Source organism: Lepisma saccharinum, chromosome 1 (genome assembly GCF_977018435.1).
Source record: "Lepisma saccharinum chromosome 1, izLepSacc3.1, whole genome shotgun sequence".
Taxonomy (NCBI): Eukaryota; Metazoa; Arthropoda; class Insecta; order Zygentoma; family Lepismatidae; genus Lepisma; species Lepisma saccharinum.
In genome coordinates, this window is record NC_139229.1 from 80,504,664 (window position 1) to 80,757,814 (window position 253,151).

At 39.0% G+C, this 253,151-nt stretch overlaps 8 protein-coding genes and 1 pseudogene across 11 annotated transcripts; 3 read left to right on the forward strand and 6 right to left on the reverse strand.

Moving 5' to 3' along the window:
• Positions 1-5,168: 5,168 nt before the first annotated feature.
• LOC145983439 (regucalcin-like) lies at positions 5,169-29,164 on the reverse strand. Of its 2 annotated transcripts, none has more exons than XM_083116597.1 (6): positions 29,093-29,164; positions 18,490-18,650; positions 16,421-16,624; positions 14,633-14,854; positions 6,843-6,955; positions 5,169-5,480 (listed from the first exon to the last, which is right to left on the reverse strand). In XM_083116597.1, exons 2-6 carry the CDS (start codon positions 18,647-18,649, stop codon positions 5,253-5,255), a joined length of 927 nt encoding a protein of 308 aa, XP_082972723.1. In that variant the 5' UTR covers position 18,650; positions 29,093-29,164; the 3' UTR covers positions 5,169-5,252. The 2 variants fall into 2 exon arrangements, with proteins under 2 accessions (XP_082972723.1, XP_082972695.1); XM_083116569.1 differs by lacking the exon at positions 29,093-29,164 and adding an exon at positions 21,805-21,948.
• A 1,924-nt stretch (positions 29,165-31,088) lies between these two features.
• LOC145983574 (uncharacterized) lies at positions 31,089-41,701 on the reverse strand. Its single transcript, XM_083116656.1, has 3 exons — positions 41,511-41,701; positions 39,593-39,758; positions 31,089-31,433 (listed from the first exon to the last, which is right to left on the reverse strand). Exons 1-3 carry the CDS (start codon positions 41,683-41,685, stop codon positions 31,334-31,336), a joined length of 441 nt encoding a protein of 146 aa, XP_082972782.1. The 5' UTR covers positions 41,686-41,701; the 3' UTR covers positions 31,089-31,333.
• Positions 41,702-50,892: 9,191 nt separating this feature from the next.
• Positions 50,893-68,837, forward strand: LOC145983595 (regucalcin-like). Of its 2 annotated transcripts, none has more exons than XM_083116663.1 (6): positions 50,893-51,007; positions 55,836-55,999; positions 57,937-58,140; positions 58,988-59,203; positions 66,476-66,588; positions 68,523-68,837. In XM_083116663.1, the coding sequence occupies exons 2-6, from the start codon at positions 55,837-55,839 to the stop codon at positions 68,748-68,750; spliced, it is 924 nt and encodes a 307-aa protein (XP_082972789.1). In that variant the 5' UTR covers positions 50,893-51,007; position 55,836; the 3' UTR covers positions 68,751-68,837. The 2 variants fall into 2 exon arrangements, with proteins under 2 accessions (XP_082972789.1, XP_082972788.1); XM_083116662.1 differs by lacking the exon at positions 50,893-51,007 and adding an exon at positions 53,775-53,857.
• A 6,387-nt stretch (positions 68,838-75,224) lies between these two features.
• LOC145984004 (glucose dehydrogenase [FAD, quinone] pseudogene) lies at positions 75,225-77,039 on the forward strand (annotated as a pseudogene).
• Positions 77,040-77,846: 807 nt separating this feature from the next.
• Positions 77,847-97,615, reverse strand: LOC145996910 (regucalcin-like). The gene is made up of 6 exons (XM_083133482.1): positions 97,530-97,615; positions 94,503-94,672; positions 92,625-92,831; positions 91,065-91,280; positions 89,076-89,188; positions 77,847-78,108 (listed from the first exon to the last, which is right to left on the reverse strand). The coding sequence occupies exons 1-6, from the start codon at positions 97,535-97,537 to the stop codon at positions 77,872-77,874; spliced, it is 951 nt and encodes a 316-aa protein (XP_082989608.1). The 5' UTR covers positions 97,538-97,615; the 3' UTR covers positions 77,847-77,871.
• LOC145996898 (regucalcin-like) lies at positions 82,345-195,449 on the forward strand. 2 transcript variants are annotated; one of them, XM_083133470.1, is made up of 6 exons: positions 82,345-82,433; positions 187,894-188,063; positions 189,628-189,834; positions 190,805-190,990; positions 191,561-191,676; positions 195,150-195,449. In XM_083133470.1, exons 1-6 carry the CDS (start codon positions 82,414-82,416, stop codon positions 195,366-195,368), a joined length of 918 nt encoding a protein of 305 aa, XP_082989596.1. In that variant the 5' UTR covers positions 82,345-82,413; the 3' UTR covers positions 195,369-195,449. The 2 variants fall into 2 exon arrangements, with proteins under 2 accessions (XP_082989596.1, XP_082989587.1); XM_083133461.1 differs by lacking the exon at positions 82,345-82,433 and adding an exon at positions 186,356-186,487 and having other exon boundaries at positions 195,150-195,448.
• LOC145979434 (regucalcin-like) lies at positions 129,388-136,300 on the reverse strand. Its single transcript, XM_083112330.1, has 5 exons — positions 136,273-136,300; positions 133,462-133,668; positions 132,323-132,538; positions 130,842-130,954; positions 129,388-130,278 (listed from the first exon to the last, which is right to left on the reverse strand). Exons 1-5 carry the CDS (start codon positions 136,298-136,300, stop codon positions 130,042-130,044), a joined length of 801 nt encoding a protein of 266 aa, XP_082968456.1. The 3' UTR covers positions 129,388-130,041.
• On the reverse strand, positions 156,890-183,538 carry LOC145983602 (regucalcin-like). Its single transcript, XM_083116665.1, has 6 exons — positions 183,244-183,538; positions 180,847-181,016; positions 160,960-161,166; positions 159,821-160,036; positions 158,340-158,452; positions 156,890-157,776 (listed from the first exon to the last, which is right to left on the reverse strand). Exons 1-6 carry the CDS (start codon positions 183,297-183,299, stop codon positions 157,540-157,542), a joined length of 999 nt encoding a protein of 332 aa, XP_082972791.1. The 5' UTR covers positions 183,300-183,538; the 3' UTR covers positions 156,890-157,539.
• A 12,150-nt stretch (positions 195,450-207,599) lies between the features above and the next one.
• LOC145984008 (uncharacterized) lies at positions 207,600-241,193 on the reverse strand. The gene is made up of 13 exons (XM_083117314.1): positions 241,052-241,193; positions 237,786-237,961; positions 236,645-236,857; positions 234,971-235,183; positions 232,872-232,984; positions 231,778-232,009; positions 230,402-230,463; positions 228,333-228,399; positions 218,678-218,854; positions 217,269-217,481; positions 211,401-211,613; positions 209,687-209,799; positions 207,600-208,165 (listed from the first exon to the last, which is right to left on the reverse strand). The coding sequence occupies exons 1-13, from the start codon at positions 241,111-241,113 to the stop codon at positions 207,929-207,931; spliced, it is 2,091 nt and encodes a 696-aa protein (XP_082973440.1). The 5' UTR covers positions 241,114-241,193; the 3' UTR covers positions 207,600-207,928.
• Positions 241,194-253,151: the final 11,958 nt, after the last annotated feature.

A 253,151-nucleotide genomic window follows, 5' to 3' on the forward strand; every position in this document is an offset into this window, starting at 1 on the left:
TTCATGGAGCGCCATATTATTCTCTTTTACAATTTTTTTCATTTAGATCGTTTGGCGTCCAGGGTTAACTCCCGTCGACCCCTAGCTACGGCTCTGAACTTGACTAGACTGCAAAAAAAGCACACATTGCGAGCGAAGCGAGCAAGAACATTTTACAAAAGGTATTTATATTTGTATAAAATTTGAAATCAAGGGGGCAATTGCAGCTCTGTCCCCCCCCCCCTCCGCAGGTGCTCTTGGCAGTCTGGAAGAAATAATGCAAGAAAGACGTGAAAACAAAATCCATCTTGAGTATCCTTTTGTCCTGCTACTCTTAGATTCTGCTACTCTTGCTTTGCTTTACTTCCATGTTTGCCCCTAAAATTGATTCCCGTTCAAGGTTGTGGGGGGCTGTGGTTTCGCCACTGCACCCCCTTCCCCCGTAGTTGCTTTGAACTTTCATCGGCTTGAAAATACTTAATTTTCTTTAAGAGTATAATATAGTTTAATAACGGCGATAGGATTCATCTATCATAAATTTCTAGGTGAAAATATAATAATATAGGGGCATAGATGTCTGGAAGGGGGGCAAGGATTGACACATCTTTCCCTTAGAAAACGAATGTCAACCAAAAAGTACGTTTTCACATGTATAATTTGATTTCAGTCATAATAATTTACATTAATTATTATAATGAGGATGCAGGAATGCGATAATGCAACACAATTATCGGGGTAATATGCCCCATGGAAAAATACCTTGCTTGTCTCTTCGTGGAAAAAATCTGCAGACGTCCATGATTAGGGGGGCATTTGCTCTCCCCCTGGGCCCCCTGGGCGCACGCATATGATCCCCGTGATGGAAGATGTAGCGCAAAGCCAGGGCTTTAAGATCAAATTTGTTTTGTTATTGTTTTTATTAGTAATTACCTCAGTTTTCTTCCTCAGAAGTTAAATTATTCATGACGACGATTTATGATTACATTAAAGACATGAATGAACATACACAATGGACCCATTTTGGTCGGAAGTCAACTCGGAACCTTGTTCGGCAAGAAATACAAATATCCATAAGGCATGAGTGTTTCATTGGAGATGTTCCTCTAATTCCGTCATTTTATCACTAATATATTTCTTTAATATACAATAATAAATCACAACTACCTAAAAATAAATATTATTTTGCATTTTCGCGTGCATATGTTTTTTTTACGGTTAGAGTGTGAACTGGTACCTGTTTATTTAGATTGTTCTTTATGTTTCGTGTGTAGTTAAAGATAGGAAAAATGCTTGAGGAACGATTAGGGCTATAAGAATTCCGTCCGTGACGGAGTGGTTAGCACAGTGCGCTACGATGTCCGATGTCCTGGGTTCGAATCCCGTCGTGCGTGTGGGTGTTCTTTGTGAGTGCCCCTTCATCAATTGCATCATATCACTCATCCTCGTCGTCGCGATTAGCAAGAGGTGAAAGAAAAACGACGCTAAATAAAAAAATAAAAAGACTTATAAGAATCATTCTTATTTCCGGACGTGTCCTACATTTTATAGTTGTGTCTGGCCTCCGGAAGGAATTTGAAAGAAATCTCAAATGCCTTATACGTATTTTGGGCATCACGTAACTTCAAATTAGATGGAGAAACAGAAAAACTGAGGCGAGTCTAAGATAATGTGGTTCCTTGGAGAAGTATGCTTAAATCAAAGAGTGTGCATAGTTGCTACTGGATGTTCGGAAAAGCTCAGAAATTACTTCACGATTTTCTAGATCCGGAAAAGTCCGGATATATGTATAAAAATGCTTACTTTGTGAAGTTTTATCGATATAAGTGTCGGTAATTTGTTCGAAGTAACAAGTAATTACTCTCCTTATTGGAGAAATAAGGCACACAATTCTGTTTTTTCCCAGTGTATAGTCGTTTTTTACATATTAATAAACAAGAACTTCCAGACTTTGTTTACGAAATTGTGAATTTTTTCCTTCCCGAATTCATGGATTGTTTTCTCTTCCTGGCCCCACATCGACGAAAAACGTTCTGTCTTACATACACAAGTTGAAATCACATACAGCCGTGCTATTAATTAGCAGTTGAGGAATTTTGAACTCAACCGTTCACTTAAACATTAATTTTTGAACTGAAGATGTCATACTCTTGTTATATGCTAAGATGTCCTAGTAAATACGTTCGTGTCCAACATTTTGAGACAATTTGTCTTACTCTCCGCTGAAGAGCGATCTGATAGCCCTATGCGTGATGAGAACAGTTTTTACTCAATTTCTGATATAATTCATTCCAGCATTTCCTTTAACTTCTAAAGGGTCCCGGGTTCGAATTCCGGTCGGGCTTGGTTGTTTGTGAATGTCCATTCATCAATTTCATCATTTCATCACTCATCCCCATCTTCGCAAATTAGCCAAGAGGCACAAAACGCGAAGTAAAATAAACTAAATCAATCAATCAATCAATCAACCTTCAACTTCTATTACCTTGTTATTGCCTCCAATGCTTACACAACTTTTCCTTCGTGCTCGACCTTTGGGTTCAGAAATGTTTACAACACCCCCATCTCCCACGTGTAAATAGCAGGAGGCAACAACACACTGGAAGACCATAATGTATACAACTTGTTTACTACATATTTTACGAAAATATTAGAATGATAGCTTGATATAACTGTGGATTGGAACGAACGAAATAAAATACCTGTTTTATACGCACACTGGAACGAGGGAAGGCCAGCTGTGAGTCACTCTGGCAGTGAAGGTCATTGATCGAAGCAGTTGGTGCTTGCTTCCTACAAGCAGACGCCTTATCTTTCCTCAAGGAAATACGGAAATCTTCGTTACTTTTTTTCGCCAGACTAATGGTGAACATTTACAGGAACGTAAGGAGTAGTATCGTATTCTATTGGAATTAGATTTCGTGGTGTTTGAAAGATATCATAACAATATGTAAATCTCTTTTGTGACCTACACTGAACTTATTTTAAAGTTTCATTGACACGTGAAAGCGGAAATTCAGAGATCCTTCTTCCTTACGATTTCTAAACAACCGAAGAGTGTGGTGAACGTGAAACTACTTATTGTTCGCAGCAATGATATGTATTATACAAATGGTCTCTAATCAAAAACCCTATTACATCACAGGAAGTGATATTTAAAACAATTCTACCACGTATCCAACGTAACCAAAATTCAGATTGATTCCAAGCTTCTGTTTGGGTTATTTTGTGTCGCATTTTTACCTCTTGCGATAATCGCGACGATGAAGATGATGGTTAATGATACGAATGCAATGCTACATCTAAGCCTCAACAGGTTTCAAAAATGAATCCTCTGGCTTTGTATAGAGTTACGGTGATTTTTATTTTTATTTTCATTTGCTATTTTAAGTCCACGTTATGCACCCAGAGGTTAATCGAGACTGCATCTACAGTTTAAAGTGGGATCCTAACCACTGTGTCTCCACCGGGTATCGAACCGGGGAATCCTTGATTACAAGGCGACTCCTCTACTACAGCGCCATCGGGAAGGATGAGAGAGAGAGAGAGAGAGAGAGTTACGGTGACTACGATAATGAAGAATTGAAAGTAGCAGAACGACTAAGCTATTCGTTTGTCAAAATTGGGATTGTTAATGAATGTTATGAATGTCAGTTCAAATTGAAAAAAAATAAACTAAAAAATTTCCAGAGTGCCGTTACAAATCGTTAATTTTTCTCTCTCCACACATTACTTTGCTACTATGTAGATATTTGCATGCTAAGATGTAGAAAGTGCTGCATATTCAGTGTGTGGAATTGAGATTTATTTCTGAGAATGGAGTGAGTAGTGGGAAAAGGATCACCTCACATGTTTGGATTATACCCCCCTCCCCCCTACACACACGCACACAAAATATATCGGCTGCTGTTCTTATAAGGAAATATAACATGTATGAATTGTGTCAAGAAATATTGGAGCCTATTCACATCCCTACGGAACTTGGAAGAAAGCCCACGTAGAGATTGGGAAGTTTTGTTACGACAAAATTGGGATGTATAGTAAATTAAAAAGCAAAGTCCTACCTTGTGCTTTGCACCAAGCCATGAAGGCGTATAGGGGGTGTGGAGTTAGTGGAGTTGGGGCCCAACGCTTTCTTCATCAGGCCGAAGGTGGGAATGATGTGATCAGCACCACGCTCCTGGCCGCCTTACCCCCCCCCCCTTCCCCAGAGTTTCCTCCAGGTACCCACTTTATACGACGCTGGGTGGGCACCGAAGCAGCTTGAACAGGTGGACAAAATTCCGATTATCACCCGTCGGGGATCGAACCCAGATCTCTCGCATGGTAATAAAACGCCCTAACGACTGTGCTACTGCGGCACATACAGTAATTAAGGCAAGAATTGTTTTAGCGTCTCGTTCAACGTTTTTAGGGGAATCATTTTCGGAGATATAACGTGTAGCTCTTGTCGGTTCTGCGACCTGGCTTGAGAAAAGGCGAATTTCTGAAGAACAACATTCCACCTGACAAGTCACGTGACTTTCCTACATTTCCTGTGCCTGTTGGCTTTTCCACGAAAGACGAGTTGCTCTTGAGACAGACAGAATCACCCGATCACCTAATGGTGCAATGTGTGTTGCCTACCCTTCCGGCATTATTTACTGCCATTAAAGTCTTATGGGGAAGAACTTTTTTCCACCACTGTACACTCAATGCGTCCGTGAGAATTAAAGAGTGAGCGAGTCGTAACTGCAGGGCAAGTTGTAACGCTTTAAGGATAGCATAGCATTCCGCCGAGAATATAGACATGTCTTCTTGGAGTGAAAATGAATTAGATGAAGGAACAAACATAGTGAAATGTACAGGATTCGAACCTATGCTAACAATACTGCCATAGGTATTGTATGAAGTGGCACGGATTGGAGTACAATTAGTTGATTGATTGCTTTGGTTTATTTTACTTCGCTTTTCTGCCACTTTTGGCTAATTGCGAAGATGAGGATGAGTGACGATATGATGAAATTGATGAAGTGACACTCATAAAGAACACCCACGCCCAGGTCGGGTTTCGAACCCGGGACCTCCGGCGTCGTAGCGCGGTGTGCTAACCACTTCGTCACGGAGGCTTGCCATAGCTTACCATTATTGAACATTGGCAGAGTAAAATGACACAAGAATGACAAGAAGGGCAATAACAAATTGACAGATAATATTGTAAAAGTTTTTTAATTATCAGTAATTTTACATTTCTCAAGTGTTGTGATTGGGTAGTTGTCACCAGGAGAGAAGAAACATTAAGGCACTTGGGGGAAGTATTCGGCGGGCAACCCTTTCACCCCGAGGCCTGTTACCTTGAAAGTGGATCCGGCCAACGGTTCCTTGGACATGTCAACGTTTCGTGCACCTGTGGTGACATAGAGTTCGTCGAAATTCGGACCACCGAATGCTACAGATGTCACTTGCGACACAGGCAGCTTCACTGATGTCAACAATGCTCCATTGTTGGGATCGATTCTAAAAACCTAGAAGAGAAACTCTTATCCATTATTCAGTCCCGAAAATTGTATTCTTTGGAAGCTACTTTCAGGGTTCGGTTCTATTGATCTAATCAGATTCAAAAACCGAAGGTCCAGGTCTCTAGAAACGAATTTCGGCAGCATAGAAGAAAGTGGATAATAATAATGTTACAAGACTTTGTTTCCTCTGTTTAATGGATAATTGTTCTCATAATGACGGAGTCGAAATATATATAACCTTCGTTCATGGACATCGCCAGAGATTTTTGTAAGGGAGTCAGTTCGTTGATAAACTTCATTATAAACAACAATAATAATAATAATAATAATAATTATTATTATTATTATCATCTCTATTAAATACTAAAATGAACCTACTTTATTCCAAATGTATTGTTACTACTAAATGATTGTTATTAATAATAATGTTAATATTATTACTATATCCTTGGAGAGACTTCTACTACATTCACCAAATTTATAATACACACACACACACACACGTACACATACGTTAAAATTTTCACCTCCATCCTTGGAACAGAAATGCCATACACACTAATAACCAGACCCTTACACTTCCTTTTGTTAATGGCATTCTAGCCGGCCCCCGTGGCGGAGTGGTTAGCACGACGCCAGAGGTACGGGTTCTAATCCTGACCTGGGCATGGATGTTTGAGAGTGTCCATTCATCAATTTCATCATATCATCACTCATCTTCGCAAATTAGCCAAAAGTGGCACAAGAAGCGAAGTAATATAAAGCAAATCTGTTAAGAATAATAGAAACACTGCATTCGATGATGTGTATTTGTTTGGTGCTGCCAACTGGTGGCTGAGTGTAGAACTTATCAATGTTGGTGAGTAGAATGTGTGGTACATCACGGAGTATTCTGTGTTAGCAGTCTCGACTGCTTGGACGTTGATTTTTCTTGTTCGTTATTTTTCTGTCTGTAATATTCTTGTACGCTAAACACAATATATGCTAGTGCTTGAAATTAATACTTTGACTATTTCTTCAAATAACTTTAACAAAATCAATCAATCAATCTTTATAGCACTCTTTATTTTTAGTCTACAATCGCATCAAGCCTTTGTGTGTATTAATATTGTTCTAAATGAAATGTTGTATGCCTTAATTGTAACCCCATTGAGGTAATAACTAATCATAATAATAAAAATGACTCAGAGAATGAGCACCGATTCATATACAGTAAAAATATATTTAAGCACGCTTTTCCACTGCCTTTATCGAGATTTCATACCATTTAATGATATAACTTTCAATAGATCAGCAGGTGACAGAAAGGTAATTATTTTTCATCGAAAAACCCACAAGACACTTCTTTTTTACTTCCCTGTTTCTCACCTGCCCACCACCAAAGGTTGCAACCCAAAGCTTCCCTTCTGTGTCAATTGTCATGCCATCTGGAACGCCGGGAATGTTATGCTTTTGAAGGTCAAAGATGCTTCTCTTGTTGCCTGAAATGAGAGAAGTTGATTGTAGAATTGTCACTGGTTGGTGGTAGGCGGATTCTTGCTTTGGAGTTGTTAGAGGCGATGGAGGAAGAATAATAGAATGATCACGGAAGAAGAAAGAACGTTTCAGAGTTTGAAGAATCAAGGGTCATTAATGCTTGAATCACACGAGGCCAGATTCCCTGCTGAATTTTTCAGTTGGGCTAGTTGTGTATTACTGGCTCAGCTGCCAGTTTTCGCCTCACGCCTCACACGATGCTTCTTCATTCATTCATTCATTCATTCCTTTATTTGGAACCTAACAGCTTTTATGCCGTTTTTTGTCCATAACAATACACACACAATTGTTTTACAATAAAATTATCAGTCCATCCCCCCCTATTTTACAGATATTAGTTTTTTGTTGTTGTTTTTTTGAACATTTTGCCTTTTACAATTGTATATTACACTTCCTTAAAAATGATAACAAACTATAACCAATTCTCACATCTGGATTAACAACTAAACTTAACAAATTTGTTGGAAACTGAACCTTTAGATTATTTAAAGTTTTATACAAGATATTTCTCTCTCTATTATATTTTGAGCATTCCAGTATTATATGTTGTGCATCTGCACTTTCCCAGCCACATTCACATTTCTTATTGTTCGTTATTCTAATTTTGGATAAATGTTGCCTAGTACACAAATGGCCCGTTCTCAGTCTATTAATTAATACAATTACATTTCTTGTAGCACTTACATGATGAAACCATGGTTTTTGTGTTTTGAATTCAGCAAATGGTCTGTATGATTCTCCAACTGTTGTAAGTTCATTTCGACACCAATCAAACCATTCATTCAGAATTTTCTTCTTTACTCTAGGGAGAAGATCCGTATAGTATAATGATAAGTTCGTAATATTTGGAAGACGCACTGCTTTCTTTGCACATTCATCTACATGAGAATTACCTGTAATATTACTATGAGCTTTAACCCAAGAAAACTCAATGGTTTTTCCAGATTTTTGTATTGTTTGAACTAATTGTATGCAATTTATAATATAAGGGGATAATTTGTAAAGACTCTTGTACGAAGATTTAAGAGCCTGTAATACACTTTGCGAGTCAGTAAGTATTAAGAACTTTCGTAAATTTAATTTTTGGACATATATTAAAGCTTGGTAAATTGCGTAAGATTCTGCTGTAAATATTGAACAGTCTTGTGGAAGCCGAAATAATAGGTATGTTTTATGTTGTGGATCGTACACTGCACATCCAACTCCTGACTCACTTTTAGATCCATCTGTGTATATGAAATAAAAACTTGGCCATTGAGTAAAATATTCCGATATGTGCGAATAACGAGGGAAATTAATATTATCCAGAGATTGTTGAGGATAATCTAATGAAAAAACAGGCCGTGAACGCATCTGTAGAACATCCTGATATTCTTGACAAAACGAATTATACAATTCTATCCACATAGCAGATTTTCTGTTTGTTATTTTTCCTGTTTCATATAAGTGTATCATATTTGTTAGTACATTGTTGAAAGGATGCTCACAATATGATTTCATTTTGAAGAGCATATTTGCTGCTAACATCTTCTGTCTACATGAAATGGAACATTCACCCGCTTCCATGTATACTACTACGTTTGGAGTGCTGTTCATAACGCCTAAACATCTTCTCAAGAATTTCCTCTGTATGACATCAATGGAATTCAATTTTCCTTCTGTCAAGTTACACATTGCCAGTAAAGAATAATCTATCATAGGCCGAAAATAATTCTTGTAAAATAAAAGCATAACTCGAGGATGACATCCCCACTGAGTATTTGCTATTGCTTTGAACAAATTAAACACTTCTTCTGATTTGACTTGTATTGCTTTAATTTGGTCCTTCCAAGTTAGTTTTTCATCCAAGATGACACCTAAATATTTTACTCTGGATGTAATGGGAATTCTTGTTTTTCTGGACATTGAGTGAACTATTGGAGGTGTTCCCTTTTTACTAAAAATTGTAATATTAGATTTTTCCATTGAAATGGAGAGTTTTTTACTTTGAAGCCACTTTTGCACTTCCAATATTTGTTCCTCTAAAACAGGAAAATCAGTATGAATTTGTGTAGTGGACATATAGATACAGATATCATCTGCATATTGAAGATAATTGACTGTTGGAATTAATTTCCTTTTCATCCCGATCATATATATGTTGAATAACAAAGGACTTAAAGGACTTCCTTGAGGTAACCCTTTGCAGGCTGAATACGGTCCTCTACTTTCACTGAAAAAGTGGAAATATACGGATCTTTTACTAAGTAACTTCCATAATATCAAAACATAGTTGTGAGGTATTTTTAGCTGTTGTATTGTTTGGATTAGGATATTAATATCTACATTATCATAAGCTGCGCTTACATCTAAGAATGCAGCTAATACAATTCTGTTTCTTTTCAGTGAGTCAAAAATATACGAGGAAAGAGTGATTAATCCGTCTTGGCATCCTAATCCCTTTCGAAATCCTATTTGTTCGAACTGAAATATGTTTTGGCTTTCTAAAAACCATTCTATTCTTTTCTGTATCAGTTTCTCAAATATCTTTCCTAAAACTGACGTCAAAGCTATAGGTCTATATGATTTACCTACTTGAGGGTCCTTGCCTGTTTTTAAAATTGGAATAATCAACTGTTTGGACCAATCTTCTGGTACGTTTCCATTATTTAAGAATTTATTAAAAATTGTGCACATCGCCTTTAACGCTACATCCGGAAGGTGATTGATCATCGAATAAGTAATTCCATCCATCCCTGGAGCAGATTCTTTACTGTTGCCGATGATTTCATAGATTTCCTCTTTTGAAATTGGAGTTGCAAAACCTTTCGCCGAACGTAGTTTTGATGTGTAACTACATAATTCATTTGGTGTTTCAACTACTCCGTCTGACACTGTAGGTATGAGTTTCTGAATAAATTCAGTCTTCCAATTTGATTTCAAAGGGACCACATTTGCTGTACGAGGATTTTTGAGTGACCTAAACTTATTCCACACATATCCTAATTTCATGCTTGGGTGTAAATTTTCACAAAATAATTTCCATGATTTTCTTTTTGCTTTTATGCATAATCTCTTTGATTTGGCCATAGAACGTCTCAATGCTATCCAGTTCTCTGGATTTGGTTGATGAGTATATTCTTGCTAATTCTACTCTATGTAGTTTTGCTTCAGCACACTCTTCTGTCCACCAGTATATCTTTGGGAAGTGTTGCTGACTACTTTTTATCACCCTGGGACAGCTCAAGTCCATAGCAGCCGAAATGGTTTTTACAAACTCCTCGTATGTAATATTATCAGGTTTTAATCCATCATCCTCTGAGAAATAAATATTTAAAAGTTTAGTATAATTAGACCAATTAGCTTTGAATACTTTCCATTTGCGAATAGTTAATATTCTTTCATTTGTTGCATGGCAATAAGCCAGATAAAAATAACATGGATAATGATCGCTTGTTCTCAAGTCCACATCGGCCTCCCATGTAAAGTCTGCACAATACTTTTCTGAAATTAATGTTAAGTCTATAGATGACGGATTACTTCCATTTCTAGGCATATGAGTAGGTGAACCATAATTTATTATAGTTAACTGTTCCGCCTCCATCCATTCAACAAGAGTTCGACCCAACTTATCTGCTGCCTGTCGACCCCACAATGGGTGGTGGCAATTGAAATCTCCAGTTATGATTAATGGAGTCTTGAATGAACTAATCATAGACCTTAAATGTTTCACTGCAATTTTTTGCGATGTATAGGTAGATGGTATATAGATCGAGATAACAGTAAATATTTTATTCAAAATTTGCACTTGTATTCCCACTACTTCCACCCGATATTCTCGAAGAATCACTAAATTGGGATTAAATGATATGGGTTGGAATGCCAGACTTTCATGTACAAATATACCCACTCCTTTTCCGCCTTTTTGATTAATTACTGCGTGATAATTTTTTATTTCAATTGAAACTCTTCCATCACCCCATACTTCACCCACACATATAATGAGAGGATGATGCTCTTCTATCAGTTTCATGAGTTCAAGTTTTCTTGAAGGAAACGAGCATAAATTCCATTGAACAAACAAAAACATATTTTGCATGTGATAACTTACTGATTATTATATTTAATGTTGAGCATCTTCATATGATTCAAGCTCTTCAATAAGTTTCAATAACTGTGAAGTAATATTTGTACAATCGACTAGAATATTTTTAATTCTCTGAAGATTATCATCCACAGTTATGTTCGACGTTAGTTTTGCCATAACTTGTAACAAACTAATCATTATTTGCTTTTGAGAGTCATATTGTGGGATGCTAGTTCGTAATTTTCGTTTTTCCGTTGTTGTCACTGACGTTGGACTGATTTGGGAATTTAGTAATACATAATCTGGTCTTTCTTGTTCGTTTTGGGTTTGAGGATTGTCACACGATTTTAGATTTTGCATACCTTTATTTTTCATAACTTCTTTACTTTTACATATCTTCCCAAATCTTCGATCAGCATAACTATTGTTCATGTTGTAAGGATGAGGTTGAGAAGATTTCCAAGAATATAAGTTTCTTGATGTCCCTGATTCCTCATCTCTTACAGTGGCCAGCACCTCATATCTGTTACCTGTTGTAATTGCTGAACTTGGAGCTTGTACAAAGGAAGACTCTGCTTTAGTTGTTTTTAACTCTGGGAAATCTTGTAGTATGTTTGCATAAGAATAATCGTCTCTTTCGGTCATAAATGAACTACTAGAACTAACTTTTCTCTTTGCTTCTTGATATGAACAACCCTCATATGCTATCACCTTCTGAATTTCTCTTTCCTCTTCCCACTTACTGCACGACCTCTCAGTTGCAAGATGATTTCCTGAGCAATTTATGCATTTAGGTACTGCAGCACATATATCATCATGTTCATAATCACCGCACCTTGGACACATCGCTTTGGACTTACAAACATCCTTTGTGTGAGAGAAACGGAAACAATTCCTACACTGCATCACAGATTTTATTTTAGATTGTACCTGAAATATGTTACTGACTAGCTATACATGCGAGGGGAACCTTTGTGATTGAAACGTTACGCTGATCAATTTGGTCGGTTTGAACACAAATTCCCCATTTTCTTGATAAATCTTCTTCTTCATTCTTTCCATTTTGATTATTGGAATATTTCTCTCAGCCTCTGCTTCATCTTGTACTTCTTCTAAATTTATATGTAACGGTAACCCATATATTAGTCCTATTCTGTGTAAAAGACTCTCCGGGATCTTGACATTTACTTTATACTTCTTCTGATACTCTTTGTTCAAGTAAAAGTCATTTGCATCATTGGATGTTAAAAAGTAAATCTTTGCACGATTAGGACCCGATGCCTTAACATCATTCACCTTAATTCTAGCTTCTCTTAAGTGACTACCTAACATAATAGCACTAAAGCTACCAACGTTGTGTTCCGCACCTTCAACAAGCACAATATATGGGCCATCGTGCCCAGGATAGAATAAGTCATTTTTATTCACATTGTCCTTTGATTGCATTGTACGCTCTAATACGTTTGCTTTGAAAATTTTTGGAGCATTTATAGATTCCTCCTTTCCACAAACTTTTGCTCGATTTCGTTTTGTGTTCTGACTTTTTGGTTGCTTAGCAACCAATTCAACATCCATATTTTCTCCGTCTTTATTTGAAGACGTGTCCTTTTTTACTTCCACTACTTCATTCATCTCCATTTGGACGTCCTCTCTGCTTTGATTAATAATTTCCTCGCTAGACATTTTCCCTCACTTGAAAGAAATTTGTTGAATTTCTTACAAGCAGGAAACTTTATCTGGATGGCCCAGAGCCTTCCATGCTATCTAGATTTAACACTGATTTATCTTCTAAATCACAAGATTATTTAATCTTAACTTACGTTTCAATAAATGTACTGTCTTGTAATAACACTGAACACTTTTACAATAAAAACGATGATTAAATCCACAATTTAAGCTTGAATTTGTCTGTAACTATATATCACGCAACTAGCTAATATTTCACCACAGACTATTCTCCACGATGCTTCTTACCGTACTTGTAGCTATGCTTTTGTTCCCATAAGGCATTGCGCAGAGCAGTCAATCTAAAAAGATGGACGAGCTATTTGAAGAACGTTCTATGAGAATAGCTACTTCCGCTATCAAAAATTCAAATTAAAAGAATTAAAAGAAAATTATGTGCTAGAAATTGGCTCGAAAGAAAATATGGTAATCAAAATATACTCAAGAAGCTCTTTAATGAATGCATAATCATCATTCGTACAGGAGTTCCACAGAACTCATTCATAAAAAGAAAAAAAATATATTTTGTTCAACTATATATGTCAAACATTTTATGTACTGGTTTGTCAGGATTGTCATTATCGGCTAACCACAGTTATCGTGCACAAATCTCACAACTTTGGATAAATTCCTACGATATTATCTGCTACTTTCTTTGAGTAGCGAAGAAAAATAAACACTCGGAAACCACGGACAAGAAGCTCTCCTTTACCAGACTCAGAGATTATCTTCACATGACCTTTCGTTCTGATTGGCTGTTCCACAGAATCTAGCAGACAAAGCCAGTTGCAATTAGAACACTGTCTAGTAGTCAAAACCAGTCCAGCAGCCAGCCAGGTAGCAAGGTTTCGAATCCTGACCTGGGCATAAGTGTTCTTTCTCTGAGTGTCCCTCGATCATATCATCACTAATCCTTATCTTCGCGATTAGCCAAAAGTGGCAGAAAAGCGAAGTAAAATAAACCAAGGGCCAAATAAGTATTTTCTACCAAGCATCCCATCAAGTTAAATCTGAAGAAAAGGACACTCATATCCGTCAACACTTTAAAATGTAATATTACCCGAATATCTCTTATACCTCAGCCGCTGTAAGAACCGGCCTCCATTCGCAGAACCGCTATTTGGACAAAAGCCCGTTTCCCTGCTGGCTGCTTCGGACAGGAGGGATTTTAATGTTGCCGCTTCTTGCCCAAGAAATGGGGCAGCGGTAGGCCTAATTGGTTGTTTGACCGCAAGTTTCTTCGTAGGTAAACGTGGCAACAGCGGTCAGTTCTCCGTTCTCCGCGCCGGCTGTAACGGTGGCGTTACTCTAAATGGGACGTACGTGTGTGTGTGTGTTGATAATTTGTATTCATGTTCAGATATCATTAGAATGATTAAGTCAAGAAGACTTAGATAGGCAGACCACGTGGCACGAATGGGAGAGGAAAGAAGAGTTTACAGGATTCTTATTGGGAAACCTGATGGTAAGAGACCTGTAGGATGGCCAAGACGAAAATGGAGAGATAGCGTTGAGATGGACTTAAAGGAAATCGGTAAGGATGTAACATTTGGATTGATCTTGCTCAAAATAGGGACAGATGGAGGGCTTGTGTTGCTGCATCCATAAACCTTCGGGTTTAAGAAGGCTATAGAGGTAGTTAGTTACTTTTTTTTGTGTTTTTCCTATTTCACATTAGTTTTATTCTTTGTATATGCTTATATCATTGGTTAAGTGGTAGAGGAGGCCCTCACAGCCTTAACTTCGCTATGGAAAATAAATCAAAATAAATAAATAAATAATTAAATAATCCAACAATGAATGAGTAAATATGGGATAATTTATACTCAACTGATTTCTCCTTTCTCCAGGTCGTAATCGTAGGCGTCCACTTGCTTGCTGATGCTGTCTATGTAGTAGAAGACCTTGTTGTCTAGACTCCAGGCAAGGCCATTGGACAAACTAACTGTCGCGTGGGATTTAACCTTCCTGTCTGACGTGAAGCTGAACAATGTTCCTTGGTTGGGTTCGACGAATGGACCACCTTCTTTTTTGGAGGCTTTCCCCATGGATCCTTTACATGAAGAGAAAAGAAATTATTGTGAAAGGTGATGTACGAGGTGTGTATGAACGCAAAGGCAAGGGATGAGGGTGCAGAACGTTTGCTCCCTTGTGTACTTCACATCCGGTATTCCCCGTCTTCTGGAATACTCCAACTTGCTTAGGAGAATTCTACAGGAAACGGAGGTTACAGCGGAACTGGGTAATATATAAGCGAAGACTGCCCGGCGCCTCCAACATTTAAACCGCGTAGGTGATTAGCTAGGCGACTTACGGTATACTCTGTCCCTGGAATGTATGGAGCAATGCCGCGCATAACGGAAGAATAGGGGAGGAAACGAGTGGGTGAGCAAACCACTGCGCGCAGCTGCAACCTGCTGATAGCTGCACTGACTTCTCAAACACGTTTACTGGTTGAGCCCTCTCCGGTCACTACTTGCGCAGAGACCTGTTTTCGTTCGCTCGCTCCAGAGATTCCCGGAGAAGGTCAGTCTTGAGACGGTCAGTAAAATTAGCAAAAATTTCGAAGACTATTGCTCACGTTATGAGTAGATCGGGCTTGTCTTACTTCGAAAATAAACCTTCGGGTTGATGCATGCCAAAGTATAGTATTTAAAAACTTTCCAAAGGGAGAACATTCCAATAACTACTCTTGAAGAATTAGGACATTATTTAGAAATCAAAGGGGGATATTCCCCTTTATTCCCCTTCATATCAATCTGGTTAGAAGGAGAATATTAAGGCTTATTCATTAGGAACATGTAAATACGAGAGTATAGTATGCATAAATAGATTAACTATTTCTACGAGTGTTCTTGTTTCGCGAGACGTTATCATTTTGAACAAGTTTCAGCTATTTTGCTTAAGTACACTTTATGGACAGATAGGTTAATCGGGACTGGACATACAGTTTAAAGTTTAATGTGCTATCCAAACCACCATGTGCCTCCACCAGGCATCGAACCCGGAACCCCTTGATGTTACTATTTTGAATTCTAATCTCTTATTTATTACCCGTTGGAGGAATAGTGGTTCGGATCCCAGCCTATCTGTGCACATAGTGGACTTAATACAAAAACAAAAACAAAAAAAACCCATCAAACTCTTCTCATATTGCCCGGTTTCGAATCCTGGATTGGGCGAGAACACCAAGTTCTTTTTGAGTGTCCCTTCATCAAATTCATCAATCATCATTAATCCTCATCTTCTCGATTAGACAAAAGTGACAAAAGGCGATGCTAAATAAATAAAAAAACAAGTGAAATATACATTCATTAGGCTAAGCGTACGGAGAACCAACATTGATAGCCGAGAGAATTGAGTGATGGGCTTGTTACGTCTCTGTGTTCGAATCTTGGCCTGGGTGTCGATGTTCTTTTGCAAATGTCCCTTCATGTATTCCATCTATTCATCACTCATTCTCATCCTCACAGTTAGCGTAAAGATACAGAAAAATACAAGAATACAAATCAATTATAAGCTTTGTTTACTTACTGTAAGTTACTTGCTACCATTTTTCTAACTTTTTGATTTTTTGTCTGTCTATTAATTTTACAAATAAATAAATAAATAAACTCACCCGCCCACAGTCGCCCTCTGGCGTCCACTTTCCCGTCGTTGAGGACGTTCCCTTCCTTCTCCTTGTCGACGGTGACCAGAGAGTCAATCTGGTGTCGACTATTGTCCTCTCCATCCCAGGTGAGGACGGCGAAGTCTCGTCCGTTGGTGACCATGAACTTATCTTTAGTTCCTTGGACGGGAATTATGAAAGATGACCACGCGCCTGTAGGAAATCAAAATTCCATGAACAGTGAAACTGGCTAGGTAATGAAGGAATCAATCGAGCAAAATTGTAGGGTGCTTCGACTCATATGGCCATTTTGTATACCCTTCAATGCATACGGTGAAATATCCTCTTATGTAAAACCATTACCTAAGAGTTAAAAAGGGCGTGTAAAAAGATCCTTGAGAAAGGTATGTAAGGTATCGATTGGAATTTATTTACCGATACCAGCCGATACTTTTCCGGCATTTTGATCTTTCACTGATACCGCGGGACACTTTCCTGAAAATTATCCAAAATTCGAAGTTTCTTTTGCAAGTTTTGTATGAAATCAAAATTGGTAACATAACATGTAATTTAATATTCTGGTGTAATTCTTGAATATTTTAAATCAAAACTCTTGGTAAATTGATTCATATAATTTGATTGTAATTATTTACTAACAAACGATAATCAATATCTTGAACAACTTTTAATTATTACAATTTTCAAATATCGGTATCGGTATCAGAGTATCGGTGAGAGTATGCGTATCGGTGGAGTATCGGTATCGGTATCAGTGAGAGTATCGACATCGGTATCGGTATCTGTGAGAGTATCGGCATCGGTATCTGTGAAAGTATCGGTATCTGTGAGAGTATCGGTATCGGTGATAGTATCGACATCGGTATCTGTGAAAGTATCGGTATCGGTGATAGTATCGACATCGGACATCGGTATGAGTGAGAGTATAAGGCATCGGTATCGGTATATCGGTTCAAAGTGGTATTGGCTAAGCCACTAGTTAAAAGTGAGAAGTATGTAAAAAAACCTTCACAACACAACACATTTAAAAGGTCAAAATACGCTAAAAGCTTGCGCACAGACAGTGGATAGGAAGATACCATCGGCATTCGTTGCAACATCAAACGTCAGAAAGTTTCTGTAAACCCTACAAACACCTTGCAGGTCTAAATTGATAGAAGACAAAATTTTACTTGTGACGCTGAGGTACAGTACAAGTACAGGTACTATGTATGAGTACAGAAGTCCAATTTTATTGCAAATTTACAGTTTCCTGAAATTTTTTTGTATACAAATACACTCCCCACAAAGATTTTGGAATATTGTTATATTAGGCACAACAAGTTTTGAATATTATTATGTTTGGCAATAGGTGATAGGCACAATGGCATACGTCGGTGAAAAGACGACACAGATACAATGTGTTGCATTCCAAGGCCGTGTCTATCACCTATTGTCTAACATAACAATATTCCAAACTTTTTTGAGGAGTGTATTATGGCTTTCATTTTAGAAAATTTGCGTCTACGTTTCTTCTTAGTTCTTATATTTCGAGGGGTTTCGCTTCGAAATTATATATATTATTACTGTACGTGACTATTATTATAACAAGTCAACTCTCTAAATTATTAGAATTCCTAACAAATGATCTATGAAATATTAGGCCGACTCCGTGCTGGAGTGGTAGCACAGCGCTCTGCAACGCCAGGGATCCCGGGTTTGGATTCCGGCCTGGGCATCGGTATTCTTTATCCTCGGTCTGTAAATATAGAGCAGTGGCATACGCAGAGGGGTGCTGATGGGGCTACATCTCCCTCCGAAATTTTGAGAAAATGAACATTTTGGAATAAAAACAGTGAAAAACTCAGGAGAAACCAGAGCGGGAAATGCAAACCTCTCTTGTAATGACCTCTAATTGACATTTTTGAGAGTGGAAAGTTCTAAATATACGAAATATCTTATTGTGTATTCCACTACCTTAGAAATCAGCTATGTATTATCTATATTTACAATTCCAGCCCCTTCCGCAATAAAATCCTGCGTACGCCAGTGGTATACAGCAGTGAATTGCCACCCTTTACCTGTATCGATCTTGCTGTGCTTTCCACTGGCAGGTTCATAACGATGACAAGCTTTGCCGGGGATATCCACAAAGTACAGAGCTTGAGCGTTGTGGTCCCAGTGGGGGCCCTCACCCAAGACGCATCCTTTAATTATCGGCGTTATTTGCGGCGAGGACATCCTGGCATAAAGAAAAAGAAACATGCAAATGTTACAGTAATATGCAAATCTGAACACTGTGAAAAGGAATGGTGTTAAACATGGACGCCGCAAAGGGGAGGGAGGGGGGGGGCAAATGCCCCTCCTGAGATATCTTGGAAAAGTTCATTCAATGGTGAATGGTTCGAATGGTGAACTTGTAGCGCTATTTTTTTACATAGAATATTTGTTGTTATTTACTGGCTGTAAGTTGAAACAATTAACTACCATGTCCAAGAAAATAACGAGAGAACATTTTTACAAGAGACAATAGAATCATGAAGACTGCCATACCTAGGGGCGTACAGAACGGAAAATTATTGATCGGGGACGGGATCGGAAAAGGAAATTTTTATAAACCTGACATTTGTCATTTCCCGATGGGGAAATTTTCGAAATTTTCCAAGGTGAAAATCTCGAACTGTACACACTACTATATCCTCAGGTGACTGTTTTTGCACTTCTGGGATAAAATGTTTTCATTCCAAGAAATTTCAGACGCTTATATAGTGAAGAAAATGCCAAGAATTAACCACTTTTTTAAAAAATGAACTAACTAACTAACTCTCTAGCCTTCTTAAACCCGAAGGTTCATGGCTGCAGCAACACAGGCCTTCCATCTTTCCCTATCTTGAGCAAGATCTATATACTCTTTTCCATGCCTACCGATTCCCCTTAGGTCCATCTCAACGTTGTCCCTCCATCTTCGTCTTGGCCTTCCTACAGGTCTCTTACCATCAGGTTTCCCAACAAGAATCCTGTAAACTCCTCTTTCCTCTCCCGTTCGTGCCACATGGCCTGCCCACCTAAGTCTTCTTGATTTAATTATTCTAATAATATCTGGACATGAATACAAATTATGTAGTTCAAAATTATGTAACCTTCTCCACTCACCTGTCTCCTCATCCCTTTTAGGTCCAAAGATTTTCCTAAGGATCTTATTTTCAAATACTCTCAATTTATGTTCCTCTTTCAATGTAAGGGACCAAGTTTCACATCCATATAATACTACATCCGTAATTTTGCCTGTAGTATTAAAAAAAATGATCCTTAGGAATTTCTTGACTGCCCGTAGGCCGAATTCCTTGAGAGTCACTTTCTCTGCAAAAATTATTTTTTGAGAGGTTAGTCGCCCAGTTGCACCGAAGCAACTAGCGACACGTATCGCACATATCACTCGAACACCATATGGATTTAAGCTGTGTGTCACCTCTCTATAGTTTGAACGTTTCCTATTCATTGGTTCGATCTCAAGGGACATTTGTCGCTTCGTTTTGAATGCTCCATAACACAAGACGTTTCAACTTGCTGATCCTAACCAAGCTAATGAATAAGTATTTATGCATTCATGTGGGTATGTGAATTCCCTTAGTTTAGTGCTTCGTTCTGTGACTTTGCAACACTTACTATACTTATTCTTGCAGATTTGCCATCGTTCTTGTAGAGTTACAACGCTGATATCTTACTCTTCTTTTGAGTTGTCCTTGAATTGAACTCCGGACGCAACTGATAAAAGTGTTACAATCCATTACGTAACATCACTCACTTAACTTGTCTGTCCTTCTCGTCAGTCCACAACAAACATGTTACGCACGCTGTGCTGCTTGGAATTGGAAAGCTTTCTGCCGGCCTCAGTCGAGTAGCGTACTGGGGTTCCAGTGTTCAACTCTCGGACAAATAATTAATACTTCTTTACAATTATGTGCCCCATCCATCCCCAGCCCCATATCTAGATTCTTTGACGCCCTAGGCAGGATTGTCGTTCGGTGCCCTCTGCTCCACTACCACACACCCACATTTTATTTGCGTCCTTCCATATTTTCTTCTTATATCATGGTTTGTGACATTTCCATCATGCAAATTTTGATATGAGGAAACAAAGGAAAACTCATTCAAAAAATAATATAGATTATATTTAAAAATTCGCAGTTTGTATTTCCGATTTTAAAAATTACCAGATTGATATTTAATAATATTTTAGTCATGCCTTAGTGTCTGAAGAACATCTTTAAAAACGTTAAGCAAAAAGTAAAGTACTCCCCTGTGCTATGCACCAAGCCATGAAGACGTATAAGGATGTGGAGTTAGGGTCCCACACTTTCTTGACCACGACCGAAGGTGGAGGTGACGTGATCAGCACCACGACCCTGTCCGCCTTTAACCCCAATAGTTTCCTCCAGGTACCCACTTTATACGACACTGGGTGGGCGCTGGAGACGCTTGAACAGTTGGAAAAAATCGAGGTTCTCTCCCGCCAGGGATCGAACCAGACGCTTTATAGACGTATTAAGTATTATTGCTACTTTGGGAAACAGAAAATTCCAGCAGTGCGTTATTATACCTGCAATAATAATAATAATAATAATAATAATAAGCCATGACACTTCAGCCTTTGAGGGCGAGGACCTACCAACCGACTGCCGGTCTCACTCCCAAGCCTCACCAGAAATGGGAGATCATCAAATCATAATAATAAATAATAATAATAAAGTACAGGAGAACTAAAGAAAGTTCCTAATGTTAAAATTTTGTAGAAACAGTATGTCTAGTTCTATATTTAGGAACCTTGTGAGCAATAGTTCTCAAGTGAGAACATGTATTGTACAAATTTACTTATTGTTTTTACTCGTTCTTAAATAAAGTGCCTGTAGATTAAAAGATTCCAACCATTCCTTACATTTATATATTACATAACAATTTTGATTTTTCATGTACAGTTATCTCACAAGGAGGTTCTGCATTGATTCTATTTTCTCCAAATGGCATTATCCACAAATCATAACCTTATTAAAATATTGGACGCACAATATGACATATAAAAAACTGAGAGTTTCCAGTTTGTTAAAAGAAGTCCAATTAAAAAATATCAACCCTAGTATTTTCATTAGTTTATAATAGTTATTATTGCACAACAATAATAATAATAATAATAATAATAATAATAATTATTATTATTGTTTCTATTCAAGTTTTGTCAACGGCCTAACATCCCACAACAAAAATCTATGTCAACGCTCACGAACTCACGTGTCATATTCCTTAGTAAAAAAAATGCCATATATGTTACGTCGCATAAAAATGTGTCACTTTAAAAACAAGCATAATAAAAAAAGAATTCTGCATCTTTAAGTACCTACCTGTTATTTAAAATTACAAGCACTTTACACTAATGATGCGTTGAATAACTTTGACGTCTCTATCACAGTTGGTAAGCAACTAAATCTTATCTGGGCAATGCGAAGGGTAAATAAATCACGTCAATCATGATAAAGCAGTGTTTCCAACCGACTAATAGAAATTAAAACTAAAGTTTTAAAAAATACTTTGAAAACATTAAACATGCCGATATTACGCACATGTGGTAACTAATTGTTAGAACTTTGTAAAGTAGCTTATATTGCGTAGCCAACCATAGGTAGTTGAACAGTCTTCGGTTTCTTTAAGTCCACTTTATGCACTGAAAGGCTAATTGGGACAGGACCTACAGTTTAATAAGGCACCTGCCGGAATCACTGTGCATTGTGTGTCCATTGGGTATTGAACCCAGGACCCCTTGATTACAAGGCGACGACGCAGGCGAGCACTCTTTGATAATAATACGACGAGAGATAAGTTAGACTAAATAACAAAAATCTTTAGCAAGCGAATGAAAATAAATCTCTGCGCAAGTAGTGACGCGAGACGGCTCGACCAATGAATACCTGAGAGAGAAGGGGATTGCGTGGGGGGGGGGGGGCGACTGCAGTTACCAGCCTTCGCAGCAGCGTGTACTGCTTAGTAGATTTGGAATCAGTTCTGACCAAACAATAGACCCTTTAATTGACATTAATGGCTTTTTTATTCATTTTGAGGGGTGACGCTATTGTTAATTAATCTAGCGCCACGTGGCGACACGTGTCGGGGGTGGAGGAGGAGATGAGTCATCGATAACTCATGCACACGTGTGAGTTTGAAATTAATGGTTTTCCATTAGTGCACAAAAGATACTATTATGTATTCCGTTTTCGACCTAAGCTAACACTATTGATGTATTTTATTAATGCGTTTCTGCCGGATATGAGTCATGGGTGCTTTATGCACACGTGGGAACTTGGAATTAATGGTTTTTCCATTAAGGTACAAAAGACACTATTATGGAGTTCGTTTTCGGACTATTCTAACACTATTGTTGTATATTATATATGCGTTTCTGCCGGATATGAGTCAGGGGTGCTTTATGCACACGTGGGAACTTGGAATTAATGGTTTTTCCATTAATGTACAAAACACATTTTCGGCCTATTCTAAGGCGTCACGTCCGGCCATTTTGGCGTCGGTGGTGAGTCATATTTGGTATAATTAAGGATCCGGATTTACCCGAATTCAACCGGTGTCGACGCGTTCGATCGGAGGTAGAAGATATTATAACACATGTTCGCTTTAAAGGCGAAGAAATTGAACGATGTATCCTATATGCAAACGAAGAATGCGGGCAGAAGATATGTTATTAATATTAACCTGTTACGGAAGAACCTGTTATGTGGTTGCATTCATCGGCACCCTCAAACCGCGAGCGTTCATGGATACGCGTGGGGGAAGAAAGGGTCGCCATTGTTACGGTCCCCTTCGCTTGGTCTTCTTCCGAAGTTGAATGGAAGTCAAGTGTCGCCAAATTTTTACACACGAGTATTGATTTTCTTTGAGGTTCCAATTTTATTTGGTGGAAGTAATCTACGCGGTATTTCTGCCGCCTTTCGTAACATTGCAAAGACTATTTGACCAAAACCGTAAGGAATTTGGCTGAACTAAGAACATTCAGTTCCAGTATCTACAAGTTAAAGTGGATGCCAGCCACTATTTGCCCTTATTTCGGGATTGCGAACCACGGACCATTTGATTATTGCCTTATATACATCAGGATTCACGTAAAATTGACCAGATGTTTTTACTGTTAGGGACAATATTTCGCATTTTTTGTGTATTTTTACTCAGAAAACGCTATTTGAACGATTCAAGCAAGAGTTCGCATGGCAATTTAGACACACAAACTGTGTTTCTTCAACTTTAGCTGAAATTTAGGTTTATTTTTTACTCTAATATCACAATTTCTTCTATTCAGGCAACATTTTTTATTAAATTTTGGACTCACAAAGACATTTTTCAACTTTTAACTTGTTATTTTAAAAGTTTATTTCCATTTTTTACTCTAATATCACAATTTCTTCTATTCAGGCAACATTTTTTATTAAATTTTGGACTCACAAAGACATTTTTCAACTTTTAACTTGTTATTTTAAAAGTTTATTTCCATTTTTTACTCTAATATCACAATTTCTTCTATTCAGGCAACATTTTTTATTAAATTTTGGACTCACAAAGACATTTTTCAACTTTTAACTTGTTATTTTAAAAGTTTATTTCCATTTTTTTACTCTAATATCACAATTTCATCTATTCTGGCAGGAGTGTTTATTCCAGTTTAGACTTGCAAAGATAATTTTTTCAACTTCTTTTATTAATTTTTCTATTTATTGCCTTTTGTATCTTATATTTATTAATTCTTAACTTTGAGTTTTGTTCTTTATTTAAAAAATTTCTCTAATCACTAAGGAAGAAGTACTTTTAAGTAAAACTGTACCCACAAACTTTATTATTACTATTATTATTAGTATTATTATTATTGTTGTTGTTTTTGTTTTGATGTAGTTGTTGAATCTTGTTGTTGTTGTTAGGGTTTATTGACTTCCACTACGCTATTTTTGGTTTGGTTCGTAGGAAAGTTTGCTTATTTTAGAGTTTCCTAGGTATTTTCTTACTGTTAGGGTAGGTAAAGTTTCCTAAATATATGAGTAGGGTTCCATATATTCTTGTTCTTGCATGTTTTTCATATGATGTGATCACCACAACTCTCCAAGGGCTTTTACTGCATGTTTCCATTTTTATTGAGGCTTAGTGATTCCTAGAGCCACTTTATGCATGAGCTGAAAATTTCGATCTCAGATAGCCGTCAACCTTATGTCAGAGTATTTTCGAGTATATTTTAGTCTTATTATGGCCCACTAGAATATCACGGCTTGCTTATTTTTTAAGTATGTTGCGCAGTTATTGTATTTTTGCTTTTGCTTTCTAGATAAACTGTATGAAATGTTTAATATTTGTACTTTTTGCACTTATAAGAGGCCAAACTTTTACTGTAACTAAAATTATTATGTCTCTAGGCACTGAAACCCCTTTACCAAGAGTACTATAACTGCATGTTTATTAATATTGTTTTTTTTCATCCCTCAAATATAACAATTTAACAATATAATGACTAATCACAGGACAAGTCGATGTTAGCAGATGACTACGTGGCTCTTAAGTCCACCTGCCAAACTTTTCTTACCATGCTATTTACTCTTATAGTTTTTTATTCGGGGTACATTTCAAGTACTACTTGACTTTTTGAGTGTTTGATTAACACCAGGGGTTATTTGTATCTGTTATGCTGTATTATTTGAGGCTTCTAATTTTTATTCTACAAGCACTATATGTCCCTGAGAACTAAATTTCCACTGACTGAAGCTTAAAGCTTACGCTCTACAGCATGTTGAATGGTTAAGCACTGGTCAATATGAATTTTACAGAGGCTAGTAGGAGGCATAGGAACACACGCCAGAGCCTTATTAGCATGCAAGAAGCATTTTCAGGGAGTACTACGAGGAAACGAAGTTGATTTTTTGAGTGATTTACCAGTTACACAGCCAATATTTGCTATTTCAAGTAACTACAGGTACCAAAACATTTTACAGCCCAACACTAACTAGACTTCAATTTATACTATATTAGGGGCTAAATGTAGCAAGAACACTGATTGTACATACTTTTGAGAATCCAACTATATCAGGATTTTTTCTATGTAAGCATATTTTTATTGATTACTAACTTTAACAGACCAATCAGGAAGACAACAAAATTCACTAAACTTAGTACTATAGTGTAGGTGATTGCATGAAAAGTAGAAATTATAACATCCACAAGATTTCGCTTTTTTTTTTTGCTTTTGTGACTAATCGCGACGCTGAGGATGAATGGATGGCCAAAAATCTTAAGGACTGGATGTATTTTACCACTACAGACGCCTATGTAGAAACACTAGAGTACTGTTAGCTTTCAAAATTGAGGATATACTGTACTGTTTCTTAAATATTTTGTACTTGGCACGTTACAGTTATATCCATTTCAGGACAAATATTGCTAAAACTCTCAAATTTACTGTACAAGTTGATATTTCTGCTATCAGAGGAATTAACAACCCTATTTTACAAACAAATGGTATTGTTTACACTTTATTTACTTCAATCTGAGACTAATATTTTACAGTAATTGAATCATTCAGCCCTAGTCAATACTTTACTGCATCAGAAAGTTTGTTATTAATCTAATAAGTATGCTATTTTGTGATATTCTAATGCAAACGTTGTTTAATTCACTGGTTATAATGCAAACTTTTGCACAAATTCGATATATTCACTACCTTCAAACCAAACAATTGTACTTATTTAGTGCATTTCATTTATATTTCTTGTAATTAACTTATGTTTCTTATAATTAACAAACTAAACTAATTACTTTGGCATGTTAAAAACCTTATTTTTTACTATTTCCTATTCTATCAGGTTCTATATTGCTGTTTTTATCAATTATGTAAGACCACACTCTGGTAAATGCACATAGAGTATTAGTAATCCCAAAGTGGTGTTTTTGGTGTCCAAGTTCAGATGAGAGTCTGCTATGTGCCTTTTGCAGGGGATTGCATGTGAAGTGTATGCATATTGAGCATTATTGAGTGTGTAGGCTTCCAAGTTTTGCTGTTATTTTCCTATAATTCTGCGAGACTGTAGAGAGTTCTCCCTTTTCAACCAGTTTTCTTTCATTGATTGGATACTTTTTGGGAACTTAGAACTAAAAGTTTGCCCTCTTATAAGTGCAAAAAGTACAAATATTAAACATTTCATACAGTTTATCTAGAAAGCAAAAGCAAAAATACAATAACTGCGCAACATACTTAAAAAATAAGCAAGCCGTGATATTCTAGTGGGCCATAATAAGACTAAAATATACTCGAAAATACTCTGACATAAGGTTGACGGCTATCTGAGATCGAAATTTTCAGCTCATGCATAAAGTGGCTCTAGGAATCACTAAGCCTCAATAAAAATGGAAACATGCAGTAAAAGCCCTTGGAGAGTTGTGGTGATCACATCATATGAAAAACATGCAAGAACAAGAATATATGGAACCCTACTCATATATTTAGGAAACTTTACCTACCCTAACAGTAAGAAAATACCTAGGAAACTCTAAAATAAGCAAACTTTCCTACGAACCAAACCAAAAATAGCGTAGTGGAAGTCAATAAACCCTAACAACAACAACAAGATTCAACAACTACATCAAAACAAAAACAACAACAATAATAATAATACTAATAATAATAGTAATAATAAAGTTTGTGGGTACAGTTTTACTTAAAAGTACTTCTTCCTTAGTGATTAGAGAAATTTTTTAAATAAAGAACAAAACTCAAAGTTAAGAATTAATAAATATAAGATACAAAAGGCAATAAATAGAAAAATTAATAAAAGAAGTTGAAAAAATTATCTTTGCAAGTCTAAACTGGAATAAACACTCCTGCCAGAATAGATGAAATTGTGATATTAGAGTAAAAAAATGGAAATAAACTTTTAAAATAACAAGTTAAAAGTTGAAAAATGTCTTTGTGAGTCCAAAATTTAATAAAAAATGTTGCCTGAATAGAAGAAATTGTGATATTAGAGTAAAAAATGGAAATAAACTTTTAAAATAACAAGTTAAAAGTTGAAAAATGTCTTTGTGAGTCCAAAATTTAATAAAAAATGTTGCCTGAATAGAAGAAATTGTGATATTAGAGTAAAAAATGGAAATAAACTTTTAAAATAACAAGTTAAAAGTTGAAAAATGTCTTTGTGAGTCCAAAATTTAATAAAAAATGTTGCCTGAATAGAAGAAATTGTGATATTAGAGTAAAAAATAAACCTAAATTTCAGCTAAAGTTGAAGAAACACAGTTTGTGTGTCTAAATTGCCATGCGAACTCTTGCTTGAATCGTTCAAATAGCGTTTTCTGAGTAAAAATACACAAAAAATGCGAAATATTGTCCCTAACAGTAAAAACATCTGGTCAATTTTACGTGAATCCTGATGTATATAAGGCAATAATCAAATGGTCCGTGGTTCGCAATCCCGAAATAAGGGCAAATAGTGGCTGGCATCCACTTTAACTTGTAGATACTGGAACTGAATGTTCTTAGTTCAGCCAAATTCCTTACGGTTTTGGTCAAATAGTCTTTGCAATGTTACGAAAGGCGGCAGAAATACCGCGTAGATTACTTCCACCAAATAAAATTGGAACCTCAAAGAAAATCAATACTCGTGTGTAAAAATTTGGCGACACTTGACTTCCATTCAACTTCGGAAGAAGACCAAGCGAAGGGGACCGTAACAATGGCGACCCTTTCTTCCCCCACGCGTATCCATGAACGCTCGCGGTTTGAGGGTGCCGATGAATGCAACCACATAACAGGTTCTTCCGTAACAGGTTAATATTAATAACATATCTTCTGCCCGCATTCTTCGTTTGCATATAGGATACATCGTTCAATTTCTTCGCCTTTAAAGCGAACATGTGTTATAATATCTTCTACCTCCGATCGAACGCGTCGACACCGGTTGAATTCGGGTAAATCCGGATCCTTAATTATACCAAATATGACTCACCACCGACGCCAAAATGGCCGGACGTGACGCCTTAGAATAGGCCGAAAATGTGTTTTGTACATTAATGGAAAAACCATTAATTCCAAGTTCCCACGTGTGCATAAAGCACCCCTGACTCATATCCGGCAGAAACGCATATATAATATACAACAATAGTGTTAGAATAGTCCGAAAACGAACTCCATAATAGTGTCTTTTGTACCTTAATGGAAAAACCATTAATTCCAAGTTCCCACGTGTGCATAAAGCACCCATGACTCATATCCGGCAGAAACGCATTAATAAAATACATCAATAGTGTTAGCTTAGGTCGAAAACGGAATACATAATAGTATCTTTTGTGCACTAATGGAAAACCATTAATTTCAAACTCACACGTGTGCATGAGTTATCGATGACTCATCTCCTCCTCCACCCCCGACACGTGTCGCCACGTGGCGCTAGATTAATTAACAATAGCGTCACCCCTCAAAATGAATAAAAAAGCCATTAATGTCAATTAAAGGGTCTATTGTTTGGTCAGAACTGATTCCAAATCTACTCTGCTTCACTCTGCCCACTAAATCCGCCCCCTTCTCTGCCGCTATGCGCAGCTTTGTTCCAAATATCCCGATGATAGAGTATAGCTGAGGGATGCGCCAGAACTCACCTCTATTTCCTAGCGACGACACTTGCTGCTACTGTCAATGGTGTACAATCTACAAAACGTAATAGAAAGGAACAGCCTCGTGTCACCCTTCGTATATATAACAAGTAGTTAAGCTGTACGTTTGTCACTTCCGTTTCCTGTTGAATCCTCTACAAATCCGAGCATACCAGGATACGTGAAGTACACCAGGAAGCAAAATTCCTGCACCCACATCCGAACCATCTGCAGTAGTTACACAAAAGTTGACAGTATTGATTTTTCTTACGTGGGGCATTTCACGAAAAGTGGTCCTACTCCATGTAAATAACAAAACGAATTAATCTGTAAATTATTGTTTTTAATTAAATTAAGGCTTAAGTGTTTGTGAATGCATACAATTTGCATATTTCACCAACAAAAATTATTACCATCTGCAGCCAGTGGCGGCGATCGGGTTCCAAAATTGGGGGAGCAAATTTCAAAAAGTGGTGGGGGTGTGGGAAGGACAGTTTACTTTCTCTTGGTCCATAAGGTTTAGCATAGTGCAGGGGCAAAAGTTAGAAAACTTTCTGCCGACGCCCATTAATACATAGATTGAAATTACAAGGGTCGTTCAAGGTTGACCGGGATTTTCGTACGTAAAAAATCGATGAATAGCCGGATCATGATGAAACGTGCGGGTGACGTAATGTATTCCTTCGCGAGTAACTAGCGCCCGGCATGACGTATTTCGCGCATGCGCAGCAGTTGCAGCGAACATAGCGGCAAGCAGTGTGTCTGTGGCTGTGGAGCAGCGGTGTGTAATCAAATTTCTCGTGAAGGAGAAAGTGAAACCAGCTGAGATTTTCAGACGATTGCAAGCACAGTATGGTGAACAAACGATGTCGCGGACAAGAGTGTACGAATGGTGTGAGCAGTTTCGCGAAGGACGGGAGCTGGTGACAAATGAAGCGCATGGACACATTCGCCCGACTGCAGTCACACCAGTGAATATCGCACGTGTTGAGCAAATGATTCTTGAGAACCTGCGAGTAACAGTGTGGGATATTGCTGCCGAGGTGAATATCAGTGTCGGGAGTGTTGAGCCAATCATTCACGACCACTTACGCTTCCGCAAAATCTGTGCAAGGTGGGTTCCCCGCCAGCTGACATTCGATCAGAAGTGGACACGCAGGACGGTCTGTGAACAGCATCTGAATCGGTTTCGAGCAGAAGGTGATGAATTGTTGCAATCCATCATCACGTGTGATGAAACATGGTTGCACAATTCAACCCCAGAGACCAAAAGACGCAGCATGGAGTGGCGGCATAAAGGTTCCCCGCCCCCCAAGAAAAGCAAAACGCAGCCGTCCGCTGGATAGAGCATGGCAAGTGTCTTCTGGGACATGAAGGGCGTTATCCATGTGGATTTTCTGGACAAAGGGAGCACGATTAATGCCCAGTATTACTCCACATTGTTGAGTGGTGCTGTACGAGAGTCCATTCGCAAGAAAAGACCTGGGATGTTGTCTGGAAATGTCATTCTTCTCCATGACAATGCCCGCCCTCACACGGCCAATGTGACAACAACAACTCTGGCCGACATGCGCTGGGAAGTTCTGCCCCATCCCCCCTACAGTCCGGATTTAGCCCCCAGTGATTATCATTTGTTTGCACCCCTTAAAGACCATCTGGGAGGGAAGAAATTCACGACAGACGAAGCACTGCGGAGCGATGTCCTCCAGTGGCTACGACAACAACCAAGTTCTTTCTACGCCAAAGGAATTCGGGAGCTGCCAGAACGATGGCAACGGTGCCTCGGCGCGCACGGAGAATACTTTGAAAAACTGACATAGTTTGGTGTTTCTTCTGCTACCTATTTCCTCTGCAGAAATAAAAGTCCCGGTCAACCTTGAACGACCTTTGTAACTTTCAAATATCGTGTTTCTAAATAACAATATAATTTTCAACTTTGGTAAATATTTATTTCAATACTAGTCAAAAGTGAACTTAATGATTGCAAATTAAGTTCGTTTATTTAGCCTTAAATTTTCTGAAAATACATGAACTGTTTTAAATCACTTAAACAGTAAGCTATATAGCTAACGTTGATGTAACCACAGAAAGAGCTTTTAATTCCCAAGAGTCAACCGTGGTAGATAGAACACATACGAGCTTTTCAAGGCTTACACATATGATTTACAAATAAGGAACAAGCGTATACATTAAGATATTTTACAAGTTTCCGCTGACGACGTAAGATTTGACGTATTCATGCTTCTTTCAAAATAAGTTGTCTTTCGTTTTCATGAACTTTCTTCCGCTGAGAGCTAGACCATCCAGCATACGAGTAATGTCCACCATTATGCTCTCGACATCGGCTCTGAAATAAAAATGTTTGTTTTTAAATCAAGGAAGCTTAGAAGCTTCTTATTTATTATAGGTATTGATTTATTTCGCCTTATTTTCCATGGTGGAGTTAAGGCTGTGGGGTCCTCCTCTACTACTTACTTAACCATGCTTACGTCTACATTTTCATGATTCTTGTTGAGAAACCGGATGGTAAGAGGCCTGTAGGAAGGCCAAGACGAAGATGGAGAGATGACGTTGAGATGGAAAAGATTGAATTGATCTTGCCCAGGATAGGGACAGATGGAAGGCTGCTAGTGTTGCTGCAGCCATAAACTTTCGGGTTTAAGAAGGCTAGAGAGTGAGTGAGTTACTTAGTTAGTTACATCTACGTTTTTTCATTAAGAAAAGCAAATACAAAGAATAAAACTAAAGTAATAAGAAATAGGATAAGATAAATAAATACAAAAAAGAACAGTAAAAACAGTACACACAGAAAATCTAAACCTAGACAAACAAATACGTGAAGACACAAACGCGCGCGCGCTCACACACACGCACATACATACACACAATATTCATTTCTCAAACATTCGGGTAATACTGCATTTTAGAGTGTTGACGGATATCAGTGTCCTTTCCTGCAGTTAATATGCATTCTTGATTGAAGTTAAGATGGGGTGCTTGGTAGGAAATATCTTATTTGCCACTTAAGAATTAATATTTAGGATGCATTTCGAATTTCGAGGGGCAGTTTGTTCCACAGACAAGCGAAGGAGTTGTGAAGGACAATGGTACGTCTTCCAAAACTTGGATTGAAATGCCACGATGACTTGAATTGACAGATTAGATTGGCTTGGCGCTAAGAAAAGCCTTATCTCAGATTTCCACTCATAACGACTCTTAGGGAGCTTTTATTACAAAGCGATAACCAACACGTGTCTCTTGGAAATTAACCTTGTAATAAAGGTAACCTTCCGAACCGAAGCGACACAAGCTGCACGTGTCGCTGGGACTGGGCCATTTTTTCAATATCGTGCATCGCCTCTCGTCGGTCTGCATGCGCGGTGAATGTTTCGTTTGAGGGAGATTTCAGACCGAAGCGACAAGCGACACATGCCGCTTGAGAACGAGCGAATCAACGGCAACGTTCGGTCTATAAGCAAGCCTCCCCGATGGCATAGTGGCACCGTCGTCGCCTTGTAATCAAGGAGTCCCGGTTTCGACACACGGTGGAGGAACATAGTGGTTCGGATCTCACTTTAAACTGTAGGTCCAGTCCAGATTAGCCTTTCTGTGCATAAAGTGGGCTTAAAAACAAACTCAACATGTATATATATGAACAGAAAGATTGTATTTCAATGATTTCAACAATATATAACTTGAACTGCGAAGGGTACAGCCACGCGTCAATTTCTTGTTAACTGTGTTTTGTATATTTGCATGTGACGCTTATATTTAGGCCTATCTCAACAAGTACACCCACCTAACTTATACATCATTTTCGTCCAAGGTGAAGTTCCACCGACATTGGACAAAAATATTGTGTAAAGAAGAGTGTGTGATGTACAATAGGTAACATAATTAAACCGGTTGTATGTATAATTTTGAGTTTATTTTTAAATATTAAATAAAGTTTTGTGTATGCCGCGATTAAAAAATAGGGGGTGGATCCACGTGGCCCAAGGCTCCCCTTAACAACTTCTGGTTCTCGTCCACCTTCATTTAACCTTTTGGAGCCCAAGGCCATTTTCACAGGTAACCTTCTTGCTGGCCGAGATGATTTTGAGCAAAATTCAGAGCTTCAATTAAATCAGTGTAGATCGGAGGCTAATTGCCCTAGAGAGATGAATGATATACCGTTGTACGCGGAATGAACCGGAGTTTCAGACTATATGCAATTTATGCAAGTTCGGTGTATATGTGGCGGTGGGGTGGGGAGAACTCCCAAAATTCCAAAATTTCGGAAAAATTGGGATTCCCCCTCCTTCCCCCAAGATAAAAGTACATGACAGTGTTAACATACACATGGAAATTATAGCTGGCATGTAAAGAACACAAAAATATTTGCATTATTATCGTATGAGTAATGTAACGCGAGTTGTACCTCCAAAAGGAATGGTCAGCACGCCACTGATTCAAGCTTCAAAATGCAGCGTTACCTTGAAATGACTGTAGTTCAGAGGCTACATATATTCTGATCTGCTACATATATGTTTTTAAATATCAAGATCGTCAACGTCGTTTATGAAGTTCACATTTTCCACATTTTTGTGTATAAGAACATACTGTTTTTTTTAAATCTATGTAAAGGATTGTTTACATTCTTCATATACAGGAATGCTGATTTTTAACTGTTGCCGGCTTAAATGTACTAATAATATGCTGTTGTATTGTCTGCCATTTAAAAAAAACATTGACATGTAGAATGTAGATCATATCGTTTTTACAATGCATTGATTAGTGTTGCCCACGGGACGAGACGGGACAGGCTTTTAATAATTCGAGACGAGACGAGATTGACCATGTGTCATAAGACAAACGAATATTTTCGAGACGAGACAGCATTGCCACAAGACTCCACGAGACGAGACAGGCCAAAGTCTCGTCTCGTGGGCAACACTAGCATTGATATGAGATAAAAACAATTCTGCTGACTGGATAGGCACCTTGCATTCTGAATGTTTTTTACAAACCATGCCCATAAGAATTCCAGTTCTTCATGATTTACTAATAATTCGGCCTACGTATAGGGCCGGTGGCAACCCACCATCGTGAGGAAATTGGGGAGCTCCGAGTGAGTGAGCGTAATCCGGTCGCGAAGTCCTACAACGGCTGGGGGTTGGTTGGGCCGACCACCCATCTCCCTAGTCTGGCTGCAGATCTCCACGCCCCCTTGGTGGCCCGCGTGGGAGGGAGCCCAATATTGGGCTGTAGCGCTAAAGGGTTACTTTATGATTTACTATTCATATAGAATTAATATTAAACCCCTTTTTCTAATATTTTTGAAAGAAAGCATGGATGTTGAGACTTTTGAGTAAGGGATTGAAAGACAAGCCGTGGCATGAAACGTTACAGGTAAATAAGAAGTTGACAGTTGCATAACTTACATACAGTTCACCAACACAGAACCTGTCGTGGTGTAGTTGGTTAAGGCGGTGGTCTTACGTTTTTCTCCCCTATAAAACATTGGTCGTGAGATCGATTCCCACCTATTCTCGTTAATTTTTTATATAGACTCACGCGTATAGCTCACAATGTGACTTAATATGCATTAAAAAGTAATGTTTGATTTCTGTTTGATTTCTTAAGATGAAAAGTACACTCAGAATGTAAAAAGTTAATAACTATTAGTGACGCATACCTTCCCCCAACAAGATAAGTGTTATACTTGGGTTATGTCTTCCTTCTCGTTATTTTTCTGTTTTATCCTTTTACTCTCTCCCATTCCCAATTTCCTGCACTTCTCTCTATTTTCTGTCTCTGATATCCGTTCTGCTTAGAAATTCGACCTTACCTCCGCTGTATGCTGGCTTGAATTTTAGCTTCAGTTTGGAATACTGTGTATAGATGGCGCAGACGTATATAATATGGACAAGTCATGAGGTAATGAAACCACTTGACTAATCATTAATCACTTTATACTGATAAAACAACTTTATGTGATGCTTGTAGATACAGGTAAGGTTAACCGACAATTGTAGCAAGTAGTTAATAAGTCGACGTTTATAATTATAAGTAACACAAAGAAAGTTAGTGATGTGATTTCAAACGTTGTTTCTTCAATGCTGCTTTTATTGTAACTTGGGGTTAATGGAATGAAGATTCCTTGTTGATTGTAAATTATTAAATGTTCAAAAAGTATTTCACTGTGTAAGTGAGATACAGGTGTAGAAACATAAATATCTGTAAGTTGTAAACAAACATCAGATAGAAAGTTGCTGACTTTATAAGTGTGTGAGACATAACTGGAAGAAGTGAATCGTAGAGTAAATGGTTGAGGCATTGGATTGCCAATCTTTATTTCTCTCGAATGAGCAGTGATCTTCTGATCGAACCCCGATCCTTCCGTTTTAATTTTCAAGCAATACCCACACGTTTTTCTCAGTGTGGTTGAACGTTTAGTAAATAAAATAATGTAAATAAGTAATGTTGAATTTCTGCCTATTTTCTTCTATTTTCTAAAAAGTGTTAAAAATAATAGGAACACTTTGATGGTGAAAGAACTCTCAAGATACACAGCTTCATAAAGTAGGGTCCCTACACGTCCCGGAATGGTTTAATTTGTCTTGGAATAAGGGGGGGGGGTGAGTTGCAGAAATGAGTAAGACTATACTTTCATGAATTTCGTTATGATGAGGATGATATGATGAAATTGATGAAGGGACGCTCACACAGAACAGCCATTCCCAGCACGAGATTCCAACACAGTACACTTGGTCCATGACCTTGGAATTTGCTTCTGAAATACCTTAACATATTTTGAAACTCTGCGGCAGTTTCAGTGTACAGTTCACTGTGCAGCTACAGACACTTCTGGGTAGTAAATTTCGTTGACTAAAAAAAACCCATAATTCAATTATGTTAACGACTACTCTCTTTACTTTGTTGTGAACACATGTTATTATTGTTCGCTTTCTATTTCTAACTGTAGGTCCATTCCCAATTATAGTGTTTATATGCATGAGTTGGTACAAAACGTAAAGGCTCTTTTGGAAAACGAAGGAAAATTCGTAAGTTAGGCAAATATTAAAATAAGATCGCGCAATTGAAGTTGTCACGGTATCCAGTGACATGTGAAACGCAGTTCGATATAAATTATTTTTGTTTATTGATTCATTGTATGTTCAAATATAAAAGTGTGAGGTTTGATTTATTTTATGGATAAAATTGTATCCGACCAGACGTCGGGAGTTGGGAGACGGGTTTTTCCTGAGTGACAGCCGAACTGTCATTGCGGCTTAGAACATGACATATTTGCACCAACACGGGGCGTCACGGAGAATGGAAAGGATTATTTTCGTCGGGACCGAGCTAGGAGTCGCAGCGCGTGGGCGAACCCATTTTTCACGGATGACCAGGAAAATCAGCTGGAGCCCAAGCCTGAAAGAATCGGGGACGCGCCTGGTGATCGCGTTTCAAGACAATGGACAGAGGTCATTTCCATCTCTTCAGAAACCCACGCCAAGCCACTTTAACGTGCTTCTCAACGGACAAATTCGAAAGTGATAAAAACAAGAGTACTACGAGTCCAGACACAGTTTTTACCCGGATTTCATAGAGAGAGCATCTCCGCGCTACTCTCTCGCGTGATTATTGTTTTGTCTCCGTGGACTTTGTTTTCTTACGTACCGTAAGCGAATTGCAGATAGAGAGTTACCAGTGTTCGCCTTATTTTGGTGAAGTATTACGCGGTGATTTGTTTTTGCCAAGCGTGGACTACATAATAATGGGCGGCTAAAGGAGATAGAGAAGGGAGTCCGTCGACTTCCCTGACGCCTGCAACGATGCATTGCCATCATCCGATGAAGCCAGTCAGCCAGCGCCAAAAACGACACCAGAGCCAACCACTGCCCAAAGCCCGAAGGACGTATCCAGTTCGACGTTCCAATCGAAGCCCGTTGCCAGAGAGAGAGAGAGAGAGAAGGACGTTTCCAGTTCGACGTTCCAATCGAAGCCCGTTACCAGAGAGAGATGATTCCAGGACGGCGCTTGATTGATGCCCGACACTAGAGATATTCCGGACCGGCGCGTGACCACGTACACCCGACGCTAGTGACGACAGGAACACCCGACGTTCTAAGGAAGTGAAAGGTGCCCAACATCGTCGCAATCATCCGTCGTCGCGATCGACCTCGGAGAACAATTTCGCCGCAAAGGAACCGTGTGCAAGTCCCGCATCCAGGAGAGATGAATGACCGCACGATGTAGCAGAGTCCGGTAGAGTATTCTTCAGATGGTCTATGTCCACGTAAACGTGCATTGTTAGTATCAACACCGTACTGTTAACGCCGAAGTTTCACTTATTTGCAAAGTGACTCAGGAACCCCGAACCTAATTTTCGTGTCTGATAATTTTTGGTATTGTTATAAAAAAAAAAGAGTCATTTCAGGTTCAGATGTTCTAATTTAATTGTCTGCATTCAGAGTTACAAGCTCCATTCCATTACTTTAATTTTTAATGTAAATTGTGCAAGTGTGCTCCATTTTTGTGTAACCGACCGCCCCGTCGCGCCATTTAATTTGTCAATAGCTGACTGATGAGTCCTTTTTAATTGTGGAAAGCCTATTTTATATTGCAAGGTCGTGCGCGTGAAGTACTATTATTTGTTGCATAGTGGTTTTTGATGTAATTTTTGCTCGCGCCGACGATTGATTTGTGTATTCCGGCAGCTGGAGCCGATTAAGTTTTTGCATCACTATGTAATGGTGCAGTTGTTCTCATTGGACGAGAGAGGCTTATGTGTATTACCCTCGTCCGATAAACTTGTTAAATGTCGTGCTTACGACTGGATGCATACGTTCATTCGAACGAAAGATTTAAGCACGCCGACCCAATTGTCTTAGTTAACCGCTTTCTGAGGACTGGCACATAAATTAATTTAAAAGAGCACAGGAGCTGGCAGACAAATACCCTAAATTCACATAAAGGTTTAAAACTAAAAAGGAATGATATGTTAATGAGATCCATGATTTGTATCTATACTTCACATGTAAAAATACCTCAGATGTGTGTAAGAGAGAGAGAGAGAGAGAGTGAATGAGTGAGCGATTAAGGAGGCAATGTAAACAGTTGTTGATTGCAATATTTTTTTGTTGTTACAATATATATTCACTTTTTACCGTTCGTCAGTGTTGTTATTTGACGTTTTTCAGGTATCGGATATTATGATATTAGTGTGTTATGATTGTTCGAATCTACATATCCAAGGTAAACGAAACAGTGTGACATTTCAAGGTATTTATCTCCGCCTCGCAATAGTACGACAATAAACGACCGTCTCAGTATCGAACTTAAACACCTGGACCGTAAGTGTCACGACCGGTTTCCCGTACGCATAACGACTTTTGGCCCCGTGCCGGGGTATGAATGACACGTCATTTCGGGGACCGTGAGTGCACTCGTTACAAAGTTGCCATGCTAAATAAATGCATATTTGCATAACTATTCAAGACGCTGTAGAGGTGTAGGATTCTTTAGTAAAGATTTTCCTATTTGAATGCCAGGAAGTTTAACTAGAAGTCGACATCGGAGAAAGTGGACGTGTTTCTCATGGTTAGCGCTCTTATTTGTGATTCTTAGGTTCGCGGGTTCGATTCCCGGAACCGACAAATATATATATTTTTTCAAGATATTGAAGAATGCAAACAATGTAGGTGGCAGCACACAAGATTATATGCAATTATCTTGTGCTAATGGATTTGCCAAAGCAATCATATGATTGAAAGAGGAGGGGCAAAGAAAGGCCTTTATAAGTGCAGCACCACTCGGAAACACACTGCAAAAACGACCCTTCCGTGGATTCCGCCCAACCATAGGAAAATGCGGCATAACCGCAAAGAGAACAACAGCAGCATCAGTAACTATAATAATAATAATAATAATGCATTTGTTGGCCGGCAAAGCACCTGGAAGTGTCCGTACATCAGTGTTAAATAAAATAAAACTAACAACTACAGCATTTCTTGTCCCTTGGCTGCCGAGCTGAGTTGTCGAAGAAAGAACTGGCCTAACCCGGAAATAATGCAACACATGTTTTGTTGTGCCAGATTGTGCGGAATTAAGGGTGAGGGCATGGGGAGCAGTGATTCTCCCGTCCCCCATACACACTTTTTGTCCCCGCACTATGGTCTCTTAATGCTAAGCCTTGTCTACCAGTGAATTTGACCCAATATCATCTGCCTCAATTCCATTTTAAATAAGCCTTGCCCCTCCCTCCCCCACCCCTCTCACTCAGTTAAGACACGTAATCGCCGCTACTGTGTGCATACATTTATGAACAACAAAAACAACATGTAAAAAACGCAAATCTAAAGTGATCACGTTTGAACGTTTGACCATCAAAGCGCGAGGCCCTGTGCGGTGGCACGCGTCGCACACCCCTAGCGGCGGCCCTGCATCAAGTCTTCACCCCAGTCCAATGAAAGGAAATATTATTGGCATAAGTAGATGGCACAGTGAACATAAACTTACTCCATATTATCTTCTGGCTCCTCTTCACTCGCATTACTTCTAATCTTCTCATTTTCCCCCTCGGTCTTCCGATTTCCATCCGCAGAACGAACTTCAGCTAAAATGGCAGGACACGATTTGACACGCCTCAGACGTGGCACCGACAGGTCTATGTAGGGCTTCCAGCCTGCAATGGAACATTAACGATTACGATTACAATTTCTCTTTGGTCACAAATCTTCTCATACTTCTGTGACTGTAAACAAACTACGTCGTTAAATTTACTGCCTATAAAAACAGAAATGTACTAGTCCCACACACTACGGAAATATAGTTTTAAAATGTAACACTCTCTCTTGTGGAATTTTCGCGCATCACAAGTTGGATGCTTTCACAAATTTGCACCAAGCAACTGTTCTGGGGTACTAATTTTCCTCATAATGTTGTCTAAAGATATACTATTGGCTGCGATTTGGTTCCAAAACTAGGGGGCAAGGTGCCAAAACTGGGGGGGGGGGCAAAGACAGCTTACTTTCGCTCGTAGATAAGGTTTATCATAGTGCGGGAGCAAAAGTGACAAAAAGTGTGTGTGGGGTGCAACTGCCCCCTCATGCCCCCCTTAATCGCCGCCACTGTAGTTTACCTCATGTGTAGAAGATTAATACGTACACCGCTGAAACTTCAGAAAATACATATCTCTACATGGCGTCATCTAACTCTCTTCGTTAAACATCCTCGACGTACAGTGGTATTCGCAAGTATTGTGCGGTAAATTGTCTATTAACGTTTTCACCCGACGTATCCATATATAGTAGGTCTCCGTGACCGGATTACGCTCACTCGCTCGGAGCTTCCCAATTTCCTCACGATGGTGGGTTGCCACCGGCCCTATACGTAGGCCGAATAAATTCCGACCAGAGCCGGATTTGAACCTACGCCGTCCCGCAGCGAACGATCTCAAGACGAGTGAACCCGCACGGCTACGGAGGAGGGCTGCTATTTATATAGTAATGGTTAATTAATAACGTAATTCAACTTGTGTCCAATGCTGTACATTTTCCCAGTCCCAAAAGTTGGGTGGACTCAACCTGCCTGTGGGCACAAACCCATCTGTGGACACCCTTGCCCCTAAACACTTCCTTTTCTTGATCTAATTGATTAAATATGGTGCACCTAAGGTTTAAACGTTTTACATATATTTTATTAGAAATGGTCTTCCTCCGTGGCCGTGCTGTCTAAGGCACTTTCGGGTCCGACTGCGGACGGCATGGGTTCGAGTCCGCCTTGGTTCAGTCTCTGGGTTTTCGGCCTGTGTATAGGACCGGTGACCACCCACCATCGTGAGGAGCTACGAGTGAGTAGCGTAAGCCGGACTCGGAACTCTCCTATAACGGCTGAGGGTTCGCCCCATTCGGGTTGAAGATCTTCACACCTCTAGGTAGGTACCAGGTTCGAATGCCGGCCTGGGGTTTGTGAGTGTCCATTCATCAATTGCATCATATCATAATTCATCCCCATCTTCGCAAATTAACCAAAAGTGGCACAAAAAAAGCGAAAAAGCAAATCAATCAATCAAAAACCTCTAAATAGGATTGTGGGAGGGAGACTGGCAGTCGCGTGATAGGGGTTATGTTATGTTCTATTTTAGAAAAAATATAAATTTAGTATTATTTTAAGGTAAATATCCCCCAAATTTTGTTGGCGCAGTCTGCACCATAATCTCCGCACCTGTGGCCCTGCTGTGTCTAAAAGTTATTAACAAAATAGTTAAAGTATTATACACTCATCTGGTATCAGGTGGATCTGGTAGAAGAGTATCCCCAAGGATATAATAATAATAATAATAATAATAATAATAATAATAATAATAATAATAATAATAATAATAAAATTTCTGGCGATGCCTAGCGACCAATGCTTTGTAGAGTGGATAACGTACGTGTTAGGCGGCTCCTCACAGCAACCTGCTTCGACTGGTAGGCCTCCAGCGAGAAGTGCCGTTTGCCCACCCTGTTCCTGAGACCACTGAGCCCACCACTCTTGGAAGTTTCCACAAAGGCAGGGCTCCTGGACGTCAGGACGAACGGACGAAAGAAGTTTGAATGGTTACTCATTTTCAGCTGTTTTACCCTCACCTATCAAATCTATCGTTTCTATGCGACAGGAACAACAATGCCCAGTGCCACTTGTTATATTAACCGATTCTAAGAATGCATAGAATTCAATGCAAACTCATGGAAAAAATTATTATTATTATTGTATAAATATATATTTGGTTTCAGCTTTTCAGCTATGCACCAGTTACAATTTCATAATTTTAAAATAAAATATTTTCTCTTCTAATATAGTTGGTAAGTATATATATTATTTTTTTGGTCGGATTCCTCAAAAGTGTTGACAAGGCATATGCCCCATTATATCCTGCTTCTTTTAGTTCTCGTAAGACATAATCACGCGTAGTTTTGTTGAGACGACATTCAATTATAATATGATTCGGAGTTCCTTAGTTGCACCACACTGACAGATTGGGGATTGCACAATCTTCCTAGTGTACAAGTCTTTGGAGGCAAGGGTCAGACCCGTACCCAAAGGGGGGGGGGCAAGACAGCCATGGCCCCCTCTCGAGCAATTAAATATTTTAATGGGAACCTATAAAAACCTACAAAAATAACGTGGACGATTTTTAAGATTTTGCAAGAATTTAGATTTTCTTCTTGCATAAATGAATGGGTTGTTTCTGAAGAGAGACAGACTGCAGAAATCTGCCGTCTATTATATTTAGTAATTTTAGTTTTATAACCATTTATGCAGAGCTACCAAACGTCCCAATTTGGTAGGGACAGTTCACTATTTTTAATACCTGTCCTAACGTTTTCGAACTGCAGTCTTCATGAGAAAATGTCCTTCTTTTGGTTAATTACATTCAGACATGTTCATCATTATGAGAATCATTCATATTACGTATAACTTAATTTGTATTTTTTTGTGTAAACATAGATTATCCTTATTATAAATCAAATCATGGCTGTTCAGTGGTGCTGGTATAAAAAATTAAAACATTGTTTATTTGGGTATACTGTATTATTCGAATACTTTTCAGAATGAAATGTAAGGAATAAGCACCAAGCTGTAAGCCATTGTATTGTTGATTGTCGGGTCAGGGAGTGGGGGACTATTGCTGAGTTGATTTTTTCCCGTTACTTTGGTCTATTTGCAACACTACAATTATATGTCCAGCTGAAATACTACCATAGCTTTGGTGGTCACATCCAGGATACGAATTCCCATGGCGGAAGGGGTATATCCCACCTTCCCACCAACGATCTTGTTCCATTACAATCTTGCCACCATCAAAATTTTCCGAGGGGAAGAGTTTGTGTTATAACAACAACGCTAAACAATTAGTTTTGACCTCAGACATACTTTACTAAGAATGATATCAGAAACACATACAAAGAAGGAAGAACAAAGAATGATGTCTGTCTGTGTGTGAATGTTGCATACATCTCTTGTTCTCTGTCTCTCTCTGGAGCTGGTAATAGCATGGGGACTAAAACGTAGGTACTTCTGTAGTCATAGATAAGATTTTATAATTATATCAAATTGGACAAGTAAGGAACCGAGCCATGACTGCGAAGGGGTTTTTCACCCCCTAGGCCCCTGGAACATAGATTAGACCGACCTGTTATTTCTCCTCCATTTCTCACCTCCTTTCTTCGGAAATGAAACAGCACTTACATGTTAATTTAATAGGAAAACTAATGTCGTCTTAAAGTATTATTTTTTGCCCCTCAACCTTGTTATCTTTAATTTGCAATCGAATTTGCAGATGTGCTCCTCTCCGGTCTAACAATTTCCAGTCAGACGGGTTTGTGGACATATTGTGTTCACCCAACTTTTAGGGGTGATTTTTTGTCATGCAAATTTGACTGAATAAACACAGTATTGGACGGAAGTTCAACTAACGTTATCATTTAAGCATCTACATAAATAGCAAAATAGTACACTACCATGTAGGCTAATAAGTATTATTTTGGGGGGAGGGGGTGAATATCCAGCTCTTACACATTCTTTCATCCCCAGACAGAGAAACGTGAAAACCCTCGACATCCCAAGTTCTAATGTAAAATCTTCAATAATAAAATCATTTAATATTCCATAACAAATATTACCTGAATCTTCATCCCAATTAATATTGTATTTCTTTGAACTTTGTAGGAAGTTCAGTGATAACTATAATATGTTTTTATTTTTATATACTGTGTTATGTAATAGTACATAACGTAATAACAATACATAATAAACATTATATATAAGATATATTGTATTATGTATTGCGTCGTTATTCACTCGCAGCTACAAATTTTGTAAATATTACATTGTTATATGGATATGCATAACATAATACATATAATACATAAACAAATACATATTAGTATACATAAATGAAGTACAGAGTAGTACCGAAAGTCCAGATGAAAACTTCCTACTTATTCTTGTCCATTCTCTAATTCTTTGTTTTTTCTTGAACTTTGTGTAATATTCAGTGATAACGATAATATGATTTTTAGTATTTATTTTTTATTAATATACTGCGTTATATAATAGTACATAATGTAATAATAATATGTACTAAAATATACATAAAATAAATACATTGTATTACATATTGTGTCTTTATTCACTTGTAGCTACAAATTTTGTAAATTTTACATTGTTATATGGATAACATAATAAACATAATACATATAACAAGTACATAGTAGTACAGCAGGTCCAAATGGAATCTTTCTACTTCTTCTTGTCCTTATGGTGCTTAGCAAAGCGTTCTGGTGAGCATAAACCAGGTACATGACTGCAAGTTACACAGCACTTCACGGTCATCTTTCGCTTGCCAAGTAATGATCTGCACATTCTGCATTCTTTCTGTTGCCTGCGTGAAGTGCCACGCTTGAGAAGATCAGTCGTCATGTGTAATGCTGTTTTTGTTGGTCTATTTGAACACAATGTATTTGTTATTACTGCATAACCTGGAGAATGTTTTTCCAGAAGTTGCTTGTACAATTCTTTACTAAAATGGAGGAAACTTACTTTCTACAAAACCCTGGCATTCAGAATCATGCGTTGGATCAAATGAAAGCCAAGTTTTTTGAATCACGAATAGTTCTTCCTAGTACATCAATATGGTTCAATCAGCTGATCTATGATGTCCACCGCACCCATGTTTTTATTGTAGTGTTCTATGACGTGCGGTTTCTTGAATGGGTACATAACCCCTCTAGAAACATACTTTTCACGTTCTGACAAATTTGCTTTGTGTTTTGTTGACAAGATATAAACATCACGCTTGTCTTTGTAGTGGCAGTTAAATAAATTTCCCTTTCTCACAAAACAAGAATCATAGTGATTCAGAGGCAAGTTACATAGTTCCCGTGGAACTCCTCGTTTGGTCCTAATTGTTCCTGTTACATATGTATTCTTTGATTTCAGAAATTCTGCTAGTCTAGAGCAGTGGTTTCCAACTTTAAAAGGTCCGAGAGCCAAAATTATAACTAGCAGTTGATTGGCGGGCCGCATTTTTTGGGAGGGGGGATTAAAAATTACAAAAATTGTAAGTACTGAACTGAAAATGTAGTACTTTCGCATGAACTAAATTTCTAAAATGAGGCAATAAAGACAATGGAATCACAAATCAAAATTGTATAATTACAATTTATTTCACAAAAACTCAATACTTATGGATGAATTGAAAGAAATTAAAAACATACCATACAAATAAGAATCCTTCATAGTAAGTGTTCAATGTGAAATTTGAGGCCGATCTGCTTATTTTATTAAAGTTGGAATGTCCACTTCAATTTCTGTATTTGAAAGTTTTAGAAGGTGAAGCAGTGAAGAATCTGCCAGTCGGCTTCTGTAGCGGTTCTTGATGAACTTCATTCAAGAAAAAAACATTTCACACGTGTATGTGCTGCCGAACATCGATGTCATTCATGCCCAAAACTACGAAGGTTTGGAAAGCGTTTTTTTGATAGGTGTTTGAAAAACCCTGGCCCCTTTTCTAGCCTGGTTTGAAGGAACACATCGCCTTGCAAATCACGCAATTCAAGTTGGAGAGAAGCTTCTTGTTCTTCGATGTTAACGCCAAGAGGATGCTGCTTTTAAGTTCTTCAAAATCTTTAAATCTGAAGTCAAACTCATCCATTATTTCTTTAATATTTGCACTGAATTCTGAAAAGCCCAGTGTTTCTTCATCTTCTGCTAACCTCCGACAGCTTGAAAAATGGACCAGATTATTCTTCTCCAAAGTAACTTTGAAAATCTTCTGTTTATTACGAAACGCATTTATGCTTCTCATTAAATCTGACATCTGCTGGTTTCGTCTCTGCAGTTTCAAGTTCAGTTCGTTCAGATGACCTGTGATATCTGCTAGAAACGCCAGTTGTTTAAGGAAGTCCATACTCTGAAACTGTTCCAGTTGTCTTGCGTCCGATGAGGCAAACTGTTCAAGGAACCCATGGATTTAATTCCTTATTGCAAAAAAATCTCTGAAGGCACTTTCCTGCGCTCAACCACCTCACATGGTTAAGAAGAAGTAAGTCGTCATATTCTGCCTCCTTACCCTCAAAAAACTCTCGTAACTTTCTATGTGGAAGGGCTCTGTTCCCCCCTCGAATCTTGTTTATTATTTGTATAGCTGTTTTAAATACTTCATTTAGTTTCACTGATTTCCCATGCAATGCAATGCAATGCTGGACAATTTACTCCACTTTCCTTAAGCAATCCTACAAATCCAGATTTTTCTCCTGTCATCGATTTTGCTACACCTGTTACAATGCATGAACACTTATCAAAACCTCCGATCTTATCTACCGATTTTTTTACCGCGTCATATATGTCCTTCCCTTAAGTGGTTCCCTGAAGAGAACAGAGGTCAAATAATTCTTCTTTTGTAGAAAAATCGTCCTGTGTTATACGTATAAATATCAAGAGATGATCTGTACTATCATCCAGACACAACGAAAAATAGGAACTACTTTTAATCATGTTATACATTTTTCTGTTCCTTGTTCTCCCATATCCGTAACCCGTCTTTGTAGTCTGGTTAGAAAGTGACACTGATTAAAATTTGCTAGCAACGCTAGCGTCCCTGAAAGCCTTTGCCATTTCAATTACGCACCTTTTCACGTTTCCATCAGAAAAAGGTTTCTTTGCCTTAGCAAGTTCAAGTGAAACTGCATAAGAAGCATATAGGGCTGACATTTGCCCCTTTGTAATGCTGCTAAACATACCTGTCTGCTGTTTGACTTTCATCTTCAGGTCCACAATTAGCAAATTCCTAGACTTTCCTTCATATTTTCCGTATCTTTCTTCATGCTTAGTTGTATACTGTCTCTTCGCGTTATATTCCTTGAGCACTGAAATAATTTGCAAACACACCAAACACTGCAGCTTTCCAATGTTGTTTGTAACGAGGTAGTCTTTTTCTTGATAGGTTCTATTTTCATTTTCAATCTTACGTTTTTTGGAGATATTGCTAATTTCGATATTTGCACAAACTTTAACAATCAGTCACAGTACAATCCGATTTGGAACACTGGAAATCTCTTCGTACTTCGTGCGTAGTAAAACAGATCTCTATAGCGCCGCTCTGCAGTTTGTTTCTAAACACAAACAGTGAAGCCTTGGCGGAAGCGGGTGAGCCGTTCCGCATAGCGAAGGGGTGGAATGCATGGTGTGAAGAGAAAGTTACGTCACTTTAGATTCTTCTGATGATCATTATTGACTGCAAAATCAATTCTACCTGTGATATTTTCTATCTTCACATAGCTCCCGTTCCTTCAGTAAAAATAGAACATATTTTAATAAAAATACATAAAATTAATGTATTTTGCAAACTGTCTTCGCGAGCCGCAAAGAAAGGCATCGCGGGCTGCAAACCCCTGGTCTAGAGGACAAATACCAGTTATCAACTACTATTTCCCGACCTTGTTCAAGAATGTTTTTTTTGCGAGAAAAACAACAATCCTCTGAAATCGAGAGATTATGTGTCCCTGAAATATGATTCAGTTCATATAAGTCTTTACCTATGTAAATGGGAAAATTATACGTGCATCCACATAATTCTGCATTGCTGGAGCAAGAACTGAACAGTTTTATGCCAAATCGAGCCCTCTTTGTCTTAACGTATTGCCGGAAATGAAGCCTTCCTTTATGTAAAAGCAATGATTCATCAATTGCTACTGTTTCACCTGGATCTACCAGTAGCATGCACTTTTCTGAATTCCTGAACCACCAAAACACGTGTCTTTGGACCAGTAGTCTTTTATCTCAGGAATGCGGTTTATACCCATCACCAATAGCAAAGAAAAAAAAACATACATTTCACCATTCGGTACCTCTTTCTACTTCAGACCATGCAAAGTAAAGTTTGTTCACAAATTTTCATTGAAGTACATACCTGCACACTCGTTCGTCCACTCACATAAACTTGATATCACTTTATTGTCTACAAATGCTTCAAAGCAGAGACTGTAGAGGAGACTGAAACTCATTCCAGTCAATAGCAGGGTGAAAATCATACTCAGTTTTTAAAAATCTTCATGTTACACTGAAAAAGTGTCTTCAATTGGATGTGGTATAACTTTCCACCCATCAAATGATAATGGTATGTCTTCTTTATCTTCCGAAATAGATTCCGAAGATACGTCAGATGTTGTAGAAGCTCCAGAATTATCCGAAATATAGTCTGAATCACTAGAATCACTAAAAGAATCCATTTTCGGAATGAAAGAAATCAAGCGTCCTTCTTCGTTAACTCTGAACAAATAGGCACAACAAACGCTCGTTGCTTTTTTCCGTATATGGTCATAAGGGGCGCCACTGTTTCACACGCCGGCTGGTTATTCTGTCAACACATCATACGTGATGTGCCTGGGGGTGAAACGGTTAAGCTTTAATTTGTCAAGTGAGTTCTGGTGGGGGGATTGAATATTATACTTATGGGTGGGATTGTACAACTCTTGAATATCAGCGTTAAGTCTTAGATTATCATGGTAATTTTAGTTAGGTGAGAGACTGGGGGGGGGGGGTATTGAATATCACTTTTACCTCTTAGGCTTGTACAGGAATTCTAATGCAGGGATTGAGTTAATGTTTTGGAGCTGTAGCAATATCCGCTCTTCAGTATCAACAGTAAGACTAAAAATGGCATGGAAATTTTGGTGCTGGTGGTGGTGGTGGGGAGGGGGTTGAGTATTAATTGTTTTAGGTGATATACAGCTCTCGCTTATCAGTGTTAAATCTTAGATTGTCAAGGGATTTCTGTAGTGGAGGGATTCAACATTAAGTTTTGGGGGACTATATTTACCGACACTTGGCGGGGTCAAGTGAAGAAGAAGAAAAGTTGTGAAGAAATGTCTCATCCTTGATAATCAAGATGAATTGGCGATTTTCTTAAGCAAACGCATTGAGAAATCGCATGTCATCGATCTCTTATCAGGGTGTCGAGATAACACTAGCGTTTTCTTTCTAGAAGTTGAGTGCAGTGCATGCATTTCAACGTCAGTCAACCGAGTGTTCTAATCGTGACAGTTATGTAACATTATTATCATTCAAGTGCTTCAAAAACAAATATTCAAGGCTGCTTTTTTTTGTTCCATCATAGAACGAAAAAAAAAGATAAACAGGTAGATAATGTAATGGGTCATCAGTGTTTCAAACCTCAGAAATTTTTCTCATCTTATTTAAACATTATATCTTAAAGAAAATAAATGCAGAATACGTAGTGAGGACGGTACAAAATTTTCCAGGTTAGATTAAAGAGGGTACACTTTTTTCCAAGACACTTTGAAACCTTTCTTCGAAGACCCCATATTAATCTCAGTTCTTTATATTAATTAATAAAAGTGTCACGGGAAAATTTTGGAGAGAAGAGTTCTTACTGGGCCATAATTGTCATAAAAAGCTTGACAATTTTTGTTTTAAATCCACTTTATGCACAGATAGGCTAATAGAGACTGAACCTACAGTTTAAAGTGGAATACAAACTTCCATGTGCCTCCACCAGGTATTAGACCCGGTATCCCTTGATTACAGGGGACGACGTTACCATTACGCCATCGGAGAGGCCTTTGTCATAATTAGGGCTAGGATTTTCATGACTTAGCATATATTTTTTTTTTTTTTGGTAAGGGTGATGTGTTCCCTAAATACAGTCCCGTGCGAATTAATCGGAACAAGATATTTTTATTCATGATAGAGTCTCAAACTTGACTATGGTTTCATGACGATGAATCTATGACAAATCGTGTAATACAAATTATACAACAGAAAGAAGAACATATTAGCAATTAACTAAGAAATGTTACGAATATGTAATTTATTGTTTCTGAATAGTGTAATAGATGAATTAGGGTATAAGTACAAAAAAAAACATAACGTGTGTAGTTATTGTAATATTTCAATTCATTTGCACGGGACTGTAGAGCTCATTTCTGATTGGCCTACTTTATTTGAAATATTTTCTCAACGTTCATACATTTATTAGTGGGCAAATTCACACACACGTACAGTCCCGTGCGAATTAATTGAAATACGACAATAACTGCACATGTTATGTATGTTTTTGTACTTATACCCTAATTCATCAATTATGCTATTCAGAAACAATAAATTACATATTCGTAATATTTCTTAATAGTTAACATGTTCTTCTTTCTGTTATATAATTTGTATTACACGATTTGTCATAGATTCATCATCATGAAACTATAGTCAAGTTTGAGACTCTATCATGCATAAAAAATTCTTGTTCCGATTAATTTGCACGGGACTGTATATAGAAATTCATATTACGTAGAAACCAATTAAATTAAGGTGCTTTTTACGAACATATTTGGCCATTTCTACGTGATAGAGCATACTTTGATAGATTTTCGGCCACATTCAGCATATTTTCGCCTTTTCAAGGAATATGCAACTGTTTTCGAAGTGGATTCATTTTTACTCTCATGTTCACTCAAGTTGTTGAAATTTCTTTACAATTATACGTCTCAGTTTATTTCCTGAAAAATGGTGAAACAAATCGATTTCTTCCTGCTGCTATATCTGGTTTGGAACGTGCTCTATTACAAAAAAAAAAAAATATTGGGAGAGATTTTACTATTCTCACGTAAACCTTCGCGCACAACTCCTCTCCTAATTACCACTTGCTTATTTCTCTGACGATATTACTGATTTGAATGCTTTAGTAAGTAATCAAGTCGTATTAAGTAACATTTTGAGATTAGGTGTGGCAACACTGTCCCTTGTTGAGATTTGTGTTTTTTTTCCGGCTGTACCGAACTGAAGATGTTCAGTTGTTGACTGGCCTTGCCTCGTAGCGGAAGAATCGATATTTTCATATTTTGGTATCTCACTAAGTCGTAATAACAGGTAGGTGTTTTTACAGGGAAGATTATGGTGGTGGTTTTTACATATTTTCTTCTTTTATCTGTCACACGTCTAACGTAATGGAAGACAATTTGACCCAGGCATTGGCTGAACGTGGAGCGGATACAAGCTGGTCCGAAACGTTACACTGCGCGAACAATTGAAAGTCTGAGATCACAGTAAACTGCATAGTGTCGCTGATATAATTTCAAACGAAGGGGCCGGCGGCAGATAGCGAAAATGTAAATTTATTTTTTATACCTACTATGTCTAGGAGTGTGTGTCTCTGTCAGGATTACATGCAACTTGATACATTTATCGAATGGTCTGTTGTACCTCTTGAACAGTGTTGGAAACTATATTAAAAAATCACCAAAGTCAGCTGTTTCAAGTATCACCTTTGAGGTAAAAATATTAAGACACAAAGGGTTCCTGGTTCAATTCCGATGGTGATTGCTCTATTTCTTCTTTTCGTTCTCATCGTTGAGATTAGCCTGAAGATGTTAAAAAGGATGCACAATACGTTTTAAATAAATTGGCTCTCTAACGAAACAAAAATGCACGTCATTACTTTAGGAAATCAAAAGCCTACAATAACCGTGGAAAGAAACAACAGTGGAACAAATTACCGAACAAATTTGAAACGGAAAAAATTCAAATAGGCACGAACGGAACAATTGAGAAGGATTAACTGCTAAATGAATCAGCGTAAAACGGAATAAGCAAAATATAAAAATGCAATAATGATTGCTAATGAAATAATAACGGAAAGGGGCAGTCGCGAAAGGGGGCAAAATGAGAAACAGGTAGAATTGCTATAGCAAGCTAGTGAGAAGCATAAGAAACAGAAAGAAGGAAGTAAGGTAGGAACAGCAAAGAAAATAGAGAGTAGGTAACAGAAAGATAGAGAGACAGACAGACAGAGCAGATCGCTATAAGGGAAATGTAGGACATAATGTCCCAAAATGTAGGACTTAAAGCCAAAATGTAGGACGCAAAACGAAACAAATAATACACATTTCTAGAAGAAGTTAGAAAATAATTTAAAATTGATACTTTTCAGTTAAAAATACTAAAAAAGATTTCTTAATGAATTCTTAATATGCTAAATTCCCAAATTTGTAATCAATACTAAACAACTTCTTACTACATGTTTTAACTGGTACTTCTCAGAGAAGCTAATTTTTCTCAAAATTTCAGGTTTAGTCTGAATATATTTCTGAGAGACTGAACAGTTAAACCGCACCTAATCTGTCGTTAAACTCTCTGAGAATATATTGAACCAGTACCAAACGTTTTACAGACTATATGAAAAATGTATTTCTCTCATGAGTCCTTTGTACTAATGGTAATGAAAGTACTCTCTCAACATCTGCATCATGACTCAGCAATTGCCGTAACTTGAAATTGATCCAGAAGTTTCATCTGGACAAGTTTTTAGTTCAATAATTTTGTTCTCTGCTTAACAAACAAAATATTGAATAAGAATGGGAAACATATTGTTCCATAAACTCCTAAGGCAAGAAATTTCGCTCATGCACCGAACAGTGGCATCATCAGAATGAGACAAACACGTGCCCCTCCTGTTTAAAAGAAAGCATTCATCGCACATGCTTGAACAATAGACCGAGGCGACACGAGCTTGCAAGTGAAATTAACGAGCGCGCTGAATGCAGGCTTTCCTCATGACCCTAGCGCACTCAAACAATTATATATCTTTTCTCATTGCGCTTAATTCAATAAATCTAGATATTATGTTTATATTATTAAAATATACATTAAAGTAAATCGTAGCCTTAATACAGAAAAGTTGAAAAAGCTACTGCAATAAGAACTGAGCATTATTTCTCCATTGATGGACAATTCATTTACCATAGTGGTGACCAAATTCACTGCAAGAAACTACTTTAAATATAAATTCGAGGTGAAAAATATTTTTAATTTCACTTTAACACAAATAGGCTAATTGGGACTGGACCTACAGTTTAAAGTGGGATCCGAATGTGCCTCCATCAGCGATCGAACCCGGGACCCTTAATTACAAGCCTTACCAATACGCCATCGGGGAGGCCATAGAGCTATATACGCACAGCAGTGGCGTGCCCACCCCCTTTGGCCCAGCATTCCTAAAAAAAAGAACATCAAATGTAGGAAAAGATGGCAAAATGAGGGCAGACTACCAAAAAAAGTGTTCCTAACCCCTCCCTTTCGAAAATCCTGGGCACGCCACTGACGCACAGAGGGAAAAAAGTTTGTGTGGAATGCCCAAAATTAGTTTCTGATCACTAAATATTTGTTCAGCAGAACCAAATTCTTTTAGTTTGCCATACTGCCCCCCCCCCCTCCCGCTTTTCTCTTATAATTATTTTTTTCTAGCGACTAGAAGTCATTCCCTTTTTGTTCAGACTGCCAAATATTAATTCCGATTTCGGAATTTGATAAAACTAATAACACATTTTGGTTTCCGAAACCTGGCATGGTAATCAACCTAATAATAGATGCACTAATATGGTTGCAGAATCCCGCAGCAAACATTCTGGGTGGAGTTGCTTTACATGCAAGCTGATTCCCGTTGATATTTGCAGAGAGCACTCATAAGGTATGACGATAAACTGCACGGTGTGAATAATACATGCAGTGATATTTGAGGTGAGATCGTTCCATAACTGGGTGTAAACCTGGATCGTAAACACGTTCGAGTTTGCCTAATGTGTTTGCTCTGTAACGCTTATGCTGCCATGTGTCCCATGGCCTGAAATATCACTCAAGGGCGAGGCAGAGAAAGATGAAGAAGTCCGTTGCTCTCACCGTAAGTGCTGGAGCCTGCAAATTTGCAAAGTTGACTGGGAGAAGGTAATTATTTTGTTTAGTTGAACGTGTACGTTCCTGTTTTGTGGAAACTATCCATAGTTCGGTTCAAACATAAAAATTAAGCTGAATTGTTATAAGCTTAGGACAAGGTAAGTCCCATCTTCCCTGGTGACTTAAGCTGCCATTCTCAATCACACTGTGATATAGGCCTACAGACATATTATATTTTGATTTGGACGGGTTCGTACCTCAGTCGCAGTCATTGTGAGAGTGAGTTCCGAGCCGCTTGGGCTACGATACGTGGTGGAGATATGCTGACTTCCCTCATCCGTTTCACTTCGAAACGTGGTGAAGAATGAGACCTGGCCATGATAATAATTTATCAGAACGAGTATTGGGGGATATTTTAAAATCAATCGCTGGCAATGATATTTTATGTTTATACTCGACATTGAAAGCGAATTAAGTTCAGCTGTGGACAGATTAAGGGAACTTGTTGAGAACGATGTCTAACCGTGCAGGAGAATGTTGAATGATTAGTATATATTACAAGACAGATACAAGAAGGACACATTGCAGCGGGAGGATGTTCTCGTCGGTTTGGCATGCAGACCTTGCGAATTCTGAAAAGTTCTCTTCAATTCAATAGTGGCATGGAAGGTAGTGGCTGGTGTTATATATATAGTATACCTCGGTGCTCTCGTCACTTTCGTGTATTCGTGAGAACTACGAATTCTGCCTGAACTACCCTTTGGGTAAAGCATGAATACAATCTCATTTGTCTTTTGACAAAATATGATAAAGGCACAGATAAACGTATAATACGTTTATCTGTGCTAAAAGTAACTGTAAGGAAGTTTTCAGGCTGAGCAGGCATGCAACAGGCAAGGGACGAGCAACACGTATAGCTTGAAAACAAATCTTCAGAAATAAATGCTACTTTTCGAAACTTTTCACGTGTCGCTCGGACTGGGCCGTTTCTTCATTATCGTGCATTGACCGTCTCGGACTGTGATCGACCTCCGTACCGCGTTGTGAGTGCCCCTTTATACCTAAATTTCATCATCGGGATTAGCCAAAAGTGGCATAAAAGCGACATAAAATAACCTAATTTCATTCAAACAATCGGACTGTTGGTAGCGCATGCGCAGAGAATGCTTTTTTACAGACTGGATGGGGCCCTAGTTTCGGTTCTCCTCTCGATGTGAAATCCGCTTGTCTCGTTTAGCTTCGGTCTAAATATTGTTATTCCTTACCTGAAAAAATAACTGAAGTACAGTTATTTACTTCTAAAAGTAATTAGTTACAGTTATACCATTAATAAAGAGGAGAAAACAGCAGGCTTAATTCAGGAAATGCGTGTTCCTTTTCTCTTCATAAACTTTTATCTTTTCGTATAATATCTAAGAAATTAAACGTTAAAATATACAAGACAGTAATTTTGCCTGTAGTATTTATATGGATGCGAAACTTGGTCCCTTACATTGAAAGAGGAACATAAATTAAGATTATTTGAAAATAAAATCCCTAGAAAAAATATTCGGACTTAACAGGGATGAGGAGAGAGGTGAGTGGAGAAGGTTACATAATTTAGAACTTCCATAATTTGTATTCATGTCCAGATATTATTAGAATAATTAAATCAAGAAGACTTAGGTGGGCAGGCCATGTGGCACGAATGGGAGAGGAAAGAGGAGTTTACAGGATTCTTGTTGGGAAACCTGATGGTAAGAGGTCTGTAGGAAGGCCAAGACGAAGTTGGAGGGATAACGTTGAGGTGGACCTAAAGGAAATCGGTAGGGATGGAAAAGATTGGATTGATCTCGCCCAGGATTTGGACAGATGGAAGGCCTGTGTTGCTGCAGCCATAAACCTTCGGGTTTAAGAAGGCTAGAGAGTTAGTTAATTACTTATACCATTAATTGATATAGTAACTGATACATGCCATCGCGTTAACATTTACTCTCTATTTCCAGAGATCGCACTATATAATAATTACCATCTTTATGTCAATTCACAGCATGTCTTCTTCTCCGCAAGTCACGCCGATAATAAAAGATTGCCTCTTGGGAGAGGCCCCACACTGGGACCACGAGGCCCAGGCCCTGTACTTCACAGATGTTCCTGGACAAGTCTTCCATAGGTACGAACCTGCATCTGGAAAGCATACTAAGATAAATACAGGTAAAATAATAATTGATGGCATTCATTTTATTATATTTGCTATTTTTCACCTGGTTATTCTTGAACTCTAATTTGTATGTACGCCTTTATTTATATATTCACATGCCCATTCCTTTATAGTTTATATAATTATGCAGCTCATTTGAAAGACCAGGGGGAAAAAACAGGGAAGTCAATTCGCCAAACTCCAGACAATTGAACTTTTAATTTGCAAAACGTTACTCTATATGTAAATGAAAAAGGTACAAAAAAACATATGCTCTGATGAATAGAAGTGTCAAACATGTGAAACGATAGAAAGCATGTTATAAAGTCCAGCACAGCGTCAGCACGGCAGGAAATGACACTACTACCTCGCTTACGACAGAAAATTGACTTAGGCCTACCTGTTGTTGTTGTTTTTTCCCTTCCATTTCATTTATTGTTAGTTTAATTGTTGTCCACGGAACCTCAAGGAGTTCGTTCCTGTGTCAAATTATTAGAGAAGGGATGGTTCTAGTGGGACAATTTAGATCAACGGATTTAGGGGGTACTCTACCCCTGCCTACTAAAATTTTGGGCCATAATGTACCCCTGTACCTCCCGCTCCCGCAAAACTGTCTGTGAAATTAAAACAAGATTAAAGCAAACATTTTCGACTTTATATAGGCTACATGCCGAAGTTAAGGCTATTGTGCCTTTTCTTCCACTTAACCATCTACTTCGATATTTTCTTACATCGCTTTGATAATAAGATAAAAAATAAAAATAAATAAAGAGGAATGTAAAAAAGCATACAATTTATAAACACACACACACACATTCTCACCGTTTCACGCACATAAGCAAAAAGGTAGTAGAGTTTACATGACGTGATACACACACACACACACATTCTCGCCCTGATACACACATGCATACACACGCACGTACAAGCAAATACATAACATTATGCTCAAATATAGTCCAAAACGGTATACATTAAAGGTAATTCATCTGAAATATTACATGTAATCATCTTTTGTGTCTTACTTTCTTCTGTCATTCTGCACCTGATGCCTTAGTTTGGGAAGTCAAATATTTAATTTTCAAACATTTACTAATGCAAGCCACACTACAGCAATTACAGCGATTTCATTACTTTGGTGCAAAGTGGATTGATTTAAATCAGGTTAATTTAAATCGCGATTTAAATCAAGATTTAAATAAATAATTCATAGAATAATGTACATAAGGATTCTGTAGATATCAGAATCACTTTTCGTCATTTCGTGAAAGTGCATTAATCTTCTATTCATTGAATGGTGTAATGGCTCTAAGAAAGAAAAGGAAAGGAAACAAAATATATGTACTGATGGCGTGAAGCTCATACGAGAGGAATTGTAGTATGTAAACTGTAAACACACTTACATTTTTCTGTGATTTAAAATTCAATAATTTTTATTTGCAAAAATAACAAAATTTTTGTGTAGAATAATACATAAAATACTAATCATGTTAAACCGCAAATAGTGTAATTATCATTAAACTGTAAATAAACATGGCAGCTGATATATTACTAACTATTATTTTAAATAATTGCCAAAATTCAGCTACAAAGACTCTAAAAGTATTTTAAGTTACAATTATATAGTACATTCAAAATGTTTTATTTTCACTGGAAGAATATATACTGAAATTATTATAGATTCATTAAAACACTCAACAAACATTTTCATAGTTTGTTCATATATACAGTATCAGAAACAGAAAAATGTATATTTACATACATTTTCTTATTTGCTTTGATCAAACTGTTCAAAATACTTTACAGGGCCGTTTACTATAAAAAGCCTTTCTATAAAAAACATGTTTCTGTGTGTATGGTGCCAGAAACCATGCAAGCAATTTTAAGAGTGTTTTTTTTTTTTTCAAATAAGAATCATTAATTTTATCCACATTGCTTTGGTGGATTCCAGGTTTTTGGTTATCCTTCATAATTCCCGTAAAAGGAACAAAGGACAAGTTCATTATTTCAAAGGCACGAGATTTTGCAGTCCTCACGTGGAATGGGGAGGAGAATGGCCCCTTCAATGTGGAGTCCCTACACACGGTGGACAAGGACAAGACGGACAACAACCTCAACGATGGAAAAGTGGACCCCAGGGGGCGCCTTTGGGCAGGTAATTGCGATTAATTAATTAATCAATGAACTCTATGCCAAAAGTGTGAATTGCTTTTAACATATGTCTACGGAACGAAATGATAATGGATAGAGTTCATCAAGTGAAACATAATAAAAACTAAAATATTGAACATAAGATGATATTGATTGATATTGATTTTCTTGGAAGTAATCTCAAGATCTTACATTATTGATATCTAGAAAATATTTTCATGATTTTTCGCCAGAATAGTTTCGAGATTTATCTAAAATCTAAGGCGTGTGCGCCGTTTTCGTTATCAGCTCCGAATAACCTTTCAGTTTTGGATGTTTAGCACACGTAGTTTCTAATTTTGCCACAGATGGCTCTGTCCGCTGCTGCACGGTGGCGTCCTCACGTGAGCTTTCTTAGTACTATTTTCATTCTGTTAACTTGCCCATCGTGTAATTTAGTCAGTTTCAACTGTTGCTCTATTCCTGTTTAACAACTCAAATTTTTATCATTTAAAATTAAATAATTAAAACGATAATTGGATCAGGAAGCTTGAAGACACTTAAACTCAGACTGAGAAAGGAAAGAGATATAGGGAGATAATTACGAAACACGAAAAAAAGAGAGAGATAAGAAAGGAGGGGGGGGAGGAAGTATAAAAATTAAAAATTATGTATAGAGAGAGAGAGATGGGAGGGGAATAAAAAAACAGGGGAGAGGGAAGCGGCGAGAGAGAGAGAGAGAGAGAGAGAGAGAGAGAGAGGAATAGGGGAATCTGGAGATAAGAAAGTGTCTCCATGGGTATAATCTAATTGTATGATATAATTTTTTCCTATGCTATGATATTCAGTTGTCACTTGCTTTCTTGTTAAAGGCACCATGGGACCAATATTACCAGTTGATGTAATCCCACCGAACAGAGGAGCGCTGTTCACTTTCACGTCGGACAGAAAGGTAAAGACTCACCTAACTGAGATCAGCATCTCCAACGGTTTGGCCTGGAGCCTGGACCACAAAATCTTCTACTACATCGACAGCCCCACGAAGAAAGTGGAGGCCTTCGACTATGACATAGAGAAGGGAGAGATCAGTAAGTGTCCATCTTTGTCTTTGCAGCCGAAACTCGAGCGTACCCAATGGCGTAGTGGCAAATCATGTCGCGTTGTAATCACTCGATTTGTTTATTTTTTTTATTATTATTAATCTGCAACAGTTACCATTCAAATCTTGACTTACTTTCGTAACTAATCTGTAATTTTTTAATGTGTTTACAGGCCCGTAGCTAGAATTGGTCTCCAGGGGGGGGGCGGGGGCTCACGAGTTATCAGAGGGGGCTTTGTAAACCAAGTCGATTTTTTTTTAAAAAAATAACAGTTATAATTTTAGGTAAAATATGTGTGTGTTTGGGGGTCATTAGGTTATATAAAATTTATAAATATCATACAAATACTACATTTTTCTACATCTTTTAAAACATCTCTTGGAGTGTTAATTGACTGATACTGAAATCATCCCTTACACACTTCATACTAATTTAGTTCAGTGGTTCTCAAACTGTGGTAAACGTACCCCCAGAGGTATATGAACGACTTGAAGGGGGTACGCAATCAGCTGGGAAGAGAAATATCGAGAATACCTACACGACTACTTATGTGAGAGCAATTTTTCATACATGGTGTATCTATAAAACAAGTATACCGAAATAGACTAAATTTGTAGCCGAATCTCATGAATCAAAGAAAGTTTCAAGTGCAAAACCACACATTAAGGAACTGTCAAGTTGCAGGCACATCCTTCTCACTAGAAACTTGGAGGATTTTCAATAAAAACTGGAAAATTTTGCTGGAGAGTTTTTTTTAAGAAACTTATGTTTGTTCTTTTCATTTTTCAATAGCTCTGGAGAAAATATATGAAAATTAAAGTTTTATATATTCCTCATAGCATACATGTGTTTCACAATTTTATTTTTCTAACTAATCATGAAGATTGTAATAGTAGGAACACCCAGTAAAATAATAAACATAGGACTAATGCTTATTTGTTTACCATCTTTCCACATACAGCCATAATGCCATTATGCTGTATTGCAGAAATTCGCCACCAACATATAAATAACGCCCCACCAATCAGCAGCCAAAAAAAATCCCCAAAACCCACTATTCTGAGAGAACTTATGGTGGGGGTACATCAAACGTTTAGTTACGTGACAAAAGGGTACAACGAGAAAAAAAGTTTGAGAACCGCTGCTTTAGATTTATGTCACACACAAAAAGGTCGGAATTGCTGCTACAACCATTTTCGTCGTCTTCTTCTTCTTCTAAGAGAACGAAACCCAACTAGCCTAACCTAACCACCACAGATTATTTACCACCCCAATAAGCTTCCAGCCAATGGCAAGGCTTGAAAAAGTTGTAGCAGCAATCACTGCCCACAAAAAGCACAATATTCAATCACAGTACCTACAGTATATTCCACCCCTGGCCGAAGCAATGAAATTTATCTTCGTTCCCAAAACCTTGGAGCTGTTGACCTTTGACGCAGATGCGGAGGGAATTTGCATGATGACGTCAAAGTCACAGATTTCTGTCTAAATGGGAGGTCGCAACAGGGACAGTGAAGGTACAGATAAAGAAGCTCCCCTATGAAAGAACTTTCTGAAGTCTAGAGAATATTCCAAATACTTGCAGCTACTTCTGCTCATAAACAAAATGAGCAAATGTAATAGATGCTGTTCATATTCTGTGGAATATCCTTAAAGTTGTGAGCTGTCTACATGTTAACTCTTCACTGCAAACAAATTATGCAAAATAGTTTACCTAATGTCAGAGGGGGCTGATGGCAGTGCCAGGGGGAGCTGGCGGCAGTTCCAGAGGGGCTGATTCCCCCTGGCTACGGGCCTGTGTGTTTAACTAGCATTTAGAATATTGAAGGAAGGTATGTGGTCAAAGGACGCCCACAGGATTTTTTCTCGGGAAGGGGCAGAGTCATAGAAACTTTATTATTATTACTGTTATTATTATTATTATTATTATTGCTATTACTACTACTACTACTTATTATTATTATTATATTTTTTAAGAAAGTACATTTATAATTTTCATATTCTGTAGTAGGTATATCTATGCATATTTGCATAACTGGATACTTAACATTAATTCGTGTAGGACAAGATGCTATTTTTTATAGTTAGATATTAGACTGAAAGCTTAAATGTAACCCTACTTCAATAATAATAATATCGCCTAATAATAATTGTTGCTGTAACTTACGGCCTGTAAGTCACAAAAAACAATATTTTTTGTTGTAAAATATCGCTACAATTTCACCATTCGAATTACATTAACTCTTTCCATAAATCTCGGGCTGGGGCGCCCTTAGGTACCATCCTAATAGGAACAATGGAAGACAGAAAAAACTGGTTCTCACCATATACCATGGTGCTATATACACGTCTGGTAAACCATACAGCTCTGCGGTTTAAAACACTTCTTCTTGGAAGGCATCTAGAGTAGCTGGTAACGAGCTGAGAAGTCTAGTCATTTTTCATCATCTGAAGACCGATAGTTCATGGGTTCAAACTCTGCTTCGTCCAACATGTTTTTTTCCCTGTGATTCATGCAATTATAAACTGTTTACAGGAATTAATTTCGAAGTGTATATATTAATAAGGTCCATTCCCAGTTATTTATTTATTTATTTAAAGACATGACACTACAGGCAAATGTACATTTACAGTGTCTTGTAATATCACATTGCTTGTGTCACAGAGTGTGTAATCAATAGAATCGATAAGGTACTATAATATGATAATATGTGTTAAAGTAATATAAAAATTAATATGAAAAAGTAATATGTAAAAGGAATAGATAGTAGCAACCTGTGAAGTGAGGTTAAAATCTTACACAGGATATGACAAGAATAGTAACAGAGAAAATCAAGAAAACCAAGAAAAAACATACGAACCACATATTACATATAAATGATGAGGTATAGAAATAATGATAGTAACTAGCAAAAACTGGTCCTTAGCATTAATTATTTCACCTGAACAAAGCAGAAGATGACTGAACTGCTAAATAACGTCAAGTCTTGTTTTGGAAGTAAGTTTCGATTTCCCTTTTGAACTTTCGTAAGCTTTGGAAGATGTCCACCTTATCATATATGATGTCAATTTCGTTGTAGAACATTTTCCGAGTGGGTGCCGCATTGGCTGATTTTGTTAGAGCTATCGGTACAGCTCTCTCCGTGGTCTTACCTTACTATATGGTATATAAAAATAGATTTCTGAGAACAGTTGAGAAGAGTCTAATGAGTTGTTTAGAATTTTATGTAAGAAAAGAAACTGATAGGGATTGTACGTGGTAGTGTTTTTTAGGGTGTCATAAGAAGTATACTTGGGGTAAACGTCCTCTTTTTTCAGTTTCAGGAATCGAAGGAACTTGTTTTGTACATTCTCAATTCTATTCGTTTCATTTAGGTTTTCTGGAAACCAGACGATAGACGCGTATTCCAATCCAATTATACTGTTTATATGCATGAATTGGTACGAAACGCGAAGACGCCTTGGAGGACTAGGAAAATTCGTACATGAGGCAAATATTAACGTGAGAATATGTAGTTGAAGTTGCCATTCTTAATACATGCATATTTTCATCTGTCGTGTAATGAACAAAGCTTTTTGAAATAAGCGATAAATATTCGAGACACTGTAGTGGTGTAGGATTCGTTAGTATTTCCCAAATGAAACAATAAACTTTTATTAGCCTTGCATGATTCTTGGTTTTAACCTTCAACATGTTCTGCTTATTGATTTTAAGTAATATCACGGGACGTATAAATTAATAGTTTATTATTATTGTAAAAATGTTTATTAGAGCTGAGCCGATACCGCTTTGAACCGATATCGATGCCGATACCCACCGATACCGATACTTGGAAATTGCAATAATTAAAATTTGCTCAAAATATTGATCAATATTGGTGTGTAAATATTCTTCCCCAATTATATGCATCAACTTACCAAGAAATTTGCCTTAGAATATTCAAGAATGTATTCAGAATATGAAAATAGATATAGTGTAATCACTAATCATAAAATAGATTTTATAGTTTTTTTGTTCAAAATTGGTGCAAAATGGAAAGAAATTTGAATTGTGCATAATACCCATAATAATTAGTGTTTTTTTGCGGACCCCGTGAAAGATAAACATGTTCGAGAAGTATCAGCTGCAGCGGCGGCGCCAGGATAAATCATCTAGGGGTGCTGAGGGGGTGCGGAAAGAAATTTAGGGGGTTCGATGCTGAAAATAAAGAAAATATGAAACACGCATTCAACCTTTCAAAACTGAGGGAGCAAGATGGGGGGGGGGGGCAGGACAGTTTAATTTCCCTTGGTAGATAAGGTTTAGCATAGTGCGGGGGCAAAAATAGCAAAATGAGCAAAAGCGGGGGGCAACTGCACCCCTAATCGCCGCCTCTGAGTAACAAATTACTGACTGAAATGGAGTAGGGGACTAACTTTCTGACGACTGGTGTACAACCGGGGAATGTTGCAATATATATATAACTACACATTTGTGTGTATGACTTTTGATCTCATGGCAATGTCACATACAAGGGCCTACAGGGTTATTCAAAAGTCCCTTAACACTCCCTATAAAGAGTAAAGAATTATCCCAGATAGCATGTAAGTTAACTGCAAGTTAAATCGAATGTCGATTTAACTTGCAGTTAACTTACGTGCTATCTAGGCTTTGTACATGGCTTAGGTGTGTTTCAAGCGGACGTCCCTCATATTGGTGGCCGCCATATTGAATTCAACTCAAAACTTCTAAATGGAAAGGGGCTGATGTGCATGGGGGGGGACAAAGCTAAGTAAAGCATACATACTGATTTCTTTCTGTTTGAGGGCGGGGATGTTTTTTCTTAAGTTCAGCCCTAATGCACTTCAGTTAAACTTTATGAAATTGTAATATGTAATTATACAACATAATTCTTTACATGTAACTTTTGTCTGAGAATTTGATTATCATATTCCGTTTCAACTTCTGCTTGACTTTCCGAACGGAAACAAAAGTATCTATTTTTCGATGGACTAGCTTCTTCCTCTATTCTCGCACATATTCATTCATAATATACCACGCGTTTTACTTAGTTCATTGTCGGTTTGAAAAAGGAAATACTGAAATAGTAAACAGACTAGCACAAGCAAGACACTCAAACTGAGTAATATTCCAACACTATTGATTCTGCTTATTTCAGAGCAGAATTCTGCGTAATTTCCCACCTGTTGTGTGGGAAGGTTCTATGTACAAAAGTTATGTAATAGCCTATGTTGAAAGTTATAGATTGGGCTCCATATGAGAGGGGGGGGGGGGCAAACGAGAGCTGGAGGAGCCCAGGCCCGATTGAACCGCCCCCTTGGTTTCGGCGCCCGTGGTGATATATGACACTGTTTTCTCACACCTGGAAAATTATACATTTGTTACAATTATGTAGTCATAACATTTTCCTGATTAAAGATGGGTTGAAGAAACCTTCACCACTGCATTTCTGGTGAAATTCTAGCCTAATATGATTCTAATCTGATTGCCACACGTGAGACCCAGGGTGGGTGATCTATGGTCGGAATTTTTCCGGCTTTATCCCCACATAAAGCGGCACCAGGGTCCACCCAGAGAGTAAAGGCGACCGAAGCGTAGTGCTGATCATATCACCTCCAAGATGTCATACATCGAAAGTATGTGGGGCCCTACTTCCCCATACCCTAATGTGCCTTCATGGCACGATGCTATATGCACAGAGAACTTTACTTTTATATATTGTATTTGTTTCTGTTCCCCTGAGTAACTGTGTTTTTTTTTTACATACGCAAACCCTCTACTATGTCAATGGCCGAGGGCCTCCTAAAGGCTTACTTGTCTCCGCCCCCCCCCCCGCACTGCGGGGTTTTGTGGCTTGTAGATCCGGCACTGGTGTGAAGTATATAACTTTAGATTGACATCCATTTACCTCCCCCCCCCGTTGCCCTCCCCCTGGACGTCCATGATGATATGTATTAAGTCTTATAATCCAAGAAAGTGGCTTGCCTGATGGCGAAGTGGTAGCGTCGTCGCCTTGTAATCAAGGTGTCCCGGGTTCGATACCCGGTTGAGGCACATAGTGGTTCGGATCCCACTTTAAACTGTAGGTTCAGTCCCGATTAGCCGTTCTGTGCATAAAGTGGACTTAAAACACCAAATTAATCAATCCAAGAAAGTGGTCATACAGTGTAAACATTCAGATACACGTTGCAGTCTTATTGAACTATGAAGTGAAATACAAAATTAAATTATCCTTGCCTTTAAAAACAATTTTTGAACCTATTCAATGTAACCCATGGAGGTACAAAATACATAGTACAGTAATATGTACCTTTCGTCTGCCACTTCAAGACAAAACGCGAAGTGCACAGCAACTTCGTCTTTGTTAAAATCCCTTCTGCCGCACTATCCCAACGAACTGTAAAATTTATTCGTGAACAGTTTTTGAAAAAAGCTGAAATGGTACGTTTACTATGTTACGTGAAACAAATTCATAGAACGTATTAACGAGAAAATTACCCTTCACGTTACAACTCGCATTAAATAATTTCCCGAGCACGACCTAGTGATACCTTTGAAAGCAGCTGAAATTTTTGCTTCAGTGCGAGGAAAGGAAGAACAAGCAGGCGGAAAATAAACCGTTTATCAACAATGCAAAAAAGAAAAACACACAACTCACAGGCAATTATCGAAAACCAAACAGACCACTTGAAGAAACAAAAGAAGAAATATTCAAAACAACAATGGTGATGAAATTAAAAAACGGACACTGATCTACCTGCCTCCAGTACAGGAAAGTGTGTGCATCGGAATCTCTTTCAGTGCTTGCCTGTTGCAATAATAACGGTATTACTTCAGTACCTAACATTCGGCTCTCAATATGACGACATGACAAAATAGTGTTTTCAGTTGTACGCAGGGGTGCTGAAGGGGGGTGCGGAAGAAAATTAAATGGTGCGTAAGCACCCTCTCGCGCCCCTTGGCGCCGCCCCTGATCAGCTGGTATCGGTAGAAGAATTCCAACCGATACTTTCCGATATCGATACCACTGGTATCGGCCGATACCAATACATCGGTATCGGATCAGCCCTAATTTTTATATTGTGATTTTATAGGACACCTATTCAGACTAAGGACCAAAAATGAATTTATTTCAGTCCCATGAAAAAATGTTGTTATAGGCGCATATAGGGCTGGCCCTGTATACAAGCACTGTCTTATTTTAAAACTACACGGTGTTCTGCAAGAATACAAATAATCGGAATATTTCTATCCTGTAGGTAACCGGAGAACGGCTTTTGACTTGCAGAAACATGATCTTCCAGGCGTCCCTGATGGAATGGCAATCGACGCTGAAGGAAAGCTGTGGGTGGCGACTTTCGGTGGCGGACAGGTAAGGGTGGTGAAGGGCATAAGCGTAACTTGGCGGGGGCAAGGGGAGCACTTGCCCCCCCCCTTCCAAATTTTCAGGTTACTAAATTTCAAAATTACTGATACTTTTCTTAACCTCCTGGAACCTGAGTAGCAAAGTATTGAAGAGTATATTTTATGATTTGGCAAATGTAAATTATTTAGCAAAAGAGTTCTGGACATTTAACGGGATGGAAAACTTGTCGATCCTGGCTCCTAAAGTCTCAAGTTTAATTCTGCCCCTGATAGTTAAGTCCCAAGTTTGATTCTGCCCTCAAAAGTTAAGTCCCAAGATCGATCTTGCCCCTCCAAAGTTAGGCCCCAAGTTACGACAATGATGAAGGGTCTGCTGATCCATGCCCTTAATTAAGGACTTAAGATGAAGTACCGAGTTGATAGAAAGCTGAAAAAGCTGATAGGTGGTTCAAACTTCATGACTGTTTTGCAAATATTGCTTAAAGTTTAACCTAAAAGCAATTAGTTTGGTCTTGTTTCTGTTAGTGTTTAGTCTAGCATAGAGTAGTGTTTGATATTTAAGCATAGACGGATTAATGGGGACAGAAGAGGCAAACTCCCCTACAGGTCTATAAACGTGATAACTAGGGTCTAGAATTTTATTTTATCACATATTTTTACCTTTGTATGTAGCGAAGCAAAAATTTTAAATGCCTGCGAAATACGATGTTAGGAAGCATATATGTAAATTTCATGTCACATATTTTTATGTAAAATGCTGTATTTGGCTGCTTTTCGTTGAGTAAGTTGCTATAATTGTGGGACAAACATGCAAGCTTTGGTTTCACAAAAAACAATACAACAACAACAACAACAAAAACTCTCAAAATGTATTTAGTTGTTCAATGTACATCATCTCGACATGGTATGTACCGAAACTTTTTATTGTTTTAAGGAATAATGTATTGTTACATTAAATGTATATTTTATATTTAGCCTGACAAACAATTTTGTTTATTCAATCAGAACATTTTCAGCATTGTAGAAATTTGAATGCATCTCTCGTTGTGAAAAATATCTGGCCACACAATAATCGAAACAGTTTTCATTCACATTATTACTTTTAGATTTCTGAATTTTTAGCCCACTGTATGCACAGAAAAGCTAATCGGGACTGGAACCTACAGTTTAAAGTGGGATACGAACACCCCTCGTATGTGCCTCCACCGGATTTCGAAGACGGGACCCCTTGATTACAAGGCGACGACGTTTATCAGATTACGAATTTCCCAATGTAATTTAGCACATTACAATTTCCTTGTTTCAAGATATTTTTTTAAAAATATGTTAATATTGGGAATTAATTTAGTATAATTACATTTTTTTAAAATCAGGAACCTAAAGGCAGCACAGAAATAAGAAAGAATACGGATATTTGATATTTTAATATACTTACATAGTTTTACATATTTCAGTATATTTACATATTTTTACATATTTCAGCGATTTTTCTACATATTTATGTACATATTTCGCTTGTATTGCTTACATAAAAATCAGGTGTTTAATGATAATAAGAAATCCAAAACCCCATTACGCTAATATCCACCCAATCCCAAACATTCATCAACTGATTCGTGTGTTACGAGTTGTGTTTGTTAAACTCACTCCACTTCTCACATACACAAGAAAATCAACACTTGTTAATTGCGTCCTCAGTTATTGTTTTAAAAAAATATCTGTTATTTACTATTTTCAATAAACAATCTACGAATCAGGATAACAATTGTGATAATAATAATATTTATTATTAATAACAATAATTATTAAATATTATTATTATTAATAATAGTAATAGTAATAATAAATTATTGGGTGGGCTCGGGCTCATATACAGTAGGTGTTGCCGACGCCCAGGCGATGTCATGATGTTCAGATGAAGATAACGGTTTCTCTCCATAGGTTCTTCGAGTTGATCCAACCAACGGATCTCTCCTGACTACCGTCAAAATACCATCTTCTCAAGTTACTTCTGTGGCGTTTGGTGGCGCCAATTTCGACGAGCTCTACGTGACAACCGCCTCAAAGAACATCGACAAGTCTAAGGAACCGCTGGCCGGAGCCACTTTCAAAGTGACAGGTCTCGGAGTGAAAGGGTTGCCAGCGGAGTACTTTCCAAAGTTACCTTAACGTTGCTACATATCAACCACTGCCAACAATGACACTTGCATAGCCTTCCTGAAAAGATGATTTCTTTATGAATAAATAAGGTGTTGAAATGGACTTTATTGTTGTTATTCTTATAATTTCTTTCCACTGTAGCAGGAATAGATTCAAAGATTTGAATCCTAATGGTCTATTTTTACTTCCAATTTCTGCTATCTTTGGTTAATCGCGAAGATGAGGTTGAGTGACGATAAGATGAAATTGATGAAGAAACACTCACAAGGAACACCCGTCCAGGATTCTAACCCTGGACACATTGTGTCGTAGCCACTCCGCCACAGAGGCCGGCGTTTCGGGATTTCGGTTAACGGATTTTGGATTCGATTAATAAGTTTTGAATCAATGATTTCACGTTAATGGAATTTGTTATCCACAGTATTCAACGTTTTTGCCTTGTTGTAGTGCCTGGTTTGCCTATAACATTGTATTCTTCACATTTCAGTGACATTTGCCTGCCTTTTCTTTAGTTTTAGTGTCTAGAACCCTATATATGACTAATTAACATGATAGGTAATGTTCTTTTTCCACTGGGATGGAAGCATGGACATCTACTTAGAGTAAGGCGCCTAGTGTAAAGAGGGTATTTCCTTGACCTAATATATGCTATGACATCAAAATGCTATAGATTTCTTCACATTACATGGTAGAATTCTATCATAGCCGAAATGTTAAGAAAAGTACTTTCGTTTAAAGTGGGTCTAATAAAAGATGGGTACGGCAACCCACTTTTACTCGGGAATCTAGCAATTTATTACCATCCACTTAACTGTTATTGTGGTGAAAACAGAAAAACTCGGCTCCCTATCAGCTGTGATAAGTGTTGATTACGAGTGACGAAGAGAAAGTTAACATTTTCCATTAATTGCGAAGGATTTACTTTTGATGTAAAAGTGACTTATTGCCATAAGGGTACCATAACGGTACTTATATTAATGATATAATTGGCACAAGAAACACAACGAATAGTTCTATAAATTGAAAGAATACCATTTTTAAAATGGCTCAGTGAAGTCTCCGACAAACAAAAAGGTAAGAGTCACTTTAGCATTATTTTTTCAATTATTTTTAAATGTTAATGTTTTCGCTGATGAAATAGCATACTTTAATGAATAAGTATTTGAAAAGAGAATATTATATATCTTCAATATACAAAATGATACTCTTTCCGTGTTCTGAAAGTTTTGATTTCTTAGTGTTGTTGATAAAAGGCAAGCTCAAATTTCCATTACACAGACTTAGTTTTGTGTGAGCACTTTCGTAGCTTTTGAACAGTGGGAAGCACAAGTATTGCTTGGCAAATTGTCCATGACAATTTTCTTAATTTCTCTCTTTTATCATACGGGTTTTTAAGGACTGGATTTTTATGTATGTTGGTGCAGATGTTGTCTGCAGCTTGTTTGGCATTTAATTTCATTCTTGAAGCTCTCAATGTAAAAGAAGGGGAACAAATATTATGGACAATTTGCTTGGTAATACTTACGCTTTCCAGTCTATTGTAATGCAACTCCCATGCTGCGTTTGGGATCGGACCAAGAACCTTTAGATTGTATTGGGTGATGCAGTTATTCATCATTCATCTTTCCGAAGTTATCACTCGCTTAGCCTAAAGTATAATGTATGCGAAAGGTTACATCCAAAGTTATGGCACAAGAATTCACACATACAGTAATTGAGTTTCTGTAATCTCCATGACTGAACCGATATGGATATTGATAAGAAGAGGATAATACTTGCCTCACAAATAGATGAATGTTATTCCATAGATTGTCCTCTAAATAATGGTAATTTACACACATCTGATCTTCCAGTCAGAGTTCACTCTCCTCATGCACCACTGTCCAATAATCGTCCCTCCAACTTCCTTGCTCTATCCCGTCCACTCGCCAACTGCCCATTCTCTCTCCCTTCCAACTCTCATGCAACATACGCCATCCAAGTCAATCACCCGACCTTTGCCTGATTACTTATTCAGCATTCCTTTCTCTGCTATGTTAAGACTTGACGCTTCTTACCCAATACCTTGGATACGTTACGCTCCTCTGCCCCCTTAAAAAAATCTCTTGATTTTCTCTTTAAAGATGAAAAATATTAAAGTTGAAACTATTAATCCATATCGATTCCTTCGATGGAGAGAAAATGGAAGGGAGGGAGAATGGACAGTTGGCGAGTGGACGGGACAGAGCAAGGAAGTTGGAGGGACGATTATTGGACAGTGGTGCATGAGGAGAGAGAACTCTGACTGGAAGGTCAGATGTGTGTAAATTACCATTATTGAGAGGACAATCTATGGAATAACATTCATCTATTTGTGAGGCAAGTATTATCCTCTTCTTATCAATATCCATATCGGTTCAGTCATGGAGATTACAGAAACTCAATTACTGTATGTGTGAATTCTTGTGCCATAACTTTGGATGTAACCTTTCGCATACATTATACTTTAGGCTAAGCGAGTGATAACCATCTGAAAGATGAATGATGAATAACTACATCACCCAATACAATTTAAAGGTTCTTGGTTCGATCCCAAACGCAGCATAGGAGTTGCGTTACGCTATTGTACTTCTCTAGGCATGTTTGAAAGGGGAGTCGTGGCAGTCGTCGTCCGAACTTCATGTCGTGTGAAATGATTCAGAAACGATGTAAAAGAGCATTAAAAAGTAGATTAGAAAACTAATACCATTTTACCTATCACACTTTTTGGAACAACTAAAGAAACAAAAAACTTCTACCCAAACTATCAATTTATTTAAAACCCACTAGGCTATTAGAGAATTAGAAATCTACTACTAAATAGTTATTTCTGATAATATGTTCATTAAAATCTTTAAAATTACCAAAGTATACTTGTTTTTAACTAATTGCTTTCCAGCTACAAAAATAGTAGACAAAAATGTTTTTTTTTTATGATACCGTTTATTGAGAACATAAAATTTTAAACATTCCAAGACAGTTTTATAAAAAAATTCACAGTACTGATTTACAGTAGATGTTTTGAAGCTAATTTTTCCGTTGTCGTTGGGGTGTACTCAGCATTTCACAAGTAGGTCACCGGGATCTGATTAAAATGTTCTTTACTCCTCTGCCGTTTGGGAAATTTGTTAACTTTTACACGCCGAATTGTCTTTGGATTTGAAATTAATGAGTTTATCAGTAATTGTTGTCTCTTTAGTGTACATTAAAGAGAATTATTCAAAAAGATTGTTATTTGTTATTTTCTCTATATGTAAACTGGAGTGTTCCCAATTGGGAACATTGGCGTTTCATGTGAAGTATTATTACAGAGTTTTCTAATTATAATTCAACTGGACCAGCATCTTTTCCGTTTATATATTAGCATAGTAAATGTACAGAAATATTACATATAAGCTTACAGAGAGTGAGACAACATTACAACCTTCAAAATACAAAATACTAATACAAATACATAATAGCATAACATAATTGTATAAAAATGAGAAAACATCATTGTGCAATTTTACTCAAGGAGAAAATGATTTGTTTTATTGAAAATGTAGCAATACCAAATTTTAAATATATGTATGTAATTTACACATTTGAAAATAAAAAAAATACAGACACACACAGAATGACCTAAACTGGTGATAAGCCATGGAAAGCTGGGAAGCAGTGTAAATGCATATTTCTTGCACACTCGCGACATTGTAGGCGAGTATTTTTTTTGGGGGGGGGGGGCAAAATGAACACCTTCCTTGTCCTGCTTCGATCAGAAAATGACCATCAGTTTTCTTCATAGCCCCTGGGGTTTCAAATCGTGGTCCTGGCCTCGTAGATGTTCGTGGATTTTTGCGAATGAGGACGGTAGCTACTTCTCTTCGAAAATCCAAGTGATTCTTTGAATTCTTCCCATGAAGTTCTTGATGAATTTTCCAAGGTGCAACAAATGCCACAATCAAAGCATTGAAAAATAAATTCCACCACCATTTTTTCCCTCGCAGCTGAGGTCTGTAGCTGGACAGCATACGGTCGAAGACATCGACGCCTCCCATTCCTTTATTGTACTTTCGAACTAAGTGAGGTTCAGGGACATCAATCCTCTTCTTTGATTGCCGAGAGTACCGCTTTGCTGTTCGTAATGGCAAGTGTGTCTGGTAGTTGGATGCCAAGGTGACTACGGAATTATCATTCCATCTACACATGTAAATATCACCATCACATCGAAAATCAAACTCTCCTCTCTTCTTTTCCTTCATTTCATTTGTGGGAACCAAGGGACATCTACCAGTCCTTCCTTCTCGTACTGTACCTATTGCATTGAACCCCTTTATTTTCATCTCTTTCAGCAATGTGTATGAGGTAAAGAAATTATCAAAGAAAACCTCAACTTGCAGAGGATTAGCGACAACATTCAATATGGCTGTCACCACTCTAGTCCCAAGTGGAGAGTTAGATTCATCTTCTTCCTTTCCTTGATAGATTTTCATAACATAAGGATATCCATCACTTGAACTAAGAGCCCAGATTTTGATTCCGAAACGAATCGGTTTTCCCTTTATGAACATCTTGCAAGAATGATGCCCATAATAGGGAACCATTGATTCGTCGATGCTGAGTTGTTTATGAAAAATTCCATATTCCTGAAGATTGTTGTTTAGCTCATCATATATTGGTGAATTTTTTGAAAGTTTATCCCCTTGTTTCAATTGAGTATTGTCCATAACGTGGAAATATTTCTTTATATCCCGAAACTTCTGCCTGGGCATCGCAGTTGGGACAATTGGTACAGTCACGTCTTCTGCTGTTGACCAGTGCATATCTTCTCTTGAAACATTGTGATAGGCGCTGATTAGAAGCAAACCAAAGAACTGAGCCATGTCATGTTTGGTGAACGACATAATTTTGATTTTGCCCTTTTGAGCTGCATATAGGCACGTCATTGAAGATAGATGGTCGAGGTATGTCTCTGGTAAAATTTTATGAAAGAACTCAATAGGTTCCAGTGGCAGTAATTCTGGCTGTTTATCGGATAAGCACTCAAATGAATCATCGCAATGGAGAGAATTGTTTTCTATAACCGTAGACTTCTTCCACGAAGGATGTCCTACCTGCTTACTTGATGCCCCTTTAGCCTTTCTTGATGTGGTTGGCTGAAGAGACTCCGGAGTAGATTGTTCCACGTTAGTTGTGACAACCAATTCTCCACACACATCTGAAGGAACCAATTCTTCCAAAATTGTCATCAATTTTTTCCTCGTCGGTAAGATCTGCAGTTTCTTCTGGAGGCAACTGACAAATATCCACTACATCTCCAATGTCTTCAGTATCGTCATCTAAATACTGAAAAGCTGCTTCCAATGTTAGGAAACGATTCGATGCCATGCTGTTCGTACAAATGTTGTTGAAAGACTGAATTTTATAACAACGAGATGGCATAAATCAACGGAAGCAGCTAACAGAACGTGGCACAAAACACGCCGGGATCTTTGTTTTACAATGTAAAAACAATTATTTCAAATGTACTTGTAGCCAACAATAAGCATGATTTTATTTCCATTGTTGACTAAGTTACAAAACAATCTTGCCTCACAACTGTGAGAAAGGAAAAATTTTCTTCAGTTTTTTGTGCGAGTTATTTGTTGTCTGCAACCATTGTTCATGCAAAACGCCAATGTTCCCATTTGGGAACATGATAATAAACTTAGATCCAGACTAATAGAAATCAATGAAAAATCCATTCTAATGCATTTCACGTAATACTAGCATTATGTTCTGCCCGATTATGTACAAGAAAGAAAAAAGTAATTGATTTGGGTGTAAATAAAGGATATATAATATTATGAATGCAATTTTAACCATTTTGGCGTAATTTCATATTATACTATCCAGACGATAATAATGAAAATATTAATTAAATGTTGTTAAGAGTAAGTATACACCCTAAATTAATAGATCAAACAAGAAAACTATGAAAAATTTTGTTTCAGTATAGTTGAAATTGAAAATTAGTTGATGTTCCCAATTGGGAACATTGGCAGGTAAAGGGTTTTAATGTTGATAGCTACGTTCCAACTGTGGATTTTGTTGTTGGAGAACGCCGATTCATCTTGTTTTTCAGCTCCTTGAGCTGAATATAATGTTTCTTTGATGGAACGAGCACTTCAAGCCTTATTTTCCACTTAGATATTCACTTTGGGCCATCGAAGTTTGGTAGTCATAATACTTTCGGAACATCTCCAGCTGATTGCGCGAATCGTCTAACCAGCAGCCTAGAACATGGGCAGGAGGGTTAGTGATAGGTGCTGTGCTGAGATGACGTCAGCGGCTCACTTGCTGATCGGATGCTTCGGGAGTTATGACTCGCTTCCAAGCTGGAAATGCATAACAGCCAGAAATGTTACGAAAATAATCTAACAATCTTTGATTTCTTACTTAGCATGAACTGATTCGGTTTATCTTTTGGTCTTTAGAGCCCTTGAAATGAGCTGCAATTGTACTCTTCCTGGATCATCGACTGCTACAGAGCCACAGACGCTCGCAGCGACGTGCAGTGGAGGAGCGTACACCATGTTCATGACGTTCTTAGAGCTTATGCTGAGGGCTGAGTGTGACATCTCGGACTACTGCAGACGACCGCCTAACAGGAAGAAGATTTTAAATGAGTATGATTTCATTGTAGTAGGGGCTGGCTCTGCAGGAAGTGTTGTGGCCAGCAGACTTTCGAAAGTCTCAAAGTGGTCAGTTCTACTCGTTGAGGCTGGAGGATACGAGCCGACACCCACCCAGGTGCCATCCATGCACCTGAACTATCACGGTTCGGATATTGACTGGCAGTATAGGACGGAGCCTGAGGAATTTGCCTGCCTTGACTATCCAGAGAGGCGTTGTATATGGCCAAGAGGAAAGGTGATGGGAGGGACTAGTGTTCTCAGCGGGATGATGTACATGAGAGGGAACAGGAGAGATTATAATCACTGGGCCTCTTTTGGGAATCCTGGATGGAGTTTCGAGGAGGTGCTTCCATACTTTTTGAAGTCTGAAAACAACGCAAATCTCGACATTGTTGATCCTGGTTTCCACGCAGAGGGAGGTTACCTCCCAGTTCAAAGATACCCTTACCAGTATCCACTAGTGAACGCAATCTTGGAAGCTGGGAAGGAGTTAGGATATAGAGTTGCAGACCTGAACGGAAAGAGACAGACTGGATTTGCCGTTGCTCAAGGTAATGTTTATAATGGCACTCGCGTTAGCATGGCCAAGGCATTTCTCAGGCCTGTTCACGGAAGGTCAAACCTCCATGTCATCCTTGATGCATTTGCTAGCAAAGTTCTTATTGACAGTAGCACAAAGATTGCGTACGGAATACAGTACATCAGGAAGGGAGTTAAGAGAACCGTACGAGCAAGGAAGGAGGTCATACTCTGTGCAGGAGTCATTGGTTCCCCACGTCTCCTGCTGCTATCCGGCATAGGACCAAGAGAATACCTTGAGAAACTCGACATCACAGTCATGAAAGATTCTATGGTGGGACACAACCTTCTAAACCATGTTTCCTACGCTGTCCGGTTCCTCTTGAATGAACCGGACACTGACATTCTAACATCTCAAGTAACGGAGGAATACCTGGAAAAAAGGACAGGTCCTATGTCCGTTCCAGGCATGTCCCAGCTCACAGCATTCGTCCACTCCAAGTTTTCCAACCCTGTAGAAGATTACCCAGATCTACAACTATTCTTCGCAGGACTCCTGGCCAATTGCTCCACAGGATCAGAGGAACCGCTACCAGAAAAAAGACGCCGACCAGTAGAATTTATTCCAGTCGTGCTCCGCCCGAAAAGCGTAGGCATGTTAAAGCTCAGTAGTGCAAACCCTGAAGATAAACCACTGATTTTTGGCAGAGACTTGTCAGCTCCTGAGGACGTCAAGTTGTTATTTGAAGGCGTAAAATTTGTTATAAAGCTATCGGAAACAAGATCTCTGCAGAACTACGGAATAGAACTAGATAAAACTCCAGTTAAAGCTTGTGCGAAGTTCCGTTTTGGATCTGATGGATACTGGAAATGTGCCGTGAGATATCAAACCCGAGCTGAAAATCACCAGGTTGGGACTGCGAAGATGGGCCCCTTATCCGACTCAACGGCCGTCGTGAATTCCCAGTTAAAAGTGTACGGCATACGCAGACTGAGAGTTGTGGATGCATCCATAATGCCGTGTATAATTTCTGGTAACATAAATGCTCCAACTGTTATGATAGCTGAAAAGGGATCGGACTTGATCAAGTCAGATTGGATGTGACATAACTGTTGAAGCCAATAATTTGCTTGTAGGTTCTACTACTAGTTGCTTAATGATTTTTCCCAATAGGATGAAGATCTTCTGCAACCAACACTCCTTCAGTACACAAAATACTACTATACATATTCTATACTGTACACGTGCGTGTTTCAAGCATTCAACCTCCCCCACCCCCTCCCTCTGCGGGTTTAGAAACCGAAATCAGCAATTTATTTTCAAATACTTATTTAAAGCTTTACAAAAATACAACCAAGAAACACCCTTTTTTTGGACAATCCAGTTAGAATTTTCTAACATTTTTCTTGAAATTTGGAGGAAACAGTTTTCATTCTTAGAGTCACAGCCTACTGCGACCCCCTCCCCCCTTCCCTTCTCCTCACTTTCACCTCCGACCGTTCTCTTTCCAGTGTAATTCTATTATGATTACCCGCTCTTGTTGGAAAAGGTTTTAATACCTCTCATTGACAAGAGTTCAAACCTGGGACCTCTGGCTTCGGAATGCGTTACGGTCACCGGTTCGACATTCCCTTCCGATGCTCATGGCTAAGTTCTGCTTGTAGTAATTACAGAGTTAAGCCATGGTTGTACGAGATTCAGGATAAAATTCAGTTTGTGGAGAGCCCATAGCATCGAAACGAGACGTCAAGCCAATCAATGTTATCAAGAAACGTTATTCGCAGTGAAAGTTAGTGAAGTGACATGTTGTACATATATTGTTTATATTATATAGTTCGAGACGAAACCGAGAAAATGCAACATCTTGTCTGCATAAAGCAGGCTTTGTCAAACTCCTTTGTTTAGGGATATTGTATTCTATTGCTTTTATTAAACATTACACATTGTAATTGAAAGAGTTAGCAGGTAGTCCTTGGACACCGAGGCCCGTGACGCGGAACACACAGCCCGCCAGTGGCTGCTGCTGGATCTCGTCGTCCGTCAGTCTCTTCCGAGCAGTCGTGACGTAGAGAATGTCCAATTGAGGACCTCCGAATGCGACTGACGTCACTTGGGCGACTGGAAATGACACTGTAGACAGCAGTGTCCTTGTAGATGGATCGATCTTCAGGACCTGGAAGCAAACGAAGTTAATACTTTCATCATAAACATTGTTCGCGTGATTTTATGTGTAACTGGTAACCCTGTATTTGAATAAAAAGAAAATGTCAAGAAACAGCAATATAAGGCCATGGATGTTCCCAAGGTAAAATATTCCGGAGGTAAAATAGTCCCCCGTTCGGATCTCCGGGTGGGGACTACTTTGGGAGGTCCCTGGACTAAGGATAAGATCTACGTAAGGAATAAGGCTATTAAATTAGGCACCTGGAATGTTCTGAGCCTTTACCGGCCTGGGGCATTTCAGTGTACAGTTAATGAGATAGTTAAGTATAAATTAGATGTAGTAGCTGTCCAGGAAGTTAGGTGGCCAGGAGAAGGGAATTGTAAAACTAAAAATTATATTTTTTTCTATGGTGGTACTGAAAATCATAATTTTGGAACAGGCTTTTTCATAAATAATAGAATTATCTCAGCTCTTAAAACAGTAGAATTTATTAATGATAGGATATCATACGCAGTTTTACAGGGTAGGTGGTGTAAAATTATTTTAATAAACATACATGCACCAACGGAAGATAAAGATGATAATACTAAAGATGAATTTTATACAGAGTTAGAACAGGTCTTTGATAAATTTTCTCAGTATGATATGAAAATTCTGTTAGGTGACTGTAATGCACAGATTGGCAAAGAAGAGACATTTAAACCCACGATTGGTAAAGAAAGTCTTCATGAATTAAGTAATGATAATGGTATAAGATTGATTACTTTTGCAACCTCAAAGAATTTAATTGTGAAAAGTACCACTTTTAAACATAAAGATATCCATAAATATACCTGGTCTTCTCCAGATGGTAAAACTCATAATCAGATAGATCATATTCTCATTGATAAGAGAAGGCATACTAGTATAATTGACGTTCGTACACATAGAGGTGCTGACTGTGCCAGTGACCATTATTTAGTAATTGCTAAATTAAGAGAAAGACTCTCAGTGATAAATCATAAGCAACAAAATCTAAAAGTTCTAAAATTTGATACAGGAAAGTTTACTGATGAAAGAATTAAGAAAGATTACCAAATTAAACTGTCAAATAGATTTGATGTTTTGCAGGATTTAAATGATGATGAAAATATAAATGAAACAGACGTAAATAAGAATTGGGAGCACATACGTAATGCAATAGAATCAGCAGCTAAAGAAAGTATAGGATACCATAAACCGAGCAAAAGTAAGCCATGGTTTGATGATGAATGTCATAATCTAATAGAAATAAGAAATCAGACTAGACTTAGGTGGTTAAATAACTCTGATAATACAAATCTAAACAATTATAATAGAATAAAGCGAGAAGTTAACCGCACGTTTAGAAGTAAAAAAAGAGATTACTTGAAAAGCAAAATTAACGAAATTGAAACAAACAGCAAAAATAAAAATATCAGAGATTTATATAAAGGTGTAAATGAGTTTAGAAAGGGGTGGCAACCTAAAGTAAACTTGATAAAAGATAAAGACGGTGATTTTCTAGCTGACCCAAGTGATATTCTAAATAGATGGAAGAACTACTTTAATGACCTTTTAAATGTTCATGTAGGAGATAAATCAGAAGTAAATGAAGTCCTCACAGCAGAACCTTTAGTTCCAGAACCTAACTTGACTGAAGTTAAAGATGCTATTAAAAGGCTAAAGAATAACAAAGCACCTGGCATTGATTTAATACCAGCTGAGTTAATTAAATATGGTGGAAATTCATTAATATGTCAAATTCATAAATTAATTTGTTTAATATGGAATAAACAAGAAATCCCTCAACAGTGGAAAGAATCCATAATTGTTCCTGTGTTTAAAAAAGGTGATAAAATGAACTGCAATAATTACCGTGGAATTTCTCTACTCTCAACAACATATAAAATATTATCTAACATTATTTTAACAAGACTAACCCCATATGCTAATGAAATTATAGGTGATTATCAATGTGGATTTAAACGTAACAGGTCAACTACAGATCAAATTTTTCACATCAGACAGACACTTGAAAAAAAGTGGGAATATAATCAAAATGTCCATCAGCTATTCATTGATTTCAAAAAAGCATATGATTCAGTCAAAAGAGATAAATTATATAATATATTAGTAGAGTTTGGAATACCTAAGAAGCTTGTTAGTATGATAAAAATATGCACCAGTGAAACAGAAAGTAAAATTCGTGTGGGTATTAATATGTCTGACAAATTTACAATTCATGATGGGTTAAAACAAGGAGATGCATTATCTCCATTGCTCTTTAATTTTGCCTTAGAATATGCTGTTAGGAAGGTAAAAGAAACTAAAGAAGGACTAAAATTAAATGGAGTGACTCAGTTGTTAGCATATGCAGATGTAGACTTACTGGGGGATGATGTGAATACAATTAAGAATAATGCTAAAATATTTTTCAAAACTGCTAAAGAGATAGGTTTGGAAGTTAACAAAGAGAAAACTAAATATATGCTTACAGGCCGAAACCAAGTGTTAGGTAATAATCAAAATCTAATTATTGATAACAACTCGTTTCAACCAGTTTCCAAATTCAAATACTTAGGAGTAATATTAACAAATGAAAATTATATTAAAGAGGAAATAAAAAGTAGGCTTAATTCAGGAAATGCATGTTACTTCTCTCTTCATAAACTTTTGTCTTCTCGTTTAATATCTAAGAAACTAAAAGTTAAAATATACAAAACAGTAATTTTGCGTGTAGTATTATATGGGAGTGAAACTTGGTCCCTTACATTGAAAGAGGAACATAAATTGAGAGTATTTGAAAATAAGATCCTTAGGAAAATCTTTGGACCTAAAAGGGATGAGGAGACAGGTGAGTGGAGAAGGTTACATAATTTAGAACTACATAATTTGTATTCATGTCCAGATATTATTAGAATAATTAAATCAAGAAGACTTAGGTGGGCAGGCCATGTGGCACGAATGGGAGAGGAAAGAGGAGTTTACAGGATTCTTGTTGGGAAACCTGATGGTAAGAGACCTGTAGGAAGGCCAAGACGAAGATGGAGGGACAACGTTGAGATGGACCTAAGGGAAATCAGTAGGGATGGAAAGGAGTATATAGAATTTGCTCAAGATAGGGACAGATGGAAGGCCTGTGTTGCTGCAGCCATGAACCTTCGGGTTTACGAAGGCTAGGGAGTTAGTTAGTTTAGTTAGATAATTACATCTGATTTTTGTTAGTTAGCGTCGCTTTTCTACCATGTTTGGCCAATCGCGACGATAATCAAGTGATAAGTTCGATTCAGGTGTCCACCTACACGAAAGACACGTTGAGGTCATGCGCAGTGAAGAAAGTTACAGGGAACATAAGCTAGGCACTGTCTACCCTTTTATTTTCTCTTCCTTTTTGCCTACCTCCGTGGAGGAGTGGTTAACTCAACGTGCTTCGATGCCAAGGAGTCCGGGTTCGAGTACCTGCCTGGGCATGGGTGTTATTTGTGTGTCTCTTCATCAATTTCATCATACCATCTCTCATCCTCATCGCCGCGATTACCCAAATGTGACAGAAGAGCGACGCTTAATAACAATTATCAAATAACATTTTCTTTCCATATTTAGTTTGTAGATGTAATGTCTATGTTGTAATAGTACAAATATCTTGTCAAAAAATAAAGCTTGGGATGCAATTTATATGGATAATATTTCTGTTTCAACAATTGCTCCGTTTATTAGCAAACATCCTATGATGTTTTTTGATAAACCATTGCATCCATTCGAAAATCTTGACTACCGTCACACGTATGATTTTGAATTATATTCACAACTTTGAGATAATGAAGTGATACATTAACTAGAAGGTCAATTTAGAAGTATGAAGCGTCACGATTATAAATATACACAAAACCGACGTCTAATGCAAAAATACAAATACGAAACACTGCATTGTGCAGAAAACGTTTTCCGTGTGAGTGAATCTTATTCCTTGCTCTTCTATTCTTTCTCACTGCTCAACATTTGCGAACTTAAAATTTAACGAAAATCAGTCTATATCTTTCTCTCTGTTTCTGATTTCCGCAAAGTACCGTTGTCAATTGTTCTCATACTGCTCTGAAAATGTTATTCATTTTAATCTACATAACCAAATAGCAAACCTTCTGTTGATTGAAACGAAATAAAATTCCACTCATTTCATTTCACAATAGATGGCGTTAGTGTTGATAGCACAATGACGTCGGCCTGCGTAGCATTCATTTGAGGGAACGCTGCAAGGTAGGCTGTGTGCATGCGGTTGTCTTCCTTGGCTGCTTCGACATTTTGCAGTTTTGTCAGATGGGACTAGTTTTTGTGGTGTAAGTTAATTTGCTTAGTTTCTAATGTGGTTCTTCGGACTGCAATGTGATTTCTTATTCGTGCAGCAAAAACAGTCACGTTGTAATGATCAGATCAATCTCCATTTTTACATTAAACTTGGTTTGTTTAAGCAATGTATTGGAAGTTACTAGGATAAAAAACCTATCAAAATGGAAGGGTTTTTCCACATAACGAGCTCGTAGCTCCGAAAATTTTCGCGAGTGGTGGTGTTGCACAGTTTGTTTCCTTTGTATTTGGTTATTTTACATTGCTTTAACCTCTGTGGTTTAATCGTGACGAAAAGGATGAATGTGACTAGATAAAATAGATTGTAACGGTTCAGAATGTTGAATGAGTTTTCGTAAGTCTTACAGACTGGAAACGATTGTGGGAGTAAGTTCGAAGCTTAGGGAAACTAATTAGCACAGTTAAAAGCTTACCGGAGAAATTATGATTTGAAATTTAGCTTACATGAGCAGGCTTTCCTTTGTTTCCGGTCGACTAGGACACGAGAGGCTTCAGAAGGAGGTTTTGTGCTCGAGACTAGATATTACGTGATCATGTGTTTAAAGTGTTTGGGGACGTTATTTTAATATTTAGAGCTCAAAACGTGACCCTCGTAAGCTAAGAACGAAAGCATTTAGCAACGAAATACTCTTCGCACCCCTTGCGCGTGTACATGGCAGCAGTAGTCCGTATCCAAGATGACAGTGAATGAATGAATGCTTGCAAAGAGTCATATAGAGTATAAGGAAACCATCGTTCTCCTGAAAACTGAGAGTAAGTAAACGCAAAGACTCTGAAGTATGTGTTTACAGGCATTATTAGAAACCATGTAAAAATGTGTGTACACCATTATCAATTCAGAATTAAACTAGTTCCTTGGACCAGATAGATTAAAGAACGAACTCGATGTAATACCACTGTCGGAATGAAGAAAATTTCTTCGGATATTGACCAAGTGTGCTATGGTAAGGATTATAAGCTTTCGCAGGAGCTTATGTCCGTTTTCATTTTAAAAAATTGAATTATCTTCCACTTGCCATTTCGATTCGTGTGTGCACGCGATAATTCGTTTGGAACGACTTAAGATGACCGGACCCTCCTCCGATTTTCTTCATATTTGGCATACTCACTAATTGAGGCCTCCTAATCACGAATCTGAAGTTAAAAGTTGTGGGAAACGTCTAGAAATTGCAAAATAAGCTAAAATAAGGCGTTAGTTTTCGGAATGGAAACTGTCTATTTTCGCGAATTTTTTTGTTTCACAAGAAAATAAGTATTCCTGATACTACCACGACACCAAATTTTAACTGTTTGCCTAACCTAACCACACGTCAATGGTTCGTGGGGCTAGCGTCAATGGTTCGCAATTATTTTGCAATTTCGAGACGTTTCCGACAAATTTTAACTTCAGATTCGTCATTAGCAGGCCTCAATTAGTAAGTATGCTAAATATGAAGAAAATCTGAGAGAGGGTCCGGTCATCTTAAGTCATACCATTCGTTTCTAAAAACTGTGAAACTCGTCCTGTAAGTTGGACGAACCTACTCACACTTCGGGGTTAAACATCTTAGTTGTGGTTCCCTCTTCTTGAAATGCCGTACATTTTATGTTACGTTTGTTATGTTGAGTTAGGTTCTCGTACGGACGAATTAACAGAGTACGAGAAAGTGAATATTTTGACAGTAGCTTGCTACATTTTTAAGGTCAAGTGAACCAACTTTATAGCCCTGCAAAAATTGATAAATTGAAAGCTTAATAATGCAAAAATCATAAAAATCTATCTGATTGAGGTTTTCAACTTAAGGATTTGTGTCGTACACAGCAGAGGCGCCAACTTATGATAATTTTTTTCATTTGGGGGGGGGGAACAAGGTTGACATAAACAATATTTTATATGTGTTAATATATTATGTAAAATGTGTTGCTATACGTGAATTGGGGGGGGGGGACAGAAAGTGCCTTGCAATATATGTCATAAATATGCTTAGGATTTGCACAAAAATGCTTTTTCTTTTCCTTGGACAGAAAATTTAAGCTTTTATATTTAAAAATAGTTTCGGGCAATTTCTGAGAGTAATAAGTGAATTTTATAGTGGCTGTTTTTGTGCCTATTTTAATAAGTGCCTGTTTAAAATAAACTGTTTTTGAGTGCCTAATCCGGGAAAATGAAAAATCTGCCCATGTTTGTCTGTATATTATAATGCCTATATTGTATTCGGTGCCTTTTTCACTGCCTATTTTTAGAGTTTTTAGTGCCTATCGATCCTCATCCTGATTATGAGGCCTTTCCTCCCTTATTTTGCCAATAACGATGGGACCACGGGTAGTGTAAATAGTATAGGACACTGAAAAGTATCATATTGGAGACGTAACAATTTTTTATGAAATATTTTGATGTCAGTACTTAAGTTGTGAGGATTTTTTTGTGTATAGCCTAATGATGAAAAAGTTTTTCCTATGCGCGAGAACTTTTATTTCTAATAAAATATATAACAGGCAAATTATTGGGCGAGCTCAAGCCCCACAAGCCCATTTAAGTTGGCGCCACTGCACAGTATTAAGAGTTATTGCCTAATATAAGCAATGATATTTTTAGTGCCTTTTGTCTGCCTAGATTCTGGACGTTAGCGATCACTTTCCGATTGATATAATATTAACAAAACACAGAAATTTTCATAAGAGATGATCACACCGGAGATCGGTGTGATCTGATGTTAAGTACCACATTTCCCACTAGGGGCGCCAACAGTGTAGGTTTCCTCATGAAGGAGCGCACGTGTCTGTGCCATTCGTGCTTCAGGTGCTGCGCCAGCAGCAGGTTGTTAAACATTCACGGTTGAATGGAAAGACGTGAGGTTCTTGGACAGTAGTGTTGGGCAAACATTTGACCTAGCAGTGTTAAGTGTTCATTCTTAGCCACAGCCCATCGTGTTCTGTGAAGTGTACTAGTGTTAACGGCCATAAACACTTGTAGCCCGGTGTAAGGGATGGCTGCTTACACGTCCCAAGAGCTGGCGGACATGCATCTGATTTATGGGGAGGCTGGAGGTAATAGCCGTGCTGCAAGGCGTCTGTATGGGGCACGTTTTCCAAATAGGGTGTTACCATCGCACACCTTATTTCAAACTGTAGACACTCGACTTCGGGAAACAGGATCTGTGTTGCCACCTCGTCGAGAAGTTGGACTACCGCGAAGTGTGCGAACACGACGGTTTATGGAAGATGTGCTAACTGCAGTGATGGATCATCCAGGCACCAGTACGCGCGCACTAGCCCACGAACGAAACACCTCCCATGTGAATGTGTGGCGAGTCCTGGCAGAAGAGGGGATGCACCCATACAAATTGAAGAAAGTGCAAGACCTTTTACCTCGGGACTTTGGTCCACTTGAGGACTTTTGCCAATGGTTTGTTCATCAAATTCAAACTATCCCCAAATTTCAGAATACGGTACTATGGACTGATGAGGCTATCTTCACGAAAACTGGTGTGTTCAGTAGTAAAAACAGTCATGTGTGGGAACATGAAAATCCACATGCACTGCTAGTGGCATATCATCAGCACAGATTTGCAGTGAATGTGTGGTGCGGGATACTGCATGACCATTTGATTGGACCGTACATTCTCCCTGTTCGCCTATGTGGACTCACTTATCAAGCATTTCTCAGTGAGGTTTTTGCCTGAACTACTAGAGGACGTGCCCTTGGCACTGAGACAAAGACTGTGGTTTCAACATGACTGTGCACCCCCACATTTCGATCGGAATGTGCGCCATTTCCTCAATACCGTATTCCACAACCAGTGCATTGGCAGGGGAGGGTCTGTGCCATGGCCACCTCGATCGCCTGATATTACGCCCATGGATTTCTTCCTCTGGGGAGAGATGAAACGCCTCGTTTACGAAACACCTGTCGTGTCAGCCGAGGACCTCGTTGCCCGTATCAATGTAGCTGCAGCATCGATAGCAGAAACGCCGGGGTTGTTGGGTCGCACTAGACAATCCTTGATTCGCCATTGTCGCCTCTGCTTGGAAGTACATGGTGGACACTTTGAAAACCGTCTGTGATGAGGTTCCCTTCACATCTCCATTAAGCATACTGTGTTCCCTTCATGGTATGCAACCTATGACAGTTCATTTTTTACGTCATGGTGCCCTTCGCTCAGAAAATTTTCTTTATTTTTTGGTGCCATTCAACAATGCCAATTTTCGTTGATACCAGCTCACGCAGAACGCACACCCACCCCACTCTCGTCAACATCTTCGTTGGCGTCCTTTGGGGAATCCCTTGTGCCGATATTGCACAACATTGCCGCGTGATGTTTTGACAAGAGCGTACCCAATTTCTTAGTGGACCGCCCAACACCGACGACTTCTCTCCACCTGTTTTGCCATTATTCACTTCGGAAAATCATTTTCCCACGTTTTTAAACGTCAATAATTCGGCAACAAAGCCGTTTCCGGGATTTCGTTACATGAACTGTCCACCTTATTTTCACTCGTACAATCACCTCCCAAGCGTTGTAAACGAACTTACGAAACACCCTGTATATATATATATATATATATATATATATATATATATATATATATAGTACAGTAGCTTATAGTAGGCTACTGTGTTCTGCAAATCAATTTTTTAATATTTCCTTTGTTCTCGTATTCATCGATTGATTGATTTTGGTTAATTTTGCTTCGCATTTCTGCCACTTTTGGCTAATTGCGAAGATGAAGATGAGTGATGATATGATTAAATTGACAAAGGGCACTCAAAGAACAACCGTACCCAGGACGGGATTCGAACCCGGGATCCCAGACTTCGTGTGCTAACTACTCCGCCACGGGAGACCGGCTTTCTTATACCAGGACCACTGAAAATCATGATAATTATGTTTAAATAATTTATATTTATACATTAAATGATACGTGTTTGCAATGATTATTAAAATAAAGAACATGTCTAAATGTGAGTTTTAAAGAAACGAGATATTTTCGGATCACAATTGCAGTTCCATAAAAATCTGGACTGGGATCAACTGTCCCGATTAAATCAGGACGTTCATCAATGGTTATAAAGCTAAAATTACCAAATATTGCACACTGCCGACTTCTGGAGTCTGCCACTCTACACAACAAACACATTAATTTATGGAAGGACAAAATTGAAACTTTTATTATTTATATTATTATTATAAATGTTATTTTCGTAGCTTTTTATAGTTTCATATAGCTATAAATATTTCCTAGTTGAAGGGGGGCAAGGCCCCACCGCTGGATACGGGCCTACCATGGGCATACAGTATACGCAGGCCAACTACCAAACTTTTTCAGTAGTCTTAAGAACTCTGACTTTGGGTTTTTAGTTTGAATTATAGGTATCCTATATAATCATAAAAAAATATCGCAATTAATAAACATTTAACGTGTATATTTCTCGTATAATGACCTAAGAACAATAAGCAGAACATGCTTAAGATTAAGACCAAGAATTATGGGAAACTACTAAATTTCTTAATTAGTGTTTATTTCAATTTCCGATGTGCCACTGGAGCGACGTTCATTATGCTTAATTACAAAACTGGGTATGTTCAATATCAAACTATTACTTTTATCTGACGGTGCCAAATTTTTATCATATCCAAAAACTTTCTTTACCACAATTATCTTTCCTATACTTTTCATTGAATTACATAAGTAAATTTACACTTTTTCTTGTGAAATATTTTTACTCCATGATTTCATTCTACAATTAAATCAATTATGCATATGAACTATTTTTAATTTAAATATTTGCACACGATTGATATGTAGCACTTTCCTTAGAATATGATTTAATAACTTTGGATATTTTAAAAGTCTATCCATGAAGTCATATTAGTTGCTTAATTGGTAGCACCATTGTCTTATAAACTCGCAATAAGTAGTTCGCAAACAATTATTTTTATCTGGCGCTGCTCCCCCTGAAGCGCGGGACCTGGGGCGAACGCCCCGAATTGCCCCTCCCTCCCTCCCTCCCTCTTTCTCAGAAACAGGCATGTTCCCCATCTAGAAAAAAATGGAGTGCTTTTCATTTGTTTTTGCCTAAACATCTGCATATATTCAGTATGAACCTTTGCATTACATGATACTTTGTGGGAATTAAGTATAAAGTAAAACCTCGTCAATGCGGACTAATGGTGGGGGGGGGGGGGGTAAGTTGGCGGGTTTAACGAAAGTCTAGATTAGCTGAAATAACCTAAAAGAACAGTAGAAGTGCATTAAAACTCCGTTTATAGCGACAAAACAAGTTGATTATGGTGTATTTAAAGGACATAGGGCTAAATACACTATACAGTACAGTACAAAGTCTGCGGGAATCAGAATTTCATCAGTGGTTGACTGCCTTTTCTTGGGAAGTTCTCTTGTTGACTTCTAGCCACATTTAAAACCTTGCATTCGGCTTTTTTTTCCCTGTCCGGATTAAAGGAAGTCTGGGTCTGGATTAATGAAGTTTTTCTGTATTTTATAGGTCTTTGTTATAAATCGTTAATATATTTTCACATAAATTTCCGACTGTTAACCGTGTACTGTAATAGGGCATACATCTATTTTGCGCAATATAATAAATTAATAAATAAAGTATGTTGACCAATACTCACTTGATACCCGTCAAAGCACGCAACCCACAGGTTTCCATCAGTGTCGATCGTCATGCCATCTGGAATTCCAGTGATGTTGTAATCATCGAAGTTAAAAACAACCCTGCGATTGCCTGAAAAACTGTGCATGTTAGGTGTAAGAAATCCAAACTTCCAAATATGAATTTTTTAATGTTCTATTGACATTCCAAGCGAAGTTAGATTAGTTTCGGTTGTAGGGAGAGCTGGCGAACAGTGATAAAATTAGTGGTTTCTTTGTGCCCAAGTAACAAACTTACACGGTTCTATGCACTCTAAAAAAGAAATATGTATCTGATATTCCACCACTATTTATGGTAATGTGACACTCCTTTGGTGTCAATACGGAATTGGCGTTATGTAGCACCATCTTTGGTGTCTTGTTACACACCAAATATGGAGACTTTGACACTCGAATAGGTGTTGCGTTATACCAATTAGGGTGTTGCCAGTTTTGATGGCAATTGAGTTTCATATTTTTTTAATAGTGTAGACATGGGAGCGAGATTATATCGGGTCTCGAAATAATACAATAAAAATGCTTATTGAAAGAAATAAAAAACATCTAATGTTGCACATTGAACAACCCAGCGGTGGTCCATTAGGTAGTTCGTCTGACGGCCATGCGAGAATTCCAGGGCGATTTCAGATGGAACTTTTTCCTGCAATATCCCTGCATATAGTGGCTCAGGGGAAGGGGGACGGCCGGAGCGTGGTACTGTGATAACATTACCTCCACAAATGGCCGAGATTATGAATATGTGGAGCCATACCTCCACATCCGCATATGCCTTCACGGCGTGTTGCTATGCGTAGTTGGCAGCTGTATCTTTCCTTTATTACCTATCTACAGTGTATTTCTAAAGCTCCGCAACCCTAACTTTGATTGCTTATAAGTAAGGAAGGTAAAGTTCCCCGTGCATATATCACCGTGCCGTGAATGCTCATTTCGGGGATGTAGGGATAGGTCCCAATCATTCTCGATGTCAGCCATTTTGGAGGTAATGTGATCAGCACCACACTCCGGCCGCCTTTACCCCCAGGGTTGGTCCCAAGTACCCATTGATTTGAGCCTGGGTGAGCCCTAGAGCCGCTTTGAGGGGAAGAGGCCGGAAAATTTCCGACCTTAGATCACCCACGCCCGGAATCGAATCCGGGTATCCTGCGTGACAGACTCCCTACCGACTAGACCACCGCGTTTCCTGCTTATAAGTAGGGACCTCGATTTTTCGGTGTTTTGTTCTCGAAAAGTGGTTTTATTTATCATTTTTCAGTGTTTTTCCCCCCCAATTGGCGTTTCCTGCCAAATATACATATAAATTTATACATTCATTGTGTTTTTAAACAATGAATGTGTATGAATTTGTCCCACGACAAATTAATCTTGTGATGCATGCGTTGGAAACTTATTTTCGAGGAAGTTGTTTACCGGTTCTCGCGCGACAAATGCCGATGTTACGGCCCCCGTCTGACGCTAGGTGCGGTTCGTTCTCCCGCCATAACCCTCTCCGCTTTGCTCGGGAAATGCAAAACGTTCCCACAGGTAAAATTTCTTGGGATCATACATGTGCATGTGGTTTCATGTAGCTGTCGGAATTATTCCGTGTATTTTGGAGAATGAGCACCTTATGCATTTACTTTTATTAAGCCCATAATACAAGATTGGTTGATTTTTCGCGGTATTTTCGTTTTTTGTGTTGAAATTTGCGAAAAAGACAACAATTCGCATTTTGTCAAATTCGCATTATTTCAAAACCATGAAAATGTTTATAACATGCCGCTGCACAAAGAAACACGCATTTTTTCGGTGTTTTCGCATTTGCGAAAAATCAACGTGCACCTATAAGATGAAATGGGTCAAATATTCACTCCGGGTTTTCATCATGAGGCCTCATGAAAATATTTTTGAATTCGTCTCAAGGATTAAATGTAAATGGTAAGAAAATATGAAATATCAAAGGAAGGCCTTACTCAAATTCCCACTTCCTATATCATAGTCGAACGCTTCCACTTTCCTCGTGCTGCTGTCTATGTAGTACATGACGGTACAGTCCATGTTCCATGCGATACCGTTGGAGATGCTGACGTTAGTGACCCTCCGCGTAAGAGGCTCGTCCGCTGAGAGGCTGTACAGAGATCCTTGGTTCGGCTCCACTCCCGTGTCAGGGTCGTCGTTCCCCATAGTCCCTGCGCAGGGAGAGAAAAATGTGTATCATGGGCGTCGAGAAGGGGAAGGGGGTTGAACAGGTAAATTGGCATCGAAAAACAGGAAGCTTGTTGTTTTTATGTTAACAGAATAACCAAAGTAAAACTGCATTACATGACAAAAAATTAATATAAAATACAGGAATTAAGTTATGATTTCATTTTCTACCATTTAATCGAATGAATAAATTGTTTTACAGTTTTTAAAATCACCAAACTTAGTTTCAATTTCATATGAGAGGTCACACAACATGAACTCGGAACCTTTTTCTTGAACGAGGTGTGTAAAAGTTGAAAAGAGAAAATAGAATAAATGTGAATTCAGTACACTGTGTGAAAAAAGTGCTGGATATTCACTCATCTGGTAGATCGAGTACAAAAGTCCCCCCAAAGATACGTATATTAATAATAATCATTTAGATTAAATTGGTTCATAGTTTATAATTGTTATTGTGTAATAACAATTATAACCGTGGTGATTGTTATTGTTTACTTTTCAAAGTTTTATCAATGGCCTGACACTCCTACAAAAAAAGTTCTGGTGATGCCTATGGTGTTTGTGTGTAGTGTTCGCCACTCCTAAGTAACATAAGAGTATGCCTCCAGACATTTGTACGATTTCAGCGTTTTAGCAGCATAAACGGGATCCGGGAATTTCCCAATTTTTTCCAGGTTTCTCCATATGTCTTAAAAAATTCAAATACTCCATATTTAGGGGAATTTTGTAACAAAATAAGCTCGAAGATCATCTTTATCCCACTAATTTACATTAGCCCCATCTAGTTCGCTACACTTTTTCGCTGTCATTGCATCAACGTGGCTAGTTGGTTTCAAGTAAAAAGTGTTTAGTTGGTTACAAAGTGCAACACTGAGTCGTCTTACGTTCTGGAGCTGTGCTCAGTGTGGTGTATTACCACATGGTACAGTGGGATCCAAGAGTATTACCGTGCAAATTGTCCATGACAATGGTGATGGACAATTTGCACAGTAATACTCATGGATCACATTCTGACCAATCAAATTAATATGCAAAGCAGCAGACATGGATTTGTTGAATCGTTTGGACTTGAACACCGCTATTCTCGTGCACTTGGTTGAACACAATTTATTTGCATCAATCTGACACTCGGATGCACCTTGTGCCAAGAAGTGCAGCGAACTATGTAGATGGGGCTATTGGGAATTTGGTCAAACCGAAAGTTCTTTTTTGCATCTGCGATAATCAAATTGCTTGATCGATTCTTTGTTTACCCAGTAACATCCCTTATGAAAACTTGTAATAAGCATAGCAGTTGTATATTTAATGTGGACAAAAGCAGCCCTCACCTGCCCACAGACGTCCACGTTCGTCGGCCTTGGCGTCGTTGAGTCTGTTGAGCGGTTTGTTTTGGTCCACTTGAGCGATGACGCTCAGCACAGGAGCGCAGCCGCTCCGCCCATCCCAGGTCAAGATGGTGATGTTACGGCCCACGCCGACCACGAACTTGCCCTTTGCTCCTGCTACAGGGATTACGAACGCCACCATTCCCTGTTCTGGAAGAAATAACAACCGTTTTCTTGTCAAAGATGCTTTTAAATTTCTTGTAGGATTTTGAACAGAGTATTTCTCTATCTCGTCAAACAGGCACGTAACCAGAGGGAGGGTTAAAGGGGCTGAAGCTGAGAGTTCATATGCGAGCGTGGCAAGAAGTAGAGTATCGTGTTGATGTGTGCCGTGTCACCCGCGATGCACACATTAAACTTTAGTAGGGGTACAAAAAAACAACTGAGTTCCTCGTTCGTTTTGGACTGGTTTCATTAATGTAAATTCAATACTTTACTTGCAATAAATATTTGTTACCCCTCAAGTATTTATGGAACACCCGGTATAATTGTTAATACTTGCCCTGTTATAATGTATGGATCTTCTTCTGGGCGGGCCTCAATTTGGGTTGACATTCGTATGTTATAGCAGTTAACTTTTTCATCAGAAGTAGTCGTTAATTTACTATTTGTTTTACCAATTTTCAGTCATCCGATTATTCTCGTAGTGTATTTTTTTATTTGAATTTAAAATGTTGGGTGCGTCAGCACATAAGCTATTTTGCACCCGTCACATTATACGGGGTCCAGCCCCTTACCATAACTAAAATAACATAATTGTAATGTCGTGTAACTAAAATATTAAAACATTCTGACTTGGGCTAAAAGGTGAGGCTGTAGAGGGATACTCAGCACACATAAGGACAACACACTGAATTGTACTGGCAATAGGGTCAGTCGCCAGAGCCTCGTTAGTCTGAGAAAAGCTATCCAAGGTGTACTACGTGGAAGTGAGGTTGAAAATTGCGTGTACTACGTGGAAGGTCACACCTGTAATTCTTTTTATTTTTGTATTATTTTTTAATTCATCAATTAACATAGGATTTGTGTGTTGTGGATTCAATAACAATTTGTATAAATCTCTGATTTTCTCCACAGATTTTGCCCCCAAGAAATCCTTACCCAAAACCACGTGACTTCTGAGATTGTTCGATTCCTATGTCTTTTTTTTTGTCTTTGAATATATTCGTCGTTGCTGTACAGCTCATAATATAAAGCCCCACAACTTTAATATAACAGGTACGTTAAGTGGTATTACTTTATTACATGTAAATGGATGGTTCTTGCACAGCTGCTATTGGAATAACCAACAGGATTTCTCAGAAACCATGTGCATTTGTTTTCATTAACTTCGCTTTAATAGCGGACCGAGAATAGAAAGTTAGGAAAGCAAGCAGAGTACAAATATCAGAAAGGCAGCATCACTTCTTTCGTCTTAATTTGAACAATAACCATATTTTATCCTGAATTATACTCGAACATAGGATTCTTGCTTCAGAATAGTTGCAGAAAAGTTAAAATAAATATCTAAAGGAACTTTCAGATCTAAAGCGACATTGGGTTCACTCCAAAGTGGAGTAGCAAGCGACACAGACATTTCCTGTCTGTGAAAAACCATTCACTGCGAATGCCCGACCGCCAGACCGAGGCGGAATGGTGTACGTTGAGAAAACGGACTAATAAGAGTAACATGTACGTACAGCAGCTTGTCACTTTAGTATGAAAGGTTGCATTTATTTGTGAAGGTTGGTTTTCAAGCCACACATGTCGCTTCGGTCTGAAAGCTCCCTACACTTCAATACTAAAAATCGTGCAAAACAGTAAAAACGTCATTTCTCTTACCAAGGTAGACCTGGGTCAGTTTCCCTGTAGAAGGGTCGTAGCGATTCACCGTCTGCTCATAAGTGTCGATGAAATACAGGACCTGTTCCTCGGGACTCCAGTGTGGTCCTTCTGCTAGTATGACAGGGTGGGTCACTGGGACAACTTGGACCTCGGAATTGCACACACACCTACAATATGCATTATTAGTACATGAAGAGTGAATTTGAAATTCAATGGATGTGTTTGGTAGAGGATCACTAGGTATGAAGCAAGTGTAGCTATTATGTACTTGGAGGAGGCCCAGTCGGTAGTACCAGAGTCGATTCTCGGGATGTGTGATTTTAGGTGAGAATTTCAGACATGCATCTAATGTTCTTGAATTTCCAACGTAGAATGCACGAACATTAGATTGAAAACCACATACTTCAACTTTCTCCTCTTTCCATATTTCGTTAACTGCAGTAATAATGGAGTTGTCCTATGGTGTTGGACTTTTGAATCATCCTGCGCACACCCACACCCACACACACACACACACCCACACCCACACACACACACACACACACACACATACACACATATCATGCCCCCCCTCGAACTATGAAATATTTTGATGCAAACATACAAAAATACTATGGATAATTTTTGAGATTTTGCAAGAATTTGGATTTTCTTCTTGTATAAATGAATGGGTTGTCTCTGGAGAGAGGCAGACTCCAGAAGTCTGCAGTCTACTATATTTAGTAATTTTAGTTTTATAACCATTTATGCGAAGCTACTAAATGTTCCAATTTGGCCTGGACAGTTTACCATATTTACTCCCTGTTTTGACTATTTTCGAACTGCAGATTTGAGGAGAAAATGTCCCCTTTTTTGTGGTTAATTCACATTCAGACATGATCTTCATTATAAGGATAATTCCATAGCGTTGGTGGTCACATTCAGGGTACGAATTCCTATGGTAGAAGGGGGATCTCCCACCTTCCCACCAACGATCTTGTTGTATTAAAAATGTCCCCCATTAAAATTTTTCGAGCGTAAGAGTTTGTGTTATAACAACAAAGATAGTTTGGACTTCAAACATATTTTACTAAGAATAGCATCATAAACACATACAAAGAAGGAAAAACAAAGAATGATGTCAGACTGTGTGTTGTACACTCTCTCTCTCTCTCTCTCTCTCTCTCTCTCTCTCTCTCTCTCTCTCTCTCTCTCTCTCTCTCTCTCTCTCTCTCTCTCTCTGCAGCCATAGATAAGATTTTAAAATTATATCAAATTGAACTAGAAATGGAGCTGTAGCCGGGAATCCTTTATTTTCGATTTCATATGAACATCATTGGTTTATTGAGATGTGTGATGCCACCAAATATAGGGGGTGAAAACTAAGAAAAAATTGCCATCACTTTAAAGCTAACGGTAATAGCAGTGCCCCCACCCCTCTTGACACCTAAAATTACCCTAGGAGCCACTCGTATGCAGCCTTCGTTAATCTAGCTCCTTGAAAGTCATATTTAGCTCTATTAATGGTGAAATGTAGCTCTTTTATGCACATCAGGTTTGGCAACACTGCCAGGATGGCCGTATGAGAAATGCATTAGGTTTATGGGACCATTATTTTATTCGTTCTCTAAGGAATATGAAACATCAAATGACGTAGAAAAGTACGTGGACTGAAAAAGGACACGTTGAACTATGTCATAGTAGTAGGAAAAGTAGAAACTCCCATTTGATTAGCCGTAACTTGAAGTTGATTTCCCATAAGGAATACATGGGATTCTGTAAATACTTATTCATCATATTTTTCAAACATCGTGTCTAGCTTACTAATCAACTTGAGAAACAGTTTTCACTTGCAACATGGAGAGAAATTCATACTCTCTTACATACTAAACCTTCTTTTAAATAGCAGTGCCCAATCCGACGATATTGAAATAAATGCAGAACTACTGCGTAATTGTCCCTCCTCGCCTTAACATAATAGGAAACTAATGTCTTTTTAAAGTTTCTCACTTTTTGAGAGTAAGTACATAAAATTTCTACAATGCCTAAGTATGCCAGCTACATCTAGGTGGGGGGGGGGAGGGGGTTGCAAATTCGGTGCAGGGAGTGCTGAAATCTCTAGCTACATTTCTGTATTTCCTTTCGAGAGACAATTAATAGATTTACACCATTATAAAAACATAATATAATAAAAGTATGAAAATTTATCATTTTTAATAAAAAGCAATAATTAAATAATATCTAACACTTATTTAAAACATTTCACCTATCTTGTAATTTCTTGACATTTTGAACCAGTCGTTAAAGGAATTAATTTGCTAGTTTATAAATGTAGCATTAATTTGTTTATATATGTGTTTATAAATATATATAAATAAATTAATGAATGATATTAATTAATTATTTAATAAATGGCATATATTTCATAACAATTTTATATTATATATATAGAACCAAGGTTGCCCCCCCCCTCAAAAAAATCTTGGGTACAGGCCTGAGATGAGGAATCGATTGAAAAATAACGCTATTAGACAGAAAAGGGCATGCTGTTCACATGAAAAACCAAATCTCACATTGAAGACATTCCCAGCGATAAGGCCTGTGTGAAAGAAAGCTAGCCGATCGCAGAGGACATACTGAGCTCGCACATTTGCCCACTTGAACGACAAGTGTCTTTTTTGTATCGACGGTGGTCACGGAACCGTTGCATCCACCTTATGGTCGCCGTCTGGTCCAAGAATTTTCCATGACGTTTAACCCGAAATGGTGACGAAATATCATTTGGACAGTAATAATTTTAAAAATAAGTCTCTGCTGTGAATGTGCGGTATTCTAACCACGACGCGATGTTATTAATAGCATATCTATCCCAATCTCTCTCATTTCCTACCCAGCCACACACAACATCGCCATACTACGTGGATTTAGTAGTATTACTACATTGCCCAACTCTTTATATCCATAGTTATAGCTGTTCAAGTTTTGACAATTGGTAATTTCTTAGCGATATTTTTGTCACATTCCATTATCTAATTTCAAAATTACTTCGCCATTGGAGATCCTATTGTAAATGGTGACTCAGGACTGCAGCCCCATAAGCCTCCTTCCAAGTCTAGACCTGTTTGAATCCAGGCAACATAGCCTCAACAAGTCATTATGTAAAAATAATGTATTATCGACTACCCTCTATTGTTAGAATATACAGAGTGTCCGAAAAGTCACGCAACCCGGTGTTTACGACCGTATAACGGAATAGCGAAACGGAATGAGAAGAAACGCTCTCTGCCAAGAAAATGCCCTGTATATTGGGAAAATTTAGAGAGACAAACATATGTAAGAACTTGCATGTTTTAATAACAAATAAGCAAAGTGTTGCCAAAGGCGGAAAAAAAATATTTGCAAATCGTGTGTATTGATGCACAGAACTCACTGAGGTAAATTATTGCAACATTTCTCAATACCAACGAACAAGTTGGATGGCCATCTATTGAATTTGACAGAAAAAGAACTTTGACGAAGTTTCAAAAACATTGCAGAAGGGAATAAATGGGCTGTTCCAAAAATCGATGTTTTCACAATATTACGCAGGACGCTGGCAACACTGTTGGTGTCACGTGTCACTAACAGACGTGTTTCACCCCAGGCTATCACACTAAGGCACTTTTAACGACAAAGGAGAAAGTTTGTTATTCTCGAACATATGCAATAAATTACATACACCTTGCAACCCTGAAATGTGGGTATCCCTAAATGCTTCTCTTACGCAAGAATATGACGATGTTCGGACATATTCTTCAACAATAAACACTCTTTCCTGTGTAGAATATGGCATTTTAAAAACACACACAAGACGTGAGCATAAGTAGACACAATCTGGAATGCCGTTCGCGGCAAACAGCAACTACCTAAGGCACAGAAAACATAACAATTCATACACGTTCTTCTGTACCCACATTTCAGGGTTGCAAGGTGTATGTAATTTATTGCATATGCTCGAGAATAACCAACTTTCTCCTTTGTCGTTAAAAGTGCCTTAGTGTGATAGCCTGAGGTGAAACACGTCTGTTAGTGACACGTGACACCAACAGTGTTGCCAGCGTCCTGCGTAATATTGTGAAAACATCGATTTTTGGAACAGCCCATTTATTCCCTTCTGCAATGTTTTTGAAACTTCGTCAAAGTTCTTTTTCTGTCAAATTCAATAGATGGCCATCCAACTTGTTCGTTGGTATTGAGAAATGTTGCAATAATTTACCTCAGTGAGTTCTGTGCATCAATACACACGATTTGCAAATATTTTTTTTCCGCCTTTGGCAACACTTTGCTTATTTGTTATTAAAACATGCAAGTTCTTACATATGTTTGTCTCTCTAAATTTTCCCAATATACAGGGCATTTTCTTGGTAGAAAGCGTTTCTTCTCATTCCGTTTCGCTATTCCGTTATACGGTCGTAAACACCGGGTTGCGTGACTTTTCGGACACTCTGTATTTATGTATAGAGAAAGGATTTTAAGGTGCAAAATTGTGATCGGAAAAGGGTCTGAAAATGTTTTCAAACAGGTGCAAAAGAAGGTGCTGATAAAATGCCTTTATTCAATGCTCTTTTTCTTCGCCTTCTGTATATGTATAATGCGCGCGGACCGCAGAGAGAACTGTGGCTCTGCCGAATAGGTTTTGTTGAAGTTTGTGTTTTTTCTCGCGGTTTTGCTACATTATCTTGGAAACTATTGGGGCTGCAATACTGTTTCATAGCTCTCGTTCTGCTCTACAAAATGAGACTATAGGATTTTATGTAGCTGCTCAAGAAGAGTGTAAATAGTTTATTTTTCTGTCCATTTTTTTAACAAAACATGAAAGAAAAGGAAGGAAAAGGGTGCCGAAGCATCAAAGAGGGGTAAAAAGGAGATAAATGTGCTAATCTCACGAAAAGGTGCAACGAAGTGTGTTCATTTTACTTCATTCCATGTCCTAAAATACATCTCAAACGATCGGTATGTAAACAGCTATATTTTTGGAAAGGTGTTGCACCTTAATCAGTTCTCCAGTTATACAGGAATTACGCCCACGGACAACTGAAACGTATAGAGGACATCAAAACAAACAACGTTTCTCAGTAACATTTATCTCGTTGATGCATCATTTCGGCGCTACAGTTGTTCAAAAAAGCCCGATTTACCGTTTTACACACACATTTGATTGCATTTGTTACGTCATATCCCGTCGTGAAGCGATTCTTTCCAGAGTTGCCAGAAACACACACATTCTGTGAAAAATGACATATCTACAATCAGCCACATTATGTACCGTAAAACAAAACGAGAAAATACGTTCTGTAACCTAACAGGAAGTAAACAAATGATACGAAAAATGGTAGAAATAAAATAGAATTCATGTGGAAGTGGTCATATCGAATTTTGTCTCAGCTTACATGTCTAATATTTGCAAATCTAGTTACCAAGTTGGTATCTACAATTTAGTCTATCTACTTCGCCCTTCTAATATTAGTTGTATGTGACACACTGAAACTGAACAGATGACAAAATAGAAATGAAAGAATCAAAATTCCAAGGGCAAACAACACATAATATAATGTATATTCAGGGCATTATGAGGCAAGTGGCAAAAATGGTTGAAAATACAGGGCTATATGTAGTAGGAAAACAAGTCCTCCGACGACTGTGTTTATCTACGCATCGGGTACACATGTAATAGTTTGCAACTGTGAACAGGGCAGTATATTCGCTACTGATTCATCATTAGATTGTTACTGTGGTTGTACGTGCTTTAGCTGTAATCTAACAACGTGAACCTCGGATACTTCCGTTTTCAGCAGAAAAATACCACAAGACATCTGGACACAAACCTGTAGATATCAACCTTGCAACGAGATGCAGCTGACCGTAAACTGCCCCATGTAAGCTGTAAGCCCAATAAAATTTATTGTTGTTGATAATTGACATGTAGGCTGAGACAAAATTCGATATTGACACTTCATTTTGAATACGTTTTTTACCATTTCTCATATCGTTGGTTCACTTCCCCCTTCCCCTGAGATGACAGCTGATTTTCTGGCTGGTAGGCTATGATGTCTACTGGACGCGTCTCTCGCTTCGTTTTACAGCTAATAATGTGGTTGGTAGTTTGTAATTTTTCACCAAATTTGTGTGTTCCTTGCAACTCTGCCGTGCGCTGTTTCGCAGCAGGAAATTACGTCACAGATACGATCAAATGGTGTGTTGGGTTGCCAGCATCCAGGCGGCAAGGGTCCTTTTGAATGGCTGTAGCGTCGAATCGACGCACCAACGAGAAAAATGTTACTGAGAAAAGTTGTTTGTTTTGATGTCCTCTATACGAATATGTGGTCCGTGGGCGCCATTAAAATGACACCCTGTATAATGTACTGTAATGGATATCACTAATTCCTTAGCAAGGCTGTATTGTTTTTAGCATTTGCACAAGTTTTATTATTAGAAAACTATACTGCTGTGTAGTTTTTACGCACACAGCTGCAAAAAGGGAAATATTTATGTGAAAGTGTATTTCGGTGTACTACATGCTCTGCCTAGGTTGCTTTCTGCTCGGTAATCCGGGAAGCCACCGGTTGGGTTTTCTCAACGGCTTCCGCGTTTGAAAGGTAACAATAGGACCTTGCCTCGGTGGTTGGGGGACGGGTCGTTTGTCGGAGGTATAAATACCGGTTCTGACTTGTTACATTCTCTCATGACGCCGAGGGACTGGTGGCTCCGAGCGCCGGCGTTGGACATGCTCTCTATCTAAATTTGGGGAAGGACCTTTCGGCACAGCAGCAATGCATAGAGAACATGACTGAATCCAGTACCAGACAGCAGGCAGCGAGAACACCGAGATTCCAGGATGGGAGGCAGCAGTCGGCGGAAATCGGCGGCAGTCAAGCATCGTGGAACTTCGCCGGCCCCATTGTCTAACTTTTTGGCGGGAAGGGGGGGGGCGCGTATGTGGATCCTAACGGTGACAACCAAGCGCACAGCCCAATTCAAAATTACACGTACCCCGGACGTACGTTCTCGTTCGCCTGCCGGACGAGAGGGCTCTGAAGCTCCAATCTCCCTCGGGGAAAGTGCCGGTCGCCGGCTTCCCAGTTGCATCAAGCTTGGTACCCTCCGACTCTCTGATACCGAGGTATTTCCTTTTTAGGATTGCCAAAGTTAAGAGATACTTAGCGAAAGAACGATTTGTCCATCGAAATTGTCTGAAAGTGCAGGATGTCCTTCTTAGGGCTGAAAGCACTCGTCGCTCAACGGTAAACGCCCCTTTTGAGGACCAAAAAAGCCGAAATCTCCGATGTTCCTTAGGGAAAAAGAAAAAACGGGACCAAGTGCAACTGACGATAGAGTTTTCCCCCTCCTTCTCAGGAGGGGGGATATCTCGAAAAACCGGTAGCCGAAAACACAACCGGGGGAGAAAGGAGTGCGTGGACCTGGGCAAAGAAGCGGATGCGGAGGAAAAGGACAGCGGACAGCAAAGGCAGATCAAAACCGACCGGGTTGGTGGCCCTCAAAAGGGCCTTTCCACCCAAAGTCTGTCGGGGAGTGGTGACCCCCGGCAGCACCCCCCGACTGCTGTGCGCTTTCGGGCGTAGGGGACCATGTGTTCTGTCGCGTCATCGGTTTTTTGTTGTTTTTGGCCGGTGATAATTACCCCGACTCGGAAATGGACCTAAGGGGTATAGGCAGGCACATGGGCACAAAGGTGGTTCCCCCGTAGCAGCAGTCACCCACACTGCAATGACGTTAAGCTCTGGGTGTGGTTATTACCGATACCCCGCAAGGGGACAGATTTCAGACCGGCCTCGGCCGTCGGACTGGCCCTACGAGAAGTCACTCGCCCCTAAGGCAATGAAAAGCCAATGCTGTCTTAAATCCCGATCTGAAGCAAAAGTAACAATGCCCGGAGAAACAGACGAGCTCTCTCTAACGGACAGACACCCCAAGCAACGACTTCTCCTCTCTTTCACGCAGACGTCTTTGGCAGTTAACTTCCGATGCGGCTTTAATTCAAAATTCATTTTCGATATTTGTTTCAAATAAGGTTGTAAGTCGGAATGAGTAGGTCCAACTAACACACAGATTTGCAGAGAGCCTTCGGGCTTTACCTACCTACCCTTCCAAATTCCCGACTCCATCCTCCCCGTAAGGATAGGAACCAATAGGGTGTGTGTTTTTTTGCCCCCCTTCAACGTGGGTTTTTTTCACACACCAGTATCTAGATGAAGCTGTTATTCCAAGACATCCGAGGTTTTGTCTGCTTGCAGAATTTTATCCTCGGGAGCTTCCCTTCTATTTCTCTTTTTTGTCTCTTGTAGTTTTTTCTGTCTGTCTAATTTTCGCCGTCTGGTAAAAATCCTCTTTCCATAGGGTTGAAACCAGATTTAGTTAAAGTATTCGATGTCCCACGTAGGTAGATTTGCATACTAGTGCATGCCTGCATGGAATGGAGGTTTCCCAGAGGGAGAAATCCGGCTGGACTGGATCTATCCCGAAGGGAAGATTGTACCTAGGCAAAAGACCGAACATGAGGCTATAATGTGCTTGGAGAGTGCATTAGTGCTTCAGGCGAGGTCTGCGCCTTTCGGTATGGTTGCCGGTTGACTTAGGTCGGGCACCACTCACCCCCGCGAGCTCCTTTGGGGGCGGGGATTTTTCTTTCTTTCTTTCTTTTTTTTTTTTTACATTCTCTCATATCTCAGAATCCCAGGCTCGCAGAGACTTCGATACAAGGCCCGATCGAGTGAGGCAGTTTTTATAGATGTATACCTAGGTAGAAATACACACAGAGTGAGCAGCGTAGTGTGGGGACCTCTGTGTGATAAACTGCGGGGGCGGATTAGCGCTATGGTAAATAGTGCGCTCTTAGAGTAAAGTCTTGATAAGTACAATTCTCTGTGTTATGGGGCAAAAGGCAACCGGGAACAGTTGATAATGGATTTGTTATGGAAAGATTTTCATTCGGCGAAGGGTAGAAGTGTAAATAAATGTTGTAAATAAACAGAAAACTACGTGAGACGTCATTTCTCCGTAACAATACTGGGGTCCCGGATTCGATGCCCGGGGGAGGCACATAGTGGATCGGATTCCATTTTAAACTGTAGGTCCAGTCCCAATTAGCCTGTCTGTGCATGGAAGTGAACTTAAAAGAAAACTCGAACAATATTGATGTAATATTGACGAAGTCATGGATTACTGCTGCAATCTCTAAGGCAAATCAATCAATAAACCTGCAGTACTGCACTCGGAATGGTATTCATGATTCTTATGATATTTTTTTTTATGCCCAAAATATTTTATAAAGTAAATCTTCGAATGTTTCATGGTACATATCTGAAATAACCCATAACACTAATCAAAACTGAACACAAGGAACATAAAGAATAGAGGATAAATGTTTGCTTTAATTCTAAATGTCCATAAAAGTATCAGTTACATGATACATGAAGATAATTATCATTCAAACCTCTGCATAAATTGACACTAAAGAACCAAAATAAAGGTTCAGGTCAGGTGACCTTGGAAACCACGTGTCGCAACAGCTACTTGAAATGAGCTAGATTGTGAACCAAGTTATTAAAAACAAGTATTCAGTATAATGTTCGTTTATGCCGGAGTTAGCCTATATTGGTGTGCATGGATAGCACACACACCCCCTATACGCCTTCATGGCGTGGTGCTAAGCACAGGGGAACACTTTTTACCTTTTTTACCTTTTATGGATAGCAAAGTATCATGACTGCCATGAGAAAGTAGTAGCACAGACGTGGTAGTAGCTATTAGAAATGGCGACCAATCCAAGATCGCCACATCAGGCTACAAGCATTTGCTGTACACTTTACAGAATTCATTCGATTGATATGAATTTTAAGGAAAATAACAAGTGTGATATGTGTTAAAGATTAGCGTTTACACTAGAATATTTGTTCGGAATATTTGCTTCTCAGATGTCTAAGCTGTTGGTAAATTCATTATAAACATAAAAATGTTAGTAAAAATATGAAATTGTGTTCGTGATTTACTTACGGTTGTTCGTATCAAGAAACCTAGATAATATTGAAATCGGATTGGCAGCTATTTCTATTAGCTACTACTTTCCAATGGCAGTCATGGTATTTTGCTATCCTTACACACCCATATAACGGCATAAAAGAAAATTAGTACCCCACGTTATATTAAAACCTTGGCTGCCCCCTTGGACTGAATGTGCTGTTCATTGTCATTTGTAGATAGGCTAACTTCTTACCTGTTTCCTTGAAAAATGGCGATGCCTATGAGGGCAATGGCGATCCTACTTAACATGGTAGAATTCCGTCACTTGTTTGGTCGGATATTTAGGAGAAATGTGAAGAATCCAGTTTCTTCAGAATAATATATTTGCTGTAAAGGTTAAACGTGGTCGAATACATTAATAAGATTTTCACATCTAAACTGAGACAAATAATAAAAAACTAAATTCAATAAAAACATTAAAAAATATAGTACAAATTATTTTGTTTTAATTTTCGTACTGCTGCAATATGAATTGTAGTTAAAATAAGCTTCATCATTCATCATAAACATAGAATAAAGCTTCATCATTTTCCCTTCTTCCACCACTCCTTTCTCTACATGTTCCAATCCTACCCTCTTCTCACCCCTCCTTCACAATATAACCTTCGTCACTTTGAATGGTCAATAATTAATTTCCTTTCGTATATCTTAGTAAAATCAACCTCTAAATATATCCCTGATTCAGTAAAGGAACTGACAGTCAATTTTTTCTAATGCCGAATATTTCCAACGCCATTTTCTGGAATTTAAGAAGCTACGTTTAAAAGAAAATTGCCCAAATTTTATATTATTATTGTGTAGTGATTTAGCAATGCAATGTGCTGTTAGGAAAACACCAAAATTAGAATCTTTTCAGTTTTATTTCTTTCTCTTTCCATCTCTCTCTCTCTCTCTCTCTCTCTCTCTCTCTCTCTGCTCCTTTCTATTTCTTTCTCCATCTTTCTATAAATCCTTCTGTCTTTCTCTAGCATGAGTCGCTAAATGCGTATGAAAATCTATTGAAACTACTCGATCATATGAAGGAAAACTTATAGCAAATCCCTTTACCTGTGCTAATCTTATATACGTGTGAAATTTCAATATGAAGAAAATTCTTATTTTCCATCGGTTTTCTCTCTCAAAGACATTCAAACGCTTAGCTTCACGTCACGTTTCTTCTTTCAGGAGCATAAAAACACACATCTTGACGAAATCCTCCATGTGATATTAGAACCTTTACATCTCTATTATCAGATTACCTTATATTTCACACATAGGCAAAGACGACGACACGTTTTCCTGCTTCATTTTCCCGTTGTCACATTTTCACAACTTGCACTTGTTAATTGAGCGAGTAGGTAATTTCATTAACAGGAGTCTGATAACCTAGTAATTCGTAATGTTCCGTAGTATCTTTTAATTATAATGTACAGTGTCTCTCAAAAGTTTTAGGACAACGACATTTTAAACTAGGCAACCCAATTTACACAAGGCGTTGGTGGGTTGCGTGTAGAGTTAGGCTCAATTTCAGGGTTGCCACATGCACAATAGATATTTATAAAATACGCGAAAGAAATAAAAATAAGTAATATTGTATAAAATGATTAAAAATATCACTATTATATCGCAAGTAACAAAATTCTTTCTGAATGGAAAAAAAAATAGGTTTTCTAGTATTTCATCGCTGATGAGTCTACAGAAATGAAAAGAGGTGAGAGAAAGCGAAAGGTGGCAAAGGAGAGGAAAAAGGGGAAAGCGAAAGAAGTAGAGGAAAAGTAGAGGAGAGAAGAAAGATAAGATAGAGGACGAGAGGAGATGTAGTGAGGAGAATAGAAAAATATTCTAGGATAGATGAGGAAAATGAAGCAAAGAAGAGAGAAGAGTAGAAGAGGAGAGACGGGAAGAGGGGAGTGGAGAGTAAAGTAGAGGAGAGAAAAAAAGAAGAACGAAAAAAACAGGAGAATAGTGCAGTGGATCGGAAATCTGAGACAGGAGATACGAGGAGTGGAGATGAGTGGGATGGAGATAAGATGCGAGAAAAGTAGGGAAGTCGATATGAGATAAAAGCAGAGCGAGCAGAAGGAGGTGAGAGAAGGAGAAGAGAAGAACAGAAGGGACTGAAGAGAAGAGGTAGTTGTAGAAAATATCGTATCAGCGTCAAGAATTGATGCATTGGTCAAATTATCGACATGAAACATTCAACAACATTTTGAAATGTATTGGAGAATGTATTAGATCGGTTCGAAATGCCTTTTGGCTTAGTTTAGAGCAAGGTAAAATCTTCCATGTAAGATCTTTGATTTTACCTGCGATTATATCACTAAAAACTTGAATGTAATTTGAATATTTATAACAATTATCCAATTTTTGTCCAATTCTCGGTTCGTTGAAATGGAGATTTTGTAATTTAATATTTCCCCTCCCCCCATCGTTAATTCCAAACTGAATCATTCCGTTTCACACGGCGTGGACAATGAATACAATGGGATAGGTCTAAAACTTACGAAAATTTTCTGCCGCCGGAAGGGTTAGAACCTACGACCATCAGATTGACAGTCCTGAACGGCAAAAACTACCCTACAAGCTTTCGCTCCTGAAAGTAAGTAGAAGGAGGTGACCAATGTGAAATGTACGTGCAACTCTCCTCCTACATGTAATGTGCAAACAATACTTGTTTGTAACAAAGAAAACGAAGGTAGTACGACTCGGCGAAAACATTTAATGGAGAATTGCACATGATGAAAACTTTTCATTCGATATTTGCGGAGGTATCCTTGAATTGACCTCGAGTGGGAAAAGGTGTAAAATTAGTATGTTCTGAATTGCCACAAATACAGGGTGCTCGGAAATTCCCCTTACAAACTCCTAGGGCTAATAGAGGGGACTGAGTAAACAATATTTGGAATAGGAACCCATGTCCGGAAATGTACCGTTTCCATGCTACAACCATGGCAATGTGTCGGATGTGCCTGTGTTGGTATGCAACCGGTTAGGCAGTACATGACATCAGAAGAAAACCTGATGGCACTTGACGTCTACCCTGCCGCGGTATCCTGTCTGGAGCCCCATTCACGTGCCTGTGCATCTCCGATGAACATGGTTGAGTACACGTTTACAGAATACACGGACATGATCCTTGTGTATGGCCCAGCGGAAGGGAATGGAAGAGCAACTCGTCGGCTGTATCAAGAGCGTTATCCACAACGCGCGACTCCATCGCATGCCCTTTTGCCAGCATTACGCAACGACTCCGAGAACGAGGTACCTTCACCGCCGACATCAAGGACTGTGGTGCTCCAAAGAGACGCCGCACACCCGACTTGGAAGAGGCTGTACTGCACCACATTGAACACGCGGACAATTGCGCGTGCAATGGGTTGTTTCTCTCAGCGTCATGTAGGAGGTTCTGCATGAGCAACAGCTACATCCTTATCACCACCAAAGGGTACAGGCTTTGAGACCAGCCGATTTTATACCACGCGTTAACTTCTCGAAACAACCATGTTTGGGCAGACGAGAACCCTCATGCGACGCATGTCCGGGGATTCCAGTACAGATTTGCTATCAATGTATGGGCAGGTATTCTGGACGGTCATGTGATTGGGCCGTACCTTCTTCCAGCCAGGCTAACGGGTGCCGTGTACTTGATTTTCCTACAGGAAGTATTGGATCTGTTCTTGGATGATGTGCCATTGAACGTCCGTCAGGAACTGTGGTTTCAGCACGATGGCGCACCGCCTCACTTTACACGTGACGTTCGGAGACATCTTAACCGAAGATTCGGGCAAAGATGGATAGGCCGAGGTGGTCCAACCGCGTGGCCCCACGATCGCCGGATTTAACGCCATTGGACTATTCCTTGTGGGGTCGTATGAAGAGTATGGTGTACGAGACTCCTGTAGAGACAGAGGACTGCTGGCACGAGTTATCGTCGCTGCACAAGAGATTCACGGGACACCAGGTGTGATGGAGCAAGTGTACCGGAACATGATTCGTCGATACAATGTGTGAAACGACGTTGGTGGTCGTCACATCGAGCCACTGTTGTAGTTGAGCAGTGCCATATGCTACACATCCAGAGCAGAAGACAGAAACAAATTGTTGCGTTTCACTGTCGACACAGGTATTATTGTGATCAATGATAGTACGTTTCTTTTTGTTCCCTTGGCATTGTTATCAAATAAATTTGTTTGTATTATGGACTTAGTCACACGTCATTCAATTCTGTACCTTACGTAACACCTCATTTGACATGGTTGTAATAAATGATTACACTTTAGTTCATCAGGCGATATTCTGACGTCATGTACTGCCTACCCGGTTGCATACCAAGACAGGCACATCCGACACATTGTCATGGTTGTAGCACGGACACGGTAGGTTTCCGGACATGGGTTCCTATTCCAAATATTGTCTACTCAGTCCCCTCTACTAGCCCTAGAAGTTTGTAAGGGGAATTTCCGAGCACCCTGTATAAATAGTTATTTAATTAATATTTGTCAATGTCTTTGAAGCAGTTAGAGTATCATAATTCACGATCTTATACATGAAAATATCCCATTGAATGTCAATTCATTTATTTGTTTATTTTGTTTATAAATTCCATATGCAGAACAATGTAGCCACTATACACTGCTATTACAAATAATGTTAACATGCTTCTGTTTATAATAAAAGTAGAATTAAAAAAAATAACACCTAGTATGGAGGATCGTACCTGGGACCGTAATCAATGCTTTCAAGAACTCTAACCAATACACTACGCCCTTTGTTTCCCTTGGAGCAACAGTTCTTAATTATTCTGTCGCGTGAATATTGTAAACGTCATCCTTCAAAAAGAAGTTCAGTACTCTGATATAGCTCTGTACTTCTAGAATGGACATTTCCACTCAATTTTTTTACAACAATTTTAAAAACTACACCCTGGAAAAATGACCCCTGCAAGTTCTCGCGTTTCTCTGCGTCCAGTTTAAGGGAGTTACTACGTCACTCTTTAGGGAGAGCTCGTTTGTCGTCTGCTTCGAGCGTCCAGTTCCGGATGGGTAGCCCACGGTGAGCGAACACGTGCAGGAGTTTTACAAATCTGTACCGATTAAAATAATGGAAGAAGGAGCGATAGGAGAAAGGAAAGCTATGCTTTGTAATGATCATTCTTCTATGAAATATCAGTGCTGCTCACGTGCAAGATAAATGAAAGGGTTCAGCTGCGTGTGTGTTCTCAGGCCATGCGAAAAATATTGCTTATAAAATTAGTTGCTGACCAGACACTCAAAAATATTTTTTAAACTTATATTTATCGATGTAGTGCAAAATAGGAATTTTCACATTCTTCACTTTATTTATAAAGCCTATTTAACTTTCTTTTCCATAAAGCAATTGCAGTTTGTGTTCCATTTCTGTTGCGCAAATTATGATCAATTTTTTTTTTGCAGATAAGAGAAAATACACTGAGAAGATTACATTAGTTGCACAGTACATATCTATACTTAGTTTATGTATAATTATTACAAGGAAATAATGTGTATAACCATGGACGTATTTAAGGGGGATTCAACGGGTCCAACCCCTCTCTTTTTTTGGTTCACTAAAATTACCAGTTTCCTTGTTCTATCCGCTTGTTCATAAAAAATTCCTTCGGACTTATTTCATTCTCTTAAATTAGAGACGTATAGGACGGGATACGGATGGGAAGAAATTTCGTAATTCCACTCACCAGATGGGACTGTAATTTCCTGATAATTTCGGAATTTCTGCGATAAGAAACTGCATTGAGACTATCAAATCAGTTATTTTTTCCCCCTCGAATCATATTAAAGAAATTTGGTTCTTAAAATCGTAGTGACACAAGATGAACAGAAAAGTATCAATAATTCGTGACTACAAACACACAACTTTGTCGGGTCCAACATCCCCTCCCCCCATGCTCCCCAACAAGCTTCCGGCCAGCAGTGTCCTGGATTTTCACTTACGAAATAAAGCAACCCTAATCATACCAAAAGTTGATCCATCCCTCCCCCCCCCCGTGAACTATATATACGCCCATGTGTATAACAATATCCCATACTGAAATGGTGCGATATAATTATTTTGAATTTTGTACTGCGAAAAAAGCCGCATCATCTCGTTAGCCCGAACGCATTAATTAGTTGGTTCACAACTTCACCACTAAGGATCCTATCGAAACGTGACATGGCAGCCTTGGTCTCGTTCTCGTTGAGAGTTGTAAATGTCTGTCTCAATTTATAAACATCCGTCTCGGTTTGGGAGGGCAATTCTCGTTCTCGTCTCAAGTCTAGAAAAATATAGAATTAACAACGTATGCAGAGGCTTATCATTATAAATACAAAGAAAACCTTTCTTAATATATTTATTATTTTATTATTATTATTTTTGACTCCTCGTTTCGACGGTACAGCCCTCGAAAACTAAATATTATCCTGCTTATATATGCAAACCAAACTGCAGATTCAGAATTACCAGGAATGAACTGGCGTTGTAATTATTATACACAAAATTCATGATTTATCTGAGGAAGTCGCATGTTCCAGGTTTGACCCTCGACCTGGGCATGACTGTTTCCTTGTGAGTGACATTTCATTGAACCGGAAATTGTTACACGGGAGGATGTTTGCTCGAGACTTTGGGAACAGCTAGGGGGATGCTTCTATTGTTAATGTTAGTGTTGCTCACGAGACGAGGCATGTTCCGTCTCGTCTCATAAAAGGAGATGGGACAAGTGAATGTTTTCGAAATGAGATGGGACAGAAGAAAAATTTCGTCTCTTATCATGGCAGGTTGGGTGGGTAGTGTGTGTGTGTGTGGGGGGGGTGTACTCCTGCACCCCGACTTCGAATACAGCTTGTAGTTATTCATCTTCATTGTAGCGATTAGCCAAAATTGAGAAGAAATGTGATGTTAGAGATAATTAATAAATAAATTATAATAAATTAACCATGCGTTCTCATCGTTGCGGTTAAACAAAGTGAACGGAAAAGCGACGTAAAAGTAGGCTAAATACAAAAATTTGCAATATATATATTAACTGAAGAAAACTGTCATTTACTGCAGGAAATTGAAAAACTCACTGTACCTTTTTATACCGTATCACCTCTTATATTGCAGAAATTGGCGTGTAAACCAGTGTTTCTAAAAGCATTATCTTAAAATTTGTGAAGAAAATATTATGACGAAAATAACTGTAATTCCAGAAAAGGCATTCCTATAATATTAATTTCTTGCCAGTTAGAACTAACCTATGTATTCGCAATGAGCAAGGCTCCTCTACCGAGTGGCTGAATTATAGTAAATACTACTATACTGCTAGGGCATAATTCATCTCCAAGAAATGGAGCACAGATTTTTGCACTGGAAGTTGTAAGATACTTGTTTTACACAGTAGCAAGTGAATTTTCTGTCGCTTCCGCGGCTCATGCTAAGTTGTCGGGACGAGCAGAAGCCCCGCCTGCACGATTTCTAAGTGATTACGTCAGAGGACCTCCTGTCTGTGGAGGGGACGTTTTCAAATCCGTGACGTAGTAGGTGAATTTCAGCGGTGTTTGAAGGCGTGTTTCTCGAGAACCGAAACAAATATCGCCGAGATATTTTGCACATCTCATGTTTGTGTCATTATCTGTAAAATGAATGGATTTAAAACGATTTTCATGTCAAAGTGGAAATGTCCATTACTCTATACACATGCATTTGAAATTTAACTCTGAATTTATTTCTTCGTTGTTAGTATATCTAAGCTTGTGAATATACTTTATTTGTAATTTTATAACGGTTACATGAACATCTACGAAATAGTTTCTTATAATAACCTCTGGTTGACCAAGTTGCCAATATAAACAAATGGAATACAGATTGTCTTCGAGCTTACATTGTTAAAAAGGAGCGGATACACGTATTACTATCCCAATACTTATTCAATAAGATTTCTTGTTTGTCAGAAATTATGACAAACTATTGCTTGTTGAGCTAGTGCCCACCTAGCCGCCTCTGATGAAATCTATCATTCTTCAGATTCTCTTTCAAATTCGACTCTGGTCACTTGTAACTTGCTGGGTGCAGACACTGTGTATCGACGCACAGTGTTTTGCGATAAGAAACGGCCTTGAATAGCGTGTCACTTTGAACGCGAGCAAGCTACGCTACCAATCTTGTCTGCCTTTGAAAACCAAGACATTTTTTTCACCGCTTCCGAACGCGATTGCTATTGTAGAAGTATATATTCTCTGAAAAGAGCACGAAAGGAAATTTGACCAATATTCTCCCGTCGTTTAAAACCAAATATTATCTATTAAAAGAAAAGTTCAATAAACCTATCTGAGCATAATGTGGATGTAAATAATAAATTTAATAGAAAGATTCTCCAAAATTTCTCTCCCACTGTCTACGTCAGGCCAGTACCCAAGGGGGCATGGGGGCCATCATATCCCCTCGAACCCTGAAAAAAATATTTAAATGTGAACCTATCAGTAACTACGAAAATAACATCGTCGATTTTAGAAATGTGTAAAAATTTCAATTTTGTTCTTACATAAATGAATCTGTTTCTTGCGCAAAAGTCTTCACGCTACAATATTGGGTAGTTTTAATTTCATAATCATTGATGCAAGGCTACTAGACGTCCGATTCAGCGATTTTGTCAGGACAGTGCGTTACTTTCATTCCCTGTCCCGACTTTTTCGAACTGCAATCGTGATGCGAGAATGTCTCTTTATTATTGCTTTTTCTTAACTCACAATTAGACATGTTCTTTATTGTAATAATAATTCCTAGTACGCAATATTTAATTTATAAATATATTATTTTCTAAACATAGAATTATCATGACTTATCAATGGCGCTTGCACTATTTGAACTATTTTGTAATATATATATATATAAATAAATTTTGGGTCTGGCCCCTCCCTCAAAGAAATCCTGCGTATGGGCCTGGTCTACGTCAATGACAGAAATGAAAAAAAAGGTAAAAAGGTAAAGTGCTCCCCTGTGCTTAACACCACGCCATGAAGGCGTATAGGGGGTGTGGGAGTAACGCCCCACACTTTCTTGATCCGGTCGTGAGTGGGGGTGATGTGATCAGCATCACGCCCCTGACCGCCTTTACCCCCCAGGGTTTCCCCCAGGTACCCATGTTATTCGACGCTGGGTGGGCGCCGGGGCCGCTTCCATCGTTACAGAAATGAAAGCAATATTTTTATTTATTTTTAACCCAATTAAAGGAATGTGGAAGAATTTAAAAGAAATAAGAAAGAGCAGAACGACTGTTACTCTACTTTAAAAATTGTTGCTCTTCGAGGAAGAAAACTAAGAAGTATTTACTCCAGCACCTTAACACAGTGTCCCACGAGTCTCTCTTGACTAAATACTGTCAAATGTGAAGTGATTTTATGAATAAAATTTTCCGCCTGTTTATTTCTAACGTTGCCCAGATTGGTAGTTCGCAAGCGGTCTAATTATTTCGTGTTACCTTACGCAACAGCAACTACATTTCATAAGACTGTTCTGAAGAAGAGACTTGCGTCAGTAAACAAGCACTTCGTCTGTTGCAGTATCACAGGAAAAGAATATCGTCCTGCAATGTTCAAGACTCTAGATATTTTCCATTAATAATGTCTAATCATAATAATAAGTTAGAAGATATAACTCGCATTTTCACAACTACCAATATTCTCGTTTTTCTTCACTTCGAAAATTATTTCTCGAAGATATCTGCTATACTACAAGAAAGAAATTCAAAATTAAAGTAAAAGTTCAACTACATGTATACCCAACGACATTTAAAATATTGGAGGGGGCCTCCCCGATGGCGCAGTGGTAGCGTCCTCGCCTTGTAATCAAGGGGTCCCGGGTTCGATACCCGGTGGAGGCACATAGTGGTTCGGATCCTACTTTAAACTGTAGGTCCAGTCCCAATTAGCCTTACTGTGCATAAAGTGGACTTAAAACACCAAATCAATCCAATCAATCCAAAATATTGGAGGGACAGAACACTTAAAAAATGTTGTTTCAATCGAAGGTAAGGAAGTGGTGTAGTGGTTAGAGTTCTCGATTGGGCTGCTAACGGTCCCAGGTTCGATCATCCATACTAGGTGTGGAGAGCATGGTAACATTATTTGTAATAGCAGTGTATAGTGGCTACATTGTTCTGCATATGGAATTTATAAACAAATAAATGAATTGACATTCAAAGGGATATTTTCATGTATAAGAGCGTGAATTATGATATTCTAACGATAATTGTGTACTGCTTTAAAGACATTGACAAATATTAATGAAATAACTATTCATATTTGTGGCAATTCAGGACATACTAATTTTACACCTTTTCCTACTCGATTTCAATGCAATTATATCTCCGCAAATATCGAATGAAAAGTTTTCATCATGTGCAATTCTCCACTAAATGTTTTCGCCGAGTCGTACTACCTTCGTTTTCTCTGTTACAAACAAGAATTGTTTGCACATTACATGTAGGAGGAGAGTTGCATCTACATTTCACATTGGTCGGCTCCTTCTACTTACTTTCAGGAGCGAAAGCTTGTAGGGTAGTGTTTGCCGTTCAGGACTGTCAATCTGATGGTCGTAGGTTCAAACCCTTCCGGCGGCAGAAAATTTTCGTAAGTCTTAGACCTATCCCATTGTGATCATTGTCCACGCCGTTTGAAACGGAATGATTCAGTTTGGAATTAAAGATGGGGTGACGGGAAATATTAAATTACAAAATCTCCATTTCAACGAACCGAGAAATGGACAAAAATTGGATAATTCTTATAAATATTCAAATTACATTCATGTTTTAGTGATATAATCGCAGGTAAAATCAAAGATCTTACATGGAAGATTTTTACCTTGCTCTGAACTAAGCCAAAAGGCATTTCGAACCGATCTAATACATTCTCCAATACATTTCAAAATGTTGTTGAATGTTTCATGTCGATAATTTGACCAATGCATCAATTCTTGACGCTGATACGATATTTTCTACAACTACCTCTTCTCTTCAGTCCCTTCTGTTCTTCTCTTCTCCTTCTCTCACCTCCTTCTGCTCGCTCTGCTTTTATCTCATATCGACTTCCCTACTTTTCTCGCATCTTATCTCCATCCCACTCATCTCCACTCCTCGTATCTCCTGTCTCAGATTTCCGATCCACTGCACTATTCTCCTGTTTTTTTCGTTCTTCTTTTTTTCTCTCCTCTACTTTACTCTCCACTCCCCTCTTCCTCTTGCTTCATTTTCCTCATCTATCCTAGAATATTTTTCTATTCTCCTCACTACATCTCCTCTCGTCCTCTATCTTATCTTTCTTCTCTCCTCTACTTTTCCTCTCCTTCTTTCGCTTTCCCCTTTTTCCTCTCCTTTGCCACCTTTCGCTTTCTCTCACCTCTTTTCATTTCTGTAGACTCATCAGCGATGAAATACTAGAAAACCTATTTTTTTTCCATTCAGAAAGAATTTTGTCACTTGCGATATAATAGTGATATTTTTAATCATTTTATACAATATTACTTATTTTTATTTCTTTCGCGTATTTTATAAATATCTATTGTGCATGTGGCAACCCTGAAATTGAGCCTAACTCTACACGCAACCCACCAACGCCTTGTGTAAATTGGGTTGCCTAGTTTAAAATGTCGTTGTCCTAAAACTTTTGAGAGACACTGTACAACGAACTCCAACTCCCAGTCATTCAACCATCGTTTTCCAATCAGGAAATATTCAGAAACATCAGAGGAATTCAGTGTCAGGCAGCACTGAAGCTCGTCCTGGTCGTCAGCGGCATAAACATGTAAGCAGGCGAAATTCGGGAAGAGGCTACAGGCCTGACTCGGCATTCGCTTAGTAAATTCAATTGGAATAAATGTCTGGAAGCCAGGGAGATCGGGGCCAGTTCTAATTCAGTCTTTAAGGAGCAAGTTACGATAGATAGAGAGAGAGGTGGACGATTCTAGGGAGAGCGTGTTAGAGCATAACCTCTCACGGCAGATCTTTAGTTGCAGTACAGACAGATAGATCCTTTCATTAGCCATGCTGATCCAATCTGTAGGGGTTTAACACTCAAGAGTTGTGTATTGCCATTCAAGTGTGTAAATTAGTACTTTTTGCTCTTTTACATTAAGCTCACCATGAGCAGAGAATGCTCTGCGATGAATGATGAAGTGAGCTACATTCCCAAAAGATCCTTCATACCTAAGGGTATGATACGAATTGGTAATTATGAATAATGTCGTCGCCTTTTAATCAAGGGATCCCGAGTTCGATAACCGGTGGAGGGACATGGCACAGTGGTTCGGATCCCACTTTAAACTGTAGGTCCAGTCCCCATTAACTTTCCTGTGCATAAAGTGGACTTAAAACAACAAGTCAATCAATAAATCATGAATACAGAGCCATGCAATAACAATGGCGATACTGAAGATAGATTAAGGCCCACAACGATATCAATTTAGAAAATTGAAGTCTTAATTTGCTGATGACATCAAAATTACAATGAAGACTGGGAAATATACGCTATGTAATAATTATGTTAGTAACAATGGTTCTTTATAAACAGCAATGATAATTGAACATTATTCATTGTCTAGTGGTTTTTATCTATACTTGGGCCTCCCCGATGGCGTAGTAGTAACGTGGATCGCCTTGTAATCAAAGGGTCCCGGGTCCGGGTGAAGGCTCATAGTGGTTCGGATTTCGCTTTGAACTGTAGGTCTAGTCCCGATAGACAAGTAAAATTGTAAAATTGTTTGGATCTATATGGCAACAGTGGAAGAACCAGTGAACCAATTGACAGAAAACTTCGAGATAAAATATCTTGAAAACAGATTATTTACAGCAATTGTATTTATAGTTCCTCATTTGGTAGTAGCCCATCAATTTCTCCTAACCACCCATTCTCATCGTTACGATTTAGCCAAAGGTGGAAGAAAAGCGACGCTATAACAAAACTACATTCTGAACAATAGTTTCGGTGTTATCAACCTATTTCTGTTACTTTGCTCGTCACGTTTGTGACTAGTACCTACCTCCAGTATTGACAATGATAGTCTCAATGATGGCACCAAATAGACAAGTCCTTTGCCTTCGGAAGACAATATACAAAGTTAGGCAAAATTATTCGAAATTGGCTTCGAGTATTGTGTTTACTCTCTTCCATGGCCGTGGAATAGTTTTATCATATTTGTTCCTGTGTGCAGGCTTCGTTCACACGTTCTGTTAGTGAGCATGACAAAATCGAAAACTGTTACCCAATAAGCAAACCCATATTGGCACTTGGCATTGCACCTGACTCTTATGGGTTGCATGAACTACGTGTTGTTGTAGTCTGATTGACCGCCATTGCATGGGATGACGCATGACTATTGATAATTCCAGAAGGTGTTTCGTTAAGACCTGTGTAGCAACCGCAAGTGTTGATGATTTACCATTAATGCTTGCAATGATAGGAAAAATCCATAGAGATGAATCATATCCCCTGAAATGTAATGGAGTTGAGACGTTTTCACCAATGCATATGCAATACCTAATTTATCTACCGGAGTCTGTCACAATTAAAATTGGTAGTCTGGTAATTCCATGTCAAATCAACCACTGCATAAACATTTGATGTCATGGATTTGGCTAAATTTTGGTATACATGGTTCTTATCTGAAATATAGAAAATATTTTTATTTTTCATGTTGCCGGTTTTTGAGTTATTGAATTTTGAAAATTAACAAAATTGCCCAAAAACCGCTCACTGCTGAAACTTTAAATACAATTTGCAAGAGACCTGTTTCAACTACAGGGCTGGACATGGTCTCATTTTAAGCTTATGAAGAGGGCTTTCATTTGATATACAACATGCTTGGTTTTTCGCGAAAAACAAATTTTGAAAGTTGTTTAAAATTTTATTTTACAATTTCCAAAGAACGAAATATTCAAAAAAATCCAAATATTGGTACACATATCCCTTTCCTGCAGTGGCTAGTTTATTCCTGCTCTCCTATGCTTCTTTGTTCAACTGGATCAGTTGTGGTGTAGTTGTCAGTGTGTGTACATCTCAGTTAACTTCTATGCTTTGAATTGTTTGAAACTTGCTTTATTAGTATCTTCATTTATTAAAGAAAAATCTTGATATGGATAGCAAGAAGTGGTCCATTTACTCTTGTAATCCTTTGAAGAAAAAGGGACACTAGTGTAGTAAAGATCTGAGGAATGTGGCAGCTTGGATGATTTCTTTAAATTACGGAATTCAAGAAAACATTAAAATTTGCATTTCCTGTAGACTGCAGTTGGGAAACGAAAAGCAGGCTATCGTTCCAGAAAAATAAAATCCTTTATCCTGGTCCTAGGTGCAGTAACAAAGATTCAGAATATATGGATGTTGATACAGGGTTCAGTTACTTGAATGCCTCTTCGATCTCTCTTGGTGAGTCTCCAGTGAGTAAGAAGAAACTGAACGAAAAGGTATTGCAAAGAAAAGATAAAGAAAATAGGAAATACTTATACCCAATTCCTTTTAATGCAGAAGCTGATAAAGATGAAGAAGAATGCCTCTGTAGCAATTCAGAATCAGAAATCGTTAAGCAACTTAGAGAGCCAATAAAAGTGAAAGGTTCATGATTTTGTCAATTTTGCCCAAAAGTTGGTCATATGAAAAAATTGAAAAGGAGTTTGGTGTTAGTAATTACATAGCAAGGAAAGAAAGAAAGAAAAAAATCGTCGAAGAGAAGGGAATTTTGTCGTCACCTGACCCGAAACCTGGAAAAACTTTACCAGAAGAAACAGCCTCATCAGTTAAAGATTTTTACTGCAGTGATGAAGTTAGCAAGCAAATGCTTGGCAAGAAAGACTGTTTCCGTGAGGGACACAGATGATAAACGTATCCATATTAAAAAAAGATCGATCCTGGGAAATCTGAGATAAATATTCAGACTTCTTAAGTCTAAATACCTGCTACTTAAGATTGGGTTTTTAAAATTTGTAGAATTAAGACCAAAGAGTTGCATAATAGCAGGAGTCAGTGGTATCCACACTGAATGTGTTTGTACCACTCATCAAAATGTTAAACTAATAGCCGGAGTGATGAAGTTGGTATGTATGGTTCTGTATTTATAATGTGGTTAGGTATGTAAAATATGTTAACTTAAATCATCGCATGGTCTTGAAAGGAATTCGCTTTTCATATGATACCAATAAGTGTAAAATTTTTGAAAATGTCGTTTTTTGGAAATTGTAAAGTAAAATTTTTGAAACAACTTTCAAAATTTGTTTTTCGCAAGAAACCAAGCATGTTGTATATCAAATGAAAGCTCACTTCATAAGCTTTAAAATGAGACCATGTTCAGCCCTGTAGTTGAAACAGGTCTCCTGCAAATTGTATTTAAAGTTTCAGCTGTGAGCGGTTTTTGGGCAATTTTGTCAATTTTCAAAATTTAATAACTCATAAACAGATAACGTGAAAAATAAAAAGTAAGTATTTTCAATAGACCATGTTAAAAATGTAAACATAAACATTGGTGAGGTCTTCCCCGGTCCCCCCGGAACTTCCGGTTTAGGCCAGTCCCCGTTTGTTGCCAGTGCAGAATGTAGATTCACCGGCATACGAATTAAAAAATGAGCGCTTGTTTTCAGTTGTGTGACGATAGTCAAGAAAGATATTTGTTAAAGTTCTACTAGAAAGGAGTGGACGTCTAGAATCCGTCGGATGATCAACTGCAGAGCAGATTATTAAAATAGGACGTGTCTTTGTGGCCGCCAGTTGTATAGCACACTACGTACATACAAGCATCTCATGTACACGAACGACGAACGTTTAGATATATTAAATTATTTTGTAAATGGAAAAGTGAGGGAAAGATGATTCTATAAAACTAGTGATATTATATTATAAAGTATGCTTAAGTGAATCTTTGCCAACAAATCTGCAGAAGTAATGACACATAACAAATGCAAGAAAATATATATGCTTTCAACGTCACCTTTCCGCCCGAGGGATTTAGGGAAAACCTATGATATGGCCACTTTCACTTGCACGAATTTACTGCAAGCAACAAGGGAGTTTTCAGACTGAAGCGACAAGCGATATCGGGATTTCGCACAGAAGCATTCGATCTAAAGCAAACCATTCACCAGTCACGCTTGCGCAAATAACAGGCCGGGGCAACACAATGCACGGTATTGATAAAACTGCCAAGTCCGAGCGACAAGCGACACCTGCAATTTGTCGTTCGGAAGGTGTTGTCTACTTTTTAATGTTGATTTCCAAGAGAGACGTATCGCTGCAGTCTGAAAGCTTCCTTTCGAACGAATTCACCACGAGAAAATGCACGTGTCGCTTGGACTGGACTGTTGTTTTCTCACTACCATACTTCGTGTCGCCTCGCTCTGTTGTATTCGTATGCAAGGTGAATTGTTTCCTGTAGAGTAAAGGGGCTGTTGCTTGTCGCTTCGGTGTGTAATCTCCGTGCCACTTAAAATAGTGAATCCTCAGTGATCAATGAAATTTTTCGAACCGAAGCGACACGACAAGCTGCACGTGTCGCTCAGATTTCCAATGGCGTGTATTGTGCCGCCTGGGACTTGATTTCCCATGAACGGTAAATGCTTATTTATAGACTAAATGGGCCTGTGTCGTTTGTCACTTCGGTACGAACCACTGCTGTCGCGATAAACGATCAACATGCTTGTAACAAAATGCAAGTCGTAAAAATCCTTTCCGGGAACCAATCCTTTCTTCGTTCTTCTTGTATCAACAGGTTTCGTCTCTCTACGTCCTTTGGAAACCTACGAAGTGATACTTGACTCAATAAATTTGTTCCCGAATGAAATGTGCAACCATATGCTACACAGCTGACACCCTATTTCCTTGTAAAATAATCTCCACTTGGTCCTTTCATATTAACGTCCATAGCATCGTAAGCGTAACCGGGTGTTCGAGGGGGACCAGACGAGTGCGCATGCTCCGCAGTAGCTCCGCCTTTAACACCGTCTATATTTCAGATGATAAGAAACGTGTATACCAAAAATTAGTCAAATCCATGACATCAAATTCCAAAATTTGTTTTCTTGGTTGATTTGACATAGAATTAATTACTCAGTCTCAAACTTGCAAGCATTCAAAAGTAAACTGAACGCACGGCCATGAAATTAGGCGGGTGGCAGAAGTTCGTGTTGACTTGGTCTTTGTAATCCATGTGATACAAACTGACATTTGCTCGAAAGGTCAGAGTTGACATAAAAGTGCCCCGGAGAGAGGACGGTCTGACCGGGGCCTCCGAGATACTTACATAGGGGCCTCACACCAGCTTCCGTGACGTCACAGGATTAGTCAAGTATAGTCCATTTACAACATTGAACAAAATTCATTATAAGAGTATAGGCTAGCTAATATTTATTTTTCTGACTGAACCGTCCTTTCTTATTCGTCCAGTACGTTGCTTTCACCTCAAAAACATTTCAAATGTTATACGGCATTAGAAAATATGTAAATAATATTGATAAAATTAAAATCCGTTCTGCATAATGTACCTTTATTTTTCAAATTACCAAGGGAAAAAAGGCGGTGTAGATAAAATTTTATACTACATTTGGAACTTGCTATAAATTCGTAAAGAATTATCATCGTTAGTATATAATTACTATTGAATTGATGTGGAATAAAAACTTACTGTTCCAAGTTATGTATGCAAAATAATTTTCTAAAAGTTTACGTGCAGAAGGTTGAGGAAAGAGATTGTAAGATTGCAATTTCGTAATAAATAAGCTTTCGAACTTTGGAAACTCAATTTCCGTGTCTAATTTGAATAAATGTTTAATTTTCTAGAAATCTGGTAAATATTTGGATGCACAAGTTTCCGTGGTTTGGTTGTAGGTTACGTTGTTTTAAAGTCATTTCTCGCATTAAAATCTTACATGCAAGCAAAGAGATAATTTGTACAAATATTAATGCAACAAACGTACTGGCCTAACCTATTCGCAATACCTAGATGCTAAGAACACTAACCTTAAATGATCTAACAGTAATTCAAGCCTATGAAAAGGGAATTACGATCACACGGAAAATGAAACTCGTTGAAAATATTAATGCAACATGCAAGCAACTTACTTTAAGAAGTCCAAAGCAAGATAACGCAATAAACCACATGCTCTATCAGGAGATTATTGTTAAAAGAATATCGTACTCTAAAGTCCTTATAATTATATCCCTTTTCGGTAAACAAGCTATATAATGTCAAAAACCACGAGACAAGTTATTTTTCAGGATAAGGCGTAAGTTTTAACATATATATCATTCATGCCTAACAACGACAATCTACTTCTAACTGTGCCTGGACATGTACTGAAATCGTGTCACGCTGACATGTAAGTTAATAATTGCATTTTCCCCTTGTACTTGTGACGTTTAGAACGGGTTGAGATAATATATCGCTCTCTTACTTTTTCACAGAGCATAAATGTAAATTAAGCAAATGTGTTACATGAAATCACACTGTCTGACTAATCAAATGTACTAATCGTTATTCTTTACATAGTAAATTTTCACTTTAGCAACTTGTCTACATTTTCACATACTTTAAATGTTGGTGACACAAGTGCTCGTTTTTATAGTCGCTAACTACAACCTTAGTGACAATGAAGTTCGACCAGTCACAAATATAGGAGTGCGTTGTGAAAGAAGGAGAACACATGCATATGCTGAACATATTTTATTCAGCAGGCTACATGGAACAAAGGAAAACATAAATTTCCGCTGCAACGCAGCAATGTATGCTGTCCACACAAAATAAAACATTTTCGTCCATCTACAAGTGACATTGAAGTTCGACCACTGTTAGAGGGGACCCTGTTTACCATGGTGTGACGCCGCCCCGTCGGCGAATAACTGTGGCAATGCGTCGGGGCATGCTGCGGCAGTGGCGGCTGGCCAAGTGCAACAAGTGCAGATGTTTTCACCTAATTTTCAAATTAATATTGACATTTTTCATTTGCTTGTTAAATTAAACTATTTCCCAGCAGAACGCACACGATAATACTCAAATAACACGCCGCTCGGCGCTACGCACGTATTGAGTTCGTCCCAACCCAAGAGCAAACACCGCTAGGTTGCGGAAAACTTAGCCGGTTGTCATGGCAACGGTGACGTCACCTAGCGTTGGCCTTGAACGGGTGTCGCCTTCTAGATGAAGCAGTTCTCTCGTCGGAGAAAACATCGCATCCAGTGCTTGTGGCAAAATCTTCGCGTTCTCGCGAGATCTTGTTCCGCGTGTGTGTTTCGCGTTTCCTATCGTGTGTTGTGTTCATGTGTTGAGCTGTGGTTTCTACAGTGAACCCAGTAAATGACTTAGTGTGTAATTTGTTGCAGACACCATTTTCCAGATGGACGGATGAAGACAAAAAAGACGTTTTAAATGGGGGGGGGGCACTGGCACTTACTATTTGTTTTCATTGCCTATAAATATACTTCTTCACCTGTTATTTTAGGCACGAGCCGCTACTGTGCTGCGGACGAGTCATTCAAGGTATTCCACATCGATGCGGTGCCATTCCTCCTGCAGGCAGGCGATAAGAGCAGCCACTGTTGTGGGTCCCCTCTGTTGCACACGTCACTTAAGAACACGCCACACATTCTCAATGGGCGAGAGGTCGGGACTCGATGGTGGCCATGGCAGAGTTCGCACGTGATGGCGAGTCAACCATTATCTTGTCAGCTGCGCTGTATGAGGCCTGTTATTGTCGTGTCGAAAGATGAGACGCCGCCTGTGGAACAGGTGCCTTCGCACTGTGGGAAGATGCCGCTCCAGTATGCGTGTATAGGCGTGTGCATTCACAATGCCCTCACAGACGTGTAGTGGGCCAAATCCAGATGCCGTCATGCATCCCCATACAATCACTGACGCAGGTTTCTGTACCCGTCGTGCATAACATTTTGCTTCATTTTGTTCTTCCTTCCGACAAATGACTGTTTTCCGTATTTTCCCGTACACAACATTGAAAATGGATTCGTCCGTCCACAAAACCCTGTTCCACTGCCGAAATGTCCATCCCCGGTACATTCGTGCCCACCGTAGTCGATTGCCTTTGTTCAACATGGAAAGGAAGGGTTTACGTTTCGCCTTGTACACTCGGTAACCGCATCGCTGTAGGTAACGGCGAATGGTTCTGGTTGACACTTCAATGTGAAAGCGTTCTCGAGTCCACAGTCGTAATTCGGCCACAGAAACATGATTGTTGGTCTGGATATAGCGCCTAAATATCCGTAGGTCACGCACGCTCAACAGGCGTTTTCGACCGGGGGCCTTACCTGGCTCTGTAGTACCCGTATTTTGGTGGTGTTTGATGATGCAGTGGACGGTTGACTTGGGTAAGTTCAGTTGGCGCCCTATTTCCCGTTCACCGAGTCCATCCCGTTGCAATTACACCACTCTTCTCCTCACGGTGTTGTCAATAGGTTTGCCCCTGGCCATGGTGATGATGCACTGCGGTTCCTCGGTGCACAGCACGCGCTTATATACGGCGGACTCCCTTATCGTGTCCGTGACGTCATGCTTCCGTCGAATGCGCCACTATCTGGAATTTGCCGTATGGGTCTGGTGCCTGGTCGAAGTTCAATGTCACGCGTAATGTTCCCCGTTTTCGTTCTTTACGTGACCTTGGGTGCAACATGCTGGGATCACGATTCTTGCCTGCTCACACGCCTCCTCTTACACACATGCGTCACTTCTGCGGGTCACCCATTCCACCGCCTATGCCTCTGTGCATTTAATCACGTATTCCTTTCTGGTCGAACTTCATTGTCACCAAGGTTGTACATGGCAATAATCAAAGAGATCTTCCTTTTTTGACAGAAATAATCGACAAAGGAAAAATATAGCATCCATTACTGAGTACAAAGGTACACAATTATCCACAACGTATTTGTGAAATAGGCTAATAAAATTGAACAAAGTCGTAAAATTCTATTGATGTACATTATATTTCTTTCACGTCATGTATGTCATCAAGCACATAATTCTTGTAAACTGGAACATAACATGAAAAAGGAAGTTAATATCCTCTATTGCGACTAGAAAATAAATGTGTTCAAGACGTGACTCTTGCACTTTGAACTGCACAATTTCAGACAACGTATGAGCAATAATACGGACATATACATACAGGCCTAAATAACAATCAACATTTTTTCTTGTTAAATAAAGAAATATAATAGTTACAAGGTCGGCATTCATGTACTTAATATTACCATTCTGCTATGTTCACAAATTCTTAAATGTCGTATACTTCGCACTGGTTGAACACAGTTTTTTAATAACACGTAATTAAATGTTGTACCTCCTGCACACAAACACATAAATTTACTTGTAACTGATCAGGATACAACTATGTTTAATTTGCGACAATAATTATTATTCATACTCGGTCATTCCATGACACATCAACCGATAAAAATTATTTTTGGACCTTCAAGATTCAGATTTTTTAATTTTTTTTTTGTTTATACATTTTACCTATCAAGAGGACAAAAAGTGCCAAATTTCAGTTTTTTCGGCTCTTAGTTTCTGAGTTATTGACTTCCAAAAAAGAAGAGATCCCAAAATTTGACGACATTTTGAAATCTTTAAACAGTTGTAGATAAAAGCTATTTGACCTCAAATTGGTGTCATTCTCTTCTGCTTATGAGCTTTAATTTGAATTTGCAACATGACTGTGGTATTTGAATTTTGTAATTTTTAAGAAACTCAAAAAAAAAGTTTTTTGAAGATCTCAAAAACTCAATTTTTTATTTCCTTGAAAAAAATGTGTTTTGAAGACATAAATTGACTATTTGTGTGCAAAATTTCATAATGGGACGGAAATGGGTTCCTATGGAAATTGATTTTTTGTACTGTAACGTGTGCGAAATTTGCTAAATTCGTTGATTTCCATGTTAAAACCACAACTATATGCCGAGTGGTTGATGTTGAAGTCTTCATATGAGTCTATTTTATAATTTTTGAACTACAAATAACATGAATATACCTACAATTTATCACTTTTAATATCAGACAAGCAAATTGAAAAATGTACAAGGGGAAGTTAATAATAACAGGAATCTTATTATAAACTTAGTAGAGATTTATGCACAACGAAAATTTGTTTTTCGGCACTCAAAAAGGTTCCTTAGCAACACGCCATAAAGGAAGGTGTCGTGACGATCGAGCAGTAGCGCGTACAACATGGCCGCTACACTGTTGACTTGCACTGTAGTATAGCAACGTAGTGTTATTCGTTTTTTGTGGTCAGAGGGAGTGAAGCCTTCTGAAATCTACAGCAGAATGGAGGTTCAGTACGGATACAATTGTTTGTCAGGGGAGAGTGTATGAATGGAAAGATTTAAAGACTGAAGACTAAATGTCAGTGATGAACATCGGAGATGGGGGAGCAGTTTGAGTGGCAACTGACGCAGTGAAACAGCAGATCGATCAGTGAATTCGTTAATTTAGTACACTCTTCCCTGACTTAAACAATTGTATCCGTACTGAACCTTCATTCTGCTGTATATTTCAAAAGGTTTCACTCCCTCTGACCACAAGAAACGAATAACACTTAGTTTGTCTTCTACGGTGGAAGTCAACAGTGTAGCGGCCATGTTGTACGCACTACTGCGCAGGTGCATACTGCTCGATCGTCACGACACCTTTATGGCGTGTTGCTAAGGAATCATGTTGAGTGCCGAAACACAAATTTTCGTTATGCATAAATCTCCATGAAGTTTATAATAAGATTCCTCTTACTTACCTCCTCGTAAATTTTTCAATTTTCTTGTCTGATATTAAAAGTGATATATTTTAGGTATTTTCATATTGTGTAGTCCAAAAATTATAAAATAGACTAATATGAAGATTTCAACATCAACCACTCAGCATATAGTTGTGGTTATTTATAACATGGAAGTTAACAAATTTAGCAAACTTCGCACACATTACAATACAAGAGTTTAATTTCCATAGGAACCCATTTCCGTCCCATTATGAAATTTTGCACACAAATAGTCAATTGATGTCTTCAAAACTTTTTTTTAAAGTTTTTAAAAATTTAGAAAATTCAAATACGACACTGATGTTTCATTTCAAATTAAAGCCCATAAAAAGCAGAAGGGAATGACACTAATTTGAGCTCTCTAGGTCAAATAGTTTTTGATCTACAGCTGCTTAAAGATTTCAAAATGTCGTCGAATTTTGGGATTTTTTGTTTTTGGAAGTCAATAACTGAAAAACTAAGAGCCAAAGAAATCTGAAATTTGGCAGTTTTCGTCAACTGTACTGGTACTACCTACTGCACCAAAAGTTATCTATTTCGAGATGTCAAGGTTCAGACCCCGGTTGATTTGACATGGAATGACCCTTCTCTGAAATAAATACTTTTACCGGAACTCTATTTCGAACAACTCGCTCATTTAAATATATGTATTTCCCCAAAACACACGACTAATCCTTTGACGTCATCAGTCCTTTTAACATCACACGTTGCAGCTCGCTATACGGAGTATACACGAAGTATACGCATCTCGGAGGCCCCGGTCTGACGCTCGAACTAGGCAACGCAGCCCGGTTGACGTTGCCACACAGTGCGCAGGAACAAGCGGCTTTTGTTCCGCTCTCGTTTTGCTTTTCCCATACGTGGCATCAATTCTGCCAAGCCGCCTATTTTGATGGCCGTGCGTTTAGTGATTCCACTTCAAGGTACATAAATTAGGTAATACTTTACCTCTACTAGTCTGTTCGGAATACGATAATGACTCTGGCAACACAGCAGTTGTTACAGCACAAAACTCCTTCTCCACTTCTGTGATTTAGGGTACTTAATTTATTATTTCACATCGTCTCAAACCTGTACACAAATTTTGTCGGTCTCTTCTTGTATCCATTTATTTTATAAGACTTTACAATGTCAGAATGAGGTGTTATTTCCTAGTTCCTAGCAATAATTGTTTTATGTCGCTTTCAAGGACTTCACTCCTCATATCAATCCACGGACATGTCCTTATTCTATGCATAGTCTCGTCAAATACTCCAGATAAAAACCTCAACCTTCGCTTTATCTGAAGGCCATTAAATGTTAACCCTAGCTTACCCGTGTCGTACCAGAAACTTGCTTACTTGAGGGGGGGGGGGGCTTACAGGCCCAGGCTTTTTTAATCACTAAAATTCAAGAAACCATTTTGTTATTGAATTGCTTCTTGCTTTCTTGTTTATAGAAGTTTAGTTATTTATTAACTATAATGATTACAAAAGTTACAATCATTAATAAAAAATAATAACCAATTATTGCATAACTGTCACACCCATATTTTACCATTCGCTAAAACTCACAAAAGCCAGAATATTTTTTTTATTAATGCTGCTTTGTTTATAGAGTGGCAGTTGTACATTAATTATAATAATTGCAAAAAATGCCATCATTACCAACAAATTGTACATCCTCACTAGCACGAGTGTGTCGAATAACACGCTTTTAAAAATAGCGCCTGATAGGCCCACCTAGTGCCTTTTCGCTCCTATTTACATTACATTTATGTTTTTATGAACAAAAGTAATACAGATTATTCAGAACACCCTAGGGAACAATGTAATTTATTTTTAATTTTTTACAAAAGTTTTCAGTTGAAAAATTGAAAAAATGTAGGTGGTTGGCCTGACAGCCCCCCCCCCCCCCCCGCACCTCTCGAGTATGCTAGGGTTAATCATCCACACAGTACCAACTCTACATTGTCTTCTTCTAAAACAGAAAACTGTTCATAATATGCAATTTTAGCTAGTTTTGATCACTCGCTATAAATTAACGAAGACACGTTAACATCCTGCAAAGTTAGTTGAGTGATAATCACTGGCAAATTTGTTATTAGTGGTTCAGCATTCCCAGGTTTAACAAAATCCAAATCGCTCCAAACCGTATTTTACCTTGAAAGGATACATACGAGGAGACATCAGATAAGTGTAGCTACTAATTCAAATTTTGTTATTGTTTCATTAATGCTTTATTAGTGCAGTAATAACAATAGGAGCTGAAATAGTAATGACCTGTAAAAAATACTTGGTTTAGTAAATTCTCATCCTCAAATGTTCATAGAAATTTTTCATACATATAAGTTTAGTTTCTGATTTGACATTTTTCTTACTTGGTTATTTGCCTTCTGCAATAAATATGTAGTGAACAGTTCTGGCACAAAATAAATCAACATTATTCAGGTTTGAGTAATATAATCCTTAACGTGACCATAATACACTGAAATTAAAATCTCAACATGAAACAGCTTTGACTGTATGCAGTAACCTGGTCAACATGTGACTGATATAAATGTATCCCAAATTTTAATTTAATTTAAATTAAAGGTATATATTTCACGTTTACACAAGGTTAACTGGAACTTGATTCTTACGGTTGCGAGAAGTACTTCGCTGAAAAGTTCAAATAGAGAACACTTGTACTTTTAGGATTTGGGATAGGGTCGTACCCTTGTCTACACTTATGATCGATTTATACATTATACACGAATGATTCTGCTGGGAATCCTTTGACCCCAAGGCCTGTGATCCGGAAGACAGAACCAGCCAATGGTTGTTGTTGCAGCTCGTCGTCAGAGAGCCTTATACGGGCTGTCGTCACGTACAGCTCGTCCAATGCAGAACCTCCGAACATAACAGACGACACCTCTAACGCTGGAAGCTCTATTTGGTCAAGCAGCTCCCCTGTTGTTGGATCAACCTTTATCACCTGAAATAAAACGAGCGAAATTACCAAAGTATTACTTTATAGTTTGTCAAACTCTTGTCCGTATCCCAAGACAAAATAAGTAATTTGGTGATAATTGCACATAGATTAGCATTGTTCTAACTTAATTAGCTGTATACCGACATACATCAAACATTGTGTAACAATAGAAGACATCTTTTGCCACTTTTGTTAAGAATCATTCTGCTACTGCTTAAAAGACTAAGCATTGCCCATTCAATCTTTAATGTACCGTATGAGTAAAAGAAGGGCCATTCTTTCAAGCTGAGTAGAAACTTGATTTTATGGCATATGCTCTGTCCCGGGAATCTGGAGCAAATGAACGAAAACAAAGTCCTCTGCGCAAGTAGTGACTCAGAGGGCTCGACCAATCAACGTATGAGAAGAAGGGATTGCATGAAAAAAACGCAACTGCAGCTACGAACAGATTGCAACAGCGCGGACTGCTTCGCTCCGCCCACTCGCTTTCTCCCATTCTCTACTGTTATCCGCGACGTTGCTCAACAGACTCCTGAGACAGGCTTTACAAGCGATATTTCACTTACTTTGTAACCTCCCCAGCAAGCAATCCAAAGATTACCATTCGTATCGATAGTCATGCCGTCTGGAACACCACTGACATTGTTTGCCACGTAGTCGAACACTGTTCTTCTGTTACCTGTAACAATAAAATATGCGTTAGCTGTTCACAGGCTTAGTTATCGCTTAAATTATGAATTAAAAGGGGATCGCCTGTTTATACTACAGAGAAGAGCATTCCCCTTTTGCCATGTTCATTTTCACCGCCTCAGAGGCAATGATGTGTCTGTCTGTGTGTTTTCTAGGCGTAATCTAGACCTAGTTTACATTGGCTCATATTTTATATGGTCGATGTAGATAATGTAAACTACACTAGAATTAATTTATGATACTGTTTTTAAAGAATGTGCCATTTTTCATCGTGTTTTCGTATGAAGATGAAAGCAATCCTCTTTATAACAAAAGCTTCTAATATTCTCTTCAAGCTGACTGTTGAGAGAAGGTAAAATGTAGAAAATATGCACGTGGTAATCTTGAGACAAAAGTAGTACAGTGAACGGCAAAGATAATGGTAGGAAAATTGTCCACCGTTATTTTCATTGCTTTTTATTCCACATCCTGTGTTGTTTTAAGGAATGATATGTTGGTGCGAAACAGATATTGCCCTCTGCTTATTGACGTCTTTATCTCAATTCATTATCATATTGTTCAATACAGACCGAATGAAAATGGTGATGGACAATTCAATTCGTCTACTGTTTCTTTTGCCGTCGGGTGTACATTTTACTGATCTGGACCAGGAATTTTTCCATTGATTTCCCCGATTCTACGCGGCTCTGAGGCCCACTCAGCCTCGTATAAACGGGTACCTGTGGATTGAAGGTGGCTGGGCGTGATGCTGATCACATCATCCAAACTATGACCGAGATCAAGAATATGTGGAACTCCATAACTCCTCCTTCATGGCATGTGTGCACACGCACAGGGGTACCTTTACATTTTCTGCCAATTTTCGCTAATCCCGAAGATTGGTATGAATGACATGAAATTGATGAAGCGTCACACTCAAAGAACACCAGTGGCCAGGCCGGGATTCGAACCCGTGAACTTTGTACGAGAACATGACTGATTAAATTTCAAATATATCCTCAGGAGACAGTAATTGAAAGTAAGCTGATTTACTTCTAAAGTAACAGTAGGCATCAATTGAAAGTAAACTGATTTACTTGAACACTGGACTTCAATTGAAAGTAAGCGGATCTACTTCAAAAGTAACAGTGGACTTCAATTGAAAATAAGCTGATTTACTTCAGAAGTAACAGTGGATATCAATTGACATTAAGCTGATCTACCTCAGAAGTAAGTGGACATCGTTTGAAAGTAAGGTGCTTTACTTCAGAAGTAACAGTGCACATCAACTGAAAGTAAGTTGATTTACTTCGGAAGTAACCGTAACGGAGTTACAGTTAGGAAACAACTTTTCGAATGCAGGCTAATTTACACTTACTGATATTCCCAGTGGCGATATCGAAGTCGAAAGCATCCACCTTTTTAGTGGGGCTGTCGATGTAGTACATGAGCGTGTCTTCGCTGTTCCAGATGAGGCCGTTGGAGATGTCCACGTCTGTTATCTTGGTCGTCAAGGCCTCGTCGATGGCCAGGGTGTACAGGGAGCCTTGCTTCGGATCCACTTCGCCCTGGTCATCCTCGTATCCCATTGTACCTGCGGAGAGGAATCAGAAATGCATCCCCCGTTTGTTACTTCTTTCAATTGAAAATTATGACTTTCTCAAATTTTTGGGAGGAGCTGTAGTTCCATCAGCTCCCCCTGCGTACGCAGCAAGTACCAGTGTCGTGCAAGTTAATTTGTTGCTACCTGCAATTGCAAATAGCTACAGAAGTTATTACATCTTTATGCCTATGAGAGAAATATTAAGAACATGGTGACCGGTACAGATACATGGACTTGAGATAAAATCATAAATTGTACCACCTTTCTAAAGAACCATGTCGCTTGTAATGAAGGAGTCCCGGGTTTCGATAGTGTGGAGGCACACAGTGGTCCGGATTGCACATTAAACTCTAGGTCCAGTTCCTATTAGCCCAGCTGTGCATAAAGTGGACTCGAAACCTTAGTGGAGTCACATTGTACAGTCCTTCGGATCCCATGCTAAACTGTAGGTCCAGTCCTGATTAGCCTAACTGTGCATAAAGTGGACTTACAACAAACTCTATACAATAAAGGACTGTGTGGTATCAATCTTCATCAAATTGATTTTGCTAGAGTTTTGTTATTAGCGTCGCATATCTTCCACTTTGGCTAATCGCGACGGTGAAGAGTGATGTGATGAAATTTGTGAAGGGACACTCGCAAAGAACAACAAACATGCCCAAGAACCCAGAGTGCTTTTCATCATGGAGAGTTCCTGTATCAATTTCATCATATCATCACTTAATCATGCCATCTTCGGCTAGAAAAACGTGGCAGAAATAGGAAGTAAAATAAACCAAGGCAATCATTCAATTTTCGACTAATTGGATAATGTATAGGAAAATAACATTAAAGTATGTTTATGATCTCTAAAATTAGCCTCATTTTCACTACTAATGGCTACGCAAGATTTCTGGTACCTACGTAAACCTTACCTGCCCACAAGCGCCCACTGCGGTCCACCTTCCCATCGTTGAATCTGTTGCTGGGCTTGTCTTGGTCGACTTCCGCAATGGACTGGGTGGAAGGAGTGCTCTCGTTTCTTCCGTCCCAGGTTAGAATGGTCAAATTCCTCCCCAGACCAATCAGGAACGTCCCCTGCTGACCTGCTATCGGGATGACTGGGGTTACGGGACCACCCTCTGCAAGTGACAAGATGCAAAAAGTTACCTCCGCAAAAAAGTGAAGCTGAAATTTACAAGGTGCGGGTTAAAAACAGAGGTTCTTAATCGGCACATGCTTCATTTGAAACTGATTGCTTAGCATATCACTACTTGCAACATACACTTACATTTCACTCTAGGCTATCATGTCGACTTTGAACGTCGAAATGAGAACGGTCAGTCTTCTGATTTTCTTGCAATGGGCAAAAGGTTTTGACAAACTTTGTCCATACCATTCCTTCTGTCGCAGTAAGCAAGAGAACACAGGTTTTCTGAAACTTTTCGGGGAGTGGAAGTCATAGGTGTGCGCAAGGGGTGGGGGGGGGGGGTAAATGTCCCTCTAATCATGGACGTCCGAAGATTTTTTCCACTAAGGGGCAAGCAAGGCATATTACCCCGATAATAGTACTGCCCCTATCAAGAAACACCACTTGAATTTGAAACTATCGCATTAATGTAAATTACTGTGACTGAAATCAAATTATATGTGTGAAATATATCATTTTTAGGTTGACATTCGAATTATAAGGGGGAGGTGTGACCATCCTTGCCCCCCCTTCCAGACGTCCCATGTTCCTATATTATTATACTTTCACCTAGAAATTTAGTGTAGAAGAATCTTATCGCCGTTATTAAACTATATTATACTCTTAAAGAAAAATAAGTATTTTCAAGCCGATTAAAGTTCAAAGCAACACCAGAGGGCCAATGGATATTGCCTCTTCCCAAACTTGGACGAAAATCAATTCTAGGGCGGCAAGGGAGGAAAACATTGAAATATAAGAAAACAATACTAGTAGAATCTAGGAGTAGCAAGACAAAGGAAACTCAGGATGGAATTAGTTTTCTCGTCTTTCTTGCATTATTTCTTCCAGACTGCCAAGAGCACCTGCGGGGCACAGTGAGTCAATTGGCCCCCTCGATATCAAATTTTATAGAAATAAAAATGCATTTCGTAATGTTATTGCTCGCTTCGCTCTCATTATCTGCTTTTCTTACTGTCTTATTAAGTTCAGAGCAGCAGCTAGGGGTCGGCAGGAGTTGGCCCTGGGAGCCGACGATCTAAATGAAACAAATTGTAAAAGAAAATGCCATGGCGTCCCATGACATGTGTTGTGCCATATTAAATCAACATTGTTTTCAGATTGCAAAATTTTGGGTCTAAAAATTTTCTTCCTTGCTTCCCTCGCAATTTTCTTACTTTCTGTAATACATTGTGAATTACCAGAGAGAGAAGTTATAACTACGGAGTACTTCATTCTTCCTGCTAACAGTTTTGTGTTAGTAGGTGTAAAAAGACAGTTGAGAAAACGAAAATGGGGCTCAGCGGGGCTCGCAGTGATGCCAACTCATAGCCGTTTACGGTGTATGTTAACCTCACTGGCAGTGTTTCCAACTCGTCGTTTACGATGTATATTTTTAAAGGCCCACAGCTGTTTACGATGTATGTTAACCTGACTGGCAGTGTTGCCAACTTGTAGCTGTTTACGATGTATATTTTGAGAGCTCTTACTGTGGCGTTTTACGGTGTGTATTTTGAGACACCCTCCCCCCCCCCACGGCGTACGGTGTTACCGAGTCATGTTACCCTAACATCCGAATCAGTGTTGGCGAGTTATGTACTGTTTCACACCCTAATCTAAACTAACATCGTACTCTATTATGACCCTATCTAACCCAAGTGGATGGCATCTTACTTTTTATGACTTGAACTAAGTTACCTTGGCAACCTGTCTGCTCACGTTACCCTAGCAATCGAATCAGTGTGTTGTTGCCTACGACCCAATCTAACCTAAAATGGATGCTTCTAACCTTATTGCGATGTGGCTCGTCTCGAACTTCTTGGCTGTTTAGCAGCTGGCGAAAATCTGCATGCACACCATCCACAGCGTTGCCAACTTAGTGTTGTGGTGTTTTAACTTCCGCGTATAAAAATAACCATGCCTATGAATTTTTTCGAGTTCAGAAAGCAGACTTTCATGGAGCCCCTACCCAGACTGCTTCGCCAAGCTCGGAGAACCTGTTATCTTCCCTATTATTTACACTTAATGGCCTGCTAATCATTCACCTGAACAGCATTTGGACGAAATACGATGACCACGTTGGCAAAACTTTTTATGTCTTAAACAACAATCTAAATTTCTACAAAATTCCGATTGGCGGCAAACTTCAGATGGTCGTGAATCCGGAGAATGCGGGCGAAGTCAAGATTTCCTTCGGCAAGAACATTTATCGCATCAAGCACAATAGGATGGACATCACCACGACGTACGATGTGTCTGCCGACGATTGCCTGTATGTCGAGCTTCTGGGTGATTACGACAAACTCATCCCACTCTTCATAGAGTTGCGAATCACCTACCCTATAATAAATAAGCATAGTAGCAATGCCTAACGACATCTTCGGCCACACAAAATGCGACGACCACGGCGACGAGCTTCTCATGCTCGACGTCAGGGTCAAGAAGCTGCGGAGCGACGTTCAGTCCACGCTCAACTCCAGCCTCCAGACTGAGATAGCCAGCCTGCAGTCTCAGTGCCTGGACCAAATCCTCAAAATCGATGCCGAGCTCAAATCCCTACTGCAAAAGTATACCGACCTCGCGTCCATCGACAACCTCGGAAACTTGGAGGTGAGCGTCGGCAAGTTGGAACACGAACTCAAGGCGCGGACCAACGATGTGGAACAACTGAAACAGCGATTAATGGATCAAACGAGCAGCATCCAGACCGAACTGCAATCCATCGTTCAGAGTATCAAAACTCAGGATGATTACGCTGATTTACGCGAGCAGTTTCAATACTTAGAAATTCCCACGCTGGGAAACATCAAGATTGAACTTCAAACGGATGCCCTGAACGCCGCCATCGCCGAGGTCCAAGCCAAACTCCAAACGCTGGTAAGCTTCATAGACAACCTGACTTCGTCCGGCGAACTGAACGCCATCGCTCGCAGCGTAGCCAACATCAAACTCCAGCTCGAGACTTACGAGGATTTTGGGAAAATTCAAGGCACCGTGGCTCACATAGAGGATACCTTGGCAATCATGAAGAGCGATCTCTCGAACGTCCAGGAAACTTTGGAATCGAAATTGCCCGGCATCGCCCAAACTCTGGCCACCGTTCAACAGCAGATCTTCAAGCTGGAAAGTTTAAACACCGAATCCGAACTTTCGCATTTCCACCACTTGATAGACGACATACAGAACAAGTTGGTAACGCTGCAGCGATCGACGTCTACCCAGGATGATGTGGCACAACTTCAAGATGCCATGCGTACTGTGGCGAATGCCACCGAACTGGATGCTGTGAAAAAGGCTTTGGAGTCGCTTCAAAGTACGGTGGCCACCATGCCAACGCCGCAGGAACTGAAAGCGGTGAAGAGGGCCGTGAACCGAATACTCAAGTCTGACTACGTCAAAAACATCCAAGCCGAAATCGCGCAACTTCGGGACACTGTTGCTGCCTCGTTGTCGGTCCATCGGGATGCGGGAAGACAACTTGTGTCGCCCCAGTCGAATTTGTTCATGTTACCATTTGAAAATAGCAAGTGCAACATCTGCGTGACTCGCACAAGATTGAGAATGTTCGAGAACTAATTTATATTTCTTTAAGGCAACAAAATTGATCATTGTATAAACGGATTTGGCTTTGAAAAAATATATTAGAAAGGTATGTTATTTACAACTTTAACTATTTTATGTAAATATTGTACACATCTATTTTACATGTCGTAATTATGTAAATCTATATAAACCTGTAAATATCCACCAAGTTTTCTTGTTTTTTTGTAAATAACCGTGTAGTATATCTTACCCGATTGCCGGTATCACAAGTTTACCTTGTAGGGAGAACTGCCCGCTCTTCGGAGGCTGCAATTTGCTTGGGTTAATTCCTCAAACCTGCTGCTTCGGCTCTAGTTGCTTGCGATACCGAAAAGCAATCGTGACTAATCATGGAAGGGTTATCCGATTCGGATTTGACATAAAAATCTGCATCAGTTAAGCTAAATCCAGGATTGCCAAGGATTAAGTATTAATGTATATTGTGCATTAATGTTAATAAACTCGACTTTTGTTGGAAGAAAGTTCCATACCTTTTCATTGCTAAAAACTAAGGAAAGGTATTAAGATCCTACACCAGTGACCAGGTTAGGGTCTGTAAGATAGTTACCCTAGCAGCTATCTGAAAAGTTCGATCCTGGGTAACATAGTAATTAACGTAGACCCTAGAAGACCGAGAAGGTGCGTGTCAAACTTTGGTTGTGGACAAATTCCTGCTCGCGCCCGACTGGCTGGATTGGAAGAACAGGCACGTGTACGTTTTCTCCAAAAGTTTGGAGCAACCAAAGTATTGTCAGCTGGCGAAACTGTACGAAGGACTGGGGATAGCCACCCACATTCTCTTCTAAAGTGATGCCACTGGGCCGCTGCCTCGATACCTCTGTGGTGGTCTTTGACGACGTAATCCTGGAAAACCAGAACGAGATTCGCAACTTCTTCACCCAAGGTCGTCACAAGAGCACAGACTGCTTCTACCTTGCGCAGACCTTCTCCAAGATTCCCAAGCAGCTGCTCCGGAACAACGCTAACCTTTTGTGCCTGTTTCGTCAGGATGCCACCAACCTCAAGCACGTGCATGACGACTACGTGGGCGGAGATTTGAGCTACAACGAATTTTCGAAATTCCGTGCGTCGTTTTGGAACCGGGACGACTTTAGATTTCTGACGATGGACATGACGAGGAAACCGAACGACGGAAAATACAGAAACAAAATCAACAACTTCACGAACGTTGCAACATTACATAAACGTTGTATAAAATAACAATGGCAAAACGCAAACTCGCAGACGACAACCTGAAGCTTCGCGACTACCTGACGAAACGGTTCAAGGGGTGGAAATCTGAGAATCGTGGAATTTACGAAGAGGGAAAACATCAGGACCAACCTATCATTGGTGCCATTAGCGGACTCGGTAAAGAAATCAAAGATGTCACCGAGTAAGACAAAGACTTGATCAACGAGCTCGTGCCGCTTACTGTTCAAAATTATATCGTACCCACACATATATCCAGGATTCACACTACTCCGTTCGAACTCGCACCGCCACAGAGACGTCAGGCACTAGGCTGCACCTCGGAAGTCGCATTCGAGGGTGACGACGTGAAAATCAATTTGGGGGAGAACAGCTGTACCAGGCACGGTGGGACTGTGGGAGCTTATTACCAAAAAGCAGCCAAGAGATTACACGGATGAGGATTACCAAAGTTACACAGAAATTTTGATCATGACGGACGCCCTGTACCAAAACAACGATGCCACGCAGAATCGCGTCAAATCCAGCAGCGGCGAAAAGTGCAAGAACCTCATCAAACCAATAAGGAACCAGGTCAAAACAGGCAGCGGCGTCAAACACTACAACACCCTGCCCAAGGAGTTTGTATGTGTTGACGATGTGAGGAAGCTCCTGGACAGTTTGCTGGTCATCGCAGGCGAAGAGAATGCCGGCAATCGTAATTTCCACAACGAGAACGTGGGCATTGTGGACATGATCAGCTCCAAGCTAGCCAACTTCATCGTGAACGATAACAAAGGCATAGGATACCTCATCAAGATCATCATCACCCTGCCTCCGAAATTTTGGAACGTGGCAGAGGGTCGAGGACTCGTGAACGACATCAACAAGCTACCCTTCGAGATGCACCTGCCAGGTTACCAGTACTGTGGCCCCGGTACCAAACTCGAACAGAGAGTGGAAAGACGAGACAAGGGCGTGAATCCCTTGGACGCGGCATGCAAGGATCACGACATTGCCTACAACGCACATACCGATCTCGATGCACGTCACGATGCAGACAAAGTTGGATCATGCGGCTTTCGGGAGACTCCTCAGCAGAGACGTCTCGCTGAGTGAACTGGTTGCCGCGTTGGGTACGACTATCGCCATGAACACAAAACAGAAATTGGGGTGGGGGGCTGTAAATAAATAACACCTCCGTGAAAATGGTAACCTGTATAACCGACCTACCACTGGAACTGCTGCACAAGATTTTTGTGTACACTTTCAACGGTGGTCACAAGATGTCAAAAGGCTCGTCAAGCTGGCCAAAACTGTCCCGGTATTCCGCTTCCCGTGCGAGATGATTCTTATGGACTATCTTCGCAAAATAAGCGGAATGAGGTGTGCCGATCCCGAGACCCTCTTTAGGCTGCAGGCAAAAAATTAGACGATAGGATGGACAAGCTTCACGAGGGGAGGAAGGGGAGAAGAAAGTTTACCGACGACTAGTACGCGTCGAACACAGAGACCGATGATATTATCAGTCACCTTCTTGCGTTGTCCGAAGCGCAAACTTTCTTCCTTGCCTTCCGCGATATATAAATAACCACCATGAAACCAAAGAGTGTCGTCTACCAGGTGCCCTACGCGAACCTCAAGTCTCTCTGAGCTCTTGATGGATTGCTCACCAAGAAACAGAGGTAAAAGAAACATTCCTGCCTAGCCAAAGATCATGGAATCAAATTGCTGCTCAGCACCCCTCAGTTAAAAAGATTGCAGCGTTCGCGGAAGCAGCAGAAGACTGGATGTTTCATATTCTGGCGCAAGTTAAAGACTTATTCAAATACTGTTTAATACTGAAGTTCATCTTTGGCCAATAATATAATTTCTTACATTTACTGAAAACCTTTCTATATCCAAAATGTCCTTGCAAATCATGCACTTTATGTAAGATTTTCGGTATTAAGGAAACTGGCACAACTAATCTCCAATTATCTTCAGAAACACATTTTAAAAATAAAATGCTATCTTGGAAAGCACACTGAGTCTTAAAAGACTTGGAAAGATTTCCGTTCTCAATCTTCTGAATTAAAGGACTACAATATGCGCCACGATATTGAATCCTTCCAGAACTCCAAAGTATCTCCTTCAATAATATCCAATTTTAAGTTATTAATAAACAACTCTGATAAAGAAATATTTCCTGTAGTAGTATCGGGATATCGGCTTAATGTGTCAGCCGCTTGATTGTTTACTCCCGAAACATGGTGGATATCATAATCAAAACCTTGCAGTTTTAAACACCATCTATTTGAACGTGGATTTAAAGTTCTTGCTGACTCCAGCCAAGAAAGAGATTTATGATTTATAATTTGTGAACAAATTAATTTTAGTTCCGGCTACATAAATATAAAATTTCTCAAAGGCAAAAAGAATTGCTAAACATTCAATTTCATGTGTACTGTAAGATAACTCATTACCATGAGTAACTCGACTTGCATATTGAATAATCCTGGGATTGTCTTCTGATGTCTCTCCATTTTGCCATAAAACACCTCCAATACCTTTCTTTCAACCATCTACATTTATGTTAGAAGGTTTAAAAAAATTAGGTTGTGCTAAAGCTTCTGGAGATATAACCAAATCACGTAGCCTTTTAAAAGCTTCTACATGCACTTCCTTCCAGTTCCAGAGAATATTCGACTTTAGAAGTTCATAAAGTGAATGGGCAATTTCTGCAAATTTATTCACGAATTTTCTTCTCCAGTTGACTAAACCCAAGAATTTTCGAAGTGACCTTTTGTTATTTGGTGTTGGAAAATTTATTATAGCAGAATTCTTGCTACTATCTACCTTCATTTCATTTCCAGAAACGATGTGTCCAAGAATAGAAATTTCTTTAGAAGCAAATTTGCACTTTGAAAACTTGACATATTAACATATTTCAATTTTTGCAGAATAGCTTCCAGGTGTGTTAAATGCTCCTGCCAAGTTTTACTAAAGATCAAGAGATCGTCTAAATAGCAAACAACAAAGTTGTTGAATTCTTTCGTGAGGATTTTGTTCATCCTGTCTTGAAAAATGGTTACAGCAGATCGTTTGCTGATGGGAAGATATCGAAATAAATACTGTCTACCGCGATATGAGAAAGCAGTATAAAGATGTGATTCTGGAGTTAATGGGATCTGGAAATAGCCACACGATAAATAAATAGAAGATAAATATTTTGATCCCAAAAATCGTTGTAACGTTTCATGAATTGGTTCAATCCTAACTTGAGGACTGATGACATGCTTATTCAAATTTCTAAAATCCACCTTGTTTTGGTACAATGTGTAGAGGATTTAAATATGGGGAAGATTCTTGATATATTATAAACCAACTTTCCCATTTGGAGAGTTGTTCTTCTAAATTCTTTCTCCTAGAAATTGGTATAGGATAAGGTGCCGTGGCAATAGGTCTAACTGTATCTTATATAGTTCTACCTTGGCATGTCTTGGTTTGTCAGAAAATTGTTCGTGATAATTCCATAAGAGTGAAAATAAATCACGTTTCTGTGAATCACCGATATTTTCTATTGCAAATACTTTCTCGTGAATATCCCTCTGAGAAGGCACATTAATTTGCTTCAATATCTAACATGTACATATTTTATCCTACATGACTGGAATTCATTCTCCGTTATGTCAGTATCATGCTTCACACCAGATACAAGCTTGTCAGATTCAACACTTATCGTACCAGAATCCTTATTATTTAGTGTTGTACACACTTGCTTTCCTGATGAAGTTATTAAACTTATATTCTGATTCCTAAAATCCACAATTGCTTTGTGCCTTCGTAAGAAAATAATGTCTGCGTTAAATTCTTTTAAAATGAAAAATTCCATTGGAAAGTATTCGCTGTCGATCTGAATACTTATCGTCTTAAACCGACAATTTTGCACTTTTTATTTCCAGCAAATCCAGATAATCTAATGTCATCCACCTTGTCCAACGTAAGATTACCAATACATGATTATATCTTACACCAAACCACATAATTCATAACATTTGTTTGGCTACCACAATCTATTATACAAATGATAGGCAATTGACATATGATTCCATGTACAATTGGAACTTCTGTTAAAGGTACAGTAATATCTTCATTGTTAATAACCCAGTCAGGTTCTTCCTCAAACCATTCTAACAAAAAATTAATTTGCAAGTTACTTAATGCATTTTCATTCGAAAATTTCATACCATCACAAACATTAAGTAAATCAATCGACTCCTCCTTGTGCCTGTTGTAGGTAGTGCAGAGGGAAAGAGGCTCTTCCGACTGCTACTTTAATTTAAAGTAGACTGCCTTTCCAACTGCTGTGGCCTGGCATCATTAAATTGTAAAGACTGATTTTAAAGTTAGATTTTGAGTCAAATTAGGACTTACACCAAGATCTGTTACTATTAAAGTAACCATTCCTAGAAAATCTGTAGTTAGGCTGCCTAAAATTAAGACCATTATCTTGTCTGGATTTCTCATTCGTGATATTTCTATTATTATTACGGTAAAACCTGCCAGTATTGTAAAAAAATCTAGGAAACATCTGATTTCTATTTCGCCGGAAATTTCCAAAATTAGTAGCATTACTTGCATTGTATCTTGAACTCGTAGATTGGTTTACATTGTCTGAACTATTTCTAACAGAGGCACCATTATCCGGCAACTCCCTCATTATCAACTGTATAACATCTACATCAATCGGATTGTCCACTAAATAACAATATGTGGAATGTGTTTTTAGTGCAAATGTTTCTAAACTTCCCTGTGCATTTTAGTCGTATTTTTTATTCCTTAAAACAGCTAACTGTGATTGTAACATTTTAGGCGAAGCGAACTGTTGAATAAATTTGTTTTCAAAATCAGAAAAACAAAAGAAATATCTTTCGTGTGTTCTAAACCAATAATCTGCTCTATTTGTAAAACAATTCTGAATGCTCTGCAGTCGTTAATCAGCAGGCACTCCTATCAGATCGAACGTTGAGTTTAATTGTTCCAAGTATTATCTTGGCAGATTGCGTTTCAACTCGACCTGAGAACTTTGGTAATAAAGATAATTAATTTAACTTCAAATGTCTAACTTTCGTCATGTACAAGGGCAAAGAATCAGAATTCGGTCTTACATTACAATCTTGAAAATTTGTGCACCATTACAATTTTCTATTCCATTCACAAATGCACTATCATGAATGTTTGGTGACTCTTGATTGCCAGCAAAATATGTGCAAGGGTAAGAACGATTAAACAGTTTCCTTCTAGACTCATCGTTATCATTATGAGAATTAAATGCTCTCTGGGTATTATTCATTCTTGAAGCTGTGTTATCAGACCTGTTTGGATGAATTTGAGTATAATTAGTAGAACCGGAACACCAAGTGCAAGGATAGTTTGTGTAATTCAAATTACAATATCCTCCATAACTGCGGAAGTCCTCTGGCCTACCTAACATATTTGATGTTTCAGGAAATACGTCATTCGAGGAAACGTCAATGTTATTCTCAGTTTGTACTCTGCGTTCGTTTAAAATACAACTATGTAGATCTATTCATACAAGAGCAATTAGAATTTACGTGCGTCTTTCTAGCATTATGTAAACTAGATTGTTTGCGATTTTGCTTCCAACTTACATGTTTAAGATGCGGTTCTCTTACATAAAATGTCTTTACTTTAGTAGTATCCGTAGAGTTAATAGAACTTCCATATGAATCACTCAAACCAGAATCATTGCTTATGACCAATTCCAGAATCACGCCTTACATTTAACCTTCTCGATTGGCGATTTGCAACATTATCAATACCATGAACTTGAGAGTTCATATTAGAATATTTGTTATGAGAAGTACCTGTAACATTACAATCAGCACCACCATAATTTACATTAACTGGTTTCTGCATATTATTCTCAATGACATCAACGCGCAATGCAAGCTGTTTCAAATTATCATCGTACTGATTAACAATTTCGAAACACTGTGAAAACTTAGAATCGAGTGTTTCAACTTGCGAACAACAATCATCAAATCCACATTTGAGTTTACCTATATAGTCTTTTGCACCTTGCAAAAAACCTTCAATTTCATTTATTTGTTTCGCATGAAGATCTTGTGTACTAAGAATGTCTGATATTTTACAGTCATGATTTTGCATGCTTTCTTGCAACTTCTGGTTTAATTCTTCATTTGAACTTACACACGTTTCTGCTAAAGATTCGATTCTTATTGCTACATCAGAAGCCAACATGTCTATACGGTTATTAACCTGCTTAAAATCAAAATTCATAGATTCAATTTTAGACTGTAATTCGACATTGGAAGCTTCAATTTTGGATTTCAACTCTTCGTTGGAAGTTTCAAGCTGAGATTTTAATTCCTTGCTAGAAGATTTTAATTCCTTGCTGGAAGATTTTAATTCCTTATTGGAAGCTTCAAGCTGAGATTTCAATTCCTTATTGGAATCTTCAAGCTGAGATTTTAATTCTTTACTAGAATTAACTACCACGAACTGAATGCTCTTGATTGTTTCTAGCAGATCGTTAAAATTAGGACTAATACTCTCTTTGTAAGCTGACAATTCATATGGATTATAACTAGGTTCACAAGATTTACAAAAGTAATTCTCTACCGTAGTAGAATAAATAGACCAATGAACAACTGACAACTTAAGACAAGAAAAGTGAAACCATGAAAGACATTTATAGCACTGAACAAATCTGATGTCAGCTTTCGTGTCACCACAACATTCCACCTTGCGAGTACTGGTATCAGTCTTATCATTAGAATTAACTTCTTGACCTTGAATGTTTGTAAACGTTGCTTGATATGTGCCCTCGTATTGCACAGTCTTCTTTCTGCTACGAGATTTAGATGAACCTCTGGAAGACATTTTTAATAACGAAAAGGAAAAAACTTGCACACACTTAAATACTTGAATATCCTTCAATCCCAGACCTACTGAGATTATATTTCACATAGTCGATCCGAAGAACTACTTAACTTCAGAGTCCTGTCACACGGTCGCCACTTTTTTACGCTTGAACATTTTACATTATACTCAGTAAATCACTGTTCTACTTCACAGAAAATTATGAAATAACAATAATGTATATAGTTCAAAATCACTACACTGTTCTCTGATGAGTATACTTATTATTTGCACTAAATAAATACATTAAATTATGCACCAATTCCTATGATTCGAACTATATGCAAAACGTTCTTGTTATCTCCTTCACTTTTTTCTTAGAACTGGTTGCTACGCAACAAAACAGTATGCTACAACATTTCTTTCTTTTTCTTTTACACAAGACATGATTATACATTTTACAATTTGAAAACAGTCAAGGTCGTAGACCTTGCTCACACTTATGTAACGCTCCTCGTTCTGCGCTAGGACGTTGATGCGTTCGCCGTCGTAGCCAAGATGTGGCACAAGATGTTGAAATCGTACCCTGAGCCGTTGTGGAAGAACACAGGGATCAAGCGCGGGCACCGGGCCATCAGGCTGCACTCGTTGCACCACGGACCAATGTAGCTGCCAGTGCCATAATGGTCGTGGTGGCGCACTTTTTTGTTGTCAGTGAAGCTCGGAGTTTCATATGGGACAGGTGGTGGCCTCATCGTGCTTACGCTGATCAATGGGCGACAGTGGCAGCATAGGCTTGGGTGCCAACAACATCTTACCTATCTTGATGGTCTCTTGCTCCATCCTCTCGAGGAAGTGCTTGACCGGGTCGGGTCCGCGATACACATATGCCTCGGGGGCGATATCTTGGTCTCGTCGCACCACAACATACGCGAAGCTCGAGGCCTCGTGGAGCTGGTAGGGGGTGGTGGAGGATGATTTGGGTTTGGGGTAGCAGGTGGCCAGGGGTATGAGGAAGGCCTCAAAGTCCGCTACGATGATTGCAGGATGCTCTACCGTGGCACTGTGCATGCGAAACTGCTCAACCGCACCGGGCTCGGGCGGGAGCATCCCCGCAGGTTTGTTGGTACCTCAGTAGAGAATGTGGCGGGCGATCTTCTCGTCAGCGATGTCGGGGCCTCGCAGATGCTGGTAATCATCCTGTTGCTGGTTTTCGAAAGTGGTCAGGCACCTGCGACACACCTCGATGTGACCAACATGCCTACTTCTCTGACCTGAGACCAAGAGGGAGAGCAAGCGGACGAGGGTGTAGTGGTGGTGGGACTAGTCTTTGATAAACAAGAAGTTGATCTCCTGCGCAAGGTCGTCATCCACGTCGCTCACCCGAATGGGATGCACCATATGCTTCTCTTCGGTGATGCTGTAAACATTGATGCATAGTCGCAGGTCCAACATATTGCATGCACGTGTCTCAAATTTCCCGATGTCGCTGATCGCCATGGGGTAAGGGATTCTGGCTATCGCATCCTCCAGCTCGAACTGCACGTAGTGGTGGACTCGGTGCGGCTGGTCTTTCTTGTCGACCGGGTGCAATGCCGCCAGCAGCGACCACAGGAAGTACTTATTGTCATTGTTCTGAATATTCAGAAGCGCCTTCTTGGCCGCAACATCTGGCGGCAGGGGGACAAAGCTGGACCCGGACCAGGGAAGAAGTTTGCTCACCTTCATCCGAAGTTCGTGTGGAGTGCCGCATAACAATCCCCCAGAGCCCTTAGCCTGGTGCTCCTACTGTTTCTGCGTCAGCGTGTCGATGAGCTCGTCGTAGACCTCCTCGAGGTTCGCAACATTTGCCAGATGAAGCACCTTTGCCTTGGTGGAGTGTCAAAAGGTGTAAGGTTCACCTGAGGGTCTTGCATAGTCGCAGGACAGCACCGCATAGAACTTGGAGTGCTGGAACAACTCCTGGTTTAGGATAGACACTAACATTGCCCGCACATCCATCAAACAGGTACGTACGTCGCACGGCTTGTGCGATTTTATAGAGAAGTCCTGCAACATCTTCTCGAAAGCAGATCGCGTCGCTTTCACCGTTGGCTTAACTCGCTTGGCGGATGGAGGTGCATCGAGGGGAGTCGCCTTCCTCTTGGTCGGAGCTTGGCGACTGGTCGACGGTTGCGACATCGGTTCTCCAGAGGCCTTGCACGCGAGCTGGTGTTGCTGAGGTACGGAATAGTGATGTTTCTCCCGCACTCAGGGCCCAGTTCGGTCGCTGTCAATCGCTTGCCTGGCACACAAGTCCGACAGTGCCTCGAAAATGTTTGCTTGAAACACTTGTTTCATATGTGGGACAAGTCTTCATGGAACGCATGGTGGGTGGGTTTGGGGTAGTCTTATTTATATATGTGCTGTTGTGTTGTGATAGAGTGTGCAAGAATGCTTATGTGTATTTTCTCTAGAAAAGCTGGCTGCTTGTAGAGAGCTTGTGATGAGGTGCTATTTATATAAGGTATGCCCAAATGAAAAGGAGACCTTTGCTGTAGCGGCGTTGTATCTAATCGAAGGTAAATATATTTGCCGATAGATGGTGCGGTGTTTGTCCCAGTTTGCAGGTGTAGCGAACGGCTTCGCCTGCTGTTTCCTCAGTTGGCGAGAGTTGTTTTGCGTGGACGGGTGCATTATGCATTCCTCCAGATCAGCGCAGAGAGCTGTAATCCAATTTCTTCGCGCAGAAGGCGAGCATGCTTCACAAATTTATCGCAGAATGAAGGACGTTTACGGAGAGCAGTGTCTCGTACGTTGCACCATATTCCGTTGGTGTCAGCGTTATAAGGCGGGACGCGAAAGCACCAAGGACTTGCCACGACCCGGGCAAGCGCACGTTGTCATCAACCCTGTCACGATTGCTGCTGTGGATAATCTCGTTCGTCAGAATCGTCGATCACCACACGTGAAATTTCTGCTGAACTGTCGATAAGCAAAGGAACTGTGCAATACATAATCCACAAGAAGCTGTGTTATGGCAAAGTTTGTGCACAATGGGTGCCCAAGCATCAGCGACGCAGAAGGTGGAGAGAATGGGTGTGTGCTTGACCCATCTTTTGCGGTACGCGGAGCAAGGTACGGATTTCATTGTATGCTTAAGTGAATCTTTGCCAACAAATCTGCAGAAGTAATGACACATAACAAATGCAAGAAAATATATATGCTTTCAACGTCACCTTTCCGCCCGAGGGATTTAGGGAAAACCTATGATATGGCCACTTTCACTTGCACGAATTTACTGCAAGCAACAAGGGAGTTTTCAGACTGAAGCGACAAGCGATATCGGGATTTCGCACAGAAGCATTCGATCTAAAGCAAACCATTCACCAGTCACGCTTGCGCAAATAACAGGCCGGGGCAACACAATGCACGGTATTGATAAAACTGCCAAGTCCGAGCGACAAGCGACACCTGCAATTTGTCGTTCGGAAGGTGTTGTCTATTTTTTAATGTTGATTTCCAAGAGAGACGTATCGCTGCAGTCTGAAAGCTTCCTTTCGAACGAATTCACCACGAGAAAATGCACGTGTCGCTTGGACTGGACTGTTGTTTTCTCACTACCATACTTCGTGTCGCCTCGCTCTGTTGTATTCGTATGCAAGGTGAATTGTTTCCTGTAGAGTAAAGGGGCTGTTGCTTGTCGCTTCGGTGTGTAATCTCCGTGCCACTTAAAATAGTGAATCCTCAGTGATCAATGAAATTTTTCGAACCGAAGCGACACGACAAGCTGCACGTGTCGCTCAGATTTCCAATGGCGTGTATTGTGCCGCCTGGGACTTGATTTCCCATGAACGGTAAATGCTTATTTATAGACTAAATGGGCCTGTGTCGTTTGTCACTTCGGTACGAACCACTGCTGTCGCGATAAACGATCAACATGCTTGTAACAAAATGCAAGTCGTAAAAATCCTTTCCGGGAACCAATCCTTTCTTCGTTCTTCTTGTATCAACAGGTTTCGTCTCTCTACGTCCTTTGGAAACCTACGAAGTGATACTTGACTCAATAAATTTGTTCCCGAATGAAATGTGCAACCATATGCTACACAGCTGACACCCTATTTCCTTGTAAAATAATCTCCACTTGGTCCTTTCATATTAACGTCCATAGCATCGTAAGCGTAACCGGGTGTTCGAGGGGGACCAGACGAGTGCGCATGCTCCGCAGTAGCTCCGCCTTTAACACCGTCTATATTTCAGATGATAAGAAACGTGTATACCAAAAATTAGTCAAATCCATGACATCAAATTCCAAAATTTGTTTTCTTGGTTGATTTGACATAGAATTAATTACTCAGTCTCAAACTTGCAAGCATTCAAAAGTAAACTGAACGCACGGCCATGAAATTAGGCGGGTGGCAGAAGTTCGTGTTGACTTGGTCTTTGTAATCCATGTGATACAAACTGACATTTGCTCGAAAGGTCAGAGTTGACATAAAAGTGCCCCGGAGAGAGGACGGTCTGACCGGGGCCTCCGAGATACTTACATAGGGGCCTCACACCAGCTTCCGTGACGTCACAGGATTAGTCAAGTATAGTCCATTTACAACATTGAACAAAATTCATTATAAGAGTATAGGCTAGCTAATATTTATTTTTCTGACTGAACCGTCCTTTCTTATTCGTCCAGTACGTTGCTTTCACCTCAAAAACATTTCAAATGTTATACGGCATTAGAAAATATGTAAATAATATTGATAAAATTAAAATCCGTTCTGCATAATGTACCTTTATTTTTCAAATTACCAAGGGAAAAAAGGCGGTGTAGATAAAATTTTATACTACATTTGGAACTTGCTATAAATTCGTAAAGAATTATCATCGTTAGTATATAATTACTATTGAATTGATGTGGAATAAAAACTTACTGTTCCAAGTTATGTATGCAAAATAATTTTCTAAAAGTTTACGTGCAGAAGGTTGAGGAAAGAGATTGTAAGATTGCAATTTCGTAATAAATAAGCTTTCGAACTTTGGAAACTCAATTTCCGTGTCTAATTTGAATAAATGTTTAATTTTCTAGAAATCTGGTAAATATTTGGATGCACAAGTTTCCGTGGTTTGGTTGTAGGTTACGTTGTTTTAAAGTCATTTCTCGCATTAAAATCTTACATGCAAGCAAAGAGATAATTTGTACAAATATTAATGCAACAAACGTACTGGCCTAACCTATTCGCAATACCTAGATGCTAAGAACACTAACCTTAAATGATCTAACAGTAATTCAAGCCTATGAAAAGGGAATTACGATCACACGGAAAATGAAACTCGTTGAAAATATTAATGCAACATGCAAGCAACTTACTTTAAGAAGTCCAAAGCAAGATAACGCAATAAACCACATGCTCTATCAGGAGATTATTGTTAAAAGAATATCGTACTCTAAAGTCCTTATAATTATATCCCTTTTCGGTAAACAAGCTATATAATGTCAAAAACCACGAGACAAGTTATTTTTCAGGATAAGGCGTAAGTTTTAACATATATATCATTCATGCCTAACAACGACAATCTACTTCTAACTGTGCCTGGACATGTACTGAAATCGTGTCACGCTGACATGTAAGTTAATAATTGCATTTTCCCCTTGTACTTGTGACGTTTAGAACGGGTTGAGATAATATATCGCTCTCTTACTTTTTCACAGAGCATAAATGTAAATTAAGCAAATGTGTTACATGAAATCACACTGTCTGACTAATCAAATGTACTAATCGTTATTCTTTACATAGTAAATTTTCACTTTAGCAACTTGTCTACATTTTCACATACTTTAAATGTTGGTGACACAAGTGCTCGTTTTTATAGTCGCTAACTACAACCTTAGTGACAATGAAGTTCGACCAGTCACAAATATGGGAGTGCGTTGTGAAAGAAGGAGAACACATGCATATGCTGAACATATTTTATTCAGCAGGCTACATGGAACAAAGGAAAACATAAATTTCCGCTGCAACGCAGCAATGTATGCTGTCCACACAAAATAAAACATTTTCGTCCATCTACAAGTGACATTGAAGTTCGACCACTGTTAGAGGGGACCCTGTTTACCATGGTGTGACGCCGCCCCGTCGGCGAATAACTGTGGCAATGCGTCGGGGCATGCTGCGCCGCAGACTGCGGACGAGTCATTCAAGGTATTCCACATCGATGCGGTGCCATTCCTCCTGCAGGCAGGCGATAAGAGCAGCCACTGTTGTGGGTCCCCTCTGTTGCACACGTCACTTAAGAACACGCCACACATTCTCAATGGGCGAGAGGTCGGGACTCGATGGTGGCCATGGCAGAGTTCGCACGTGATGGCGAGTCAACCATTATCTTGTCAGCTGCGCTGTATGAGGCCTGTTATTGTCGTGTCGAAAGATGAGACGCCGCCTGTGGAACAGGTGCCTTCGCACTGTGGGAAGATGCCGCTCCAGTATGCGTGTATAGGCGTGTGCATTCACAATGCCCTCACAGACGTGTAGTGGGCCAAATCCAGATGCCGTCATGCATCCCCATACAATCACTGACGCAGGTTTCTGTACCCGTCGTGCATAACATTTTGCTTCATTTTGTTCCTCCTTCCGACAAATGACTGTTTTCCGTATTTTCCCGTACACAACATTGAAAATGGATTCGTCCGTCCACAAAACCCTGTTCCACTGCCGAAATGTCCATCCCCGGTACATTCGTGCCCACCGTAGTCGATTGCCTTTGTTCAACATGGAAAGGAAGGGTTTACGTTTCGCCTTGTACACTCGGTAACCGCATCGCTGTAGGTAACGGCGAATGGTTCTGGTTGACACTTCAATGTGAAAGCGTTCTCGAGTCCACAGTCGTAATTCGGCCACAAACATGATTGTTGGTCTGGATATAGCGCCTAAATATCCGTAGGTCACGCACGCTCAACAGGCGTTTTCGACCGGGGGCCTTACCTGGCTCTGTAGTACCCGTATTTTGGTGGTGTTTGATGATGCAGTGGACGGTTGACTTGGGTAAGTTCAGTTGGCGCCCTATTTCCCGTTCACCGAGTCCATCCCGTTGCAATTACACCACTCTTCTCCTCACGGTGTTGTCAATAGGTTTGCCCCTGGCCATGGTGATGATGCACTGCGGTTCCTCGGTGCACAGCACGCGCTTATATACGGCGGACTCCCTTATCGTGTCCGTGACGTCATGCTTTCGTCGAATGCGCCACTATCTGGAATTTGCCGTATGGGTCTGGTGCCTGGTCGAAGTTCAATGTCACGCGTAATGTTCCCCGTTTTCGTTCTTTACGTGACCTTGGGTGCAACATGCTGGGATCACGATTCTTGCCTGCTCACACGCCTCCTCTTACACACATGCGTCACTTCTGCGGGTCACCCATTCCACCGCCTATGCCTCTGTGCATTTAATCACGTATTCCTTTCTGGTCGAACTTCATTGTCACCAAGGTTGTACATGGCAATAATCAAAGAGATCTTCCTTTTTTGACAGAAATAATCGACAAAGGAAAAATATAGCATCCATTACTGAGTACAAAGGTACACAATTATCCACAACGTATTTGTGAAATAGGCTAATAAAATTGAACAAAGTCGTAAAATTCTATTGATGTACATTATATTTCTTTCACGTCATGTATGTCATCAAGCACATAATTCTTGTAAACTGGAACATAACATGAAAAAGGACGTTAATATCCTCTATTGCGACTAGAAAATAAATGTGTTCAAGACGTGACTCTTGCACTTTGAACTGCACAATTTCAGACAACGTATGAGCAATAATATGGACATATACATACAGGCCTAAATAACAATCAACATTTTTTCTTGTTAAATAAAGAAATATAATAGTTACAAGGTCGGCATTCATGTACTTAATATTACCATTCTGCTATGTTCACAAATTCTTAAATGTCGTATACTTCGCACTGGTTGAACACAGTTTTTTAATAACACGTAATTAAATGTTGTACCTCCTGCACACAAACACATAAATTTACTTGTAACTGATCAGGATACAACTATATTTAATTTGCGACAATAATTATTATTCATACTCGGTCATTCCATGACACATCAACCGATAAAAATTATTTTTGGACCTTCAAGATTCAGATTTTTTAATTTTTTTTTGTTTATACATTTTACCTATCAAGAGGACAAAAAGTGCCAAATTTCAGTTTTTTCGGCTCTTAGTTTCTGAGTTATTGACTTCCAAAAAAGAAGAGATCCCAAAATTTGACGACATTTTGAAATCTTTAAACAGTTGTAGATAAAAGCTATTTGACCTCAAATTGGTGTCATTCTCTTCTGCTTATGAGCTTTAATTTGAATTTGCAACATGACTGTGGTATTTGAATTTTGTAATTTTTAAGAAACTCAAAAAAAAAGTTTTTTGAAGATCTCAAAAACTCAATTTTTTATTTCCTTGAAAAAAATGTGTTTTGAAGACATAAATTGACTATTTGTGTGCAAAATTTCATAATGGGACGGAAATGGGTTCCTATGGAAATTGATTTTTTGTACTGTAACGTGTGCGAAATTTGCTAAATTCGTTGATTTCCATGTTAAAACCACAACTATATGCCGAGTGGTTGATGTTGAAGTCTTCATATGAGTCTATTTTATAATTTTTGAACTACAAATAACATGAATATACCTACAATTTATCACTTTTAATATCAGACAAGCAAATTGAAAAATGTACAAGGGGAAGTTAATAATAACAGGAATCTTATTATAAACTTAGTAGAGATTTATGCACAACGAAAATTTGTTTTTCGGCACTCAAAAAGGTTCCTTAGCAACACGCCATAAAGGAAGGTGTCGTGACGATCGAGCAGTAGCGCGTACAACATGGCCGCTACACTGTTGACTTGCACTGTAGTATAGCAACGTAGTGTTATTCGTTTTTTGTGGTCAGAGGGAGTGAAGCCTTCTGAAATCTACAGCAGAATGGAGGTTCAGTACGGATACAATTGTTTGTCAGGGGAGAGTGTATGAATGGAAAGATTTAAAGACTGAAGACTAAATGTCAGTGATGAACATCGGAGATGGGGGAGCAGTTTGAGTGGCAACTGACGCAGTGAAACAGCAGATCGATCAGTGAATTCGTTAATTTAGTACACTCTTCCCTGACTTAAACAATTGTATCCGTACTGAACCTTCATTCTGCTGTATATTTCAAAAGGTTTCACTCCCTCTGACCACAAGAAACGAATAACACTTCGTTTGTCTTCTACGGTGGAAGTCAACAGTGTAGCGGCCATGTTGTACGCACTACTGCGCAGGTGCATACTGCTCGATCGTCACGACACCTTTATGGCGTGTTGCTAAGGAATCATGTTGAGTGCCGAAACACAAATTTTCGTTATGCATAAATCTCCATGAAGTTTATAATAAGATTCCTCTTACTTACCTCCTCGTAAATTTTTCAATTTTCTTGTCTGATATTAAAAGTGATATATTTTAGGTATTTTCATATTGTGTAGTCCAAAAATTATAAAATAGACTAATATGAAGATTTCAACATCAACCACTCAGCATATAGTTGTGGTTATTTATAACATGGAAGTTAACAAATTTAGCAAACTTCGCACACATTACAATACAAGAGTTTAATTTCCATAGGAACCCATTTCCGTCCCATTATGAAATTTTGCACACAAATAGTCAATTGATGTCTTCAAAACTTTTTTTTAAAGTTTTTAAAAATTTAGAAAATTCAAATACGACACTGATGTTTCATTTCAAATTAAAGCCCATAAAAAGCAGAAGGGAATGACACTAATTTGAGCTCTCTAGGTCAAATAGTTTTTGATCTACAGCTGCTTAAAGATTTCAAAATGTCGTCGAATTTTGGGATTTTTTTTTTGGAAGTCAATAACTGAAAAACTAAGAGCCAAAGAAATCTGAAATTTGGCAGTTTTCGTCAACTGTACTGGTACTACCTACTGCACCAAAAGTTATCTATTTCGAGATGTCAAGGTTCAGACCCCGGTTGATTTGACATGGAATGACCCTTCTCTGAAATAAATACTTTTACCGGAACTCTATTTCGAACAACTCGCTCATTTAAATATATGTATTTCCCCAAAACACACGACTAATCCTTTGACGTCATCAGTCCTTTTAACATCACACGTTGCAGCTCGCTATACGGAGTATACACGAAGTATACGCATCTCGGAGGCCCCGGTCTGACGCTCGAACTAGGCAACGCAGCCCGGTTGACGTTGCCACACAGTGCGCAGGAACAAGCGGCTTTTGTTCCGCTCTCGTTTTGCTTTTCCCATACGTGGCATCAATTCTGCCAAGCCGCCTATTTTGATGGCCGTGCGTTTAGTGATTCCACTTCAAGGTACATAAATTAGGTAATACTTTACCTCTACTAGTCTGTTCGGAATACGATAATGACTCTGGCAACACAGCAGTTGTTACAGCACAAAACTCCTTCTCCACTTCTGTGATTTAGGGTACTTAATTTATTATTTCACATCGTCTCAAACCTGTACACAAATTTTGTCGGTCTCTTCTTGTATCCATTTATTTTATAAGACTTTACAATGTCAGAATGAGGTGTTATTTCCTAGTTCCTAGCAATAATTGTTTTATGTCGCTTTCAAGGACTTCACTCCTCATATCAATCCACGGACATGTCCTTATTCTATGCATAGTCTCGTCAAATACTCCAGATAAAAACCTCAACCTTCGCTTTATCTGAAGGCCATTAAATGTTAACCCTAGCTTACCCGTGTCGTACCAGAAACTTGCTTACTTGAGGGGGGGGGGGGCTTACAGGCCCAGGCTTTTTTAATCACTAAAATTCAAGAAACCATTTTGTTATTGAATTGCTTCTTGCTTTCTTGTTTATAGAAGTTTAGTTATTTATTAACTATAATGATTACAAAAGTTACAATCATTAATAAAAAATAATAACCAATTATTGCATAACTGTCACACCCATATTTTACCATTCGCTAAAACTCACAAAAGCCAGAATATTTTTTTTATTAATGCTGCTTTGTTTATAGAGTGGCAGTTGTACATTAATTATAATAATTGCAAAAAATGCCATCATTACCAACAAATTGTACATCCTCACTAGCACGAGTGTGTCGAATAACACGCTTTTAAAAATAGCGCCTGATAGGCCCACCTAGTGCCTTTTCGCTCCTATTTACATTACATTTATGTTTTTATGAACAAAAGTAATACAGATTATTCAGAACACCCTAGGGAACAATGTAATTTATTTTTAATTTTTTACAAAAGTTTTCAGTTGAAAAATTGAAAAAATGTAGGTGGTTGGCCTGACAGCCCCCCCCCCCCCCCCGCACCTCTCGAGTATGCTAGGGTTAATCATCCACACAGTACCAACTCTACATTGTCTTCTTCTAAAACAGAAAACTGTTCATAATATGCAATTTTAGCTAGTTTTGATCACTCGCTATAAATTAACGAAGACACGTTAACATCCTGCAAAGTTAGTTGAGTGATAATCACTGGCAAATTTGTTATTAGTGGTTCAGCATTCCCAGGTTTAACAAAATCCAAATCGCTCCAAACCGTATTTTACCTTGAAAGGATACATACGAGGAGACATCAGATAAGTGTAGCTACTAATTCAAATTTTGTTATTGTTTCATTAATGCTTTATTAGTGCAGTAATAACAATAGGAGCTGAAATAGTAATGACCTGTAAAAAATACTTGGTTTAGTAAATTCTCATCCTCAAATGTTCATAGAAATTTTTCATACATATAAGTTTAGTTTCTGATTTGACATTTTTCTTACTTGGTTATTTGCCTTCTGCAATAAATATGTAGTGAACAGTTCTGGCACAAAATAAATCAACATTATTCAGGTTTGAGTAATATAATCCTTAACGTGACCATAATACACTGAAATTAAAATCTCAACATGAAACAGCTTTGACTGTATGCAGTAACCTGGTCAACATGTGACTGATATAAATGTATCCCAAATTTTAATTTAATTTAAATTAAAGGTATATATTTCACGTTTACACAAGGTTAACTGGAACTTGATTCTTACGGTTGCGAGAAGTACTTCGCTGAAAAGTTCAAATAGAGAACACTTGTACTTTTAGGATTTGGGATAGGGTCGTACCCTTGTCTACACTTATGATCGATTTATACATTATACACGAATGATTCTGCTGGGAATCCTTTGACCCCAAGGCCTGTGATCCGGAAGACAGAACCAGCCAATGGTTGTTGTTGCAGCTCGTCGTCAGAGAGCCTTATACGGGCTGTCGTCACGTACAGCTCGTCCAATGCAGAACCTCCGAACATAACAGACGACACCTCTAACGCTGGAAGCTCTATTTGGTCAAGCAGCTCCCCTGTTGTTGGATCAACCTTTATCACCTGAAATAAAACGAGCGAAATTACCAAAGTATTACTTTATAGTTTGTCAAACTCTTGTCCGTATCCCAAGACAAAATAAGTAATTTGGTGATAATTGCACATAGATTAGCATTGTTCTAACTTAATTAGCTGTATACCGACATACATCAAACATTGTGTAACAATAGAAGACATCTTTTGCCACTTTTGTTAAGAATCATTCTGCTACTGCTTAAAAGACTAAGCATTGCCCATTCAATCTTTAATGTACCGTATGAGTAAAAGAAGGGCCATTCTTTCAAGCTGAGTAGAAACTTGATTTTATGGCATATGCTCTGTCCCGGGAATCTGGAGCAAATGAACGAAAACAAAGTCCTCTGCGCAAGTAGTGACTCAGAGGGCTCGACCAATCAACGTATGAGAAGAAGGGATTGCATGAAAAAAACGCAACTGCAGCTACGAACAGATTGCAACAGCGCGGACTGCTTCGCTCCGCCCACTCGCTTTCTCCCATTCTCTACTGTTATCCGCGACGTTGCTCAACAGACTCCTGAGACAGGCTTTACAAGCGATATTTCACTTACTTTGTAACCTCCCCAGCAAGCAATCCAAAGATTACCATTCGTATCGATAGTCATGCCGTCTGGAACACCACTGACATTGTTTGCCACGTAGTCGAACACTGTTCTTCTGTTACCTGTAACAATAAAATATGCGTTAGCTGTTCACAGGCTTAGTTATCGCTTAAATTATGAATTAAAAGGGGATCGCCTGTTTATACTACAGAGAAGAGCATTCCCCTTTTGCCATGTTCATTTTCACCGCCTCAGAGGCAATGATGTGTCTGTCTGTGTGTTTTCTAGGCGTAATCTAGACCTAGTTTACATTGGCTCATATTTTATATGGTCGATGTAGATAATGTAAACTACACTAGAATTAATTTATGATACTGTTTTTAAAGAATGTGCCATTTTTCATCGTGTTTTCGTATGAAGATGAAAGCAATCCTCTTTATAACAAAAGCTTCTAATATTCTCTTCAAGCTGACTGTTGAGAGAAGGTAAAATGTAGAAAATATGCACGTGGTAATCTTGAGACAAAAGTAGTACAGTGAACGGCAAAGATAATGGTAGGAAAATTGTCCACCGTTATTTTCATTGCTTTTTATTCCACATCCTGTGTTGTTTTAAGGAATGATATGTTGGTGCGAAACAGATATTGCCCTCTGCTTATTGACGTCTTTATCTCAATTCATTATCATATTGTTCAATACAGACCGAATGAAAATGGTGATGGACAATTCAATTCGTCTACTGTTTCTTTTGCCGTCGGGTGTACATTTTACTGATCTGGACCAGGAATTTTTCCATTGATTTCCCCGATTCTACGCGGCTCTGAGGCCCACTCAGCCTCGTATAAACGGGTACCTGTGGATTGAAGGTGGCTGGGCGTGATGCTGATCACATCATCCAAACTATGACCGAGATCAAGAATATGTGGAACTCCATAACTCCTCCTTCATGGCATGTGTGCACACGCACAGGGGTACCTTTACATTTTCTGCCAATTTTCGCTAATCCCGAAGATTGGTATGAATGACATGAAATTGATGAAGCGTCACACTCAAAGAACACCAGTGGCCAGGCCGGGATTCGAACCCGTGAACTTTGTACGAGAACATGACTGATTAAATTTCAAATATATCCTCAGGAGACAGTAATTGAAAGTAAGCTGATTTACTTCTAAAGTAACAGTAGGCATCAATTGAAAGTAAACTGATTTACTTGAACACTGGACTTCAATTGAAAGTAAGCGGATCTACTTCAAAAGTAACAGTGGACTTCAATTGAAAATAAGCTGATTTACTTCAGAAGTAACAGTGGATATCAATTGACATTAAGCTGATCTACCTCAGAAGTAAGTGGACATCGTTTGAAAGTAAGGTGCTTTACTTCAGAAGTAACAGTGCACATCAACTGAAAGTAAGTTGATTTACTTCGGAAGTAACCGTAACGGAGTTACAGTTAGGAAACAACTTTTCGAATGCAGGCTAATTTACACTTACTGATATTCCCAGTGGCGATATCGAAGTCGAAAGCATCCACCTTTTTAGTGGGGCTGTCGATGTAGTACATGAGCGTGTCTTCGCTGTTCCAGATGAGGCCGTTGGAGATGTCCACGTCTGTTATCTTGGTCGTCAAGGCCTCGTCGATGGCCAGGGTGTACAGGGAGCCTTGCTTCGGATCCACTTCGCCCTGGTCATCCTCGTATCCCATTGTACCTGCGGAGAGGAATCAGAAATGCATCCCCCGTTTGTTACTTCTTTCAATTGAAAATTATGACTTTCTCAAATTTTTGGGAGGAGCTGTAGTTCCATCAGCTCCCCCTGCGTACGCAGCAAGTACCAGTGTCGTGCAAGTTAATTTGTTGCTACCTGCAATTGCAAATAGCTACAGAAGTTATTACATCTTTATGCCTATGAGAGAAATATTAAGAACATGGTGACCGGTACAGATACATGGACTTGAGATAAAATCATAAATTGTACCACCTTTCTAAAGAACCATGTCGCTTGTAATGAAGGAGTCCCGGGTTTCGATAGTGTGGAGGCACACAGTGGTCCGGATTGCACATTAAACTCTAGGTCCAGTTCCTATTAGCCCAGCTGTGCATAAAGTGGACTCGAAACCTTAGTGGAGTCACATTGTACAGTCCTTCGGATCCCATGCTAAACTGTAGGTCCAGTCCTGATTAGCCTAACTGTGCATAAAGTGGACTTACAACAAACTCTATACAATAAAGGACTGTGTGGTATCAATCTTCATCAAATTGATTTTGCTAGAGTTTTGTTATTAGCGTCGCATATCTTCCACTTTGGCTAATCGCGACGGTGAAGAGTGATGTGATGAAATTTGTGAAGGGACACTCGCAAAGAACAACAAACATGCCCAAGAACCCAGAGTGCTTTTCATCATGGAGAGTTCCTGTATCAATTTCATCATATCATCACTTAATCATGCCATCTTCGGCTAGAAAAACGTGGCAGAAATAGGAAGTAAAATAAACCAAGGCAATCATTCAATTTTCGACTAATTGGATAATGTATAGGAAAATAACATTAAAGTATGTTTATGATCTCTAAAATTAGCCTCATTTTCACTACTAATGGCTACGCAAGATTTCTGGTACCTACGTAAACCTTACCTGCCCACAAGCGCCCACTGCGGTCCACCTTCCCATCGTTGAATCTGTTGCTGGGCTTGTCTTGGTCGACTTCCGCAATGGACTGGGTGGAAGGAGTGCTCTCGTTTCTTCCGTCCCAGGTTAGAATGGTCAAATTCCTCCCCAGACCAATCAGGAACGTCCCCTGCTGACCTGCTATCGGGATGACTGGGGTTACGGGACCACCCTCTGCAAGTGACAAGATGCAAAAAGTTACCTCCGCAAAAAAGTGAAGCTGAAATTTACAAGGTGCGGGTTAAAAACAGAGGTTCTTAATCGGCACATGCTTCATTTGAAACTGATTGCTTAGCATATCACTACTTGCAACATACACTTACATTTCACTCTAGGCTATCATGTCGACTTTGAACGTCGAAATGAGAACGGTCAGTCTTCTGATTTTCTTGCAATGGGCAAAAGGTTTTGACAAACTTTGTCCATACCATTCCTTCTGTCGCAGTAAGCAAGAGAACACAGGTTTTCTGAAACTTTTCGGGGAGTGGAAGTCATAGGTGTGCGCAAGGGGTGGGGGGGGTAAATGTCCCTCTAATCATGGACGTCCGAAGATTTTTTCCACTAAGGGGCAAGCAAGGCATATTACCCCGATAATAGTACTGCCCCTATCAAGAAACACCACTTGAATTTGAAACTATCGCATTAATGTAAATTACTGTGACTGAAATCAAATTATAAGTGTGAAATATATCATTTTTAGGTTGACATTCGAATTATAAGGGGGAGGTGTGACCATCCTTGCCCCCCCTTCCAGACGTCCCATGTTCCTATATTATTATACTTTCACCTAGAAATTTAGTGTAGAAGAATCTTATCGCCGTTATTAAACTATATTATACTCTTAAAGAAAAATAAGTATTTTCAAGCCGATTAAAGTTCAAAGCAACACCAGAGGGCCAATGGATATTGCCTCTTCCCAAACTTGGACGAAAATCAATTCTAGGGCGGCAAGGGAGGAAAACATTGAAATATAAGAAAACAATACTAGTAGAATCTAGGAGTAGCAAGACAAAGGAAACTCAGGATGGAATTAGTTTTCTCGTCTTTCTTGCATTATTTCTTCCAGACTGCCAAGAGCACCTGCGGGGCACAGTGAGTCAATTGGCCCCCTCGATATCAAATTTTATAGAAATAAAAATGCATTTCGTAATGTTATTGCTCGCTTCGCTCTCATTATCTGCTTTTCTTACTGTCTTATTAAGTTCAGAGCAGCAGCTAGGGGTCGGCAGGAGTTGGCCCTGGGAGCCGACGATCTAAATGAAACAAATTGTAAAAGAAAATGCCATGGCGTCCCATGACATGTGTTGTGCCATATTAAATCAACATTGTTTTCAGATTGCAAAATTTTGGGTCTAAAAATTTTCTTCCTTGCTTCCCTCGCAATTTTCTTACTTTCTGTAATGCATTGTGAATTACCAGAGAGAGAAGTTATAACTACGGAGTACTTCATTCTTGCTGCTAACAGTTTTGTGTTAGTAGGTGTAAAAAGACAGTTGAGAAAACGAAAATGGGGCTCAGCGGGGCTCGCAGTGATGCCAACTCATAGCCGTTTACGGTGTATGTTAACCTCACTGGCAGTGTTTCCAACTCGTCGTTTACGATGTATATTTTTGAAGGCCCACAGCTGTTTACGATGTATGTTAACCTGACTGGCAGTGTTGCCAACTTGTAGCTGTTTACGATGTATATTTTGAGAGCTCTTACTGTGGCGTTTTACGGTGTGTATTTTGAGACACCCTCCCCCCCCCACGGCGTACGGTGTTACCGAGTCATGTTACCCTAACATCCGAATCAGTGTTGGCGAGTTATGTACTGTTTCACACCCTAATCTAAACTAACATCGTACTCTATTATGACCCTATCTAACCTAAGTGGATGGCATCTTACTTTTTATGACTTGAACTAAGTTACCTTGGCAACCTGTCTGCTCACGTTACCCTAGCAATCGAATCAGTGTGTTGTTGCCTACGACCCAATCTAACCTAAAATGGATGCTTCTAACCTTATTGCGATGTGGCTCGTCTCTAACTTCTTGGCTGTTTAGCAGCTGGCGAAATCAGCATGCACACCATCCACAGCGTTGCCAACTTAGTGTTGTGGTGTTTTAACTTCCGCGTATAAAAATAACCATGCCTATGAATTTTTTCGAGTTCAGAAAGCAGACTTTCATGGAGCCCCTACCCAGACTGCTTCGCCAAGCTCGGAGAACCTGTTATCTTCCCTATTATTTACACTTAATGGCCTGCTAATCATTCACCTGAACAGCATTTGGACGAAATACGATGACCACGTTGGCAAAACTTTTTATGTCTTAAACAACAATCTAAATTTCTACAAAATTCCGATTGGCGGCAAACTTCAGATGGTCGTGAATCCGGAGAATGCGGGCGAAGTCAAGATTTCCTTCGGCAAGAACATTTATCGCATCAAGCACAATAGGATGGACATCACCACGACGTACGATGTGTCTGCCGACGATTGCCTGTATGTCGAGCTTCTGGGTGATTACGACAAACTCATCCCACTCTTCATAGAGTTGCGAATCACCTACCCTATAATAAATAAGCATAGTAGCAATGCCTAACGACATCTTCGGCCACACAAAATGCGACGACCACGGCGACGAGCTTCTCATGCTCGACGTCAGGGTCAAGAAGCTGCGGAGCGACGTTCAGTCCACGCTCAACTCCAGCCTCCAGACTGAGATAGCCAGCCTGCAGTCTCAGTGCCTGGACCAAATCCTCAAAATCGATGCCGAGCTCAAATCCCTACTGCAAAAGTATACCGACCTCGCGTCCATCGACAACCTCGGAAACTTGGAGGTGAGCGTCGGCAAGTTGGAACACGAACTCAAGGCGCGGACCAACGATGTGGAACAACTGAAACAGCGATTAATGGATCAAACGAGCAGCATCCAGACCGAACTGCAATCCATCGTTCAGAGTATCAAAACTCAGGATGATTACGCTGATTTACGCGAGCAGTTTCAATACTTAGAAATTCCCACGCTGGGAAACATCAAGATTGAACTTCAAACGGATGCCCTGAACGCCGCCATCGCCGAGGTCCAAGCCAAACTCCAAACGCTGGTAAGCTTCATAGACAACCTGACTTCGTCCGGCGAACTGAACGCCATCGCTCGCAGCGTAGCCAACATCAAACTCCAGCTCGAGACTTACGAGGATTTTGGGAAAATTCAAGGCACCGTGGCTCACATAGAGGATACCTTGGCAATCATGAAGAGCGATCTCTCGAACGTCCAGGAAACTTTGGAATCGAAATTGCCCGGCATCGCCCAAACTCTGGCCACCGTTCAACAGCAGATCTTCAAGCTGGAAAGTTTAAACACCGAATCCGAACTTTCGCATTTCCACCACTTGATAGACGACATACAGAACAAGTTGGTAACGCTGCAGCGATCGACGTCTACCCAGGATGATGTGGCACAACTTCAAGATGCCATGCGTACTGTGGCGAATGCCACCGAACTGGATGCTGTGAAAAAGGCTTTGGAGTCGCTTCAAAGTACGGTGGCCACCATGCCAACGTCGCAGGAACTGAAAGCGGTGAAGAGGGCCGTGAACCGAATACTCAAGTCTGACTACGTCAAAAACATCCAAGCCGAAATCGCGCAACTTCGGGACACTGTTGCTGCCTCGTTGTCGGTCCATCGGGATGCGGGAAGACAACTTGTGTCGCCCCAGTCGAATTTGTTCATGTTACCATTTGAAAATAGCAAGTGCAACATCTGCGTGACTCGCACAAGATTGAGAATGTTCGAGAACTAATTTATATTTCTTTAAGGCAACAAAATTGATCATTGTATAAACGGATTTGGCTTTGAAAAAATATATTAGAAAGGTATGTTATTTACAACTTTAACTATTTTATGTAAATATTGTACACATCTATTTTACATGTCGTAATTATGTAAATCTATATAAACCTGTAAATATCCACCAAGTTTTCTTGTTTTTTTGTAAATAACCGTGTAGTATATCTTACCCGATTGCCGGTATCACAAGTTTACCTTGTAGGGAGAACTGCCCGCTCTTCGGAGGCTGCAATTTGCTTGGGTTAATTCCTCAAACCTGCTGCTTCGGCTCTAGTTGCTTGCGATACCGAAAAGCAATCGTGACTAATCATGGAAGGGTTATCCGATTCGGATTTGACATAAAAATCTGCATCAGTTAAGCTAAATCCAGGATTGCCAAGGATTAAGTATTAATGTATATTGTGCATTAATGTTAATAAACTCGACTTTTGTTGGAAGAAAGTTCCATACCTTTTCATTGCTAAAAACTAAGGAAAGGTATTAAGATCCTACACCAGTGACCAGGTTAGGGTCTGTAAGATAGTTACCCTAGCAGCTATCTGAAAAGTTCGATCCTGGGTAACATAGTAATTAACGTAGACCCTAGAAGACCGAGAAGGTGCGTGTCAAACTTTGGTTGTGGACAAATTCCTGCTCGCGCCCGACTGGCTGGATTGGAAGAACAGGCACGTGTACGTTTTCTCCAAAAGTTTGGAGCAACCAAAGTATTGTCAGCTGGCGAAACTGTACGAAGGACTGGGGATAGCCACCCACATTCTCTTCTAAAGTGATGCCACTGGGCCGTTGCCTCGATACCTCTGTGGTGGTCTTTGACGACGTAATCCTGGAAAACCAGAACGAGATTCGCAACTTCTTCACCCAAGGTCGTCACAAGAGCACAGACTGCTTCTACCTTGCGCAGACCTTCTCCAAGATTCCCAAGCAGCTGCTCCGGGACAACGCTAACCTTTTGTGCCTGTTTCGTCAGGATGCCACCAACCTCAAGCACGTGCATGACGACTACGTGGGCGGAGATTTGAGCTACAACGAATTTTCGAAATTCCGTGCGTCGTTTTGGAACCGGGACGACTTTAGATTTCTGACGATGGACATGACGAGGAAACCGAACGACGGAAAATACAGAAACAAAATCAACAACTTCACGAACGTTGCAACATTACATAAACGTTGTATAAAATAACAATGGCAAAACGCAAACTCGCAGACGACAACCTGAAGCTTCGCGACTACCTGACGAAACGGTTCAAGGGGTGGAAATCTGAGAATCGTGGAATTTACGAAGAGGGAAAACATCAGGACCAACCTATCATTGGTGCCATTAGCGGACTCGGTAAAGAAATCAAAGATGTCACCGAGTAAGACAAAGACTTGATCAACGAGCTCGTGCCGCTTACTGTTCAAAATTATATCGTACCCACACATATATCCAGGATTCACACTACTCCGTTCGAACTCGCACCGCCACAGAGACGTCAGGCACTAGGCTGCACCTCGGAAGTCGCATTCGAGGGTGACGACGTGAAAATCAATTTGGGGGAGAACAGCTGTACCAGGCACGGTGGGACTGTGGGAGCTTATTACCAAAAAGCAGCCAAGAGATTACACGGATGAGGATTACCAAAGTTACACAGAAATTTTGATCATGACGGACGCCCTGTACCAAAACAACGATGCCACGCAGAATCGCGTCAAATCCAGCAGCGGCGAAAAGTGCAAGAACCTCATCAAACCAATAAGGAACCAGGTCAAAACAGGCAGCGGCGTCAAACACTACAACACCCTGCCCAAGGAGTTTGTATGTGTTGACGATGTGAGGAAGCTCCTGGACAGTTTGCTGGTCATCGCAGGCGAAGAGAATGCCGGCAATCGTAATTTCCACAACGAGAACGTGGGCATTGTGGACATGATCAGCTCCAAGCTAGCCAACTTCATCGTGAACGATAACAAAGGCATAGGATACCTCATCAAGATCATCATCACCCTGCCTCCGAAATTTTGGAACGTGGCAGAGGGTCGAGGACTCGTGAACGACATCAACAAGCTACCCTTCGAGATGCACCTGCCAGGTTACCAGTACTGTGGCCCCGGTACCAAACTCGAACAGAGAGTGGAAAGACGAGACAAGGGCGTGAATCCCTTGGACGCGGCATGCAAGGATCACGACATTGCCTACAACGCACATACCGATCTCGATGCACGTCACGATGCAGACAAAGTTGGATCATGCGGCTTTCGGGAGACTCCTCAGCAGAGACGTCTCGCTGAGTGAACTGGTTGCCGCGTTGGGTACGACTATCGCCATGAACACAAAACAGAAATTGGGGTGGGGGGCTGTAAATAAATAACACCTCCGTGAAAATGGTAACCTGTATAACCGACCTACCACTGGAACTGCTGCACAAGATTTTTGTGTACACTTTCAACGGTGGTCACAAGATGTCAAAAGGCTCGTCAAGCTGGCCAAAACTGTCCCGGTATTCCGCTTCCCGTGCGAGATGATTCTTATGGACTATCTTCGCAAAATAAGCGGAATGAGGTGTGCCGATCCCGAGACCCTCTTTAGGCTGCAGGCAAAAAATTAGACGATAGGATGGACAAGCTTCACGAGGGGAGGAAGGGGAGAAGAAAGTTTACCGACGACTAGTACGCGTCGAACACAGAGACCGATGATATTATCAGTCACCTTCTTGCGTTGTCCGAAGCGCAAACTTTCTTCCTTGCCTTCCGCGATATATAAATAACCACCATGAAACCAAAGAGTGTCGTCTACCAGGTGCCCTACGCGAACCTCAAGTCTCTCTGAGCTCTTGATGGATTGCTCACCAAGAAACAGAGGTAAAAGAAACATTCCTGCCTAGCCAAAGATCATGGAATCAAATTGCTGCTCAGCACCCCTCAGTTAAAAAGATTGCAGCGTTCGCGGAAGCAGCAGAAGACTGGATGTTTCATATTCTGGCGCAAGTTAAAGACTTATTCAAATACTGTTTAATACTGAAGTTCATCTTTGGCCAATAATATAATTTCTTACATTTACTGAAAACCTTTCTATATCCAAAATGTCCTTGCAAATCATGCACTTTATGTAAGATTTTCGGTATTAAGGAAACTGGCACAACTAATCTCCAATTATCTTCAGAAACACATTTTAAAAATAAAATGCTATCTTGGAAAGCACACTGAGTCTTAAAAGACTTGGAAAGATTTCCGTTCTCAATCTTCTGAATTAAAGCACTACAATATGCGCCACGATATTGAATCCTTCCAGAACTCCAAAGTATCTCCTTCAATAATATCCAATTTTAAGTTATTAATAAACAACTCTGATAAAGAAATATTTCCTGTAGTAGTATCGGGATATCGGCTTAATGTGTCAGCCGCTTGATTGTTTACTCCCGAAACATGGTGGATATCATAATCAAAACCTTGCAGTTTTAAACACCATCTATTTGAACGTGGATTTAAAGTTCTTGCTGACTCCAGCCAAGAAAGAGATTTATGATTTATAATTTGTGAACAAATTAATTTTAGTTCCGGCTACATAAATATAAAATTTCTCAAAGGCAAAAAGAATTGCTAAACATTCAATTTCATGTGTACTGTAAGATAACTCATTACCATGAGTAACTCGACTTGCATATTGAATAATCCTGGGATTGTCTTCTGATGTCTCTCCATTTTGCCATAAAACACCTCCAATACCTTTCTTTCAACCATCTACATTTATGTTAGAAGGTTTAAAAAAATTAGGTTGTGCTAAAGCTTCTGGAGATATAACCAAATCACGTAGCCTTTTAAAAGCTTCTACATGCACTTCCTTCCAGTTCCAGAGAATATTCGACTTTAGAAGTTCATAAAGTGAATGGGCAATTTCTGCAAATTTATTCACGAATTTTCTTCTCCAGTTGACTAAACCCAAGAATTTTCGAAGTGACCTTTTGTTATTTGGTGTTGGAAAATTTATTATAGCAGAATTCTTGCTACTATCTACCTTCATTTCATTTCCAGAAACGATGTGTCCAAGAATAGAAATTTCTTTAGAAGCAAATTTGCACTTTGAAAACTTGACATATTAACATATTTCAATTTTTGCAGAATAGCTTCCAGGTGTGTTAAATGCTCCTGCCAAGTTTTACTAAAGATCAAGAGATCGTCTAAATAGCAAACAACAAAGTTGTTGAATTCTTTCGTGAGGATTTTGTTCATCCTGTCTTGAAAAATGGTTACAGCAGATCGTTTGCTGATGGGAAGATATCGAAATAAATACTGTCTACCGCGATATGAGAAAGCAGTATAAAGATGTGATTCTGGAGTTAATGGGATCTGGAAATAGCCACACGATAAATAAATAGAAGATAAATATTTTGATCCCAAAAATCGTTGTAACGTTTCATGAATTGGTTCAATCCTAACTTGAGGACTGATGACATGCTTATTCAAATTTCTAAAATCCACCTTGTTTTGGTACAATGTGTAGAGGATTTAAATATGGGGAAGATTCTTGATATATTATAAACCAACTTTCCCATTTGGAGAGTTGTTCTTCTAAATTCTTTCTCCTAGAAATTGGTATAGGATAAGGTGCCGTGGCAATAGGTCTAACTGTATCTTATATAGTTCTACCTTGGCATGTCTTGGTTTGTCAGAAAATTGTTCGTGATAATTCCATAAGAGTGAAAATAAATCACGTTTCTGTGAATCACCGATATTTTCTATTGCAAATACTTTCTCGTGAATATCCCTCTGAGAAGGCACATTAATTTGCTTCAATATCTAACATGTACATATTTTATCCTACATGACTGGAATTCATTCTCCGTTATGTCAGTATCATGCTTCACACCAGATACAAGCTTGTCAGATTCAACACTTATCGTACCAGAATCCTTATTATTTAGTGTTGTACACACTTGCTTTCCTGATGAAGTTATTAAACTTATATTCTGATTCCTAAAATCCACAATTGCTTTGTGCCTTCGTAAGAAAATAATGTCTGCGTTAAATTCTTTTAAAATGAAAAATTCCATTGGAAAGTATTCGCTGTCGATCTGAATACTTATCGTCTTAAACCGACAATTTTGCACTTTTTATTTCCAGCAAATCCAGATAATCTAATGTCATCCACCTTGTCCAACGTAAGATTACCAATACATGATTATATCTTACACCAAACCACATAATTCATAACATTTGTTTGGCTACCACAATCTATTATACAAATGATAGGCAATTGACATATGATTCCATGTACAATTGGAACTTCTGTTAAAGGTACAGTAATATCTTCATTGTTAATAACCCAGTCAGGTTCTTCCTCAAACCATTCTAACAAAAAATTAATTTGCAAGTTACTTAATGCATTTTCATTCGAAAATTTCATACCATCACAAACATTAAGTAAATCAATCGACTCCTCCTTGTGCCTGTTGTAGGTAGTGCAGAGGGAAAGAGGCTCTTCCGACTGCTACTTTAATTTAAAGTAGACTGCCTTTCCAACTGCTGTGGCCTGGCATCATTAAATTGTAAAGACTGATTTTAAAGTTAGATTTTGAGTCAAATTAGGACTTACACCAAGATCTGTTACTATTAAAGTAACCATTCCTAGAAAATCTGTAGTTAGGCTGCCTAAAATTAAGACCATTATCTTGTCTGGATTTCTCATTCGTGATATTTCTATTATTATTACGGTAAAACCTGCCAGTATTGTAAAAAAATCTAGGAAACATCTGATTTCTATTTCGCCGGAAATTTCCAAAATTAGTAGCATTACTTGCATTGTATCTTGAACTCGTAGATTGGTTTACATTGTCTGAACTATTTCTAACAGAGGCACCATTATCCGGCAACTCCCTCATTATCAACTGTATAACATCTACATCAATCGGATTGTCCACTAAATAACAATATGTGGAATGTGTTTTTAGTGCAAATGTTTCTAAACTTCCCTGTGCATTTTAGTCGTATTTTTTATTCCTTAAAACAGCTAACTGTGATTGTAACATTTTAGGCGAAGCGAACTGTTGAATAAATTTGTTTTCAAAATCAGAAAAACAAAAGAAATATCTTTCGTGAGTTCTAAACCAATAATCTGCTCTATTTGTAAAACAATTCTGAATGCTCTGCAGTCGTTAATCAGCAGGCACTCCTATCAGATCGAACGTTGAGTTTAATTGTTCCAAGTATTATCTTGGCAGATTGCGTTTCAACTCGACCTGAGAACTTTGGTAATAAAGATAATTAATTTAACTTCAAATGTCTAACTTTCGTCATGTACAAGGGCAAAGAATCAGAATCCGGTCTTACATTACAATCTTGAAAATTTGTGCACCATTACAATTTTCTATTCCATTCACAAATGCACTATCATGAATGTTTGGTGACTCTTGATTGCCAGCAAAATATGTGCAAGGGTAAGAACGATTAAACAGTTTCCTTCTAGACTCATCGTTATCATTATGAGAATTAAATGCTCTCTGGGTATTATTCATTCTTGAAGCTGTGTTATCAGACCTGTTTGGATGAATTTGAGTATAATTAGTAGAACCGGAACACCAAGTGCAAGGATAGTTTGTGTAATTCAAATTACAATATCCTCCATAACTGCGGAAGTCCTCTGGCCTACCTAACATATTTGATGTTTCAGGAAATACGTCATTCGAGGAAACGTCAATGTTATTCTCAGTTTGTACTCTGCGTTCGTTTAAAATACAACTATGTAGATCTATTCATACAAGAGCAATTAGAATTTACGTGCGTCTTTCTAGCATTATGTAAACTAGATTGTTTGCGATTTTGCTTCCAACTTACATGTTTAAGATGCGGTTCTCTTACATAAAATGTCTTTACTTTAGTAGTATCCGTAGAGTTAATAGAACTTCCATATGAATCACTCAAACCAGAATCATTGCTTATGACCAATTCCAGAATCACGCCTTACATTTAACCTTCTCGATTGGCGATTTGCAACATTATCAATACCATGAACTTGAGAGTTCATATTAGAATATTTGTTATGAGAAGTACCTGTAACATTACAATCAGCACCACCATAATTTACATTAACTGGTTTCTGCATATTATTCTCAATGACATCAACGCGCAATGCAAGCTGTTTCAAATTATCATCGTACTGATTAACAATTTCGAAACACTGTGAAAACTTAGAATCGAGTGTTTCAACTTGCGAACAACAATCATCAAATCCACATTTGAGTTTACCTATATAGTCTTTTGCACCTTGCAAAAAACCTTCAATTTCATTTATTTGTTTCGCATGAAGATCTTGTGTACTAAGAATGTCTGATATTTTACAGTCATGATTTTGCATGCTTTCTTGCAACTTCTGGTTTAATTCTTCATTTGAACTTACACACGTTTCTGCTAAAGATTCGATTCTTATTGCTACATCAGAAGCCAACATGTCTATACGGTTATTAACCTGCTTAAAATCAAAATTCATAGATTCAATTTTAGACTGTAATTCGACATTGGAAGCTTCAATTTTGGATTTCAACTCTTCGTTGGAAGTTTCAAGCTGAGATTTTAATTCCTTGCTAGAAGATTTTAATTCCTTGCTGGAAGATTTTAATTCCTTATTGGAAGCTTCAAGCTGAGATTTCAATTCCTTATTGGAATCTTCAAGCTGAGATTTTAATTCTTTACTAGAATTAACTACCACGAACTGAATGCTCTTGATTGTTTCTAGCAGATCGTTAAAATTAGGACTAATACTCTCTTTGTAAGCTGACAATTCATATGGATTATAACTAGGTTCACAAGATTTACAAAAGTAATTCTCTACCGTAGTAGAATAAATAGACCAATGAACAACTGACAACTTAAGACAAGAAAAGTGAAACCATGAAAGACATTTATAGCACTGAACAAATCTGATGTCAGCTTTCGTGTCACCACAACATTCCACCTTGCGAGTACTGGTATCAGTCTTATCATTAGAATTAACTTCTTGACCTTGAATGTTTGTAAACGTTGCTTGATATGTGCCCTCGTATTGCACAGTCTTCTTTCTGCTACGAGCTTTAGATGAACCTCTGGAAGACATTTTTAATAACGAAAAGGAAAAAACTTGCACACACTTAAATACTTGAATATCCTTCAATCCCAGACCTACTGAGATTATATTTCACATAGTCGATCCGAAGAACTACTTAACTTCAGAGTCCTGTCACACGGTCGCCACTTTTTTACGCTTGAACATTTTACATTATACTCAGTAAATCACTGTTCTACTTCACAGAAAATTATGAAATAACAATAATGTATATAGTTCAAAATCACTACACTGTTCTCTGATGAGTATACTTATTATTTGCACTAAATAAATACATTAAATTATGCACCAATTCCTATGATTCGAACTATATGCAAAACGTTCTTGTTATCTCCTTCACTTTTTTCTTAGAACTGGTTGCTACGCAACAAAACAGTATGCTACAACATTTCTTTCTTTTTCTTTTACACAAGACATGATTATACATTTTACAATTTGAAAACAGTCAAGGTCGTAGACCTTGCTCACACTTATGTAACGCTCCTCGTTCTGCGCTAGGACGTTGATGCGTTCGCCGTCGTAGCCAAGATGTGGCACAAGATGTTGAAATCGTACCCTGAGCCGTTGTGGAAGAACACAGGGATCAAGCGCGGGCACCGGGCCATCAGGCTGCACTCGTTGCACCACGGACCAATGTAGCTGCCAGTGCCATAATGGTCGTGGTGGCGCACTTTTTTGTTGTCAGTGAAGCTCGGAGTTTCATATGGGACAGGTGGTGGCCTCATCGTGCTTACGCTGATCAATGGGCGACAGTGGCAGCATAGGCTTGGGTGCCAACAACATCTTACCTATCTTGATGGTCTCTTGCTCCATCCTCTCGAGGAAGTGCTTGACCGGGTCGGGTCCGCGATACACATATGCCTCGGGGGCGATATCTTGGTCTCGTCGCACCACAACATACGCGAAGCTCGAGGCCTCGTGGAGCTGGTAGGGGGTGGTGGAGGATGATTTGGGTTTGGGGTAGCAGGTGGCCAGGGGTATGAGGAAGGCCTCAAAGTCCGCTACGATGATTGCAGGATGCTCTACCGTGGCACTGTGCATGCGAAACTGCTCAACCGCACCGGGCTCGGGCGGGAGCATCCCCGCAGGTTTGTTGGTACCTCAGTAGAGAATGTGGCGGGCGATCTTCTCGTCAGCGATGTCGGGGCCTCGCAGATGCTGGTAATCATCCTGTTGCTGGTTTTCGAAAGTGGTCAGGCACCTGCGACACACCTCGATGTGACCAACATGCCTACTTCTCTGACCTGAGACCAAGAGGGAGAGCAAGCGGACGAGGGTGTAGTGGTGGTGGGACTAGTCTTTGATAAACAAGAAGTTGATCTCCTGCGCAAGGTCGTCATCCACGTCGCTCACCCGAATGGGATGCACCATATGCTTCTCTTCGGTGATGCTGTAAACATTGATGCATAGTCGCAGGTCCAACATATTGCATGCACGTGTCTCAAATTTCCCGATGTCGCTGATCGCCATGGGGTAAGGGATTCTGGCTATCGCATCCTCCAGCTCGAACTGCACGTAGTGGTGGACTCGGTGCGGCTGGTCTTTCTTGTCGACCGGGTGCAATGCCGCCAGCAGCGACCACAGGAAGTACTTATTGTCATTGTTCTGAATATTCAGAAGCGCCTTCTTGGCCGCAACATCTGGCGGCAGGGGGACAAAGCTGGACCCGGACCAGGGAAGAAGTTTGCTCACCTTCATCCGAAGTTCGTGTGGAGTGCCGCATAACAATCCCCCAGAGCCCTTAGCCTGGTGCTCCTACTGTTTCTGCGTCAGCGTGTCGATGAGCTCGTCGTAGACCTCCTCGAGGTTCGCAACATTTGCCAGATGAAGCACCTTTGCCTTGGTGGAGTGTCAAAAGGTGTAAGGTTCACCTGAGGGTCTTGCATAGTCGCAGGACAGCACCGCATAGAACTTGGAGTGCTGGAACAACTCCTGGTTTAGGATAGACACTAACATTGCCCGCACATCCATCAAACAGGTACGTACGTCGCACGGCTTGTGCGATTTTATAGAGAAGTCCTGCAACATCTGCTCGAAAGCAGATCGCGTCGCTTTCACCGTTGGCTTAACTCGCTTGGCGGATGGAGGTGCATCGAGGGGAGTCGCCTTCCTCTTGGTCGGAGCTTGGCGACTGGTCGACGGTTGCGACATCGGTTCTCCAGAGGCCTTGCACGCGAGCTGGTGTTGCTGAGGTACGGAATAGTGATGTTTCTCCCGCACTCAGGGCCCAGTTCGGTCGCTGTCAATCGCTTGCCTGGCACACAAGTCCGACAGTGCCTCGAAAATGTTTGCTTGAAACACTTGTTTCATATGTGGGACAAGTCTTCATGGAACGCATGGTGGGTGGGTTTGGGGTAGTCTTATTTATATATGTGCTGTTGTGTTGTGATAGAGTGTGCAAGAATGCTTATGTGTATTTTCTCTAGAAAAGCTGGCTGCTTGTAGAGAGCTTGTGATGAGGTGCTATTTATATAAGGTATGCCCAAATGAAAAGGAGACCTTTGCTGTAGCGGCGTTGTATCTAATCGAAGGTAAATATATTTGCCGATAGATGGTGCGGTGTTTGTCCCAGTTTGCAGGTGTAGCGAACGGCTTCGCCTGCTGTTTCCTCAGTTGGCGAGAGTTGTTTTGCGTGGACGGGTGCATTATGCATTCCTCCAGATCAGCGCAGAGAGCTGTAATCCAATTTCTTCGCGCAGAAGGCGAGCATGCTTCACAAATTTATCGCAGAATGAAGGACGTTTACGGAGAGCAGTGTCTCGTACGTTGCACCATATTCCGTTGGTGTCAGCGTTATAAGGCGGGACGCGAAAGCACCAAGGACTTGCCACGACCCGGGCAAGCGCACGTTGTCATCAACCCTGTCACGATTGCTGCTGTGGATAATCTCGTTCGTCAGAATCGTCGATCACCACACGTGAAATTTCTGCTGAACTGTCGATAAGCAAAGGAACTGTGCAATACATAATCCACAAGAAGCTGTGTTATGGCAAAGTTTGTGCACAATGGGTGCCCAAGCATCAGCGACGCAGAAGGTGGAGAGAATGGGTGTGTGCTTGACCCATCTTTTGCGGTACGCGGAGCAAGGTACGGATTTCATCGCCAAGGTTGTGGCATGCGATGAGACTTGGTGTCACCATTTCCACCCTGCTTCCAAACTGATGAGCATGGAGTGGCGCCATCCCGACTCCCCACGTACAAGAAAAGCCCACTCTGTCATGAGGGCCGGAAAAGTGATGCTCAGTTTATTTTTCGACGATGAAGGACCTGTACTCATCGACTGGCTGGAACGGGGTGAAACAGTGCCTTCCGAACGGTACTGCAACACGTATTTGAGGCTTGAACAGCCCATCAAAAACAAGCGCAGAGGTAAGCTCTCGAAGGGGATAGTGCTGTTTCGGTCTGATATTTCCCCATGTGACTCCCATATCTTCGGCCCCTTAAAATAATCACTTAAAGGTCAACTGTTCACCTGTGACGAGAAAGTGCAGAACACCGTGGAAAACTGGACCCGTAAGCAATCCAGGAGTTTCTACACTGAAGCCATCCACTCCCTTCCTACACGCTGAGATCAGTGCATCAATATCAATGGCAATTATGTGTAGGTATCATGTTACACATTAACTGTACTTCACATATTACGTAATGCAAATATTCTGTAATATAATATTCTTTGGATATAACCGTAGTCTTCTTTTCATTTGGGCATACCTATTATGTGTGATTTTTTTGTGGGTTGTTTGTACAAGATTGTGTATGTGCGTGATGAGGAAATAACAATAACTAGGGAGAGGGGTTTCAATCCACAGGCTCTGCATATAGAAAAAAAATAATTAAAAAAATCCAATTGGTGTAATTTTTTACTCATTTTTTTAATTTTCATGCAAATTCAATATTTTAGATAGTTAAATACAATAAAAAATAACTCTAGAATAAAAAAAATCATTTTTTTTATTAGAAAGATATATGCAGAATCTCCTCATACTTACTACTTATGTGAAAATTCACAATATTTTCAAAATTATCCTACATATATTTTTTAAGTTAGTACGTTTCGAATTTGATCTATTTATATTTGGTTCTACTTAGGTCAAAATAGGTAGCTATTCACTATTTTTTTATTTGAATTTTGTATATAGAAAAATCGCAAATAGGTAAATTTGAAGGGTCTCCCCAATAGTACAGTAGCAGCAATATTCTTATTTTGTAATCAAGAAGTATTTTGTTCTACACCTAATAGAAGCACATAGTGGTTCGGTTCCTATTTTAAATTTTAAGTCCAGACCTAATTAGCTTTATTGTGCATAAAATAATTTTAAAAAATCAAATCAACCAAATCAGGTAAATTTGTATTTCTATTGTTGTGATGTTAGTGATTTAGATTCAACAAATAGCTTAAACTGATATTTGTTTTCTGTAACTCCTCTTAATTTGTTATCTTATTAAATAATAAATATTTCACAAAAAAAAATAGAAACTTGTCTCATGCATTTATATGTTAGAATTAATACATCATCCTTTTTTCACCTTCTTCTAATTCCCCTCTGCTTAAATAATTTCTTATTCGTAGAAATTATTACCTATATTAAATATTTCACTGTTATTCCACTCTGGGAAACTAAAATTTCCAATTATTTTGAGTCTACTAGGCTAAACAACCATAACTAGTTGTAAAAATAAGCTTTTCTCAGTAACCTAGTCACTTATTAATCGCACCCCGACAGAGTTAGCATTGGGGACCACCCCCTCCCTATAGAGAAGACAACAGAGAACATGTGAGAACTTTGATCAACACAAGAAATAAATAGAGCCTTTTATGTATATATATATATATATATATATATTAGAAAAATCACCCCCTCATATTATTAAAAATATAAATTTTGAATTTTTTACACCGAAGAGTAATAAGCTCAAAAAAGTAACAAAATATGAATCCTTATCATCTGAAAGGTTTCTAAACCCACTTAAGAAAGACCCGAGAATATAACCTTATAGAAGAATTAGGCTTAATCTGGACAAAAGTGAATTTTATATTTGTAACCCGACAACTCCAAATCTAGACTTCAATAAGAGATTGGGCTTACACTCCCCTGAAAGTCACATCCTTCCTAAGCATTTTAAGATAAAAGCCATCCCCATAAGTGCAAGGGTGGCTTCTCCACCTCCAGTTAAACAATAGAATGTGTAGCTGCTACACACACTGAAGCGTTCAATCAGCCAGCTACACACACAATTATAAATTTCATTCTATATCTTCCCTCTAATTTAACACTTATAATGCCAACAAGTTAATGTAAGTTTAAATATATTCTTAAGTCTAACTTCTTGTTTTCACAAGTTAAAAACACACACACAGAGCAATACACCGACAACTCACTCTTGCAATGTAATACCTGACGCAATATTAAAACTAGCAGCTGAGTGAGAGTCTGGAATGTTCGCGAAAACCGGAAAAAACACGTGTCGCTGTTTCCGCTGAGGAAAAGAGGGGAATTTTACGCTCTAGGTCAGCGGGTACACAATATACCGTAAGCAGAGAAACAAGAATTAAATATCCCAAACAGAACTGTTTATTAATTTTATTTTAGTTTTCTTGTCTTTTTTTAAAATTCACTTTTTGCACAAATAAAATAATCGAAATAAAGTTTGTCTAAAACCACTATATTCTGCATATTCTGGCACCAGGAATCAAACTAGTAGTTATCTTATTGTACCTGATGCTTTTTTTTTCTTTTCTTTTTTCCCTACGAATCTGGATTCATGGTGAATCGCAGTTTGCCAGAGATGGGAACTGGTAAAAATTAAAGTTGTTGTTGAAGAAATAAAAAGTTTTGCCAACGTTGTCATCGTATTTCGTCCAAATGCTGTTCAGGTGAATGATTGGCAGGCCATTAAGTATAGATAATAGGGAAGATAACAGGTTCTCCGAGCTTGGCGAAGCAGTCTGGGTAGGGCCTCCATGACAGTCTGCTTTCTGAACCCGAACAAATTCATAGGCATGGTTATTTTTATGCGCGGAAGTTAAAACACCACAACACTAAGTTGGCAACGCTGTGGATGGGGTGCATGCTGATTTCGCCAACTGCTAAACAGCCAGGAAGTTAGAGACGAGCCACATCGCAATAAGGTTAGAAGCATCCATTTTAGGTTATATTGGGTCGTAGGCAACAACAACACACTGATTCGATTGCTAGGGTAACGTGAGCAGACAGGTTGCCAAGGTTCAAGCGTTCAAGTCATAAATAGTAAGATGCCATTCATTTAAGTTAGATAGGGTCATGATAAGAGTACGATGTTAGTTTAGATTAGGGTGTGAAACAGTACATAACTCGCCAACGCTGATTCGGATGTTGCATGACTCGGCAACACCGTACGCCGAGGGGGGTGTCAAAATATACACCGTAAAACGCCACAGTAAGAGCTGTCAAAATATACATCGTAAACAGCTACAAGTTGGCAACACTGCCAGTCAGGTTAACATACATCGTAAACAGCTGTGGGCCTTCAAAAATATACATCGTAAACGGCTACGAGTTGGCAACACTGCCAGTGATGTTAACATACACCGTAAACGGCTATGAGTTGGCATCACTGCGAGCCCCACTGAGCCGCATTTTCGGTTGCTGAACTGTCTTTTTACACCTACTTGTGTTAAATTTCAGAGTCAATTAATTTATTCGTTATGGTGCTCCTATGTTGCTGCATGCTGCATATATGTAAAATGTAACTATCAATCCAATTAAACTAAGAACAGTGAGATAAGTGAGATTTTTTTTTCCAGACTGAACTTTTATCAAGGCATTTGCTCCCGTAATCCGCCTATGGTGGAAGTAACAGAAATTATTTAAACTTCGTTTACTCACTCAATATGGGAAATTGATGAAAAAGAAACATTCATGTAGCATTCACTTCAATCATAATCACAAACAACATTGAGAACACAATTAGCTTGTAAATTTGACGTGAAACATGAGACTATATTAAAATTATATAATTTCATTCACTACACACTAGAAAAACTCAAGACTGTTCAGTATTCTGCGTTTCACATAACCATGTTGTTCACAACTTCCTTTTTTTCTTTCACCTTTGTCAGGATGGCATATAAAGTTTGGCCGATCCTCTCTCTTCTTGCCTTCTGCACTCTTTTCCTCCTCTACTCTATTCCCTTTTCCTTCTCCACTCTTTTTTCTCAGCTCTTTCCTCTTTTCACTCTTCTTATCTTCCCTTCTCCACGTTTTATCTTTCTTCTCAACTGTTTCTTTCCTTTTCACTTTTTCTTCCCTTCTCCACTTTTTCTTTCTTCACTCTTTTTCTCTTTCCGTCTCACTCTTTTTCTTCTCAATCTTTTTCTCTTTCCTTCTCACTCTTTTCCTCTTTCCTCCTCACTATTTTCCTCTTTCCTCCTCACTCTTTTCCTCTTTCGTTCTCACTTTCTCTCTTTTTCTTTCTTTTCAACTTTTTCTATCTCCTCTTCCACTTTTTATTAAGCACTCTTTTTCCTTTTTCTGTTTTTCTTTCCTTCCTCTTTCCTTCTCCTTTCTCTTTCCTTCTCACTCTTTTCCTGTTTTCTTCTCACTTTTCCTCTTTCCTCCTCACTCTTTTCCTCTTTCCTTCTCACTCTTTTTCTCTTTTCCTTCTCTTTTTCTCTTTCCCTTATCTTTTTCTTTTTCCTTCTCTTTTTCTTTTTCCTTTCTCTCCTTCTCACTCTTTCTCTATCCTCACCCTTTTCCTCTATCCTTCTCACTCTTCTCTTTCCTTCTCTCTTTTTCTCTCTCCTTTTCCTTCTCACTTTTTCTTTCTCCACTCTTTTGCTCTTTGCTTCTTGTCCCTTTTCTCTTCCCCCTCACACTATTTCATTTCACTTATTCTTTCTTTCCCCTCCCATCCTCCTTTCTCCTGCCTCTCTCCCATTCGGAGAAGAGAACTGTTAGTGAAGGACACTTACCAACATAAACTTGCGTGAACTCTTCCGTGGCTGGGTCGTAGCGGTTGACCAGCTGCTCTGAGATGTCCACATAGTACAGAACCTGTTCTTCGGAATCCCAGTGCGGGCCTTCTCCGTGGTGAACGGGGTTGGTTACCTGCTCCACCACAACTTCCGAAGCCCCAAACAACCTGTAACAACATGGCACCGGCTTAAAAAAATATTTAACAAAGTCTGAAATACGCTGCACGAAAGCTAGCATACATGTTTCTTAATAAGGAATTAAACTATTGCCACTAGCTTTCTAAATACGGGCAAAATCGCTCGTGGTATTGGCTTTAATTTGGATCAGCGCTCAATGAAATTAACTAGGTAATTAGGCCTACCGAATACTCAACTAAGACATTAGCCTATCACATTTCAAATATTGAAGTAAAAGTACTATGCTTTGAGGTTGTCTTAGTTCTTACATGTGGGTTCTTCTCGTGGGTTCGTATCTAATATTCGTCGTCCATATTTCGTGCACATCTAACCAACGATTTCCTAATGGAAAATAATACCAGACCATCGCAATTCCACACGAAGGTGGCTGTTTTGTAAGTAAGTCCGATGGCGTAATGGTAACGTCGTCGCCTTGTAATCAAGGGGGCCTGGGCTCGATATCCAGCGGCATCACCCATCTCAATAATCCACCGATGGTCGTATGAAATCGAAAATAAAGGATTCCCTGATAATATTATGTCAATTTCACGTCAACACGGCGCTATAAAAAAAAAGTAGCTGGGGATATAAGAGGGGGTGGGGTGGCGCAGCTAATATAACAATATCGCGTCACGTGCAAAATGTATAAGCATGGCAAAAGTTGGTCTATGTGGGCTGTAACCAGTGATGGCATGAGAGTGAAGCACGGGGCAGGCGTCCCAGTTTTCAGCCAAACGAGTGCACGAAAGAGCCAGATCTGGCTCCAAGAGAGCTAAATTGGCAACACTGCCACGGGGGTGGGGAGGGGAGCTAGGGAAGAGCCAAGTGGAAACTGTCCCGCATGCCCTTAATACTGGAAGACTAGCCAAAGGAATTTACCGTAATGTGGAGTGATTCGTATAAATACTTTTGAAAGAATAACATCCTAACAGGCACGTAGCCTGGGGGAGGGCTAAGGGGGTTGAAGCCCCCTCGAAATTCTACAAATATCTCATTTAAATGGTATATAGTGGTAATTAATTTTACATGTACTTCCTTAGTAAGATTAAATATTAGATCGAAAAAACTTTAGTGTATAATAGAGCAACCAGCTTATATTTTTATATTCTACAATTAAATCCAAAGAATAAATGGACCCACAGCCCCCAAAATGTATAGTTTTCTTTGTGAAAGATAACATAGTATAAACTTTATGACTAAAACTTGCCCCTAACTTTTAAAGCAGTTTTTTTTGGAACGTAATGTGTAAAAGTTAAAAACAAAATACAATGACTGTGAATTTTAGTACAACTAACTCTACAAAATGTAAGAAAAATAATGTCACTCGTACTCATCGAGTAGCAAAGTAGCAAATATAATTATAATAATACATTTAGTTCAAAATTGGTTTATTTTTAATACCTTATAATAGTTATTATAAAATAACAATTATAACCGTGGTAATAATTATTGTCATTATTATTTCTACTAATCAAGTTTTATCGACGGCCTGCCCCCGCTACAAATATTTCTGGCGACGCTTCTGCTGATAAGGGATGAGCCCCCCTGAAATAAAATCCTGGCTACGGGCCTCCATCCTAAGAAATTGCGAAAAAGAATCAGTGTACATAACTGTGCAATGTATATTTAAAAGAAAGATATACCAAAGCTTTACTTTCGTGTCACATCCCCTTATTTATTGCTTCAGGTCTCTTACTTTCAGAAACACCCTCATAACTCCGAAAAAATAGCTGCACTATCGTTCCTTCGTGTGTCCCTTACTCCAGACCATTTGCATCAATAATCTCTTTGGCATTGCTGCACCTGTGGCCAATTGTTTAAATACAAAGAACTGACACAATAACCAAGCCGAAACTTTATTTTATATTATATTTTAGTGCTGAATCGTGCAAAATCGCCAACCTCCGTGGCGAAGTGGTTAAGGCAGCGCGCTACTGCGCCAGGGGTCTCGGGTTCCCGTTCCGACGTGGACGTGGGTGTTCTTTGGGATTATCCCTTCATCAATTTAGATACGTCACCACTCGTTCTCATCTGCCAAAAGTGGCAGGAAAGCAAAGTAAAATAAATCCAACCAATCAATCGCGATCAAAATTTACACATCTTCAAATTTCAAGGAAGATCTAACTTTTCATGAGAGGAGAAAAACAAGATTAAATAAACTGAAGTTCATTAAATAGACTTTCTTCAACGTTTTGCAAATGTAAGATTTTCACTCACCATTTTCCTTCCGTTGCGGCTAAAGCCAGTATTGCAAGAGCGACGAATCTCATCATTCCGGGTCTTGGTCACACGCTACAAACACTGGACTACTTCCTGACTTGAATGTCCCGGGGCAACAGTCTCTCGAGCGCTGGGTCGTCTGCAATGGAAAGCTACGAGTGATGTCACTTCAAAAGCGAGACGAATTTCTACTCTTCTTTATCCATTTCCACAAGTTTCCTTCTGTTTTCTTTGCCTTGCTTTCCCTACTGAGTGATTCTGTTTTCTTTTTAATCTTGCTGCTCGAGTTCTTCCGTTACTACACCATCCTTTTTTTTTTTTTTCCAAGACTGACAAGGTCTCATGTTCTGCAGCGAATCAACTACCGTAACGGACATCTTTTCATACACCGTGGGCAGCCAAACTGTCACCCACCTTGGAAATTCAAGGTTACGAGAGCATTTACTATGCGAAATCTAAGGTCTCATATGAGAGGCCCATACTTGAAGGACATAAACTTGAAGCGCGGTTACGTTGAGACAAAACCAGTGCTGGAAATAGGGGGGGGATGTTATTTCCCCCAGTTAACGTAAACTTTCATGAAGCATCGCCCCAGCTACAATAGTTTGCAATATATCCCCCACCCACTGCAGTCTCCATGTTAATCCACAGAAGCATCCACCACATATACCGAAACTTGACCAGCCCCCACCCCACCCCCTTAGCTAGAAAAAGAAATTTTCACTTCGAGCAAACTGCTTTGTGTCATTAGAGTAACAATAATATTTCGCTTTTATCTTTTACTTTGAGATAACTACTACTAACTCTCTAGCCTTCTTAAACCCGAAGGTTTATGGCTGCAGCAACACAGCAAGATCAATCCAGTCTTTTCCATCCTTACCGATTCCCTTTAGGTCCATTCAACGATATCCCTCAATCTTCGTCTCTTAGCCTTCCTACAGGTCTCTTACCATCAGGTTTCCCAACAAGAATCCTGTAAACTCTTTATTTCCTCTTCCATTCGTGCCATTATGGCCTGCCCATCTACTATACTACACTATCGACTCACGAAATCCTGTTTAAAATAATTTTAAATGCATAGAATATTTATCAGTAAATACTTTCATCCTACGTACTAAGCTTCAAACGGCATTTTAAAACCTTAATACACGTTTAATTCATGTAATAGACCAAATTATAGATTGATATATTTTCGAGACTACGAGTATTCTTCTGGAAAATATTTTTAAACAGAAAAACAACATACATTTGTCAGAAACTTACAATTATTAAAATTAGTTGTAGGTAATGAAATGTTGCATCAAAATTTGGATTGGATTTACAATTATAACCTATTTTAGGGTGACCAGATCCTTACCAGCAAAAAACAGTACACACACATACCATGACAAACTTTCTTCAAAAAAGGAAAGACATAAAGGACAAAAGTTTTAAAATTAATTATTCTTTTATTTGATGAATCCCCAAAGTATATGAGTGGCATAAAACAAAAATGAAAACTAAATGTATTTAAAATTTGACATATTAAACAAACTACAGTTGTGAGCAAAATTTTGTTGAGAACATGTCAATACACTTTAAGTCTTTAAAACAATTCCAGTAACTTCAAATTAACAAATATTTCATAATCAAATGTACCAATATTTAATTATCATCCTTAATGGTTCTGTACTTTTGCTTCGAGTGAATAGCATGTAATAACTTTGTATTTCCCATATCCATATCATGTTTTTCACTACAGGTACAACTGAAATTATATTTAGTTATTATTAGGTGTTTCAGAGTTTCAGTTTTCAATTGAGATTTCTCAGCAGTCCCCATGTTATTCATTAATGAGAAAACTCTCTCAGTGGGTGCATTTGTGGCTGAAAGGCACAAACTGAACTCTACAATATCAATTACTTGATAAAAGGAAATACATTTTTCCTGAAAATATTTTAATATCTCAACCCATCTTAAACCTACTCTAATTTGAGCAGTGTTCCATGCTTTCAGTTTTGCAAGAGTAGCATACGCTCTTACATTTGAAATTTCATCAAAGAGATAAGAATCATTAAGTTGCCTTCTTGACCTTTTGTTGAAACATTGTACGCTATTTTGCACCCTGTCCCATTCTATCATCGAATCAAGTTTTACCCAATCCAACACAGTCATTTCAGAAAAGGGAGAGGGCCACTGCTTAATATTTTCAATACAAGTTGAATAAAATGAACGCACATGTTTCTTAAAACTGCTGCTTACAATTTTTGTTCTTTAGGCCCAAAATTCTTGTTTCGAAAAAATGTAGAAAGAGTAGCACTAGATGCAGCAGCAGCGTCGGCAGATTTGTGTTTTGCCGTTTGCAGATATCGTGTTATTTCAGACCTTCCACTGCTTGCAATTGAAAACTCACCTGAACATTTTTCACAGTGAACATCACTATCGCTTTTGCCTTAAAATATTTGGACTTCGGAGACCTGAGTAGAAATCAGGACATTTCGCAGGACATATGTGAAAGAAAGGACATATCTTAATTTTATACATGGCTTCGCATTCTGCAGGACAGCCCATCAAAAAAAAGGACTGTACTGCGAAAATCAGTACGGATGGTCACCCTAACCTATTTGATACACTCTTCACAGATTAGAACAGCCGAAAACAATTGTAACTTAATTGAGTTAATAATCATGGTTTGTTTCAATTAACCTTTTTCTGACTTGTTTTAATGTAAACGTTACCTTACCTATGTCAAATACTTAATCAAACGTGACTGTCTTGTTTCTGCCTTGTTGATTGCTCGAGAAAGTTAACTAATGTCTGCGTTGGTGGAGAGACATAAAAGACGAAACAAATTTGTGACCAGATGTATAAAATATATAACTTGAAGAAAAATGCACAGTGATAATGAAGGAATTTATTGTTGAAATATCGAGGAAAGAAAGTATACAATTAGTCCACATTCTGGCACTAGCAAGAACTAGCTAGCTTCTTTTGAAAACATAGAGAACCTAGCAATTTCGTAAGCTTTCGTGCAGCTGGGAACACGGATCTTTGAGGACCTATCTTTTGTCTTGTAATTACGATATCTGTTTCCCATTATCTAAAACGACAGTTGAATACATACGTTGTGCGTGTGTGAAGAAGTACAAATATCCTCTGATAGCGAACCTGTTCTTCTGGGCTGGCCTTGAGACACTTCAGTTGCAGAAATGAGGAACGTAACACCTACAATTGTGGCGTTGCTGGTCCTAATAGGACTTTGGTAAGTACGTACACATTTGTGAGACACTTGTAAGGGAAACAGTCGTAGCATGGGATTTAGCCTTAAACTTTCATATCATAGATTTGTTAATACTTGCAGGGCTACTACAAAAGAAATATACATTTTCAATTTCTTATAAAACATAAACTATTCGTAATATTGACATGAATTTTGCGCTGGTAGGTTGAGGAACTGTGGAAGTTTCGATAGGACACATTGTTGGTGTTTATTGTTGTCGCTGATTGTTGTTCCGGCGCAACAATTGCTAAGATGGCTGCAAACGCTATTGAAAAAGAATCATATTGTGTTCTTGAACTAGCCAAAACAAACTCCGTTACTGTCGTAAAACGACATTTTCGAACACGTTTCGGAAAACCAGCACCTACTAGACAGTCGATCTAAGATTGGTACAGAAAATTTGAAACATTGTGTTTGTAAAGTCAAAAGTCCGGGAAGACCCGCCGTGTCAGAAGAAAAAGTGGATCGTGTCAGTGCTGTTTTCCAGCAAAGTACACAAAAGTCCACAGCAAGGGCTAGTTTGAAACTACAAATGCCACAACTAATCATTATGTGCGCTCAACATTCAGAAAATGTTTTATTTTATTTATTTTATTCCACAACCTTCCAAAAGTGTAGACGCAGGTATCTTACACCGGGTTTGGGTTGAATATGATTATCGTCTTGATGTGTGCCGTGTGACACAAGGAGCACATATTGAACATCTGTGAGTTCCCAAAACAAAACTTAAAGAATTACTTTATAAAACAGTGAAAAGTGTTTCCTGATAACATAAATAGTTTTGGATTTATAAAGCATTGAAAGTGTCTATTTCTTATTTCGTAGCCCTGTATATTGATATCAATCAATAGAACTTGGCTTGGCATTACCTCAGCATGAACCGGCTCTGGAGCTCACCTAGTCTCTAATAAATGGATATCTTGGTGGCAATCTTGAGAGTAAAGGCGGCGAGCGTGGTACACCGGACGGCAAAAGAAACTGTAGGCGAATTGTCAGTCACTATCTTCATTCAGTTTATTTTCCTTATACTGTGATGATATTGAATTGAAATAAAACGTCACACAGGCTTCGAATCAACAGATTTCCATTTCTTTAAACAACACAGGGCGTGGAATAAATGTATAATGAATTTAGCGATGGACAAATTGCCCACTATTATCTTTTTCTCGTTGGCTGTATTGAAGTGAAGCTTTACTTCACTGTGGATCCAAAATGGATGTGATCTCTTTTGAGCTTTCAGTACCAGCCATTAACCGCGTACATATTCTCTTGGAAAGTAAACTTGATATTTTTGGATTTGTTTACAGTTGCAGAGCCAAACTACGTCTATTAGATATATAGAAGAGACAAATTTAGTTGTAAGAATTATCATATATTTTCCGTTTCAGGAGCCGTGTCAGCTCAGAAGTGGTGGTTGAGCAGGTAACCAGTCCCCTCACTCACTCGGAAGGTCCCCACTGGGACGCAGAAGAGCAAGTCCTCTACTATGTGGACATTGCAGGACAATTTGTTAACCGCTACGATCCTTCCACTGGCGAATTAACACAAGCTCACTTCTGTAAGTTTTACAAGAGCTTGCCATGGTTTACAATAGCTAATACTGTCAATTACATTTATTATCGTAGTTAAAGGCGGTAAATACCATAAAACTGCATTGCTTCATTCAAATTTATCTTGTGGTCATCTTTGTTATGCAATTGAAAATGGTCTCCTTCTCCATAAATAATCTTGCAGTCTAATATCTAGCAATCGAATATGTGAGATTCGATTCTCAGCTGTAAAGTAGGTACTGTTACGACCTGTCTTTCGTTTCGGAATTCACCCTCTGAGCGTTATTGTTGGTTGGTGACATTGACCCCTGGGGTGTAAGGGGTGACCCTTCCCGAAGACACCCAAATGCCAACCTCACTTCTACGTAATACACTTTGGACTGCATTTTGTAGACTAGCGAGGCTCTCGCATCTGGACTCACGGGCAGTATAATTATTCGTAGGACTCATATCCTTGTGTGTTTGCGATTGTCGTTTCGTCCATTTCATCTAATCACCTTCAATCCTCATCTTTACGAGTAGCCCAAAAAGTGGCAGAAAAGTGAAGTAAAATGAAGCAAATCAATCAATCAAACATTAATCTCTGAGCGAAGAGGCAGACGTAAAGAACTTACAGTACAAACTGTGGTAAATTTCTGTGTACTTCGCTACAGCAGATTTTTGGCATATTTAAGAGCTACGACCCTAGATATCCTGGTTTCAATTTCGAGTTAAACGCACGGCCATGAATTTAGGGGTTGTAATTAGTGCCACAACACACTTTCTTCTCGTCTTCTATCTTACCCAACCCAGCCTAACTGTCACTAATGACGTCACGTCAGCCAATCGGATTGCTTAAAACTGTAGTGGCAGCAATCACTACCGAAATTAGGCGGTGGCAGAAGTTTGTGCTGTTGCCACGTCGGAGCACCAACCCGTGTGTTCGGAGGTTTAAGAGAATGAAAGATCTCGTTGTAGAGTTGGTCTTCGTAATCCATGTGATACAAACGGACAGCATTTGCTTGAAAGGTCAGGAATGACACAAAAGTGCCCCGGAGAGAGGTCGGTATGACGCTCGAACTAGGCAACGCTGCCCGGTTGACGTGGCCACACAGTGCGCGGGAACCAGCGACTTTTGTCCCGCTCTCGCTTTGCTTTTTCCATGTGTGGTACCAGCACAATTCTGCCCAGCCACCTATTTACATATACATTTTATTATCTGTATCGTGATCAATGGCCAAACATGTGTGAAATATGTGGATTGACATGAGGAAGGTGGAATAGTCACACAAATTTCTACGAAGGGTTGCCATATCTCCCCCGACTGTTTATATTCAGTATCGGGGGAAGATTTGCTGCTGCGAGTGACTGGAAAAGAGGCATCGCCTAAGATGCCTTCTCTGTCGGTAGTAACGCCAGTTTCGCAGATTGTGTTGATTCACCTCTTCTTAAAAGTAAAGTACAGCATGAACTCATGTTGTTCTACCTCAGCTATAAGGAATTACCATTTGGGCCTATGGGGAATCCATGCAACATTCTTATCTTTGTTTGAAGTTGTATAATAACATTTTGTTTTCCAATTTTTCCAAACAGCTCAAGGACCAGTGACCCTGGTCGTTCCCGTGGCCGATCAGCCCAATACGTTTGTGATCGGTCTTGGCAGAGATCTCGCTATCATCACTTGGGATGGAAAGAACAACAGCGCCGTCACCACAGACGTCATCGCTTCCGTCGACCAAGACAAACCACAGAATCGCTTCAATGACGGGAAAGCGGACCGCAGCGGCCGCCTCTGGGCAGGTACTACTTTCTTACTCCTCCAACTATGTCCATTACTCAGACATGTAGTATGTTTATCCGTCAAGATGTTTGTGAAAGGAGTTGTGGGCGGAGTGTGACTTGCAGCTCTCCTCGTCACCAATAATAGAGAAACCCATTTGGTTTTTAACGTGAAATAGCCTCTTGAATAGATACGAAATATTTTGCTATAAGTCAGCGACCAATTCTGCAAGTAAAGCAGTACTTCGATTTGAGATTGATTAATTTATTCGGTCCACTAAATCATGCATATTACAATAGGTACAATGATGTGGGACCAAAATTTATAAGTACAAAAGTTTTAACAGCGATTATTACATACTCCCACATGATTTTTTTTACGTCGTGGAAACATATGAAGTTCCAAATATTACATTTATTAAACGTGTATATATTTATTCCATATATAAATCATACATATTACAATAGGTACAATGATGTGAAAATTCCCATACATAAAACGTTGGGGCCTGGTCTAGAAACTTTGCCTAGTATAAGGAACCATAAGCCAATTTTTTTATGAATGCAGCCCTCCTAACATAACAATAAGTAGCATGAGCCGCTCAATTTCAATTTTCGTATTTAAGATAGCTTTTCCCATATGAGTACTAGGTTAATCTCAAGGATGATCACGATAAACTAAAGAAATTAAACACAATGACAGAAATCGAAGTCGTCCAGAAGACTCGAAACTAGAACCCTTTGATGATAGCACTTAAATCTAGCCACTCAGAGTGTATGGTATTCAATTTGACGTGTATCATATGTGTATAATTTTTGGTGTGCCTCTCTAAAGAAGCTAAGAGAAAAGAGTGGAGTTAACTGGATATGAATAAAGCCAGATGACTTAAGTTTTTTAAAGAAATTAGTCTCATTTGTATTTGAGATGTTTAACTTGCACCTACCCATATAAAGTAACAATAACTTCATTCTTTTCTTATAAATTCACCAGGAACCATGGGACAAGATGGGTCCTTGTTCAGCATCGCACAAAACGAGCCCCTAAGGACTCAGGTGACACCAGTCTCCATCTCAAACGGACTTACATGGAATGACGACGACACCCTCATGTACTACATCGACAGCACAACTCACAAAGTAGATGCTCTCGATTTTGACATCGAGCAAGGTGAAATAAGTAAGTTGCTTATTCCTAGAATACCATAACTTCCGATAATAATTTGTTGATACAATAATCCTGATATCAAAGTGAGTTATTTTGCTAAGGCCTTTTTTTTTTTTTTTTAACATTTTCACTCAAAATGTTTTCTTGAGAAAAATCAGATGGAAAATCTTTTATAATTTGAGCATGCCATGAATTTTATGTACAGAGTTAAAATTTGCCAATCTAATCTTTGCAGTATGCATGAAAATCGCAAAACTGTTGCTGGTTAATTATTATCTTCCGTGCGAATACACAACAAGGAAAATCTAGATAATTATATTGTTTTATACCTTCAACCATTCTGCTGGTTGCCCTTTTCTTCACTTTGCGTGTTGAGTGCCCATTTACAGTTAGACATTTCAGTCCTCATATTTTGATATTGTAAATGAGCTCTTCCTTGTGATGCAATAGATCACTAGGGTTACATTATTTCCTTCCACCTGTAACCATCGACCTGTAATTTAAACAAGTTGAAAGTTTGTACAATATAAATAATTTGGAAAACTCTTATTATATGTATTAATAGTTTTCTATCCCTCACAGGTAATAGAAGAACAATTTTCGATCTAGAGGCCAACAACATTTACGGAATCGATCCGGATGGCATGACGATCGATACAAATGGCAATCTCTGGGTAGCTTTGTTCGGCGGTTCTAGGGTGAGTAGAATAAGTAACGAGTAGTCTGTTGCAGAAACTGAATGAGAATTTGAATTTAGTAGTTGCTGTATGGTCCAAAGCATGCACTGTCCCGAGACCTTTGCACCTCAATAATCCTGAAGGTGAATTAGTTGAAGCTTGGTATTGTTTAGAGATTCAACTACATGTTTCTTGATTGTTTTCGTGGCATGATCCTAGGCAGTTCAGAATGGATCTACTCGAGTGGCAAGGTTTCCATCAGTGACGTGCGGTGACGTCGACACTTGGGGTAGCAATCAGTGGTGTGCTCAAGGGGTTGGGGTTGGTGTGGGTCATACCACTCCCCCGTTTAGGACACAGTATTCCTAAAAATAGAACGTCAATAACAGGAAAAGATTGCAAAATGATGAATGAGTACTAAAAAAGTACACGTAACCTCCACCCCCACTCGAAAATTAAAAAGATTTCATTTGACTACTAAGCCAGAGATCCTGGGTTTGAATCTCGGCTTGACCATGGGTATTCTTTGAGTGTGTCCCTTCATCAATTATATTGTATCATCTTCGCGATTAGCCAAAAGTGGCGGAGAAGGGAAGTAAAATAAACCAAATCAATCAATCAATCAATGATTTGACTTGATTTTTGTTACTTAGTGCCGCTTTTTTCTCATATTTGGTTAATTGCGAAGATGATACGATAAATTAATGACGGGACAAACACAAAGAACACCCATGCCCAGGTCGGGGTTCGAACCAGGAACTCCTGTTGTTGTAGCGCACTGTGATAACCATTCCCCCACGGTTGGTTGATTTGGTGTTTTAAGTCCACTTTATGCACTGTAACAAAACACACTTTTTTGTAGTTTCTTCAATAATATTAATTTGGCTTCTTGAGTTCTGAGATACATTTTTCATTTCAAATTATTTCATTATTCACTGCAAAGTACGACAACACAGGAAGAAGTACACAAAGTACGTACAACACAGGAACAAGAATGCGCGCTCATCACAGGTTTAAATCCCGGCCTGGATTGTTCGAGGTCCCTTCATCAATTTCATCATATCATCACTCATCCTCATTTTCACGATAACAAAATGTGGCAGAAAAGCGAAGTAAAATAAACCAAACCAACAACAATATGAACGTGCTTTATCTTGCCCAAATAAATACATCCGTTGGAGGCCAAGAGATTAGTATATTTAAATAAAATACTACTAAAACGAGAGCGAGAGAGAGCCTGAGCAAATATTTGTAATTTAATCATTATATATTCCATATTTGAAAAAAAAAATAAAGAAAGAAAGCATAACATTATTGTCTGCACATAACATGTTCCCATTTCATAAATAATAAAACTACATCCCATAAGGTTCTGTAAATACAGAGAACATACGTAAGTACTCCAGAAAATTTTCCCTTGAGTTCTTTAGAGGATTTACAAAGAATCAAGGGAAACCAATCCCCTATCTGTCCTATAGGAGATAGACTGGGGGACCTGAAACCACGGGCTTTCAACCATTGCAGCGGGGGCGAGGGGACAAGGGAGGTAGAGGCAGAAATCTTCCCTTTTCCTTCCGGCGACCATTTCTACCTGGAACTGGTATGGCGGAAGAAGAGCGAGCTAGGCCAGTTTTGCCCGCGGATCACACCGAGGGACGAGAAGCGCGTGAAAAAGAGTGTTGCATATGAACTGTGGTTTTAACAAGACAATAAATATTGTGATTTGAAAATAATTATAGATGTGAGATTGATTAATCTATCTCTGCTAGACTAGCTACTCCTCAGTGCATGTCACTGGTTTCCATGGTTTGAGCCATGACAAAATGGTTCATTTTAATGGTTCAGTTCCCATCCTAAATAGTTCATCTAGTTCCGATTGGCCTGTGAAAAAGTATATTTATACTTATTTATAAGCACGGAGAAGTTTTCCTCTTGTACAGAAACACTACGCATTTTTGCAGAATATAAATCCAGTATTTATATTTCAAGAGCAGACTATTTTAAACATAATCGTTTGAAAGATTTTGTTCTGACAATTTATGCAAGTTTCAGCTAAAAGTCAAAATTTGATTTTGTAGATCTTGATTTCTGTAAGAAATGATATTTTGAAAGTGGATAAGACTGATATATCTAAAACCGTAAACTAAGGTCTAAATCACCATCCCTGAGACCTTTTGTAAACAAACGGTCTCACCGAATCGATGTATCACTCCGCGTCAGCTGATCCATGACCGCAATCATCTGCTGTTACACTTATAGTTCGCCGCACCTATTCGTTTTATATAAGAGCCTCTGAATGTGAGAACCCGTTCTCAAAACATCAGACGAATATGTAGCCGCATACATTGTTACTCTCCCGGTCATTCTCTCTTTCATAACCCTTAAAACTGCAGACACTGACACACCACTGCACTGGGATACCAACTTAACCACTTCATTTACTGGTTTCTCAGGATACTACTGACAGAACGTTACATAAATATTGAGTAGAATCTGTTTCTCGCCCCCTTTCAAAGGCTGTCCTTGCTGGTGTTTTGAAAACAAGCTCGAAGTAAACGGAGACTTTCCCTCACGCATAGAACTCGGCATGTTATTTTTCTAAGGCTAAGTCAGGCAATATTACTAAGATGCACTACTTCCTTGCTGTTCACATGATTATTTTTAGAAAATAACCAATGTTATAAAATATCATTATGTACACAAATCTCTAAGCTCATTGAAAGTTATATTACTACAAAATGTTCACACTTATCTTGCCTTGCCATGTCACCAAGTTATTTTACGAAGTGCACTATATTTGGCGGAACAAAAATCGTTATTAGGATGCTTGTCAAAGTTTCCAACCGCAATAAATTTATGAACTTTTTGTCTTGTTTTGATCATCATCAATATATTTATTGGACTTACAGCAATGCATATGGCTGTTTATGCCCATTATATATTTTATTTACATAAGATACAATTTACATAAAATCTACAAACAAATTTCAAATACACTCCTATCTATATCAAACCTTAGAAATATACATTACCATGTTATATCATTTTGTCTAAAAAATTCAAGTAAAATATATTCAAAGAAAGAAGCCAAATTTATGGGAAATGATTACTGGTGCAAAGAGTTAACCATAAAGGTGAAGCAATAAGTAAAAAAAGAAAGAGCATTGGGTTTAAAGTGAGACGTCATTTGCGGCAGCGTATCCCATACTACAAATTGGCCATTGTTTTACCTTACGTAATGAATCCTGTAACAACGCTGGATTTTCGTGTGGATTATTTTACTTCTATGAGTTTGCAATGCTTTCTGCATGCAGGTGGTTTTTTATACAGAAGGTGTCAGGGTTTGTGATTTGATTCCTTTTACTGAATCTTAGAGTTGGAAGAGGTATGAAGGGAGTGCCCTTCAAGTAAATGTTTATTTTGTTCTCTTGTTCATTTTCTGAGGAATTGTTTTACTCTTTTTAAGAACTAAATTAATCAAATTTATTCGAAAGGTGATTAACGTGAATCCAACAACTGGGGAACTGCTGACCGACGTATCCATCCCAGCAGACGAGGTGACGTCAGTGGCCTTTGGAGGCCCCAACCTGGATGAGCTCTACGTGACAACTGCTCACTTGAATCATTGGTCAGAGAAAGCTGGAAGTGTTTTCAGAGTTACCGGCTTGGGTGTGAAAGGATACGCTGGCCAACCATTTGTATATTCAAACTGAGCCCATTCAAATGTTTTCCAATAATGTAAATTGCAAGAAATAAACAAAAAATAATAAGCAATCCTCCAATATTGAACAAATTCATATTTATTTTTGAGTCAAAGCTGCATGAAAATCCGAATTTGGTTCATGATTCACAAAAAAGTTTGATATTGAATGAGAATCTAGACAAAATAAGTTCATTTACAATAGTTTTAAAACATTATTACCACATAGATAAATTATTATTTGCAATTTGAAGAATCCAGACCCACTGCACTTTCATGTTCGTGTTGTTTTAGTTATCCATAACATTAACAAAATATAGTAGCTATACAATGTATATACCTTAACCCTAGTATACCATAATAGTACAGAGCGATGTATTTATAAAGACTAATAATCTCACAGCAGTAGGCTTTCGATAAACCTTAATTCTATAAGTCTTAGTGTATTACTGGTACCAAATATATGGTTAAGAAAGCCCAATAAGCATGACTGCAAACATCATTAGTACGATGTGGAAGCTGCTATACATTTCCATCTGGTAGGGAAGTGACTAGTACCGTCAAATGGGTATGAAGAAAACTACTTGTAACAGCCAAAAAATCATAGACAATTAATAGGATTTGCCCTGACAGTATGTGCCAGTGGCGTAGCAGCCGCCCCCGCAACCCTCACTTTGCGGGGTTACCCCCAAGGTTTTTGGGCCCCGCAATGTTCTCTCTGTGTTCCTGAAATTTTGTATAATCTTAGAAATGTAACATATAGTGTCATTTATTTATGTGTGACTCAACAGTGATACATCTCGAACTGAAAATTCTTTAAGGTGAACACTGGATACAAAAATTCCCTCATTTTTTTTATTTTTATTTTCTATCAGTGAACTTAGAATATACGAATTAGCACAGTTGTATCGTACGAGTTAATGGTCACTGCAAATAACTTCACGGCTCAGTGTTCATTATTATTTTCTAATATGTGGAACGTGGTCGAGTGAGTTTCCAGTAACATAAGACGTCTTGGATAATAAGCAGGGGGGTGTACTCGCAGGGGCATCTCCTGACCCTGAACTTAAGGCGTTGGCAAAGAAGGAATGTTAACCCCTCCCCCTCTCATTTCTGTGAACAAATATTACAAATTTTCTCCAAACATTTTTGGTGTAAATTTAGAAATACTTAGAAAAACATTAAATTACATAAATTATTTTAAATGAAGTAAACACTTCATTTAAAATATTAATATATTTGAAGGGTAAGAAGAAGCAAGGACTGTCAAAGAACAGTTTAAACTAGAAAATTAATGTTCAATACTTTGCCATACAATTAGTTTTTAAAGCAAGAGTTTGCAACCAGAGGGGTTGGGGGAACTCCCAACACGCCCTACAAAAAACCTGGACATAAGAATGACCCGTTCATTGAAAAACAGCTAAAATGCACATGAGCATTCCCGGTTTTTCCCCTTACCCTTCATTTATCCTTCCAAAAAGTAAATTTTGAAAAATCAACTGCTCATTTCTTAGTTACTTGAATTCCAGCTCTATTCTTCTTTCTTTAGAGAGAAATGAGCTGATCACCGCCTCATAAAATTTGGATTTATCCCCTTCTCGCAGTTTAGAAAGTAATTCTTTCTCGATGGAGATAAGCCTTAAATTCGTCATAGGGTTCTGAGTTTGAGTAGAGCGGCAGAATGTGTGGATCCTCTTCAGTGATGAGAACGATCTCTCGACAGATGATGTCGTGGAAGGATTTGTTGCGATCAACACTGCTAATTTATATATATATATATATATATATTGGTGTTTTCTCTGATCCTTCAGTGGAAGCATGCCAAACATAACGTTCATTCTGTAGTTTGGTTAAATTAAACAGACTGCCATAAATTTCCTGCAATTTATGTACAGTGTCTCTCAAAAGTTTTAGGACAACGACATTTTAAACTAGGCAACCCAATTTACACAAGGCGTTGGTGGGTTGCGTGTAGAGTTAGGCTCAATTTCAGGGTTGCCACATGCACAATAGATATTTATAAAATACGCGAAAGAAATAAAAACAAAGACGTGAGACAAAACGAAAGGTGACAAAGGAGAGGAAAAAGAGATAGCGAAAGGAGAAGAGGAAAAGTAGAAGAGAGAAGAAAGAAAGGATAGACGAGGAGAGGAGATTTAGTGAGGAGACGAGAAGAGGAGAGTGGAGAGTAAAGTAAAGGAGAGAGAAAGAGAAGAACGAAAATAAGAGGAGAGTGGAGAGTAAAGTAAAGGAGAGAAAAAGAGAAGAACAAAAAGAAGAGGAGAAGAGTGCAGTGGAGTCGGAAATCTAAGACAGGAGAAGAGATACGAGGTGGAGATGAGTGGGATGGAGATAAGATGCGAGAAAAGTAGGGAAGGCGATATGAGATAAAAGCAGAGCGAGCAGAATGAGGTGAGAGGAGAAAGAGAAGAGAAGAACAGAAGGGACTGAAGAGAAGAGGTAGTTGCAGAAAATATCGTATCAGCGTCAAGAATTGATACATTGGTCAAATTATCGACATGAAACATTCAATAACATTTTGAAATGCATTAGATCGGTTCGAAATGCCTGTTGGCTTAGTTCAGAGCAAGGTAAAATCTTCCATGTAAGATCTTTGATTTTACCTGCGATTATACCACTAAAAACATGAATGTAATTTGAATATTTATAAGAATTATCCAATTTTTGTCCACTTCTCGGTTCGTTGAAATGGAGACTTTGCAATTTAATATTTAATATAGCTGCTATACTACAAGAAAGCAATTCAAAATTAAAGTAAAAGGTCAACTACATGTATACCCAACGACATTTACAATATTGAGGGACAGAATACTTAAAAAATTGCTGTTCCAATCGAAGGTAAGGGCGTGGTGTAGTGGTTAGAGTTCTCGATTGGGCTGCCAGCGGTCCCAGGTTCGATCCTCCATATTAGGTGTTCTTTTTTTTTAATTCTCCTTTTATTATAAACTAGAGCATGGTAACATTATTTGTGAAAGCAGTGTATAGTGGCTACATTGTTCTGCATATGGAATTTATAAAAATTAAACAAATAAATGAATTGACACACATTAAAAGGGATATTTTCATGTATAAGATCGTGAATTATGATATTCTAACGATAATTGTGTACTGCTTCAAAGACATTGACAAATATTAATGAAATAACTATTTATATTTGTGGCAATTCAGGACATACTAATTTTACCCCTTTCCCACACGAGTTCAATGCAAGGATACTTCTGCAAATATCGATTGACAAGTTTTCATAATGTGCAATTCTCCATTAAATGTTTTCGCCGAGTCGTACTACCTTCGTTTTCCTTGTTACAAACAAGTATTGTTTGCACATTACATGTAGGAGGAGAGTTGCATCTACAGTTGGGAGCTGAGAAGACTGCAAGGCTGAGGAATGCGAAACTGACCTGCCTGTTGTCGCAGTGTGCAGCCAGCTCGTCTTCCCTTCAGGGTGGCAACGACATAAATAAAAAAGTCATGGTACGAAAACGCATTGCAAATGAATGGAACATATTACATAGTAACAAGTGAAAGCAATACTAATAATGGAATAAAACTTCACAAATCAAAGCAATCTGCTTCCAACGTGACTAAGAAAGTAAAGGTGTGTGCGTGCTTTTTGTGTATTTCCTAGCGTCTTGTTAATGCTTCTTTCCTGGACATGGAACAATTATAATAATTTTAACTTATGCAGGGTAGTACATTTTCTCCCTCGTTTGTATTTACATTTTGGTATGTAGCATCGCTTTTCTGCAACTTTCGGATTATGGAACATGAAGTTGTAATGTCTCGGCCCCATTGATTTATCCACCAACTACGCCCTAACACCCATGGGTGTCCGCAAGGGGTGGGCAAGAGGGGGCCACGCCCCCCCCCCCCCATGGAAAATGAATGTGTACATAAAAATGATATAATTCACACAATTTCATTTCAATCACAGTAATTTATGTTAATTATTATAAATTCGTTGAAGAAACATGATAATTTCAGACTGAAACAGTGTTTTTTGAGGGGGCATCACTTATTTAGATGAAAATATGTGTCCTTTGCCCCTCCCTGGAAAAAAATACCTTGCTTGCCCCTCCCTGGAAAGAATCCTGCGGACGTCCATGCTAACACCCCACACAATTTTTATAAAAGGATTATTATGGTCATTTTGGGTCTAAGTATACCTTTTCACACAGATAAACACAAACTTACACCCCTCAAATAAAAAAAAAATCTGAATAAACCTTTGCTCAACCCCCGAGTCGGCTTTCCCTCTTTTCGTTGCATGTTAATTCTATTGATAGTTAACCTTCAGCGACCCACTTTACTAGATATAGTCTCTCTATACATATACATTTACTTATACACACATGCCAGAACATTCATTCGATTTTTAAAACAAATTCATTTCGGAAAACACGGAAGAAGTGTGAATTCCTATGCCGTTGCTGGTCTTTGAGATGTCCCGTGGCTGACATCATCCGTGGAGGTTCAAGAATGGTTCCGAACTTTTCCGAACGCCAGACTGCACCTCACACTGTAAGTCCCGATTCCATTATCAGATTCTCACCCTTCTCGCCCTTTCCTACAGGGACTTCTGCATGTCTGGCAACACTGAAAAATTGAACACCAAGTCGAAGCTTCCCTCCCCACACTACCTCCCCGTTCACCCCCGAACCTCACCCCGCACTGGCAGTCTTCTCAGCTCCCAACTGTACATTTCACATTGGTCAGCTCCTTCTACTTACTTCTAGGAGCGAAAGCATGTAGGGTGGTGTTTACCGTCCAGGACTGTCAATCTGATGGTCGTAGGTTCAAACCCTTCCGGTGGCAGAAAATTTTCGTAAGTTTTAGACCTATCCCATTGTGTTCATTGTTCACGCCGTGTGAAACGGAATGATTCAGTTTGGAATTAACGATGGGGGGAGGGGAAATATTAAATTGCAAAGTCTCCATTTCAACGAACCGAGAAGTGGACAAAAATTGGATAATTCTTATAAATATTCAAATTACATTCATGTTTTTAGTGGTATAATCGCAGGTAAAATCAAAGATCTTACATGGAAGATTTTATCTTGCTCTGAACTAAGCCAAAAGGCATTTCGAACCGATCTAATACATTTCAAAATGTTATTGAATGTTTCATGTCGATAATTTGACCAATGCATCAATTCTTGACGCTGATACGATATTTTCTGCAACTACCTCTTCTCTTCAGTCCCTTCCGTTCTTCTCTTCTCCTTCTCCTGTCCCCTCCTGCTCGCTCTGCTTTTATCTCATATCGCCTTCCCTACTTTTCTCGCATCTTATCTCCATCCCACTCATCTCCACCTCGTATCCCCTCTCCTGTCTTAGATTTCCGACTCCACTGCACTCTTTTCCTCTTCTTTTCGTTCTTCTCTTTTTCTCTCCTTTACTTTGCTCTCCACTCTCCTCTTCTTTTCGTTCTTCTCTTTTTCTCTCCTTTACTTTACTCTCCACTCTCCTCTTCTCTCATCTTTCCTCCATTTTCCTCATCTCTCTCCTAGAATCTTTTTCCATTTTCCTCACTACATCTCCTCTCCTCGTCTATCCTCTCTTTCTTCTCTCCTCTGCTTTTCCTCTTCTCCTTTCGCTCTCTCTTTTTCCTCTCTTTTGTCACCTTTCGTTTTGTCTCACGTCTTTGTTTTTATTTCTTTCGCGTATTTTATAAATATCTATTGTGCATGTGGCAACCCTGAAATTGAGCCTAACTCTACACGCAACCCACCAACGCTTTGTGTAAATTGGGTTGCCTAGTTTAAAATGTCGTTGTCCTAAAACTTTTGAGAGACACTGTACAAGATGGTGAGGAAAGTTTTATCTTTTATTGAAGTAGCCCCGTTTTGTGGGATTTAGTAAATCAAAATATTGCAACTTTTCAAATGATGAGAATCTAATTGTTATCTGGTTGCTGATATTATCAATGATTTCCAAGTAAAGCCTCCGGCAGTGGTCTTTCTGTGATTCGTTGTTCAGTCGCCTCCTTTTCATTTCAACAACCTCTTCCTTTTCTACTGCACCAGTTATAGAATTCCATAGTGTTTCGAAATTCTCCCTTTCCATTTGCAGCTGGTGTTGAAATTCAGTTATTTTATTACTGCAATACAAAATATCAACGTTTTTAGACTGCAATATACTGAATAATATTTCTGAAAAGGCAAGCAAGTTGGATAAAGCCTTTATTAAAAATATATTTTCGAAATCCTTCAGGAAGCTAAAAAATATTTTTGAAGTCATTGCAGTCAAATGATCAAAGTCTCCACTTTCAGTAACATGTTCAAAGAACATAAGCAGTGCTTCTCTGTTGTCACTGACTGTCCACACTAGCCTAGAGGTAAAATTCCATCTGGTAGGAGCTAATGATGGGAGCTTTCTGGACATGAGAGCAGAAAGTTCGTGTAACCTCTCTGGAGAATGAGAGAAAAATGTAGGCAGTGATTTAAGACCACAAAAGAACACCTTAAGTCTTAAGCTCTGTGCTGCAACAATCGTTAGAATGTAAAAAAAAGTTCATGACCTGAACATAACAATGCGTAAAAAAAGTTTTCTGAACTTTGCTTTGAAGGCCATTCAAATGGCCACTCATTACCGAAGATCCATCGTATGTCTGGGCAATTAATATATCCCCACACTTATATTTATCCATTATTTCAGTCACATGATTAAAAAGAGCTCCTGCAGTTTTATCAGCGCTCATGTCATGAAATCCAAGAAATCTTTCAATGACTTTTTTCTGTGAGGCCGAAAAAAACGTAACACGGTTGACACCTGAGATTTATTGCTAATGTCGGATGTTTCATCTACCATGATAGCCACAAAGTCTGTGTTTTGAATAGAATTTAATAAATGTTCTTTTACTGAGGGATCAAACTCGGCACTTGCAATAAGGAATTCCATGTAATTGCCCTTATTTAGAGATCCTGCGTTTTCCTCATGGCCTGGGAATGGCAGTTCTTGCTTTGCTAAATAGCAGACGGCGTTAATCAACCTCTTTAATATTTCCCTGTTCTTTTTTACTTTTTCATTTTGTAGCTCTACTTCAGCTTTTCGTTGAGTATCGCAAAAGAACGTCAATTCTAGTAGGGGTGGCAACAAAACTACTAAATTTAAAGAAACTAGAAAGATGCAATTCAGACTCACTGTGTTTTTGCACTGCAGTATTGAGATGATTCAAATCCCCATACCCTTGATAATTCCAAACACCTTTTTTAGTCTAGAATAATAAACATGCCCAACAATAAAATTTATTCACCATATCACACCCGCAAAGCCAGTCTGAAATTTCATAGAGTTATTATCGAAAATGTCTCTCAAAACATTTTCCAGCACCACTTTTTCCTTTAACACATGTTGACATTGTGAGATTCGGACATGGTCGACCATTGTCAATCACTTGTTTCTCCTCTGAATACGAAAGCGAAGAAAATGATTTATTTAAATACTTTTGCACAACACTTTCACTATTCTCCATCTTAAAATAATCGCATCACTTCACACCACATGTTTAAAAAATAATGCACAACAATCACGAGCAAAACAATGCGGAACGCGGGGTGAATGAAAGCCAAAATCGTTGGGAACAAATACAAGTCACGGACTGATCTGCCTGTCTGACAACCACTGCGCGCTGCCCCGCGTTCGAAAACTACCAGGCGCTCAAAATCGTAATATAAAAGTACAGATACTTTCTTCTTTATTTCATTTTCCTTTGGCCGTTGACACACTATTTACACACCCAGAGAAATCGCCACCAGTACCTGTACTGGCTCAGCCAGAGGGGTCCGAGTAACTTGACATGTGGGTCCCCGTCGGAATGCGAATTATTTTAATTGTCAGCAGCTGGTCATCGATAGGAAAAAACCCTAATCTTATATCTTTATATGCCAGTTGTCAAAATCTTGTATCGTGTAAATTGTCTACAGTTATGAATCCCGTAGGAAGATTCAGTTGCTCAGTCAGTATGTTTCTTGTGCCACACAATAAACAATCAAACTTGGTAATTCATGAGATTTTACGAGTAATGCTCATTTTACGTGTGGTAGTTAAAATGTAACTCCCAAAAAATCTTTTCAAGGGTCCCCACTATTTTTCATATTCAAATAAGACCTAAGTAAAATTCCACATTGTCAACGCCTTTTATATGTTAGATGTTATTCTTGTTTTGTAGTTGTAGCGTGACAATGCAGTTAATTTTTCTTTAGATATTAAACACTTCAAAGGGGCCCACACACTCGGTAAGAGGCGGTACCCTGGACGATATCTCCTTGCCTAAGGGGCAGCACCCTCTCTTCTGTCGCACAGGGTACAGTATACTGAAGTTCAGTATTGAACTTTTAAGGGCATTCCTGTCGAGCCAGTTCTTCTTTTCCAGAGTGTGTTCCTAGTTTATTATGATTTACATTGCTCGAAGTGGAAATTTCTAGCTAGAAGTTTGCTTGGTCGAATTTGAGAACGCTTGTATGGATCAACATGGAGACAATGCATTAGTCTTATGCAAATTATCCTAACTGGGGAATGCTTTATGTAAACTGTCTTAACTGGAGAAATAGCATCTCAATGTTTACGACCGTCCCCCCCCCCCCATCCTAAAACATATTTCGATCTCTATGATCTATAAAATACAGATCTCATTTCATGAAAAAGTCTAAGCAACGTATGCTCTGTGGTAGGCTTATATCCAAAAGAAATGGCATCATTACAATTATGACTAATAATATCGAGGTTCACTGACATTAAAATTATACATAGTGTCTATGTGGCAACAATGTTCTGAGGGACAAGTTCTTTCGACCGGCTTTTCATTAATTGACGCAATCAGAGGCACCAACTTCATTGTGAGGTCAAGATTGACAACAATATTTTCTTTCTATGCATAATGTATACTTCTGGAGGAATTTAGGGGGAGGCCTAAAGTTGGTGCTATGGACGCATTTTTCAATTAATATAGTCCCATCGCCCCCTCTATTGCCTATCTCCAAACTGGAGTTACTATTTCCTTCTATTAGATTTCAGTTCCGCAAAAGAGCATTTTTTCAATATCTGTGAATAAATGTATGTAATGTATTTTTTTAATGTTTCAAGATAAAATACAATATTTGGCCTCCCCCTCCTCCAAGAAAGAATCCTGGCTGCGCTACTGTGTTAAAGTAAAAGATAATATTTGATTTTTTTTCTTCCAATTATTCGTTCAGAAATTTTATCATCCTGATTTAGTTTCCAGAAGCTACTACACTGATATATTAACGATAACAAAAAATGAGAAAGCAAAATATTTGGGGTAAAAGTTAATTTATTGTACAACTGTGTGTGGTTGGGGGGGAGGAGGGGGCAGACTAGCCAACTATTGTACGTCCATCCTACGATCTGGCATCATTAATGATATATACATTATAGGACTATCGATTTCTTTTACTAAGGGGGCCCCAAATATTTTACTTGCAGGGGGGGCACAGAAAAATGCGCTACGCCACTGGTATGTGCCATAAGTCTATTGCCAGAGAATGACTCATAAAATGATTGCATAAATTCAAGCAACTCAAACTTTAAAATTATATTAGACTTTCCTGCGGATGTTTAAAACATAGTGTTTTAAATGTTTAAAAAACAAGCATATGTTCTTTTTATAATTGAAGAGCATATGGATGAAACAAATTTGTTTACGGCAAATTAGTATGTATGCGCGCGCACACACTCGTTTTTGCAACAAAAGTCATGAAAATTCAGGACTTAGAATTTTCAGAAATCCATTTTGTACCTTACGTTATAGATTCATGTGTAGGACGAAATTCATCCCCACCATATTTCGGGACATTACTGTGTCGCAAAGAAGCTTTTCGGGGCATCAGGACAAATGATACAATTCCGGGACTGTCCCAGAAAACCTGGAACGTATAGCATCTTTAATAAAGTGTTTACTTTATAACAAGAAACAGAAAAGGTCATTCCTTGGATGATTCCTTACCAACCATAGAAAAGAAGTCTTCTTGACATTGTTTTATATGCATTATTTGTTTAAAACATAGAGTTTTATTTGTTTCTAAGTAAAGGAAAAAAGAAACACAAATTTTGCCAACCTGTCTTGGCATTGTGATAAGCTTCACTACTCTTCAAGTTGGTTATTGACTAACCTGGGGTAATGCATGGGGAAACAATGACACTATGTTTTAAGTATAGAGAGCTTTAAGCTTAACAAAACACAAAACATGCTGCTGACAACCCCTGCAGCAGCATATATGAAAATCCATGCCTTAAAAGCACAAAGGATGCAAATGAAAATTAATGAACACAGTCATGGACAATTTGTTGAGCAATACTTGTGCAACACAATATACTCCCATTAGTTGAGAATGTTGGACAAAAACAGCCAAATGGAAAACTGTAAGTCCAGTAAACAATAATGATGGATGATTAAAAACCCGATGTAATTTTTCCCAGTCAGTGGTAAATGGACAATTCAGGTAAACCTGTGAGAATTTGAATCAGTGTTGAACATTTGCGACACATAGAAAAAAAAATCATGTCTTCTACGAATTATCTTCAAAAAGATGTGTACAACCTTTCCTACACAAATGAAGATGAACAAGAAGGTTCCTTGACTTTTCCAAGGACAGCTGTTGCTGAATACAGAAGTAACCAGGAATCCCGTGAAGACCAACTAAGTTCAAAAGATGTGAAGCAGTTAGCAGAAGCCAGCGCACAAAGCAATTTAAGTGATAAGCATTCTGGAATTATCAGTGACATCTTGGAATTGATAGAATGCCCCGTGTGTCTGAAGGTATCACATACCCCAATGATTCTTTGTGTCAGAGGTCATAATGTATGCGAGAACTGCTACACTAAATTGAATCCGAGAAAGTGTCCAATATGCAGAGGCAAGTTTTCAGAAGGTAGGAACTACGTTGTAGGAGCAATTGCTATTCGTCTGTGTGAACCCTGCAAGTATGCAGGGTGTAAAGAAACAATGTTACCAGATCAGTTGGAAGAGCATCAAGAAGTCTGCAAATTCAGACCACACCGTTGTCCTGTTGAAGGTTGCAGAATATCCTTCAGTTTTGCTAACTTGCTAGCACATTTTCAGGAATTGCATTCATCGCAGATAGATAATGTCGTCGTGCCAGACCCGAAAGCTACCAGGTTCAGAAAGATATGGCAAACGACCCTGTACACAGACAAGACAAACAGCAAGATTTGTCAGCTAGGAAATTTTGGACTTATTATGTTGCACTTGGTTATAGATCCTGCAGGTTGTGGAATGATGTACTTCCAACACTTGTCTCCACCCAAAGAACATTGCAGGGTCGTGGCTACATTGCATGTGTACAATGAAAATGGGAAGAAAATACTGTCTTTTTTCTTAGAAGCGGCACCTGTTGATACAAACCCCAAAAAACTGCCTTTGAAGCAATGTGCACACATCTGCATAATGTTCAATGGGTCAGAAATAATATGCAAATCTACATTAAGAATATGGCATGTGAAGGACAGTCTTAGTTTGGAATAATCATCATGATTCGCAAATTCCTTGCAATTTAAAAAGTGTTTTTTTTCCCCCTTCATGTTTTTGCATGAGCAAACTTATTTGTCCAGAGAATAAACCATACACTATTGAAATTTGTTTGCTGAATTATGTATTACAGTAAGTACTAGAGCGAGAACTTTTCACTCGATTGAATAGCAAATGAAATTCAGAACTCTTTGCTCATCACGACGTCACGAGAGCATAATGCTAGATTTGGCAAAAAGAGCAGTATGCACTCGAAGCCTGGCAGTACACATATAACCATCGTTTGTCTTTGGTAGTGGGCTCTCAAATATGGATCGTGAAGTGAAAGATGCAATGAAATTGAAACTTAAGTGAACATAGTCATCATCTTCATACTAAAATGCAGTTCAGTCTATCTGATGATTGTGGGCTGAAACTACCAGCGTGGATATTTTATACATATATCTGTCCACAATTATTGTTACATTAAAATGATATTCGATTGTTTATGCTCGAGAGTGGAAGATTTGAGTGATTACACATGAGAGGAAGTGGTCCCATGCACTACTCTAGTAAGTACTAAGTATCCAATGAATGTGGTGGATTCAGAAGGCATGCCTTGGTCATGGAGTTCATTGGTATAATACAACTGAATTGGTTTACTAATTTTTATATTCATAATTTGTCACAAAATAGGTAAATGGAAAGACAATTTTGTCATTATATAAAGAACATCCCATAAGTAATGTTAAGTATTGACCATTTTAATGCATGAGAAAATGTATCCACATAATGTTTAACAACAAATTATAAATGCACTTATGGCTTTATTTAGAGATGGTGCCACTGGCAGTTTTCGTACTTACTAATGTCCACCTCAAATACCTCAACAGCAGTCAATCCTAGTTAGTTTTCAAAAAATGGAACTCATTCCAGTTCAAGTAATGACCCACCTAATTAAACACAAATTCTAATTCATTGTTTACAAACATGCTGGAATGTTACAGGCCATACAGAAAATTCTATCTTGGCCATGTAAGTTGTCTTCCTTCAGTCCTTGACAAATTTTAGCAGCTGTATTTGACTGGCTGCCCAGGCAATCCTTTCACACCTAGTCCTGTTACCCTGAACGTAACTCCAGCCAGCGGTTGTTGCTCCAGCTGCTCTTCACTGAGGAAAATCTGAGCGGTTGTGACGTAGAGCTCATCCAGATTCTTCCCACCAAAAGCCATCGACGTAACATGTGACGTGGGGATCTCCACTCGGGACAACAGTTCACCTCTCGATGGATCCACTCGGATCACCTGTTTACACAGACAAGAGAATTCTAGTGAAGTCAGCGTTAGCACTTTAGTGCATTTGATTTTGTTGTTAATCCCAATGCTTAAAGTGGTTTCATTCAATAGCCGGAGTACCAAACACAAATGAATAGACATGACTACTATTTCTACTCATACTACTACAAATAATAATAAAATGAATAGACATGACTAGTACTACTACTATAATAATAATAATAATAATAATAGATGCATATTACAATAACAATGGTATATTTTATTACAATTAGTGCTTTTTCTGGGAAGAAAGGTTATGCTACTCTTCAAGTTGGTTTGTTATTTGTTATTGTGTTCATCATATTGATTGATTTGCTTCCAAAGACTACAATTTTGTTCAAGTAGGTACATCTGTAGTATAGGACATGCCCAAGTGGAATACATAATAATAAAGATTTGTAAAGAACTACTCTAAATATTGTGGTATGCTCATAAATGATCATGCATCCACGTAGATACAGACACACTTTTTTCATTAAAATGTTTTTAGTTTTCTTCTCACCTATGAAGATGCCTGTATGGCACATCGTTGCGTACCGCCAGAAAAAAAGCACCTATTGTTATTATTATTTGCATCGAAAGTAAATATATGAGCACAAGACTTGTCACGTCTGTCATTTCAGGAAATTAACTTCTCATTTGCATCAATAGCATTATCTGAATAAATTTATATATTTTTTATAAATTTCCGGACCACCCACAGACTGGAGACAAATTTATTACAAGAACTTTCTCTTTTCCTCTTCATTTATTGTTAACAAGAATTAATGTAACAAAGATGGACTTTTGTATAGTGTATTAAATAAATGAAATGGATGTCCAATGTCGCAGGAGGCACTAAGTTCTGACACAAAACTGATTTATTGGAACACAGTTCCTGTGCGCTCCGGTTTACTTTAAGCCCTTAAGTCAATAAATATGTTTGGACATCTAGATACACAATGAGGGACAAGCAAAACTGCAAGGGTAGAAGTGGTGTGGGAGGAGAAGGGGGGGAAGCAGAGAAAGGAAGAGGTGGTGGTGGAGGGAAAGAAGTTAGATCGAGATCTTATTGACTGATTTTAAGTTAACCATTCAAATTTTAGTACATCATCTTAGCTTAATTATTTGAGCAACGTAAGAAATATATAATTAAAATTGAAAAAGCAGCATAATGCTGAAAATAAACTGCCACCTTCAAATTTAACCTATGTATTGATAGTATCGATAATACAAGTAACAATTTAAAATGTATTAATATTAAGATGGGGGTACCCTGGGGGGGGTTAAAGGCAGCTGGAGCATGGTGCTGATCACATTACCTACTAAATAGCAGAGATCGAGAATGTGTGGGACTCTACTTCACATCCCCTAAATGTACCTTCATGGCACAGTGCTATATGCATGGAGAACATTATTAAGATAGCAAAATAAACAATTTATTAAAATATATGAAGTCATATAATTATTGTAAACACTTCGAGAGAGAGATAAAATTTCATCTGTTACCTGACTCGACCCAAAAACGGCAACCCAGAGGTTTCCTTCATTGTCAATGGCCATTCCATCTGGAAAACCTTTGATATTTTTCTCCTCAAAATCAAAGGCTGTTCGTCCCTTAGCTGAAAGCAAAATGTACATTTTACTGATAAATAATAGTGGAGTTGGGCTAAGAGTAGAGTCATTAAAGAAGTGAAAAATACATTATTAGTTTCTTTCTATAAATTTTTACGTTTGTGCAAGTGCACATGTGTAGGATTTCAGTGATTTTGAGATACTGTTTCTTTTAAACTCCTAAAAATTCATTTCAGTTTTCAATTACCACTTATGAAAGTAGTTACCAATCTTCTCTTCTGGCCCCTGATGGCATAGTGGTAACATTATTGCTTTGTAATCAAGGGGTCCTGTGTTCGAGACCCGGTGGAGGCACACAGTGGTTCGGATCCCACTTTATACTGTAGGTCCAGTCCCAATTGGCCTTTCTGTGAATAAAGTGGACTTAAACCCAAATTAAAACAAAATAACCAATCCTCTCTTTAACAGCATTTATTTCCTGCAGACAGAGGATCTAATATCCACTGGGTTCTCCCAGGAAAACAGTACTTATGAAAATACATGTAATGAATCTAGTCAAATAGTGGTTTTCTAAATGTTACCTTTTGCATTTTCAGTCATTTTTGAAGCATGTCATTTTCTTGCAATTTTCAAGTAATTTTGATCATTTTTTAAATAGTTTTCTGAGAAGTAATGCCATTTTTATTAAAATTTGAGATTTTATTAATTAAATATTTCTGCTTGTTAGCACTTGTCCACACAGACAAACAACATTTCTATGAAACAAGGTAAACATACAGCAATAACCCCTATTTTTAAAGTTTTGTCAGGTGAAAACTTCTCTCTCACTGACTGAGAATGAAAACCAGGTAACATCGCTTGCTTTCAGTATGCTCTAACTGCTTCAGTGGAAATAGAGAGGAGCTTCTTTTCTAGCAGTAGAAGTCTTTACTTGCAAACAATAGACAATCTTTTTATTTGAGAATCTTCACAAACTGTTTATTGTTCATTCTAATTCAGATTTATTGTGTAAAACCATTGCAATTTGCATTTTCAACAACAATACAGGATAATCAAGGTTTGCATTTGCCAGTTCTGCAATAGCCTAATCAGTTTCTCACAGGGTGCCCAAGAGCATTATCCTCTTTTCCCAAATGCACTGTCATGCATTCAATTTCCATCTAAAATTAACTCGTTACCTGTTGAACTAACAGGGAAACATAAAAAAAATAGTAAGTTTTACTATTTGTAGGTCATTTTATAGCAATTATTAAGTAATTAAATATTGGGGAAGACTAGAAGGGATAGAATAAGGAATGAGGAGATCCGACAGACAGTGGGTGTGGTGAAGCCTCAGGACAGGATAGATCAGGCACAGATGAGATGGTTCGGACACATGAAGAGGATGGATGCAGAAATACTATCAGTAAGGGCTTACAATGCACAAGGAGTGGGAATAAGGCCAAGGGGGAGACCAAGATGTTGGTGGAAAGGGCAGATAGTGGAGAGTCTTAGGAGAAGAGGACAAGATTGGAACACCGTGGAAAGAGAGGAGTGGTGGAAGACCAGGAAAAATTGAGAGGTTTGACTTCTATGCCGACCCAGCCAGAGGCAGGAAACGGCGAAGGATGATAATGAAGTAATTAAATGCCTTCCTCTAGATACTTACACATTGTTCCTTTCTCCATGTCAAAATCATACATGCTCACTTTACGTGTACCAGAATCTATGTAGTACATTTGGCCTTTATCAGTATTCCAAGCCAAACCGTTGGAGATAGCTATGCCTGCTAGATGCTTTTCAACACTGTTAGGTGGCTTCAAACTGTACAATGATCCATTTCCAGTCATTGGAATTTTCTCGTCATCAGAAGGCATGGTTCCTATAGATAAATATTGAATGAAACTTTGAGATGTTGAACTGAAAGGAATAGGAAAGGATGGTAAAGATTGGATTAATCTTTCCAAGGATATATGTACATTAATATATGGTTTGTTATCGTGACAGTAAGGGAATACCAGTGTTAATTTTGTGTAGGGACATTCCATTGTCATGTGTGGAATGCACAGACTACATTTTTTGACAGTAAGGAAACTCTTCTACAGTTAAGCAGCATTTTCTTTTAGTGGTGCTGGGGGGGGGGCATGAGGGGATGGTTGCACACCCCTTAATTTTCTTCCGCACCCCCTACGTTCAACTGAAAACACTAACCCTTAGTGTCATATGATGTCATGTAGTCATATCGAGCGTCGAATGTTAGGTACTGAAGTAAGACAGTTATTAGATCTGTTGTATGCATCAGGCAAGCACTGAAAGAGGTGCCGATATACATACTTTCCTGTACTTGAGGCAGCCTCTATAAAGATCAGTGGCCATTTCTTTTTCTCAGCATTGTTGTTATGAATTTTTTCTTCCTTGGTTTCTCTAAGTGGTCTGTTTGTGGTTTTCAATAATTGCATACACAGATTAATGAGAGTTATGTTTTTCTTTCTTTTTCTTTTGCATTCTAGATAAACTGTTTATTTTCCGCCTATTTGCTCTTCCTCTTGCTCACTGGAGCAAAAAATTCAGCTGCTTTCAAGGTATTACCATGAGTCACTGACCAAGTCGTGTTCGAGAAATTATTTGAAGGGCTCGGGTGTAAAACATGGTAACTGACATTTTGGTTATTTTTGAGTTACAAAGTAAAATATTCCTATTGACCCTCACAATAGGAACCCTCCTTTCTATTTGCCATCAATTTTCGAGTGAAATTGCAATGTCATACAATTTGCATTGGACTCAGTGATGCCTTCTGAAATTGGTAAACACAGCACAAAAACAATTTATCTACAGTATAGCTTCTAATAACCTTGTTTCTTAATGAACTCAGAAATCAACCAAATGTCAGTTACCATGTTTTAAATCCGAGACCTTCATTTAACGCATGTTCTAACGTGAAGGGTAGTTTTCTTGTTAATACGTTCTGTGTATTTGTTCCACGTAACATGTCTAGTAAACATACCATTTCAGGCTTTTTCAAAACCCGTTAGAAAGAGGCCCAATGTTCATGAAGAAATTTTACAGTTTGTTGTTGGGGATAATGTGGCAGAAGGGATTTTAATGAAGACGAAGTTGTTGTGCACTTCGCATTTTGTCCTGAAGTGGCAGACAAAATGTACAATGTACTATGTATTTGGTACCTCTACTGCTTACATTGGAAAGGTTCAAAAATTGTGTTTTTATACACAAAGATATATTTTTTTTTAATTTCACTACATAGTTCAATAAGACTGCAACGTGTAACTGAATGTTTACACTGTACGACCACTTTCTAGGAGTATAAGACTTAATACATATCATCATGTAAGTACAGGGGGAAGGCAAGGGGGCACACCCTGCATGGAAAATGAATGTCAATCTAAAGTTATTATATCTCACACATACAATTTCATTTCAGTCAGTAATTTTTGTTAATCAGTGGTGGCGATTAGGGGTGCAGTTGCCCCCATTTTTTGCTATTTTTGCCTCCGAACTATGTTAAATTGTCCTTGCCCCCCCCCATTTTGGCACCTTGTTCCCCAATTTTGAAAGGTTGCATGCGTGTTTCATGGTTTTCCATATTTTCAGCATTGCACCCCCTAAATTTCTTTCTGCACCCCCTCAACACCCCTTGATGATTAATCCTGGCGCCGGCCCTGTTCACCTACATCACCAACTGTTGTATTGTGGCTTCGAGCATCAATCATTGAGGCCAGTTCTTGTAAGCAACAGAATTCAAGTGGGCGGCAGGAAATACAAACTCAGACATTTGTGCTTTAAAACAAATGTGCAGTTGGTGTAGATGTAACGAATGCTATGTGCTGGATATTTCCTTGCAAACATGGCAGCTGTACACATCATGACCTCAGATGAATCCCACATATTATAAAGCTAAACATTGATGATAAAACATAACTACCCTTTGAACACTTTCTCAGATTTATAGCTACAGGTACTTCCTCTTTACTTAATAAGATCTTTATTTTAATTTCTGTGAATTTTCAAATGATGAATAATAATAATCCTTTGCGCAACAGCCCTGAAGGGCCTTGGCTTACCTACCGACTGCCGGTCTCCCTCCCACGCTTTCCTTCGTCACCTCTAAGCGTGGAGATCTGCAACCAGTATTGGAATAGTCGGGGGGTCAGCCCGACATATCCCCAGCCGTTATAGTAGATTTCTGGGACCGGATTCCCGCTTACTCATTCGAAGCTCCCCAATTTCCTCACGATGGTGGGTTGCCACCGGCCCTATACAAAGGCCGAATAAATTCAGACCAGAGCCGGATTCGAACCTACGCTGTCCCGCAGCAAATGATCTTAAGACGAGTGAACGCCTTAACCCGCTCGGCTACGAATGGTGAAATATAAATTATTTAAGACAGAGAAAGGATGTAAAAGGAAGTGATTAACCTTTGAATATTCGAGTGGAGTTGAAGGGGAAATGTAACAGTTAAAGGATAAATTGTTATTTTGGTGTCGCGGGTGGGACACAATACAAAACTAAATCAAAATGTTAAATTAAACAAACAATATGTAAAATACATTCTAATACTAACTAAATTATGTATAATACTTGAATGACAATGTTAGATTATTGGCTCATAGAATAAAATTACAGCATTGCATTTAATTTTAAAAATAGAGATTCAGGGGCACTTTGTCATAGAATGCCCTAATGGCATAAGTTAAAAATGTGAGTCATGCAGGTCTAAACTGGTGTAGAAATGTGCAAAGCCCAGAAAAATTAAGGTCTAATTTCAGCTTATGCACATACTTGTATAGGTTAATTGGAACTAAATATGAACTTCAAAATTGATTAAAATGGCGGTTTTAAAACTAATCTAGAAAAAAACGACTTGTTAGTTACCAAGGACAGGAAATGTTACTTTTTAGTTATTTCTTTATACTAAAAATTACTTCACTAACTCAACATTAGGTAAGAAACTCTATGAATGATCAGACTGGCCTACAGTTGCAAAGGAAAGAGCTCGTCAATTGTGTAGTTTATGGTGGTGGTTGAGCATGATCTTTTTTTCCTGGCCCTTCAAGCTGATCATGGGGATGATAGACTTTGTTACACCCCCATGTGATTCAATAATGCGACCTTTAAAATTATTATGAAATCAAATTTGTTTTGATGCAATTTTGTAATTCAGATGATTAGTTATTGCTAACCTGAAAGTTTCCTTTCCAGCAGCTAGGAGAAGTTAGTTGTTTATTAGAAGGATGATGTAAGTTGATAAAATTGTATGATTTGATTTTGGTATTGTAACTGAAGAGAAGAAAGTGATAGTAAGTGCAGTGAAGTGAAAGTGAAGTGCAGCAGTGTAGTGCAGTGAACTGCGGTACAGCCTAGCACACCAGTGGCGGCTGGCCAAGTGCAACAAGTGCAGATGTTTTCACCTAATTTTCAAATTAATATTGACATTTTTCATTTGCTTGTTAAATTAAACTATTTCTCAGCAGAACGTACGCGATAATACTCAAATTACGCCGCTCTGCGCTACGCACGTGAGTTCGTTGAAGAGCAAACCTCGCCAGGGTGCGGAAGACTTAGCCGGTTGTCATGGCAACGGTGACGTCACCTAGCGTTGGCCTTGAACATGGTGTCGCCCTCTACGTGAATCAGTTCTCTCGTCGGAGAAAACATTGCATCCAGTGGTTGTGACAAAATCTTTGCGTTCTCGCGAGATCTTGTTCCGCGTGTGTGTTTCGCGTTTCCTAATCGTGTGTTGTGTTCATGTGTTGAGCTGTGGTTTGTACAATGAACCCAGTAAATGACTTAGTGTGTAATTTGTTGCAGACACCATTTTCCAGATGGACGGATCAAGACAAAAAAGACGTTTTAAATTGTGGGCGGCCAACTGACATTCTTCAAATATCAGTTAAGCGAGAGAACAAAAAGGCAGGGAAATCATACAACATTAAATTTAAAAGTTCCTGGTTTGTCGACTTTCCTTGGTTGTGTAGTAGTCGATATTTGCAATCGTTGTTCTGCTGGCTTTGTTTACTGTTTAGCAACAAATACAATGTGTGGAATAAAGAAGGGTATAACGATTTTGTCAATATAACGCGTTCTCTGCATAAGCACAATGATTCGGTGGAACATTTAAAGTGTAAATTACAATTCAAAGTTTTTGAAAAAAACAGGAATACCATAGCAGATGCCCTTCAAGAAAATAGTAGGCTTTTAAATGTACGGTTCAATGAAAATGTAAGATTAAATAGGCTTTTCCTACAATTAATAGTTGATGCAACGCTGTATTTATGTAAACAAGAACTTGCGTTCAGGGGTCACGACGAAAGCGTGTCTTCGCTTAATCGTGGGAATTTCAAAGAACTTGTTGCATTATTAATATCGAGAAGTTCGTTAGAAATACAGAACCATTACAAAAAAATAAAAAACGTGTTCAGTGGTGACTCTAAGACATTACAAAACGAACTCATTGCATGCATTTCTGAGTACCCTTCCATGAAGACATTATCGATAGATTTGCAGCCCTGAAAGATAGAAGGATCGATTTGATCTACAAAACGTAGGTGAGTCAAGCATGATTCAGTTCAACTTACTATTTGTTTTTCATTGCCTATAAATGTACTTCTTCACCTGTTATTTTAGGCACGAGCCGCTACTGTAGCACACAAGCATAGACTTTCTTATGTACATACACCACAAATGATCTTTGGATGTGATCTACCAACTCAGTCCTTTTGACTGACCTGAGACAGCAACACTGGTGGTAAGGGCCATAGAAAAGGAGGAGGAAGTAATTGAGATGATTTTTTCGAGATAATAGTATTATTTTTTCCCCCTCAAGTCTATGTTTTGTTAGTGAGTGCAAATTGTGTGGTACTAAAATCAGTGGAAGTTGTATTTATTGCTGAGTGATAGGTAGGTGTGGATGTTTATGATAATTCATCAAAGGTTTTGTTTAACCCACACCTGAGGTGGACCAGTGTAGGCTTGAAATATCCCGTTCTTCTCTATGAAGGAGCATGGACGTCCGCAGGATTTTTTCCAGGGAGGAGCAAAGAAGGTATTTTTTTCCAGGGGGGGGGGCAAAAGAAGGTAAATTTTCACAAAAAATAAAGTTGTTGCCTAAAAAACATTGCTTAAATTTGAATTTTTGGTGGTCATGCAATAATTAACACATATTATTGTGGCTAAAATGAAATTATATGTGTGAAATACATATTTTTTGGTTGACTTTCATTTTCCAGGGGGACCACAGCCCCCCCTTGCCCCCCTTCCGGACGCCCATCTGAAGGAGTAAGAGTGAGTTTTTTACTGTGATGATAACTGTGCATCCTAACAACATGTTTTTAATTCTTGAGGAGGCATTCAGGCTGCTCTGTTCACATGCGAGCTGAAGTGAGATATACAGAACTGAACCGAGCACTCGTGGAGTAATTAAAGTTTGATTACCAGTGCTGTACATTCACAATGCGTTTTCTCCTTATGTAGTATCGTTACAATGCAGAAGTACCTGTTGCTGTGCAACTGATCACATTACCTGCCCACAAACGACCGCTGGGATCAGCCTTTCCATCGTTAAACCTGTTCTTCTCCTTCCCTTGCTCTTGGTCCACTGTAGTTATGGTTTTCTCCACTGTGGCGCTGCCATCCTCCCCATCCCAAGAGATAATGCAGAGTTCTCGGTCTCTGCTGATGATGTACTTGTTCTTCTGTCCCAGGATGGGGATGATTATGGACACTTGGCCGCCCTCTGTGAACATAAACAATATTACACACCTCTATCTTTGCTTTGTGGTTAACGCTCTCCTCTGGTGTGACCCAAGTGCTTGAAGACAAGTCAGCCAAGCAATTTCTATATTTGTAAATTCTCTGAAGTATTATTTTTGGCATTTTAATTAGTAAATTCTGGAATGCCATTTTAATTAATATATTAAATACTTGTTGCTATTATAACAATATGCATACACGAGTACTGAAGCTACACTTTTGTGACGTATTTATGATTTTACTTTCAACCTACTTCATTATTTTAATCTGTCAATTATGTTTATGCCCAAAAACCTTCAGTTGTATGCCTTAGGACAGTTGTAAGAATAGTGCTTTACAAAATCAGAATTTTACAATCAACAAATATTAATCATTTTTGGTCCCAGAAAATTCCAAGATAGAGGGGTTCAAGCCCGACAACCATCTTCAAATGTGTCATTGTTTGACTTAGTTTCATATTCTTACTACAGTTCGTTTTTATTTGGCACTATAAAAATAAAAATATAAAAAAACTCAAAAATTTTAGTTTAGGTCTGTGGGCAGAGAGATGTATACTTAAAAGAGGAATTTTGAAGCAAGATGTCAGAATGGCACATGTTACATATGCCTTTTATTATTCACATGCCATGTTTGGAGCTAAACCAATTCCAAGAAATGCATTCAAAATATTTAAGAGAAAGTTTAACATGATTACTTAGCTTGTCCAATATTAAAAAATAGTTGGATGTCATCTGCATATTGGTGGGAGTTTTAACCTAATACATGAGAAGATGGTAAAATATAGCACTGGTTACTAAAACAACCCTTACTTTCACATCTGCTTTACAAAAATCCTGAGAATATCATTGGATTTTTCATTGCAAACATGGACACATGATCTAGGACCTGTACAGTCGTTATTAAGAATTCTAATTACCACAGCTTCCATGCAGCTATAGTTTTACATGGTTTCAAATAACAGACAGACACACACACACGCACGTACGTACGTGCACGCGCAAATCGAAGTGGAATTGTTTTTGCTAGGGAAGTTCCTGGGTTAGAGTCACAGCCTGGATATTGGTGTAATTTGAGTGTCCCTTCATCAACTTATTCTAATAATCACTCATCCTCATCATTACAATTAACAGAAGTTGCAGAAAATAACAACATAGATGCTAAGTGGAATGGTATACTTGCCTATTCTGGAACTCGTGTGTCTCTTCATTGCAGGCTCATAGCGATTGACAGTTTGCCGTTTGATGTCCACAAAATACAAGGCATGTGTGGTTTCATCCCAGTGAGGTCCTTCCCCAAGAATTGCACCCTTTGTAGTCACGGGTTCAACGCATGGTGATGTCATTTTTCGATATATTTCTGAAATAAAATGTTGTTGCCTTGTAAATTACTGCAAGACAGGCTGTAAAATAATTTAAGTCTGTCGGGGGCAAGGAAGATCATAATTCAGACAAATACACACAAATATATATGAATTATTATCATAAATGTTTATTATGTTACATGTGAAAGCAAATTACTAAATATTTCTAAATAAAAGGAATTAATTTTTTACTTACATCAGATATTTATAAAGTAGCAAACTAATTCCTCTACCAACTGTTTAAAATTTTTAATAAATTTCAAAATAGTATTATGTATAAGTTTTTCTTTATCTTTTGCATTCTATTAATATACATGAATTATATTTTGTTCTCTGCATTCATTTACAATATTATTTTGTCAGGTTTATCCAGAACTTTCCATTTTGGGGTGTTAAGTTCATATTAGGGGGTAAATTTAGTCAAAATGACCATAAATTGGGCGTTTGTGACAAATTTTAGGGGGCATTGAGAAAATTTTGGCGGGTGTGTGTGGATAAATATTTGAAGACCACAAATAATTGCCTATCTTTGTTATGATAAAATTTCTTCCCTTAGAAATTGTTGGTGGGGAACGTTTTAGGACAAGTTTGTTAGTGGGGGGGAAATCCCCTCCCCTATAGTATTTCGCACCCTCCTTCAAGAATCCCTCCACCATGAGCTGAGTGATACGTTCGATGACCATTCATTAGATCATGCAGTGGCAGCAATTAGGGGGGGGGACAGTTCCACTCCCCCCCACTTTTACCCCTGCAGTACGGTAAACCTTATCAAACAAGGGAAAGTAAACTCACTCCAGTTTTCAAACCCAATCGCCTCAACTGTTAGATGGCATCGCCCACTTTTCTGAGCCATGAAGCTGTTTTCCATATATTAAAACACATGGTGAGCTCCCATGAGTGCATTGAATTAGTGATAATTTCTTGCCTCATCTAAATTTTTAAGCTGTAATGAAATTATTCTTTTTAAGAGGCAGACGGACGGAGTCATTGAATTAATTTGTGTTGCGTTAAACTTGTATTTGCAAGATCCTTACTTTTGGAAAATTTTAGTTCACACAGTGGCGTGCCCAAGTGTTTGAAAGGGAGAGGTTATGTGTAGGGGAGAGGTGAGTAGCCACGGACACTTAAGGAAAAATCACAGTATGTGGCAACTGAGATAACAAAATCAATGTAATTCTTTATATTTATCTGATATAGAACATAGTTCATACCGGGTGGGCCATAAGTCAGTTGTCACTAGCAATCGTTAGACTTTGTTTTGCCTAGCGTAGTGGAACTCAGTTGTGAACTTGACTAGTGCGTATTACCCATAAGTCGGTCGACACTAGCAGGTATTGGAGTCTCCTGTGAGGTTCTGTGTGACAGTGATTGTTTGTTGTTATCTGATAAACTATGAATAGAAAGTTGACAACTGACTTATGGCCCACCTAGTACATATTCTGCTAAACTGGAATCAATAGTTGAAATGGAAACTCAAACAAAGGGTTAGAAAAAAGTTCTTGTTCTGTTACACAAACAATAAGTAGCCCCGGACACCAAAAAAAGGTTGCAAAATCATTGTTAATTGGTTACACAAACATCACAAATAAAGTAAATATCAAGTGGCTCCACTCCAGCACAGTCTACATGTGTCCAACCTTTCCATTGACAACATTGAATCCAATCTTCCTCGAAGGTTGCAGAACAAATAATGCAAACAGACTTCTCCACCTGAGTGACTGGTAGGGTTGTGCTGCTTTTTCCTTTCTTCTTTTGTAGTTTGGATGGGCAGAGATTGAGGGAACAATTCACAGGCTTACTATTGCTCTTTGCTTGCATATTCTGCTCCAAAGCCACCTTATAAGGGCTTGATGTTAATATTTCGTTCATCTGAGATTATCTTTTATTTTTATTTTTTTGCTCGTTCTCCTCATCTTGCTGGCTTCACGCAAAGGTGACAAAGTTGCAATAATTTCTGCCACTGGTGTCCCTGTCAAATGATTGATTTCTGGCGATGTAGGGCTAGTGCGATAGGGTGACTTTGAGGTGGTGGAAGGTGCATTGATGTATTCAGGTTCAAGTCCTTGAACACGAGGGAGTTGAGCTGTTGAAACCAGGTTCCTGTGTCTTTGTAGGACTAGGCCTACTAGTGCGAGGTGAGCTACTGTGGTTTGGTTCATTATTATCTGGACACTGAGGAATGTATGTTGCTTGGGATGGGAGGAAGTCTACATCAGTGAAAATTCAAGGATTTAATGGATGGATTCCTGTGCATGAAAACCCTTTTCGTGCAATATCTAAACGACAAGACAGCGTATGTGGAGGAAACCAAAAATGACACATCAAATTCTGTAATTCTCTGGCAGGAATTTTGTCTCATCCACAGACCACAAGATTCTGCGTAGTCACTTTTCAAAGGTTTCATGAAAGTCCTATCTAGAGGCTGAAACTTGTGTGTCGTATGTGGCGGAGTGCTGATAAGATGGACGTTTTTCTCCCTTGCATAACAAATAACTGCATACTCCTTATGACGTGCGTGTCGATCTATGACCAATAAAACAGGATTGCAAGTTGTAGGCTGAGTATGCTTTACAAAATACTTCAACCATTCGAAACATACAAAACATAACCGTAACGCTTTGCCCTCTTTTACACGTCATTTTCCCTTATACGCCTTCATGGCGTGATGCAATGCACAGGGGAGATAAAACATTTTTATTCACATGAACTGTGGACACACCTGTCTCATCAGCATTGTACACCCTCGACATAGGAAAATTATGTTTTTCCATAAGAGAGCCAAGTTTCAGAAAACATAAATCAACTTGAGGCTTATTGAAGCCAACACATCTCATCAAACTAGTGGACTCAGGATTTCGCAGACTCAAAACCGGATGCCTTCTCATAAGAGATGCGTAGAAATCTTTTCCAGCAGACTTTTTCTCTCTCTTGAACCTATATTGAACCCCCAGAGATTCTGCTAAGTCATAGGCAAGCTTCATGAACTCATTCTTACTCCGTCCCAGTTTTTTTTCCATATTTGTACATACGTATATTCGGTTTTAATTCATATTTACATGTTATTTTTACATATTATTTCCATATTTCAGAACATTTCTCAACATATACTCCATATTCGCGCAATAACGACATGTTCCCATGCAGTGGCGTACGCAAAGGGGGGGGTTACGGGGTTTAACCCCCCCCATGAGCTTGTGAAATAATATGAAAAATGCTGTGGAAAAAAATTTAAATGGCCAATTTATCACAGTCAATGATCTGGGACAATACTATTAGCCTACTACTTCTACTACTACTACTACTACTACTACTAATAATAATAATAATAATAATAATTTGAATTATTATTTCCATGCAGCATGAGAAAAGCACAGCATTCCAAACACACGCGTCTTTCAGAGTGATGCCTTGAAAATAAACAGTTGCAACAATGTTCAATACATCATGGCGTGCGCAGGATTTTTTTTTTCGGGAGGGACTAGAATAGTAAATGTGACTTCGTTTTGGAGGGCAGGATGCATAATAAAATATTTCGTATTTTTGTAGCTTTTCAGTCTATTAAAATTGTATTCAAAGTCAAAAATGGTAATCGGGACTCACTTAAAAAGAGGTTTCGCATTTACACATTCTGATTTTTTAAAGTTCTTAACGGATTTTAATTTGAAAATTCTGATTTTCTCAATTTCGTTAGCGGCTGGAACACCATCGGCCACTCCTCTACGTACGCTAGTGTTCAACGAACTTGTATTTTTTTTGTGTGTGTGTGTGTGTGTGTGTGTGTGTGTGTGTGTGTGTGTGTGTGTGTGTGAACAATGAGAATTAACAAAAGAAAGTTCTTGGTTCGTTGTAAGAGGCTAATGTATAGACAGAGGCTAGGCGGGCAAGAATACAGTCACCAGTTCGCCTTCCCATTGTATTGTTTACCGCAGCACGTTTGAATGTCCCTCTTTAAAATATCTCACCTTGTTGACTAGACAATTATTCAAATGACATGAAGCTTAACTATTGTAAAATATTTTGTTGGTAAGAACAGGGAGACAATCCAGATGTGAATTATCGGGGACATTTATGCGGGGAAGAAGCCGGAAAAATTCCAACCAATTTCCGGAATCGAATCCGGATCTCCAGCGTGATTGTCAGACACTCTACCGACCAGATCACCGCAGCTCCTTGGATGAGTTCCATACTTTGATTATTTTAATATATTTTCTTGTTTTTATGGATTTTCTTAATCCTTAAAATGTCTCACCTCGTTGACCAGACAATTATTTCGTAACAAAGAAACAAATAAATGCTCCCAGAATTTGATAGAAATCGAATGACTAGAAATTTCGTTCTATTTTTTCATAAATACTATATTTATGTAGATCTCTACTACTTAATAGTGGTAGTGGTATTAGTAGTATTATTAGTAGTAATTCAGCTAATTAATTAATTATAAGTATTATTAATTGTAATTATTATTATTATTATTATTATTTAATTAAAGTATAATAAAACAATGGTAATGTGAATTTGGAGAAAGTTTTAGAAATAACCCCCCCCCCGATGAAATCCTGTGTACGCTACTGTTCCCATGTGACCGAAAGAATTGGGTGAATTTCTTCTGAATAACTGACAAATTCCGAAGCGACGTTAAACAAACGAAAGTTTACGACCTTTTCTATACCCTCCAATTGCGTTAATTAAAAGTTTTCTGTCATCCGAACAATGTTTCTTTTTCACCTCCCAAATGTTAAAAGTAAAAAAGGTAAAGTGCTCCCCTGTGCATATTACAAAACTTGAAATTCCTGTTTGTTTACGATTGTTAACAATAGAGAATGAGGGCTCAAGCATAGGCTTCTGCTTGTTACAAATGCTATTTTGTCAAGGTTGGAAGTCACAACTTGAGCAGCCAATTACCAACACCGCCCTCGCTACTCCCAACTGGCGGCTGGGAAATAGCGAATCAGCAATCAGTTGAATTCTCTTCGACTGAGATCGGGCATTTTCGAATCACGAGGTACCGAACGTTGTTCGCGGAACGAAACAAATTAGAGTTGGGACACCACATGTTGCCAAACGTACTCTAAAGCGCGAGAGAGTCTTCTCGGGCAACGGTTTATCAGCACCAGAAATCAGCGGGTGTGTATGGTACAACTGCACACGTGGTTCTGAACGATGAAGTTTTCGGAAGGACTACCCACAAAGGCGGAATGCAGGCGGACACAGTCTTATAAAGACAACTGGCAAAAGCAGAAGTACGCTTGGCAACGTTGCTTCGGGAGAACGACGTGATGCCTTCATGTTGACACCCATCAGACCACACGCCCCCGAAAATGATTGGGGGACAGAAAGGGCCAGAAATAGCCTTCAAGGTCAGCCGCCAGTTGGAGTTGCGTTCAGTAGTTGCGCACCCGACAGCAGCGCCAGAAGCAACGATTTTGTAGCACACGTATTCGATTCGCTTCTGGTTTCTCTTCAAGACAGTCACGGTAGTAGTTAGTAGTTACAATGCCGAGAGAGACTGTATTTTATGTACCTCATGTAGTGTCATATTATTAAAAAGTATTTTTTTTTTACAATTTTAAGTCCATATTTAACTCCATATTTTGGTGAAAATAACTAAATATGTATTTACCTCATTTTTACTACATATAAATCCGTTCCCTGCCCATAACCATACAGGATTTTCAAATGGGGGGTACGTGTACTTTTTTTTTAGTAGTAAGTCCTCATTTTGCCATCTTTTCCTGCGTTTGACGTTCTATTTTTAGAAATACTGGACCAAAGGGGGAGTTATGACCAGTGGCGTAGCATGGACATTTTGGGTGGGAACGCCAAGTCCGAAGGAAGGGTCGGCCCTTTCTTGCTTAATAATTTACTTATGGAATTAGTCGCCACAGGTGTTGTTTATTTGCCTGAAATCAGCTGGGCTTTCAATAAAACATCATCCATGCATGTTTTAGCTAGAAAATTAGATGCCTCACTATGCCACAAATATTTTGAACTCTGGTGTTTTATACCTTTTTTTATATCTTTCTGCATGACGCAAGTCATTAAAAACCTACCTGAATCACAAGCGCCTCTGCACAACAGTAGACGTCATTGTTGTGGATGATCCAACACCAACTACTGATTGATTTGGTTTATTTTATTTCGCTTTTATACCACTTTTGGTTAATTGCGAATATGAACATGAGTGACGATATTGATGAAGGGACACTGACAAAGAACACCCGTGCTTACGCCGGGATTCGAACCAGGGACCTCTGTCGTCTTGGAGCACTGTGCAAAGCACTCTGACACAGAGGTGGGTGGATGATCCAAATATCGTACACTCTACTGACGTAACAGTGCCGATTAGTAATTCAGACCACTGTTTATTACATCTTGAGAATGCTGATAAACATTTTAAAATAATTTTTTCCAGAGACAATTCGATGTTAAGAGTTTTCAAATGAATGCTAAACATTTCCATTGACACAATATTAAGCAGTTAAATAATAACGAAAAAATAATAACAATAAAAAAATAGTTTTGTTGGTTAAGTGGTAGAGCAGCTACAGGCTGAATTTCTACCACGAGGACTTCACCAACTTATTTGACAAAAACTGTGTTGATCTTTTAGTTTCTAATGCACATCGCTGTTCGTGGGATAAATTATACAATGCAGTGGCCATTAAGAAGCGGTATATTTGAGATTGGTAAAGTTACGTCAGTTAATATTGCGTATTGTAGCATCACATAGCACGAGTTGCATGAGCGCGAAGAACCCGGTAGGAATTCTACCGATGTCGTCCGCCTCAGAAGGCAGGGAGGGTCACATGAACCAATCACGGTAGACCTCTGCTGCAGCTCCGTACGCTGGCGTACGAGAGAGCATTTACGCGCGTGCTGTAGAGATCGAAGCTTTCCCTCCAGAAAGGCAGCAAGGAATATAGAGTCTTTTACGCCGAACCTGCTCGGCGTCCGGCCAGGAAAGGCATTGAAAAGAGGTGCTAGAACGAGTGTTGAGAGTGGAGCGTTGCAAGCGGATCGCGAAAAATAGCTATTATAATGCCATAAAGGTCAAACATATATGAAATTAGTCAAGTTTTACTTTATATTCACAGCATTTACGCATTTTTGAAATTTTAAATCTGGGAACGCCGGGCGTACGGGCGTACTATAACGCTACGCTACTGGTTATGACCCCAACCACTGTCACTGATCAAACAGTGTGGTATGGAAGTAACTTGGGACGACTTTGGCGATGGGGGCAGAATCAACTTGGGGCGAGGGAGGGGGCAGATTCAAAGTTTTCTCTCATTAAAATAACGTTCCGAGCTATTTTACTGAATAACTGTTACAGTTGAGAAATTGTGCTAGCGAGGCTCTGGCATCTGGACTCAAAGGCAGTAGCCTATAAGTTCGGAAATCATAAAAGAATACTCATTACCTTACGCGTCGGTTCCCAGGAGGTTAGTGAAAATACGATTACCTTGCAAATATTAATGAACATGAAAATTTGGTGGGGCAAGTGCCCTCTTGCCCCAGCCAAATTACGCCTAGGGATATCGATATGATTTTTCAAGGTCAGTAACGAGGAAAACCTCTCGAAACTCTGTCATTACCTTTCCCGGGCAGCTTCCCGAGGTGGCAATACATGCCACTGAAATGTTCCACCGGAAAAGATCAGTTCATGTCAAGCTTCCTCAGTTGGCACGTCCTGAATCGCAACATTACCACGTAAAATGGACTTAAGAACAAAACAACAAATGTGTTATTCAATTTCGTTATTAACTTGAACACAACTTGTTCAAGAATCAATTATGGAAAAAATTTAGAAATGATGTTTACATTTTGTAACGTTTCGAGTAAAAATCTGATTTTTGAAATTTTGAAAACTCGTAGAACTGTTTATTACTTCGATTGGTAGATTATGAAATCATGAAGTTTTGTTCCGATTCTTTCACTTTGCAGACTTATTTTCAAGTTAATTTTTCCTTTGGTTATTCTGCTAAAATGCCAATCGAAATATATTGTTATGGTTTTTGATATTCATCTAATTTGGAATGACCTTCCCTTGTGAACCCGACGCCAGTGGCGTGCCCAGGATTTTCTTAAGGGAGGGGTTATGTACACTTTTTCTAGTAGTCAGCCCTCATTTTGCCATCTTTTCCTACCTTTGACGTTCTTTTTTAGGATACTGGGCCAGGGGGGGGAGGTTTAATAAATGAAACCAATCACAAATTCAACAGTCGGTGATTTCATGTGTGAAAATACTTCACGGTACAACCTTTGGCGATAAAGTAGACAATACCACTGTTAAGCCTTGTTTCATGTTAATAAAACATTAAAATGCTGACCAAGGCAAAATACTATAGAAAATATAACACTAAAAACGTAACGAATTAATTGTGAATCTTCGTCTGAAGAAGACCCTGTTAGAGGGTGGAAACGTTACATTTTTAGTGTGTTTATTTTAGACCACAAAATTTTGCCTTGGTCAGCATTTTAATGATAAAATCAAGCACAATAAGACTGCAATTTTACAAGAGACGTAGCTGTTTCTGTGTTTCCTCTGTAATCCAGTTCGTCACTCACCCTAATCGTCGCGATTAACCTATCGGCGTAGAAAGCGATGTAATACAACGAAGCGTGTCGATGCTACAGGCATACAGATACTTCAACGGAGAGCGACCGGCTTCGAAGCGAGCCACACACCTAAGGTGATTTTTACTGTGCTTGTCACAAGTTTGAAAATAACAGCAGAAGTACTGTACAAACCTGATATAAACAAGTCGAGGACAGTGTGGTTTAGTCATAAAATATTCAATCAACTTACAGTGTTTTGTATCTACTGTTTCAGCTCCCAGTCCTCGCGGCCGATCGTGACCTTCAAACTAAATCGAGTGAGGAACTTGCGTAACTGTCCAGGCTCCAGTGGAGTCAGTGTTGCAAACTGGGTTGGTATGAGTAGAGATATAGTTCTTTAAACCTAAAACCGAGCTAAAAATAAATGTCTATGTTCTACTCGTTCTACTGTTTCAGAGGCGGCAAATGGAGTCGTCTTGTTCTGGTGATTGTCACAGTAAGTTTCAGAATTAGTTTCATGTAAGAACGTTTATCCATTGAGCAATTATCTTTTTGTCTGTTTTAATATTTATAAGTAGCTTTCAGTAGACGGACATTTAAGTAACATTATTTATTCTGAATAAACTAGGACCCATGGGCAGGGCCGCATTTACGCGCAGGCTATCTAGACTGCAAGCTATGGGCCCGCATCACAAAGGGGGCCGCACCACAAAAAAAAAAAAAAAACTTTAAAAATTTTAATTTTGAACAGACTAAAATAAAAAAATGTCTGTTTCAGTACTGTGGTGCGGGCTCTCTTATAATCATAAAAGACGTTTTTGACTTTTTGGAAGCACTTTATGTATATTTTACAGCTTCAACTAACAGATATAAAGTTCTAACCGATTGTTTGAAAAAAAGCAGAAACTGACAAACCCATTCTCGTGCCAAAAAGGACAGCAGCAACATGCAGAGCAGATGCTACCAAAGCCCTCTTGCGAGGCTATAAAGAAAAAAATGCACTTTTGAAATTTCAGAGGGCAAAGAACATTCAGGACAATCACGTGTTACTGCTCTAATTTTGAATTTATAAGTAGCTTCATTAGTATGAAGTAGCGCAAACCACTAAGATTATTTCACACTTTCATTTTAAGTCTGATTGTTTGGGATAGTACTGTATTTGAATTAAATACACTGGTCAAAAAAATTAGGGGAGCAAGCAAGAAATCCCAAAACCAAAGTTGGTAAGTCAAAAGTAGCAATGAATTTTGATTAGGTGAGTGTGTCCTCAACCAGTACAATACATGTCTATTGAGTCATTAGCACAACAGAGTTCTAGGGGTGATTTCTGAAAGGTACTGCACAAAATCAGGAGAACAGCACAGTGATAAGACAACAGAAATGGACAGATACGCAACAGATCCATACCTCTAATAAGGCGTGTGGTCGCCATGAACTGCTATGACAGCTGCACATCTGTTTTGCATGGAACCAATAAGGTTATCAACGACAGCCTGCGGGATATTCACCCATTAGTCCAGAAGGGCCATTTCCAACTGTTGCAGAGTTGTAGGCGGCGCTGGCCGAGCAGCAATGCGTCTTCCGAGTGTGTCCCACACATGTTCAATGGGATGTAAGTCTCGGGAGGACGCTGGCCATACCATTCGTTCGATACCCTCATCCCGTAGCATGGCGTCAACCAGGCGTGCTCGGTGAGGTCGGGCATTATCGTCCACAAAAATGAAACGATCACCGATATCTGCAGCCATTGGGACAACATGAGGCCTGAGGATCTCATCCCGGTACCGTAAGGCTGTCAAAGTACCGTTCCAGATAATGTGCAGGGGGGTACGTCGACCAACACTGATCCCTGCCCATACCATTAAGCCACCGCCACCATACTGAGACACTTCGCGCACATGTGCGGGATAATTGCGAGTCCCACGTTCCCTCCAGATGAGAATGCGTCGATTATCTGACTGGAGACTGAAACGCGACTCATCCGAGAAGAGAACTGAACTCCACTCTCCATATCCCCACTCACGATGTTCCACAGCCCACTGTCTGCGGGCCCTACGGTGTTGGGCATTCAGAGGGACACACACCATTGGTCTTCTTGCATAAAGACCCCTTTCCCGCAGGCGATATCGTACAGTTTGGCCCGAGACACTTCGTCCTGTTGCCAAAACAAGGCCGCGTTGCAAGTCAGTTGCAGTTTGCTGCCTATTCCTGCGAGCCGACAATGCTAAGTACCGGTCTTCCCTAACTGTTGTTGACCGTGGGCGACCTTGCCCAGGCCACCTTCGTACTGTACCTGTCTGTTGAAATCATGTCCACAACCGGGAAATGACACTGCGTGACACACCAAGGGCTGCAGCCACCTCACGTTGTGTTTGCCCTGCTTCCATCCTCCCAATGGCTCTCCATGCGCTAGATTCCCCTATATCGTGTTGTTCTGCCATCGTTCCTATTCAACACTACTCAACTGAATCCCACCTGCACTTACGGTCTGCCAGCACCAAACAACCGGTGTTCCCAAGTGACCTCGTGATTACTCTTCATATCACAAATTCTGCCACGTGCCTTATGGTGTCACTAGAGAGCTCTGCATGCTGATGATTCATCACAGATGAATTGTACTGGTTGAGGACACACTCACTTCAGCAACATATATTGCTACTTTTGATTTTCCAACTTTGGTTTTGGGATTTCTTGCTTGCTCCCCTAATTGTTTTGACCAGTGTATAAGTAAAGTTTTCTTGATTGTTACATTCCTTTTTTTTAATCTTGCATTTGCCTAACATGTTTACTTAAAATTACAATGTTATTTTTTAAAATTAAAATATTGTTTTCAATTGAAATATTATTTTCAAAAAAAATCCCCTCGGTAGGGCCCGCACCACAGGTTCAGGCTAGGGGTCTGCAGATCCTAAATACGGCCCTGCCCATGGGACAATATGAGGACGTGTGGAGTATCGCCCAGAGCCCTTTAGCATCAAGATTACCCCAGTTTCAGTCGTGAAGGAACTGTATGGAATGAACTCTCTCATGTACATCGCCAGCGAAACTGAAAGCAAGGCGAAATATGTAAGTTGCTTTTTCTTAGGTTTTCAACGGAAGTTACGAGGTAATCTATTATATGCGAGTATTCTTCCTTATAAGTTCTCATTTACTATCACCTTTTCATACAATCTAGATTTTATCTCGTAATTTCTTCAACCAATCAGGAACGAAGAAACGTGAAGCTTGCAAGACGAGAGCCAATGGAATCGAACGATCATCCGCTGTTGCCCCTTTGTAGTTAACCATCATTGGTTTTACCAAGTCTAGAAGAATATTTTTCAAGTTATTCCCGGTCGTGTTGTTTTTACCGCGTAGGTAGACCACGACATGAGGTGAAAGAATGATAGAGACAATTTAGTAGGAAGAAACTTCTAGAACCATCCTTAAAGATGTATTTCCAGCATTCGTCTGGAAAGATTGAGTAAAACTACATCCGGGCCACGCTAAGAACCGACCTCCGTTCACAACGCAAAGCGGTTATTTTGACAAAATCCTGTTTCCCTGCTGGCTGCTTCGGGTGGGGGGGGGGTTCTAAGGTTGCCGCCTGTTGCCCAAACAGGGGTGGGGGGCAGCGGTAGGCCTAATTGGCTGTTTGACCACAAGTTCCTTCGTAGGTAAAAGCTACAACAGCGGGTGACAGGTGTTTCCCGAGCCGGCTGTTCTCGTGGCCTCACTCTAAGGAAACCCTCGTTCAGAATGGTTGTTCGTAACTTTGTGTGGTCAAGGGGACACTCGGCCCCCAAATTTTAAGGTTTATTAAAATGTTCCTGTTAGTCAAGTTAAATCCCGGAGCGGTGGCCAATTAGCCTACCGTTGCTCCCTTGTTTGGGCAACAAGCGGCAACCTTAGAATCCATCCTCCCCAGCCAGCAGGAAAACTGGACAAAATAACAGTTATGCGCTGTGAATGGGGGGGGAATAGCTTGGCCGAGGTATAGGGGTATTTTTTAAGCTCGTTAAATCTGAGGACCATGTTCAGCTCCCACCCCCAAAAGTTAGCCCCTTCAAATATGCAAGGTAAAATATTAACATGCACGTGTGGTAGAAAAGCCAAAAATAATCCTACAACTATCACAGATCTAGGTACCAATTTGGCTCGTATCTAGCTACGAACTGTAGCAATATAGAAGTTTGTCTCTAATCCAAAACTAAACGCGTTTCCCTAAATATCCGAATAATCAGTTTCAATAATAGTGATACCAGTTATTAAACAACTTTATTTTTGCCTTGTACTGATAGATAAATCACTGAAACAATACAAGCAACACAAACATATTTCTTCTTCATGAAAGTTGTTCGATTCTTGACTTGATTTTAGCAGCTGTATCTGACGGGTTGTCCTGGAACTCCTTTCACACCGAGTCCTGTTATCCTGAAGGTGATTCCAGCCAACGGTTGTTGTTCTAGCTGCTCTTTGCTGAGTAGGTGCTGGGCGGTTGTGACGTAGAGCTCATCCAGATTCTTCCCTCCGAAAGCCACCGACGTAACCTGTGACGTTGGTATTTCCACACTGGTCAGCAGCTCTCCTTTCGAAGGGTCCACTCGGATCACCTGGAAAATCGACAATTGAAAGTCGTTGAACAACACTCATATATCGGAAACCTTTAAAAGGTCTGAAATCGCACCCATACGCGATCAAAGAAAAATTTTGACAATTTCACAATTTACCGAAAGGTGGCGGCATAGCCTTAACAAAGATGATAATTTTCTTTCCAAAGGAAGATGTATATCAGAATCTAGAAAGCGTGATGTATTTTCTCGATATTATAAATGTAATCCGAGACACCAGAGAAACTGTGTGATCATGACACAAAATAATTTCACAAAATATAATTTCCACACATGTTTTACAGTTTGTTCATCTAAACAATTATACTTGTTACGTCACTCACTACTGTAGAAATCTGTGTCCTTTTCTCTGCACCATAGAATAGTAATAAATATCGTTCTGTAGCCCGATAATGATTTCAATAGCATGGCCTCTGATTGGTTGACAATCTGTCATGAAAACCTTTATTTAGAACTTTTCCTAATTAGAAACTCTTGGACATTAATCACTAATTCGAGAAACATGACGTGTGCTCTGATGTCAGTTCTTTAAGCTAGAAATTCAGTGGGTCATTTGATCGTTTAGGGATAGCTTTAGTGGAGTTATTAAATCGAAGTGCATAATATACTTCTGAAAATAACCGTTCAAGGTTATCTATCAAATACTTTTAACAATGACAAAATATATTTTTGCTCCGATTTTGAAATTTGGAATCATTGAATTCAATCTATAATCTTTGTTAACAGTAATAACGGCGTTAAGTATAATTCCCATGAAAATGAGTGGCACAAAATAAACACACCTAATGTCGTTGGAAACGTTCGTAAATTCCTCAGGGGAAGATAAAGCAAAAATGTATTTTACCTGACTTGCACCAAAAGTGGCGACCCAAAGATTCCCTTCGTTGTCGATGGTCATCCCGTCCGGAAATCCTTTCACATTTTTCTCCTTCAAATCAAAAGCTGTTCGTCCATTAGCTGGAAAGCAATAAATTGATAGATAATGCCATAAATTTCAGGCAAACTGAACAACTACCCTTCTAGCAACTGGTAGAAATACAATTCTTAGAAGTTCCATCAGTATCAGACACGTATCTAGAAATATATATATTTTTGGTGGGGGGGGGTCCGAACCAAGTGTCTCAATAATAATAATAATAATAATAAAATTAAAATTATATTAAATTAATTAATATTAATTAAAATGTTCAAATTAATTAATGTTATATTTTTATTACATCGAGGGGTAAAAAAACGGTATAGGGATAGTGATTGAGCACGCATTCATTATCTAGCTTACGTGTAGCTAAGGCCGGCAAAATTTAAAAGAAAACAAGTACACTGACTGACAATGAAATAAATGTAAAACAGACAACAATTTGAATGTTTATTGAATATCGAAAATGGATGATAGATCCAGTTGACGGAAACAAGTTAATTTATTATTTCATTATTTGCATTTAATTTTACTACTTAGTAAGTCTTTCTGGGGGGGTCCGGGTCCCCTGGACCCCACCTAAATACGTCCTTGATGAGTATCCATTAAAAGCAGTGATATTATTAAGGTTGTTTCAAGTTCACTTCATACACCCATGGACTGGACCTTGTACAATGTTCGATCTAATCCATGGAATGGCCCCTCCCCAACATTTATGGCGCTAATTAGCACTAAAGTTCAAATCACAAACCCTGACACCTTCTGTAAACAAAACCACCTGCATGCAGAAAGCATTGCAAACTCGTAGAAGTAAAATAATCCACAGGAAAATCCAGCTTTGTTACAGGATTCATTACGTAAGGTAAAACAACAGCCAATTTGTAGTATGGGATACGCTGCCGCAAATGACGTCTCACTTTAAACCCAATGCTCTTTCTTTTTTTACTTATTGCTTCACCTTTATGGTTAACTCTTTGCACCAGTAATCATTTCCCATAAATTTGGCTTCTTTCTTGCATGCGAATTGAATATATTTTACTTGCATTTTTTTAGACAAAATGATATAAAATGGTAATGTATATTTCTAAGGATGATATAGATAGGAGTGTATTTGAAATTTGTTTGTAGATTTTATGTAAATTGTATCTTATGTAAACAAAATATATAATGGGCATAAACAGCCATATGCATTGCTGTAAGTCCAATAAATATATTGATGATGATGATCAAAACAAGACAAAAAGTTCGTAAATTTATTGCGGTTGGAAACTTTGACAAGCATCCTAATAACGATTTTTGTTCCGCCAAATATAGTGCACTTCGTAAAATAACTTGGTGACATGGCAAGGCAAGATAAGTGTGAACATTTTGTAGTAATATGCATTGTAACTTTCAATGAGCTTAGAGATTTGTGTACATAATGATATTTTATAACATTGGTTATTTTCTAAAAATAATCATGTGAACAGCAAGAAAGTAGTGCAGCTTAGTAATATTGCCTGACTTATCCTTAGAAAAATAACATGCCGAGTTCTATGCGTGCGGGAAAGTCTCCGTGTTCTCAGAGCTTGTTTTCAAAACACCAGCAAGGACAGCCTTTGAAAAGGGGTGAGAAACAGATTCTACTCAATATTTATGTAACCTTCAGTCAGTGGTATCTTGAGAAACCAGTAAATGAAGTGGTTAAGTTCGTATCCCAGTGCAGTGGTGCGTCAGTGTCTGCAGTTTTAAGGGTTATGAAAGAGAGAATGACCGGGAGAGTAACAATGTATGCGGCTGCATATTCGTCTGATGTTTTGAGAGCGGGTTCTCACATTCAGAGGCTCTTATATAAAATGAATAGGTGCAGCGAACTATGAGAGTAACAGCAGATGATTGCGGTCATAAATCAGCTGACGCGGAGTGATACATTGAATCGGTGAGACCGTTTGTTTACAGAAGGTCTCAGGGTTGGTGATTTACACTTTACAACAAATGCTCTATAATTCAAAGCACAATGAATTGTAACATCATCATCAATAACTTACATATTGTTCCTTTCTCCATGTCAATGTCATACATGCTCACTTTACGCGTAGGTGAGTCGATGTAGTACATCAGGCCTTTTCCAAGACTCCAAGCCAGGCCGTTGGCAATCGTTATGTCTGTGAGATGCGTTTTTACAGTTTTGGAGAGATTTAGACTGTACAAAGAGCCATTTCCTTTTGAAGGGATCCCATCGTCATCGGGGACCATGGTTCCTGAAAATAAACAAACATTTTATTTGAAAGACAACTGAATGCTGTAGGAATTTTTGCACGATTTAATCGCAAACTTTTAACGCTTTTGAAGAAGCTTTCGTTTTGATCAAGATGTAAATTTGATATAATGTACATATTTAATTCAGAAGTTGGGTTAAGGAATGGCAGGGGTGTCCAAAGTTAATGAGAAAATAAACTGAGTTAGTAACCAAAAACGCTGTTTTTCTAGTAAATGGCAACTCCGTAGTATTATTTCTTGAAAAATTATGAATACATACGAAACTTAAACATTGTTTTAAAACTCGTAGCTTGTACATAAGAAATGAAAGTCTGCCTATAGCTAGTTTAAGCCTCCGAGATATGTATTAGATCTTAAGTATTGCTGTAATTTTCTTTAGCATAGACATTTTCAAGATAAGCCTGTAATGCCAGGTCACGTATTTACAATTTGTAATTTAAAAACAATCACTATTCCGTAATAACTCTACAGATTAATTTCTATACATACACGTGTATATTACAGCATTACATGTGTGTGTTCAGTTTAAAATATTCGTATACGACCGTGAAGGAAATTTAGACATGACTATTTATGTGAAACAATCATAATTGGCAGATTTTTCAACGAATAAAAAGAGAATTCCCTCAACCATATAGGAGTCATGTCTGCAAAATAATAGCTATAAATTAACTGTAGCATATTTAGTGCGATCGCTCAATTCTGATTGGTACTTAATGAAATCCTGTTTCGTTTTTAAATGCATTTTCTACTTTGTCCCGATTAGGACGGGATTAAAAAACAGGAACATTTCCTTCCTGAATTGAAGACTAAGAAAGCTCCAAGGTATTCCTGAAGTAATTAAACTGAAGTTTTATCCTGAATTCAGGATTGACATAAGTACCGTTTGAGAACGCAGTTTCTTCAAAACTGGCGTAACGTATTCAATAGCATTATTTTATGTGTAACGTTGATTCCTAATTCGAAAGCCTCCAACAATTTAGCAGGCTTAACGTTCACTTCTTTTGTCATGCCTTACTCTTTTTATTTAGATAAAAATCTGCATTAAATACTTCATTGATAGATATATTGTAGATGTCACAGTTTCAAGTTTGAAGATACTTGAAAATATTACTTACGTAAAAAAAAAGAGATATATCCATTTTCTTGTAATTTACCGCACACCAATGTAATTTGATTACGGTTAGTAAATTTTACTAAGCATATTAGCGAATTGACTGTTACTATATACTATAGTTGATTGATAACCCACTTCTTAGATTCGACGTTACCTGGCCACAATGCACGTCTCAAGTGACGGAGTGGTCAGCATAATTCGCTTCGAAACTAGAAGTTGCAGGTTGGAATCCTGGATTAGTCCCATCGGTTCATCATTCAACTTGAACGTCGCGATTAACACAAGGGCTGGAAAAGCTAAGCAAGATAATGAAAACTAAAATTACCTGCCCACAAGCGACCGCTGGGATCAGCCTTTCCATCGTTGAACCTGTTCTTCTCCTTTCCTTGCTCTTGGTCCACCGTAGTTATGGTTTCCTCCACCGTGGCACTGTCGTCCTCCCCGTCCCAAGAGATCACAATGAGTTGCCTCCCTCTGCTGCTGATGTACTTGTTCTTCTGTCCCTGGATGGGGATGATTATGGACACTGGACCGCCCTCTGAAAAATTTAATTTCTTTCAAAATATGTCGGGCAGTGCCTTCATTAGGTTATTGTGCCACCTGAACGAGTGCTCTTGTATCGACTGGATGCAAACAGCTTGCCAGCGAAATCGGATGTGCGTATCCCCTGAACTAAAGCGCATAACGCACTTGGTAGCTTTTCAAGCTGAGGTTTCGTCAAGTATATCTGCGATATAACTAACTCTGATAAACAACATATTATAGAAGCGGTTTGAGTTTTTGTTTTAAGTTCAATTTGACTGTATGCACATATAGGATGTTATCGGGAATACCTAGATCTATGTCGTCGAAACGTGTAACCCCTCTCTATCTGCCGTGAATGTCAGCATTTGCTGTTGTTTTGAAGGAGGATTTATATTCGCTTGTGTGTAGATTGCTAAGGTAATAAGTGATAACCCGATAAGTTTTGTGTTGATAAGAGTTGTTATAATGGCGCAACGTAAGTACACTTTAGAATAAAAAAATCTTATGTACGATTCGTAGCTTAAACTCATACAGAACTTAGAGGAGGCTATTTTTAAGGGAGCCTTCTCAACAGATGTGAAAAAGGTATGGCAGTACAAGGCAAACATTTCAAACACCTTCTCTGACAAAAGTACGTGATTACTTTACTTGCAATTGTGAAATATCGTAATAAAAATAAATCTATGCGATTGAGTTGAGGGGTTACGCACATTATAATGTTTTCTATTAATGTGATAATTAATACATGACACACACACAATTTCTGCCCAAAGTTTATGGACCAGTGCCCCTCAGGCACCCCCTTAACATCATCTCTGGCATGGAATGAAAGTAAATATAACACTTATTGCATTTATTCCGATTTCCATTACGTCTTCTCAAGTTCCTATTATATTTACAAATTTACAAATGTAAGACATAAGTTGAAATTGTATTCTTACCTATTTTAGAACTTGTGTGTCTGTTGGTTGCGGGATCATAGCGATTGACTGTTTGTCCTTTGATGTCCACAAAATACAAGCCCTGCGTGGTTTCGTCCCAGTGAGGTCCTTCCCCAAGAAGAGCAGGCTTCGTAGTCACTGGTTCGACGCAGGGTGATGCCATTTTCGATATATTTCTGAAACGGAAAACCTTTTGTCTGGGTTCGGCCTCAGATGCAGCAATTTTTTTCATGTTTACATGATCATTTTTATGTAATGGATAATAGTGTTACAAAGATAAGACATACTTGCATACCTTTGTGGCTGAAAATGTATAACTAGGGAATGCAATCCCAAGATTACAAGATTTATAGTCCCGGATATTAGAGATTATTTACATTACGCATTCCAAACATATTTCCCGTCTATATCGATCCATGCTTAACGTAAGCTACATTTCTCTACATGGCGTTACTTTCTTCAATAATTTGCATTTATCTTATTCTCTTCTAGACAAAATTATTACTACTACAGCGGCATTAATCTTGTAACACAGGACAACAATACACGTTTGAAATAACCTAGACCAATTTCCGAGAAATGAGTGGGTAGAATACGATTATTTTCATATGCCAGATATTGTTTACTACAATGTGTTTTGTAATTCTAATAAGAAAAGGGAAGGCGTGATGATGTATTTGTAATAAGAGTATTATTGCATGCTGAGTAGTGTCAAGGCACTCAACTATCAACTAGTGCTGCAGAGAGGATTTCACTCGATGTGCAAAATAGTTCGCACGGACGACGCCAGATAGCGCACGGAATTGAGAGAGTCTTCGCTCGAGCGAATAACGCTCAAACAGGCAAAACGAGCGATATACACTCGGAAGACGGGTGCAAAATCCTGGGGGGACGGAGGGATTTCCCCCACCAACAATCTTGGCCTCAAAAATCCCCCCACCAAAAATTCCCGGGTAGGGGGGTTGTTATAACAAAAGATAAGCAATTACTTTTAATTTCAAATATACTTTACTAAGAATAATATCCAAAAGTCACACAAATTAGTGTAGTTGTGAATGTTCAATGGTTTTTCTCTCTCAAGAGATCATTAACAAATCTACATCAATACGCACAATAAAAGTAAAACAAGAATGCAAAGCAATGATAACTATGAAATCTAATTGATTTACATTGGCATAAAGCAAAAACTAAAAGAACTTAACATAATATAACCACTTGAACCATTTCATAATTTATTAACATCTTTAACCAGTTAGTAAAGGAATTAATTAGCTGCTTTGCAATATCTGATATGTATAAAAGTATCAAATTAATTTCCTTTATGTAATAAATAATAGTAATAATATATTTTTAATTGAGTAATTTATTTTTACTTTTAATAACATTAGAAATATGTATAGCATAATTTACACATGTTTGTGGGGGAGGAGGTTTGTAGGTGAAGAACTTTCTCCCCCCCACCACCAATTTTTCAATGATTTCGCACCCTGCTTGGAAGCCCAGTAGTATACACGTATAACAGTCATTTGTTTGTGGTAGTGAGCCCTCAAATATGGATCGTGAAGTGAAAGACGCAGCGAAGTCAAATGCAGTTTAGTCTATCATGCCAATGCACAGTAATATATGAAAATGAAATAGATGCGGGGTGATAACAGTGGTAATTAATTTAACTTCGTTAACAGGATTAAACATCTTGTATAATAGGTTATAATATATTGTGAAATTGATCTTCAGTTCTTCTACGCCCCCTTCAAATTTTTCGCCTGCTGCTGATAAGGGATGAGCCCCCTCCGTAATACATTTCTGGCTACGGACCTGTTTGTATCTCCACTTTTCGTCGGAAAGGAGTTGATGGCGTTATCGCGTGTTGTACATGTTAGTGCGTCACGTTCCGAAGCGACGTATCTGGTTGTCAGGTGGTGCGAATTATCTACAATAATAAAATGTTTGTGCAAATCATGTAGTGCATTCAAAATCCATATACGAGTAAGTCCAATTTTAATTGACTCTCATGAGAAGTTAGTGGATGTGAACATACGACAAAATAGTATTCAGCCGGTGATATTGTCACATTAAAATGATATTCCATTGTGTACACTCGAAGGTGGGAGACTCTTGAGTATGAGCAAACGAAACTGGTTCCATGCAGTTCTACAGTTCCGTGGTTGAGCGGTTATCGCAGCGCGCTACGACGCCAGGGGTTCCCCGGTTCGAATCCCGGCCTGGGCGGGAGTGTTCCTTGCGAGTGTCCCTTCATAAATCTAATCACGTTATCACTCATCCTCATCTTCGCAATTAGCCAAAAGTAGCACAAAGGCGAAGTACAATAAACCAAATCAATTAATTAATGTATCAATCGATCGATCTCTAATAGGACAAGTTCAGTCATTCGTGAAAAGAGGCCTTGAGAGTTCCAAGTGCCAATACATTGTATAAACTATAAATCTGATTCAGTTTTTGATCACAAACATAGCCGTAACTTGGCGGGGGCAAGAGTGCACCTGCCATCCAAAATTTTCAGGATTTTATAAATTTACAATTTTAGGATAACTTTTGTTAACGTCCTGGGTCCTGAGGAACAAAGAGATAGGGTAATTTTGTGATTTCTCAAATGTAACAGCCATTTATCAGAATAGTCCTGGGTGCATTTTTTATGTAATGGAAAAATTTTCGTAGCTGATAGGTAGAGGATTCTTCCTGATCAGCAAAGTTGAATTTCTAAGTAGGTTTGAATTATTTTTTATGACATTTAACACTTTTTGCCACAGTGTCAATATTTTCTACTACAAAACTGGTATGACAAAATAAATATCCAGTTTCTTTCAAAATTGAGGTCTTTGGTAAGAAGGTAGTTATTTCTGGAGTCGCGTTTGACATGTTGCTCATTCCTTTGGAGTTCAGCTGTACGTAATTCGCACGTAATTTTAGTTTGATTTGGTTTATTTTACCTCAATTGTCGGCCACTTTTGGCTAATCGCGGCGATGAGAATGAGTGATGACAAAATTGACGAAAGGATACTCACAAACACCAATGCCCAGGCCAGGATTCGAACACTGAACCTCTGGCGTCGTAGAGCACTTGGGCCTCGAGGTCCGCAGTCAATTTTGCAAGCAACCCATCTATTTTCTCTTCCCTGATAATTCTCTACTGCATATTATCATGTTGTGTCCTGTCGGGATTCAAACCAAAAGCTCCCGAGTAGAGCGACGATCATCTAAAGTTGAAAGCTCCGTAAGAAACAACGCAAATATGTTCGCCTACATACCTGACAGCATTTGCTATCCTCCTGCGGATCAACGAGTTTACAGCCGAAGCTAAAACGGCCATGTTTCAATGGGAAATAATTCCATCAACTTACCTTGATACGCAGACCTCGACTCTCTATTCTCGTGACCTTCGCCTACTGACTTGCAGGCTGCTAGGATTAACAGCAGTCGCTTCGATATTTATCAAGTTGATTCTCTCGAGCGCACAAAACACGTGACTGTGACGTGCTGCGGGTACTTCCATAAGAATGCGCCTCTTTGCATTCGTATTAACGAGATAACGTTTTACTATCAAGCCCTTCTACAGAAGCGTAGGAACAGGGGAAACAGGGTGTACTCCTAAAATTTTAAAAGGAGGTCTACAACTGTGCCAAAAGTTGCAAAAAAAAATCCACTTTATAGAATTTACGTTTTTTCGCCTATATTATCTCTCGTTTTTAACAATTTGAAGATTTTCAATAAAGTGATTTTCGTGCAAGGGGTTTAAGGAATTGTAATTTACGAATCGCGTGAAGCTGGATTGATTGATTGATTTATTTTACTTCGCCTTTTGTGCCACTTTTGGCTAATTTTCGAAGATAGGGATGAGTTATGATATGATGAAATTGATGAATGGACACTCGCAAACATCCATGCCCAGGCCAGGATTCGCACCCGGGACCCCTGGCGATGATCGCGCGAAAGTGAAGAACACTTCTACCCAGTGGCGGCTCGTGGTCTGACGTTATGGGTGTGAACTTCAGACTCGTGTCCAAAAGAAGTGTTATTTAACCCCTCTCAAATACTCGCACCCGTTTTTGCGTACATTATGATGCTAAATGTATTGGCAACCCAAGTTATCGACCACCTTTTACTGAAAATGAGGCTATGGGAGAGTTTTATTTCATGAAAAATATCAAATTTATAAATACATAAATTGGGAAATACTTCGGTGAATTTTCCGTCAATCACGAGAAGAGTGATGTTATTTGGTATAGATAATTCAACATTCGATAACCTGACAAAATCACTATAAAATAGAAATACCGATCTGTAGGTATTAAATAAACACATACCTACAATAAACGTGTTCTTGAACATTATTAAAGTATTTTTAAAATAAGGCTATTATTTTTCGTCATTAAAACTGTAAATATATAACATGGTTATGATTTATATTGGAGGAATGTGAAAAGTAGGGGGCGCCAAAATTCCATCTCGCCCGGATGAAAATTATCTTATCTCTAGCCACTCCTGCAAAGAAGGTAGCAGATCCAACGACCACATGCAGAAAATCAGTTGTAATCTATCTAGCAGTTGTTTACTTCTAATGACCGACAGAAGCAAGCGAAATCAAGAGAATAATAAATATTGAGGAAAATAACGGTACTCACTCAGCCCACTCTACACTGCCCTCTTCGTTGTTCAAACTTTTCCTTTCTCTTCCACCGTATCCGTATTATTACTGCAGTCGCTACACGCTTTGTACCTAACTTCCCTCAAAAAATTCAACAACGTTAAATATTACGTCTCTGCTTTCGCTATGTACAGTTTTTCCTTTTATTATGAAAGCAAACGCTTTCCACTGAAACGGGAAGGAGCTTTTGACAGTGCAACAATTTTGCAACGCACGAACAGGCACAGCTGATTGATCCACGGTTCCCCCTGCGCGGGTTAATATGATAATTCGACTAAAGCGCCACAAGGGCATTTTATTTTGACCAAGTTGCACTAAGCAAAGACAATGCAAGACATTGGGCCAGTTCCGAAAGTCGCACGAGTTTAACGCGTTAAACGAGTTATGGTAGGTAACTGGCTGTCCCATAAGTGCTTCCGTGCGTTTCGTGAGTTTCCGTATGCTGTCCCAAAAGTCACATTCCCTGCGTTTCGTGCAAGAACGACATTCACCAGACGCACGGGCCAGGAGGCTGGTTTGTTCCGTGAGAATCGTCTGCTGCTTCCAGACAACGTGCGTGCTGATGGATTCAAACTGCACTAGTTTGGAAAATACAGAGTGTCCGAAAAGTCACGCAACCCGGTGTTTACGACCGTATAACGGAATAGCGAAACGGAATGAGAAGAAACGCTTTCTGCCAAGAGAATGCCCTGTATATTAAGAAAATTTAGAGAGACAAACATATGTAAGAACATGCATGTTTTAATAACAAATAAGCAAAGTGTTGCCAAAGGCGGAAAAAAAATATTTGCAAATCGTGTATATTGATGCACAGAACTCACTGAGGTAAATTATTGCAACATTTCACAATACCAACGAACAATTTGGATGGCCATCTAATGAATTTGACAGAAAAAGAACTTTGACGAAGTTTCAAAAACATTGCAGAAGGGAATAAATGGGCTGTTCCAAAAATCGATGTTTTCACAATATTACGAGGGACACTGGCAACACTGTTGGTGTCACGTGTGTCTAACAGACGTGTTTCACCTCAGGCTATCACACTAAGGCACTTTTAACGACAAAGGAGAAAGTTGGTTATTCTCGAACATATGCAATAAATTACATACACCTTGCAACCCTGAAATGTGGTTTCAATTGGATAGGTAAATCAACAGCCAAAATTCCAGGCATTGGTCAACAGAAAACCCACATTAGTTGCATGAACTACCCTTGCACTCTCCGAAAATCGGTGTATGGTGTGGAATATCGCGACGTCGTATTGTGGGACCGTTATTCTTTGAGACAACAGTGCATACTGCTGTGTACGGGGATCTCATAATGCAATTCGTTGCTCTCCTGGAAGAAGACGAACGTGATGTTTGGCTACAACAAGATGGAGCAACTTGTCATACATCTAATGAATCTCTTCGTATGCTGAGAGAATTTTTTGGTGATCGTCTAATATCCAAGGATTTATGGCCCAGTCGCTCGCCTGATTTAACATCTGGAGATTTTTTTCTGTCGGGTTACTTAAAGGGGAAAGTATACCAAACGGGACCCAGAACATTTAAGGAGCTGAAACGAAACATTACACAGGAAATTAATAATATCGATGCTGCAACCCTCAGGAAGGTATCTGAGAACATGATCAAGCGAACCAACTTATGTATCCAAGAAAATGGTGGACACTTCAAACATTTGCTTTAATTTGTAGGGATACCCACATTTCAGGGTTGCAAGGTGTATGTAATTTATTGCATATGTTCGAGAATAACCAACTTTCTCCTTTGTCGTTAAAAGTGCCTTAGTGTGATAGCCTGAGGTGAAACACGTCTGTTAGAGACACGTGACACCAACAGTGTTGCCAGTGTCCCTCGTAATATTGTGAAAACATCGATTTTTGGAACAGCCCATTTATTCCCTTCTGCAATGTTTTTGAAACTTCGTCAAAGTTCTTTTTCTGTCAAATTCATTAGATGGCCATCCAAATTGTTCGTTGGTATTGTGAAATGTTGCAATAATTTACCTCAGTGAGTTCTGTGCATCAATATACACGATTTGCAAATATTTTTTTTCCGCCTTTGGCAACACTTTGCTTATTTGTTATTAAAACATGCATGTTCTTACATACGTTTGTCCCTCTAAATTTTCTTAATATACAGGGCATTCTCTTGGCAGAAAGCGTTTCTTCTCATTCCGTTTCGCTATTCCGTTATACGGTCGTAAACACCGGGTTCCGTGACTTTTCGGACACTCTGTATATTATAATTTTAACAGTTAGCGATATGAAGCAACATGCACAAGATGAGTGTGTCTCTAACCGTTCTTAGAATGTGATTAAAATGAGTAACAGTGCCCACAGTAGTTTATTTTTGCCATAAGGACATGCCTTCCGCTGGGCGCCATGTGGAAACTTTCTCTAAACAAAACGCTGTCTGCGCTTTCGGCTAGAGTGTCCCGTAAGTCTGTAAAATAACTGGTTTCACCTGATTCAAGAGCCCAGTTATTTTCGTTGAATGCGTTCGTTCCTTTAAGACTTTCGGAACGCAACCAATATTTAAAGCACGCCTTTCGCTTTCAGCCCCCCCCCCCCCCCATTCCGTCTTCCCTTCTTTCTTTCTTTCCCTTTCATGCTCGGAAGAGTGTGGGTGAAGAAACCACAGAAATTCGCTTTTCAAAAAAAGAAAAATATATATTTACGACGATGTGTGGGTTGCCTCTATTCCGCTACACGATCTCAAATGGAACGGGATTGCAACACTGCTGCAGGAGCGTGCCGTGACCTTTCGTGATAGGCAAGCGATGGGTGAATTTTTCGTTTCGGTTAATTATAACAATTTCAAATATAATATAGGCCTACACACATCCCTACTTACAATAATGTACATAATGATGACGTATCGGGCTTGAGTGTGGTATGTGCATACATACCGTAAAATCAAATCTTCGCTGCACGGTTTTTAAAGAAGGAATACAGCCTTTCGATATATCTTTTAAATTCCAACCATGAAGAAAATTATGATTTACCTGATATTTGAGGGCAACTGTAAATTAAATTACGTTCTTCTTTAACCCTGAAAATAATAAACATCCTATTAGCATAAAGTTTCGATATTAAATAAACGGACGGGTTTCGGTTTCTTACTTGGATAGAATTATGAATCATGACTTGTCTTCAGTTGGATGCAAGCGCAGATGTGATTCTGCGTACTTTCATGTCTTTGCACTGCATTATAAAAATTGCTCAAGTCACTCACCGTAGCCTGTATAGTTCCATCAGTGGCGTGCCCAGGATTTTCGAAAGGGAGGGGTATGTATACTTTTTCTTGGTAGTCAGCCCTCATTTTGTCATATTTTCCTACCCTTGACGTTCTTTTTTTAGGAATACTTGGCGAAAGTGGGGGTATAACCCACATCAACCCCCCCCCCCTTGGGCATGCAACTGAGTTCCATGGTCCTAAATTTGTATTGAATAAAACGCATGGCCAACAAAATAATTTATTAAGATCATTGCTGCCACATAACCAGATAATATTGTTGTATGAGATGTTTTAAACTGCCTAATGAAAACTTTCCCATCTTTCTTAGTTGGTTTGGTTATGAACAATTCAGGACACGGTCGCTCATGGTTCACAAGCTCCAACAGGGTTGGCAAGATTTGTGTGTGTTTTTTAAAAGAACAAAACAAACTGTTTTTTTTTTGTTTAAAACATGTTTTTTTTTGTTTTAAACATAGTTTTAAACATTAGTTAAAAAAAACATGTCTTAAACAAAAGAAAGTCAACCTTTTCCAATAAATTATACTTAAAGTCGTTAAAGATAAAATACTCATTTTTATGAGTACAGTGGCGGCAAGGACAGTTTATTTCCCTTTGGAGATAAGGTTTACCATACTGCGGGGCAGAATTTTTTGGGTCGGGGCGGTAAATTCTTTAAATCCCGACATTCGGGACGGGAAAAAGAGTCTCAATTTCACGACAAAGTCGGGATATGTTCGAAATTTCCCAAAGCTCTTGAAATCTCGAATTCTAAACGTAATTTCCAACTTAAGTGCTTGTTTTTGCACTTCTGCTACAAATACTAACAATTTCCGATAAGTTCCAGACATTTACAATGCAGTAAACATCGAGAATTGACGACTTTTTAAAATGACCATTCGGAATTTCCCCGACTGCTTGGGATGCCGAAAAATCGGGAAGTCTTTTTTTTTCCGATCCCGCACACCTCTACTGCAGGGACAAAAGTTGAGGGTAATAGCCCCCCTTTTTCCGCCACTGCTGAAGTAGGTTAGGATTTACATTCATCTAAATTTCAAGAAACTAAATATTATAGAATTACTATCCTCGTCCTGGAAAAATCAGAGTGAAATATTTCCCTCTGCCTGAACAGTTTATATAGCAGAAAACAACCTGCAGTGTCATAATAGATTCTCCAGATCAATTTATCTTTCCAAGTAGAAAATTATGTTACCAAAAGTAAGCATCTGCGCTTCATTCAGTTATACAAACCAATGAATCGTATCGCAAGAGAAAAAAATTCACGTCATGATCAAAATCACGCATTGTGTATTCAGATATTAGTTTCCAGCTTCCACCAGTCTCAAATTTATAGGACGGTACGAAACAAAGAACTGAGAAGTTTCGAATTCTACAGTAAAGCACTTGTCGCGCAACAGTTTTGCTACCTTGTGCATCCAGGTACCAGACGTCCGGTTTTTCCCGGACATGTCCTACATTGTAGCCTTATGTCCGGTATCCGGGAGGAATTTGAAAAATATCATAAATGTCCTACATTTTGAGCATCACATAATATTAATTAAATTAGGGAAATACATAACAAAAAAAAATCATGCAAGTTATAAGTCTATGGATTGCGCTTCCAAACTCATTAGTGAAATTTATTTTGATTCAATCATTGCCCAGTTTGTCCTGCTAGAAAACAAACGATAAAATGGAAGCAATTAATAAACAAAGTTTTCGGACCACTTTCTGATGGTTACTATTCAATGCCTAAGCGGAATTTCTTGCCTTTGGGTTTATACTGATGAAATAAGGTGCTTCCCATTCTGATTCAATATTTTGATTGTAAAGCAGGGTTATAGAGAACAAAGTTATTCAGGGTGCCTGCCAGTCAAGAGAGTAATGGAAGTCAAGGAAAAGTAAAGAAATCAATAAAAAAGCAATAAATTATTCTTGTGGTCAAGAATTTTTGTTATCACAATGACTGATTGGTTGATTTAGTTTATTTCTTCACTTTTTCTGCCCCTTTGGTTAATCGCGAAGGTGAGGATGAATGGTGTTAAGCAAAGATGGATGAAGGGACAGTCACAAACATATAGGGACAACAGACACAAACCCCACATAAGATTATACTGGATGAGTCCAGACTCCAAAGGGTCCCGGGTTCAATACCCGGTGGAGAATCGTAGTGGTTCGGATCCCACTTGAAACTGTAGGTCCAGTCCCGATTAGCCTTACTGTGCACAAAGTGGACTTAAAACACCAACTCAATCAATCAATCCAGATGCCAAAGCATCGCTAGTCTGCCAAAAACAGTCCAGGATGCATTAATAGATAAAGCAGATCTAATTCTCTTCTTAAATAGTTACAGCTTCAGTTTTCATCTAAGGGTTTTCATTAAATAAATATTTATTTTCTTAATTACGAATTTCCAACTTTACGTAAGTAGGGGTCGAATAAATAAACGTTAAGAAAAACGGAAAAAGTCTAGAAAAGTCCAGAAAATGTCAAGAATTCTGGATGTGTTATTTTGGTAGACACCCTGTTATTGAACTAAAAACTATCCAAGATGAAACTTTTGGAACCATTTCAAATTACGGTAATTGATGAATATTTGTTTGCCATTACAGGTCTTAGTGCAAATGTTGAGAGTGTACTTTCATTACCATCAGCACAACAGACTCACAAGAGAAATGCTTTCTTTCATAAAGTCTGTAAAATGTTTGGTACTGGTCTCTATAATTTCAAGAGTTTGACTGTCCACTCTAACCTAAATATAATTTGACTAAACCTGAAATTTTGAGAAAAATTGGCTCCTCTGAGAAGTATTATTTAAATCTTGTAGTAAGAGGTGCATTGTTTAGTATGATTGCAAGTTTTGAAATTTTGCTTTTAAGAATTCATTTTTTAAAACTGAAAAGTGTCATTTTTCAATTACTTTCTAACATGTTCTATAGACATATGTATTATTTATTGAAAATATTTTGTGTCCTACATTTTGGGACAGCATGTCCTACATTTACCTTATGGCGATCTGGTAACCCTAGCCTAACCTAACAACGTAGGAGCTTAGCCTCAAATTAAGAAGCCTTCTCCTGTGACGTCAGAACATAAGGTTGCTCAAGTGTTGTGCGATAAGTGAAACCCGTAAAGCACGGATTAATTGACACAGATTCAATGAAAATACAGGGTTGTCAAACAAAAAAATTAACACAGACTATATAATATCAAGTACCAAAATATGTTTTAAACACTTCTAAAAAAAACATGTTTTTTTACAATTGTTTTAAACGTTTAAAACAATTGTAAAAAAAACAAAGCCGTGTGTTTTAAACGTTTAAAACAATTGTAAAAAAACAAAGCCGTGTGTTTTAAACGTTTAAAACAAAGTGTTTTAAACATGCCAACCCTGAGCTCCAACCTTTCGCCTTATGTTCTCGAACTGAATGGTTTTGAAAGAAGGCCCCTAATAATCAAGTCCTTACCTGCAACACTGCAAATCGATGGCTCGTCTGGTATGTCAACCAACCATGGCAGAAATTTTCAATGTAGAATCATACTTTTACATCAGGTACAAAAACACTACACAAAGAACAGAAAAACACACCACAATATCACAATAAAAAACAACATGCCTCCGCAGCACCCACGCTTCTTCCGTTTTACCCTACCTGCAGTGCAGCACCCTCCATATTTCCGAGTAACTGACTACATGACGGATATGTTCAAGTACCGGCTGTGATTTTATTTCTTATAAATAGCACACGACTGGTGATCACTGGCTAACTTCATAATGTAATTTGTTAATTACTATAGCGTTTCAAACATGAGAATCGTACCCCGTGAGGAGGTGCTACGGACGCACAGAAAATTCTGGAAGTTAGCAACCTTGTGGCCAGTGTGGACGAATTCTTTCCAACACCCTTGCCAAAGACAGATGCGGGCTTGGTGTCGCTTGCCCTCGGTCTTTTTTCTTCGTGAACGGGGATCGACAACGACCATGCAAGAACTGCATAAGTCACTCGAAAAGCGGGGAGAAAGGCGAGCAGTCCTCTTCTTTTCACGCGGTCAGTCGTGACGCATCGCCCAGCGTCGTCAAGGGTGCAGCCAGTTTGTTTCAAGCCAATTGAACAGGAAATATGAAAATTCTGTAATGTAAATATCTTATAGTAAATAAATTCCATTTTAAGGTGTATAAAGGCATTGAAAAACACGGACTTAAGATATCAAAAGTGTTTAAAAAAACAACTCAAGCGGCGTTTGCCCCGCCTTTCCTTACAGCACGCTTCTGCACTGCTGTATCGTGAACACAACGCTAGCACTGTGCGTGAAGCCCATAATACCGCGATCTAGAAGAGTGAATCTCTTCTCTTTTCTTGCGTGCTGCAAACAGCGGCAAACGAGCACAGGGCGACTTGTGTTCCGAGCGAATGTATCTCAGCGGCCGGCGCTGATAATGCGAACCCGATGGGGCGATTGGGCTTCGGAACGTTTGATATTTTCAAGAAGATAGAGTCTAGTGAATAAGTATAAAAAAAATTAATTGCATTGCAGATTTATTTGGGTGTGCACGTGCGAATGTGCGAATAGGCAGAAGCCGCTACTGCTTCTACCTCATTTGAAATATAGAGGATTAGAAAGGTCAAATGTACGTGCCATCTAACTTCAGTTTGTTCTAAAGTTTAGTACAAACAGTTTGAAAAAGACTGTAGCATCTTTCAAAACGTGCATAGTATTTTGCTAGTGCAAGCATAGAGATTTCGAAAATTTCATAAAAATTAGGATGGGCAATTGAGACCCATTCGTGGGGCTGATTCTCCACTCTCCCTCAGGCTTTTACATGATCCCCGATTAGCAAAAAGTGGCTGAAAAGGGAAGTAAAATAAACTAAATCAATAACAATAATAACCCGTGGATCTATAGCCCCTAAGGGCCTATCTCCCGACTGCCAGTCTCCCTCCAACAATCCTACCTAAGGGTGTGGAGATCTTTGCTTTAACCGGTAATGGGGTGAGGCGGGGGTCAAAACGTCGAATCCCTCAGCCGTTATATGAGATTTCCGAGACCGGATTACGCTACTTACTCGTAGGTCCCCAATTTCCTCACGAAGGTGGGTTGCCACCAGTCCTATACAAAGGCCGAGAACCCAGGCGGACTCGAACCCATGTCGTCCCGCAGCACAGTGTCTTAGACAGCACAACCACGGAGGAGGACCAATCAATATGGATTTGTTTTTAAGAGTTCACCTTGTACCTCCTACAATCAAAAGCATTCCTGAGCCACTTCTCACGTGACCACAAGATATGAAAAATACCGATTCCAGGTTCCTTAGGTATAATTTAGAAAACTATAACAATGCACCCAGCGAGGAAACATTGGTAATTCAAAAGAAAAAATAGGCTTCATGAATTCATTCGGGGATCCATCAGACGCGAAAGTGTTAATCGAACATTATCCTCTTATGTACATATTCTACCACTACATTTCGAGAGAGCTATTCCAAGACAAGACAAATTTTGGAACACCTTTTGAAAATTTAAACAAGACAACTCTTTGAGACTTGTCAAGGCCGAAAACCAGACAGACATCTGTAAAAATCGAGATTGATTGATTGTTTAATTAATGCTCAGATGCAGTGGCGATTTCTCTGGGTGTGTAAGTCGTGTGTCAACGGCCAAAGGAAAATGAAATAAAGAAGAAAGTATCTGTACTTTTATAAATTATGATTTTGATCGTTTTTCTTCAATTGTCAGTCTCGAGCGCCCGGTAGTTTTCGAACGCGGCGCAGCGCGCAGTGGTTGTCAGGCAGGAAGATCGGTCCCGCACTGCCAAGGCGTTGGAGAGGAAATACAACGTCTTACCACTGCCAAAACATAGGATGACCGCAGTGGCGTGTCCAGGGGGGGGGGGGTTGGTGGGGGTTAAAACCCCCCCATTGGTTTCGTCATTTAAAAAAAATTCAAAGCAGAAATACATTTTATTTCATAAATTGCCAATATTGTAAAATGTTTACATTTGGCAATGAGAAATGTATTGCTTCTTCAATTACTTTTGATAATATTGGAGTTGAGTTACAGCAATGCACAAGCATTCATTCATTCCTTAGTCACTGAAAAGGAAGGAGAATTTCCTTCTCAGTATGGTCAAGAAAAGAGCCGCAACCCTTGGAATGCGAACTGAAGGAATCCCTCCTCCCCTTTCTTTCACCCACGATGACCCTCTTAGGAGAATGACCCTCCCTTTCCTGTTACGACAGTGCTGCTAACTTCCCTTTTCTTTCTTTCCCCTTCTTATACCATTTATACCAGCAGAGCAAAGTTCTGTGAGATTTGAATCACTACAATTAGTAGCAAAATAAGTCAAAATCTTATTTCGCACCTGGATGCATATTTATTTCAAAATATCAATAATTATAATAATAATAATAATTGTTGCAGGCAGTAGTGAGGCATGGTTTTACGAAGTAGGCAATCGATGTTTTGTACAATAGCATGCCGGGAGGAAGGGAGGGATGCGTTATATAGCGCAACTGGCCCAGTCAGTTTCATAAACAAAATAAAAGCAATTAATATGCCAAAATATTATACGTTTTACTCTTGTGCTCTTTACAAATTAGATATTTTTTTCGCAACCAATTTCCAGCCTTCAGTTTATTGAATTTTCTTGTAACATGTGTGAAAGATCTCGCTTGAATTTGTGCGTAAATAATTTAGCAGTTACCAACACTACTGACACTGACACTACTGGTTGCTGTCAACACTGGTGACGTAATTTGAGCTGGACCAAGCTGGATGCATGGTTCAGACATTCGACCGCCCGGTATCTTTCTCCCAAGTCCTGGTGTTCACTGGGGTTGTAGCGAGTTGCAGTCTGCAAGGTAGCAAGTCGAAGTGGTCGTGTTGTGTGTTACGTTTCTGCATGTGTAATAGATTTTTGAGGTGGAACTAAAGATGGATAGAAAAAAGAGGAGAAATACATTATTAGATTATTTCAAAAAGAAACAAAAAATGGAAGTTGAAGCTTCACCTTCCACAAATAGAACGTCAGAAAAGGTCGATTTAAGTTCAGAGGAATTCCATCCGAATTGCGAGAGTGAAACGTGCGAACTTTCAGACTCTTGATATTCAACAAGAAGGCATAACAGAAGATATTGCAAACCTTGTTGCAAAATTATGTCAAGGAACTGTCGAGGTAAGTGACGTTCATTATTTGATAGCAGATATATCCATAGGCGGATTTAGAATTGTTTTTCTGGGAGGGCACAGCATGTGCTGTAAGCATACAATCGTGTGTGTGCAGGGGAGGGGTGTGCCCGCGTGTGTATGTCTGGAAGACGTGTGTAGGATGTCACCCTATATCACCAATAAACTTTCGCAGGGCGAGAGAACATTATGATGAACAAGTTTCCTCAATGATTTCAGGGGCCTCACCGATGGTGGTGTAATCAAAGAGGTCCTGGGTTTGATCCCCTGTGAAGGTGCA

What these genes read in the sequence shown, in the direction of transcription:
- LOC145983439 (XM_083116597.1), bottom strand. Translation starts at nt 18,649, where the DNA reads ATGTCCTCGCCGCAAATAACGCCGATAATTAAAGGATGCGTCTTGGGT. An exon ending in CAGAGGGCGACTGTGGGCGG is followed by an intron (nt 14,855 to 16,420) that starts GTGAGTTTATTT and finishes CTTCATGTAAAG; the next exon opens with GATCCATGGGGAAAGCCTCC. An exon ending in CCTGGAGAAAGGAGAAATCA is followed by an intron (nt 6,956 to 14,632) that starts GTTGAGTATAAA and finishes CTCTCATTTCAG; the next exon opens with GCAACAAGAGAAGCATCTTT.
- LOC145983574 (XM_083116656.1), bottom strand. Translation starts at nt 41,685, where the DNA reads ATGAGTAACCATTCAAACTTCTTTCGTCCGTTCGTCCTGACGTCCAGG. An exon ending in TGTGAGGAGCCGCCTAACAC is followed by an intron (nt 39,759 to 41,510) that starts GTACGTTATCCA and finishes GTTCCATTGCAG; the next exon opens with GCTGGAAGCCCTACATAGAC. An exon ending in GAGCCAGAAGATAATATGGA is followed by an intron (nt 31,434 to 39,592) that starts GTAAGTTTATGT and finishes TTTTTATTTCAG; the next exon opens with AGCCGATGTCGAGAGCATAA.
- LOC145983595 (XM_083116662.1), top strand. Translation starts at nt 53,790, where the DNA reads ATGAAGAAGTCCGTTGCTCTCACCGTAAGTGCTGGAGCCTGCAAATTT. An exon ending in CAGGGGGCGCCTTTGGGCAG is followed by an intron (nt 58,141 to 58,987) that starts GTAATTGCGATT and finishes TTCTTGTTAAAG; the next exon opens with GCACCATGGGACCAATATTA. An exon ending in CGACTTTCGGTGGCGGACAG is followed by an intron (nt 66,589 to 68,522) that starts GTAAGGGTGGTG and finishes TTCTCTCCATAG; the next exon opens with GTTCTTCGAGTTGATCCAAC.
- LOC145996910 (XM_083133482.1), bottom strand. An exon ending in ACTGACCCAGGTCTACCTTG is followed by an intron (nt 92,832 to 94,502) that starts GTAAGAGAAATG and finishes TATTTCTTCCAG; the next exon opens with AACAGGGAATGGTGGCGTTC. An exon ending in CGTGCTTTGACGGGTATCAA is followed by an intron (nt 78,109 to 89,075) that starts GTGAGTATTGGT and finishes GTTTGCTTCCAG; the next exon opens with GTCCTGAAGATCGATCCATC.
- LOC145979434 (XM_083112330.1), bottom strand. Translation starts at nt 136,300, where the DNA reads ATGGACGCGAGGTCGGTATACTTTTGCA. An exon ending in CAGTGGGCGCTTGTGGGCAG is followed by an intron (nt 132,539 to 133,461) that starts GTAAGGTTTACG and finishes TCCTCTCCGCAG; the next exon opens with GTACAATGGGATACGAGGAT. An exon ending in TATCGCCACTGGGAATATCA is followed by an intron (nt 130,955 to 132,322) that starts GTAAGTGTAAAT and finishes TTATTGTTACAG; the next exon opens with GTAACAGAAGAACAGTGTTC.
- LOC145983602 (XM_083116665.1), bottom strand. Translation starts at nt 183,299, where the DNA reads ATGATGAGATTCGTCGCTCTTGCAATACTGGCTTTAGCCGCAACGGAA. An exon ending in GCCGCAACGGAAGGAAAATG is followed by an intron (nt 181,017 to 183,243) that starts GTGAGTGAAAAT and finishes ATGTTGTTACAG; the next exon opens with GTTGTTTGGGGCTTCGGAAG. An exon ending in CTTGCTGGGGAGGTTACAAA is followed by an intron (nt 157,777 to 158,339) that starts GTAAGTGAAATA and finishes GTTTTATTTCAG; the next exon opens with GTGATAAAGGTTGATCCAAC.
- LOC145996898 (XM_083133461.1), top strand. Translation starts at nt 186,435, where the DNA reads ATGAGGAACGTAACACCTACAATTGTGGCGTTGCTGGTCCTAATAGGA. An exon ending in ATTAACACAAGCTCACTTCT is followed by an intron (nt 188,064 to 189,627) that starts GTAAGTTTTACA and finishes TTTTCCAAACAG; the next exon opens with CTCAAGGACCAGTGACCCTG. An exon ending in CAGCGGCCGCCTCTGGGCAG is followed by an intron (nt 189,835 to 190,804) that starts GTACTACTTTCT and finishes TAAATTCACCAG; the next exon opens with GAACCATGGGACAAGATGGG.
- LOC145984008 (XM_083117314.1), bottom strand. Translation starts at nt 241,113, where the DNA reads ATGGCCGTTTTAGCTTCGGCTGTAAACTCGTTGATCCGCAGGAGGATA. An exon ending in CCACTTTTGGTGCAAGTCAG is followed by an intron (nt 232,010 to 232,871) that starts GTAAAATACATT and finishes TCGATTTTCCAG; the next exon opens with GTGATCCGAGTGGACCCTTC. An exon ending in CCGTTTTTGGGTCGAGTCAG is followed by an intron (nt 208,166 to 209,686) that starts GTAACAGATGAA and finishes CTGTGTAAACAG; the next exon opens with GTGATCCGAGTGGATCCATC.